This window comes from Atractosteus spatula, chromosome 27 (genome assembly GCF_055471065.1).
Source record: "Atractosteus spatula isolate fAtrSpa1 chromosome 27, fAtrSpa1.hap1, whole genome shotgun sequence".
Lineage (NCBI taxonomy): Eukaryota > Metazoa > Chordata > Actinopteri > Semionotiformes > Lepisosteidae > Atractosteus > Atractosteus spatula.
Window position 1 is genome coordinate 7,909,351 of NC_142732.1, and position 283,712 is coordinate 8,193,062.

The 283,712-nt window shown below is 46.5% G+C and overlaps 4 protein-coding genes across 8 annotated transcripts; 3 read left to right on the top strand and 1 right to left on the bottom strand.

Moving 5' to 3' along the window:
* The first annotated feature begins 69,387 nt into the window (after window positions 1-69,387).
* Window positions 69,388-80,661, top strand: LOC148814308 (LIM/homeobox protein Lhx1). The gene is made up of 5 exons (XM_088906911.1): window positions 69,388-70,386; window positions 72,772-72,998; window positions 73,726-74,003; window positions 76,861-77,026; window positions 79,109-80,661. The coding sequence occupies exons 1-5, from the start codon at window positions 70,217-70,219 to the stop codon at window positions 79,486-79,488; spliced, it is 1,221 nt and encodes a 406-aa protein (XP_088763037.1). The 5' UTR covers window positions 69,388-70,216; the 3' UTR covers window positions 79,489-80,661.
* Window positions 80,662-84,223: 3,562 nt separating this feature from the next.
* On the top strand, window positions 84,224-121,040 carry aatf (apoptosis antagonizing transcription factor). Its single transcript, XM_088906658.1, has 12 exons — window positions 84,224-84,339; window positions 88,145-88,315; window positions 90,001-90,369; window positions 90,964-91,101; window positions 97,606-97,723; window positions 98,427-98,640; window positions 99,924-100,082; window positions 101,036-101,119; window positions 106,224-106,291; window positions 106,963-107,043; window positions 109,227-109,298; window positions 120,133-121,040. The coding sequence occupies exons 1-12, from the start codon at window positions 84,255-84,257 to the stop codon at window positions 120,194-120,196; spliced, it is 1,623 nt and encodes a 540-aa protein (XP_088762784.1). The 5' UTR covers window positions 84,224-84,254; the 3' UTR covers window positions 120,197-121,040.
* Window positions 121,041-122,913: 1,873 nt separating this feature from the next.
* On the bottom strand, window positions 122,914-202,463 carry acaca (acetyl-CoA carboxylase alpha). 3 transcript variants are annotated; one of them, XM_088906652.1, is made up of 55 exons: window positions 202,294-202,463; window positions 199,762-200,017; window positions 195,558-195,690; window positions 195,323-195,461; window positions 194,411-194,520; window positions 194,203-194,284; window positions 193,827-193,925; window positions 193,350-193,456; window positions 192,777-192,887; window positions 192,455-192,664; window positions 191,841-192,011; window positions 189,802-189,963; window positions 189,356-189,519; window positions 188,934-189,084; window positions 188,711-188,814; window positions 188,510-188,591; window positions 187,607-187,752; window positions 187,205-187,355; window positions 186,246-186,380; window positions 185,774-185,920; window positions 185,401-185,589; window positions 184,835-184,935; window positions 183,394-183,482; window positions 181,649-181,773; window positions 180,054-180,167; window positions 178,082-178,195; window positions 177,633-177,722; window positions 177,018-177,136; window positions 174,986-175,009; window positions 172,325-172,468; window positions 171,482-171,584; window positions 169,984-170,091; window positions 167,577-167,633; window positions 167,270-167,314; window positions 163,376-163,417; window positions 161,560-161,775; window positions 161,068-161,223; window positions 160,745-160,948; window positions 157,802-157,957; window positions 157,306-157,452; window positions 154,741-155,010; window positions 154,185-154,282; window positions 153,632-153,752; window positions 153,232-153,342; window positions 145,946-146,089; window positions 144,903-145,023; window positions 143,165-143,261; window positions 141,103-141,199; window positions 140,672-140,807; window positions 136,180-136,357; window positions 135,637-135,749; window positions 131,831-131,985; window positions 128,928-129,098; window positions 125,212-125,348; window positions 122,914-124,296 (listed from the first exon to the last, which is right to left on the bottom strand). In XM_088906652.1, exons 2-55 carry the CDS (start codon window positions 199,986-199,988, stop codon window positions 124,170-124,172), a joined length of 7,050 nt encoding a protein of 2,349 aa, XP_088762778.1. In that variant the 5' UTR covers window positions 199,989-200,017; window positions 202,294-202,463; the 3' UTR covers window positions 122,914-124,169. The 3 variants fall into 3 exon arrangements, with proteins under 3 accessions (XP_088762778.1, XP_088762777.1, XP_088762776.1); XM_088906651.1 differs by having other exon boundaries at window positions 160,724-160,948; XM_088906650.1 differs by having other exon boundaries at window positions 153,632-153,776; window positions 160,724-160,948.
* On the top strand, window positions 201,109-243,467 carry brip1 (BRCA1 interacting DNA helicase 1). 3 transcript variants are annotated; one of them, XM_088906655.1, is made up of 20 exons: window positions 201,109-201,335; window positions 206,399-206,525; window positions 207,485-207,596; window positions 208,351-208,524; window positions 209,110-209,243; window positions 209,761-209,916; window positions 215,328-215,621; window positions 216,971-217,192; window positions 217,449-217,648; window positions 218,125-218,257; window positions 219,248-219,402; window positions 220,188-220,353; window positions 220,772-220,912; window positions 221,517-221,678; window positions 232,186-232,336; window positions 232,676-232,797; window positions 237,635-237,747; window positions 238,098-238,180; window positions 238,715-238,981; window positions 240,615-243,467. In XM_088906655.1, exons 2-20 carry the CDS (start codon window positions 206,433-206,435, stop codon window positions 241,619-241,621), a joined length of 3,885 nt encoding a protein of 1,294 aa, XP_088762781.1. In that variant the 5' UTR covers window positions 201,109-201,335; window positions 206,399-206,432; the 3' UTR covers window positions 241,622-243,467. The 3 variants fall into 3 exon arrangements, with proteins under 3 accessions (XP_088762781.1, XP_088762783.1, XP_088762782.1); XM_088906657.1 differs by having other exon boundaries at window positions 232,679-232,797; XM_088906656.1 differs by lacking the exon at window positions 201,109-201,335 and adding an exon at window positions 201,632-201,718.
* The last annotated feature ends 40,245 nt before the right edge of the window (window positions 243,468-283,712 follow it).

Genomic DNA, 283,712 nt, shown 5'->3' on the forward strand with positions numbered 1-283,712 from the left:
GCCTGACAGACAGGCGCCGCCAGCTTCTGACGGAGTCAGCTGCGCCGAGTCCACAAAAACGAGCGGCATCAAAGATGGCGGCTGGGTCTCGTGTAGAAGCGATCGCGTTCAGAAGGGAGGCGAGCGGTCTATTTCCGTTCATCAGCAGGCCTGCCAGACAGACCCCCGGCTCGTTTTTTTAAGGGGCGTCTTTAGAGTCACTGCAACCCTCCTGTGCAGCCTGAGGCTCCCTCATGACCGGAGAGGCCTGAGATTACAGACTCCTCGGGAACAGACACTGTAAAAGTTTACTGCAGTCCGAAGCTGGCACTAAACCGCGTTAAAGACACTGAGCCTAGCTCCATAAACCTGCCCTCTCATTTCTTTATTTCATGTCAGGAGGACAGATAACTCTTGGCGTTGAAGGATCGCCGTAAGAAAGTTTGTGCGCCAGATGTGTGGGCACTCATCCTTTTCGTTCCCTGTGCAATTAATCATTTGGGACCCCCTTTAAGAATGTAGAGCTGTTTACAAGGGGCTTGCACCCCTTTGCAGGAGAGTGCAGCCTGCAGCAGTGGTGAACTGTTCTTGGAATTGCACTCTGTGCCTCTTTCAGTTTCTCCAAGACCTCAGGAAAAACCTGTGCTTAAAACAAGCACTTTGACCATCACATTAACTTTTGTTCTGTCTTAGAAATGCAGTGTTTGACAGTTATCAGGGAGCAAAACTGCATAGCTGGCATCATAAAGTGATGTGTCCCTTGCAGGTCAGGTGCTCTATTTTATCAATTCAGGTGTGGCTTATGAGTTTCATTTTTGCTGGAACACACCTACAGATGTCAGCTAAAATCTTCTCTCATTAGGAAATCACTGTTACTGAAAAAAAACGCCTTGCAACACTTCACTCCAGGTATAACATGCTGTCTATGAAATTAAGCTAATTGGAGCCAAAACACAGAGGTGTTCTTGAATAATGAGCTGAGTAATTTTTTTTTGCCTACCGAGCTGTAGTGTTTCTCAGAAACTGACAAGGGAGGAATGAAGTGGTTGAGGAGCAGGAAGGAGAAACAGAGGGACCTGGGAGTGGAGCTGAGGCAGTGGAGCCTGAGGATCTCATTCATGGTTTCCCTCATTGATGATGATCTGTTTCCCTGTTTTTTGTTTCCTTTCAAGATGCATCATCTCAGGGCGCTTTAAAATGAAACAAGGCATTTATTTATACACTGCACCTGTATCAACATCAGTACGGTCCATTAAACAGAATTAAAAGCTAGAGTACAAAATTATAAGTTATAAGTTAGGATTTAAACGGTCTGACTGAATCTGAGACAGGCTGGGAGATTATTCCAAAGCCTTGGAACAGGACAGGAAGCCAGGCATCTCGGAGGCGGCCCGCTTTATGAACAAAAGAGCATTATATTTAGAAAAAAGTAACTAGTAAATCAAAATTATACATTTAAACATCATCCCTGGTCTTTTTCCTTGACATCCAGTAACATTTAAAACTTTTTTGAATTATTTTGGAGTTTTTTTTGGTTTCTTGTTGGGAAGTGAAAACCCACAGAAACAGAAGTGAGCCTGGTGATGGTGGAGATGTTTTGTAAATGTGGCTTTCTGTCTCATATTGATGAACCTGAGGTCTTGTCGTTCGGTGTCCTGCGGTGGGGTGATTCCTCACCAATATTATTGAGCAATGGGAGAGAACTCATTTATCACAAGCTGGCTCTGAGCAGATGAACCCTGCGTTTATTGCTGAGGTGAAAAATTCTTCCTTCCACTACGACGACATTAAAGAGTATAGGTCAATTCTGGAACCTTTGTACATTTATAGCAAACCTAAATCTAATTCAGTTCTGATAAATAATAAATGGTACATTAAAAAAACCCATATAAACAAACAGCAGCTTCTGACGACTGTCCTTGAGCTTTCTGATATAAATGGCACGTAAGACAAACTGGGTTTCAAACCTGTGATTGCAAACTGTTTTTCTATACCTGTGACTGCAGGCACCTGTTTCTGTTATACCTGTGGCTGCAGACACCTGCTTTTCATCTGATCACAGAGTGGGAGTTTCAGAAAGGACCGCTTGGGGTTTTTAATGAGGTTTCCCCAGTCAACACTGGAATGGCTGCTTTGCAGTACTGTCACTGTTGCTTTCCTTGTTCCATATCCCTTAGAGGTTAACTCTCAGAAACTTTGGTTTCAAATAGTGCAAGAGCCATGCAACCCATCTTGTTGGTAGTGCACGATTTAGAAGATCTCATCCATCTTTTTTGTGAGACTGATGTGCTATTTTGGAGTTTTTCATTTGGAATCCATTAAGGATATGTGGCCAGCAATCTAAAGCGTGCCCCTCTAGGGTTTAAATTTGAATGTCTGAAATTATAATCACTAGGCATCCAGTTGTAAATGAGATCTCTGACTGCAGGAGGAAAAAAAGTCCTCAGACCATCAGGTCCCTGTGGGACAAAACAAGGATTAGGACTTTATAAGGTTAATTTTTTCTCCCCCCATCCCCGGCACTGGGAAGAATGGCTTCTGCTTAACGATGAAATAATGAATGTCATTTTCAGGAAAGAATAAAGGAGAAAAAAAGCACTGTGCATTACCGCAGAGCTGACTGTGCCCTGTGCCAGTGAGTAAATTTGAGTGAAGCCGTGCGATGTGACATCATTTACTCAGAAATCCCTAATTTGTCAGCATTAATATTTCAGCCCTAGCATTGCCTGTCATTGAGTGCCAGAGATGACTGATCAATCTATAAAAACGGCCGCAGCTAATTTATTGAATATTTATGTGCAATGTCATCTGCAGGGTGCAGGCAGAATTTATTTCACTCACTGTGGTTTCTGGTTGAGGACTTTTCTAACTAATCTGAGTTTTAAAGAATATATACAATATATAATGATAATAATACAAATAGGGAAGGCCCCAGGAGTAACAGGAGTTTGGAAGGCATGTAGAATCATACACAGAAGGCTTATGGCATTGCACAACAGTACAATTTATGTACAATTCCAGTTTCAGTTTCAAATAAGTTGTATGGTGTGTTAGGTTTGTGTTCTGTTCTTTTTTGTGCTGTACCTTTAATATGATTCAGTTTGTTACTGACACTCAAGCTCTCACTGTGCCATGTTTGTGACCTTCAAGCACAGGTTTCGCTGTTTGATGCACACACATTAACCATAATTTAGCACTAACCTTCCCAGATCTTTGTGGACGTGCATTGTGGAAAACAGCGGGAAGAATGACTTTCCAGATCCGGAGCTGTGGATGGAATCCCGACATGACCGAGACAGTGCAGAACAGCGAACCCGGTCTATTGCTTTGCTGTGTGGTTGGCGGAAGTATAAATCTGGTTTATCACCAGGTTGAGAGCTGGTGCCCTGTGGCAGGAGATGATGTTTGTTCACAGTCCCGTCCTGGGCCTTGTGTACCTGCTTCAGATCCCCCTGGGAAAGCCATCGTCATAGACTTGGTCCCATGTCACAGCAATCTGGAAAGGGAGAACCCCAGTGCGGCCTTTTAAAGAGATGCAGGTTTTTGATGGGAAGCGGTCTCCTGCCGTGGGCACCGAGTGGGCACTGCACTTGAGCTGGCCACATGTCGGCCATGCGTGTCTCTGGGCCTGTCTCATCAGAGTACAGTACAGCGAGAAAATCTATTCCTCCTCCGCACCCCATATTAGCCCCTCCAATACTCTCATTATACCGTCACTAATTACAAATTCTCAAGTCAGTGCCAAGCATTAAAATAAGACAGTGCACCAAGCATATGGCATAATATCCTATTAATGAACACTCTAAATTCAAACTCAGGTCAGCTGCTCATTTCTTGTTCGTGTCACCAATCCAAAGGGAAAAAAAAGTGACCTTCTTTTAAAATGCACAGACTGATTTGAAGGGAGAGACGCCTCGGGCAAGCTCATTGTTTTACTTGTTTAATTTTTTCCAGCAATTATTGATATAATATTGTGATGGTGCAGCAAGAAAGATTTTTTTTTTTAAAGGAGCAAATGTTGAGATTCCTCCTAATAATTTGCTTGTGATGATTCCCGGCTCTCCACGTCTCTTCTCGTTCTCCGTCTTTCTCAGGGGGAATGCCAGGCTATTTGCATTCGCTGTCACAACAATGAGAGAATCAAGTTCCCCTCATCTCTCTCCCTCTCTCCTTGTACGCAGCATTTCAATGTGGACTGTCAAACACGAGAGAGATGGATTTTTTTTAAACGGTGATGCAAACAGACGCATTTAGCATGATTGTCTCTGGACATGATAGATGCCATTATGTGGACGTGTTTGAATCCTGTTTTCCGAGTTCATCTGCTGAAGTGCCCATGGCGAGTGACATGAGGAGAGCTGGGGTGGAGTGAGAGGGGGGCATATTTTGTGAAAAGCCCCTTCAAGATGACCTAGGCTTGGAGGACGGACTTGTAATAATCATTTTGAGTTTTGCCTTTCTTTTAATGCATGCCCACAAGCTGTAAATAAATAAACAGGTGGCTTAAACTGCTGGTTTGGAGTAACTTTTGAGTGTCTTGCATAATAACATGTAAGTTAAAGTGTTCCTGTTAGGATATGTACATAATATAGGAGTATTTGCACTACAAGCAATAGCTTTTTGTTCATCTGTGCTGCACACCTGTGGCGACTGCAAGTTTAGCAGCGTAGGGATTACTAACTACATTGTGTCCTGTACCTTAAGACTCACCTTTCTTCAGTATCGTAAGCATCTTTTTCTTGGAGATCTCATTGGAGATTTCAGTCTTGTAATTTAAAGGCTCTGAGCTGTTTCTTGGTCTGTGATTCAGGAGCTGCAGTGTCCAGCTGTGCTGTGTGGGAAAACAGGCATAGAATAATGTCTTAGATGAAGATCGGTCTGGTCTCTGTTATTGCTCACTGGGGCAATAACAAAGTTTTCCCTGGAAAAAATAAAAAAGCAGTTTTAAACAGATCTCATCAGATCTGTGCAAATTCTTTTTTTTTAATTTGTTTGCTCCGCAGTATTGAATCACTTCTTTTGCCAAATTTGTTTTCTACTATCTAATGTGTGTGGAGTCGAAAAGCCAGTGTAGCGTGCATCTCCTCTACAGTTCATTAATCTTCTGTTCTGTGTTTGTGTACAGCGCTCCTCCGGGCCGCCTGACAGCAGAGTGATGCACAAAGAGGTGAAGAGGGAGAGAGCTTGTTGATTGGCCTGTTTAAAGTGGATAATCCCTCTGAACAGCTGCGTCAGATTAAGATTCACATCGGTTGTATTGGAGCTGCTGGAATCTCAGCCCCCAGACATGAGCAGTCCAGATGCAGGCAAGCATTTTCCTTCCCTTACAGATGTTTCCGAGGCAGCCAGTGTCACGCACCTAGGGGCTGCCCTGCCAGCTTGCCGAAACCAAAGCCCTCTGCAGACTTGGTTAATACAAGGGCATTCAGCTAGACTACTGTCACTGACAGACACAACTCCTTCTGCAAAGGAGAATTAAAAAGTTAGGCGCTTCACATCAGAATCAACGTTCCAGTCATCAAAAATGACTAATAGGAGAGGATGAGAAGTGCACATGACAGCCAGAGAGTGGGGCTGGAGTGGTTCCTGTGTGAAACAACTTGATTAAAGAAAGGTCAAACTTGTCCTGAAGTAAGCTGAATTTATAGTGGAGGGCAAGCACGGAGGACTGATAAAAACGACCTCAATAAAAACAGCACAGCCTATGCAATATGTAAATGATTCCATAAAGGCAGGGCTGACGTGTGTGCAAGCCCACACTGTGAGCACAGTCCCAGCCCATCACTCTTCATGCCATCTCTCTTTATATTCCTGCCTGAGCAGGGCTTGTCCGCTCTGATAAGGAGAGAGGGACTGCACCTGTTGTGGGTCGGGGCTACAGGGTGACCTCTCTTCAAGGTGAGGGCTGAATTTTCTTATACCACCTGTTCCTGAACCTGCCAGTCGCCTCTGCTATCCACGCCTGCAGGATCAGGGCCCACAATGCTAGCAGCACCAGGCTACTGTCTCTCAGGCCTTCTCTGCAGCTGATAGTTAAACACAGAGGCAGAGTAATCTTTCCTGAAGAGTGCCCATATCTGGCCTTGTCTGTCTCGGCAGTGGAATTCACAGGATTCTTGAGTTTGTGTTTTGGAATGGTGTTGTGGTGCTTTTTATTTCCTGTGAATGCACCAGTTTTACAGTCACGCAGCGCCCCGAAAGCACTAAAAGTCCTGTCCTGTGCTCTGATATCGCTGAGCCAAATCCCCTTCGCTTGCTTTGTCCACAGCTCGAAGAAAGCTTGATGGTTCAGCTGGGCTTCACTCCTCCCACGTGCTGTTCCCAGCAGACGTGTGTTTACCCTGATGTGCAGGATGGTTCAGGGGCATTTCTTGTATTACAACAAGGGGTGGCAAGTCCTCTGTCCCTTGCTTTATTTTCTGCTTGGGAATTTTACCTCTCAGTATTACACTGCTTTAGCCCTCTGGTTACAATTACATTTACAAGCAACTTTATTATCAATGTATTTACGGTATAAGCTGCCTTGCTAAACTTTCATATTTTGCATTGTTCTACTGTTTTCACTCTGTTTTTCTGAAAAATGTGAATTTTGTGTTACCAACCGTGAATGCTGGCTCTGTTGGGAAAATGCACAGGCCATCAGGGGTTTTAGTTAGCCTCTTGTGAATGTGTTTAGATTTGCATCAAAGCTTTGCTTGAACAGTGGAGTGCAGAGGAGGAGGGAACCTGGTAGGACCTGTCTGTCATGCATCAAATCCGTGATGGTCATTTGAGTAACACCTGACAATGAGTCAATTTAATTTATTTGGTAAATATGATGGATTAAATACTACAGCCCTCCATATCAGCTTCTCATGTAGAGCTGCCCTGAGTTGTGATCAGGTTTGTGAACATTGTGGTCAATGTGAATTTAAGATGTTAAAGAACAACCTTGGTTTCTTATCATCCGAGCAAAGCTGTATTAGTAACAGCCAATGTTGCTATATTAGCAGAATACACTAGTGGAGCATTTGACTGAATTTCTAATGCTCTTAGCATATATTGTAAGCCCTGATTGTATTTAAGTTATCTAAAACTTGTGCACAGAGTTAGAAATCTAATTGAAGTAATTATAATTGAAATTTAATTAAGTAAGTTAGTTATCTTTTAACAACTATTTATTAATGGCATATTTATTAAACAGTAATGACTCACACATGGACTTTCAGACTAGTGCAATAGATACTAATAAGTCTGTCTGTGACTCCATTGCTATTTCAGGAGCCATGTTCTCCCCTGTCTGACCTGAGTTCATCCACCCAGAATGTTTACCTCACTTCATTAGCCGGAGTCAGTGTTCAATCAGCTTGAAAACTTGACTCAGTTTTTTAAAAATGTTCAATTGAATAAGTATTGTTTCTTAAATTAAATGAAACGGTGAAAACCTTGTTTCAGATCTCTAACTCTGAATGTACTGAATACGTATTGCCATACCCCATCAGAGCCCTCACTCCGCTGCCACAAGGCCAGCAGGGGGCTTGCTTTGACTTTCCAGCAGGCTGGATCATGTTAATTCCTAATGGCTGCAGCTGAAACATGCAGTTACACTCACTGTATCAGCACACCTCGCAGCCGTAAACACCTGGACCTGCCAGTCCGCACTACCTCTCCTCTCTGTGCTGCCATACCGCACTCACTAGGCTCGGACAGAACGGTGATTTATGTTTGGTTACCCTAGGTAATTGGGAAAATGCACAGGCCATCAGGGGTCTTAGTTAGCTGCTTGTGAATGCATTTAGATTTGCATGAAAGCTTTGCTTGAACAGCGGAGCGCTGAGGAGGAGGGAGGCTGGTAGGGTGTATCTGTCAACTCACTCAACTGCGTCATGCTTCATTCATCCCCGAGCCAATCAGTGACTTCACAGATTGGCTTTACATTTGCCGTTTGACTAAACCACGGTGGGCTGCTTCCACCACAACTGGTCCTCTACGATTTCAGTATTCTGTTAAATGGCAGTGTGCAGACTGCACTGGCAATTTCCTTATTTTAACATTTTAAAAAGTCAATATTCATTTTCCTTTCGCAATCATCCTTTTCATGCTTCTGAAATCATTTCTGAGCATCGAACAGTTGTGCTATTAGGATCACGCTACGCCAAGGAGATCATCAAATTACTGAACCTATTAGTGACTAACTGAATCTATTATCATTAACATAGTTTAATTTGTAATAAATAAACGTGTTAATGAGGGATTTATTTTTCATTAGCTGATTTATTACCTTAAACGACACGTATTACTTGGAGTTTATCGTATACTCATTGCCAAACTTCCATAAACTCTGATGGCTCTTCTGACTGGAAAAAGTGACAAATGGCTGTTTTTTGTCTAATGAGAATCTGTTCAAGCTTGTTGATGTTAGTTGCTCTTGGAAAAGGCACTCCCAGACTTTTCTCTTCTGTGTCTTCTTCTTTACGTCCATTGTTTTGAGGTCATTTTAATGAGGCCAGATGGCAAAAAGCTGCATTTATGTGCCTTTTAAACTATGAACAGCTGAGGACCTATGAAGAAAGGTTAACTTGATTGAGTAAAATCCAACAATTAGTCCAATTATGTTATGCAGAATCTCAGATGGAAATAACAAGTGACCACAGCGCTCTGAGTCCTAAGATGTACTGCCCTGGTCCAGGCCTGAGACAAAATGCATCAGTTTTAATAATAATAATAATAATAATAATAATTATAATTATAATTATTTACACTTCTATAGCGCTTTTCTGGACACTCCACTCAAAGCGCTTTACAGGTAATGGGGACTCCCCTCCACCACCACCAGTGTGCAGCCCCACCTGGATGATGCGACGGCAGCCATAGTGAACCAGTACACTCCCCACACACCAGCTCTCAGTGGGGAGGAGAGCAGAGTGATGTAGCAAATTCATAGATGGGGATTATTAGGAGGCCATGATTGGTAAGCGCCAATGGGAAATTTGGCCAGGACGCCGGGGTTACACCCCTACTCTTTTCGAGAAACACCCTGGGATTTTTAATGACCACAGAGAGTTTTGTTGTGATTTCTGTCTTTTCGTCCTCATTCTCTGTGTCCCGCTGTTGCGGTCAAGCTGAATGTCTCACTGTGGTTGGAAATGCTGAGAATACCAGTTGGCAAAGCCACAGAAAAGCAGAATATGTGTGCATACTGGGCTAGAAGAGCTGTCAGCCTCTGCTAAAACACCGAGCAGAGCTCTCTCGGTTACCTGTTCGTTCTGGCTTCTTGCACGTCTCCATCTGCCTGGAGCCGCTGTGGAGTTTGGGAAGAGGCTGTGTTGTTGTGAACGGGCCCAAAGAGGGGGTGGGAGGAGAGAGGAGCACCAGTAGTCGGAATCTGTGGGGAAGGGTGTTGGGGAGAGAGAAGGGGGAGGCGGGGGGTGCGCAGGCAGTGTTGTCTGGCTCGGGCCGCCTCGCTTGGCACGCAGGTTTGCCAAGTTGTAGGATTTACCTTGGAGCCTGAGGGCTTCGACATGAAAAGACTTTATCGGCTAGAGAACCCTGTGGAAAGCTGCAGGGAGGCTTGTGTTCCCGTGGCATTGGAGAGGGGAAAATGCATGATGAATAGGAGACAAAAACAACAAGAATAAGAGGGGGAAGAAAGCGAGCGAGAGAAAAAGAAACTACCGTCAAGCAAAAAACTGAGCAACCCTCGCCAAGTCTCCAAGAAACAAAAGGGAATCTCGAAGATTATATTACAGCGTAGCTAGGGGCTCCTGTCAGTCCACACAGATGCCAACTCCCGATCCAGTAACAGCATATATCTGTGCCCTGATTCATGAGCATATATTGTGAAAATGCAAAGAAATGTTTTATTCAAAGCCATGATAAAAAGTCGGCAGTTCGCCACAATCAACCTTATTGATTTCAGTACGGGTTGTGGTTTTATGAAAGTGAGTCTGTCTGAATACAGTGGAGCTGCCTGATTTTCCCTAAGTGCTTCTGTTCTCTGAAGTATAAATATCAGTCTTCAGTCTGGCCATCTTCATCAGACCTTGCAACTGTTGCTGGCAGCCCCGATGCAGTGGTGACACAAGGAGTCAGCTTCCTGTACGAGCATCAGTGCAACGAATGTAAGCCCCAAAGGACTTGGGTTTTGCAAGTTTTTCAAGACTTTAAATTGCTAATCAAAATATCAGATACTGAGACAGAGCAGGCCATGTGATGCATGAACAAATGGGAACACTCATATAGTGTATGCTTAGTCTGCCATTGCTCGGCTGCAGGTATGTGCTAATCGCTGGCATCTTTCATGTCGCTAGATGAGGACTCATCTGTTGTTATGGGAGCGAATGGTCAAGTGGTCAGCAAATGGAAACAGAAAATTGCTGCCGGTTGTTGTTGTGTGAGCAGAGCCGAAGGGGGTCACGTTATCTACCTCTGCTGAGCCGCTACGCCACTCCTGGAATAAAAAAATATTAATAATGAAAAAAGCTCAATAAGAACAATAACAAAAACAGTGCCACGATGGCAGGGTAACTTTGTCAGGGTTCAAAAGAGGCGATTGTATGAGTGACGAGAGCCCATTCTTCTGCAAATGGAGATTGTTGAGCAGATGCTGGGATGAGTACTATGAGGCAGCAGCACGAGAGGACCTGGAGCTGTAGTGTGATGAGACACTGAGTACAGAACTGTGTGTACAGGGGTTGTGTTTCCCTCTGTGGGCTTTTTGCAAATGAAGCAGGTTAACCTCCTGTTTGATCTCAAACTGAAGAAAGTTCCCGTTCAGGGCTGCCAGAAGCCAAACAAACAAAACGAACTTGTTCCTGCCAGTGTGGACCAGCGTTGTCCAGCCCTTACGTCTGTCTGCTCAGCCGCGCACGCACAGCAGCTTTCAAAACATGTCATTCCCTCCGCCTTACAGTAGAGGGAGGAAGGTCATCAGAGAGAGCGGTGAAGGTGATTGGTGTTGTTCAGTGTCAGCAGTTTTGAGTGGCAGCCGAAGGGGCCCCTCGCCATGGGGCAGTCTGCCAATGAACCAGGACATCAGCATGGGCACTCTGTACCCCTCGATCGAGAAACTCACTGGCCTGCCAGTCAGAATCCAAGGCCATGCCACCAGCCTCTTTACCACAGGCTGTCAGAAATTGCGCTCGTGCTCACCTCGGCCATGTTTTAGAACAAATTTACTCTCTCACACATTTGCTTTGCCCTGACACATGCTCCACTCTCAAATTGGGTGTTTGAGAACAGACCCTCTTGTGCGCATTTGTTCTGTAGAGCAAAATTCTCAGTAGATTGGTATTACAATATTCTCTGGGTGAAATCGAGCCAGTTTTATAGAGCAGTGCTGCAGCAACCCCATGATATTGTACCAAACCAACTTTAAAATATTTAGTCACGGTGTGATAGGTTGGAAAAATGAAGTTTCCTGTTGGCTTCTTGTTCTTTGTCACAGTGCGCACGCTTTAATGTGACTCCCTTCATGTTTAACATCTGAAATAAATAAGATCAATCACAAATTGATCACATAGCATTACAGCTATTGATCTTTAAAAAAGTTTAATCTTTAGGACTGATGGTCACAGTAAGAATAATGCGGAACATATTATAACGACTAGAAAAAAACTCCTTTATCTGGCCACTACATACAGTACAACTGCAGATTTCTGGTGACACGAGGGTGCTTTGATGGAGATTTCTACCTTTCTTCTTTTTTTCCATCTCCTTGTCTTTTGAACTTGAAATAATGCTCTTCTAGGGTTGAAGTCACCTTAACTTTGCCCTATCAACATCACATGCAAGCAGATTTTTTGTAGCTTATTGGCGTTAGTTGCATTAAATTTAAATATCTTGGATTCACGGTTTCTCATGTAATCATGGCGTACGTGGTCGTGTGCATAGATGAAAGCCACTTGAACGGGGCTTTCAAGAAGCAGTGCTGACATAACAATTTGTTTTCTTCTTCATTTACAGAGGCTGCCTCATAGATAAAAAGTCTAACTACGGCAACAGTTTTGCTGAAACTCAAAGGAAGATACCAGTAAGCAGGCAGCTGGGGAGACACACCAATCAGAGACGTACAGGAGACACTAGGTAGGTAAACTCCTCACTACCAGGCTGCTGTAGTTTCAGAGGTGGTAGATTAAGACATTTGGCACCGTCATCTTCCACTTCATGTGTTTCCAAATGTCACAAACGCCCAGTGGAACAGTGACGGGAGATGGCTCTGGATGGCAGAATTTTCCTGCTGGGAATCCATGCATCTCTCTTCCACTGCAGACCCTCTCCTCCTTTCTGTCAGTTCCCTTTCCCTGCCTCCTTCCACCTGCGGGGCTTCGCCTGCGCTCTCCGTGCGGTGGAGGGGGACTGCGGAGCCGCGTGAGGAAGGAGGAGAGCGGTACCATGTGGCCGAGGCACGGCTGTACCTCTCTCAGCTGTCGTTAGTGACGCACTCCTCCTGTGGGGAGCTGGGGGGAAGCAAACTTTATAAAATTCTCCGCAACCAGCCGAGCGGAACCTATTTTCCTCTCGATGCAATTAACTGCACCAACATTTACAAAAATATGATTACAGCCACTTTGGCGAAGTCGGGGGGGAAAAAAGAATATTAGGTATCAGCGAGGGGTTGATCGTAATGGTCCTATTTTCGAGAGACTTGCATTTTCTTTGAGCAAATAAAGAGCTACTAAATTCTCCTTAGGCACTAAAAACCAATGCAGTGGAACCACGATAACAAACACAGGCAACCACTTCTCTTTTCTCTCCTTTTTTATTTTGGCTTCTGCCTTTTTTCCCTTTTCCTACATACCCCAATTAATTAAGCCTTTCACGGGCATGTAATTAGGAACATTAGCAAGTCATAAAATTGCCACGAGTCTCTAAATTATGTGCAGGCCCTCAGCAATTTGTTTTTAATTCCTTTTTTGAAGACAATGACACTGTTGGGTCCAATACATCTTCATTGTAGCCTACTGTTTGCTCCTGCCAGTATGTGTTGGGCCCTCACCCAGAGAGCAGCACAAAGCCAGACTTACAGTGCCAGTCCCTTACCAGGAAGTACCGGCTTCAAATCAGGCACACCTAAAGTCTGCTACAGCAATGGCTTTGATCTGTTAAGACTTCACCACTTTAATCTAGTTAATCTAGGTTTGTATTTAATAAAAAAGCTTGTCTAATAGTTGGGTTTGAAAAGTTCTGCGTTTAATATTAGTTTGAAACACCAAAGAATGCTGGACTTTCAGTCATTCCACAAGTCTTGTTGTGTCTATCCAACCAGCCTAGTTATAGTCTCCTACGGTGCTTTGCTCAATATTTATGTTTTGTCTGTGGCAGGTAGGATATGGATTCTGGAAATCTTAAAAAAAAATCAAGCATCATGCTGTCACTCCGTTTTTGACAGAAACATCTGGTCCCGGGATCTAGCTACGGCAATTGGATATGATTTGTGTTTGCAAATTTATGCAGCTCCACGATCAAAAGACATTTTCCCTTTTTACAACTTTCAGTCTGTCTGATGAACTTGAGTAAGCATGGTATGCCGTGCTAATAATTTGAGTGATGAGCACTCACTGTCCATGTTGTAGCGAATACGGCTCTTCTGGAGATGGCGAGACTGTGTGTGCTGCCGAGGAGGTTTTGACGTTTTCTAGTGGCCTTCCTACAGGATTGCAGTGTTCGACAGGAGCAGGAATGCAAATGCTTCTCGGTAGAAAACCCTCAAAGGTGCAAGAAGTAAACAGGCAGTGTTTGCGTGCAGCACTGAAACCCACCGCACGTGACAGAGGCACCAAGTGATTCTGAGAGGGGCGTCGCAGTGAAGTGCTTTTGTGCAGCGCGCAGTGCTGGGAAAAGGTTAAGGGAATCATCAGTGAAAAGCCTGGCTGTTCTGAAGGCTCGTGCACCACGAGGATCTCATCATGAAGCCTTTCAGCCACACGCGCTCTGACCCTGTAATAACCATATTCCATTGTTTCTATTTACCGCCTCTGAAAAAAATAGCTCAGGCGATATTGATTCCCATCCCCACATATTGAAACCAGGTATTGATTTTCTTTTTTTTTTAAAAAAAAAGAAAAAGCACATTGTTCAACTGAAGCAGATTTCTTTTGGGATTTGGCAAGAGAAAAGCTAAAATGAGCATCCTGTGGAACGTTTTCTCAGTGAGATTTTTGTTTAGGAGCAGATAATTGAATCGAACGGGCAGCCTTACGCGTGGGACATTTGAGCTGTGGCTGGCGGAGTGACAGCTCGGGTGCGCAGAGGATCCTGCCTGGCGAGGGGGGGGGGTGATCAGCGCTTTCGGAATCTGGAGTCTGTGCAACACTGTAACCTTCACACTCTTTCTGCCAAAGAGTCCTTCTCCCAGATTGGGCCTTTGGGCCTGCGCAAGAGCTGCCTCCGTCGGCGGGAAATAATTGCATGTTCTGTATGTTTCCTCCCGTGTCTTGAAGGCAAAAAAACACAAATGAACAATAATTATAGAGGAAAACCTGTGATCTTGCTTACAAAGGGCAGCTAGCAAATAGTACTGTGTCAAAGCCTGTATCAAAACATACATTTTGAAACATGTCTTTCACAAAAGCTGTCTACGTTTCTACAGTATGTCACATGCACTGACCGGTAGAAATGTTCTTTGGTACGTTATTTCAGTTCTGCAAAGAGGTGAGACCATTAATGCCTCAAAGAAGGCAGCTGATGGTCAAGCTGTGAATCTAAGCTGGGATGACCTTGTGCAGCTGCAGGTATAGGAAGTACACGTCAGTGCAAGGCCATGCTCTCCTGAAGAAGCTGTGAAGTGTTTCCAGTGCCATTGTCAACACCCTGTTTCCGCAGGCTGGCTCACTGCCCGCTGCGTTGTGTGTTTTTCAGGCGCATTCCACCTAGCCGAGTACTGCACCACCATCTCCTCGCTCTTTGGCATTTGTGGCATAACAAAGAAGAGTTCATCTTCCTGTTGATCTCTCATGTGTTGTGTTCCTCTGGTGAATCAAACCCTTTAACCCTTTTTTTCTGCTAAGTGATGTAATGTCAGTGCTTCTATATACTCTTCTGTAACCGTGTAGCAATTCATTCTTCCAGTTCAGGACTATTTAGAATCAGTTGTCAAAGTACAAAGCTGAAGGCTCAGAAAAGCTGGTCTGACTCGGGTTTGACGGTGTGGTGGGATTTTGGGGTGCGGTACTCCCCAGTCGTGGGAGATCCGGAGGAGCTCTGCTGCTGTGAGCTTGGGGCCCATCCACGCCCCCTCTCCTCAAGCCCCTCTGTCCTGCTCTGTGTTCTCCTCTGGCCTTTGTGCCATGGTTCAGGGCGAAAGGCAACGTTGCTCTTATCTACAGCATCTCCAGGGAGCTGTATCAGTCTGTGGCAGGAGAAAGACAGCCTTGCACAGGGCACAGGGGGCCTGATAGGATCTGTGTCTAGCAATTCAAGACTGCCACAATCTCTCCCCTCTGTACTTCCCAAACCCCTTGGGATAGCCTGGACTGGAGCTGATCTGAGGCCTTGGTGCGGGGGGGGTGCAGTGTGCTCCAGAGTAAGAGTGGGGCACTAGTGCTCCTTAATGATTTTCTCATTGTCAGATTCACTGTACTGTGTGGACTAGTTTTTTTCACAATAGATCAGCACAAAAACTACACTCTTGCTTCTTGCATTAAATTCCTCTTGCAGTATTATTTTCTTTTGCATTGACATTGATCATTATTTTTAAAGATAAAAACATTTGCACTGTCTATATTGCTACTGGTCTAGAACTTAGATTTACAGTAATTGGACCTCTTCTAATCTCTTTGGGCCTCCTATAGTGGATTATAATAAGAGAGGTAGTGAGAAAATCATCATTATTAGGCTGCTTGTCAATCTGCAGTTGGCCTGCACCTTTTCCCTCAATCAAAACATTATTGTTAATATATTATGTGATGATATTCTGCAGCGTCACTGTGCATCATCGATATAAGCTATGGAACGAATAGAGGAGCCAGTCCCTCTGTAGGAGCTGTTAGGTGCTCACATGTGAATCAAGGTCAGCATAATTGTGCAGGCTGAGAAAGCCTGGTGTCAGTGGGCTGGGTCAGGAAGGCACTTCTTCTACACAAAAGGTTGTGGGAAATCTGGAACAAGCTTCCCAGCCGAGTTGTCGAAGCAACATGTGCTGAATGACCACCTCGTTTGTTTTCTTTCTTATGGTCGTATGAATAGAAGACTTGCGTAAACTGCATGGAAGGGAGATCCGAGTCTTTGTTCCTGGCTGGAGAGTTGCAGGCTGCTGCCCTTCATATCCCCCTCCACTGTTGGGGTTTTCGGCATCGTGCTGTCATGACCTACAGAGCCTGCAGCCCCAGACAGTGCGGTGTGCCGAAAGAGAGGGAGGGGGCCAGAGCCAGACTGCCTGTAAAAATGAAGTAAGAGAAATGAACTGAGAGATGGGGAAAGTGTGTGGTTTACTGTTTTTGCTCGGTGTTGAGTAAACCATGTCATTAAGTATTATCAGAGCACTTAGCAAGGAATATTTCTGGTGTGCTAACAGCAGAGCAGGGTTAGCTTTTCTAAGATTTTTCAGCAGTAGTATTTTTCCTTCCATTCCCTACCTTACTGCCAACAAGCGATCGCTGTCTTGATTAAACCGTGAGTGTCATGCGACGCAGTGTTGTTATAATCCATGCCCGGTGATTGTGAGACAGTGAGCCGCTGGCAGGACTCTCACTGTGTGAGACCGCAGGGCTGCAGAGCAGAAATACAAACACTGAAACCTGAGACTCTTTCACAGGAAAGAGCTGGTTAATGAAAACTGCTTCCTATTGCTTTCCACTTCTGTGTTCCCCCCTCCACGCCATTTCCTTGAGGTCTTCACAGCATACTTCAAGGGTTCCTTTAGATAGACCATGGTTTGGAGTCAGGCAAGGCTTTTATTTATTAGATATTAAAGACGGGTTATGGAGAAGAGAAAAAAGAACAATCCAAGGTCTCACCAGAGAAATGTTGGCACAGGACAGTTTTCAGGTTAGCTGACATCAGACACTGGCATGTTCGTACAAATCAGAGGCTTAGGGATTGGGTTTTCCATCTTCCTCAGGTCCCAGTGATTGATTACTCCAAATTTACACCTGCCTTTGTATCAGCCTTTGGAGATGGTGATTTACAAGTTGCTGTAGGGACTGTAAACATTTCTTGTGCATTTTGAGAATGTGAGAAGTGTTGGACTTTCCCTTTTCACAAAGTGGTAGATGCTCCCAGAACTTCGACATGGGCATTGATGTTGCCCAGGGCTTTAAAAGCTTTTGGCTCAAAATTTGCTTTTAATGTCCATTTAACTAAAAACTTCTGGGTATGCGTAAAATATTACTTGTTTCTTTTTCCATAGCTATTGATAAGTTTTTACATGTCATCTTTTAGAGCTGTTTTCGTATATTAGAGAGCAAATTTTGTGTGGGAGCTCTGAAGCCTCCAGCATCCCCTTTGTGGGTGTTTTTGTCCAGTCGTCTCGACGGACTGAGACTTGAACTATACTCTTCATATCTGTCCAGCACTTCCTGTCCAGAAGTCCTCATGGTGGTACATGTTCTTGGAGAGATCCCACCACTTCCCCTGGGGTCACATGCATGGCAACCCCGCCATGCAGCGGATCAGTTGGAGATGTGAGAGGGGAGCTGCTTGCTTTGCCAGCTGAATTAAGGAAGGTGTTCGTTTGGCACCTCAGGAACGCGCTAGTGGAGGTGAGATGAAGGAGAAACACAGTTACGGGTGTGCTTTGTTGCAGGTCTCTCCTGCCCAGCCTTCCTGATGAGGAAAGATGAGCCAGAGAGCTGGGTTGGAGGGATTGTTATCAGTATTCAGGTCCATGGGTATCCATCAGGGCTGACTTTCATATTTGCTTACTAGCCTCCTCTGTGTGAAAAGGCCTCTCCATTCTCTTTATAGCCCACATGCTGATCCAGACCTCCGCTTGTCTCCCTGTTAAGAGCAGTTTACAAGCTGTTGGAAAGTAAACTGTTATTGCCGTTTACAATCACACACACACAGAGATCTATTTGCATTTGCTGAGATGTTGGCAACAGCAAATTCACTGAAAGAATGGCAATACTGCTACACAGTGGGTGGGGGTGGGGGGGGATTCTGCAATATTAGTCAAACAAAGGAAATGCGACAAAACAGACTTCACAGAAGAAACTGGGCTATAGATCTTGAGAGACCGACAGAGTTCTAAGCGATGATGAGAACAGTTGTAAAACAGGAAAAAGGGTGCAGGTTGGAGAAGTTTATTTTCCTCTAATACAAACAGGGGGAAGCAAAGTGCATGAATGTTGCAGATTGTAGAGAGTACCAGAGTGGTGAGCACTGAGAACGAGCCCAGGCAGGCTCTGAGAGCATGCTGCGACTGCCCTGTCCTTCAGACAAGCTCTTGTCTCTTTAAATGAGAAAGTCTGGGAGCCCAAGTGTGGATGTCAATGACACAGAAAGCCATTTACCGGCTAAGAGGGGTGGGTGAGCAGGAGTCACTGTTGATTATGATATAATTCTGCTTTCCACAGTTTTATAAAGCCACCCTGCGATGCCCCTCACGCCAGCAGGGGCCACGCTGTGCTGTGTGATGTGTATTAGAAAGTCCTCAATTTCACACATGCTTACTCTTGAGTGAGTTTCGCATAAAGGGATTAAGAGGGGAGGAAGTGCAGGGGAAATGGGATGCTAGACACCCTGTTTAATGGACTGACAGGCCTTGGCTAGTGTCCTTTTCTATTTCCAGTTCCCCTCGTCTCTGCTCCGGCGCACCGCCACTCTAATCCACGCTGCTCGCGTACCATGGAAAGGCAGGGTGGGGAGGCTGAGACCTGACACACATCTCAGCCCTGAAAGCCAGCTTAAACCCTGACTTACGTGTTTATGGAACACATGCAGACGTAACCCTGAAAGTCTGCTTCAAGCCAGCATTATAGCAACATGCGTTTTTTTTTTGTCACGATCTGTCTGCGGATCCTGCCTTAGTGCAAACTTTCGGTAATTGCAAGTAAAGTGTGACCTGCTTTACTGTGCTGTACAGAGCTGCGAAGCTCAGATAAGCTACAGAGCAGAGCTGCCCTGCCCTGAGGTTTGGCCCCAGGCAAGATCCCTCCTCTCCTCAAGGGGTAATCAGTGCAAATCTACCCCTGGGACTCTCTCTCATCTGCCCCCAAAGCCTCTCTCACCGCTCCACATACAACGCCGAACCCTCTGGGGTCATTGACTCAATTGTCCCATTATTTTACTATTTTATCAGCTGAAAGCCTGGCCCCTCTGTTCCTGGGGGTGTGTGTAGGGGTTGTGCTTTACTGGGCACATAAAAACAAGAGTGGTTTAGTTGAAAAATATCACAGATTCACCGTCCTGAGAAAGGTGCAAAATCAGCAGAGCAGGTTCTAGTATATGTAATATAGGGTCTCAGTTTTGCTGGGAAAACGTCTGCTAGGTAAAAAAAAACACTGACTGAATGAGCGACTATATAAATAAATAAATCCCCCAGTCAATCAGTCAATTGATTAATTAATCACTTGTGAGAGCAGTGGAGAGGAAGCAGTTCTGCAGTGTGTGGAGTCCCAGGCTGACTCTCGCCACCCCCCATCAAGAGCCCTGTCCTCCCCCACGGGCCAGGAGCTGTGTCCTGGGAAAAGAGCCTGGGCGATGAACTCCATCAGGGGGTGCGGCGTGTAGAGGTGGCTGGGGGTGAGGTTGGTGGAGCGTCCCCTGTCGCTCTCTGTCTCTCTGTCCCTTTCGCGCTCTCTGCCCGAATGAATGTATCTCTTTCTCTCTTAGTCTCTTTCCCTCTCATCCCAGCTCTACCTCCCTCTTAGTTCCCCTGAATCCATCTCCCTTTCTTTATCTCCCACTCTGTATCGCTGGGCATCCCCACCATCCCCACAAAATTAGTATTTACTGGAAAGTGGAGACCATGGCTGGTAGCTACAACTGATGAGCTTTCATCACAGCCCCTGGAGTCTGCCATTGTGAGGCATGCATTTCAGCCTTAGTTTTGCACAGTCAGAATTAGCTTAGCTTATGCATCAGAATTTATTGTCCCGTGTTTTTTTAACAGGACTGAAACACGGTGGTAAAGACTGTGTTTTATCAGAGCTGTTTTCTGATTTCCTCATACCTGGAACATAGTTTTTTTCTGCGAAAACCACACTATTTTATATCCATAGTTTCTCAGACACGCTCTACAGTGATATCACTGCACTTCTTGGAGCTCCCCCATACAGATCCTAGAACGCAAGCAGCTCAGAACAAACACCTCTTTTAGGTGCACTTAGCAGCTGCCAGAGCATGAACCCTAAAAATATTAAATTCTCATAAAATCAGATTCTTCCTTATGCATACTGAATGTACCTAGATTCAGCATACATTGTGTTCTTACCGTATTATTGGCAGCTCCTGTGTTTTCAAGATGCCTTCTCTGTGCTTCACTGCACTGGACCGTTATATGCTGACCCGTGAAACCTTGGGACAACCCTCCAGTGTAATCCAGACAAGTCACTCTTTGCTTTTCCCTCCCACAGTTATGCAAACCCTATCCTCCCAATATATGAAACAATGTAATACTAACAAACATCTTCAATGTTCATTGTATCTCAAGAGCTCCAAAAGCTTTGACAGTAGAAATGGGATTTCTCTTCTGGACTAAGGCCACACTTCCACTCTGCACATCCATGCCCACCAATCTCTGCCCATGCACTGCCACCGCTACTACAACCAGACCGTCCAGTTCCTGGACTGCACCTCCCAGCAGCACCTGCACATGGAGATCTACTGCAGAACAGCTGCTGTGAACCTGTGGCCAGTGTTGCTACGGTGTGATTCATGATGCGTGGCTGGACACTTCACCCAGCTCAGGATGCTCCCACTTCATTCCGCACCTCCCTTCCCATCTGGAAAGCCGTTATATTCCCGAACACTCTGGGACCCCTCCACATCCTCTTCTGTCACTATCACAGAGTATCATTTCTCCGAATGCCAACAGTGGGACTCTGGGTGCCCTGAAATAGATTCAATTAACAAACAATCATCTATATTTAATTAAGGTTTTAATAATTGTCAATGAGCACTAGTTAACCTTTAATAAGTACTGTCCTTAAAAGATAATTTACTTGTTAAGTAATTATCACTTTCTATTAAATGGCCTAATATAGGCTCCTACCAGTCATTTTTAAACAATCTGTATCATATTTTAAGTAACCATCTTGCAATTTGGTAATTAATTTCCCCTTAAATCAGATAATTGGTCACTTAATTAAAAATCTATTAACTTCATAAGTGCCAATTAGCATTATGCCAGTGCTTCCTGAAAAGTTTACTCTTTGCGCACATATTCTGTGGTACTTTCTCACTGTCTCACTGTGGGCTGATGCACCACGGAGGCTGAGAGGATGCACTTTTAAAGGGTTTATGAAGTAAGACCTTATAATGTGTAGTAGTAAGATAAAGCACGTCTTGCCACGGTAAGGCATTGTCTTAAAGTAATTTTTACAGTAGTTTCTTAACTGAACTGCAGACATCGCGGTGTTGTTGCCTAGTTTTGTGACGTGTATTTCCGCAGGAGCGCGCAGTGGAAACGATGTTCAGAGCTGGCCGGGCTTGCTTTCCGTGGGCTTTGAGATTGAGCCTGGCCGTGGAGTACGACAGCGAGGGCGCTGGGCGCTCAGGCGCGGGGACTCGGCACACACTGCCGCCCTAATGAGGAATTCCAGCTCGGCTATCCCTCTCGGACAGGGCGAATTTTTCATCTTGTAATGCGTGCACGGGTCATTAATTGCAGCTTGCCATGGGTCCACTTTGCTTGTCATTTGGGTAAAACACATCTATAAGTCTCTTCCTCGCCCAGCTACACCCCACCCCCCTCCAATTTGTTTACCAACAGTGTTTGGGCACTTTCTGAAACTGTTTCTCAAGGGATCTTCCCAAGAAGGGCAAGTGACCCACTTTTTTTGTGGGCACATTTCTTAATGTCTTTTTTCTGAGAGCCGGGGGGGGAGGGCGGACTTCAGTTTGTCGTCCTGGTGCAAATTGCTATGGTGCTGATGGTTGCTAAGAAACGAGTGTCTTCAAATTTTGGCAGTCACGTGACTTCACCATGTGCCACGACACTGGAGACTGGGGGCCAGGTCCTGACTCTCCCTCTTCACTAGCAGTCCAGCTTGTGCTCGTCAGGACCAGCCAAAATCAGAACTAGAGTGTAACCTGCCAGTATCTCCCTTCCTTTTTTGAAACTATTGGGCTGTTGCTTTTGCCAGTCGTCTCACTGCCATACTTATGCACATGTTACTTATTTGCATTGTAATTATGTCAATTGTAATATATGACAAAGGTGCTCTATGACCAGGAACCAAAGTCTATTTCTGTGTGTGTGCATGTATCTTTGGCACTCAATGGAGCTGCAAACCTATCAATGTTTATTCCCTGATCCTGTAGCTTTTGGAGACATGCAGTGTCCTACCCCTTCACCCCGCGCGCACACACACACCCCTCCACCAATCTGGCTATGCCTGAAGGCAGTGCACTGTGAGCATGTTTCAGAGTCCTAGCCTGAGGCAGTATCAGTGCTGCTCCCAGCCTGCTGTGTGATCTATTGACTCAGGGAGACAGTGCTAGGCTTTTCCTTTAGCCCTGAACGTAGAGAGAAGGGGGCTCAGGTTATTTGTCTGATGTGTTTTGTCATAAGCATCTGTTTAGTTTACAAGATGTAGAACAATCCCCCAACCTTGAGCTCTCATCCATAGTCTCTGTGTTCGCCTATGGGAGTCCATTGACACATTCACGGGCCTCTCAGCCCTAGGTTCTTCAAAAACACAACCTGCAGACTGCAGCTTTTTAAAGATTTAATGCTGTGTGTGGCAGTTAGGGTTTGCATTTCCTGTCCAGCATTATAAACATAGTTTTCACAATTGAATAGGTAGTTTTTAACTGTTTGTAAAGGTAGATTTAGTAAATCTTTTTAAACTGTATGTATATAAATTAGATTAGATTTTTGGTCATGCATATTTCAGTTGAGATAAAGAGAAAAAATGTAATTCAGGAAATCAGCTCTGTATTTTAGCTTGATAGAATGGTCTTCCTATGCTGAAGAGACCGGAGTCTAGTTCGGCATCTATGGCTACAGGGTCATGCACACACTTCATTATTAACTCAATGAAAAGACCATTTTTTGCACACACACATGCAAAGAAATAAACAGCCTGGAAAATGGTGGAGTAAAATACAAACGGAGACCAGGAAAATTTCCACAAGCATTTATTTATTTTTAGTACTTTGCCTAATGTGCTGTGGATCACCAGAGATAATTTTCTAAACAAAACCTCTTTAATTATCATTTTGTGTGCTTCCTAAGAGCGTGGAGTCTCCCCTGTTGTAACTCTAACTGTGCAGCTTTTGTATTCAAATCTCAGGAACTCCCCTGTTCTTCTTGTAGACGGTAACGGTTGTTTTAGGGAGGTTTGCATTGGGTAGAGCTCTGGGTGAGGGGGGTGAAACTGGCAGTTTGGGGGTCAGAAGGAGGTACGATTGGAGGGGAAGGGGGGTCCCACGAACATCTGCAAGATGACTTGATGGGGGTGACTTTCTCTAATGCAGCGCGTCCATTCCTACTGTGGCCAATTAAACAAATTGCAGCAAAAGAGCATTTTATTAGTATCTGCCCACAGCTGCAGCACATGGCAATAAATTTCCTTCAGGCACGCTGGAAAACAAATTGGCACATTAACTTGTGAATGGCTGAAGAGGTGCTCTGGCGGCGCCTCTGGGGCTGCTGGGTATCGGGGAGTCGGCTGCTCAGAGCAATCTGTCTGCCTCGCCGCGCGCCAGCTCGGTTCTGACCGCGGCCTGGTCCGTACAGCCCCATCCTAGGAGCGTTTAGTGCGGCGCCAGCTCGCTGTCCCAGGGCCAAGCCGCTGGCCGTCGTGGCAGAGACGGCGCTCTCCATTTGTCTGTGACTCCATTTGATTCGGCGAATCAAAGCAGGGGGGACACTTCTGGACCCGTGCTGAGGGGCAGCCCCCTCCTCTCCCTCGCTCCCTCATTCTGTCTCTCTCTTAGTGCTGTCTGCACAAATGCTCGTTGAGGAGGGGAGTCTGTGCTCTGCGGTTGAAGAGGATTGTGTGAGTTGTGTCCATATCCTGTGTCCTCTGTTCAACAGAGCCTCTGTTTTTCATAGTGCACTGAAAGGGCTTTAAAAGTCATATTTAGGTTAGTCACTTAGGTGTTTTCTTTTCTAAATAATATTAAATTCTAATTTCAACACTTAATGTTGCTAGGATAAGTTCTTCTGTTTGAGTTTGAGTTGAGTGTCCATTAATACTCTATATACTGTAAGTGTAAAGAATTATTATTATTATTATTATTATTTAAAGCATAATGCATCACAGCCCCGGAGTCCTGGCTCATTTCCAGTTTGAGGCTTCTGACTGTATGGAGTTTGCATGTTCTGTCTGGGTTTGCATGCATTTTTGCCAGTTGCTTCAGTATCCTACCACCTCCCACACACATGCTCGTTATGTTTGATTGGCTACTCTCAGGTCACATTCCCAGTATTACCAGTGCTGGCTATGGTACTGTAGTGAAAGAGGACCAGACGAGCACGGTGAATGGTCTTCTCTCGTGTGTGGTCAATCTGATGCTCTGATGTAGTGCAGACAGTGGACTTTCTGTTCATTGATCACACCGCCTTCATTGAATTAGGGGGGATTTATTTTCTGGAATATGCCCAAAAGGGACAAAAGCAATGTACTGCTACTAAAAGGATCTCAGCAATCGATTTTGGGGTAATAGTAATGTTCTTAATTGTGGAATAATGGCTTTCTTTTGCTTTATTAAAAAGTCCTCATCTTCTCCTCACTGTTCCACGATGCCTGTCAGGAGTCAGTCCATCAGTTGAATCGCCTGTGTTTCAGTACAGCTCTTTTTCTTGGTAAGCACTACCTCAGAGGTCTTCCAAAGCCACTCATCCCAGTACTGGTAGTACATAAGAGAGTAGTGGAAGGAAGAAGATTTTTAAAACTTGGAGATTTCATTGAAATGCAAAAATATAACACATTAATAGAAGTATCTTACAATTGCCACACCGTTTGTCAGAGGAGTCTTAAGTCTTAAGTTTTCCATCTCCAGAATCAACACCTTATTACTTAACTGTTATGCAGTCATTTTAACAGTTTAGCATTTATAAACCACTTATTCATCTTTTGGAGGTGGTAGAGTAGGCAGCAGGGAAATATGTAATAAGTTAATAAGCTTTGCCTGTCACTTCATGCTATCATGATGGTTTAACTCTGCTGAACAATCCTTGCTATATAATGACTTTTTGTCCCGAGCCATTCAGATCCCATTAAACTTCATTAGGTGTTGAGCATTATTTCCATTCAGGAAAGCACACTTTGTTCACATTGAAGTCCCCTTTGCCACTGGCAGACAGCTGACATGGGCTTGTTTTGCTGTCTTTTATCCAGTGGCAGAGGAGTTGCATGGCACAGTGATATTTGTAGTGAGTTGCAGTTGCAGACAGTGTTGCAAACGATACAGTGTGGTGCTGTTGTTAATGAACTGCACCCCCCCCCTCCCCCAGTAACAACGTCTTCCCCTCACAGATACACCTATAAAGTCCAGGATCAGGAGCTTATTAAAAGGAAATGTGCTTTGCTGCCTGTCTGAATTTAGACAAGTGGGAAGTGATGAAGAGTCCTCACTGTTGCAGGGTGCCAGTGTTCAAACAAAGACACACAAAAGGACCTCTGTTGGCAGTACAGGTCTGGATGAGTGTGGTGACCCACTGTATCCACAATCTGTGTGGTCGCATTCCCTGAAAATGGCCTGCCTTCATTCAACATGAAAATCTAACTATGCTTTCTTACACTTTTTCAAGTTCAGTTATTTTTATCTTTGTTTAATCATATTTTTATCACAGTCAGAAACTTGCTTGAGGATACTGAAACATCTATATGTCACTTTATTAATCACAGGAAGGGAAATGTTGACTTTTCAAACACTGACCAGTCAAGCAATGTGCCTTGTTAATACTTAAATGCATGATAACCAGCAGAACTACACCGGAGTGAAGCATTAGGGATCTTGTGCTTAAGTATCAGCTCTTACTAAAATATTTTGTAAACGTCTTCAGAATAATTCATCTTTGAATGTATTGGTGGTAGCTTATCATCATCATACAGATGCTAAAAATACACTGATGTGAAAGTACTGGGGTAAATTGGGAGTGTTGCACAAGCTTTTGGGGTGTTTTGTAACCAATACACTGCGCAGTTGTACAAGGCCATTCATTTAGAAGAGAAATGCAGAAATTGAGGGAGGGCCAGGACCACTGCGGACCAGGCAGCCGTGAAAGCCTGGAGCCCGAGGGGTTAAAAACAGCTCAGCAACTCTGCCATTTTCAAGCAGCCTGTGTTTTTATTTATTTTTTTTTAGGCGGCCTTTTATATGCAGGAGTAAATGAGATCCAGCAAAATCCATACTGCATCTTTAAAAAGAAATAACTCTGCCTCTGTCTGTGACATTGACCCCGCCAGTGCTGTTCCGGTTCAGCGCCCCGGCCCCTGCGCACAGAGGATGTGCGATTTAAGGCTCTGGGTTCGGCCGGGGAGATGAACGAGGCTGCCTGGGCCCCAGGTGCACGGTGGCAAGCCGTTAAATTTCATCATTAGCCTTTTCTTCCCCACGTTAGCTTTTTATAGTCCTTTTACTGCAAGCGCTGAAGGTGCTGCTTGGGTCCCAGCAGCGTACCGGGGGGAGGGTGGGGGGGGTGGGAGAGAAAGGAGAAAGAAAAGAGAGAAAAAGAGCCAGAGAGAGCGGGACATCACTTGTCAAGTTGACTGCGGGATGATATAAAAACAGCAGCGAGGGCGGAGGATAAGCGCGATGATGAATGGGCTTTGGACGTTCATCCATCCAGTTGAAGGATTTGCGGCGATGGAATTGTGTACAGCCACTGAGATCGGAAAGAGAAAGGGGAAGGAAAAAAGAAAAGAAAAAACTGTACAGAGAGTGTATGGGGGGGGCTGGGGGGGGGGCGAGCATGGATGCAGTGATACAAAGGGGGGCGCAGTACAATGAGACGCTTGCTGAGCCTCTCTCTGGCTTGAATAGACCAGTCAATGCAAGTGCCACTCACCCTAGAAATATTATGACAGTAACATGTTGCTGTTTGCATTCTCTTCTTTATAGCTCAGCGCTGTCTGCTATAAAACCGCATAGAGCTACAGTACATTCTCCAGGCAAGGAGTCTGTCCCAGTGCTGCCTCTGCAGCCTCTAGCACGAGCTGGGATTTCCAGTGAATATTTAAGCTCATGATATGTCTTTTGATTTATCCCGCTGTTTCCCTGGACTTTGATTTGCATGTATCGTCTTGGGTGCTGTAAGTACAGCCAAAGCCAAGTGTTAGGATCAGATATTCACAGAAACGCGCGACAGTGCTTCCCCCAGCCACTTCATTTCTCCTGATTTCAGCCTGTTTTTGGATTGCTAGTTAACTTAGATCTGTTGCTGTGGGTTTCTGAGTTCCCCTGTTCAATAATGCAAATACTGTTTTAAAGAGTTTTGATAAGAATGGAGGAAAGCTTTCTAGAGGGAACATGAAGGAAAAACAATTTAAAAAGTTGCTGAAGTAACCCCCTCAGATATGACCATATCAGCTGAATAGGTTTAAAGTCTTAGTTTTGGCTTCGGAATTATGCTTTTTTATTGTTGCTGCAATGAATCCCTCTCACATCAACACCTGGCCACACACAATAATAGTACGTTCTCCTTTATCTTTGCTCAAGGATCTCCAGCTTCCTTATATATCTGTCATTCTTTGCATTGCAATCTGACCATTATTTTTTTCTCGGCGGTTTGGAATTGACAGATGTGAATCAGCTTGGCTCCCTGCTTAGACTTGAGTACCAGAACAAGAAAGACAAAGACCTTGCGTGCTTTTCTCCAAAAGGCACCTTGTCAGACCCGACCCAAGTGCCATTGAAGACTCTGAGCTCCACAGTGGGAGGGAAAGAATGCATTGGAGGAGAGATGTCTCACTGACACAACTATAACCTCACAGGAGCATAGAAAGACACAGGGAGTCGCTGTTGCATGAGAAGATTAGGATACTCTCTCTAACTTCAGGCTGCCCTGCAGTGCCATCATGGCTGGCTGATGACATAGCCCATACTCAGATACAGTATTTGAATACTTGAATAGTCCATACAGTCCTTGGCTGGACTGTAGGACTCAACCTGTGAATATCACTACCAAGCAACTGGGAAATTCTTAGTTTGGCGATCCCAATTAAAATGTAAGCAGTTATTATCGCATTGATATGTCAATCATGTCAGTCACCAAATGTCACTGACATCTGGTGCAATGTTGTGATGAAATGGACAATAGGTCAAGAGTGATCTGATTTCCTAAATTGCACAGCGATAATCTACAGTAACACCGAGCTTTGCCACTCTCTGGTTGGTAGAGGACACACTTCACTGGTAGCTCTCTGCTGAGACTCTATGAAGCTCATTGCATGCACTCCACACGGTTCAGCTATTAGATCCAATTTGCTACCATCTGCTGGGTCCGTACTTAAATGCAGAAGAAAGGTCATTGTGTAAAGCACTCCATCTTCTGCTTCCGATCCATTAAAATTCAAATTTTGCCATTAAAGCCACTATTACCCATAAAAAAGTATTTAAGCAAAATCTCCTTGTTTTGTAGTATGATGAGAAAATTATGCTTACAAATGGCATTTATTCAAGAGTAATATGTTGTGTCTGGAGAAGAAATAAATTAGAACAAGGGAGAAACACAGGCAACAAAAGATGCAATAAACAGAAAACCTTGGATGCAGTCGTGCATCTTGTTAACTGTTTATGTCTTAGAAGATGACAGATCACTGTGAAGTAGGCAGTGTGTACATGTCTTCTTCAGGGTAGCCTTTGTACTGTGAAAGAATTTAATCTTTACTTTGAACTTAAATAGATTTAGACCATGTTAGGAATCTGTTATTCAAACTTCTGCATATAGCGTGAGTCTTGAATGTTTTGGAATTATATCAACAGTCGGGAGATGTGATGGACTCCTGCTTTGCAACACCACATGTTACAGCACAAAGGAAAATTGTGGGAAGGGAAGCCCCAGTGTGGGAATGAACCTGGTAGCATGAGAAAGATCTTTTCACAAAAACGGATTAAAAAAAAAAAGAAGTAAATGTTTACCGGGGAAAAAAGACTTTGTAAGATTTGAAAACAGTGCAATCATTCCAATCATAGATGTATGCAGTAAACAAATGTGCTTCATTTAATTAATTTTGTAAGTCTTGTGTCTAATCGTGGTCTGAAATGACAGTGATTTTAGAATAAATCTGCTACGTACTGACTTTAAGAAAGCTGCAGGTCTCTGTGTGTGCTATGTGCATGGTTACCTGTCTGCAGGTGAAATGATGACCAACAGATTTGGATTAAGAAGTTGAGTGAGGAGTGCCACCAGGAACCGCCTGAGTTTCTGCTTAGTCTAAAATTGCTTTAGAAAGTGTGGGTATAACAGTCATGCGTTGTGAACAAACAGAAATTTTACTATGTGTATAATTTACTGTAGAGTACACTGTATTGGCCTCTTCATGTTGATGTATTAGACAGAATAAAAGCGGCCTGTGTCAGGACCAGGACAGCTCCTGTGATGAGAGGCAGCAGTGGCGTGAGGGAGGGAGGACAGGGCTGTGAGAATGGCACTTTGAAAGAGATAAATGACTTACAGATGGCCCAATCAATATATTCAAATGAGAGACGTAAAGTAGAGCATCCGTGATCAGAGATCGGGCACGGGGCTTGCAGAGAAACGAGTGATGCAATAAAGCTCTCCAACAGTCTGAGTGTCTCTGCTGGGTGACCCCAGAAATAGTAAACCCTCTACAATATCGGAAAACAGAAGTGTTTTATAGTCTATGTTTATGTTTATGTATATGTTTTTTATTTAAAAGTTTATTTAGCATTTAATAGCTGATCTCACTGTTATCACCAGTGTAATTTATGTACAGTGGAACATGGAATTAACATAACTGTACCTGATCAGTAGACCCCTGTATTAGCATCAGTGTACTTGGAGAGTAGATCTTATTGTAATCGTAACAAGAGTATGTTATTATAGGAGATCCAAGAAGAGACTTCATTGTAGTCCTGTAGTAATACTGTTGTACTACTAACACTTTTGCATTTGTTCAGCAAATCTTAGCATTAACACCACTGTATTTGTACATAATATCCCACTACTAGCACCAGATTGTTTCTATGGATGGTCTCACCATTGCAATGTTGTATTTGTGACACTGATCCTAAAATTACCACCATTTGTATAATACTAAAAAGTTTTGTTGCCCTGTGTTACAAGTGGGTTCTGTATAGCAACCTACTGCCCTAAGGATAGACTTGCAGGAAGTCAAACCAATCTGGATGAATGAATATGCTTCGTAACCTTGCAGAACTATTAAAACATAATAGATGCTGTGATGTTTCAGACTTCAGTTTGACACTCGTTGCAGTCATTGCAATAGGGGATCAATTAGGATTCAGAAAAAAAACAGGAAGTGGCTCATTAACTGTATAGCCTGTTCTTGTTGCGAGATTAGGTTTTTCATTTTGGGTCCAGTTTTACTGCCGATGGCTAGGATGTTATGCAGTGATCTGGGGAAAGGCAGAGTCCACTGCAGTGTCTGAGAGACCCGCAAGAGAAGCTCGGCATCCCTGTGTCTCTGTGTTTCTCGGCTCTGTCTCGTAACCCAGTAACAGGGGCCTTGGCCTATTAATTGCCTTGACAGTGATAAAGGAAACAGGAAGGGATGCTATTTGTCTTTAATGCAGCCCCTCGCATATTACCCTGAGATAAATGGAAACTGTTTCTTGACCTAAGTTGCTCTAATTTTTTAAGGCATTAAAGAGCAAAAGAGGAGGGGTCTGCTGGAGAAGGGTAGAGCATGGGAGAGTGTACAGGTGAGGATTTTGGGGTACAGGGGCAAGGACCTGTCCTGGGCAGGGTGACATGAGGTTACACTCCCTGACCCAGGATCAGCACACAGTAAACGCCTGAGGTTAAATGGTAAGGGAAAGGTCAAGCTGTCAGTGGGCAGCTGGCCCCTGGAGAGAGTGCACACGCATGCATCGGCGTGAGTGACCATTGCTAACCCTGATTGTGGGCTTGCCTGGCAACACGTGGCCTTATGGACTTCCCTCATTGTGTGCTGCTCCCTCTGGACACTGTTCATGCCCTCTCACACTCCTCAGCCAGGCTCTCAGCTGCTGACCTTGGCTCATCACAGCAACAGCAGCTACAGAGATGGATGCTTCTGTGGCCAGAAGGAAATACTATTATGTTCAGTACTGTCATTTCCCATAGCTCTCCTCTTAACGTAGCACAAATGAAGTTAAAAAGACTGTCAGCTCGGTGAATTGAAAGTTAACAGGAAAGAAGAAAGGAGCACAGGCCCTTTCCTGTCTTTTAATAATCCAGTGTGGCCTCCTCTCAGCTGCTCTGAGATGAAACTTTTTTTGTTTTATTTAATGCTGGCTGAAGAGATGAGGGGGTAGCTGCTGTGTGTGTGAAAGAGAGAGCAGAGCTGGTGGAGTGACAGCTCTGAAAGCGTGGGCAGGCTGCATCCTGTGTACCCCGAACTGGGTCTTGCTACACCCCACAAATCAATACCTGACACTGCATTGCACTACACTGGCTTTGCAGGCACTGGCTCTTATATGTTTATGTTATTATAATATATATTTACTGTATATATTCATATAGTTATATCAAGACTAGACTTTGGGATGCTTTTTAAATTGAATTTGACGACTATAGTGTGTATTACATAAGAACATAATAAAGATTGCAAATGAGAGGAAGACATTAGACCCGCATTATTTTTAATACCAAAGCCATTCTTAAATTTTGTCCAGCCCAGGTTTTGAGTCTAAACAACAACAGCAGACACAACACCTACACCTACAGAGTTGAGTTTCCTGTTCTTAATCTTGTTGTGTTCTTTTATGGTTTCTAATTGTGAACCTGTGTTTCTTTTCATTAATTAGCTTTCAGGAGTTGACCGGGTCTTTATTCCTTCAGATTTTGTTTGGAGGTTTCAATGGAGGTGTAAATCTCCTCTCAATGTCCATTAGCATGTCCCTGTATGAAAATCCTGCGAGACCAAGAATCATTCTTGTTTTGAGACCAGGAATTATCTTTGAACGCTATATAATATTATAGGCTATAATATCCTTTTTGAAGTATGCTGGTCGCAAAGAAACAGTATTCTGATACTAACTATAGATTAACTATATCTTTCCTTCTGTTTTGATGTATACACAATAATTTAATTGGCTTTTTTATGGCTTCCCATATGGCATTATTGGCATTTCTCATATATGTGTATTGTTTTGTGTTCACCAAAAAGCAAAACATATAGTGAGGTGCAAATGCTTTACTTTGCCACGTTGTCAGTAGGTTGACTGCAAAAGTGCAGAATGCAAACTCCACACAGACAGCCACTCTAACATAAAGTCGAGCCCAGAATTCAGGAGCTATGAGAAGGTATTGTAGATCGCTACTCAGGGCAAAGTCTGTGAAAGTTTGGCAAAGGCTCGGAAATTAATCTTATATCTGGGCATTAGTCTCCTTCTCTCTTTCTGCTCTTTAAATCCGCCTTATTTGTGTATGCATGTGTTGCTGGAATCTTAGGGAAACTACACCATGTCTACAGTGATAGCATTCGCCATGGTCCTTCTGCAGAGGATCAGGAAGCAAGGCAGTGGTTTTACGGTTTCAGGAGACAGGGGAACCAGCGCTCGGCCAGGGCTGGGAGTCTTTCTTAACTTTAACAGATCCTCTATGCATCTCCTTAAGGCACACTTTGTTAACACATTCAAATGAGTCTGATATTCAATCAATGAAGATTAACTTGCCCAAGGTAAGACCGCTTTTACATTCTGAGGAAAAGCCAAATACGATTATGCATATGAGGAAATTATACCAAGATGAGTACAGTTTAATATATGGTAATTATTTGACAGGATATACTTACACACCGATTAGCATATCTTGAAGACCAGACAGAGATAGAAAGGCAGTGGGTGAGAAATGAGAGAGAAGAACAGTCTGATAAGAGCTGTGTTTTTTTAATGTAGATGAAGAGTGGGGATCTGGCTGCACTGGGCTTTGTTCACACACGCTGGCGACGTGTTCTCCAGCAGATAAACCATCACGAGATAGGACTTGGGAAAACACTAAACACGTTCCACAGTGCACAGTGCATAACATACAACACTAAATCACGAAGGAGGGGCAGCTGTGAGCACTATGAATATTCCTCTGTAAGTGTTTCTGGCATATAGTATGTTGACATAGGAATAGAGTTTAGGGGCTTTATTTACACAGGGAGTGTGATAAATATAATCTTCTTTATATCAATGTACAGATATTACTGATTATATATACCTAATTTGTTGTTATTATTATTATTATACATCTCTGTGAATAATGTACTAATATATCTGTTGCATTTGTATATGCATTTTGTCTGTATATCTGTTCCTATGTGTCTGTGCAGCATGTTGAAATGTGCACAGCATTGACCATGCTCACTGAATGCATGTTTGGCCCCTATTTGAATCATCAGCCGCCAAAGTCATTCTATTGATCTGAGCACCAGGCATCTTAAATTTCACTCAAATACTATTGTCCCTTGGCATCTCCGCATTTTTGTGAGAAAGCAGCAGCCACCAAGGTATGCTGATGGTTTTCTCACACGCTCTTTTATTGGGTAGACCTGACGGGCGAAAATGATCCCAGAGAACTGAACCATTTTTTTTTTATTTAAATGATGATAAATTTCTCTGAAATTGTCAGCTTTAGCCAAGGTTTGCATTTATTATGCTAGGCCAGTGTAGTTCAATAGCTTTCAAGAACATATAGGAATTGAAAAGGCATTCTGTCATTGAGTGTGTGCGCCTCATATGTCAAATATATAAATGTACAGATTCGCACAGTGTCTTCATGTATAAGGTGTATATTCATCTCTGATATTGATGTGTATACAATATTCATGCTGTGTGTTTCATAGACCTTGCACCAGGAAGTCTGGGTTACTTTTCTATCCTTTCTATTCTTTGTCTTTGTTTTTCTTTGCTTTTGTTTTCATTCATTTATTCATTTATTTTGGTTTTATACTCTTAAATCACACGGACTGCAAGTCAGAAAAGATTTGTGTTTTCCCCCGCCACCGTAAGAATAAGAATTTCTCCTCTCTGCTGAATTAAAATCCCGCATCTTGCACTTTTCCTGCTATTACCTCTCTCGCTCGTTGCCTGGTAGTGTTTAAATCCATCAAGTACACATGATTTTGTCAACTGTGACATCTAACTTGAATGCTACAACAAATCTGGCCCCAGAGGATATTAAGCAAAGACGCATGAGCCTATAATTTTCTGCTTCCACGTGTGAGATGCTATAATGATCAAAAGAAAATGACTTTCTAACTACCCCATCTCTTTGTGCAGCTTCCTTCATGCCCGCTGCACTAATTGAATCACCATAGAGCCACTGTATCAATTCTAACTTTGGTATTAGGATTTAATCAGGCATGTTGGAGACCAGCTTGGTGAGGTGAGCCTCCTTTGTGAGACTCCCATCTGCTTGTGACACGAGGCCCAGCCGGACCCCAGTGGACCAGATGAATGTGGCGCAGAGCAGGCAGGGCCAAAATGCACCAGCCCGCTGACACCCACTGCTAGCACGGCCTCTCCTCGAAGCCTGGCTACGACAGCCCTCTATCCTCACAGGAGGAGCTTAGCTTCCTGAGCCCACTGCATTTTTGTTGCTTGTTTTAGCCTTGACGGCTTTAATTATCTCTTTTCCCTGGCCTCAGTTTTGTGCTGCTGCTCTCTTTGCCACAAAACTGCTTCTGAAGAGTCAGATGCTCACCAAAGGAAAAGACAGGAACATCTTTCATGTACCAGCTACTGAGTCTTTCATGAGAATAGATTTGTTTTGAATTATTAGTTGTGAAAATGGTTTATGGCTTGTTGCTTGTTATCCCAACTTTTGCAGCTATCAAGCGTGTTCTGTGTGCAATATAAAATCATAGAAGTGGGAGTATGTTATATAGCATGATGAAAATGTGCACCATCAAAAGGATTACATAATGCAACAAATAGCACATGATGCGTTGTGGATCACGTGCAAGGAAAAAAATGCTATCTAGTTAGACATGGAAGCACCCACTGTTCAGAGACGCTACATGCACAAAAAGCAGGCGCCATAGAGCTTGTTGTGCTGTGTCTTCAGAGACTGGTACCCTGCCTCACCACTGTGCACTGTGGCATTACCTCCCAGGTCAGCAGAGTTCTGTAGGTCTGTCATATTTGTTGTTTACTCTATTTTGCAAGTGGAGGTCTTTTGAATTGGTCTTGCTTTCCACTTAGCAGCTCAGTATGCTTACGATACAGGTTTTGTTCCACACAGGGACAGCAGTACAGTGAGGAGATGGTGTGTTTTTCTTCTCACCAGTTATCGATCCCAGCAGTGACCTGCCCCCCCTCCTCCCCCACCTCAAAAACCCACTCATCCCTGCGTGGATATGGGTGTCATGCTGGTATTGTTGATAAGCTGCAGTGTAGCATCCATAACGCTCAGCCTGGGTCATAACCTTACCATGGTGAGATGGGGGGCAGGGGGTGAGGCTTGACATCACACCTTAGTGATTGTTGCTACCTGGCTCAGAACACAGACGCCTGTGTTCTAATCAGAATGGGAGACATTCGAGGCATCAGCACGGAGTTGTACTGCCTGAATTCTGATGGGTGTGCCATTACTTTGCTTTCAAAGAATAGCATACTCCTGTTCTTCACCTGTTGGGCTCAGTAAAAGCTATATGATAATATCAAGATTTATTCGAGATCAAGACATGAAAAAGAGTGAGTCCTCTCGATATTCTAGTGATGACTGTTTGAGAAAATCCTCTCCTGTGGCTTACAGTCCAGTTGGTCATGACTTTCAGAAGCCCAGGACGTGTTGAGGCCAGGCATGCCATCCGTGGACTGAAGGAACAGCACCCAGCCAATGTTGCTCATACCCTCTCCGCGTACACACCTCCAGTTTGCACAAGTTGTTTGCAGTATGTCATGATTTGTTCATATTCAAATGGCAGGAACGTGTCCCCTTTAGCTTTAATCATGGAAGATAAAACTCTGCGGTCTGCTTCAAAGTAACAATATTATACAAGGGCTTTTATTTGCACCTTGTGGTGTGCAGACGAAAAGAATGGTGAAATACCTAATTGTGTCATCCTTTTTGCTGCAAATTGGAGGTGAATGTAAGAATAACAGGGGATCTTGTGTTACCATGATCACCAGAGTACTGATGGAGAATCAAAGGCAGGTTCAGTCGCTGGGCATTGTGTAGAAATGTTGTGGACAAGGCCACTCCTGCTGTTCTGTAAGACTACTGGTATTCTGGTATTGGTACTGGTTTTAAGATTATTCTGTAGGATTACTAGTAATTGCAAGGAAAGGCCAGTGGTTCAGTGTCATAGTCTCAATGGTTTCTTACTGTACTGATCTTGCTGATCTGTAGGTCTTGGCAAAGTGGCTTAAAGTGTTGAATGCATTAACCTTTCCCATTCTTGCATTTTGTTGTTTAAATCGTACCCGATTGTATTTCTGTATTGGGGAGTTCTCTCTGGCTAAGGGAACACAGTTGCCCTTTCACATGTATGCAGTGGTTGATAACCTGAATTGTCAGAGAAGTGTTTGCCTCCTAAGTAGGGAAGATCGTGTGCTGCCTTGTGACTTTAAAGGCACATAAAAAAGTCAGAACCGAGATCGTTTTCCAAAAAAGAAACGAGCCCATGAGCCTCGCAGTGATTTCAGTGCGTGAGAAACACACCTGCCCAAAAGCATGTGCAGCATATCGGATCTGGGACAGCTCCTGAATGTGTCTACCGCACTTTAGGGTAACTGGCAGATGGGAGGTGGGAGGGGGTGGAGGGCAGGGGGGCTAGTAGAGAACTGAGGAAGAGGGTTTCCTTTTTGTCCTTTATTTTTTCCAGGCGGAGATTGGGGAGTGCGCTGTTGAAGGGGTAAAATGTGGCACAGGCGAGTCGTACACTGACTACAGGCCCCGCACAGAGCCGCAGCCACTTCAGCCAGGCACCATATGCTACACAAACTGCCTCCACCTCCCCGTCAGACCTGCCTCCCTCCCTACCCCCCTGCTCCCGTCATCTCTCCCTCTGCTGGCTGCACAATTTAGCAGAATGCAAATGGAGGCAGGCTCAGCTGGCCTCCACACCCCACTTGACACGGAGGTGACCCCCCCCTCTGTGTACCTCCTTGGCCGGCTGGGCGTTCACAGAGCAGGCTGTCACTCCAGCCCTCCTTGCTGCCAGCCGGTGGGGTGGGGGGAGGGCAGGGGCAGCTTTCCAGGATGGGGTGGGAATGGGGGAGCTGCCTGGGTCACCCGGTCAATTATATTCACATTTGCGATAAATGATTTGCAAACGATATACAAACAAGTAAGTGTCTCCTACTTCAGTGCCATTATGGGGGCTCCTTTCTCGGACGCAGGCACTCTCTGAGGGTGCCGTGTCGGAGTTTGTGTGTTGTGATCATTAATGTGTGTGTCTAAATGGCAAGAGCTGATCCTTGCCATTCTGTTAATTCTTGGCAGAGAACCCAGCCAGTGTTTGAGTGGAAGTTAGACAGAAGAAAAATAGCAAACCTTAGAAGCAATTATCGAGTTGATAAAAATACTCTCATTAAGAAAAGATCCCTGTTACTGTTTGTGTGAATGCATGTTTGCTGAATTGCCTTGCCCAAATTCTGCCACAGTGATGTGCTGTAGTTGGGAAGGCTTGTACAAGTGATCTTATCGGCACAGTGTTTTCCCCTTATGCCAGGTCAAAAGTGACATTGCAAAACATTGACCCCGTTTGTAACTATACTGTGCTGTGCTGTGTTTGGCTGTGCAATTAATGCGTTTTCTTTCAGACCTACTGTATCTGTCTATCTCCTTATGTCTGTGTCAGTATCTGGTTATTAATATAAATGTATTTTTATATCAATCTGTCTGTGTGTATTTATGGACAGACATAATGAGGGTAGGCCAGTCTAGCTGCCAGATACAGAAAGTGTGCATTAGCAGCGTGTAACTGCTTTCCCCAGTCTGCATGGCAGGCTGGTCTCTCAGGAGCTGATGACACTAAAGACACTAGAGAGAATTGAGCCGCTGACAGGGAGGGGGGCCCATCAGCGCGATGTGTTTCTGCTCTTTTACAACTTTACAAAATAGGCTTTTAATTTTCCTCTGTGGCTGGGGCGTCTGTGCCCTGCCTGCATCAATCATCATCATGAGGTTTCGGCCCCAAGTCCCCGGGGTCCTCTCACTGCGAGGACCCCCTTTCTTCTCTGTGACGGAGCGGCGCTGGCGGAGTCCACAGCGCCGCTCTCAGACTAATTGCTGATTCAGCTTCTTCATGATGATAAAGCTGGTGTCAGCGCCGGCCTACGCGCCACGATAAGAATCTGCCTCCCACCGAACTCTTGCCAGGAGACACCGGGGGAAAACTGGACACGGAGGACACGCGGGACAGGGCCAAAACCTCTCCGCTCTTCGTCTCGTTCCTCCTCACCTCTGCTCCCTCTCCCTCTTCTCGGTCCTACTACCTTGCCTTCTCCGCTCGCTGTCGCCTCTCCTCTCTTTTTCCTCCTACGCTTTCCTTTAGAACTTCTTTCCTCTCTCCTCCCTTGCTTCCCTGTCTTCCTTCTTTCTCCTCCACTCCTCTCTGCTTTTCCTTGACCCCCCCGTGCCCAAACCTACCCATCACCCTGCTGCTCCCTGCCAGGCATGCAGCAGCTGAGAATCTGAACAGTGCAGACTGGACCTGGATGAATATCATCCTCTGTATTGAAATCTGCAGCCTGTTTTGTTGTTCCACCTCCATACGTAATTTATTCATTTCAGCTTATTCACTCATTCACTTGCTCAAATCTCAATAGGCTTCTTTGGCTTTTCAGCATTTTTGCCTTTCTGACTTAACCCAGGGCAGGGTGCAGTCAGTGTCACCCCCAGCCCTGACACCCCAGCCTCAGTCTTTGTGGGACCTGCTCCTCCGGCCCGCAGCTGAAGAGGGGCGGGGCTGCGGTGTGCTTAGAGTGTTAAATTGAGCGCGAGGATGGGGAAACGCTGCCTGTGCAGGATCACAGCGGGGTGGTGCTCATGTAAGTGAAACTCATCTTGCTAAAATACTAGACCCTGCAAGTACTGTATTTCTTAGAAAGGCGTCTATACGTGTCTTGAAATCCAGTTGACTGGGCATTGCATCGGGAATGCTCCTCAAGACCTCCACCTTCTTCCAAGGGATGTTTTAGGAGGCTGAATCCTTACAGCCATGCCCGGAGGCACTGATGTGTTGCCCCATGCTTGGTCTTTGGATGGGGCTGGATGTGCCTGGAGGTGGTCAGCTGGAAGGGCGTTCTTTCATTTTTTATTTGAAATTTGTAAAATTGCGATCAAAGAATACCCGACCCGTGCGACATCTTAAAATCCAGTAAGATAGTGCTTTTTCCCCAGTTAGCAGATAGCTAATGTTCGCTCTTAGCTGAAAAAAAGGAATCCATGCAGAGTGATCCCAGTCTGCTGCACATGTTGCAGGTGGGGAACACTCTTTATCCTTGGGTTCCTTTTTCATAGTCAAATGCTAAAAACTAACAGGCCACACACATTCAAAAGGAGCTTCACCTGTGGACACCCTTGCTCCAATAGAAGGTGTCGTATCCCAAAACATCCTGTGTCCCCACAGGTGAAATGACAGCATAAGAGTGTCTCCTTTGTGTTTGGTGAGTGTCCATGAATTCAGAGCCTGAAGTCCCATGTGAGTCGCTTGAACACTGCGTTCAGTTTCCCTCTGGCTGCGGCTGGCCAGGTAACACTGCCAATCAAGTGTCACAAACATTATCCAGTCAGCGCAAAATGGCATAATTATGACAAATTACAATATGTGATAAGTATGAAACAGCAATTATTTAATTTGGTATGAAATGGGCCGCTCAGATGTGCTGTCGCTCTTGTTCTGTTGAGGGTGAATCTATCATCATTAAGACAGTGCAGGAGAGGTCCGAGTGTGGGTACACTCAATACAGTCCTCACCCCCCGCCAGGTTGTCCTACATGACCAGTGGAATTGAGCTCCTGTCAGGAGACGTTAGTGAACTATCTTGGGGAGCTACAGAGGACTGCGTCCCCAATGGGGGCGTCATCCGCCACAAATAACAGTTGTGAGAAAAAGTTTGTGAACCCTTAGGAATTATCTGGATTTCTGCAAGCATGGCTCCTAAAATGTGATCTGATCTTCATCTAAGTCATAATAATAAATAAAGACAGTCTTATTGAACAAACAACACATACAACATACATCACATTGCCATATCTTTATTGAACAAATGGTTTAAACAATCAAAGTCATTGATGGAAAAAGTATGTGAACCCTTATATTTAGTAACTAGTGGAACCTCCTTTATCGGCAATAACCTCAACCAAACGCTTCCTGTAGCAGCTGATCAGGACCAGCTCAGCGGTCAGGAGGTAGTCTGGCCCAGCTGTAGGTTGGTGGTCACCTTTGCGAATTCCAGTTCTTGATCCTGGCTACAATGCATAATACCTGAAGTCAGTGTGGGTCCTGATAGGATCAAAACCCCAGGTCATCACTCTTGTCTGTGAGCTGAGCCGAACTAGTGTACAGTGTGCCCTGAACGCAGGCTTGTGCGCTGCTCTTCCATTTTTGTCTCTCAACCTTTACTTGTTCAGCAGTCCTAGAACTTGACTGCATAGTGCGAGAAATAAAACACGAGAAGCACTGCTTGCAGAACCTCTTCCCTATAGCACGACAGCAGTGCCTTTGGGTTTTATTGGTTTTGTTGTTGGGGGGAATTTTTTTTTTACAAAGGTTAAGTAATCATACTGCTTCAGTCTCTGGTTCTGAAATGCTACGGCAAAACCAGAAAACGATCTGATTTTTTAAAAAAAACTTTGTCTGGGTGCTGTGCTATCTTTTTTGATAAAGATCTGCTCGGTTGAGGTTTTATGACTGTCCAAGAAATTCCGAGACCTTCCCCACGTCAGTGTTTGCTGTTTGTGTGTTGTGTTTGTAGTGTGTGAGCCAGGGCGAAGGGTTTTATATTCTGTTTCAGTAGCGCAGACCCTATTAAAAAAAATAAATGAAAAATGAAAGCAGATAACCACAGAAGGAGAAACTGCAAATCTGGTGTATTGCGCTTTAATCTGTGCAGTGGCCTTGCCCTGTGCAGTAGCTCCCATGTGTTTCTGTGCATGTGGGAGGGGGGGTTATCTCCTCCTCCCCTTGCAGCCAGCCCCTCTCACAGGCCCCGTTCCCGCTGGGGCTGCGGATCAGATAAACGGAGCCGGGGGCCTGTGATAAGGCAGGGCCCCAGGGCACCCTCTTCTCCTCGCCCGCCGCTTGCTATGCATAGAGCCGGGCTATCTGCTCCGCTGCACCTTGACACACGCTGATCACCAGCTCAGACAAAACCACCTGCCCCCGCCCGCCCCCTCCACGGCCGACCAGCCCCACAGACCTCCGCACTGCTGGGGGGGCGCGGGAGAGAGGGGATCGGGATGGAGAGCAGAGAGATTCAGAGTGGGAGAAAGAAGAAGGAAAACGAGAGAGGGACGAAAGGGAAGGGAGAGGATGGCAGAGATGGAAGGAGAGAGATTCTGTCTGTGTTTTATTGTTTCCTGTTTCATTTCAGGCAGTTTTTCCGTTTCTGTTTTCTGCATGTAGACTAAGTGTTTAATTGATCCAAAGTACTTTTATCTCTAATGCAATCAGAGGTAATGCACCCATGGATATTAAACTCATTGATTCCAATTTCCAGCTCAGTTCAAATACCAGCAGGTAATACTCAATGAGGCAATACAACCAGATGTAATGCAGTAATACCTAATATACCCAGCTCCCAACTAATACATCTTCATAAGAATACTTGCTTAGACTGTAGCTCTATGGCTTGTGTTGCCAATGTGTATTTACAGTCAGTAGATCACCTGAAAAGGGAGAATTGACAGAGGGGTGTCTGTTGTTGGCTCCCATTATACAAACTGCATGATTTTGGTGTTCGGAAGTAACCATTGCTAATATCACGGGAGCAATATCCATGCGCCTTCCTCAGATGCTGCAGGTATCTTTAAATCCTCATTGGTTAAGAATATGAAGACAAGTGCATTTAAACTGGTAATAAACTGGTTTAAGAAAATACCTTGAGAGTGAGGATGGAACAAATGCCAGAAAACCCAGTAGAAGCGCAGGATTAGTCCTGTCTTTACAGTGCTGTCACCAGTATGTTTGGAGGCCCCACTGCTGCTGAGCGCCCGAGGAGCCTGAGTATACAGTACATGATCAAGGCTTAATCACAGAGAGCGGAGATGACTGCCTGGACTAGACAGTGTCGACTTGCTGACCAGGTGCCATGCCGTCCTTACAGAGTTCAGATGGCTCTCACAGTGGCCGCGGACGGCTCTGGATGCATGTTGACCTTGGAGCTGTTTCAAGCCTCATCTTAGGACAATGCAAATCCCACGTCGTCTAGCCGACAGGGTCCTGATTATGGCAAATATCAATGAAATATTTTATCCCGTGCTGAATTCATGACAAGCCAAAGTCTGTTTGTCGGTACGATTTCCAGTGAATGCTTCACTTTTTTTTGCTCCTCGCGCTGCTCTCAGCTATGCCATGGAGAAGCACTGACAGTTTGTCTACAGCGGCTCTCTCCCGCTGTTCACAGGGGCCCAGTCTCGCCACTCGCCCTTCTCTGAGGAGCTGTGGCACAGGCTGATAATGGATCTGCAGAGACATCGCTCCTATCTCGCTAATATGGGACTGAAATAGGATTTCACAGGCTGTGCGATGGCAGTTATTACAGAGCAGAGCGGCCTGTGCTGGCACTGGGGCTCGCTGGGGGGGGGGGAGAGCAAACAGGTGTGAGGGTATTTGTTAGCTTTTCTTATTTGTTTGTAAGCAGTGGAAGATAAGTTGAGGTGAATTTGCATTTGGTATTCTTGTCTGCATCGCAGACCATTAAAGCTCTGCTCTTATCTGATCTCCACTCCAGGCTCTCACTCCCCATCCAGGCCCGTTGACATGGGGCCAGGCAGAGCATCGTCACCTGTTCATGGCAAGCAAGCCTAATGTAGCAGCTAGAGAATAAATAAAGGCAGCTGTTACTGATTCTTACCTTTCTCATCCATCCTCCCTTCCCTGCTTTTTGGTTATCACCCCCATCCTGCTACTAGGCAGTATTCATCACAATTCAAACTGGTCACCGAAATGATTTTATCATCGCACCATAATACAGACACAAGCCCTAAAGAGAGGGTGGTGGTGATGTAATTAGTATTATTTTTAATGGTAAGTGTGTTGATGCCATTCTCAGCTCTGGATTTGTGTGCTGTTGTGCAGGTCTTCATAATTGTGCGTTGTGTACAGGGTCCATGGACAGTTGACTCTGTGCAATGAACATGACTTCCTCTTACAGAGAGATCACCTGCCTTCTTTAATTGGGAGCCATTACACCCGCACAAATAGCAGTGTCTCACTTTGAAAGAGCAAAGTCACACATTACCAGTTCTGTGAACAGAAAAGTGATTTTTTTAAACAGTCTGATTTCCTGAATAACAAAGATACGAATGCTGATGAGGGTATTTTTCTCCTTGTCTTTTTGCATTTAAAGTGTAGTAATTTATTTCTCTAAAGTAATTTATTTCTCCACATGCAGCTGATTCACTGAATAGTACAAGTAAGATAAGCTGGGGAGAGTATTAAAAGGATCATGCGTGAGAATCACCTGTGTTGTGTGGAGGAAAGCATCTTTTATGTGGAGCTCACTAACCGAGCCTTAGAGGGTCTGCATTTACATGGCCTAATCACCCACCTGCCGGACCGGAAGAGCTGGTATGGTTTTCCTCAAGATAAGGCAGGTCATTAAACCGCTGTACAGATATTCTTCCTCTAAAGCATAAGGAAGCACTCTGTCATCTCCAGATTTAGCAGCAGGGGGCAAATACTTTTCTAATACAGGTCTGAAGGAGCATGACCAGTAGAACCAACTATTCAGAGCATGCAGAACATGACAAGCGCTGCTTAATTTCACACTTCCTTTTTACAGGAAAACAACGTGATTCCGTGGTGTGAATATTGAATTAACCCATTGTTGTTTTCCAAGTTGATTAGTTGGTGTTTTTGTGCTCTAAAACTCGCCTTGCTGCTACTACTTCGGTCTGCGAAGGTGAATAATTAAAGCCACATTGAAAACTAATAATCATATGGATTAAGGTGAGAGGACTTGACAGAGGAACATCATCGAGTGAGACAAATCCATGATCTAAATTGGCACGCAGAGCCAGGAGCAGTCAATACAGATTACAATTAAACCTCTCCTCTTGTCGCTTTCGGACTGGCATTGATTGGATCTTGCAGGTTTGCAGCCTGTGCTCTGCCAGCAGTGCTGGAAGGGGAGGGGCTGGTTACTCCACGGGGATCTGGGCGCCATGCCACCCTACCCCCCACCCCCCGCTCCCCAATCCGGTCCGGGCACCTCCCTGGCATGGCACACGGCAGCCCCTCCGGCAGCTGGGCAAACACTGCACTCATTGATGAAATAAACACCCTGCAAGTACAGTGAAGGAAAGCTCAGCCATGGGGAGAAGTGAACGAGTCCCTCAGTCATGTCACGGTGCAGAGGAGACACACACAAGACTGAGGATGGAATCAAAGGCACCAAAGCATCTCTATACATAGAGGTTTTACACCAGATTGATTGATTTATACCTTTATTATTCTGAAGCTTGAATGTCATTTATACTTAGATTTATTTAGTCTTCTTTTCTTTCTGAAAATATCACAGGAATATTGAAGTTACAGTGAAAACAAACAAACCAGAAACAGAGTGAAACAAGAGCCAGTTTGTTGTCATGTTGGGGAGGGTGGGCTGGCCTTTCGTTTTTGAAGTCCTTCTGAGTTTCAGCAGTACGCAGCAGGTCATCGTGGTGACTGCTGTATTTCTCACAGCCCACAGTTGTCCACATGGAAATCACCTGTAGATCCATGGCAGATTTGTCATGATGCGGTCAATCGATATGAAGTTAATAGCTCTATTTTCTGGATCCGCTGGAACATTAAAATATCTATTCTGACAGCCTGGCCTCATCAGACTCCTTGTACATGGCTTGTTAAATTATGAGAAGATTCCATACCAAGAGAACCAAAGACAGATGTATTTACACTATCTGCTGCGGAACTAAGACTGTTGTTTTTGTCTGGTTTCATTAAGAGCTGTTCAGTGTGTCAGCTTTTCTGCTGTGTTGAGAACAAGACATCTCAGTGCATCTGGATTTTAAAATAATTCCCTACATCTAACCCTGATTCCTATTTCGGATCCTCCTGTGCAACAGCATACAGATTGGGCAGCCATGCACGTCTGGTGTGTATACGATTTTCATTGCTTGCACTTGTATTCACCCTGTGTTTGTGACACTGACATTGCTTGCAAGCAGTCTGTCCAAAATGGTTTGCATTTAAATGCCTTACCTTAAATTACATAACTTCCCTATTCCTGCTATAGGTCGGGGTGTAAGCCATTTTTCCATTTTTCATGCTCAACTTGTGGCTCACATTAGAAAAAAGAGCTAAATGCTGAACTGCTCCACTGCTTTTGTGGCAAAGTTGAGGTAAACACGAGCATTGCTGGGGATTCTGTCCCAGAGCCTGGTAAATACCCACATAACTGCAGCCGAAGCTGGGGTTAACACTTCCCAGCATGTGGCATCACTTCTGCCACAGTTATTCTGGTTTATCAGCTGTACCAGAGCCAGTTACAAGAAGGAAAAGAAAACAAACTCAAGCCCAGATCTGTTTGCATCTCTACATATCAGCAGAAGCATAAATCAGGAGCTATGCATGTTTATTTTTATCCTGAAATCAAAATAAATGTGTTTTTTTTTAAGAACTCAGTACAAATAATCCAATAACATAAAAATCTCCAATGAATGTTTTTGTCAAGGGGGTGGCAAAGGTTGTCGGGGGGGGGGGGGAGTTGAGATATTTATATTCATTTTATTTTTTAATGCTTTAATTTTTATGTTAATGAGCGTTTCTGCCTGAATCAGACATTTTTTTTAATGACATATCTCCAGTCTAGATCCTGGCCAGCTTAGCGTAAGGACAAAAATAGCAGAGAAATCCGTTGAATAATGGGAGAGGGAGGATTTGGTTTGCAGCTGAGGCTTTGCATTCAAATCTCTGGCCGTCTCTGCAGAGCCCCGCGCTGCTTTATCATGTCTCTACAGCCAGCAGCTTGTTTATGAATAAAAAATGTGGCATGAAACCAGAGGAGTGAGTTGTCTTTGTTTTGTCAAGTGTGCCGAGACAAAATGCTTCCCGCTCGCGACTCTCCACTCTGTACATGTCTCCCGGGACCACCGGGGGCAGCTGGACCCAAACCCCCTACCTGCCGAGCGGTTGCCATGGGAAACCCCTCCAGCCCCCCCACTGTTACCCCCCTCCCATTCCAACAAGTCTCTGTGAATATTCATGAGCCGTGACTGCAGGAGGGTCTCAGACTCGTCATCCCTCCCTATCTGTCCATTCCTCCCCCCCCCGCTCCCCGTCTTGTTCAGTCCTCTCTGCTTCCGCCTGCGCTTCTCGCGATCTGGTTTCGCCTTTGCCGCGCTGCTGGTCTCGGCTGGGGTGACGAGTTGCATAGGTATCCCTGGAGGCGCTTGACGTGACCGATGCACGGGGCAGATTCAGGAATGGATGGATAGCACGGACATGAGGAGCATGCCTCTGGCGAGTCTGTGGGTCCTGTGGTGGGACGCTGAGGCTCCCCCAATCTTCTGTGCCCCTCTCCCTCCCCGTGCAGGGCCCGTGTCCTTCCCCTTCGCAAACAGAGGGCTGCTGTGAAAGACAGCCTCTTCATGAGCTCGTTAGGCCTGTTTTTGTGCCTTTAAAGGCGGTATCATTGAGAGTGGGGCTGTCGCTGTGTATCTGGGGTAAATATCCGTAACCCCTCCTGCCCCGACGGTGTTTCACAGCAGGAAGAGCCCGGCACCTGTTTCAGCGCTCAGTCGTGATGCCAGCGCGCCTCCGGGAGCTCTGTCTCGGCTCGTCCCCGGCCCTCTGATCTCGTTCAGCCGCTGCTGAAAAGGGTGAACATGTCAATTACCACTTTCATTATGATAGTGCGATAGCCAAACTTTACTGGCCTTTTTTTTTTTTTTGTTGCCGATCTGCCACCATGAAGAAAGTGATGTCAAGAAAAAGTAAGATTCGGGCGTTTTATAAATTAATTGGAATACGAGTGTTCAAATTGAAAATCCTCAGGGCCTGCAGTTTTGACTATCAGAAGCGGTACAAAGTGGGCCTAGACCACCAGAGCAGATATCGCTTAATCAGTTTTTTTAGCACTTCTCTTTAATCGTGCGCACCTTAAGAAGTCAGTTTACATAGGCACAGTAAGCGACCAGTGCATATTAAAAATCCTGGAAAAACAATTCAGTTTGATGTGTTTAAAACGTTAAAACGTATAAGGGCTGGCGCTTTTTCTGTATACTTTCAGAATCCCTCACTCACCGTGAATGTCCAGCAATAGAAGCTGACACGATCAGTATTCCAGTTTGTTGTGAAGGTGCTGGAGAAGTAGAGAGTGTGTCGTTGGTTCTGCCTACTCTGCTGTTGGCTGCAGACTGGTGCTTTAAGAAGCTGCCCCAGTTTTGAGAGGAAAGTTGGGGGGGGAGCAGCAATACAGGACACCCTGGGAGGAGAAGGCAGGCAGACAAGTTGAGCCCAGGCAATCCACACCATGTTTCCTGGCACTGGTGCCCACTCTGCCACTGTGCCCACTGCCATCCTGCCTGCTGAACCATCTGACACTCATTCACACCTCACCCGGCCAGGCCTGACAACCGCGCTGCGTGACCGTGTGCGTGCTTTTTTGTACTCGGGTCTGCAGAGGTGTGCGCCTTTTTGTGTTTTTCTGTGTGAGTTTGTGTGTCGCGTGTTGGTGGCGTGAAGGATTGCAGCTGTACTGAAAGCTTTTGAGGAATGCTCACCGAGCCTCTGATCTATATCTGATTCGTATTTATTTAAATGGGGGAAAAAATGTTTAAGAGGGCAAATTGAGGTCCTGCCTGGGAGAGCAGGAATAGAAGCATCGTTGATCTGATCAGCTAATTGATTGCCAGCCAGGATCGATCTTTTTTCGGTTTGTTCCCCCCTTTTACATTTCCCAAAGCTTTTTTAGTCCTCACCTCGGCGTCTCTCCGACGGGTGCCCGTGGTTGTGTCCAGGTGGTGTTGTGAAATGTGGCCTCCCCTAAGCGTTCCGTCTCATCACATCAGGGTTTGTGTAACACCATGACAGCACAGCCCATCCACTCCCCGCTCAGAGGAGGCCGGACGCCTGTCCTTCAGCTTTGGTAATTATAGATCCATACTGACAGGAGTCGGTGCAAGGGGTACACAGCCTGCCTGGGAATGGATGGCAGAGATTAATCGCCGTTAATGAAGACCCTCACGGTATCTTCTACACTCACTGAGCCTTGTGCAGCATATTCGGCTTGGGAACTACTACTGTGTACAGTACATGAGCATGTTTATGAGTGCATTGCTAGTTTCATGGTTTGTGGTAAGAGAACAGCTTAATCCTCTCAGTGTACTTGGGTACGGTCAGTATTGTTCTGAGGATGTAGTTTTCATACACAGAAAAAGACTGGAGCTGAGAAGATTTTTATTTCCTGCCCAAACTCAGTGAAGATGTCTGAATGCGAAGAGAAAATGTGTTTTGATCTCTTTCCTGAAACTTTGCTGGAGAACTCGGGGGTAGTTCTGTTAATCCTAGTCTTCGTTTCTCCTAACCTGTTTCTCCTATCTGTTAAAATAAACATCTTTGTTTGCTCCGCATTATCTTTAAAGAACCCTAACAACCCTGTAGGCATCAACCAGAGCTCCTTCTGTTGTGTTAAAACATGGCTCTGTTTAACAGGAGGCAGGACCTCCTGAATGTTTTGTCCGCTTATTCACTGAGGCTTGGGCACAAGATCCTCAAGGTCCTGCCATAAGGTTTCTTGGAGCTTAATCTCGTTCCTTTTCCCCAAGATTCCTTTAAATTGACTTTGAGTTTAAAAAGCTTCCCAATCAGACATTGTAGACACTACAAAAGTCCCTTACTCAATTTGAGCTCTCAAAAAGCAACAAGGTGGATAGCACTGGCACAGAAAGCAATGCGTGTGTGATACATGTCTTCCCCAGTGTGATGTCTTGCTGTTCTTTTGCAGTGCTCTGTCACTGAGTGTCTGGCTCTGTTTTCAAGTGCAGACAGGGGGTCCCAGACCTGCAGCTGGTGAGGCCTCTGTGCTCTTTCCCCTCTTCCTCCATTTCCCTCCTCCCTGCCTCTGTGCCTGTCTTTCTCGCATCCTCCGTCCAGTGCTGCGGTCTTTCTCTGCTTGCTTTTTTTCCTCTATTCCTCTCTCCCCCGTTTCTCTCTCCGTCTCTCCGCGCCTCTCTCAGCAGTAGCTCCTCTGATCTGGCCTGCGCAGGCTGGGAAAAGATGGCAGGCCTCTCGCAAGGCACACAGATGCCCTCTGTCCGCAGGAGCACTTCCTGCGCAGGTGTGGCGTTGGGCCCTGCCAGTGTGAGCGAGGCAGAGAGGAGCCAGTCGGAGCTGGGAAACAATGTGAAAGCAGCACCAAATGAGCTAACAGGCCAGCAAGCCAGCCACGCAAACAGATGCTGTTTAATATTTCGCCTGCTTCCTGTGTGATACTTGCAGCATGTGTCACATTTTCTGCTGACTTGATCGAATTTTGATAGTTGTACTTTTCCTGTAGCTGGCATCTCTTAATCAATGTTAATTGGCTTTAATTAGCATATGTTAATTAATGATATTTACTACAAATTAAAGGTATGAATGGTCCCAGAGGGTTTCCTGTTCATCTAATTAGAACCAATTAGCTGCAATTAACACGTGTAAATGAGATGCTATTGAATCCAAAACAAACAGTGTGTAGCCTGCTCATTTCCCATGCAGTTTAACCTGTGCAGTGTGTGTGTGTTGCTGAGTGACAGTGAAGTGGAATCAGCTCTTAATTACACTCTCTGCAGAACGCAGAGCAGGCTGCACAGCAAGCATGTCATAGCAGAGTTTAGGACAGCACCAACATTTGCATCAGACTCAGTCCTCTTCAAATCAATTGATTATACTAATTGCTCTTAGTAGTAGTAATAGTAGTATAGAACCATGCCAAATTAAAATGAGCACCCTTGACCTAGAGGTAGTATAGCTGCGGTCGAACAATGAGCTCACAAGCAATTCATTCTGTATCTGGTCAAGCATGCAGAGCCACATGCAGACGATCATGCCAGACCCACTAAAGTGCTGATTGTATATGTTTGGCATTATACAATGTATAATCAATATCGCTAATATTATTATTGTTGTTGTTGTTCGTAATTATATTAATATTATTATTGAACTTGTTTTATTATTATCACCATAAGCATAACCATCACCTTTAGTTGCTAGGGTTTTTGTAAAGATCTGACTTTCACCAGGTGTTTTGTTTTAGATGGCATTGAATTTTTTCCTTCCTTGCGGTTGCTGCCAGGCTGGGGACATTTTAAGTTTCCTAGCATATGGAGAAGCTGACGCTGGGCAGAATTCTCCAAAGTGGTGGCAAAACAATATTGTAGAGTGACAATGCTGTGCTTCAGAGAGGCGGTCAGGTCCTGCTTTGCAGAACATACCTTCCATCTTCACACTGCCAGATTCCACAAGACACTCTTGTGCACAGAAAAGTTCCAGGCGATGCCATAGCATGCTTTCCGCTGCATCTTGAGTTTTTTTTTTTTGCTGGATCTTAAAACTGGAATGCCTCAGCCGCTTAGCAAAATCTTTCTCGTCCCAGGGTGCGGAGTTCTGTTAGACACGCTCCGCAGCCTGAGTAACAGCAAACGCACAAAGTTGACATCCGAATGTTTTTTCTGCAAAAATAAATCTGAATTGTGAATGCATCTGCATTTATTTGATTTTTCCTCTATAATCTAAAATAAGAGGGGGGAGGGGGTTTTGAAATCCAGGTTCAGTGCAAGCTCTAATCTGAGATTGCAGTTCTGGGGAGCATTGACAGAAATCCTGCCCCCCCCCCCCCCCCCGCCCTACCTCCGCACAGTGGTTGTGCATTAGTCTCCTGGTTTTACAGTGGGAATGCAGAACGCTTCGGATACTTACGGTTGTAACAATTGGGGGTTTCTGAGCTTTGCGGCTGAAAGGAATCTGCTTTGTTGTGTGATAAGAAAAAGGGAATACACGCGCTGAGAAAAGCAATCCACGAGCTGAACAAATCTCGGAGCAGTATTATAGGCTGGTAAACATATCTCCAGTAAGAGCCCCGGATTTGGCGTTTCTTATTTTGGAAAGTGCTGTATTTGGAGTGGAACAAAGGGAGCGGGAGTATTAAAGCCCAGGCAAGATGCCGAAGTGTGGCATTGGGAAGCAAAGGCCCCAGGGAGGGAGAAGGAGAGAGGACTGGGCTGGGAAAGGCTAGGAAAATGAGCTGTGTGAGCGGTGGGAGATTTGTGCACTAGGAAGGCTGATCGGTACTTTCCCAATCCCTCTCTTCACTCGTATAGGCAGCTCTCTCTGTCGCTTCTCTTTCTCTTTTCCCTTCTTCTTTTCTTCAGTTTGAAAAGCCCTTCCAGATCAAAAGTTGCCCTCTGCCAGTTTTCCAGCATAATCTGTCTGAGAGGCAGCAGATAGATTGCGTTTTTCACAGTGTGTTTTGCATTATCTCAGGAATGGTGTTAATAGATGCACACAGATCCCCATTTGTGTTGGGGAGGGGATCAAGGATTATTTTTTTGCAGTCATTCAGTACTATAGTTGAACTGATCATATCGGACATGGTAGCGTGCCACCTAAAGATAGCAATAATGTTCAGAGGAGGCCGATTGGCTTGGCGTTACTTATACCACTCCAAGGTCCAAGTTCCCCATCAATCTGGCACTTCAGATGGCCCCAGTGAATGGGCAGCCAGGACATGGCTAGAATGCACCACATACGTCCTGTGATCCCTGTCTTGGTTTGTGTAAATGACAGGTTGCACAGCAAATATTTACTGAGCATCTGAGTCTGGAACAGTTTATATGTATTGTGTGCATCTTTTTACTGTTCTTTAAAGATTTGGTTTGTATTTTCTCCCATGAAAAGTCAAGTCAAAGTAAGAAAAGCAGAAAAAGGCACAGTGTTTTAGAAATTGTGTGAAGAAGTATGCATGCATTATACTGTCTGTACGCCATTTATTAAACAAAATCATGACTTAATCCCAATCTCTAAATGCAGAATAAAGAGCAGGTGTATAGAAATAAAAGGCAAAACTGTAAAGTAATCTAGTGTATTTAATTTAATTTCTTTATTAAAGGGTTTACAAGATAAAAGTAATAAGACTTCCACGCAGCGTCTTAATGAGGCAAAAGTCGATTCTTTCCTTGAAAGTCCTTTCATTTGCATTCATATTGAATGGAGTTTTTACATTACATACAGTGCCACCTGGTGGAGAGAAGAAGTAAATAAACCAGATTTAGGATATTTCAGATTTACTATCAAAATGGAGTTAACTCTGTGGTGGAAGCTTTCCTCATAAATCTCCTTTTTGCTGTAACACATTTTTCTAAAGGTCTCTAACAGATAAAGCAGTTCCTAATCTCCTCTGACGCCAGCAGCAACAACCATGTGTAATCTGGGCTCAATCTAGTGATATGTGTTTCACTGTGCCACAGACTGAGCATACGAACAGCCATATCTCACTTCCACCAAGAGACACATTTCATATTGGGAGAGCAACAGTCAGCAGTTACATATAGTTGATTTATTTATTTTGCAGGTTTCAGGCCGTGCTACATAGTAGTTCAGCCTTGTTAGTGCAGCAGTGAATAAATGTACAAAAGAGATTAGTGCATAAAGGGAAGAAATTACTAACATGACTTTATATACTGACTGCAGGCAGCAAATCCAAATGTCAACCCTCATCTCTTTTTTTCCCTTATTTTTTACTAGAGGATTAAAAAGGTGAAGGTCTAAGCAGACCATTGTTGATGTATAAAGCCTACTCCCCACTTAATGTTTTCACTGTTTCAGGCTTAAGGAAAGTGAACTCTCACCTGTTGTCTCGTTGCTGCTCGGAAGAGATAAAAGTTTTTTTCCCCCTGAATTACACAGTGCAGTGAGTCGATAATGCCAGTACAATCAGCTTTTACAGAGTGGATTTCACTCAGGTGACAAGCGTGCTCTCAGAGACGTTTGTCTCCAGAAGATGGACAGTAAAAAGCACCAGGAGGTCTTTGGGGACACTCTTATTGTAGACAGAGTATCCCGCAAAAGTGCCTTTGTCGACTCTTTGTACATTTATCATATGGGTGTCCGCAAAGCAAATAAATAAGTATGCATCTGTTTCTTGAAGAGGCCTTGTTGCATGCATAGTAATTGAAGGATTATTATTATTAGATTTAAACAGGATTTGTTCATTACAGCTATACTCGTGTCTCCCACCGATGATGTCACACAGCCCGGCAGGGAAAGTGTCCTGTGTCACACAGCCCCGTGTGTCCACTGTTGCCTGCTGCTGTGCACACTGTGGCTGTCCCAGGATCCTTCTTCTCTCCAGCGGGGTGCCTGTCACCCAGGCTGCGAGGGCAAGAGAAATAGGGGAGTGTTGGGTGGTCCTCAGCGAGATGAGAAGGGGTACTACAGCTCTCTAGCTCTTGGCACAGGCAGGGGAGGGCCGCTTCATTGAAAGACTGGGGGACACACCTTTTGGCGGCCAACTTCATGCCACTCTGGGGTTCTCTGTCGAGAAGCAGAGAGAAGACCTTAGTGCATGCTGCTTTTTTCTCAAGGAGCCCTTGATGTGCACACTGATGACCTCTGCGTAGCTTTGAGAAGAGACCTAAGTCTTTTTTTCCAAAGAGAGCACAGAACCAACACCGGACAAACCAGTCTGCAAACCTCCAAATACGTCACAGTTCGCAGAGATGCAGAACACATAGAAGTTGTACTTCTTCAGCAGTGATTTGTTGCTCTTCCAAAAGGCGCCGTAAGTGCAAGGCATTAGTAATCTTGTGAAATTAGGGTGTCATGGCCACAAATTGTGTAATTAATGTGACTGGATTAGTGTCTTAAGTCAAACCCAGTTTGACAAACGGGTACGGTAGTGCATTTCTCACTGCTGTCCACTATCAGGCTCCAGTAAAGATGCTTTTCATATTGGGTTTTTTTTTCTCTTTCATTTTCCTTTCTTTTCCTTCTACCTTAACAAAAATTATCATTCCACTAAATGCCTGAATTGTGAATTCGACGAACAATGTGTCCAAAAAGCAAGAGATCCTAATATATTCAAACTCTGATGATTCAGATAATCCAAGTTCAAATACAATTCCTGTATTACAGGATTTAAATGACATTATATAGAAATTAAATTCCAGATCTAAACCATCTAAAACCTGTTCCAATCAAGGTTTAATTATACACGATTTTTTCAAGCATTTCTTTTGAGTCTGTCCCTCTGCCTTTTTATTCATTCTGCATAGTTACAAATGGCATGTTCTTTCTCAGCACAATACATCTATTACAATATAAAGTAACCAAGGAACTGCAATATATTTTAAGTAATGATACCCTAGTGTACTGAGTTTGGTTTGATTCATTGTGGCTTACAGCATCTTTACAATACTGAGGAAATACTGTATCTATCTGGCTATCCAGCTATCTATCTGTGTAACTATCCATAATAGATAAATAGATATCTCAACTGAAGCTGTGTGAGAGAGATTAATTTATAAAAAGCTGTATACATGAAGATACTGCTAGATCGCAGAGCCACCAGTAATGGACTTCAATGTATATTTCTGAAGTGCAATGTGGTGGGGAGTGAATGTGAGTGAGCCGAAATGATCTGATAAGAGTATTCCTACATATTTCTACAGCACTGATTGCATCTGAAACACTTTTGTCTCCTAGTAACAAGGATTACATGATTTATGAGGGAGTAAAGTCAAACAATGTCGGATGCTAATACCTTTACACACCCTGAAGTGATCACACTCCAGTGAAGCCAATGCATCTTACAGAGCTGTGGTATTTTACACATCATGGCCAGGCTGTTTCTTTCACTATTCAAAGCAGCTCTAACACTTTATTAATTAAAACTACACCAGAGTCAACAAGAGCAGACGTGTAGCCAATGCTCTGTTCTGAACGTCAATATGTAATATTTACACAACATACATTCTGGTTGTTGGTTGGTAATCTATTTGTATTTTTCCCAGATCCTATTTTTCCTTCTGATGCAATACTCTCCTGGCTTAATGAAATTCACAAGATGTGAGTTCACATTAAAAGAGATCGAATGTGCTGTTTTGCAGCTTTCTTAATGTTTCACACTTCTAGCCTACCCTGGGCTGGCAGAAGCGGCAAAAAAAACGAAAAATGTGCAAAATTGTATCCAATTGTAACAAAATTGTTTTTAGCACACAGATACTAATACAGGACTCTTTGCACGTCTGCAGCACTTTTCACAGATCCCCCTGGATCTACGGTCACTGTGGACCAGGAGTCCTTGAGACTTCGGGGTAACGTGAGACTGCTGGACCCGATGTGTCAAACAGCGGACAATGTGGGGGTGACTGTATGCTGAGCTCAGGAGCAGGGAGGAGGGGTAAGACTGTTTTTTTTTTAATTCAGCTAAATTGATGAGTAAAATAAGAGAGTAGTTTTATGCAGAATCTTGGTTGATAAGAATTCTAGTGCATCCAGAAATGACCGTACCGGTTTAACCACAACAAACTGTGATTGTAAAGTGTGAGAGGCCCAGCCACCAGCGCACAGCACCGCGCTCCGACATCTCCCTCTGCAGTCCCCCCCCCCACTCCTGGCCATCTGGGCCGAGCAAGTTCTGTCTGGGGTCAAGGTGGTACTGACCTCGGCTCGCCTGCTGCCTGCCCGCCAGCCCCTGTTATTTACAGCCCATCCCCGCTGTGCCCTCGCAGCTCAAGGGTGTGAGCGTGCCAACACCATGCTCTACTGAAGACAAATCAGCGCCTGGCCCTCATAAAAAACAAGGTCGCGACCTCTTCACCTTTTCAACTCATTGGCAGGCTGCGCCGCATGCAGGCCCACCTTCCCACAGGTCAGGTCAGACGCACCGTGGAGGCAACAGGGAAAAATAATAGCAATCTGGCCATAGCCGGCACCTCGTCACAGAAGCACAGGGTCCCACCACACAGCTGCGCCTGGGGCACTGGCGCTCCGAAACCAGGGCATTGTGGGGATCGTCAGGGGGCATGACTAGGGCCACTAGAACACACTTTGTTTTTAGAAAATGGTTTCAGTAACATAACTGCATTCTGATATGGCCATATTGGCCAGTCGGTGCATAGGCCTGTTGATTCACTTATTAAAGTGACTTCTAGGCCTTCCACCTCACTCATGTAAAGTTCACAGTCCTTTTCTCCGCTGAAGGCTGTTTTAATCCCTCGTCCAGAATCCGGCAGTTTTATTAATGGACTTTGACAGTGTCACTCAGAGATTGGGCAGCATGGGTTCCACGTCTCTTTACTAGAATGGTCTGGCCATCGCCTTGCAGTTCTTCTGGGCCATGCTGTTTGAGTTAGCACTTTGCACCACGCTGCATTGAAAATAAGAGCTATTTGTGTATCACTGCTGTCCATTCTAATGGCCTTGCAATCACTCTGGGTATAGTAAGCATACGTATAGTTGTTCAGAGATTTCAAAAATGTCATAAATGCGTTGCCAAAAACAGAGCTTCTGTCCATGCGGAAGGGCTGCTCCAGTATTGTAATGAAGGTGTCTTGGCCGTACGACCTCAGCAATGAATAGGCAGTGCTGAGTTACATGATGGGAACCTCAATTCAAAACACTGCAGTACTTTCTGTGCAACTGATGAGAGCTTTCCTGGAGTAAAAGTCTTATTATAAAAAAAAGCTTGTATGTGTTTAATAAATTGAAAATGTGAGCTTGAATCTGTGGTAATTTGGAAGGAATCTGGAGTACGGTGCTAGCTCAGTGCAAAATAAGATTATTTGCTCTGTATTATAATGTGTGTTGATTTTATACGACTAAACAGAGTGTCACTGAACCCCCAATGAAATTTGTGCTTATTTATATGCAGTTATTCAGGTATGCAGTAAATTCCAATTACTTCTTTAGATTTCTATTTAACATGGGGAAAATATGAAATATGGGAGGAAAGCTGTGTGTTTTGTGCTCAGCGATCGTAAATCCCTTTAACTCTTTACTTGCCGTTGGTGAGGGTGAAACGCAGGTTCTCCTGCGGCAGCCAGAGATCTGACACGAGATCTAGCAGCGACTCAAGTACACCTATAGAACTCATGGTTTACAAGATCTTTCTGGCCAGCGCAAGAAATACACTCATTGCTCGACCTTTTCAGTGAAATGTAGCGCTGGCGGTTTTCTCATTTCCTCTGGACTTTTGAGAAGATGGTAAGAGAGAATTGGCAGAACCCTAAACTCTTTCCTGGCTTTAAAATCAACGAATGCCTTTGTATTTTGTATATGCAGTGACTTTCCCTTGGCCGCTTTGCAGTGCATTGAAAAACGCCATTATTTTTCCACTTTATATGACCCTGACCGTTTATAATAACTGAAATTCAGTTTTCAATGAATATCCTGAACGCCGCATCGCCGTGACCCCACAGCCGTGGCCATCTGTCAGCTCTGTGCACCTGGAGCACACCTGTCCTTGGGTCTTTGTGCCGCGCGAGCGGGGGGTTCCCGTGACCGTGTGTGCGGGAGCGCGCTCCGCCAGCCTGTATTTATATCCGGGCCTCCGGACCCCGGCGCGGTTCCCAGCGGCCTTAAATCCCACCCGCCCTCCCGAGGGCCGGCTGACGTGCAGCAGGCCGGAGCGTCTCGACTTGCCTATGCATAAGCCATCCATTTCGTCTGCCTGACACCTCTCCAACATAAAACCGTAAGGCAGCGGTAAAATATCTCTCTCCTGGCGAAAATAAAGCTTTGTCTCCCTCCTGATCTATAGGATATAAAATAAAGCCAGGCCTTTGATGCTGGCATTCCCTGATGCAGGGGCTGCTTTCTGCGCTCAGGAAACTGCGATGAAGACGAACGGGCAGGGGCGGCCGAGGCCTCTCGCCGGCTCGGGTTCTTCCCAGGCTCGATCAGTTACTGGCCATGCCGGTGGCCGGTTTCCCTCTCGCTTTGTCGAAACACCACACGCTCCCCTCCTCTAAAATAACCACAAGCGCGCTCATCTCTCTCCTCCGGACCCTCGCCAGGAACTTTTCCCTCCGAACTCGATCCGCCTTCGCGCTGTTCCAGGACTTCAACCGCGAGACGGATAAATAAGTTCAACCGATCGTTCGAAAAACAAAACAGTATTTAGCTGAGAACTTACATTTAGACGATTTTAATAATATTTAGATTAATGTTGGAATGCGAGGCATAAAATCCTATTCTTTGTCTATTCTGCCATTATTTCCTCCTTATCTGTAATGATTTTGTTGTTGTTGTTGTTGTTGTTGTTGTTGTTGTTGTTGTTGTTGTTATTGTGTTAAATGCAAGGCTATTTCTCTGTTTCGCCACACTTGTGTATCGGTCCGGAACGCTGCTGCTCTGATTCGTGTTGTTCTGTATATTATTCGTATTGCAGTCAGCACTCTCTGGCCGGTATAAAGCACAGCAGAAATCCTTAGCGCTTTGCTTTGTTGCGTTATTACACGGGCTGAAATAAAACACCAGCGCAATGTTCCTGTGACAGGTCATGCGGCCTGTTCTCTGACTAGAGAATAGATTCCTTATGAATAATGCCCACCCGCCTTCCTCAAGCGCCGTGCTTGTGTCTTTCCGCACTGTGGAAATCCGGGTGTTTTATCTTTTTGGTGACATGCCTGGCACTTTTTTAAAACGGGAATGGGGGGGGGAAACACCCTCAGAACCGCTGTGAAAACAGATCTCAACACTTTAATACCGCTTCAATTACATCTCACGGCTGGGAATGACATTTATTTTATTCGCCGGGCGGTTTAGGGCGTACGGTGCAAATACTTCTCTCCGGTCTCGACTTTTTGCTTTTTCCTGTTGAGGACGTTTTGTTTTCGCCTCTCCAGGCCTCTGTTAACCATTTTCTGTGTTTCGTATTTTTTTCCCCCCAGCTACGCTGTTTTGTAAACCTTGATGTGTTGTGGGTTGGGGGGGGGGAGAGACGCATTTTTTTATTCATACCTAATCACCTAAGTAAATAAATAATAAATATCCCGAATGCAACTTGAATGTGGCCTCCCCGGTCACTCTGGTTGAGTTTATCCCCGGGCTCTTGATATCAGGAGTGGCCAGCTCCTCGTGTCCTGCCGGGGTTTAAGCGCAGAGGTCTGCTCCCGTACAGAAAGCCGCTATCTGCCGGTTTCAGCAGCGCGGCTCGCCTCCTGAGCATTCAACACTGCGCGATAATATCTCTAAGGGAGTGGTTATCACCAGATATTATATTATAATCATTAGTGATCCCGGCCCTTTCACCCGTACTGCAGAATAGTCACGGGGAACCATTAATCTAAACTAGAGCCACTGCTCACCAGCGCCGTTCTCTCCGATAGGGCACGACGCGGTGTTTTCCCATTGCTGTGTCTGCTTGTAATCTTTCAACGACAGCGGAGGGAGGGGGGGGGGGGGGGGCGGCAGTACAGTTCACTTAGAGGGAATAAAAAAAAAAGACAGTTGAAATAATAAAAAATAAGAAGGTAAAAACTCAGAATGCGCTTTGCCTCCTTCCCCCCGCAAAGTTTCCAGCGTTCTGGCTGCGAGCACGGAATAGTAAGATCAATCATATTACAGTCAGGCTGCTTGACTTCACCTTAGACGGAAACCCTCTAGAAAAGGGATTCATTACGAATGCAAAGGTGATCATTTCATTTGAAAGTGAAGAGAGGTGGTTGAATGACGTCAACAAGTAAGAAGTCTGACGTCAGAATTCCCTTCTGGGCCACCAATTATAATAACAGTAATACTTATACAGTTATTTTCTTTAGAAGAGTTAGGCCGTTTTGCCATTTAAAGAATCTTTATTGAACCGTAACCCTCACAAGAGTCGCGTTGTATATTTCCCTTAAATACACTTTTTAAGAATGTTAAAGAATATTCTGCGCCGTGCAAGGTGTGCGCCAATCTGGTAAATTATCCTCTATTTATAATACAAACATGAAGCAAGTAAACACTTCTGCTGTCCCAGTAGCAGGTCAGGAAACCACCACAGTCGTGTTCTGCACTTATTTTTTTAGAATACTGCGTTTTCCGCGGGTTCGCACAGGGTGATGTCAGGTGCAGTCAGGTTTTGCGGGGTACAGACAGATCTTGTTAATGGAGGGTCTATGGGGACACCTACAGAAGACATCGAAAAGTTGTCTTTATTTACTGCCGAGGCTGCAGAAAGCCCGGCGAAGCGCGCTGTGGGGCTTGTCTTTGATTATCGGTTTTGGGAGTGAAGTAACAGCTGTTCCGCTGTCGGGCCGGCGAATGGAGATCTATAACTCCCATCGAATTTCTCCGTCCAGCCTGCGCCGGAGTGGGAAAGTCAGGAAAATGTTTTTGTTGAGTTTGTAGTCAATATCCTGCGATGTCTTCGGCACATGCTTTGAGTCGTTTCCAAGACCCGGGGACTCCAGCTTCACAGAGACCATTAGATGTGCAGACATACATCGTTGTTTGTTGCTAATCAGTTTGTTTTTTTTACACTCGTAAAAATCTAAGCTTCTCTAATTACCCATCTTTCTCTCTAGGACAGAATTCGAAAGGATTTTAAGTTTGCATGCTGAACTAGCACGGCTAATTACGGGTTTCTCAAAACTAACGCTGAATTTGACGATTCTGAACTAATGGTGGCTGTATCCCGCACGATACTCTAGATTATATTTTCTCATGTATCTTTGGATGTGAACCTGCGAGGCTGGGCTGTGTGAATATGCCGCGATGGTTCTGCGCTAGTTCTGACTCTCCGACACCTGGGGACACGCTGCGGGTCTGGACTGAGAGCAGCTCTTTTTGAGCTCGCAACGCTGCCACGAGCGACCGCCTCGAACACCCCCCCCCCCCGCTCCCCCTCCCACACGTCCGGACTGCGAAAATAAAGACATTGTTAAAAACGGAACACATCACATGCTCGGAAACGTAGATCGCTTTCAGGCGTCTCTTTCCTTATCCTGAGTAGCCCGTGGCTCGCGTACAGATCGCCTGATTGGGCGCGACTGGACGGGGAGTCAATGAACGGGTTTTATACTACCGTATTTACGGGTATGAACTCCTGGATCAGACGTGCTCGCGTTCTGTCCTCGCAGCTGGTTAGCTACAGTGAAGTGTGCATCCACCCTCCGCCTTAACATCGTTAATTAATGTGTTAAACGACTCCGCACATGTCCGTCATATCGCACGGAAGGTGTACTACAGCAGCCCATTTCGAGGAAAGGTGAAATGTTTTGTACATCTCAAAATTGTTAGAAGAGGAAGGAGTTTTATTAAAATGTGACACCAGACTTCGTACACTTAAAACATACGCGCTGAAGATAAATACGCGATTTAAGATGACGTCGAGAGCAAAACATTAATGTGGGCCGTGAATTCGAGACGGAAAACACCTTGAGGGGATGAACAATCGATTATATTTATTTTACATAGACTGGTGCGTTTGTGTCTACATTATGTCTGTGCAATGTGTGTTTTTATTTCCCTCGAAGAATGTATTGTCCTGGAAAGCAGAGAGATGTATAGCCTTAAATATCTATGCGGTACACGCGGGATTCGGCGTGGAATTAGTTCGGGTCTAAGTGAGTCGCGCTGTTGCGTGGCCTTAATATCAAGTCCTCAAATTCCTCAGCTCCGTGGATCGTGTACACTGCGAGCGACTTCATTCTCAATCCACTGAATTCCCCAATTAAAATCACAAGATCACCGCTCACATAGGAGTAAAGAACCCGGAAATATTTCATTACAACGAAGCAAACATTCAATTTTTTATCCATGGGGTAATTCTCGCTTTCTTCTGAAGTATAGCGCTGTTATTTGCACTTTTTAGAAGGGAAAAACAACCATCGTTTTAAGGGAGACTTTTATATTTTTATATTTGAGTGGTTTGGAAATGCTTGAAAAATATATGGACCACGACCTAAGAAGGATATAAAGAGAAGTTGATTAAATATAGGTTCCCTGTAATTCTATTAATTTATTCGATTATCTGCTGTTAAGGCGTATACCGTAATTTGTTATTTGGTTTTTACATTTTGCAATCATTAAATAACGATACAGTACATACGCGCACGTTTTTTTCACAGGAATTTATGATAGCTCTTTTAGTATGTTCTGTTTCATTACTTTTATTAAATGCTTTTAATGCACGAACCTCGTGTTTATGGTTCTTACATGATGCCTTAAATGAAATAGATTTTTTTTTTAAATAGAAGTTTTAAATAGAACGAAATCGACTGTTAACCTTTCTGGACAAACCAATTTCTCACCCAGAAGTAGTGAAAGAACGGAACTTACAGGGAGTGCAGAACCGTCAGCTGAAAGAATAGTGACGGTAGAGATTGAAGCATGCGGCGTGGCTTTTGCCTTTTCCGAGTGCCCGTTCTTGTTAATGGGGGGGTGGAATGGTTAAACAGTCGACGGTGAAGTGCTGTGGGGGTCTCAGCCGCGATTCCCCGGTGCAGCTCGCGGCGCGGCGCCCTACTTTGCGTGTCAGGGCTCGCGGCGGTCCGTGCGCGCTCAGCTGATCAAAGCCGGGGTCCCAGGTAATATTTCTCACTCCACAGCCGGAGTCACGGCCCGCGATCACACGCCACGCCGCGCCGCGTCGCTGAGGTTAAGGTCACCGACAGAGCTGCACAGGACAATCTGCGACTTAGTGGAGAGAAGGGTTTGAACGTGTGAACTTGAACTTCGTCGTCCCGCCACGACATGGTGTGTTTGCGTTTGCTGGTGCGGCGGTTGTAAAAATCGCCGGGTCGATTCGAGCATTTTGTTCGAGGTCGGAGTCGGCATTTTACCTGCTCCTTTTTCAAACGCTGGGTCTTCAGAGCCCAGCGTTTCGTCTGCTCGAGTCACCTGTATTCAATGGCTTGCTTTAATCTGCTTCAACCTTACGCATCATCGAATAGATAATTCTATCGATGACAAATCAGTGTTTCTAATAATCAGGCTAATTCTAATGAACGCGTTGTCAATACAACTTGAGTGCTGCTGCAGCTGTTTGATCGAAGTCCTAGAGAGTTTCTGCTCGCTGCAGTTGTAACGAAACTGTCATCTAAGAGCGGTACTGCCACGAGCTTAAGTCAGATTCGCCTCCTGTAATTGTGTAGAATCTTTATTTAGTCGCGATGCCGCGAATAATCGATTCTGCCACGCTGAACTTCAGCTTGACCCGATCACCTGTTCGATGTAAACGCGTATCCTGCAAGAATCCCATTTTAGTTGTTTGAAATGCTTTTGTGCGAGTGTGTGTGTGTGTGTAAAAAAAAAAATCTTACGTTGTAGAGCCATTGGAGAATAGTTCTCACGGCCCGCAAATGACGCATTGATTAACCCTCTTTTATTCCATTGCTGGAGAGGAGACCGGCAGTGTCAATTTAAATTCCTAAGCTGCTTAACATTAGTTATATATAAATATATGTAGTTCTACATGAGTACTTATATTAACGCAAAGAAGACATAGGTGCGAATCGTTGTGCGAGTTGTGCCGTAAGGGAAGTCTATAGTGAGCCACCCATTGAAGTCTGGTGCCCCGAGCACAGGGCCTGAGTCACACCTGTGGTGTCCGGACAGTGGCGCGCCGGCGAGCTCGAACCGGCTCGGGGAAGAGCGAGCGAGCGACCGCGGGGGAGCCCGTCCAGACCCGCGGGGCGCCATGACGTCGCCAGGGCTGCGCTGCGCTGGAGCTCGGGCAGTTCAGAGGGGTTTTAGAGGTGTGTGTGTGTGTTAAGCGTCTGGGAACTAAAAAAATAAAAAATAAAGGGAACGTAAAAGAAAAAAAAAAGAGATCCTAACTTCTTTTTTAGTCGGGGTTAAAAAGAGATGATGGCCAAAAAAAACAAAACAAAACTTGGTCACGAAGAAGAATACAGACCCCCCCCCCTTTTTAAATGACAAAGGCAGAGTGCTGACCGCTGTGGCTTCGAGGATTGATATTATTGTAAAAACTAAAAAAAATCTTGTCGTCACAGACGGGAAGGAAGCGGACTCGGATTTGTTGGCTAATACGGTAATTCCACATAATGACCTTTTCAGCGTCGAAATTACTTACATCCCCTTAAGCTATTAAAAAAAATCATAACAAAGCGGGCTAATTCTGTACCCAGCAGTGAATGGATTGGGCTGCCGTGCTGCGCGGTGATATATTGGTCCGCGCTGTGTTTGTTGTGCGGTTTCTTGCGGGTCCCGGTGATTTTTGTCAAACCAGTGCTGCCTCTGGCCTTCCCCAGTCCCCGCCCCGGCCGGGCAGCAGCAATCCGAGCGGTGTGCGGAGAGGAAGGGGCGCAGGAGAGACCCCCCCCACACACACACACACAACACAACACAACACACACTACCCCGCCGCTTTCCGCACCCAGTACAAGTCCAAACCTCGAAAGTTATTTCATCCGTGCAGACGACGGGTGCTTTTGCTCAAGTCGTGTTCGCTGTGATACTGGCCGCCGGATTGCCTGAGGTCAGGACCGGCGCGCCTCCGGAGGCCATTTCTAAAGTAACGGTGAGCCTGTTAGGAGACTCTGCTAATTGGGATTCGCAGATGAGCAAATGCCCGAGATCAAACCCTGCTGGAGATCGTTTGGAATGCGCGATGTCACGTTTCATTTCCAGAACTCCACAAACCACCAAAAAACTTAGGCCTGGCGTCTTTTACACCAGACCTTCTGTTATCATAATTGCTGTGTAAACAGGACTAAAGCCTGCAGGTCTCGTGTCCTTATTAACCTAAACGTTTTCAAACTTTTTTTTTCCTGCCGTTTCCGATACAGCGGAGTTCATTGTGAGGGACGGTTTCTCTCATTTCCAGATTTTTAAATTGTATAGTTAATGGATTCTAGTCTGAATCCAAGACGCACTTTTGTTAACGAATGAAATAATCACATTTGGAGTACAGCAGCAGAGCAGGAAAACGTAAAATGACTGTTGTGGCCTATCGCAGGACGTGTATAACATTATCTTCCGGTCTTTGAATTGGTGAAGCCCCTGGCCAGCGGTCTGGTGAGCCGGCTCGTGGCCAGCTCCTCTGGGCGAGCACTGTCCCTCTGAATGAACTGCCGGCACGTCTCATACAGGCTACATACAGGCTGGGGGGCTGGGGGGTCGGATTCAACTCCAGGGTTTACTAAGACAGTTGGATACTTCGACCACTGTGGATTTGGATCAAAGGCGTTTCTAGCTCACTGTTTTGGTGCAGACTGGGGTCTGTCTCTATTAGGGGCTACCCGAACTACTTTACAGTACTGTCCTCTTCAGTCTGACAGTCTCTTCCATAATTAACTTTTAGTGAATATACCATGTTCTCTTTGGAACCTGATGCGTATACCATATTATTTCGTTTTGGGCTGAAATAGATTCTGGAACCGACGTTGGTGCTGCAATTGTTATTAGGTCCATTATTGCTTTTGCACACCGCTTGTAACCGTAGCAGACTAAAGACGCTTGATTTATAATTTATGGCACGGAGCGGACAAAACTGAGACTAAGTGAAAATTGCATTTGCTCTCACCACGCAAGAGACACGCACGGGACGCCTTCCATTTAAAATGTGGCAGGAGACTTAAATCTTTAACTGGGTGGGGAGGGCGGGTGTGATTTAAAAGTCTATTTAAACGGGAGAAGACTGCGTGAAACTCGCCAGAGCCCCATAAACCCGTTTAAAAGCTGTTATTTTATGTACACGATAACAGCGTTTCCCTTTCCTTCCTGCGTGGGTGATTTCGTCTTAAAAGTACACTTCAAGAAGTGTCACGGACGGACGAGTTTTGTCGCCCAACTGTCAGAAACCGCCTTTGAGGGAGACCTTCCTCTGTGCGTGTGTTTTTTTTCTCTTCTTCCCCGACTCTTCTTCTCAGACGTTGGTGGAAATCTAACCAGATGCTTAGCAGATGAATGAAAAGGCCCCAGCGCACACACGAGCACGCACACTTTTCAAACAGACACGCGCCTGCGGGACTGAATGCAGGAGAGAGTGTGTGTGTGGGGGGGGGTAGGTTCACAAAAAGAGGGAGAGAGACAGAAATGCAGGGGCGCGAAAACGGTTGTGTGTTCATCTCTTATCTGTTATTCTTCCCCAGAACAACACATGTCATGGAGGGGTCCTGCAGTCAGAGAAAGAGCTCCCCAGACGCTCGCTGGCAGCTGTCGCCGAGCGCCTGTGACAGGGCCGTCCGCGGCCCGCCCGGCCCCACTCCGCCGGTTTTACATGAGAAGTAACCCATATGCACGGGGACGCCTGGTATTGATCCCAGATTTCTGCTGGAACGTTTACACAATACACGCCGCCGGAATACCAATAGCAGAAAGGGTGGTGATGTTATTGTGGGTTTTTCCTTTGTGCGTTTGTGTGCGTAGGCTTAAGCATTTGTGCGTGTGCATGTATAGGCTGTGACACGTGTGTGTGTTTGTGTGTGTGCGTGTAGGGTGTGGTATCGGTGTGTGTGTGTGTAGGTTATAGCTACTTGGTACATGTAAGGATATCCTGTGATAGTCCCAGTGCATGTATGTCGGGTGTATCCCTAAGCATGTGTAAAAGCCTCTGTGTGCTTCGGGACAGGTGCAGGGAGAGAAGAGTGGAGAGGGGTGAAATGTGAATGAAGGTTATAGAGGCAGGATGGGGATGGGATTGTGTCTGAGGGCGGACTACAGCAGAGCGTGTTGAACTGCGCTGCACATATGCGGATGCTTCTTCCTTTGCAATGCCCAACGTCCCAACCTGTCTCAAGGTGAGGCAGAGGCGCCCAGCTCGCCTTGGTGACCCTCCCCGAAATCTGCGATGACCCCCCCACCCCCCCCCTCGCCCACGCGCCCCGTGGAGAAACCTCCTGTCGCACCCAACCGCCGGTGCTTTGAATCCAGTCACACTATCGAGCCGGTCACATACATGGGATGCCAGTCTCTGTTCAAGGTTTAGGATTAATTAATAATAACGTCAGGGTGTTTGTATCTACATATAGATATACCAGACACAAACTCGCACAAACACACGGACTAACTAAACGGCGATTCGTTCATTTGAAAACAAACGATATGAAAGTATCATATTGGTTTGTATATTAAGTAATGGTATAATTTAACATTTCGGTGTCTTACGTATTTTATACCCAACATTATTGCATTATTAAAATGCTTTTTCCTTTAGTATTCGTGTTTTCAGAGTGTCCTCTCTGCTGACGTGTAGCAAGAATGTTTATTCCCAGCCTCAGTAGAATCTGTCTGGAGAATGCCCTTTACATGCACAGACGAACTGTCACACCACTCACAGAAAGTTTGGAAAACAAAGTTGTGACTGTCGTTAGACATTTGTCCAGGCGTTTATCCACGACAATAACCACAACAGTAATTTTCTTCATACACATATTTTCACACACATATACAGGCACCGTGGATTTTCATTTTTAATATAGTAAATGCGAAGTATTCTAAATTATTCATAAATAGGTGCAGATAATCTCTTTATCCAAACCAACTCCCGTACTGGTCCCTGTTATTTTAAACCTTAAGCATTCGATATCGAGTCGTTTAAAAATTCGTTTCAAATTGTGTGTTTATTTCATCTATGTATATTTTTTCGAATTGTTTGACAATAATTGTATCGGTGCAATTAAGAGTCGAGAACAATAGAGTGCTGTTGATTATGAATTATTGGAAAACGAATTATTAAATTAAAAATAAGAGTTACAGTTCTTATTTTGTAATACAAAATAAAACGTCTCGTATTTTCCTCTGTGCTGCAAATGAATAAGAACGGTTATAGCGATTTCTATTTGAAATCGACTGTACTTTCTGCAGACCTGTAACTAAACTCCAGTTTACTAATCTAACCTTTTTACTAATGTCGAATATATCTTTGCCTGTTCAGACAGCATCACGGCGGCTTGGCCGCGGATGCGTATTGGTGAAGTGGTATAACGGTCCGTTTTAAACGTCTAAAGGTGCCGGGCCCATAAGCATGTGCCAAAACCATCAAAGCACCTGAAAACTTTCGTGCTGTTTCGTCTTTCACTTTCTCCTCTTCCAAAACCACCAAACGCAGAGCCCTGCTGCGGCTGGATAAACTCCCTACATTCATTAAGACAGAGCACTGTGGGTTCGCTATCTTTACTATCAGATTCGGTTGTTAGGAATTGCTTCATTAAAAAAAAACAGTCACTGTCTTTGTAAACCCTATTTAAAGACACCCCCACCTCATAATAAAATGTGTCTTGTTCTTTCACAAAAAAATAATGATTTTTAATAAAAAATGAAGACTTCGTCCGGAATCCAAACTTAAGTACTTACCTCTCTGCGAGTTCTCCTGAGAAGACAGTAGACCTCAATTTGCGGAGATAATTCCCAAAGCGGTTATCGACTCCTCACGCGGCGTGTCTACCGACTACGTCTTTAGCAAAGCGCCTCCTGCGCTCCGGTGTTCAGACCCGTCCCGGCCGGTGTCGCGCCTGGACCGCCGGAGTTTCCGGGTCCAGCTGCTCGACTACCGCGTGCCGCCTGCACGGGACCTGCTCGCGCGGCGCGCGCGGCGACAGGCTCTCCCGTCATATTGCCGAGGCGCTATCGATACAGGACTCCGCGCACCCCTCCTGTAATCGCGTCACGGACCGAGGAAGAACGGAAACGCCTTGGCATCATGCATGTAGTGGCGCGTTCAAGAAAGTACAATTTAGGTTCTTCTGGGATTTTTTTTAAACCAAAAAGTCACGCACACCGGCCTAGGACTGCAAGCTTTTTAACACTACAGCACTCCGGAAATATAAAAGTACATCTGCCTGCTTTAATTGAATCCCGCAAGTCCATTGAGATACGTTACAGGGTACAATTTTATTTCCCTCTTTTTTTTTTGTACCTCTGAACTGGCTCTGTGCATGGAGCATACCCACCACATAAACTGGCGTATGACAGTTTCTATGAATTTTTTGACAATTGGTTTGTTCTGTTCCCTATAAATAGTACAGTGTGTATATCGGCCGAGTTCCGAGAGGATAGTTAATGGTTACTTGGACGGCGAGGCGCTGATTGGCTTCGGCCCCAGGTGACGTCAGGGAGCTGTGAATAAGGCTGGCTCGTGTGCTTTCAGGAACATGCAGAATACTGAGGGCTGGTCGGGGAGCGTCAATCCTGCCGTGATATGACACTCTTTCAACACTAGCAGAAGCACCGTGTCCTAGACCTGGCACGACAGAGGGCAAGACGCAGGCTGGAGCACGCAGACCGCCGGCGTTCCTGTTTATCCTCTTTCTGACCAAAACAACCAACCCATCTCGTTAACAAGAGAGAGAAACGATCATGACAAAGTGTATGACTACGACAGCAGACACGTTTCTCTTGCTGTTCATCAGTGCTGTTGCCCCAAAACAGTTTTGTTAGATGCATCTTAAAGCCGGTCTCAGAAAAGACGGCCGCTCGTCAGCACTGCACCTTGGCAACGGTGAAGCGCAGGTAGGCAATGGTGCTTTTAATTTTACCGGCGGTTTTTTTTGGTGATTTGATTTTTTAATTTTTTTTAAACCTTTTTTTTTTGAATGGAAGAGGAACCAAAAGATTGCTCCCCGTGGCTTTAAAGGTGTGCGCTGCTCTGCTACCTCAGACCCGAGAGAACTCATCACACCTCTCTCTCTTTTTTTTTTCCCCCCTCCTTCTCCTGCTTGTGGAATCTACGGATCTGTTCTTTGGCTACAAGGCGAGAGTGGCTGCTATTTCGGTCTCCTTTTCTGTTTTACATCTCTCGACCCAAGGACCTCACAGCGCAGAAGACTCCAAAGCCGTTCTGCGAAACCCGAGCTTGTTCTGAGAAACAAACAAACAAACTAACTCACTAACAAACAGACCAACCAACCAACCAAGAATTAGAAGACATAACCCAGGCGAGAGAAGAGTCGCGGCGGTGTTGTGGGGGCAAGTCGAAAGACGATGGTGCACTGTGCGGGTTGCGAGAGGCCTATACTGGATAGGTTCCTACTCAATGTCCTGGACAGAGCCTGGCACGTCAAGTGTGTACTGTGCTGCGAGTGCAAATGCAATTTAACAGAGAAGTGCTTTTCTCGGGAAGGGAAGCTCTACTGCAAAAACGACTTCTTTAGGTAAGCAACGCGGGCGGAGAGGGGCCTCCCTCGCCCTCTCGCTCGTCGCTCCGCCGAGAGCTCCCGGCGCGCTGCTCTGCGGCCAGCTCAGCCCCGTCCCTCTCCGGGTCTCTACACACATCCTCCTTGTAGTCTTGTTTGTTTGTTTTTTCGTTTTCGTTTTCTTTCGATGCGTTTGCAATCCCTAAAAAAAAAGAAACACAACTCGAGAGTTTGAAACCCGCGCACTCTGGTGTTCTTTGCTGTGTATTTGTATTTCGAGACACACCGGGCGCTGTGATAGAAGAGTCTGTTCTTGCTTTGTCGTTATCTTCTGCGGGCACACAGTTATACAATTCAAATAGGACCCCTGCTGCAGTAAAGGTGTTTTTTTAAGCAAATCGCAGTTAGGTTATTAAGCACAGAATGAACATTTCGGTTCTGTAAACTGAATTCGGGGAATTGCTCAGCGCAGACTCTGGAGATCTCAAGTTCTCAGCCCCGAGTCTTCTGCAGAATTTTTCTTATAAATTTCTCGCTTATGAAAGCAACACACAACAAAACAATTTGGGGTTATTTGAAATTACCGTATGGTGTCACTTCAAATCAAATCGGGTTTAAGGCCTTCTATGTGTTATGCGATGTTTAAGGTATTTCTTTAATTTTAAATATTATTTCGTACTATAATTGAGCGACTTTTTATTTTGTGTGTGTGTGTGGTTTTAAATATTTCGCAGGGGCGCAGAAATTAAACTTAATATTAAATGTCAGAAACGATGACTTCAGGATAAGGTCTTTTGTTGTGTTTTACTCGATTTAGGAATTAAGCTCATCTTAATTCCGGAGCCGGTTCTGTTCTTGTCCCTTGCCTTGCCATCTTTAAATCTGACCTGAATTGTTTTCGTTTTACACGGATCGGATTCGAGCCGAAGAGCGTCTTAAAAGGCAACGCAACTTTTCACAAATTTGCAAACGCAACGCAAATATTCCCCCCGCGAATGACGTGGAAGTCTGCTTTCGGGGGGCATATCAACATCCCCCTGATTAAGTTACCGAGCAAATTAAATAGTTGTTAATTTGTATTGTAATGCTAAGCAAACAACAGCTACATTAGAAGTCTGTGTACTCCGCTTCAGTGAGGTTCTGAAGGAAATAGCACTTTCTTTCAAAAGAGCGTCAGCCAAGGAGACCGCAGGGATCCGTCAGGGTTCCGGGAGGAAGTGTGACCCGGCTCTGGGACAGCCTATCTGGGGAGTCCCCTGTGCTAGTCGCGGTTCGAGTGAAGATGTGCTAAGTGGATTTGAATAATAGACCAGTCTGAACGGACAACCCGTCGACACTGCAATCAACAGACGCGCAATACACATGCCTCAGCAAACACAGAATCTGCATCCTATCAGTGAAATTTGAATCTGGTTGATCATATTATACATGATGTTGTTGTTGTTGTTGTTGTTTTTTGTTTACTGATAATCGTAGCCATATTCATCGTTAAAAGTCAGGTAAAACCGATTTAAAAAGCCAAACGAATTGTTTACCCGTGTGTGCACCCTCTGTATTTAGGTGCGTCTAATTGTAAAAAAAAAAGAAGCTTTTTTCATAAAATCAAAAAGTTCAGACAGCTCAACTCCCTATTTTAAAACGAGTGCTAAGGAAGGACGAAAACGAACGCGTGCTTCTTCAGTCCATTCTAAGAGCGCACGATTGAGCGTTGCCAAAACACGGTCATTTGTCGGGGTTATAATTCTCGTTTTTCTCATGATCTGCGATATCCAGCGGTGGTTCAAATAGCAAGTATTCCCTAGAAACGAGTATCTGTGATTTTTCGGGTAAGACCTATTGTTAGATGGGGATTTCCGAACAAAAAAACCCGCTGCATTATTAAAAATATAGAGAACATGCAGAAATATATCCTCTGACTTGTGTGGTTTTTTTTAAAGCGCGGTGTTAATAATTACAAACTTAATTTGAATGAGATGAGTACTCAGTGAGCGCGCACACTTGATTGCCTGGTGCCGTGTTATTATTTTTGTAGCCGCAACATCTGTGTAAACTAGAAAACATAAACTAACAAACCGCAGGGTGTGAAATGCCGGGGGAAGACTCTGCTGGAAACCCTAAACGGAGAAAAATAAGGAAAATTACAATAAGAGGAAACACGGGAAATTATTATTATTATTATTATTGTTGTAATTATTATTATAATTATCATCGTTGTTATTATTAGTAGTAGTATTTCGGAATCATATCGAACGTGAAAGAATAGGAATTATTATGAATAGCCGTCTCGTGTGAATGTACGTTATGTGGGTAAATAACTCTGCTTGACTTTTCCCTGTTTTCGGTTCCAGCGCAGGTTGGCTTTTTACCGGTGTGTTGATGAATGTCTTTCTGTGTTTGTTGCAGGCGGTTCGGCACGAAGTGTGCGGGGTGCGCTCAGGGGATATCGCCGAGTGACCTGGTGCGCAGGGCACGGGGCAAAGTGTTCCACTTGAACTGCTTCACTTGCATGATGTGCAACAAGCAGCTCTCCACCGGGGAGGAGCTGTACATCATAGACGAGAACAAGTTCGTCTGTAAGGAAGATTACCTGAGCAACAGCAACAACGCGAAGGAGGCGAACCTGCTCTCAGGTGAGGCGGGTCGGAGCGAGGATCCACCCCAGACAGCGGGCCGCGGCGCTCAGTCTGTTCACACCGGTGTCTGCAGCCGCCGTTCCGCTCCTCTTCGTTTCTAATGACTGTAGCCTGCGCAGCCTGGGCGCAATCGTTTAAAAATAAAGAAAACGAAACGTGTCAGTGACTTTGGATTATATTGTATAGCATTTTGTGTATGTTGTGTGTCTATATGCAGGACAAAAATAAATCTGAAATCCTTTGAGATTATAACCGCAATTTTTTTCCAGTTGCATCCGTAATACAGCACATCATTTATTATTATTATTATTATTATTATTATTATTATTATTATTATTATTGTCACTGTAATATTTTCTTGGTTTGGGGAGAATCTCCTATATTTAAACAGGTTTGATGAATATATCGTTACAGGCCCATACGCGGTGGAACTATGTCATTTGACCATTATAGAACGCTGTTGTATATTATCAATAATTAAATGCAAGACTTGATAACACTCTGCCTATAAATATATATTAAAATTAAATGATCACTACAGGCCTTTAGTTTCGATCACAATGAGTAATGTCCTGTAACTGATACAGTATTCACTTCAATGCACGAAAAACCGTAAAAAACTATAAGCTTTTCGTTAATCATATTTTTCGAAGTTGGTAACACATATTTGGTGGGAATGAATTCCTCATTCCTTGTGGTTTTGACCTGGTGTCTTTCTTCGCAGTCACAGCGTGCAGCGACCCCAGCCTGTCCCCGGACTCGCAGGACCAGCTGCAGGACGACGTGAAGGACCTGGAGGGCGCGAACCTGTCGGACAAGGAGACGGGCAACAACGAGAACGACGACCAGAACCTGGGCGGCAAGCGGCGCGGGCCGCGCACCACCATCAAGGCCAAGCAGCTCGAGACCCTGAAGGCCGCGTTCGCCGCCACGCCCAAGCCCACGAGGCACATCAGGGAGCAGCTGGCGCAGGAGACCGGCCTCAACATGCGGGTCATCCAGGTACCGTGCCGGCGGCGCGGGGAGCCGACATTATGTTATATGAACCGTTTGCGTTTCGAGAAAGGAGGCGGTCATTGTTCCGGTGGACATGCAAGGTGAACGAGTCTGTCGGATGTGTGGGAAACAAGTGGCACTCCATGTTGCTGATGAGCCTGAAATGGCGAGATTTGAGGAAAACCGGGGTGCGCTTGTCCATCCCTTCTTCCCTTGCGCTGAATGCATTATATTAAAAGAAAAGGGCAGCGACTTGCTTTCCGTTTGAGATAAGAATTGCGAAATTTTGGTGGACTGGAAGTGAAATGTCAGTAAAATGTGAAATTCGCGTTTCCCCGGGTAGAGAAATGGAAACTTAGAGCAGCAGTAGTCGGCGGCGGTGTTGTCGCTCCAGAGGCTGAGAGGGAGGACGAGCTGAGCTGATTTGTTACCGCCGAGTTTACTGCCTCGTGAAAGTCCCGGGATCTGAGCGGTTTATAGCACAGGCGGAGCGCGAGGTGGGGGCACGGAGAGGGGTCTTCCCGCGGCGCGAGCTCTCCCAAGGCTCGCGCTGTCCCCGGTCCGACCCTCGTGCGCGCCTGTAGGGCGGACAGGGGTCGCCGGACGTCAGAGCACACGTCGACTTCAGGAGCAGTGCTCTTAGGGGGGGTCTGTGAAATGCTTTGACGGCGGCGGGACTGCCAGCTAGCGCGGAGCTCGCCCGGGCGCCGGCGCTCTTGGCAGAGCCGTGACATCACGTTTCGCGAGAACATTTAGACCCGCTGTGCGAGCGCGCGCTCAGGTGGAAGCGGAGATCTGCTTCCAGCGCCCTGCTCGTGCAGTCACGTTGACTTCTTCACGCCGCACAAATACATGCACAAATAAATACGTTAGTTTCTTTCAAATTAATTACTGCAGTGGCCTTGTCGGTGTTTCCGGATGCGTTTCATCCGAGATCTCCAGGCGCCTCGGAAAGTGACACAAAGCATCAGGTGAAGAAGCGACACACGAAGTCAGGGCTATTTCCGATCTCGCGTGGGGAGGAAGAGGCCACGATAGAGAGCAAGACAGAGACAGAAGAAGGATCTTCCTGCCTACCTTCGCCGCACAGAGCGGCCGGTCCTGGCGAGGGCGGGACAGGACAGGTGCCCCCGGCTGGAAAACAGCAGCCCTTCCCCGCCGGCAGGGTTACACACAAACAGAGCAGCCTGATCGGCAGGCAGCGCTAATGAATGAGGAGCTGCGGGGACGAGCTAATGTATTAATATGAAATGGAACAGAACTGAAGTGAGAGAACGGGCGGCGAGATTAATAGAGTGGCGAGGTTAGATATTTAAGAGCGTCAGGGTAAGGCGTAATTAGGAGAAGGAATTCAAGGGTGGATATATAGATTACGAAATAATAACCTCACAGAGCCGGTTAATATATCGGTAACAACCCTCCTATTAAGTATTAATTGGAGATTTTAAGTCCCTGCTGTAGCCGCCACAGCCGGGGTAAATGGAGGGTTAAAAGATCATTAAAGCGAGGTTAGATCTGAGAGTCTCAGAGTGACGATAATTAGGAGTAATCTTGTCACGGCAATACGAATTCACTCAATCACAGCAGCCCAGCCCCGCCGAGCAGCGCGCGGCGCCGCGAGCGGCCTCCCGCTGCCCCCGCGCCGCGAGACAGCGCGGCTGCTGCCGCCCGGATTCAGATCCGTGTTTCTGGGAACACGAACAGGACCAGCGACACTAACGACTAGGCGCACAGAGGCAGGAGACCACACGACGGCATGATTATCGTTATTCCGAGATATTAATACTGGGTGTGTTTATGGTATCAGTAATTCATTGACGTCGTATATATTGTATAGACCCACAAAACAATTTGGAGCACTTGTGTATTCCGGTTGATGTGCGTGTTCTGTACTGAAGCCCAGTTCAGGACCCTGACAAATTGCTGCGGCTCACCAGGAGAACGTGTTCATGCTGTTACGGGGTTATTGTTATAATGCTTGTCTAATTGTGCGTGTGTGAAGAAATCGTTTGAGACTGTGTAGAATTTACCTGTACAGCCTCATATATACTGACATTGATGCTGTTTTGCTCATTTTAACCACTCAAGCCTCAGAATAAACAGCGAATCTAAAGTTTTGCTGTTGATAAAAAAGTTAGCTTGTAAACAAAGTGTTCGGTAATATTGACGTTTTAGCCTGTATTGCAGCGCGCTGATAATGTGGCATATTTCTGTTGTTTTTGTAAGACAAACATTTATTCATATTTATTATATTTATTCAAGTGTTATATATATATGTTAGAAGAAGCTGAAACGCTTTAATTCCAGTATGTGAAATGAAAGCTTTCGCTGAAAAATGACATTTCGCCAATGTCCTGAAACAAGCGATCCTTAAAATAGTTTATATCTTTTTTTTGTTTTACCATACAAACCGAATTTTCTTTCTACAGTTTTGACTATTGCTGCTTTTCGCTGAGGAAAGTGTTTTTTTTTTTTTCCCGTGTCTAATCCTGACAAGAAATGCTCGCTGAGGTTTCTGGCCTAAACGGAATTTATCACCGATTCGGATCACTAAAATATTTTTTAAAACCACGCTTTTTAAAAAATAAAATAATAGGAGATAATAGGAGGTAAAGAGGTATCTTTGCACTCTAGTAGTTAATTTTAAGTTGAACTTTTATTTGATATTTGCGTATAGAAGTGTGTTTTAATCCAAGAAAATAAAATAGTCTTGTTACGAGGCTGTGGATAGCCTAATGAAGTATAACCGGTTTGCAGGTTAAATATCTTCCTGGACATATTTTACTTCACAAAAGAAACATGTGTTGTTTATGTGCTGCCTGCGGGCCAGGAGTGGGTCTGACCCGTGTCCGCCTGTGCGCAGGTCTGGTTCCAGAACCGGCGGTCCAAGGAGCGGCGCATGAAGCAGCTGAGCGCGCTGGGCGCGAGGCGGCACGCGTTCTTCCGCAGCCCGCGCCGGATGAGGACGCTGGTGGACCGGCTGGAGCCCGGAGAGCTCATCCCCAACGGGCCCTTCTCCTACTACGGAGGTCGGTGTCTTGTTTGTTTTCTCTTCTGGTAGTGGGTATGAAGTGTTAAATAATTTCGCGTGTGTTCGTCAGGTGCCGCGTCCATCTGTCGGCCCAGCCCCACGGCGCCTTTGAAAACGGGTTCAGGCTTTTACCTGGTGCAGCCACACTTTTAAAACCCCGAGGAAGCGAGATTAAAATGCGCCGGGTTTTTTTTTGTGTTGTTGTTGTTGTTTATTCCTCGACAGGTAACGTCGGCAGTTTTTTCTACAGCTCGTTTCGTGCGCTCAGTTCCCACGTTGTGAACTGGAAATGGATTTCGGTTTTTTTTTTGTGGTCTAGTTTAGGTTACAAATATTTCCTCGGACGGTTCACAGCTGTTATCCCGTTTGTCTGATCTGTTTTTATTTTGTTCCATTGCCTCAGTGATATTCTGTAATATTGAAAGAATATCAAGATACAAAATATTAACGTAAAGAATACATATATAGCGCCCTTTAACACCCCCTATCAAAACACGACATCTCTCTAATCTGGATTAATTCGTTTTAGAGTAAATTCCTGCTGGGCGGGCTGGCCTTGGTTTTTACCTGCCGGTGTTTCAGATTCGGGAATTTTCAGCGTGAACCTTGTGCACATATAATTTAGTCAAATATGGTTTTAAATCGCTGCTGTTCCTCATCGCGTGAAGTGCGCACGTACGTGCAAATGTGTGTGAATTTGCTTCCAGCGGAGAACAATGGCGAATATTTCATCCGCAGATTCCTTTCGAGTCTGCTTAGAGTTTGGGAAAAGGCATGAGTCTGTGATCCCTGGCCAGAACGTTTCAATTAATATGTAACTGAACCATTCCATCCAGGTTGATCAGTTACTGATAAGTAGAGGGGAGGCATTTTCTTGGTACAGGAGCAATGCGACACCTTATACTTTGTGTGCGAGGAAACAGACTCTTTGTGATGCTGTAATAAGTTTTCACTTTTTAGACCTAACAGGCAGAACTGAGTGGGCAGCATCTGCAGTGATAATAAGATGATATTTGGGGCTTAAGAGCCAGGTGTGTTTTTTTCGGGGGGGAAAAAAAAAGTGGTCAGCATTGCATTTGTTCATTTCCAACAGCCTGATCTTTTGAAACAAGACATTGCAGTGTGAAACTTCCAATTCTGTTTTATAGATTGAAGTAACACTTTTGTGCACGGCCCACCGTACGTGGTAGAGCTGTTGACACTCAGTGTGAAATCCGATACAATAAAAGCACAATTAAAAAATTTTAAAAAACAATTGTGTGCAGCTCCCCAGGCTGCTGTGCTGCTTTCAGGATTCCTGACAATCACTGACTCGTGTGGCTTTGTGTGCTGTGGATCTACAGACCGTGGCCTAGCGTTGCAGCATTACAAAGGGGTGTTTTCCCTGCACCACCGACACCTGTAACTCAGATGCACAGGCGGCCTCTGCATCGGGTGTCTGATACCATCTCCACGGGCGCAGACTGTCCTGTGGGGGGCAAGCTCTGGGGAAGGGCTCGCTGTGGCAGCTCCCAAGCAGGGGTGACCGGTGGCGGCGGGGCAGTGGGTTAGCGCGTCGCGTTTCTCAGGAGTGGGTCTTTCCACCTCGTCCTCCGCGTGTCCAGCTGCGGCTGGAAGAAAGGAAATGTGGTGGTGGTGGTGGTGGTGGGGGACGGCGACCTGGGCAGCTGGGACAACCCTTTCCGTCATTAGACCCCGTCCCCGTGCCCCTGCCCACTGCGGGCTAGCGGGCGAGAGGCGCGGGGCGGCGGGACAGGAGCGCTGGAGCACGCGGGCTCCCTGTACCTCTCCCGCTCCTGCTGCTGCTGGGAACATGGCCTCCCGGGCCCGCAGGGGCCGCCTGCTCCTCTGCGGGCGCCGCCCTTTCCTTCCCTCGCATTGCGCGTCCTCCTGCGCTGCCGCGACAGTCCGGGAAGCATCCGAACCCGCGGTGAGGCGATCCGGGCGGTCCCGGAGTCTCCTGCAGGGCAGACCTCGGAATCCAAGAGAAACGAGAGGCCGTGCGAACGCCTGGTGGGACAGGAGGGTGCTTCGCGGGTCCCGGGTTGTTTCTCACGGTCTCTGTGCTTGTTTTTGCCAGACTACCAGAGCGAATACTACGGCCCCGGCGGAAACTACGACTTCTTCCCCCAGGGGCCCCCGTCCTCGCAGGCCCAGACCCCCGTCGACCTGCCCTTCGTCCCCTCCTCTGGCCCCACCGGCACCCCCCTCGGGGGCATGGATCACCCCCTGCCGGGGCACCACCCGTCCAGCGAGGTGCAGCGGTTCTCGGACATCCTGTCCCACCACCCCGGGGACTCGCCCAGCCCCGAGCCCGGCATCCCGGGGCCCCTGCACAGCATCTCCTCGGAGGTGTTCGGCCCCAGCCCGCCCTTCACCTCCCTCTCCATCAACGGCAGCGGCTACAGCAACCACCTGTCGCATCCCCCTGCCGAAATGAGCGAGGCCACGGTCTGGTAGCCGGAGGAGACGCACAGACGCCGAACGGAGGACGGGGGGAGGGGAGCCGAGGCTGTGACGATCCTCTCGGACCGCTCGTTTGTTCTCTTCTGTTCTGTTCTCCTCGTCTGGAACCAGAGCGGCGACGAGAGGAGATAGGAGGGCTTTCCGTAGCACACGCTGACCCTGATGTGTATCGTGCTGACGTTCGTCGATCTTTTTTTTTTTTTCCGGGGTGGGAGGGTGGGGAACACGGATTCAACCTGACGGTCAGTGATACAGCCACAACAACTGAAAATACACAAACAGGCGTGTGTGCGAGGGGGAGAGAGAGAGAGAGAGACAGACTGAGTGGCGCTGCGCTGGACAGTCTGTTTGGAGGCGTGAGGGGGTGTGTCCTGACCGAAGGAGGCGTGACCTCACCGAGGGGGCGTGGTCTTGTCGAGGGAAGGGGGGGGGTAGCACCGTTCTCAGAACTCCCTGCTCTTTTTGGATCAAGAAAACCGCACTAGACATTTTCAAAGACCGGACAGCTTTACATGAAAACCCAGGATGACTTGCTTTTGTGACTACTGGAAAGCTCCGAAGTGTCAGGCGAATTTATTTCTGACCCTAGTCATGCACCTCGTACTCACCTGAAAGCTCCTCAGACCTCTCCGTCTTTGAAAAGCTCTGCCATATAGACACTTTGAAACGCGTTTTCGACACTGAATATGTTTCTGAAGGCCAGGGGGAAATATGATTTTTCTGTCTGGACCTTTTTGTTTTTTCCTTTTCCTTTTTGTTTTTGAGAAGTCCACCAAATCCCAAGATGTTTGCCTTCAAAAGGTAAACGTTAAAAAAATGAAAAACAAAAAAAAAGTTGTAGGGATTATAAGCCCTTTATTTAATGGAGCAGAACTTGAAATGTTGATATGAAGTCTACCTTCTAAAAAAGGGTCTGAAAGGGACTTAGAACAGTCAACTGTTTACGTAATATATTTAATTCAGGAGTTTAAGTATCATGTTTAGAACCTCTTGATCCAGAAGAAAAACAAATGTTTCAAAGCAACCAACCAAACTTTTATATCAATTTTATTTATAATGTATGATGACAAAAAAGTTTGCTGGGGTTGTGGTTCACTGTGCTAGTTTGTACAAGATGTTGTTTACAAAAAAAGGGAAAAAAACGAAAAAAAAACACAAACGAGTAGACAGCCGCCAAATAAAAATATAGCACAAATACTGTAAAAGTGCTTTGCACCATTAACTGCAGAAAGTGTTAAAACAAAGTGTGTGTTTAAAAAAAAAAGATAAGAAGTCTTTACTTCTTACATTTTTTTAGTCTGCTGAAAATAACATTCATAAAAATGTTAATATAACATACTTAGACCAACAGGTTTTATTTTTGTGTCTTTAAAGGAAAATCCAAACTATTTAAATTGATGGTCAAATATGCAGCCAGCAGCTGCTATGTTTTCTTTAAATATGGAACCCCTCACAGTATGTATTTTATTGTTCTAATAAACCTAAGCTTATGTGACCTCCAGTGCATATTAGACCATTCACTGTATAAATACGACATGTTGAATAAATTTGTGAGTTTTTAATAAAATTAGAAAATATAAATGCTGAGTGGTTCAAGACTTTTATTGGGCAGAGTAGCGGCATTTTCTCCCGCCACGTGACCGTTCGTGTCGCCCGTTGAGTTCACACAGCTTTGCTCCTTCTGACTGAAGTGTGTGTATTGCCTGACGCTGTAACCTCAAAGGTTTTGTTTGTTGCACGTTACGTTAACAGGCATAGTCATCACATTAGCACCACTGATGTTTGAGTATCAACTTAAAGCTTTCTATTTAAAGACGGTTATTCGCCATTTGCCTCTGTTTCAGCAAAACTGGGCATCCTAAAACTGTTTATTACAAAGATTTTTAATCTACAGACGGCAACACATTGGTGGCTGTTTGTAGCACAAAATGTCATTCGGTGATTTTTTTCCACACATTCTTATGCTTGTAGTTTTGCCATAGAAAAGCAGATATACTGTTATGACTCAGTGCCTTTCCAAAGGCGTGCTGCTTTGTGGTCTGTAAATGATTAAAATGTTGTCTCGAAGTCAGACTTTCTAAATCTCCCCAGAGCGTTTGATCGAGGAAAGAAATTACAGTCTTGTTGGTCTGTCTTCATATTCTTGACCGTGCTAAATTGTTGAAATACTGAGTTCTATACAGGAAGCTACAAAGTCAAATACTGTATACTACAGTATACAATAGTGCTTCTCTATTTATAGGACCTTAAGATAGTTTTGCATTGATATCCTGAATGTAAATGCCACCACATTGTCAGCAGCAACATGGACAGGATGCCAGACAGGCATGTGGAAGGTTGTGGGTTTAAATTCTGGGTGTGGTACAGCTGTTGGGAGGTTTGAGTACAGTATCTCTCTCAGATTGTTTTAGTTAAGATGCCCAGCAGTATGAATGGGTACATATCCAAGTGTCTTTGCATCAGCCAAATTAATAAGACTGGGGAACCTTAACTTGTTAAAGGACGCTCAGGAGTTCTACAATGTCCTTGCTGTAATAATCTAAACGATAAGGAAATACTGCTAAGAGCACATCTTATCTTGGTAAATATTTTGTTTTATATTTTCATAGACAGTACTGAAGCTTTTTTTTTTTTTTTTTTACACACCTGAGTGATTAATTTCAGTCAAGCTCTGTTTTATTAAATCAGTACAAAAAACAGCATTTGTGGTTTTGCTGTCCAGGAGGGCCGGGGTTCTGGACGCAGGGAAGCGGATGACAAAGGAAACCTCGGCGCTCTGTGGGTGCTGGGTGAAGCGATTCGTGTTCCTCCTGTCACCCAGTCCCCTGACCCCAGCATTTGGCAGAAGGTCGTTTGCAGAATTGCGTCAGAATGTGTGGCAACAGTGGAGACAAGGACAATTAACCACAGTCTGTAAGAGCTAAACCGAGACAGTCACACTTCTTTCTCCTGGCCGCTCTGACACGCTTGAACCTGATTTGCTAGTACTTTCATCTGCGCATGGGTGACAGGCAATGGGGCTTTGCATTTTCAGAAACGTGCGTGAACCTCTTGCACATGAAAATATGCATTTAGCTTCTGCCAGGCATGCAACAAAGACGGACGTTTTTATTCCAACACGACGTTATCCGCAATAATTATTTTCTGATTTTGCACCCCCAGAAACATGTAGAACAAAAGCTTTTTAAATGGTTTAGAGTTCTTATCCAGAAATAAGAAAAAAAAACCCAAAATGTTGCACGAAGTGCATGCGTGAAATAGTTTTTCTCCATCAGCATACGAAATCTGTGTGGTCTGTCATTGCTAAACTGCCATGTGATTTTAATTCAGAATATTATGAAGCTGAACTGACAATGACTTTGTTTGTATTATTATACGGTCTGCTTAGGAATTCTGTAATTTAAAATTTTGATCCACAGCAGAAGACTTGAGTAAACATCTCAGCGGTACACTCGGCTTCTGGATCAATGCACTGTGTGGCTTGGGCTGACCAAGCCTAGCAGTTCCTCTGCTGCACACTGTATAATCTCCTATGAATTAAACATAGTCCTCAGAGTTAAGCAGGCCTGTGCAGCTGAGAGGCCTATCTTTAGAGTCTGGGGCTTGGCCACACTGTTGACTCAATGCACAGCAACCCAGGAGGGCAGAGCTGTTTAAATTCAAATTCATATTGATTGAATATTGAATATTGGATTGACCGACCCCGTCGACATGTTAAATATAAATGCTCTTTAACAGCACGGAATGATTTTAAATCTCAGGTGCGACAGTAGAGGGTTGTGAGTGTCTGCCTTTTGTGTTATAGACCACACAAACTTTCTCCTTGTGGCGCATGCTGGCATTGATGCAAGGAATTGGCGATTTTGCCACAGAAAAAAAAAATCACGTGCAGCTTGCTTCTTCCTTGTAGCTGGCTCCATGAATGTGCTAGCGTCTCTCCGAGACGGAGCGCTGAGCTATTGGCTAGCCTGTAGAAAGTATCATGGGGGGGGAGGCTCCGATAGTGGTGAATTCCTTGATGAGAAACCTTAATTGTCATAAACAGGTGTTCACACACGGCACATTTGCAGGCCAGGCAGGTCGAGAGGTGAGAGTGGAAGACTGTACGCCAATAACACTGTGCGCTAAGCGGACAGACCAAGTAAGTTGTCTACAGCACGCACCTCTGTACGCTGACCTGTTGGATCTGGAGAAGAAACACAACACAAGGCCTTCTCCATCCCTATCACCAATGGTATAAAAGTTTCCTCCTTCACTGCGTTGATGAATGCAGCCAAGTAAAATATTTACTCAGTCCGTCTCCTGTCCTGTACCTGCTAATGGAAGGCGGTACTCATCTTCAGCTAGGAGAGAAAAGACAAAACAGTTTGATGAATGAATTTGTACACCATGTCCATTATACTTGTAACACTAGAATTCAGTTAATTATCGCAATGTTTATTTTAGACATGGAGCACTGGAAAAATCTTGGGAATACAATTTCACTATACATAAAATAATTCTGAACACAGCAGTATGAAACAAACAGCAGAAAAATCTGACAAAAAGAAGCGTTTGCTTTAAAACAATACAGAACGACGAATAAGAGTAAATCAGATAAGAATACCATTTTCTTCAATACGATGAAATCCCCTATTCTTGGCGGTGTCTTTCGGGACTGTCATGGCGCCGGACTCTGACGCGGCTCGCTGATGACGTAGTTATGCAAACGCCCAGGCCAGCCCGCTGTTCTCCGGAGCTTCACTTCCAGCTGAGCAAAGATGGCCGCGTCCATATCTCAGCAGCTTGAGGATTTATTAAACCCCTTACCGAAATTCCTGGACCCTGAGGACGACCAGGATGAAGGTATGCTGTATTTTTTAACTGGGTACTTTCCTCCGCCTTAGAGGAAAGACTGCATTGTCGTTTCTTACGATTTAACCACAGCGTCGTAAGCTGTAGCGGCAGCACAGCACGGGCGGTTCTTCCCTCAGCTCGGCGTGCTGAGCGCATGTTTGGTCCCGGTCCGGCATCTCTTCGGTCGGCAGCGTGGTTTGTGTTTTTTTTTTTCCCAGGGCTAACCTGCCCCTCAGTCCTGTCGCCGAGCTTGTTTCCCCTGTACAACACAGCCGAAATGCGTCGCCGGCTGTTGCCCAGAGTAACTTTCCCGGCTTCGTACGAGCCTCTGCTTCCCGCTGTTAGTACTCGCGGGGAGGCTGAGCAGCCGGTCGGAAATGAAAGTACTTCCACGAAATGTGGGTTTCACTCTCGCTGAAATGGATAGGGGGGGGGGATATTGCCGCTAGCTCGCCACCGCCGACCGCTCCTGCCCGGGCTGCGAGAGTGTGCCTCCCCGCAGGACAGGGCGGACATCTTGAGCCCGGAGGTTATACACGGTACACAGGTGTCGCCTGTTTTTAAAGGCTGGGAGCGCTTGTGAGTTATTGGCCAATTAAGTCTCCAACGTCATGAAACTGGGATTTCTGAGGGACTGGTGGGTGTTAAGGATTCGGTATTTTAGAAGATAAGAACAGCATTCACCCCTGCAACAAACCCACTTGGTCTTTCATTGATTCGAGGACCTGGTACAGCCGTTTCTTCTTTCCAAAGAAGACGGGGGATCGGCTTCATCAACTTGTTCCACACCCCCACACCCCTTTGTGTAAGGTGCCACAAAGGACTCCTGTCCTTGGGTTTGTGTTTCACAGTTGGTTCTGAAGTCCGCCGCATTAACTTTGCCAGTGCCTTTGGGGAGTTTTGGATTTGCTTTCTCCACGTCCTCTCGTAGTCTTTGTTCGGGACTCGGAAGGTTCAGCTGCGTCAGTCTGCCAGCGTAGGGTATCTGGGTGCTTTCATCAGGACTTGTACCAGAGCAGCAACATCTTTTCTATAACGTGTCAACCACACTCCCACACAATATTCTAAACGGGGCCTAACCATACAGTGCATTATACGGTTTTAACATCCTCTGATGTAAATTATACACTTCTGACTGCCTATCTAACCTTGTCTGCCTTTTTTATTGCTTCCCCACATTGTCCAGAAGATACAGTAATGAAACGTTTGTCATCTTGCTTCATTTGCACAAATCATATGCTTAATCAATCCCATTTAATCAATTTTTCTACTTTTTGCTGAAGTTGGAAGTTCTTGAAACCGCTGTCTTTCCATAGGGATTCTGGACTCTGACTGGCTACATTATTATTATTATTATTATTATTATTATTATTATTATTACAAAGCAGAGGAAGGCTCTCCTAACCCACAGTCCCTACCCATAAGTCCAGACCTTTTCTTAGGTTAATCAGTATTGATAGCCAGTAGGAGTTTGTACTGTTTCTTTAGCAACAGAACTGTGGGTTTATGGGATGGTTCAGGGGTGCTTTCTAGTGGTTTAAAGAAACGCGTAGTAGGTCTGTGCTCAGAGAAAAAAGATGCTCCTGGGTGTAGATGCTGAAGGTCAGACTTTTCTTTGTTATGATCATAACATAACCATAATGTTTATGGCTGTATTATGATCTGGACATTTTAAAGTACAATTGGATTTTAAGATTTTAATTTATGGGAAAGATCTTAACGAATTAAACATTAATTTTGGTGCTTAATTACTCTATGCAGCATATGTTTAATACTGATAAATTGTCCCCATTTCCTGTTGAATGAACAGCTTATCTTTGTTACAGATTTAATTGGGAGAGTAATGTCAAAATAGTTTTATGAGCAATTTATTATTAATCAGCAGAATATGAAGACTAACAGTGTCTAAAATCACGTACTTTTTTAAAGTCCCCAAGAGTAAAGAAACTCGCCATCTCTAACAACTCATTCAGGCTGCCAGTTTTATTTTTTATTAATCTGCTTACCTTTTAATACATTTATTGAATACAAATCTTACATAGTCTTAAATAGGGCTATTAGAATTAAATTCACATATTATATTTGACGTAAAAGGTCTTGAAATAAGAGCTATAATATTCTTCATCACACTCTGTAGGGTGTAAAATAACATTACTAGTTATTTTTTAATTTATGTGCTTTTAGAGTGCACAATTTGCATGTTTAAGAAGTTGTCATAAACCCTAAAATTAGACACTAAAGTGATATTAAAATAATAATTCTTTACACTTATATAGCGCTTTTTTGGACACTCCACTCAAAGCACTTTCAAAGTAATGGGACTCCCCTCCACCACCACCAGTGTGCAGCCCCACCTGGATGATGCACCAGTAGGCTCCCCACACACCAGCTCTCAGTGGGGAGGAGAACAGAGTGATGAAGCCAGTTCAGAGATGGGGAATCTTAGGATTGATAAAGGCCAGGGGGGAAATTTGGCCAGGACACCGGGGTAACACCCCTACCCTTTTCGAGAAACCCTGGGATTTTTAATGGCCACAGAGGGTCAGGACCTCGGTTTTATGTCTCATCCGAAGGACTGCACCTTTTTACAGTGTAGTGTCGCTCTTACTATATTGGGGCATTAGGTCCCACACAGAACGCAGGGTGAGCGCCACCTACTGGCCCCACTAACACCTCTTGCAGCAGCAACCTAAGTTTTTCCCAGGAGGTCTCCCATCCAGGTACTGGCCAGGCTCACACCTGCTGAGGTTCAGTGGGCTGCCAGGCTGCCAGCTGTGATTTGCAGGGGGATAGAGTTGCTGGCTATGAGCTGTAGCTCCAAGTTGTTGCAAGCCATGTTTTCTTGCTTGCTGGGGTAGGCTCCGGCTCCCCTACGGCCCTGAATTGGGTGAAGAGGTTGGAAGATGGATGGAACCCCCTCATCCGCCGGCTTTCGTTTTCTCTCATTTCAGTTACGCCATTGAACCCTCAATTCGATTAGTAATTGGATTAATTAGAACTCTTTGTTTTGAGCTCTTAAACAGGTTGTCTGTTTCCTTTTACCTGTTTCATTTTGTAAGTAACTTAAAATGTCCTGGTTTCAAGCAGGTGCACCCTTTGAAAAGGTTCCAATTAAGCAAGGGAAGACTTTCATATACATCTGTATTTGTTGTTTCTAGAGAGGCAGAATAATCGAAAGCACCACTTTGCATTATTACCACTCCAGTTGATATCTAGTAGTGTACTTAAAAAAGGGCACTTGTGCAATGAGTGACTGTGTGAGGAATCCATTTAGAATCGCCGTGTCTGCGATCTCAGACTAAAAATGGCCTGGCTGCTGACACCAGGATCGTCACAGCGCAGGAGCAGCCATTACAAAATGACTCAATCAGTGACTTGTGAGTGTGGGGCTGACTGATTGCTATTTGGTAATGAATGTGCTGAAGAAAACAGGCATGCTGACGCATAGCAGGTCTCGCTGAGGACCACGAGTACTCAAAGTCAGGGAGCGATCCGTGTAAACTCATTACAGGTGTGGGTCTGTGTGCGATGTCAAAGAAACAAAACCCGGAATTCGATTTTTTAACATCTGCACATTATTGCGCGCCTGCTGCTTTAGTCTCTGTGTTGGGTAAACGCATCAGTCTGAATAGGAGCCGTTAAATCGCAAGGCATCGTGGGACACTCGGGTGTCTCTGGAGCGAACCCTCGCTCGCTCGCACGCACTCGCACACGCACACGCACACGCACTCGCACTCGCACTCGCACACGCACACGCACACACGCGCCTGTCGCATGAACCTAACTTCTCCCGCTTCTCCTTCCCCGCTGCCAGAGACGAAAGCCAAGGTGATCGAGAAGTTCGACGAGGGGGAAAATGAAGACGGAGAGGCTGCCGTCAGCGGGCTGCGCCGGCGGGCCTCGGAGCTGTTGGCCGAAACGGACCGGCGGTACCTGGGCAGGGCTACCTCCCGCAAGGAGCTGCGCCGGGACGCGGAGAGCTCCGGTGAGTCTAGGATCGTTCTCCCGGGCCGAGTCCCGAGGGGGCGTTCGGGAGTCGGGACCTTTTAGTTCTCACGCATGAGAAGGTTGTTCTTTTCCACTGGATATGAGGATATCATTTAAGTCCAGCACGTCATCCAGATGGGTAACCAACCAACACCAACAACCAAGACACAATGGCAGCACCCAGGGCTGCTGTTTCTGTGTGCTTCCATACGTCTGGTGCAGTCTAGGGCACCGCTGAGCCCTGTCCTCCCACAGCTCTGCTGTGAAACAGCCAAGAGGATGTCTTAACTGGTTTGAGCTTGCACGTAAGATGCACTGTTATTTTGCACTTGCCAAAACAGCTCTCTGTCCCTGCTGTGTGGTCCATGAGGAAATGCATCTTGGGTCCAGTTTGAGTAACTGTAGTGCACTCGTGTCGGTGACCTGTACTGAACTGTGCAGTTTCCCCATGAGAGCTGTGCGTTGAGAGAGTGCATGTCAGGCTATGAACTCCCCTTTATTTGAACACCGTAGATTTGCTTACTAATGGTTTCTAACAATAAGGTGTTTACACCCTGTCTGCCTGCATCGAAAGTGTATTAGGGACTCGTTCGTTTTCCCCAGTGAAAGAGTCTGGGCTGCACTGGTAAGCAGTTGTAGAATTCCAGTGACAAAGAGAGCCAACCCATGCTCACCTCTGCCCTCTAGTGGCAGTACAGAATCTTAACCTGAGAGGTATGCAGCTCCGCATTTTATTTTATGAAGCTGCTGCTAGCTGTGTCCTGCGCAATTTGTTTGGGAAGTTCTCAGGTTTTCATTGCTCTCGGTTCCTACACATAGGGACAGTCGTTTTGTTCTCCTCTCCGTGTCCACCTAAAGCTCGAGTCAAGCCAGGCGTTGTAGAACGCCTCCCTGCGTTCGCTGGATTCGATCTGTGTGCTTTTCTCAGACTCGCGCTGCACGTCAATGCCGGAGCGCTCACCCTCGCCACACGCGCCGTCGTCACTTAAGCTCAGGGTGTTTGTTTGCATGTTACTGTACAGCGACGCATAGCAGCGCTGTTAATTAAAGAAATCCGTACTTATCCAAAGACGGAAATACCTGGATTAAGGCAGAGATTTACAACTCAAACTTGAGACATCGTTAATCAATTTAAACCTATTAGGCAATTCATTTACATTTCTAAGTGAGCATGGTGGTTACTGCACGCACTAATCTGTTCTTCTGCTGTCATTCACAGCTTGCTGATGGGTATTGAATGTACTGAGAACCGGGCAGCTGCATCTTGCTAATCTAACCGTTGTATTTTATGGGAAATTTCCCAAAATGTTCAGTGTGGTTTTGTATTGGACACAACAATTGCTACGTTGAATGGAGTAGTTTAATAATAATGATAATTCCATGTATGTTTATAGCACTTTGCATCCCAAATAATCCCAGTTTAAAATGATAAACCCCAATATACCATGGTCTGTATGCATTGCAGTTGATCTGTGTGTTCAGGTTTCCCGTGTGTTACAGATACAGAAGCTGTTGCCATACTTTAGTTAATTAAATGCCTTTTATGTAGCACTGGCTTGGAAAGGACAGTCACCTTTTGTCACACAGTGTGTCTGGGATTGTGTGTCTCCCCCTGGATGCTTGTAGACAGTTGCTCTTCCTGTGGTATTAGAGACTGGCTCTAAACTCCACGTTTTTGTACAGGAGAGGAGGAGGAGGAAGAGGAGGAGGAGTTGTCAGAAGGCACCTCGGAAGAGGAAGATGAGGAGGGAGAAGACTCTGACATCAGTGATGATGACGGCACACAGATGAAGGCCCTGCTGAGGGAGAAGAAGGCCGATGATTTTGTCTTTCCTAAGGAGACAGACTTTTGCAAATTAGCTGAAGGGATGGAGGAGGAAGGGGAGAGTGAGGAGGAGGAAACGGAAGGAGAGGAGGAAGAGGAGGAAATGGAAGGAGATGAGGAAGAGGAGGGGATGGAGCGGGAAGATGATGAAGATGCTGTGATGACTTTCTCCAAAGAAAAAGTGAGCGAAGAAGTTGAAAAAGGAAAAGCAGTTAAAAACCAGCTCGGTATGTACTCCACACTCCCTGTTCGGTGTAGAACTGCAATTTGTCAGTTACGTTTCTAACTCCTAACTAAAAGCTGCATAGGCTATTTCATACTGTTATGTTATTGTTTTGGTCAAAAATCTTGCTCACATAACATTAGCAAAACTGTTAAACATGTTTTTTGAGATCTTAACATCCTCTTGCCTTCTCTCTCAACTATGAAGACATGATGTGTGTATGTACTTCACCATACAGCAGTCATTTTAAACCTGCTCATCTCCTTTTCACATAATGAATGTTATGAATGCATTGTTTGTTATAAATCGTGATACAAAAAAAATAACCATTTGTGTCAACAAATGTTGCTCGTGGTGGTGTCTTCATACCATCTGCCCTTAACCTGTTAATTCCTATCCACTCAGTCAATCACTTCCTGATTTTAAATCTAAATTGCTTATTTTTGTTATGTAGTGTGTAGTGAAAGTAGCTAAGCAGTACCAGTGAACAAAGTCATTGATCATGGATTTCACGTGGGATTGTTACTTCCTGGAAATTTCTTTTTTTGAAAATTTTTCTTTTTTTCTGTTTTGACTGTCTTGTCTTCTGTATTGTCAGTGCTGTGGGACCAGCTGTTGGAAGGGCGAATCAAATTGCAGAAGGCTCTCCTGTCAGCCAATCAGCTGCCACAGCCACAGGCCTTCCCTTTGTTCAAAAAGAGGGGCGGGGCCGAGTTTGCTGGTGCTCTGAAGAACAGTGAGTGTCCGTTGCTTGCCTACCTGTGTCTGTCCTGTATGTCCATGGGTTCAGTCCTTTCTGTCCCAGATCTCTCCATTGCCTCATTGTTCATTGCTCTTCCGTAGACGATCCTGCTTCTGTCCGGGCGGGATTGATTTAAAGGGGAATGCACTCCCCTGTCTGGCCTAGAGTGCGGAGCTGTGGGTGGTGTGTGTGAACTGGCCTAGAGAGAAGGGGTGGGTGAATACCTCCCTGTTACTGCAGCTTCAGAGCTGCACCCCCCCATTCCTGGGGTCTCAGCTTCACCGGGAGCTGCAGTGCACAGTCAGTCCGCTGGGGTTTTCCACGGTAGTACCTTTCGAAACGCGCCAGTCGTATCTGGTTCCAAGTCTGTGGAAGACGGTCACTGAAGCTGCTCTCAACGGGGCAGAGTAATGAGTCCAGGTGCCAAACGCCACTCATCACGGGGGGGCCAGGGTCATAGCTGTCCCGCAATGCAGGGAGAACTGCAGATAGGATTTGAACGTGGAACTCGCCATCCATGGTGGCATAGCTGCTCCTCATCATCGGTTAATGATCGTACCTGAATGAACGAGGGGCTTTTACCAAAAAACGGCTCCGTTCTTCACGACGAGGACAAGGCCTGTGTTGAGTCTGCAGAGGATCGGTGGCCTCCTGATGAATCAGAAACCGGGCCTCCCCTCTTGCCGTCTCTGGGCCTCGCTCGGTTCCAGCTCCCATAGCACGCTGGCAACCCACAGGTGACCTTTACCCTGGCAGATCGCGGGTGAAGGTCTTTTTTTTCTTTCTTTTTTTATGCATTCCAATTAAAGCGGGCTTGTGCGAGTGCAACCAAGCAGTGCTGTCATTCAGTTCGATTAAAAAGAATGAAGCAGCGACACGTGGCGATGCAGTTAACAGGAATTAAAACCAGAGCCGGGAGGCCGACTTGCAGAGGAAAATGAGGTGCCGTGTGCGCACTCTTGTGTGTAAAATCGGGAGGGTGTGTGCACAGCGTACATTGTGTTAGTCATGTGATGTGTATCGACATATATGTGTGTGAAAGTATACTATATGTGTATAGGATGCTTATATATTATATTAAGACGTTACGATATGAAGTGCTTACAAGCAGTTTTCTGTTTAACGCTGAGCAAATTATTCTTCAGTTTTTGTTCACGGCTTGTGGTGCATGCTTCATCAATTGTGCAACCAGCTTAAGTTGAATACAAGTGTACTAATATTGTACACCAGATGCAGACGTGTGGTTTCCAGCGAGGAAAGAGGAGAATCCGTAAAGGGTGTTGTGGGAAGTCGTGGAGAGCTGACTTCTGCTTTTTATGGGTTGGGGCACCCTGTCTTGCTTGTATCATAGTATATTAGTATATAACCGCATTGTTACGGTCAGGTTTTCTTCCCGGGAGTTTTAGTTTTGTATGCAATTACAGTGCTTAGTCATAGAGTGGCACTGTTCGCCATGGTGTAACACAGGTAACAGATATTTGTCTGGGATAGAGAGAATGTTTCACAAAGAAGGTTTAGATTTTGTTCTGGCATGGCGTTTTGGAATTTTTGGAAAAGACATTTAGGTGTGCATTGAAAGTTTTCAGAAGCGGGATCTGCATTTCATGATGTTTGTTTTTTTGTTTTCCTTTGATGTTGTTCTTTTGATTTTTTTAAACTGTTAGCAATGTGTGGAGATAAGGCACTTACTGTGCAATCACATCTGGTACACAAATGCCGTTTTTTGCCTGGTGATGAATTGTGAAGAGCTACAAGAGCTCTGTGAAAAGCACTTGGAAAATGTTGTTTTTTCAAACAGCAACATGAAGAGCCTCATTTGCGTCTGTCATTTTCTGTGTGATGATGGAGACGAGGAGTTCACATGGAGGCGAGGGGGGGGGGGAGGGAGGGGGGTTGTGGGGTGTTTGTGAGGTGATCTTTCAGCACACAGCCTGGTTACAGCATTCGGAGCAGCTCCATCAGGTCCAGCCTAATTGCACAGCCAATGTCGCAAACGCCTTGCCAGAGATGCACAGCTCTTGCTGTAGGTTTGCTTTCCATCCCAGCACCACATAACACCCACACGTCACCCGGACTAAAAAAACCACACCATCGGTTTAATTTATTGGCACCTGGACCACCCGAACTCTCGACTCCCTGTCTTTAGGTGCTGGGTGCAATGAACCTGTTAGATCTACTGGACTGGACCTCTTCAGGGCTTGGGTTATGTACTCAGCATATTAAAGCTGACAGTTCTTTCAGTCTTTCGGAGGTGGGTGGGTCCCTGTGTACACCTGATCCAGCTTCCTCTGTTAGAGTGGCGAGGTGTAGAGAGCAGAACCTGAAGTTCTGACACCAGGCCTGGCTCGTCCTCAGGCCCTCCTTGCCAGTGCTGGGTGAGAACGGCAAATGCAGGACAGTCTGGACTCAAAAGATTTCTCCCCTCTCTGGATCTCCACATTCCATACTGCAAGGGGTTAATTTGTCTTTTTTCTTCTTCCTTTCCCTTCTCTCTCTCTCTTGTTTTTATGAAATACAAATACAGGGCCTCTCTCCACCATTGCGGCTGTTTCCTGAAGTAGCCAGTTCTGGTTGATGATTTACTGCAAAATTGCTTATAAATTGAAGTAGAAAATGTTTTGCAGACCTGGCAGCTTTCAAGCCTTGCTCCCATTTGTCACCCAGCATTTCCTTTTGTGTATAGTACAGGAATTAATTAGGCCTTGCTGCTAGAAAAGTTTACAGCTATAATTTATGGGAGATGAAATTTCTGGGAGGGAAGCAGTATTGTACCGGTCCCCCCCCCCCATTTTTTCCTCTCTTTTGTCTCCAGCTGCGCGCGTTTGAATTCGACTGGAGCGTTTCTTTGTCGGCCGCTGTACCGTTTCCCCCGGCACGCCAGGGTGATCTCCCCTCACCCACCCCCCCCCCCCCCATACCAAACTGTTCATCGTATTTTGTCTAGGTGGTTGTCGTGGCCCTGATATAGGCAATCCCTTCCTGTAACTAATCAGAACTCGTTAACCGAGCTGCTTAAACCGCACCTGACGATGACTGAGCACGTACAAGCAGGGAGCTGCGTCAGCATGCGTAGGCTGCAAAGGAACAAGCAAAGGTTTATTCCAGTTAGTAAAAAAGAAAAGGAAAAACAAGACAGAGACGCACATTTCAGCAGTGGGGTCTTGTTCAGGTGTATTATGAAGAAGGCTCCACAGCCGAAACATTGTGTCTCTTTTATTTCCAGCAAAGAATGACTGAACATGTCATCCAGTGCCTGTTTCTCATGCAGTATGCACGCGACTTCATCCAGAGCAAAGAGAGCTGGAGTTACAGTTTTCCTCACAGTTGCAAGGCAACACTGGAGTCTAAATCCACCCGTTTTGCTTTCCTCGGGGCTCGTGAACCTGGTCTTATCGTCAAGGATTTCTTTCCTTTCCATCGGGAAAGAACCGGACCCAGTGCCGGGTGTGAGAGGGGGCTGGGGTCTCAGAGCGACCGGCAGCAGGTTGTTCGTGTTCTCTTGCTGGGGCTGAGTGTCGCCCTGCAGCGTTTGAATTGGTGGTTTGGGGTTTTCGTGCCCTTGTGAAGCCTGTGTGTGAAGCTCTGGGCGCCACAGTCTGAGCTGCTCACGGTGCCCGGAGTGGCCCTGACCACTGTACCTGCACTGTCCACAGGCAAGACTCTCGCACTCTGTTCATTCTAACTGTGCAGATCAACCTTGCTTTTCCGTATGTGACATCATTGTCGTTTGTGTCCTAAAGAGATTGAACACTGTCTGCAGCACCAGTCCTCCGTGTGCCTGGCTGTTCCTCTGCCGTCTATATCTGTGGCATTATTTAGGTTTTCTCTTTAAACGTACTTACTGACTCTTTTGATGGGGGGCACTCTTGGCATGACTGGAGTCCCAAAACTGGAAGGCGATTTAGATGTACCCAGACATAGTGTAGTCTCACCTTGACGAAAACCAGCTGTGCAGTCGCCAAGGCTGACCCCTGAGTGAGCGGCATCTCACATCTGTGTGTGGTCTAGGTGTCCTCACACAAGTACTCAGCAGGTGTAGTAAGTTATGGTCAAGGATTTTAATGTGTTTGTGGGCCGTTGGTTGCCTTTTACAAATCTCTAATGGTGGGGATCTGTAATGTTAGTGATCTTGTTATGTGGGCTTGACAACTGTGGCTGGGCTTTTAATATTTTCCCCCTCATGGATGGGTAGTCCGCAGTCTTCACAATAATCACTCACTCCGCTTTGTAATCAATGCCCACAGTAATAGGATTCCTTTGGCCACTGGCAATTAATAAATTTGTGTCTTTTTTTTTTTAAACACTAGTGAGCTGAGCTTGAAATTACCAGTGACTGGCTTTTGCTCATTTGCATATTTATTGCAGTTGAAAAAAAATCCCAGCAAATGATTGATGTTGAGCCTGCCTTCTGAATTCCAAACAGCACATTATTATGAAATGAAAAAAAAATGCTGGTGTACAGTTGATTAAAGTTGAAGACGGCGGGATAAGCAAGCGCTTTTTTTTTTAGGAGATCGGAGTCTGAGAATTAAAGGCATATTTTAATGGATGTTGACAAGAAGTGAACTAACAAAAGCAAAGCAAAGGATTTGCTTGAAAAGATTTAATCAAACGTGTTTGGTGGGATTAATTGCCAGGGATGAAGGGAAGAGAGAGGAGCGACCCAGCGAGTTTGAATGAGTGGGATTGTTTCAGAGGTCACCCCACGTGCCTTCCTCTGTCATTTTGAGCGATAGTTTGGAAATGTCCTCTGAGCGATGCCAATGAGAATGATTTTTTTAAATGATTGTTATTGCAGAGGTGCAAGCATGGCGGCCCACCGAGCTCCAAGCACAGGGATCTGGTCCCCTTGGCCACCCTGCTGCCTGTGGTCCAGGGTGGCTGGAGGCCTTTGCCGTGAGTTCTGCTGCCTTGGCTTTCCAGAGCTGCTGGGTCTCCTTCCCAGTGTGGGTTGTTGAGCTCTCAATGGTTGCCTGGTGCTGGTTTGTTGTTTTTGGACGGGTTTCACTTCTGCATGTCCTACTCGGCACCTCTGCCTGTTTCGCCCCCGGGCCCGATGTTGTGGACCCCTGTCCCCTGTCCCTTCTGCAGGAAGGAGTAGCAGAGGGGGAAGGCAGAGGGATGGCGATGTAGGTTGAGCACCAGAAACATGAGCTCACAAGCCAGGGCGTGCTGAGCTGAGGCCCCCCTCTGCAGGAGTGGGCTCCAGAGCACGTCCAGTTGGCTCCATCTTCTGATCCTGGCTCCTTGGTCGCGCGTGACTCTGTTCAAGTGTGTTTGTACCCTTCTGGCAGAGGCCGTTGCAAACAGGGCGCCTACTTTAACGTGGGCAAGCTGTCGTGAGCAGCAGACGTGTATCGTCATAGACATCACCTCGCTGTCGTGGAATAATCCCGGCTACTGTGGAGGCCGGCTTTATTACTGATGTTTCGCGTTTGATTCAGAAATTGTCCTTGAGAGTAAAAACTGAGCCCTCGCACTGAATTTATCAATGCTGTCTCTTAATGTTTCTTTTTTTTCAGAAAAAAAGGAAAAGCAGAAGTAAGTGACCAGGTGTTTTCAGGGGAGGGGGGGCAGCTCTTGAGTTTCTGAAGTGTTGAGTGAAGCAGAAGTTGCTGGTGAGCACGTGTGTCGCCAATCGGCCCTTTTCATCAAATTACTTGTGTATTAACGCAGCACTACCATAATCCACTGCAGCCCCGCGCCCCTCCCCTGAGTTGTAACTTTTGTGAATGTGAACTGCGGATTTCATGCTCCGCCATTAATCTGTCGGATTAGGCTTGCAGTTCAGGAGGACTTATGTTTTAATGAATTCCTCTGCCGGCTTAAAACGGGAAACGTGGCCCTGAAAGATGCAGAATGTCCTTAGCGTGGCCTCCCAGCCTCTCCCTTCCACTCTCCGTGGCTCAGTTACAGACCCGGCAAGGGGGATGAATCATCATCTGATGTGCCAAGACTGTACGATATTGGGAAGACCTGTGAAACGCCTTGAATTGCAATTTCCCATGCACCTGAAATTGCTGGGAAACGGGAAGAGGCGAAAATCCAACAGCTTCTGGGTTCAGACTGATACTCTCCAGGTCCCGTGTGGTTCGAGTGTGCTGATGAATGTTTTAACTGGGTGCAGCACGATGAGCAGAGTCTTTTCCTGTGTGTCTCAGGCCCCCCGAGACTGTGCCGTTCTGCTGCGGGAACTCTGATTCCTTTCTACAGGCGAGCAGAAATGGTTTGCCATAGATCTGGCTCCGCTCTGCGGGCAAGCGTCCTGTTGAGATTGTGCCAGGGGTGGGCAACCACGTTTGTCTCTGGTTTTCATCCTGTCTCGGCCCTTAGTGCGTCGCTGAATCGATTAAGCGGGTAAGAAGTCAGATCAGCTGTGTGTCCAGGACTCAGTAATTGGCAGGTGCACCTAATCATGCAGGAACCCAGCACTTGAGGATGGCCAGGGCTGAGCTGTCCCCGTCTGCTCCTGTTTCTCAGGCTCTTTCTGTCTCGCAGGTCACAAGGCTCTGAAGGCCCTGCAGAGGTCCCTTCTGGAACTGCAGGACCAGCTCCTCTGCCAGCATCCTGACACGAGAGCCATCGTACTGGGCAAGACTGGCGCTACACAGCATAGGTGGGTGCCAGCTCCGAGAGGCTGTTTTTTTCCCCCATGTGCCACCTGGCTTAAAAAACAAAAAAAATGGATCGACAAGCCAGTTTTTAAAGGTGAAGCTGAAATGTCCAAAGCCTCTCTAAATCAGGTGGGTCAGCAGCCGCAGCCCTGTCCTGACCCAGCTGATGGGTGTGGCTGCAGCCCACAGTGTTGCTGGAAGGGGCGCCGTCGGCGAGCTGATCGACATGGAGCCGCCCTGGTGCGCAGACCTGCTCCTCTCCTCCTGTGCCTGCACGTGGCTCCCCCTGGGTCCTGAACCCTGACACTCCACTGAATTCCGGGGTCCCGAACTTGACTCGGGGACCCGGCAGGTTTAACACACGGGAGAATGCTTCCTGGAAGGGTATTGTGGTAGATGAGGGGGAGTCGGCAGGCAGGCTTGTCCGGTCCGGCAGTGTCCAGAGCCCCCCCCCTTGTTAAAACTCAGTCTGGATGTAGGGGTTCGGCCGCTGTGGTCAAGCACAAACCACAAACCGGAGCAGGCACGAACAGTCGTATGGGGTGGCTTGTCCGTGTATGATACGGACTCCGAGCAGCCATGCTGAAGGAATCGCAGGGTGCCACGTAGCTGAGGGGGTCTGTAGCCAGTTCTCTGCATCTGTAGCATCTGGCACCAGGTCAGGCCTGCCTGTGCTGCTCCTCCTCACCCGGTGCCTCTCCGCAGTGAGGACGACGACAAGGAGGAGGAGGAGGTGCCCAGCGAGGAAGAGGAGGGCGGGGAGAAGCGGGCCAGGGCAGGGCCCCCCAAGCGCAAACTGGAGATGGAGGAGTACCCCGAAGTCATGGCCAAACGCTTTGCCGCTTTCCAGCCCTACCGCGACTCCACGCTGCAGAAGTGGCACGACAAGACGCGGCTGACCATGGGCAAGATGGGCAAGGTAGGGCCTCTGCTGCACTCCGCCTTCGGCCTGCACTGCGCCCCAGTCAGGCTCATAGACGCCTGACAGCTGTCGTTTCCCTTCAGCTGTGCTGTGCGTGGTTACACCTCTTGCCCTGTTGCTTCCTTTAAACTAGCAGTGTAACACCTTTAAGCAGTTTTTTATTCTGATTTTTTATCTGGAGCTTGTGCCATGTCGATGGGTAGGAGAAAAGAAAGGTAAAGTCTCGAATGTCAGCGCCAGATTTAGAAGGAAAGTGTATGTTGCACAGAGCTTAATGGTCCCAATTGCACACGTTCCCCTGGTGCTGTGGCCCTGGTGTAGTGGCGCCTCTAGACCAGCAGAGGGCCTTTTTACTGTGGCGGCGACCCTTGGCTTTGTCCACCCTGTGCCATTGCAGTCCAACCGGACTGTAGTTTGGCTTTAGTAAGCTTGCTCGCAGGACGGCGAGATGTCAGCGTTTTCTGGAACGGAAATCCGTTTGAGGTGGGGCTGGGAGAAGCCTGGCAGCTCTAATATCCCCATCGCCGCACACTGCGCAGCAACATCACAAAGCACCCTCCCTGCTCCTCCCCTGCTCCGCACGCGGTACGACGCCGGAGCGCTGCTGCGGAGCCGCGGCACCACTGGAGAAAGACCGCTGGAGGCTCACAAATTTGCATTGAACAAATCTGACTGCTTAATTCTGCTTTGATCTTTATTTCCTGAAGAGAAGATTGTCTGCTCCGTCCTCTGGAAATACTTATTTAGAGCGAGCCTGTACATCATTCTCTCGTTTAAGAACTGTAGCGTTTTTTTTTTACTTTTTGCACCTTCTAATGCCTTTATTTTCAAGGATGAATACCTACCCAGTGTGTCATCTAAGTATGACTTCAAGTCAGCAGGGTCTTTAGAAGGCTTAAGTTGGCAAAATGATATTGAGACCTTACTTTAAAATAAAAAAGGCTGGGGTGCTGTTGTGACTAAAAGTAAATATTAATATAAACAAGTGTAAGACTTACATTATTTTATTTTAGATACATTTTTGTTCAATCCTTTAAAATGATACAAAATATCCTTTTGACTTGGGGCGTGTCGGAATATTGTGAATTTATCCGATTCGTTTTAAGCTGGGATAAATATTGCAATAGGAACACAAAGGAGTTAGGATTTTGAGAATGGAGAATTGCATAATGCCTGCGAGAGATTGCAGATCCTTCGCAGTGCAGCCCAGCGCTGCAACGGGGGAGATGCAGGGGTGAAGGTGTGGCCGGCGTGTGCCGATGGGTCTGGTGTCTTTCCAGGGCTTCAGCGCATTCGAGCGGAACATCCTGACCCAGATCGAGCACGTGCTGCTGGACCAGGGGCGACTGCTGCAGCGCACGCAGACCCGGCGCTCGGACTACAGGGTGCTGGGGCGGCCCGAACCCAAGATCGGGACCGGCAACGAGCAGCTCGGACAGGTGAGGAGGAGGGGGAGGGCCTGGCTGATTGTTCTTTACGGCTTTTTTCATTCCGAAGGGTCACCTGAAGCCAGGAGCTGTATTCCATTTTCATGGAATTCTTTAAAACCCTGTCTTGCGTGGGGAAACGAGATCAATGCCCGACGTACGCACCACTGCTGCATTTCAGGGGCAATCGGGTGCTGAGTGCGTCTCGGCGATCAGAATCGCTGCCGTCAGTCAGGTGGCAAGGGTAGGGCCTCACACGGCCCTGAGTCACTGCTGCCTTGGCTCCCAGTGCTGAAGCACAGACATCCCCCCACAAGCTTACTGGGTGAGATTGTTTAAAATCTCCAGCTATATATGAGTGCGGTTGATTATAAATGCGTGACATTTTTTCCCCCCTGTAATGTTTCTGTGCCTTGCCGGCTTATTTTGGGGGGGGTTGAATAAAAAACGTGGCAGCCCTGTGTGCAGGCTGCCAGCCCGCCTCCAGTCCCAGGCTCGTTGGGTACCGTTTGTTTTCTCCGCATTAAGATACGGCTGCATTAACATCGCTGTTACCATATCTTAATTGAATCTACCCCCCTAAGTGCAGCGTCTCGGTTGCATTTACCTGAAACGTCTGCGCCACGAAAGGAAAAAATGTGGTTCCCTTGATAAAACAGGGCAGGAATTGATCCCTGCCCGGGTCCCAGTAGTCATGTTTCCTGGGTATATCAGTGCCGTGCTGCCTTCCTCTTCCTTGTTGAGCTGTGGGTCTTACAAACCTAGTATTTGCTGGTAACGCACACATTATGGACCGGTGATAATTCAGGATAATTATCCGGGATAATTCAGGTTCTTGGCTCAGGGTGCTCCCCTCTGCCTATGTGTGCAAGGCCAAGGTTAGAGCAGCGCTGTCTCAGCTTGATCTCAGGCGGACTTCTTCATCTGCTCCATTTTGTCCTGACAAGGTGCATTTCTGCTTGCAGGAAGAAGAGCCAGCACTCAAAGCAAATGCACATCTTAAAGACCTGGATGAGGAAATCTTCGATGACGACGATTTTTATCATCAGGTGAGCGGTTTGGTGGGGGGAGGGCGGGAGATTTATATATTTTTTAATTTAGCTGTGTTGTGAGCGGTAGAGTGTGTCAAAATGAGTGGCGCTCGCAGCTGAAGTCATGGTTGTCAGGTGTGTCTGTGAGGCTTGAAAAAAAGCATGCCTTAATAAAACCGCTTCTGATCTCTGTGCAGCCAATCAGACGGCACTCTTCCCTCTCCTGGTTTCTCTTGCCGGGCAAAATCCCTGCTGATCTTGTGTGCGTGTGCGTGTGCGTGTGCGTGTGCGTGTGCGTGTGCGTGCACAAAGTGCGGTTTTGCTATTCCGGTTTGTAAAAGGCCTGTCTTGGATCTTCCGCCTTTCCTCATATTAGCTATACCTTTCCTGCAAAACACTACAGCTAGAGCACTTCATGTGTCAAAAGAAAAGGAACTCATGGCCTTTGTAATCCGAAATCTTAAGCGGGGGGGGGGGGATAATTGTGAAAGCTTTTTAGCGGAGTGGGTTGTGCGTGATGTATTGTGATTTACAAAGGAACGTTTTCAGCAGTTAAAGCTGGAGGGGAGGAAGAGCAGAGCAGCGGCTGACCTGCTGTCTGCTGTGATGTGTGTTCTGCTGGCCCTGTGAAGGATGGGCAGCCCAGCGGTGTGAAGGACAGAGCGTGTCCGGGGCTCCCTGTGCCCTCCGAGGGGCGCTGCTGCGCGAGCCTTCTCCTCCGCCGCTCTGCGGTCAGGGCAGCAGCCGGAGGAGCGGCGTCACCTTTAGGAACCGGCGCTTACGCACCGATTATGCATGTAATTTAATGTGCATCACCCCCTCGGCGCGGGGCGTGCGGGGCTCGAGCTGGAGCCGCCGCTTGCATTCAAGGAAACATTTCAGTCAGCAAGTCTCAGCGCGCGCAATAAATCATGTCTCGTTCGGCGAAGGGAGCAGCAGCACTGGGTCTAATCCACGCTGCTATCCATAACTGCTTGCTTGAGTTAAGGGGCTAAATTTGTGAAATGAAGTACTTCTGCCTTGAGGCTGACAGAAACATGAGCAAGACCAGAGCAGGAGGTGGGCTAAGACGCTGAAACTAAAATTCTTGTGTGTTTAATGTTTAGAATTCACGTGCTGATTACGATGACTAATTTATTTGGCTGATGCTTTGTCCAAAGAGACTTGTGATTCTGCCCACTTATACAGTGGGCACGAACTTATGCAGTGGGCTTGAACCCGCAATTTTCCAGTCACAGCTCCAGTACTCTGAGCACTGCTCCACACTGCTGCACCTGCACAGCAGTGTGATCAAAGCCCACATCCCTGTTTGATCCACTGGGAAGGACGATTCTTCATCAGAATTAGAAGTTTCCTCTCTTACCTTAAGGAAGACCCAAGTGCAAGTGTAAAGCTTTACTACTGTTGTGAATAGGAGTAAAGTTTAGGAATGCAGTTTATTTTCTATTCTTTGCTGGTGGGATGTATAACTGTATTTAGCTGTGCTGGTATAGGCAAGAATTTGCTTTTAATCATGGATCCCTGATTTCTCTGGATAGCTTGTGCGATACCCTGATTGTGTTCTAAACACAGCTTTTTGTTATGAGTGAGTTATTCCCCTTTTGGGCACAGGAAACTGATTTGGGATAGCAGCGGTTCACACGTGTGTGCACATAGGTGTATTTAAAAACCTTCCAGGACTGCCGGCGCGTCGGCCTTAATCCCTGAAACAGCTGCAGAGGGTGTCTCCGCCTTAGGGCGGGGGGGGGAGGGGAGGGGGGTTAATTGGGGTAGGAGTGGGGGTTAATTTAAATTAAAACTTCAACTAATGGAGGTCAGGGAAGCGTCTGCAAGCACCTGATTAAAACAAATGGTCCTGCCATTCAAAACTTTATCTTGGTCACCTCCCGCTGGAGCCATGCGAGGAGGAGGAGTGACTAATGGGCGACACTTGTTAGCGCAGCGTCGGCAGGGAGGGAGGAGGAGGAGGAGGAGGAGGGGGGGGGGCAGGATTACACTGGCAAAGCCTCCAGCTTGTCATCGCCGCTGCGCCAACTGCTGCTCTCCGGCTGCACCAGCCTGCGCCTCGCCAGCTCCCAACATCTGGCGTGGCTCTCCGGGGGGTGAACCCCAGCCCCGGCGCCCCGCAGTCTCTAAATATGGTGCAGGGCTGCCGCGCGCGCGCGCGCTCCAGTCACTTAGCCGCTGTTTGGCAAGCCTGCTCGGGTAGCTCAGCACTGCCTCGTACATCACTGGCAGACATCTGCTGAGCCGCGAGGCATCCGCACACTGTCTCCTCTCCTCTCTCTCTCTCCCTCTCTCCCTGCTCCCCCCCCACCTCCTGCCTTCCCCGAATAATTTTCTTTAGAAAAGTGATGATCTGGAAAGATTACCGCTTCATTGTGTACCAGTAATTGCAGGAAAGCCAGGGACCCCTGACTGACACTGTGTTGCACCTGTTTCACTGACCTGCTTAATTTCTTTCTGGAGAGCAGGGGGGATTTGGCAGGGATTGCGGCTCAAGACACCAGTGTGATAAGGCGGCTGAAAATAACTCTGTTTGCTGTCACCTCTCTTTCCCGGCACGGGGCGTCACATTAGGGCTGCGGCAGGCAGGAGCTGCCCCCCCCCCCCCCAAAGCTCCCCGCTGAGCCGGGTGACTGACAGGGAGCACCTCTGTGTTTCTGGGGGTGGCTGGGCTGTCTCTGCGTCTCAGATGGGGTACCAAGCACTCAAACAACAGGAGTTCTGTGTTGCCAGTTTGAAGTTTGCTTCTTTAAGACTTTCCTTTCTTGTGCCACGTGCGGACAGGCAGGCTGGCCTCCTCTCGTGTGCAACTCTGTTCTTATTGCATCAATTAGCAAACAGCTACCAAATGAGCTGGGTGGGGCCAGTGGCACAGCCACTCATGTTCGTCTCTTCCCCTCTCTGTCCATGACTCGGGGGGGGGGTCTTCCAGGGAGCTGAGTAGTCGGACACCAGGAAGAGTCTGTGTGCTGTGAAGGAGAGACGGCACGGGGGGGTTTTAAGATGCTTGTGCATTATTGCATTACTTCATACGGGAGGTCAGCTGGGGACAGAGTTTGCAACAGCGGGGATAACCAGGGCAATAAATTGCAGGGTCTGTTTGTAGTAGTACGTGTCGCAGTGTTATTCGTCTTAACTACTGTACAGGGGAGTGAAGTGGGAATCTTATTCTTTGATTGTGACATGCACTTACGGCATCAAGACTATGGGAACGCAGTTACAAGGTGCAGAGCTGTTGTTGTAAAGGCGGCGGAGGCAGGTTGGTGTTCGGTGTCAGACACATTTGAGGCCTGCAAATAAAATTGATACCGCTGCAAATCCAGGGCAGCAGCAGGTTGTCAGGACCCGCATCGATATTAAGGCTGTAATGCCACGCCCGTGGTGAGAACGGCAATGAAGCCTTTGTGCCGCGCGTAGGCTGGCGTTCCCCAGCGCGGCCGGAGTCGGGAGGGGCCCTGTGCTGTCCCAGAGCCTCCTGGCGGCTGGCCTCGGGCAGCCCTGCTCCCCGCGTGCCGCTACACGGCCTCACATCGCCACTGCTCTGTGTCGCGGCGGATTTGCAGCCTGTATTTAGCTGCCAGGAGTGACGGTGATGAAGTAGGAGAGATAAACTGATAGATTGGCTGCCAGGGAGATGGTGGGAATCGGTCAGATAAACATGGCAGAGGAATAGCGCGCCGTGTTCTGGCGATAATAAACTTGTCGTTCTCCTGGCGCATTAGGCGTCACACTTGAGGAAATTTCAAGGATAAAATGGGGGGGGGAATGTCCCGGATCTGGCAGTGGGATAGTGCGCACCTCTGTCTGCAGAGCCCTGGTCAGCTAACGACTGTTCTGGTCAGTTCGATTTTGATAAGAATGACATCCAAACACTGGCCTTGCAGATCAGAATTCTTAAATTAATTTCTCCATAATTCAAGAGCAAATTCGAATGTGCTAATCTGTTTTGTTGAAGGCGTTTTAATTCTCGCAAGCTAGCTGTGTTCCTCGCGTAAGAGTCTAGTGGCAAATTTACATCCACACCGTTTAAAATGCATTTTGTTATTCAAGAAAAGGTAAACCTGCTTTGCAATACACGCTGAAAGATATTATTCTCTAATAATAGGATTTAAGGGGAAAAATGCACGCCCCCCTAGTCAGCTTGCGCCTCACTAATACTTTTTTACGGTGCATCTTCTATAATCAACCCTGTTGCAAGCACCTGTCTGCTTTCTAATTGCTTCCAACACAACAGCGAATGAGCTCAGGCGGTGGCTTTTATCCCGCCTGCATCAGATCTAGCTCAGGGCCACGGCTGCCCTGATAGTTACCCAGATAAGTGTAGTAATCCGAGTGGGGAAATCGGTGTAGTATAACCAAATGGGTTCACGCGTCTGAAGTTACAGAAGAAAATTATAGGCTTGAAATCTGTTATTTATGGAAATAGATTTAAAAAGGAGGATAAAAACCTGTGAATAACAGTTTAGCCAGCGTTAACAAGTCTATCTGCTGATCTGCATGTTAATCTGAGATATCGGTGCTGATACAAGGTGAGGGGAGGGGCTGCTCCCCCTCCTTCTCTCGACAAGCCCTCCAGCTCTGTGCTGCCTTCACCTGCTGTCTGCCTGTTTTCCTCCTCTTCCTCCCCGTCCTTGTCTGCTCGGGCTGAGGCTGTCGTCCCTAGAGCTAAGCCGGGGTCCCACCAGACAGACTGCTGGCACTGATCTTGTCTGTGGGGTGCCGTTCCTGAGCCTGCCGGCTGGGCGGCTGGGGCAGGGTGCAGCATCGGGGCTGTGCTTCACTCTGTGGCCCGGCTGCACGGTTCACCTAATGAGACGGTGTCACACTCCGCTCCTCTTGGTCTGCCTGGGTCTGTCTTGGTCTGCCTTGGGGCCCGATTTCAGCTTGCATTGTACACTGGGGAAAATAAAATAGGTCTCTGAGCACAAGGGCGATATTCCAAATGAGAGGGCTTCACATGCACCTTTGTGTTTAAATACATTCCTGCTTTGCTGTCTATTGCCACAGCTGAAGCAGAGCAAACAGGGGTAGCTCGAACCTTCCATCTGCCTGATCAGCGGATTGGTCCCTCTGGTCTTCCTCACGCTGACCTCTTCTTCTCCTCTGTCTGATCCAGCTCCTCCGAGAGCTGATTGAGCGCAAGACCAGCGAAGTCGACCCCAACGACCAGGTGGCCATGGGCAGGTGAGTACAGCTCTGAAACGGCCCTTCTCCTGACAGGGTGATGTCTGGGACCCTGCTGTCCCAGAGTCGGGTCTCCAGAAATTACCTGATCGACCTCCTGTCTAAATAACTTTCCTTAACCAGCCCTTGTTCTCAGTTCTGCCATAGTTGGAAATTTCAAACTACCTTAAAGTTTTTGTTTTCAGGAGATCAAAGCTACAAGGGTCTAATTAAGTAGCTTATACATCTGCAGGAATAAAAACGGCAGGCTGGTTTTCTGTTTTCTCTGCAACCAGTTTTAAAATGGGGATTTTCAAGTCTGCTGCTCTTGTGGGGCTATAATCCAGAATTTAGTTTTTCTTTTGGGAATATATAAAGTAATAGTTTAAGAACCTTGAGTGAAGGGTCAGGTTGTGATAACAGGTAGAAATGCAGTAGGTATATGCTATAATTGCAGCACAGTTTCTGCCATTTTGCTCAAGCCTTGAACTGCCCAAAACCCTGAGCCCTGGTGCACCAGCTGGACTGTGGCCCTGGACAAACAGGATCTGGGGACCCCTGGCTGACATGTACATGTTTAGGTCTCTGCAAGGCTGTATGGGCTTATCTGTCTGAGCGAGTGTGGGTTGAGGGCGATGTCGGTGCGTCCAGACCCTGACTCTGCCGCGCGTGTGCGGTTTCCTGTCCCCCAGGCAGTGGCTGGCCATTCAGAGGCTGCGCAGCAAGATCAAGAGGAAGGTGGACACCAAGGCCAGCAAGGGTCGCAAAGTCAGGTGCGCTTCCTGTCGGGGGGGGGGGGCTGGAGGAGGGCTGGTGCCAGTGTTTAAATACGCACAATATACGCCTTTGATGGCACAGTTGAATTAGCCACACCACTGGAACATCAAACTCGTCGTTTATTATAAAGAAAATTTTAAATGATTTCTAATAACCCAGTATAGTAGTTAAAGGGTTTGCCTGCTCAGTCCCCTCCGTCGTTGAATTTTTTATTTTGTTTTTTACTTTTAAATAGGACAAGCTGTGTTTGCCAGGCATCAGGATGTTCTTATTTTTTATCCCTGGAAATGCAGAGATTCTGTGTACAAGATCGTAATCAAAGTGCAAAGTGGGGGGGGTTTTATGGTGTTGAAAAGTGCCGTTCCTCACTTGTAATTAAGCTGGCGCTAATATCGAAAAGGCCTTTTCATTTTCAGCCTGCCATGGATTTGAATGAAATAATTTTTTTCTGCACAGGATATTTTCTTTTTCGCAATCTTTTAAAAGGTCAGAAACAATGTTGAAGTTTTAATATTTAATCGAACATTTAAATTCAGAATGAGAAATAGTCAGAAATGCCAAGTTACACACATATTACTTTTTAAATTTACCATCTTTAATTATGCGACATCCCTCCCCCCCCCCCCCCACTCGCCCCTTTCTTAAAGAAAAAGGCAGACCTTAAAGAGCTCAACGTCACCCTGAGCCTATCCAGACACTGTAACTGTAACTGTGAGATCAATGCCGCAAGGCGATTTATTTGTTGAGACAGCTGCTGTTTTGTTGGTCTACAAAGCCTGTAATTATTAGCTATCAATATTGTGATCTGTCAGCATCTCACATACTTAGAGATGTTCATCACCTAATTGTGGGGAGAGGCAATGTGGCACAATAGAGCTGTGAGCCCAAGAGTGATCTGTCTCAGGCCAGTGTCAGTGGCCCTCTCTTCCTCCCTGCAACGTCCTGGGTCAGGTCGGCTTGGAACGGCCCTGCCTACTGGACCTGAACTATGCAGAACAAAGTGCCGAAACTAGCTAATGCATTTGTAGGAAGAGGGAACTCATTTAATATCTTTGACATCTCCATAATGCAGTCTCCATACAGATAACATCTCCCCTGGTTTTTTAATGATGTTTATTTCAGATGAGTCAATCAGTTATTTTATTTTATGGAGTTCCTGTGTAGTTTTTCTTAATATTTTTAGGGTGGCTAGGACAACGAAGAATTTGTTTAATTCAGCAATATGGTGCCTTTTCAGGAGGCTCACGGTTCATTGATAAGGGGAGTCGGAGTTTCTAATTTTGACATGTAATCTGTAGGAAGTAAACAATGCAGTGTGTCATTTGTGTAGGGTGTAACAGATAGTGGCAGATAGTGATAACAGGAATGCAGATAGGAGATGCCTCGGTACTTGCTGCAGTGCTGTTTGATCTGAGCTGATGTGTTTAACGAGAGCAGATTGTTCCCCTGTGAAGTTCTGAGAAAACATCAGGGTAGTTCTTAGGATGCTCAGCAGGGGAAAGTGTTACCTGCGCCCTGCCTGTACCATTACTTTTAAACCTCGAAGGTACGAGTTAGTTTAATTGTCTATCCTGGACACACTAAAAAGAAGAGCTCTTTAATTAAAACATACAACCTGTCATTCGATAATTAATATGGCATTATATGTAATGTTCCTCTACTTGCTTTTAGCAGTAAGCAGTTAATTTACTTTGTAGAAATTTGTTGATTTACTCTGTTGTTCTGCACTCTTCCACCATCATTGGAGTATCAGCAGTTTTCAAATTAGAATTATGTATAAAGTCAGACAATTTCATGCAACAGCATATAGGTAAAAAAGTCAGTTTTCACATCGGCCTCTGCTTTATGCAGCTTCATGTAAGTTTTGCTTTGCATCTTCGTCTCATTGTTTTTTTTTAGTCTCTTTTGCCTTCTTTCATAGTGACAGTAGGATCCCTAATTAAACTATAAGCTGGTTAGATAATAAACACTTTGGTCAAATAGTTTATGATGTAGTACGTTGCAGGTCCTACTGCCTTCCCTTTAAAATGGCTCAGCTGGCAGAGAACTGCAGACCTCTCATTGTTAAGGAATCTGACTAATCCGCTGACGTCCTTTTCCTCTCGTGGAAGCTGCTCTCCAGTGTGTGCGGTGAGACTTTGAACAAGCTCTTCTCCTTTTGTCGACGTTCGCTCCCCAGGTTCCACGCGCACAGCAAGCTGGTGAACTTCATGGCGCCCGTCGACCACGGCGCGATGAATGACGACGCGCGGTGAGTAATAGATTAATAACGTTCATCAAGCGCCTTCCCTTGACACGGTGATATTGACCTGTTCTTCAACCCACGAGGCCCCTCCATCTCCCCTTATCAGATCTCCATTCGTCACGGGCATCAAAACGCCGCCGCGGTCAGATCTCTCGGAGAGATCTGGCTGCTCCCCGCGCTCCTGTAATTACTGCCTGCGTCCGACGGCCACATCTCCATAAATCGGCTGCTCTCTTGGCAGCCCTTCTGCCCCGCAGGACTCCCGCACTCCACATGCAGCCTGTAATTAGAACAGGAAGTGTTCTCAGGTAACCCCTCCCTCCCGCTCCATAAATCTCACAGGTAGCGCAGCTCTGGGCCTCTTTAAAGTTCTCTGTGTGGGCTGGGCTGGGCTGGGCTGTTGCTCAGCTCTGCGGTCAGCGTGGTCAGCACGAGAGCCGTCTCCTTTCTCTCTCTCTCTCTCTGTTCGAGTCACTGCCAGGTGCCGAGAGAGAGCTCCTTTCTCTCGGAGAGCCGGTGCTTTGTGCCATCTGTTAGTCTCGGTTTGCGAAGAAGGTATTCCAGAATCTGTTTTGGCCAGTTTGCAACTGAGTATAGCTTTAGCGCAGCGTTAAGTTGCTAAAGATTTTTCCTTTTTTAACTTTTTTTATCACAGTCGTGTGGAACTTCATTTGATATTTTTTTTTGTTTGGAGCAGCCTAGCAAACTATTCCCACTGATTTAAATCCAGGAGCAGAGGACATGGTTCATATACAGTGTTCAACAGTGCAGACTTAAGAGTAAATGATTTGATACCATGTCTAGACCCATTGGTAGTGGGACCCCAGGCTAAACTTTGGGAATCATTGACTTAAAACCTGGTTCTGGGTGTGAAAAACTACCACTGCACCTTTAGAAGGGAGATACTGGCACCTTTAGGGAAATGTGAAGAACTAGCAGCAGCCCTACCTGAGGCAGTGGGAGAAGGTTCATCAAAGTCTTTACAAGTGTTCACTCAATCCAGTACGTGTTCACTCCTCTGTCCTGTAGTACTGTGTCTGCTAATTCTCCTCTTGTGTGTTCTTGTTTGGAATAAATGAAGGCCGTTGCAAAAGTCTCAGTTCGTTAGCGTGCCTGAACTGTACAACAAACACCAGAATGCGCTGCAAATTTGAAATGCCTGACTAAATTACTGTAAGAGTGGCTGGATTAACTGTGATCTTTGATTTTGAGTCTGGCAGGGCTGTGGTTCTGTTACATTAAGCCTTTCATGAAAAATTTTGTGCTGCAGAACTGGAGTGTAAGAAAAGAGTTTCCAGCACTTATCTTCAGAAAACGTGTGCTTTTGAAATGTGGCGAGTGCTGTAGACCTGTGGTTTTGGAATCCGGTGGTTTTTAAAGCCGAGTTTGCCCTCTTCGATTTCTTGGGTTGTGCTGTGCATAGAAAGATACCGATGATTCCTTCCAGGCAGAGATGAGGGAACTCAAACTGAGCTTTCTGTTGCCTGGTCATTTTTACACGTGTCTTTATTAACTCCAGGCTCAACAGAAGTGATTTTTTTGGAGTGGATGTGCAATTTACTTGATCATTTCTGCAGAATTTTTTGGTACCATTCAGAGATCATTCACTTGTCCACGGCTCTCACGGTGAAGCCTTATTGTGGACTCTTGATCTTCAGGTGTGACTGTTCTCTCCCTCTTCATCTCTGGGCAGAGCTGCCTGCCCTCAGTCTCGATGAAGATCTTGCATTGTATGAAATACAAATTGTGTCTTTTCTAGTTGGAAAAACAAATCCTCCTGTGGGGAAGTTTCATAATATACATGATCTATGGAATACAAATTAGGTAGGCTTGTAATGTATTCAGAAATCAGCTTTAATTCGCTTTGATTAATAGTGACAAGTGCTGAAGACAGGCAGGTGGGCTCTTCTGCCTGTACAGTCCTTTTTCATCTTAGATCCGTGTCCTTTCGAGGAAATTGAGAAAAGGGAAGCAATGTTCTTGAATAAATAAACGAGGGAAGAGCTGAAGGCGTGGCCGAGGAATGCCCACACAGTGCAGCTGGACATCGACGTACGCTCGCTGCCCAATACTAGCTCCCTTCTGCACAGCGGCGCACCATTTTGATGCTTTATTTAGAGTCCACTTCCACGTATAAAATCTGTGCGCGCATGGGTGTAAAACTGAGCTATTCTTGATGTTGCACACGTGAATTTTTTCTTTCATTGTCGAAGTACCAGCTTTGTCTTCAGGTCATTTTTTTTAACATGCTGTAAGGCAAAGGTCTTTTTCAGATGTTTAATCCCGAGCATCCTATGACTCTGCTGAGAATCGTGCCACAAGCCTGACTCCAGCACCGTTTGTGGTACCTTAAAGGCAATACTGATACTGTATAATAAGGTTTTAAACTGCAGAAAACCCCACAAGCAGTCGCAGTAATAACAGAACCGACCCTTTAGAAATGAAAAATGAACATAATGTAACTCAAGTCTGCCGATGGTGTTGAAGTTGGGATTATTTTTTTAGGTTGTTTTGCATGAGGCGAACCCGAGTGCTTTTGTATTGTATTCGATTTGCTCCAATCATTACAGTGACTTTCGGTCAGGATTCTGAGACAGATGCTCAGAAGGTTTTAACGGTTTGTGGCCTGGCGCTGTGAAAGAACACAAGCCATGCTTTGCCTTTGTGGCACCGGGTTCGGGAAGCCCCTACACCCTGGAGATTTCCTGTCTGCCCGCTGAAGTTGCAGCACCAAAGTCCTGCCTGCAGCAGGAACGCTGGAGATCTTGCTGTGGGTCCCTCATCAGTGGGGTGCTCTGCTTGTATATAGGTACAGTACGTTACCAGCAAATCTCAGACTTTCTCTATAGCCCCAGCGTTCTTTGGAAAGTGCTGGGATGTGCTGCCCTGGACACTTTGCTTTTTGTACTTTTGGCACGATTCTCTGCGTCACCCGTTTGCTTGTGTCAATGTTGATGAGGTATGCTTGTGTTCGCCCCCTGATTTTTAGCGGCATGGGCGAGATTTTTTTTTAAAACTGCGCATCGTGAGACTTAAATGCAATAAAAAAGAAAGCTTGGCTTTTACTACTGGTTCGAAGTCAAATGAGGGATTCCATCTGCATGGGTGGAGAAATGGAACTGACTGCGATGTCAGAGCAGAGTGGTGGGTTTAATGAATTTCCCTGCTGACGACATGCCCAGCCCTTGTGTGCCTGTCGCATTCGCACTGCACACTTCAGATCACTCGGGGTGCAGTCTTCGCTGGCGTGGCGAGAGAGAGTCGGGCCGCCTTTCATAAAGCCTTGCAGGAGCAGCTCACCAAGGGGGCCGGCGATTTAAAAAATCGGAAGCGTCCCTCCTTCCTGATTCAACTGAAGCCGCTTCCAGGTGCAGAATCCTTAGCCTTTCCTCTGAACTGTGTTTGAACCCTGGTCATTGCAGTTCCCCTCCGGACAGCACTATTTCTTGGCAGTGTGAAGGAATGAGGCGGGGGGGAGAGGAAGAGGGTGGGGGGAGCTCTGTAAAAAAAAAAAGGGCTGGAAAAAAACCCTGCCTCCGCCTCAGAGAGGCCATTATCTCCCGTCATGGAGGAGAGTCCGTCTTGGAGTTCGGGGAAGGCAGGCCAGGAATGCACGGCCGATGTAATCATATTAACTAAGGGCAATATTTTACTTTGCTGCAGCCCTTTACAGCGTCATTAAGGGTCCCTCATTACTCTTTTATTAGTGGCTTGCTCTTTTTCGTATCAGATTACCCCACGAGCATCGCTCATGGCAGAGGTGGGAGAGCGTCGCCCCGGCTCCTGCATTAAGGTAGATTGACACGGCTCCTAATTCGCTTGTTGATGCACGCGCGCCGGTGTCACACGCGAGCCGCTGTGCGGAGTAGGGACACACATACATCATCATTAAAAATGCCATGTGGGGCCAGGAAGCTGCCACGGGCTCTTTATGGAGTAATTGTCACAAAGGACAAAAGAGGCACTTTCAAGAGCAAAGACTCCCTTCCGAAAATCCACGGCACTTAGCGTTGGGTTGTGCGGCGGGGGGCGGGGGGAGGGCGACGCGACTTAGCGGGGGCTGCGAAAGCTGGATCAGGAAGGGGTGGCTAGCAGCTCGGGCCGATGGCGTTGGCAGCCAGCGCTGATAGAGATGGAGTGGCGCTCCTGTGGCGCTGATCCCCGGGGGGCGTCTTGTGAAAATGCGGAGGATCAGAGGAAGGTGTTTGACCTTGGGACGCCCGCCATCTTCCGTCTGGGGAGCGGGAGCCCGTTCCTCTGGGACGCGGCTTGCAGGCCAGAGGAGGAGGGCGCCAGGCTTTGGCGGGGGCCTCTCGTATGGGAGTGGTTTCCAGAGGGGCTGTTTCAGCACCGCTGATGGGTCAATGCTGCTGCTTCATCCGGTTTAGCTGTTTGTGGCGTCGCCTCGGTCGTGTGGATGAGGAGTTCAGGCCGTCTCCTGTGCTCTGTCCTGGGCTGGCCCTGGGAGCTGGCCTGGGACATGTTGCCGGTGATTCTTTTAGCTGGCCTTCCGTGAAGAATCGTCTCCGTGCGGCCGGCATTAATCATCCTCTGCAGAGCCCTGGTCTTCAGAGCAGCCTGCTGCCATTCCCCAGCCCAGCAGGAGGCCCCGGCGCGGGTACCAGTAATAAAGCTGTAGAGTTCTCCACGTTCGGCCTGCAGCCAGCGACCTGAGGCACTGTAACCTTCCGCGCTAATCTGCGCAGGGGGTTATCTTCATTTACATGGGATCAATAAACTACAGTAATAACTGTGATGAATTGCTATAGCATTAAAATAGCCGATGACCTTTTGCGAACAGCCATGCTTGGTGACCTTTGTGTGGAGGTGTGAGAGGGCTCCCTGAATGAATGCCCCTGCACAGCTCTCAGTCCCCATATCTCACCGGTGGCTTTATGGCCATTGACACCGCTTACTGACCTTATGAATGTTAATGCCATTTTCAGAGATCCTTAACCGTATTTAACAGGGGAGAATGGGAGTTCACCAGACCTCTCTGGACAGCAATATGCAGGTGTTACACGACCATCAAATGACATAATATTGTCCAGCCCTGGGTAGCATCCCCTAGGGCTGCTTGCAGAATTCGTCACATGGCATAATAGTCCCTAGACCGTAGGCAATATGTCTGTCAGGAGGGGTGCCACGTTCTGGTGACAGAAGCTGTGGGGATCCCGTGTGAAATGTGTGGTCGCTCTGAGACGCAAGTATGTTCCTGTGTGTGTTCAGGTGTTCACTGCTCTCCTCAAGGTGTGATTCTTGTGAGTAGTATTCCCCTGTAACCCATGTTCAGTATTCCAAGCCTGTGGTGTGCAGTGCTCTATTGGAATGAGAATGCATGCATTATTTGATAATCAGAGTTTATTGTAATCCTTGACCCTGGACCTGCATTTCAAGCAGGGATTGGGGATTAAAGGCTGCTTTTCCTGACAGGGGCTGATTTCTGCGGCAGCTCGGTCTGTAACGCAGCTGGCAGCAGGGTGCCTGTGATCAGGGAAGCGAGACCCTGGCCACCGCTGCTGTGTAGGACCCCTGGGGAGTAACCCTGAGGGCCAGGCGCCGTTGTGTGACGAGCATATGGTGTGGGTGAGCTCTCCTGTGAAGAGGAGGTGCTCTTCACTGTATAGGGTCCTCCTTTTCTAACCTGTTCCTTGCATCCTGGAGAAGAGATCAGTGATGGATTCTCGTCTCCTTTCTGCCCCAGCCTCAGGACCACGTTCTGCTGGGCATTTATTTTTTCTTAAATTTTTAGCGCTACTTGGACACAGTTTGGAGGTGATATCACTCAATGGTTGATCCCTCACTGTGTTAAGAAGGTCTGTGGCTCTGTCCTGTGACCCGGCACATTAAAATTGATGTACTGCTGTGTTTGGGTCTGCTCCCTTTTGTGCCGCATTATCAGCACAGTTGATTTCATTATTTTTTTAACTGGATCGATTCAACACCCCATATTGGAATCAGGTGATGATTTCATCCCAGGTGTTCTGCTGGCATCTGGCTAGCTGTGCTGAGGCTAACAAGTCTTGTGCTGCTCCTGAATGTCTGGCTGCTTGGTGCATCCGCACCCCAGATAGCACCTCACCTGCTGGGACCGCTGCATCCTTACAGCCCCTGCTCCGCGGTCAGGAGGCACAGTCCGTGATTTAAAGCTCGGGGGCTATGAGGCATTTACCCAGCCTCAGAGCTCCTGGGCTGACCTGACAGGGCGGAGAGGGAGAAGATGGAGAGTTTGTGTGTGTGAAAGGCGTGTGGCGGTATTGGAGCTTGAAGAGCAGACAGAGGGGAAAACAAGTTGGAGAGACTGGGTGATACAGGGAGAGTGCAGAGAAGGAGGTCCTGGAGACCTGAACTCCTTTTGCGCACACTGAGTTCATGGGAGCAGGCCCCGACTTCCTCCTCTGCCTGGCAGCAACCGTGACCAACACTGCCCTCTGGTGGCCGCTCACCCACAGACACGGTTGACAAGTGTGAGCACCCTCATGCTCACTGAAGGATAGAGCAGGAAGGCAGTGCAGAAAGGTGTGGTGTTAAAAATAAAACTTGTTGGGTCATTGTTCATGATAGACGAGCACTTTACCGCCGTACCAAAGTGTCTCTCTGTACCGTACTGCAGTTAAAACGGATATGTCACAATGTTTCCAAAATAACCACAGGAGAACAAGCCAAAGAAATCAATGCAGATGTTTACGAATGCGGCACTACTACCAGCTATATAAACACATAATATTATAATAATTTTTTGATATTGTTTTCATCCTTTTGTTCTTGCCATTAGTTGTAATATTTCAGAGGTATCTGTTACCCCTAGGACATGTATAGGACACGTATTTTCGGTGGTGAGTAATTAATGTACTGTTGATGCTCCTAATAGATAAAAACACTGAACTCTGCAGCTTGTACTGGGTGAATTACAGGGACTTTGGGTGTTCCTGTGCTGGTGAGGCTGTCGGGCACCCTGGGTTCCTGCAGCTTTGCCTTTTTGTGAGTGACAGCCTTGATGCTGACAGGAGCACTTTCAAACTACAACTGGATAAACTTTTTATAGGTCCCACCTGTTGTAGAGATATCCTTAGGTGTAAAGAGAGTTTCAAGAAGAGTTTTTAAACTTAAATTTCCCCGCTGGCCTTTGCCAGTTCTGGCCTCTTAACTTGAACTGGCTTCATCACTCTGCTCTCCTCCCCACTGAGAGCTGGTGTGTGGGGAGCGTACTGGTGCATCATCCAGGTGGGGCTGCACACTGGTGGTGGTGGAGGGGAGTCCTGGAAAGCGCTTTGAGTGGAGTGCCCAGAAAAGCGCTATATAAGTGTAAGGAATTTCTTCTTCCTATTATTATTCATTGAAGGCATTTAATTAGCAGCTGATGCCTCTGAATGGTCCGTTTCCAGTTTGCTCAGCGCAGGTGATTCCTGGAACGTGACTGCTGCCAAACAGGGAGGCGGTGCAGTCGCCCCCCAGGGGTGGTGTGTGCAGGGCGGGGCTGATTGCGACCGCTGGCTCGAGCCTGGTTTCCGGCGGAGCCCGTCGCGCGAGAGGCTGCTCCCCCCCCCCCCGCTGCGGATCACGGGGAGACAAGGTTAAACCTGCGGGATTGATGAGCTCCGTGCCTCTTGCAGGATCTGAGCCCCTTCCCGGTACACAGCTGTAATTATTAATTAGCCCCACCAAGCCCCTTGCTGGTCACAGCTCCAGCGCGGGGCCTCAGCAGCTCCGACTGCAATCAGATACTGTGCACTGTCCTGCATTACAGCACACGGAAATTGATTGTGCTAGTGTCTTCCTTATCTGTGCATGAAAAGAGACGGAAATTGTAAGGATGTTTTTTTGAATGAGAGCTGAAAGCTGGAGCAGTGCTTTGCCCTGTCCTGCAGGTTACGTCAAGACACAGGCTCTGACCCTGGGTGGGCGGTAGGATTGTGCACCCCCACACAGCCTTTGCTGCAAGAGTGTGGGGTGCTCTGCTGATCCTGAGGGGGTACCACTCTCTTGTCCCCAGTGAGCACATGGTTAACACAACCTGGAACGAATATGTAAAAAAAAAAAAATCCATTTTATCTGAAAGTACGAGTGGTCGCAGGAGGAAGCAAATGGGAGATAGAGACACTCTTCAGCAGGATGCTGTGACTTGATGGACACACAGTCCCAGATTTATAAATATGTATAAACTGAAATCCTCTTCTGGTAAAAAAAAAAAAACCTGCTCCCCTATTCTAATAAGCCCTTATCATTTTATTTTGGCCTGGGCTGTGCACGTCTGCTGGCTCCATGCTGCAGGTGCTGGAAGATCATAATTGAAACCTGGAGATAGAAATTATTCTGCCCACAATTCCACTGAAGCTCAGCCGGAAAAAAAACAAAACTGGGAGAGACTGCGGGTGTTGACCTTTTCACCTCCCCCGTGGTGTGCTGTCCCCCTCACGCGGCAGAGAACAAAGAGCCCAGCGCTACCCAGGGTTAGCATGCCCACCAGCCACTATCGCCATGCCCGCCACAAGGCTGAGACGGGCAGCATGTGCTTGAGCTTTTCTGGAGTCTGCCGTGCAGATGGGCTGAGCCCCCCCCCCCTTCACAGTGAGTGGCATATACAGAACATCCTGCAGCTACAGCCACATTGATGCTTCTAGGACATTGCTCTTGCCCCTTTACAAGGAGGGCTAGGGGTTGTGTGTATGTGACAGGCTGTCTTATGTTAAGGAAGTCTGCCGATTTGAGAGGTCAGCCCTGGCCCCGGCTGCTCCTGTGTCATGTTTCGGAAACGCCCGAGCAAACTTGGGGGAAATGTCCCAGACCTCTGTTCATGCCTCTTTCTGTCTGTCTGGGGCAGAGCAATGGGCTGTAAAAGCCAAGGTCCCAGCACCTCAGTGTAGGTCATTGTGCTTTCTCAGCTGCTGGAGACGGTATATGATGTGCAGTAATTAATGCCTGTATGTTTATATGTAACATTTTATCAATGATACATTCAGTTAAACATTATGGCAGTTATTTTCTTTTTGGCGGCTTGATTGCTTTAATTTAACCCATATTTTGTGGTGCTTCCAGTGTGAAACCAGCTCTAATGCAGTGGTAGAGGCCCATCAGTGAGCCCAGGGCATTGCTGTCCTGTGTCCGTCCGACGACTGTACTGGCAAAGATGGACACTGAGCCCCTCTGCTCTGTCTGACTCTTCAACAGCCAGCTAGCCCCTTCACTCGGCATGTCAAATTTCTTCTGATTAAAAATACCTTGCAGACAGAAGAGGAGAGGTATTTAGAAATAAATATTCCCTCTCTGAAATGATATGCAGCTGCAGCCTCTGATTCCTTATCCGTCTCCCCTATTTCCCTGTTCTTTATCATGGCCTGACACTTGTGCCAAACTAGTAATCAGAGCTGGACTGCTATAAAGAAACTTGGCATTCTAATCTCAACTGTTGCATATCTAATACTAATTGGAATCCTGCAACTGGGTCACTGTCATTGTTTTTCAAGTACTGTCAAGTCCGGAAAACATATGAAACTGAAATTATACCCCGCGCAGGCTGCCTGATTGAATCCTTTTGCTCCCACTGATGTGCTCTCATACATCCTATTAAAATATTCAATCTGGTGTCCGCAGTTGTGAAGGGCTGCACTGGGAAGGGCAGCTTGCAGCGGCCCAGTGTGTCGGGGGAGCGGCTCTGCGTGCTGCGTGCACACTATGCTTCTCCTAAGAGGTGGATTTGCAGATGCATCTTCAGGAGAGATTTTTAATTGTCAGCCGCAGAGATATTTTTAGGGCGTTTGTCTTATTTTCTTTGCACTCAAAGCCAAATGCAAATGCGTTAGCACATCTTTTTATTTATTTATTTTTTTGTCCCCTGTCTGTGCGGCAGGTAGCCGATCCAAGACCCGAGTTTTTCCTTGAGCACGTTGTTCAGAACAGTGTCTCCTCTTGCGCCCAGTTTGTGTTTCATTTAAGGAGATCTCTGGGACATGCTTGACATACCTGACCCATGTAGTTCTGCTCCTGAGGATCATATCTAAGGTAATGATTGACAGCTGGATTTTCTGGGCACCTGCTGTAAAAACTGCAGCAATACCAGAGCTGCTAATGGTTGTAAGTCAGCACTTGGATCGTATTGGCCCTGCAGGTGCTGTTCAGGTGAAAAACCCCAAATGCGTTTAACCATTATGCACTCTTCATACAACCTGTGTCAGGTTCGCAAGCTTAGACACTTTAGACCGGTGGTATTCTGTCTCTGCGTCATGTCTGTAGACTATGATGCATCTCTGAATATTTCAAAGACTGTCGATAATGCATGACCTAAACATCTGGCATCTCTGTGCCGCGGCCCCGATTATTTCTGGTTTTACTGCAGATAGCTCAGTTGACACTTTTATTTTCAAGAAAATGATTTACTGTTAATGACCAGACTTGAATGGCATGCTATTGCTCTAGTGCTTAGTATGTAAGCTTCAGCTAAGCCATACTGGTCATCTGTCCAATATTCAGTGCGATGCCAGCGATGCTAGTTTCCCCTTTGAACTCCCCCTTTGACTGGGGAAACAGCACTAATGCCCCATGCAGTGATTCTAAACCAGTGGTCTGCACGGCGCTCACAGCTGGGACAAGGAGTAGGTATCTAAGGAGCAGGAGTACTTGCTGAGTGAGACCAGTGCGTGCCCTGACTGTTGTGACTCATGCTTAAGTGCGCCTTGAAGAGAGAAGGGTTGAGTAAGCCTGTACTAATGGGTCTTGAAGGAGCTGCAGGTCCAACTACAATGACAGTAATGATTTATCTCGGCCTTTGACCTTTCAATTTAAGCCTCTTGTCACTCGAGTGAAGTCTGTCGGGTCTGATGTCGGTCTTGTGTTCTGTGTGCAGGACGGAGCTATACCGCTCGCTGTTCGGGAAGGTCTCCCCAGCGGCCGGCGCCCTGCAGCAGTAAGGAGGGCCAAGATGGAGGGGCAGGCAGGACGCAGACGTACTGAGGGATGCGCAGAGCACCATTCCCGATCCTGATCCAGGTGGCTTTGGGAAGGAGAGCCGACGTCGACGTGAAAGCCGATGGTACTTACCTTGAGACAGTGCTATATAAAAGAAAGGGCAAAACTCTTGAATTCTCAAACTCTTGAACTGGCAAGGGGAGACTGGGTCTGTGTTGAAGCAGTCAGGAACATGATACAGGACCCGGGCTTGTAGGGATTGTCCCTGAAAGACGTTTGTTTTCATCTTCCTGGCTGGCACACCTCTCCGGAGTTTAGAAGTTAACTGGCAGAGATTCTTGTAAAGTTTGATCTTATTCAAGGTCTCGTCAAGGTCTCGCGTTCTTTGAAACAATGTTAAGCTATGCACACTTCTGTATTGCGCAGACGAGAGGTGTTTGGGAGCTCTAAAGACCGTGACGTGTGGCTGCTCGTGGACAAGCAGGTCCTCAAGCAGCAGCAGCTGATGTCCCCTGGGTTTCTCCCTTGGGCTCTCCCACGCCGCCAACGTCCTCCCCCCTCCCCCCAGAAACATCCGCCAGACCGCTGCCACCCCACCACTGTCCAGTCCCTCTCCACAGAGACCCCGCGAGACCCCCCCCCCCGCCAGTGCAGCCACACGCAGCGGCGGCGGCCACAAAGCCCAAATCGATTTGTGTCCGCGACAAAGAAACAGATTCCGCGTTTTTGTCTTCGGAGAAAAGTGGCTTTTCCGTTTGTTTTTTTTTGTTGGTTGGCTTTTATTGTTATTGTTGTTTTTGTTATTATAGGGAAAAAAAGGCTCAGTGAGCAGGACAACGGGATTCGGTCTCTTGTTTTTATTTTTTTGTCTGTCCCCAGTCTCGGCTCGACTTGTGCTTCTGTTCTTCACAACACTCGGAAAATTCTATTTTGAGACAAACAACTTCATTTTCCAGCGCGTCTCTAATTAGCTGCGGAATTAGTGAGTCTGACGTGCCTCCATAGATCAGCCAGGGCCTCGGGGGAGGCCGTTGGGATAGAGCAAGCCGCATTTCCAATTATTGTGTTGAATTGCTAATTTAGTTATTGTGCCTGCCGTAATTGTGATGGGTATTGGGTGTGCAATTCAATTTGTTTTAAATATTTGTGGGCTGGCGTACTGGTAATAGAGCTGACCTATCTTTGGGCCCAGTCTGAAAGTGGAAGACAAAAACAAAGGAAAGAGACTACAAAGATTTCTTTTTTTTTTTAATTTGATCTTCCTCATCCCTCTTAAGACTGTTGAAGTTAAAAAGCTTGAAATTTACGAAAATACCACTTTGATCATCGGCTGGTAAAAAAGCATCAAGCATTAGACTCTAATATTGAGGACTTAAGTTTTAAGATAATCGGGGAAATGCTTTTTTTCCCCTCTGTTGTTTGATAAATAATTTTTATTCAGCGTTTCTGTGTATTGTACACACGTTGGTGTGCAGTTCCATTGCATGCTGACAGGATTAGAAATGCTATTTAAAGATATCATTGCATTTTCTAAAGTATATATATTTTTGTATACCGTTATAATACAGGATAGGCATTTTTTTGGTTATGAGGTTGTTGCTTGAAGAAATTAAAATTTGTAATTGTTTTTGCATCCCAAAGCCTACAGCATTAGCAGCCAACACAATGGAAGTTTCTTTCTGTTTTCTGAAAACGATTATATAAAAGATAGGGAAAGTAAAAGGCTGTTGATTTGCTTTAAGTAGTACCAACATAATCCTCCGTGATCCTTCAATCACTGCATGTTGTAATTCAATAACGAGAGCAGACATTACATTCGGGTACTGCACTTTATTAAAACAACACTGAGGTAACTGAATGGCTGCAGGAGCCCCTTTTCCTGGCCAGCTACCTCTTAGTATACAACTACCAGGACTGATAGCTAGACAATTACATCACACAACCTTTTTTCGCCTTCAGATAGGCAAAAAAAACAACAACAACAAACAAATAGGCATTGTTGACCTGTAATTTTCTGACACCTGCATTATCCAAAAGTACAGCGCCTATCCCGTAACACTGACCTCTCCTAACTCGCCTTTATAACTGATAGATCCATAGAAGGTGAAAAGGTGTTTTGTACACTGTGGCCACTGCTCTAGTGATGCCCCCCCCCCCACCCACATCTGTCTGTTTGAGCTGCACATCTGGATAATGTCAGACATGCTATAGCAAGCTGGCAGAAACCCTGCCACTGTGGGACGGTGTGCTCACATCTGCCCGTGTTCAAGCTGAACAGGCTTCATGCTCAGTAGAATTATGTTCAGAGGATATCTGTCCCCTTCATCACAAAATTCAGGTGTATTTTTAACGGCTTCAATCATTAACAATCCCTTGCTTCTTTATATTTTTAAGAGTGCAAGCAAATGTAAAAAAAAATTAAGCTGAAAGTAAATTACCTTGGTTTGATAAAGGGTTAGGTTATCTGAATACATACAGTACATGGTTTTAATTTATTATTCAAGTGTAGAGTTAAAGGGGCTAGTCGGTGTGATTTTTTTTTTGTATACAGGATTGGTCCTAAAAGAATAATGGAAGCCGCATTAAATGTGCAACACCTTTTATCAAAGGCCTGTCTGGGTCCCATCAAAAGAAATCCTGCTTTAGAAATTTCTGTCATGCAGATGATCAGTTTCATTCGCTCACAGCTTTTCATTTAGCTTGCTCCATTTTTACTTACATTTTTTTTTTTTTAGATTTGGTACTTTAAAACAGTGACATGAGCGATTCCTTTTCTAATTGTATTTGCATACATAAATATAACAACCACTATAAATAGGTTACCCACTTTTTAGAGGTGGGGCATTAGCCTGTTAATATACCACCACTATCCCTCAGTCTTCTCAAGACTGAAACAAAGGAGGGAAAGATGTTATGATATTTGCATTTGGCAACTTCTGCATTAAAAGATATTAAAAAAACTGAAGCATTTTAACAAAACGTATTATCAAAACAAAATGCCAGGATATTGGTAAAAGATATTCTCTCAGCTTGTTTATAACTCTATATACACCTGGGCTGTGCTGGAGGGGGCGTGTTCGTGTGCCCTGGGGCCCGCAGTCTCACCCGGGCGCCGCCAGTCGCGCTCTCATGTGCGGCCAGGCCGCGGCTGACCCCCGGGGCCCCTGTGAAAGCGCTCGGCTCTGAATAGCGGGGACCCTTGAGCGGGAGCAGCCTGTGCCCCTCCAGCTTTGATATCACCCCCCTCCCCGCAGGCCCGACCGCACAGCACACATCCTGTTTACACCTGCTGCCTTTGATCGCAAATTAAGTGCTCTTTTAAAGGTGTTTTAATCTTTCCATTTGCGTTCAACAGAAGCAATTGGGTCCGGTTACTGATGTACACTCAAACACACAAAGCCTTTTTTTAAAAAATGGGATTTTCCTTCCAGTCCTTTTTTTTTGCAGGAGGTTGTAGAGCGGTGGGGGGGGGAGGTGTAGAGACAACACCACCCCTCTTTTGTACAATTACTAACACTTTAAACCTTGCACACTGGACAAACCTTTTGTTTTAGAAAATCCTCGATAAACTATTAAAAAAATCACTCTCTTCCTTCAGGACACAAACTAATCTGGCCCTGAACCTTCACAAGCGTTGCACTGGCCTGTATTAATCCTAATTGAGTATGAGTGTTTGAAGATGGAGATAACAGACGCTGTATTCTGGTTGCAGAGCCGATCTGTGCGTCTTCTTTGCAGGGCGTCAGTCGAGCCTCTGCATTCACTGGGTACAAGGAGGCTGTCGTCAGAACAGTGATGGCGCTGCCGGAGTGCAGAAACGCACAAAGATCTCTGCCACTCCCTCCTGCCCTGTGGTTAGCAGTGTTGGTTGGTGGGGTTTTTTGGGGGGGGGGGAGGGTTGGTACTTGCGTTCTGGAGTCCTGAAGGCTGGCGCACGCCTGTCGGGGCAGAGGGTGGGGTGCAGGGGGGCGTGCTCTAGGAGGAGGGCGGCGCCTCCATGGTGGACAGTATCCGCACCACCTCTGCGCGCTGCGTGGGCGAGATGTGCTGGGTCATGTGCACGATGGAGTCCATCGCCACCTCAGGGTTGGCCTGCACCAGGCTGGGAGAAACAGACGAGAGAGAAGGTCAAGGGTCACCCAAGCATCATGCTGGCAAGCAGACAACATGGAGCAATGAATGCAACAATAAGTACTGTTAGTGTTATTACTACAGTATAAATATTGCATAGGTGCATATGGGTATTACATTTTATTTCAAGGATTGCAGGGACTTGGAGCAAACTGCCCAGCTGTGTTGCTGAAGCAGGTTGCTAGGATCTGTCAAAAAAAACATTAGGAGGAGGCTCTTTGAGTGGTAAATTACTCACAGACAAATGCGTTGAATGACATCCTCTTTTTTGGAACCTTTCTTACACACGCTTCCACATCTAGAACTAAATCTTTTATGTGAACCTTTGTTTTTCCTTATACTACAACACAACCCCTCTCCCACCTTAAAGTGTAAATTACTTTGTATGCAACTATTTTTTCTGTAGCAGGATTTATATATTCAATATTTTCCATTTAATTTTATGTAATACTTCAGCATGGGTGTTTTATTTTGTGTTTTCCCTCATGCCCCCGAAGTACTTTAAAATGTGTTGTGCTGTGTGTGAAAGGGGGATGATGATGGTGTGACAGGTACATTTTTAAGTGTTTTTAGAACACTTTAAGCACAAGACGACTGGTGGCCTGGTCTGGCCTGGTACCTCGAGATGGAGAAGCAGAACATTAACTTTACTGCTGTAAGAATGGGACACTAGCCCTTCACCCCATCTTCATCCCCGTCATTTTCACCTAGATGAGAGGATGCTAGAGCCTTAGTCTGCAGCCCTGGGGCGTCCCTCTGCTGCAGGTATTCTACAGCTCTTCCATTGGTGGAGTCTTGCAAAGACATAAAGCCTTCGGTCTTCAGCATGGGCTGCGACTGGGCTTGTGCAGGAGTGTGCGTGCGGTGGGGTGGGGTGCCAGCTCACCTGCGGATCTGCTTGAGGATGTGGTCCCGGCGGATGTACTTGATGTTTTCGTCAATGATGGAGCGTGCCCCTTCCTCCTCCTTCAGCTGTCTTTCCAGCCACTCCACCACGTCCTCGTTGCTGTCCCACAGGTAGGCCTGGCCAGAGAGAGACAGTCAGTGTCACCTGCACCAGCTCGTAATGTAAACCCCTTCGCCCCAGGAGTTGAGAGTGAGACTTTCAATGTCAGACCCTGCCATAGACGCAACACGTTACAGTTTCCTGGTGTTGTTAACCCAATTTGTGAAAAGAGGTATCTGTGTAGCTTAATTTAATACTGTATCTGTCATGTCACACAGCTGTGCTGCAAATTAGTTATCAATGGCTTAATACAATTCTCTTTTATGGTGTTCTTAGATGGAAAACAGGAGTTAGCTGTACACCTTTCATCTAAGTCCTTTGTCTCCGCTTTGAGGGGACTGTTGGATTGATCATGTAGAAACAGCACAGAAGCTTTCTGAGAGCACAAAGCAATTAATAGCAGGATGGGCATGAACACTACGCTGTTATGCAAAATCCTGAGCACATGCCTGATTTTTATTTCTACAATCCCACAATTCACCATTTACACCGTCATACAAATAACTTGCGTTAAAAAAGGTATTTTTTTGGATACTGATCTGTCTCCGCTGCACCTTTCTTTGAAAATTTCAGTTTTGTTTCACTGTCCCACACCGGGGGGAGGGGGGTATCTTTTATCTCCCTGTCCTTGGAGGGCTAGACCAGGCTGCCGAGTGCTGCCGGTACAAGTGAAATCAATTTGAAAAGTGCTCCGGTAATTGGTTTCCAAACAGAATTTTTTCCTGAGCGTCTGGTACCTGCTTTCGTATTTTATTTTAACAAAAAAATGCCTCCTTTACAGACAAGACAATAAAATAACCTTGTTCTTAATGTGCCAGTTCTTTCTTGCAATCAAGAGGGCAGCATGCATGGAGAGCTTAACCAAACACCCAGAACATGCCAGCACACCCCTTCCCTCTGTTGCTCAAGCTGCTGAGCCCCTGCAGAACAAAGTTTCACCTTTCCGAAAACTGAGCCCTCCAGCCTTGGCTGATTTTATGTATTGCGTCTGACAAACAGTCAGCTTCATTTGCATCCTTAGTCATTGACCTGACTGGCTTTACAACTAACAGCAGAGCTGCCACCTTGCAGCCTGACGTGGTCAGAGCGCAGGAGGTCAGCAAGGCTGGGCCTGACCAGTACTGGGATGGGGGATCTCTCAGGAAATCCAGTTTGCTACTTAGAAAAGCACTGATGGACCACAGTTTCCGTGTATAATTTCTCATGTCATTACAGCCTTTAGAGTTACAGTCTGTGACCAAGATAGCTAGTCTCATTAAGCATGGTGGCGCTTCAGCAAAATACCCATGTTCTGAGCTGTATCTTCCTACGGGTCTTCCCAATGGAATAAACAGACGTTATAATATGTTAGGAACATCAGCAATTTAGGCACAGGCTCCAGCAATGATTTCTACTAATGTGTCAACATTGTCTATTATTAATTATGGCTTAGTTTGTAGAATGAGACCATATACAGTGAGCTTTTCCTTTAGCAATCTGTAGCAGTCACACTGAACAGAAACCTGATCACAACAGCTCAAGGTCGTGGATACATGAAATGCTGTCGTCGCCGATCCATCACATTTACCCATCAGGTCATTGTCATCTGTTCCTTTCTACACAGCCATAAAACAAAGCCTTTTTGCCCTACAAATCACTGATCAGGATTAAATGTTACCTTAAAACAAAGTTAATATTGCAGTAGATCTCCATACAATTGTGTTATTGAATAAAGAATGGAAAACTGAAGAATAAAAAGCAGAAGAACGCTGCATGAACATGTAGCTGTTTTTGTTTCATTTCCATGAGAGGATGCACCTTTGCTTAAGCACAAATATTTATATACACATGCATTCATACAGCTGTGTATGTATCATTCATATTTCACACTGTATAATGTTCAAGTAAAATTCCTTCCTTTTTGCAAATTCTTCCTCTGTACTTACCCATGAACAGGTTAATATCTTAGCCACTAGAATAAAGGGACTAGGAAATAAATGTATAAATGAAAAGTCAACAAGTTTCACAACTACCAAATGCCCCACTGATGCCTTTTTGACAAAACTTGATAGCGAAATGCATATTCATGAAATAAGCAACTTCTGATCCCAAACAAAGTACAGCTCTGGCTTATGAAGATTGCAAGAACGTTAATGACTTCTTCGTTTTAAGCCTGCATAAGAAAGCCAGATTCCCCATGCTTGTAGTCCATGAGAATATTTAATACCGTTATTAATCATTTTTAATCCGTTTGCTTTTAATTAAGAAACAGCATGTTGCTGTCCTATCAGCGCGTGCCAGGGTGCAGATTAATTGTAGCTTAAGATAACTCGCCTTGATTGGTGTAATGTATTAGCTAACAAGACGCCGGCTTCTAAAGATACTTGTACACTACCTTGGGAACTTGGCATCACTCCAGGGCCTTTTTTTTCCTCTCTTTTCTATCGCGACTCCCTTTCGAAGCAGAGTCTTGAGTGTTAGGGACACTTCTATCATCTCTGTCTGCATTTGCACCTCTATTACTTCAGTGCCGTTTGCCGACTTGCCTGTGATGCACAGCTCCCCCAGCGAGAATCCCTTAAAAGTAAGGAGCTTTGCATGACAGCCACGCTGGAATCCACCGCACACCCCTCTCCGGGGATGACACGAGGCTGTTCTGCAGGCAGGACAGGGAGGGGTACAGCATGCCGCGGCGCACAGTAGGCACTCCAGGTGTGGGAAGTGTGGAGCGCTCATCCTTTTCGATTAAAAAAATGCAACTTCAGCCACATCCTCCACTGTGTGGCGCAGGCATGCTGGAAGGGAGGGGGTGGCACAGTGTTGCCAACAGTATTTAGTGGGCAGAGGTGTCACTGCCTGGCTCAGGGCTGCAGGGCTGTTAGCAGTAGCTGGTGCGAGCGCTGGCACAGAGAGGCGGCCTGAATACTAAGCACAGTACAGCCATCTGGGCTTGGCCTGGGCACAGCACATGCTCTCTGCTGGACAGTGTAGCAAAAATAGACTTGGAATTGCTTTCATAGATGGTTGCTTTTATAGGGAAATATTTTGTAGCTGTAAAGCTGCACAGCTAATTCTTTACGGACGCATTTTCTTTTCCATTTACGACATGGCGAAGCACAACCCTACAGGGCCTGTATTAAATACTGTGTTTACAGCTACACGTGCCTGCCAGGAGTGCACTTTACCGTGCACAGCAGTGCGTCTCGCTGAAGCTGCCCTGGCTGAAGGAGCAGACTGGAGATCATTGTCCTCGATGCATAAGGAAGGACTGGTGGAAGGCAACTGTCTCTGATTGAGTCGCGCCTTTGGGCTTTAGGAGGAGGCACCTCCAGCAGGCACAAAGCCTGACAGGCCGGTCCAGCTTACAGCACCGCATGTTTGCACCAGAACAGATGCCTCATTATGCGCTTCTGCCACAGGCTGTAAATAAAACGCAAACAAGGTGCCTGGTTTGTTCAAAATTCTTCCTCACCCCAAGATGGCAAACAAGCCTACAACAATGCAACGAGATGATGTCCAACACCAGGCTTTGCACCTTTACAGAAGAGCTGCGGCAGTGTCGGAGACAGCAGGATGGGGGGGGGGCGTGTGCGGGGCAGGGGGTCGGGAGAGCTCACCTTGACGGCGCCCTCGGCCTCCACGAACCAGCGTCGCAGCATGGCCTGGATCTGGCCGTCTGTCAGCTCGCTGTTGGCCGCCTGGATCTTCCTCTTCACCGTGTCCTCCAGCAGCAGGCGGCGCAGGCGCCAGTAGAAGAACTGCCGGGAGGTGCGCCACTCCAGGATGTCCTGAAACACACAGGAGCCACGAGGCATGTCAGAGTTCGATTTCCCCCTTGGCAATCATCCCGGCCATTACAGCCTTTGCTAGAAGGTGAGTTGCTTCAGCGGAGTGGAGTTAAACACAGCATGGAGCAGGCCCCTGTTCATTTTTAGCAGTTGTGCACTACAGCCATTAAGAATAACGGCCTGTTTGAAAGCCAGCTTCACAGTGTCACCGAGCCAGGGGGAGCACCCCAGGTCTGGCTGCAGCGCTTCCCCATATGATCGGCAATGAGTGGGGCTGCCGCACTGGTCTTCCTGTAGGAGTACGCCATTCCTGTCAGCTCCGCCGCAGACCGGAGTCCAGCGGAGGCAAACTGGGACGTGACACAGACGTGTCTCTGCACTCCCCGGGCGGACTTGCTTTCCCAGGCAGAGGGTTTCTGTGGCACGGAGCAGGCACCCTCCGCACGTGCTCCAGCTTGCTCTCCGTGCAGGGCTGGAAATTCATTTCCAATGTGATTAATGACACTCCCCTGCTGCTGTAGCGCCGGCGAATCCGGCAGGGAGGAAGAGAGCGTGGGTATTTACACACCGAGCTGGCTGTGACGGCTCCCCACAGCTCCAGCCCCTGGCACTGCCAAGAGCAGGCCTGTGGAGAGAGGCTCCCAGCGGGCACAGACTCAAGGCAGCAGGCATACTGGAGCACAGTCCTACCGTCACAGTGTACCACTCCAGCAGCCCCAATCTGACAGTGCTGCACACCTGTGCACTCTTCACCACAGTGTACCACTCCAGCAGCCCCAAACTCACAGTGCTGCACACCTGTGCACTCTTCACCACAGTGTAACACTCCAGCAGCCCCAATCTCACAGTGCTGCACACCTGTGCACTCTTCACCACAGTGTAACACTTCAGCAGCCCCAATCTCACAGTGCTGCACACCTGTGCACTCTTCACCACAGCATAATACTCCAGCAGCCCCAATCTCACAGTGCTGCACATCTGTGCACTCTTACCAGTGTACCACTCCAGCAGCCCCAAACTCACAGTGCTGCACACCTGTGCACTCTTCACCACAGTGTAACACTCCAGCAGCCCCAATCTCACAGTGCTGCACACCTGTGCACTCTTCACCACAGTGTTACACTCCAGCAGCCCCAAACTCACAGTGCTGCACACCTGTGCACTCTTCACCACAGCATAATACTCCAGCAGCCCCAATCTCACAGTGCTGCACATCTGTGCACTCTTACCACAGTGTAACACTCCAGCAGCCCCAATCTCACAGTGCTGCACATCTGTGCACTCTTCACCACAGCATAATACTCCAGCAGCCCCAATCTCACAGTGCTGCACACTTGCGCACTCTTCACCACAGTGTACCACTCCAGCAGCCCCAATCTCACAGTGCTGCACACCTGTGCACTCTTCACCACAGTGTACCACTCCAGCAGCCCCAATCTCACAGTGCTGCACACCTGTGCACTCTTCACCACAGTGTACCACTCCAGCAGCCCCAATCTCACAGTTCTGCACACCTGTGCACTATTACCACAGTGTAACACTCCAGCAGCCCCAATCTCACAGTGTTGCACACCTGTGCACTCTTACCACAGTGTAACACTCCAGCAGCCCCAATCTCACAGTGCTGCACACCTGTGCACTCTTCACCACAGTGTAACACTCCAGCAGCCCCAATCTCACAGTGCTGCACACCTGTGCACTCTTCACCACAGTGTAACACTCCAGCAGCCCCAATCTCACAGTGCTGCACACCTGTGCACTCTTCACCACAGTGTACCACTCCAGCAGCCCCAATCTCACAGTGCTGCACACCTGTGCACTCTTCACCACAGCATAATACTCCAGCAGCCCCAATCTCACAGTGCTGCACATCTGTGCACTCTTACCACAGTGTACCACTCCAGCAGCCCCAAACTCCAGCAGCCCCAATCTCACACTCTGGCACACTCTTACTCCTACAGCGAATCAATCATGATCAATATCTTTTCACCCTCTCCAAAGCACAGAATTCCTGCCCCAGTCGTGCCGACAAACTGACAGCTCTGTATGTTGCTGCAGCTCTCCCACAAACAAGCGTTTCCGAGTGCAGGGATTCCAAAACAGGTTTAAAGAATTTCTCGGTTGGCAAAAACACCATTTCATTTTTTTCCAGCCCTCAACAACACTCGCTTTCCAGTCCATTGACTAGAAAGTTTTAATCGGAGAAATGATTTGAAGTTTGCAGCTCTGTGGCACCACTGTAGATACAAGCGGATTCATCTTTCTCCCAGGCACCCCAGGGCCCCGATCGTCTGTGCAGTCACAATAACGACAAATTCCCCATTCCTTTGGTGGGGTGGGAGTTATGAAAATGATTTCCTAACATTATCATCTCAAAATTGTCTAAAACGTTTCTTCCAAACCTTTTCCCCATATCCTTGGTAATGAGGAGTTTGATTGGATTTGTTCCCTGGGGTTCGCACCTTATTTGCTAAGGTGATGTAACAGTTTATCAAAAGATAATTAAAAGGCTTAAGTCTTTTTGGCTTCAGAAGTGCTGCACTGAATTCTCCAGGCGATAATGCGCTCTTTTCCTGTGCCGATGTAGGAGCCAGGAGCACAATTCCAAAAGAATGCTGTGGCCCCGTTCCCCCGGAGACCGCTGATCCAGTGTTTCCAGGGAGACAGCATCTCGGCTCTCTGTGGTGTAGTGCTCCCCCACCCCCCTGCCCCTGCCTCCAACTGGGACTCACAGTGATGACGCCCTTCTCCTGCATGCGCCCTGGGGTGTCATGGAGGTCGGCGAACTGCACCGCCACCTGGTGGTAGATGGGGAGCAGGAACTCCTCTCGCTCCTTCAGCTTGGCCTCCAGGTCCTTGCGCTCCACCACACTGAGCTCCGGCGTGCCTGGGGGGGGGGGAAACGAGACGCTCGTCAGCCACGCCATACCTATATACCTACACAAATGCCCCCAAGATCAGTTTTTATTCCCAACTGGGGCCTGGGATCCTGGAAACCCAGGACACATACTTGCCCTCAGCCCGACCCCCCCCATCGCCCTGCACCCTCAAAAACTGGCACATCGAATTCTCATTGTTAGAGATGGTATTTATGGTATTTTTAAGACTCTCTCACCCAGGACTGCAGCACTGTACGATTGAATGTCTTGCAGTTAAGAACAGCATTGCAGTTCCTATTTCAACGTGACTTTCTTGACTGATTTATATGGGTGGAGTCCCCATGTGATGTGACAGGCGCATCGCAGAGTAAAATCACTGGTGTAAAGGCCTCTCCCTCTGTAAAGGGGATTTCAGGAAAGCTTCTGTATAGTATTACCCTTCAGGCAGCCCCCCCCACACTGGTTGTCCACCATGATGGAGGCCTTCCTATCCTTGCAGACCAATACAATTGCCACGTCTAACACTCTGTATGGACAGCATGCTGCAATGAGCCCTACTGAGACATGTACCTTCTGGATACATTACATTGACACACATCCAAATATCCTGTACATGAGCACAAACATGGACACAAACAAGTTGACCCCAGACAGGGTCAGGCCCAGGCTGAGCTGTGATGACCGCCCTCTGGGTGAGAGAAGTCCCCCCCATCCCTTCTGCCAGCCTAGCCAGCGATTAAGGTGATATTAACAAATACATCAATGCCTGTTTTCTACTCGATTTGAATCCTAGCCGCTATAAAGATTTCTCGCTCCTTCAGGGTGGAGACCAGGAACAGCAAAAGAAAAGCCCCTGGTTTGTGTGGGGGAGCGAGGAGGAGACGATCGATTGTGGAACGGTCCAGAAAGCGGAGACAGATGTAAAGATCCATAGAGAGAGGCGGAACCACAGCACACAGGAACCAGCGGACAGGCGAAGACTTTCCCTGGGAGCTCCTTCATTCGCATGCATGTGTCTGCTGATCTAGAGCTGCACTTAGCTAAAATAAATAGCATTTGCATAATACCTCTCCCTCTCCTGGAAAAGTTTAATCTTGCATAAAATGAGAAAAAACAATCATAACATATTTTACACCGGTGTGAAATCACTTTGCACTTTTGTCAGTTCTGGATATTTTTTGCTCAACTTAAAAAAACAGTATCTTGTTTTGCAATAACAGGTGTGTTACTTCAAGAAGTTGGACAGTGCCTCAGTGTGTTTGCTAGGCTGCCCTGTAAGCGTAAGAGTGTTATTTTTGCCTTTTGTGTGTTGTTGCAAGTCAGTGAGTGTGTATCTGTAGACCCTACTAATTTATTTGGCTGAGGATTTCATTCAAAATGATTTATACTCGCACCCATTTATACAGCTGGGTATTTTGTTGAAGCAATCTAAGTGAAGCACCTTGCTCAAGGGCACAACAGCAGTGATTCACCTGGGATTTGAACCCACAAACTTTCAATTACAATACCAGAAACATAACTAATGTACTGCTGTAAAATGCTGCCTTACTGTTGCACTAAATATGTGCTGTTGTGCAAAAAATGTGTAGTTATGTGCCAATGTGCTGCTGTGAAACATTATTTTGTTGTGTCAGTGTTGTGTTGGACACCAGTGTGTGGCCGTGAGTCAGTGCGTTGTGTATCTGTGCAGCTGTGGGTCAGTGTGCAGCTGTGTCTATCAGACAGCCTGTCGAAGTGTATTATCAGGGCTCTGGCTGCTCTTGCTGTAATGCAGTGCTGGCTCTCTGCTCCCAGGCCTCCCTGCCCATCAGCTGTGAGATTGATCTCTGTCAAAACCAATCCGTCAGAGCCCCGCACAGGCTGCCTCGCCCCGCTGACAGCAGATGCCTATTTTCAGCCGCGAATAAAATCAATTGAAGGAGAATGAAAAGCATAATCAGCCGCTGATTGATCTGTGGTCTCTCAGATTGACACATTTCCCCGGGGGGAGGCTGGAAAGGGTTAACCGCTCAGCGCAGCCGGGAGCGCGGGTGAGATAATACAGCACAGAGCCACACACTGCCTGCGCGCACGCACACACACACCGACTTGCCAGCACACTGCTCCTGATCACACCTGGACAGAAACATCACCTTCCTGTTCCATTCTCTCTACACAAACAACCAGCCCCATGGACATGATAAAGAAGTTCACTTTCTTCATTAAGTGCTAATTATTATAAATTGCTGCTTATTATTTTTACTGTTTCTGTTAGCCATAATCCCAATGGCAACAGGAGCAACACTACTGATGCCGCAGCAGTCAAGCAGTCCTGCAATGCAAGCGGTATGACTGTTGCTTAATACTGGAGACTTTGTTAATGAGAGATATACTGTAGACTGGTGTCCCACTCAAACCCAGGGAGCCCAGTGTCCACGGCTGCTCCAGGCAGAGATGACAGCCTCACACACAGGGCTTGTAATCCTGGGGATTTTGTTCCTGAGAGGCCTAGTAAAACACAGTGCTGATGGTGGTGGCATGGTGTGTGTGTGTACTTGGGTGCCTGAGGGGTAGGTGCAGGCTCAGGTAGGGCCAAGGCAAGGAGAGGGTTAACCCAGCGAGAGCCCCAGTAATGAGTAAGCATTCAGTCTGCGGCACAAGATAAATGGAGCCGCACCACTTCTGCAGCAGTCAGCAGGAACCGAGCCCCGCGGCTTGTTTGTGGCAAATGGAGTGAGCAAAATATCAAAGGCCAGCGATCCAGAAGACGCCCGAGTTTGACAAATTTTAAATTACCCAGAAAGAGAAAGGGAGAGAGGATGGAAGGAGGGAGTGGAGGACAGAGAAAAGAGGGAAAAGGCGGCGGCTAAATTATGCAATCCGCAGTGTCGTCCACTGAACTGATGTTCGCTGGTTTTCGTCATCCTCATCGTTATTTATATTGCTCTGGGATCGAGGTCGACTTTGGGAAAAAAACACGGAGGAAAAAGGCTTGGCTTTTTTTCACGGTCAATTATCATCTCTCTCTGGCATGAGAGTGGGGTTTACCAGTTCAACTCCTGCTTTCCTGTCTGTTTGGTAGTGCCTCTTGAGACATGCTTTTTTATCGTGATTCCTGATGTTTCTTGATGTTTTTTAAAAGTAAAAGTCTCATTTTTTTGGTGGTGGTGGTGGTGTGTGTGTGTGAAAGGAAAATGGGCAGGAATTGTAATAAATGCGCTACACTGCCTGTAGCCCACAATCTACCCTGTGATGAGGTCTTACTGACAGCAGGTTTGGAAATGACAAATTTTACAGACAATTTCTTTCTCAGTGTCTGCTGTTTTTAATCGTCTGCTTAACCCCTTTAGTGCTTCAGCATCAATATATGGGACAAGAATGGCTGGTTACAATCTTGGGAGCTCGCAGAGCTGGAATCAGGAAGCAACAGAGAGCTCAGTGTAACTGAGAGAAGTTTGAGGGAGACTGTAAGCTGAAGAGATCAGCTTTGAAACCGAGAGAAGATCCTAAATGTGTGGAACGGCCAGCCTACAGAGATATACTTGGGAGGAGAGAGGCAGAGAGAAGAAGAGAATTTGAGAGGGGTTGTGAAAGGCCACTGGGGAGTTAAGTGTTGCGGGATAGATGAGGTGGTGAATTGGAACCAGACTGGTGTTGTCTGTTACGGGCCCATCACTCACCCAGCCTCTCAGCCAAGCTCATGTAGATTGGGTCCACTCGTCTCATGGTCTTCACCAGGTCCTTCTTCCGAAATTTAATCTCTACCGTGCCCTCTGGCTCCAACACCCCACCACTATAGTGAAGAGAGGAGAGAAGGGAGGCCGGGCAGGTTAATCCAAAGAATTACATCCCAAGTTATGGACTGCAGGCTCCAAGACCCCCTACACCCCACTGCTCTATCTGGATGGATTCCAGCTGCAATTACAGTGACCCACACTGTCAGAGGGTTTATTGATTTCATCTGTCCCTGCCTTACTGTCTGATGACTATAATTGATCTGACCTGTTGTCTGTGGATGCAACCGCTGTCAGCATGGGCAGCTGTAATTGACCGCACTGCTGCAATTCCTTCTACAAAGCGTACTCCCAATCTGTTTTTTCAAGATCTAAAACAAGATTCCTGAAATAACTACAAGCTTTCTATCACGAAATCAGGGGAACATTCAATGCATTATAGACTAGGTAGCAAAAGTTCCAATCTAATGTTCCAAGAGGGTTTCTTACCGGCTGTCCTTGTCGGCATACATCTCCATGTGCCTTGGGTTGATGGTGGGGTCGATAACTACCCAGGAGCCACCCCTCAGCTCCGCCTGGGGCGGGATGTAGACCAGTACGGGCTGACGGTACTCCCGCAGGCCATCCACAATGTAGGCCCCAAACTTCAGCACCTGGTCATACATATCTGTGAAGAGAGGAGCAGAGACCGTCTGACTGGAATGCGACTGGACTGTGTTTGAGCTGGACTTAAACTGAGTCTAAGAGTGGTCTAGAGCGGAGCAAGACTGGATTTGACTGAAACTCACACTGGGCTGCACCACTTCTGGACTTCACCAGATTGGAGTCACCATCAACAAAGCCCCACTGACAACCGACACAACCGACAAAGAAAACTTTTCAACTTCTGTGATACAAGCAGGAAGAGCATTGCACCACTCCCTAGTCACTGTATGTTCTATTGCTTAGTGAGATCTCCTCTCCTCTCTTCAATCAGGAAGTGTTGTGAGAGCATGGAATAAGCTACCCAGCCCTGTGTTTGAATCTGATACTCTGCCTTCTTTTAAAATAGCCCTAGTTATAGAACCCTTGGCTCATCTAACTAGTATTAAACAGGCCTTCTCTCATTTTTAACCTTTAATATGTTCTCAATTTCTTAAGCAAACCAGGATTTCCAAAACGTGATGTCTGCATCTGTATACCGTACGTGAGATTCTGCCCTCTATCCCGCTCCTTGGTGCTTTATTGGTCCACATTACCCCTTTTTCTCTTCATACATGCAGAGCAGACTTGCTGCTTTTCCAGAGACTGTAGTTTATTGTTGTTTGGTTTCCTCCCATGAAACACACACTCCCTTTGCAGCAGTTCAGTCCTTTTCACACACCTGCGGAGCTGTGGCACCAGCACCCTGCTGCAGTTCTTACAGAAACGCACGAATATCAAATTCAACCCGAAGGTAGTTTTTTTTTTTTACCCGCAATGTTGAAAACCTTCACAGGTCTCACAGTTTCCCTCCTGCATCCACGTCGCTTTTAATTTTCTGACACGGCCGAGGAATAAGCATGCTGTGCCAATCTGGTGGCTGATCTGCTCAATGCAGATATTTGTAAGATAGTTTGATGAGCTAATGAATAATACTAAACACACTGGCAAGGAGTCTTGCATTGCGACGCTTTCATCTTTCCCTGGCTAACCGTGGTTTGGCTAACATCGCCGAGATGCGTCAGCGGCAATTTAGGAACATTTCGCTTCTCCGGGTGGAGCGTTTCGGCCAGCAGGGGCTGGGTTGGTTCTCTCAGAGGGGAAAGAGGTGCCCACTCATACCCAAGACATCAAAGTAATCCATCGACCGAAGGAGTCTTCCATTCTGGTTTTCTGTTTTGCGTTTCTGGCAAGCATTTAAGAGTGGGTTCGGAAGAAAAGAAATCGGTAAACGTCAATGGCAGGCACGCGCGGCTACACCATACACACCGACGCTGCCAAGAGGCCACGGCTCTCGGTTTTGTATTCCCAGCGGTGCGCTGTGCCAGGCAGGGACCCCGGTGTTAATTTCCACTGAATTTCACGCATGAGGTCCCGGCAGCATGGGTCACTGCCGGTTCACCGAAATAAACCACCTCCAAAATGACTCTTCCATCCCAATATTCCCAGACTTTTCTAATTTAATTTTGCATTATGCTGAATAACCTTGCAGTAAGATTGAAAAACGTGCTGGGAGATGCACGCTAGACCGACACTGCTCCCTTCATACTCTGCGATTTTTTCCTTTCTTTTTTTACTGCTTAAATTAGACCGCCTAGGTCGGCTAGTAAAGAGTTTTCTTTTACTAATGTCAATTTTCAGCCTAGCAAGAGCTGCCTCTAATCTTTTCCTACTCATTACACACAATTTCCAAGTCGTTTGGCCGACACAGCGATTGGCTCCTAACAGTGTGTGCACTGAGGGGTGCTATAATTGTTTATTTTTTATTTATTTACCCTGCTCCCCCCCCCCCCCCCAACCACCTTCCGCCTGCATTTTCTGTGAATAATCAAAGTAGCGTTAAAGCAAAGTGAATCGGCTTCCTGCTCCCCTTTCGAAGCGCGCGACTCCTGGCCTTGCTGTTCTGCGTGTGCCTGGGACGGCCAGAGCCTCCCTGCTCTGAAGCCGACGGAGCTGAGAGCACCCAGCACGTCCGCTGTGTCGCATTTCGTGACGGAATGACCCTATGGCTCGTGCGTCTTTGATCAGCTCAGGTACCTGATGGCCATGGCTCACAGGAAGTCCATAGCTGCCTCTCCTGTGATCTGCGCACCACACAGCATCTTTTGTTTTTATTCGCTGAGCTAATGGCTAACTCATTCTCCACACCCATGATGGGGAAAGAGGTTCTGCACAGCTGTGTGGGGACTTTAACACGCGCAGACCATGCTTGACTAGCCTTTGCTTTTTTCCTCCCTGTTTTGAAAAGCGTGACGCTGAGAAATTAGCTGCACTTGTGGCCCTCCTCGTTTTTCAGCGCTGTAAAGGCGCTGGGTTGTACAAGGAGAAGTCAAAAGGAATGTCCAGAGACCCCCCCCCCTCCCCACCCCCACCATCACCAACCTCACCCACCACCTTGTTGCTTGGTCAGCTGTGCTGTCTCCTGCCCAGCCCCACTGGAGCATGGCCAGCTCTTATTGGAGTGCACGCTTCAACACCTAAGGTGGTGTGCTGCTACAGTCTCTGAGCCCCAGCAGCTCAGGTTATCTACAGTTATTACTGGGGCACTGTACAGCGTAACACTGTGGCAGCTGCTGTGGGACACCGATGAGTGAGGAGAGAGGTGACCACCCCTTCCCCATGACACAAACCATGCTCTAAAACACTAAAACACAAGCACACATCTGGCTGCAATAGGGGTACAACTGTGCAAGGGAACAGGCTGACATACAAAGTGCATGTATGTCAGCCTGCATGCAAGCATGTACTGTTACATCCTTGCAATGAGCACAGGCTCAATCTTTGCATGCTGTGAAACACCAGTACCTAAATGTATTAGTGGGATTAACAGGTTCAGTATATGATCTCAAATAGATATGGTTGTGACAACTACTCTCCCTGCTTTCTGGTTAAACCTACAGTACAGAAGGACAGCAGCACTCTGTTGTAGAAACTCAAGTACAGAGAGGAGCCCAGTTCTCCCATTTGGCTCATTTGGTACTTTAGCATCTACATACATCTAAAATGTTGCCCCTCGGTTTTGAAGGAGTCCAGAATTTGTTCTCAACCTAGGCAGGAAAGCCCTTTGAAGAAGCATCTCCTATTCTGTCTTAAAGGAATTCCCTTTCTGTTTTCCAATATGACTCCCTGTTCCAATTTCACTTCTGAGTGAGAAGTAGACCCCTGGATAGGCTTTACATATACATACTGTATACATGTTTAAATCAAGTCTCCTCTTTTCTCTGTTCCAGGCTGAAGAGCTTTAGCTCCTTTAACCTGTCTTGTAGTCATTCTTTGAACTCTTTCTAAGGGTAAAATATGCTTTATATCCTTATTTAAGGCAACAAAATACAATATGGTAAATATGGTCTAAAGCATAATTTTACTTGATGGCTAAAGACCTTCCTTTTTCAAAGATATGCTGGAGTGCTGGTTTTGCAGTGCAAACTTCTCTTTTGTTTCTTTCCTGGCAACAGGAATACCCAGCAGCCCATGACTATCAAAAGCAGAGCAGGACAAACAAAATTAATTAAACAGCAGTGTGTTTGACACCTAGCTGTCTCCGTTTAAAAAGCTATTAAACTACGAGCTGACACGCTGTCTCCAAACAGACGCACACTTCAAACTCTCTCTGTCACGTGAGCATCTAGAAAAAAATGGAAATACGCTAACGCTGGAATATTTTGAAATACGGCATGCCAGTAATGTGTCAGAATTGAGTCTCCTTCAAAGCCAGGATGAAACCTGGGATTTTTTTTTTAGCTGTGTAAAGAAGGTCATAAACAGCAACCTGTCCCTGAACAACAAAAGCCTTATTTAAAACCCACAGACATAAAACTTCACCTGTCTTCAGATATGTATTAAAAAATGTTTTAAGTTTGTTTTAAGATTTTTAAGATATTTTTAGAAAATGTTGGTTTAGTTTTTGCTGTAAGCCCCTTTATCTTAAAGAAAGTTGACCAAAAGTTTGTTTTTAACTACCAGCATGCCAGTTTTAATGTGCCCACTATTAAAATGCATAGTTCAGTTACAGTAAACCCCTGTAACGGCGTTTCAGCTCGATTGGACTGTTGCAAGCGTTTCTGGCCAACTTTAATTTATTCATATCCTTCCCTCAGCTGTTTTTTTTTATGAAAGGCAAGGTGACATATAGTCTGCACTTTAAGCACAGTGTCGGAAGCCAATTTTAGATTAGACTGTTATGTCTGCACATTGCCTATACTAGTTGGAAGAAACCCCTATTGATCACTGACAATGCAGGCTGTTCAATGCTGCAGGAGAGGTAGGGGGTTGGGGACTGGGGGGGGGGGGGAGCACTGACCTTTCATGCCACCAGAGAAGCCCCTCCAGTTGGCGAACACCATGAGGGGCAGCCCTTCACGGTTCAGGTCCTTGATGGCCTGGGCTGTCTTGAAGGCCGAGTCGGGGAACCAGACCTGGCCAGCCTGCTGGATGATCTGAGGGCCAGAAAGACGGCATCAGTGGTGGGTTCACTCTTTTGCACCTCAGCACTGTTTTGTATGCGTGTAGAGGACAGGGACCAGGCAGCCTGGCCTCGCCAACTCTGGACACTCATTAACCAGTAAAATGGTCTTCAGCAGCAGGGTCCATTCACAACTTAAAGGTCAATTGGACAATGAAGAAACGGGATGAATGAGAGATGTGCAATGCCATGCAAGGGAGGAGCATGCACTCTCTAGTCCAGGTATGGAAGGTTGTGTATGTAGGTTCAGGTTTGCACAGCAAAGCTACCTTGGCCTCTGAGTCCAGGTTGGCAGGGTCTGCTGGCACTGACAGCTCGACGGACCTGGTTTCCACAGCAACCACTCCAGTAGGTATTCCACCCAGCCTGCAATTAGGACACACACCATCACTAACACCTGTACACACAGACACACACCATCACTGTCTATCTGTACACACAAATACACCCACGTCCTGAACACACAGGCACACACATGTCCACTGAACACACACACGTCTACCTGTACATATTGAAATCAATACGCTTAACAAAATAAATCAATAGTATGATGTGCATGCATTGTATCAACATTACGCAATCTAACAGGCAGAGGTTAATTCCACACAGAAAAACAATGTTTTGGCTGTGTAGCTGTCTTCAGGCGTGAAGATATTATTAGATAATGTATGTATAATGTAGAGTAGCAATTTAATTCTGATCAGCCATTGCAAATGCTTGCATTTCCATTTATCTTCTCTCTCCTCCCACTCTGCATGTCTTCATACAAGTGGACAATAGCAAAGGAGGCATGCTGACACTGACAGACAGAAGGACACACAGTCAGACAGATACAAAGACATACACTGGCCTCTCTGTGCCCAGCCAATTGAGCCCCATTCACTCCCTGCATCTTTATCTTGCTGACACCTTTTCATTACCTCTGTCAGCTTGTGACTATTCAAAGTAGCAGGGTAATTGTTGTGTTTTTCATAAAAGATAATGAGCATCTGGAGATGAAATAAAATAGGTTCATCTGCAGCCCTCTATAGAATGGCAGAGCACAGAGGACAAGGTGCAGGAACAAATTGTCCTGACTTTTTTTTTTTATAAGAGTGCACTCCTTATCTCGCAATTACTAAAGAACATCCTGAGTCGGGCAAAAGAGGACAGAAAAAAAGAAATAATCCACCGCAGGAGTCTGTTGTAACTGGTGTGTTGCTCCAAGCAAGGGGAAAGTGGAAGGCACACAGGGGTTAATAAATGGTGACCATTAACATGCAAACATTTGCAAAGGAAACAGTGCCACCTGGTGGAGGAAAACTGCACGCACAAGGAGAGCTTGAAAATCAGATTCGCTTGCACGTGCACAGCAACAAGTGGTTAGCCTTGCTGCCTCGCAGCGCTGGGGCCCCGGGGTGCTGTCTGCATGAAGTTTTTATGTTCTCCCGATGTCTGTGTGGGTTTCCTCCAGGTGCTCCGTTTTTCTCCCACAGTCCAAAAACATATGGTAGGTTAAAGGGGAACTGCAGTCCCAATTTCTCAGGTAATCATGGTAATCAAAAAAATCATGAACTTTGTGAAAATACTGTATAGTCGCCATGTTGTTGGAAACCCCTGGACTCGCCATGGGCTAGAGTTTGCGCGAATTGCGACGTGAAGCGGCCCTTCGTGCTCACTAGTCACCGTAATGACTAGTGTACTGTGATGTACAGTGAATAAATAGAGGTTGTGCAGCAGATATTTCACCACAGAAATGTTCCAAAGTGATCTTTATGCAGAGTTAACAAGTAAGTAGGATTTGTTGGCAAAACCGTTGCAAATTTGAGAGCAATATTTCTATTGGAATATAAGAGATGTATTCACAAGCCTGCTTGTTTACAATGTAAAATTAGTTTTATTCCCTCATTCTGAATAGAAGAATATGGCGCAACGCATACCTGGAAATTTTGTCAATTTTGTGATGTAAATTAGAGGTTTTACACTTTACTGTGTACATTTTACATTCATTGTGGTTTTGAAAACTACTCATTAATGCCAATTCTTTCTAACCCCAATATATATAAAAATAGTAATGTAGTTCCCCTTTAATGTTCTTCTGGGAAAACTGGCCCCTGTGAGTGTGATTGTGTCTGCGTGTGTGTGCCCTGCGATGGACTGGTGTCCCATCCAGAGTGGATCCTGCCTTGCGCCCACTGCCTGCTGGGATAGGCTCCAGCATCCCCCGACCCTGTACTGGATAAAGTGGTCAGAAAAAGGATGGATGGACTGCATTACTGTCAACCTCCCCAGCCCTGTAAGATACAGACGGTCAAAGCTCTCAGACAGGAGGGTGATCCCACTGGTCCCTACCTGGCTCTGCCCACCACCACACTCTGTGCCCAGGGCTGCATGATCTCCAGGAACGAACCGTGGTCGAAGAAGCCACTGAGCCACTGGCCTTTGGGACCTGGAGAGAGAAAGGTCTGTTGAGCACGGAGCTCTCACAGTCATCTGGACAGTTCACAACGAACGTGTTAGAGCATCTGAACCTCCAGAGCTTCGCATAAGCTGGGTAACACTCTCACACGAGTTCAGATTCACTGAACACTGCCTCAGAGGAGTTCTGCATGAAGCCAAAACTGTGTCCTTGTATTTTTAATATCATTTCACGATGGACACCAACATCTAAGACCTGAATGCTTTGTGAATGTAAGTTTGGCTTAACCCGCTTGGTTAATGGGCAGCCTCCTGGCCACAGACAGAGTGACCCAAGGGCAGCTGCTAGGTGGAGATAGGATGCTAAAGACGAATGCGAAGGGAGGTATATGTGTTCCATATACAGTATAGAGCTTGTAACAATTAGGTATATAGGCAATAATGTACAATTGACTTGTCGTTGCTATCCCTCCCGAACTTCAGTTAATCACTTCCATTCATTTAGATACTTGCAAAACTATTACAGCTGCCTGTTAAACAGCTAAACCTCAATACAAGCACAGACGCACACATCTACCTCAGTTTTCCACATTTGGAAACAGAAACCTATTGTGTATCATTTTAAAGCTTTTTGTCTTGTGTTTGGGGGGGGAAAAAAAAAAGTTTTGACCGTGTCCGGGCTACTCTGTTTTTAAAAGAATACCCTGAGAATGAAGACACAATAGCCCAGCTCAGCATTTCAACTCTTAAAAGTGTGAACAGAGCAAGAATAGTTTCAGGGGTTAGGATTCAATTAAACTAGCCTGGTTGTCTCAAGGAAGACAAAGATTTTTTTCTCTCTCTCTAGACCAAACTTGTAATTACTGCGTTCTACAATCTGCACTGGCATGACCCACAGTAAAATATGACCATCAATTCCAGTATTATCTCTTAATCAGGCATCCTGGCTGATCGTTTAGATTCCAGGCCCGTGCTGGGCGTCAGAATGAAGAATATCACAGTACTATCTCCCGTAATGAATTACTTTAACTTTTAACCTCTTCGATATCCGCTTGAACTTATCGCCGCAAATCATCAGTATTTTTCCCCCTTTTAACTGCATACACTAAATTAAAATATGAAGTCACTCCATTTAGAAGTTGCTGTTGCAGCAATTGTGTGACGGGAGGAAGGATAAAAATGACCGGGGGAAAAAAAATGGTGATAAAAATTATCCTTAAAACACGAAAAACTTCTCTTTAATTTCAGCCAGGAGAGAGTAGCGAGGCGTTAATGCAGCCAGGTACCCCTGAGCCAGAAGAAACAGTATAAATCATGGACGAAGAGAGTACGTGTCTGTGTGTTTTCTTGTTGGGCAACGGAGAGCCGAGCCAGAGGAATCTTTTTTTGTCATTCGCATGGAACGGGAACCTGGAAAGTCAGATTTTTTTTTTTTAAATTGCAAACTCTAAGGTTATTAGAGTGAATTGTGGAATTTAAAGCAGATAAGGGACCTGTTGGAAAACGAGCTCCTTCCCCCCCCATTATAGTTATATTGGTGCTCCTTATTAAAATAAAGCCGCAGATCTTCAATTCGATATTCTGGGCGGGATCATCAGGCTCATTCGAAGCTGTTTCAAGCCACGGCCATACACACATGTGGAGTGCGGAAATGTCCAGGCTGTTGCCTTACTCTGGCTAGGGCGGCCAGCCAACATCCATCGAGGGTCGTAGGGGGCTTTGGTGGGCACAAACTCCACGGGCCGGTCAATGGGATCCTTGGCATCCAGAATGGGCACGGGGCTGGAGTTGCACTGGGATAGAGGGAGACACCGGGAATATATTCAGAAAAGAAGCACTAAGTTCACTTTTTTCCAAGAATAAAAGGAAATGACACAAAGATGCACAGGACCCCCTCGTTTGTTCAGGCATTTCGCCCCAGTGGAAGCTCACCATTGCAAATCTATACAGTATGTTTTTACCAAACATACAGTACAATGCACATCTGCTTTGCCCTGTACACCTCACAATATTATTTTGTGCTTTTACCCGACTTCTACCACAATTTGACTGATTTGGGCTCTGCTTGTATACGTTAATAAAGACATAAGTGCAATGTTAAGTTTCCATATCAATCTTTATCGTCCTCGACACTGGCTGTGCCTTTCATAATGCAGCTGGCCTGGTGGGAGAGGCTTGCTGGGAACACAGCTCCGGACGAGGAAACAGAACAGAGGAGCAACACTCACTCGCTATGTCACAGCTCGTGCTGCGGCGCCAGCACGCCATGCTCAACTTCTGTGCCTTTCGGAGGCCCGTCTGCCTCTACATCTGTCTGAACACACAGCCTCCATATGTTGCTGGCAGCAGGGAGTAATACTGTCACACCGCTGCTAATAAATCAAAAGTTGTGTTCTGTGCTGAGCGTTTTCCATCACGCTGTTAGAGAGAGGAAGCCGGGCCAGGTGCTTGTATCAGACCTGAGCCCATGCAGTGGGATGATCAAAGCAAATTGTAATAAGATGAGTTAACTTGCACAGCAATTTGTCAGGCTAGCATGCTTATTTTATAAAATTTACTGTGCCGTGCTTCCACTTACCTTGTTATTCAGTATGCCGGATTTCACCGGGCTGATTTGCAACAAAGCATGAAATTTACCATACTTGACTGACATTTTTTTCCACCATGTGATTTCCCTGTGCTCTCTCACTGAGCCACTCGTGGCCGCCCGGTTACCTTGGGCATGTAGGACAGCCACTGCAGCAAGGTGTAGACGCCCTCAAAGTCGTCGCAGACGGTACAGTGCGTCACTCCGTTGTTGTGCATGATCTGCACTCCGCCCAGCTGGTTGTTGGAGGTGTACACCTCCCGGCCCAGGACCTGAGGAACCAGAACAGCACCAGAAGCAGACACGACTCAGTGACTTCCAGGTCTGTCTCTTACTTCCTACTGTAAATATCCCATTTCCACATCTTGATCCAGAAATTCATTAATCCCTCCCTTTACCTCCCTCCAACAACAACTCTAAGAGAACACTTGGAATTTCAGACTCTTGGTTTATTCACTGACATCCCATACACTGTACTACAGGTGCATTTCATTTGATATACAGTGCAGAAGGCACTATTAATTATCACTTGATCAATGAATTTGAAAGAAGCATGGACTAAGTGTTCGTTCCTGTGTTTTTTCCTAGGTGAATTAATCATCCCAACTAGAAAACATTAAGCTCCCATGGGGAATGTGTATTCACAGCTGTGGGTTCATAAACTCTGAAAGAAAACACCACAAAACATTTTTTTTCCCGTTATGCCTTTCAGTTTCCTGGTTTGTATGAAGCCATAATCTTCACACCACTGGGGCTCTCATGGTGCACTGCCTGACCCTGGACACTGCTTTCTACCTCTATAAACTAATCCAAGGGTCAGTCCCTCGGAGTCTCTGTGCAGAAAATTCCCATTTCATCTCTGTCTCTCGGGGCTATCTCCTTCCAGCTCAATAAAATCATGAGAAAACTCCCGTGGCAGTTTGTCCATGAGTGACCAGGCTGCGAAACATCAATAGTGTCGATTGGGTATTAAAGAGCACTCTGTCACCCAGCAGGGTGGGGGTGGGGGGGACAACTGCCCCAGGAGGGTGTTTTGTAACCTCCAGTGTGTATTAATACCCTGGGCCTCTGCTCTTTGACATGGTGTTCTGCCAGCTATCGACAGGCCCAGTGACAGAGAGCCATCACTCTCCTGTAGCAATGCATTGAGGGCAAGCATGGAGAGGCGAGTCTATAAAACACATTCACCTTTCATGGCTGCGATTCCCTGGGATTTTCATTCATATTAAAATGGCTTTCACTTTCACACAGCGTACATCCCTTGTAGCTATCTCCCTTTTTTCTATAAGGACACTTGCATGTACTGTGACCATGTCGTTTTAAAAAATAAATAAATAAGAGATTTTTTTTTTTATCCACAGACTGTTTTGCATCCAGAATATGGAAAAAAAAATACTTTCCCCAACTTAAAGATAAAGCAATTCTGCCACAGGTGTCAGTAAATGTAAGGTTAATTTCTCTTGTTTTTAAACTCAGATGTTTTAAAGCCATCGTATTCCTTAAAGAGGAATAAGTGGGCGACAGATCTGAAGGATCAGCAGGATCTGAAGAGAGTACAGCTGCTCAAAAGACAGCCCAGGACCCACTTCCCTTATCAAGCTCCGCGCAGCTGATCGGAAGTAGGTAATAGGTTGTGTGGATAATTCCTCACTATAACTTGCTTTCATTATGCCTTTCAAAAGTGATCCAAAAACACACACACAGGTCTCTTTGCAGCTGGCATGCAGCCCCAGCCTCAGTGCCTCTCTGCGTTATATGCAACCCAGCGCCCCCCACTGGCAGGGCAAGCACATGGCACAGTGCCTGGCGCAAAGCAGAAGCCCACTCTCAACCTATGCCAGGGGCACAGGCTGCCCAAGCCCCTGCTGCCACAGTCACGGCCATCTGCTTGCTGGCACTGCCACCCCCGCCAGCGCACTGCAACACAACAAGGGCCGTGACGAGTTTTCGAAGCAGAACGGATTGTGCCGCGCGCTCACCTAGCGCTCAGACTGTGCTCTGGTAACGCACAAACGCACAGGATTTGAAGAGCCCGTTTTAAAGCCGCTCCGCTAAGACAAAGGTACAGCGAGGCCTCAGCCCGCGCGCGTCTCCATGAAGGATGGCGCCGAGGCCGCTGAACTCATTTTCGCTTCTCCGCCGCTCCTCTGACCCCCGGGGCTTGATAACCCCCCCCGCAAATACTTCCCAGCATGCCGTACCGCTCGGCGCGCTGGAGAGAGGAGCGCAGCCCGCGGACGGGGTGACACACCTCTGTAAAAGCAGGGCAAGGCTGCGGCTTCACCCTTCATTTTAACCTCTTTAGCCACCGTGTACTTTTTTATTACCTTTATTGATTTTCTCCCAGGCTACAAATCTCGGGCGCACTCCTAAAGCTGTCAGGCCAACCTGGGTCTGCAGGCAGGCTGCGCGGTCACCTTGACTCTCGGAGCAGGGGCAGCTGGGACTGGGAGCTTCTTACTCAGAGCCACCCTACTGGAATTTCATTAATATTCCAAACGAGTGGGGGGGGATTCTCTCTCTGGCTCCCCGTTTGCAATATTTGCTATTGTAATCACTCTCCAGCCACTATTTCAAGATAAATTCTCCGCTGTTAATTAATTTAATGCAGCTCGGAACGACAGAGCTGCCCTCTCTGTGGCAGCTTGTTCCGTGGCGGCTCCTAAGATGAGAGGGTGTCCCGGTCTCCCGGTTCCTCCTCAAAAAGCAGCAGGAAACCACAGCTGCGTCCCCTGTTCGCGGTACAGATGTGAGACAGATGAGGAGGGCACGGCTCTTTTTCACATCGCTGGAGTATGGGCACTGCCAAGCCTACGACAGCCCAGCTGCAGTGTGGTACAATGGACGTTAGCAACACAGTGGCCAACACCCCAAACACAACTGGAATTACGAATCCAGTCGGACTCTTGCTCCGTGGTTGTCTGACCCATTTCATATCTGCTGCCTGATTATGAGCTAATGTGCAAGGGTAGATGAGTGACAGTGAAATCAAGCACATGGCTTTTATTTTTGGAGGGTGGCGGGTACATCAGGTAAACTTGTACAAGACTGATTTCTAAAATCTGAAATGGATGTAATCGCTAAGCAGTGACTTAATTGTTTTCCCAACATCCCAGCCCAGCAATGGGAGTAGCAAACACACACACACACACACCCTCGCCAGTACTTTTCCGTGTGAAACAGAAAGAAGGGGGCTATTGGCAGCATCTGATGGTGAGTCCTCGCACTTCTTCTCTCTCTGTATTATTTATCGGTACAAGGCCTAGCTCCCCGAGCATCCTGAGCAGGCAAGCGTTGCCTGGCATCAGCTCTCATTGCTGCTGCCAGCTGGTCAGGGGCATAGCTGGCACACGCCTGGCAGTGCGCCGCAGACACTGTCCAACTGCATCAGCAGAGTGGCACTGCACACACCCATGGTGCCAGCACTCACACTCCACGGAAAGTCACACTAACCCAAGGGCAGGAGAGTCGGGAGGTGGGAGGGGCATGATTAGAGTTTTAAAGTGGCAGTGTGAGTTTCTATGCACAGACGTGCCACCTCCATGCCCGGCTGTCCAAGACTTTATACTCATAGAAGAAGGCAATTCTTTTATGCACTGATACTCCCCCTCCATGACCTGCTGGGCCTCAGTGCAGCACATTTTACAAAGGCAGTTACAAACTTCTCGAAGGTTAAAGACCTGGAACCAGTGGTCATTTAGACTAACTGAGTACATAATTAATTAATTCATTAAGAGCTCACGGCAAACAATAAGTAGAAACCCCTTGGGGTATCTGGGACTAGGAGGGGATTGTCACTAATTTAACCAGCTTTGTCGATTTTGTTCCTTGCCTGTGAGAAGACCACGCTACAAGGAAGCCTGAGCACTGTCTGCCCCCACTCACGTCTACCTGCATGGGCCTGCCCTATCCCATAATCCTCCTGCTTCAAATGCAGGAAAAGTTTGGAGAGTCTCTTAAGCATGCTTCCTTTTTTGCCTGTGCAATCGCATCACCAGTGACCCATGTTTCTCGTGACAGAGGGGACATCCGCAGACACACCGAAGGTGTGGTACATAGCCTCTCTCTTTAAGGCACAGTGGTTCACTAAGGAGTAAAAACCCATCTGGGGATCAAAGTCACAGGTTTGCATTTAATATACCACCAACACAAGGGAGAAGACTACCAAGTTACCCCTGTCAGTGCTGCTGCTACCTTGCAATTCAGAAGCACCACCATACCGGCTTCTATTAAAGCCAGCAAATTGAAATTTACATGTTATTGCGATCTGGCATGCAGCGATTTGCGATGTGTCATCTAATTTTAAATCGAACCACGTTAATTCACTGACGGGGAAAGAAGGAGGAAGGGAGGGGGTTGTTGGAAGGGGGGGGGTTGGGCATGGTGGGGGCTTCAAGAAAAAAAAATCTCTGTCTCAGCAAAACTTTTCATTAAAATTTTAGACAAATGATCTCTGTGTCCTTCTCCCAAGCTGCCTGGGGCGTCATGCTATTTCTATGCAAATAACAACCTCACGCTTTCCATCCTATTATTTCTACTGGAGCTGCTGCAACATGACCTGAGATGGGGAGAGAGAGCGAGAGTGAGAGAGAGAGCATGTGTACCAGTCAATGAGAGAGGGAGGGAGAGTGTGTGGGGGGCGATCGCTGAAGTGTGAAAATATATAACACCAGGAGTGTGAGAGAGAGAGACAAGAACAACACAAAGACACTGGTATAATTTGTTTCTTTCTGCCTCCCGTTTAATATATTATACCCTCCTACAGGCACCCAGGTTCAGGGAAGACTGCTGTTTAACTTATACCCGCTAATAAAATGGTTTGGCTTAGACAGACATCCACGCACGCACACACACCACAAGAACTCACACAGCCGTTATTCCTTGATCTTTTCATCTTCATCCACCTTTCACACACATCCACCAAACTAATCCTACTGCACCGGTAAGAATCTCACACGCAAGTCTGTCAGGTCCCCAAAGCAGGGGGCAGGTGGATTCTGGTGCATCCCTCAGACGTCCTGAGGAAGAAAACTCATGACATCAGGCCTCTGCACTAGCTCCCTCTGGCTACTTGCCTTCATGCTGGAATCGGAGGGGGGGGAGGTTCTCTAAGCAGGATTCGTATGGCAAGTGTACAAAATACTGATTGATGCCGCTGAGCACTTGGGATACACAACTTTCAGCCGCAGTGGTCTCGGAGGGCAGAAATGCAAATACAGATTTTCTTTTGTCCACTGCATTTGTTGTACATTAGGAGCAATTTTCAGGTTTATTTAATTTTATTCTTGACGTCTTCTGTAGTGCTGAACTCCGGATATAAAAATATGCTTTGCGGCCATTAAAAATTCTGAAATTATATAGTTTTAGAGACATACCTAAGTAATACATGCAAATAAACATACTGTATATGGTCTAATCTCTGTGCATATCAGTAACAAGTATAAACACCTTTCTACAATAGCAATCTATATTTGTTTTATTAATCCTTCTTAAACTGAGACTGCATTACTGACCCTTATCAGGAGAAAGCCCTCTTGCTTCAACAATTACAGAAGCAACAAACCATAACACATATGAATTAAATAAATAATACCTGTCAAGCCATCAACAGCCATTAATTTGGATTTGACCCAGTTCTCTGTGATTTTCAGAGTAAAATACCACATGCAGCTGCTCTTCTTTAAGGGCTTGAATGGTTTGGCTACTGACTACAACAGTGGTCTGTTAACTATCTATACACATACACAACTTTTGTGGTTTTCAGACTGTGGCCTTCTATCAGTTTAAAAACTAGGTTACTAACCCTGGGAATTTCTGGGATACCAGGATTCTGTTGCTCAAATGCTGGAAAGATTTCCCAGCCCATATCATATCATTCAGGTTCAACAGCACCTTTAAATCCCATCTTAGCTCTTTTTCTTACAGTCTAGCTTTTAATTTACCAATGTTGCATAAGCCTGGGTCTTTTGTAAAGCTCCTTGAGATGACGCATCATGGAAGGAAATTTATATAAAAGACCATTAATTAAATGCACCTGACCTCCTGTTAGTTTCCAAAACACTTTCGCATTCTTCCTCCAGATGTGCATCAAATCATGATCAAATAAATTTCACACACATTAAAATATCTGCAGAACCCAATCTACACATCTAACCAGTCCTACACACGACCATGCTATATCCGAATACAGGATGCTTGTTCGTGCGTAAAGCTCTGCAGATAATTCCTTCTCTTCTCTTCATTCCCCAGTGTGTGTCGGAGGAGTAGCAGCGAACTCAATGGCATTGCCACCTGTGCAGACAGTTAACCTGCTGGTCGGTACGTGTGACAGGATTAACTGTACTGTAAATCAACTGTAAAACAACTGCAGTCAAAATAAAGCATGATTAAAGACTAATTGCAGTTCCCTCCATATGGCAACAGCTGACCCTTATATGCCTAAAAAGTGAGCAAGCGAAATACCCTGCCGGGGCCTGACAATAGAAAACAATTTATTGCCAGACATCAGTAATGACAAATCTGTCCATTATTACTTGTGAGCTCCAACAGCAGAACAACCCACAAATATCTTCCTTTACCCATTCTCGCACCCCCCCACACACACCCCCCCCCCCCCATCTCTTTTAAGATTCATCGGGTGTAAGGCAAGGCACTCAATCCATCTGCTCCAACATTGTCATTTGCATTTCATGCCTCCCGGCTTTTTTTTGAAGTGGCAATACTTTGATGCAGTCAGAGGGACACATTATCATTATTTCAATTTCCATGGCAAGCCGTTTTGGAGAGAGACAGAGAGAGGAAGAGAGCCTGTGTGTGTGTGTGTGTGTGTGTGTGTGTGTGTGTGTGTGTGTGTGTGTGTGTGTTATGGTTGCATGGAAGTATAATTTTGTACTTTGTGCATGAGGCAAAAAAAGAGGAAGGAAGAAGCTGCAGGTTCTTGAAGGGGGACCATGAGATTCACTCTTCATATCTGAGCAGCGATTTATTGTGTGTCCTGATACAGCAGATGAGACAAGTCATGGCGGAGGAACGCCCAAAGAGACACTACACAACGAGACTATGACGCTGCTGCTGTCATAACAAGCCAGCCCCCTGCGCAAGGGTGCATTGCTGAGACTCGAGACAAAATGCAAAGCTCTGTCATTTTAGCCCCTAAAATGTAGGCCCCTGTTTCAGCCCCTGTTTTGTAGGCTCCTGCTTTGTTTTTTGTGTTTCATCCCTTTTATATTGCCTCCAAGTCAAAGCGGAACTTTGCCAGAGGGTTTTGTAAGAAGAGGCAGTTGTGGAGATGCTGGTAGGGAAATCCTTCACTGGCTAGGAAAGTCATTGGCTAGGAAAGTAGAATCTCATTCCCTGTGCAGTTCTGCCCATTCATGTCCCTCCCAACCCCACCTCGCCCCCACTGCCCACTGACCTTGTTGAGAGCCCCAGCTCCAGTCAGGATGATGTGGGAGTTTTCAACCTGGATGGTCCTCTGGCCCAGCCTCACCAGGTATGCTCCAATCCCAATCGCGCGGCATGTCACCTGCAGGCACATGTACATGCACAGGCCATCAGGACCCATCTGGCAGTGGTCTAGCAGAACTGAGATCTGGAAAGCAACAAGCTCTCCAGCTTCTGTTCTCCTGAAGCACGTCAGCCAGCAGACTGTGTCTGTGTCCCCTCTGTCAGAATGCAGGAAGGTGGTGCTGCAAAGGGAGACTGAGCAAGAGAGCGTTTGTGGGGTGCAGGGGTATCTGCAGTGCTGTGTGCTGTGTGTGGGTGTGAATGTGGGCAAGAGCAGCTGTAGGCCCAAGCCAGCCTGCGTTTCTCACCAGGTTCATGGTGATGACCTCCTCGTACGCCAGCGAGGACTCTCCTGCGATCATGCCCGAGCCACGCAGGTTCTCCACGCCCAAGCCCTCCTCCTTCCCAATGATGTCCGTGATCTTATACCTGTAGGGATTGGGACACAGCAGTCTGCCGAGGTCGTCAGGTCAAACAGAGGTCAACAGGACTCAAGGCACAAAAGCGTAGGGCCAGCTAAGGCTGTGTGAGATCTTTGATGCAGAACTAAAACCAATGTGATGGACTGGAAACATTTAGTAACACCTTCCATGGATGTAATTCTCTTTTGCGACATATATACTGTATTTAAGAATGTGTGCAATATAGTGCATTAAAGTAAGTAAATGGTGGAGTTCATTGTCAGAAATGCTATAAAAGTATGTGGAATTAAAACCTGGCGAAATGTCACAACATAAAAGCTGCAAGGATGTTGTTGCAAAATGCAAAGAAAAGCGATAAATGACTAAAAATAAGAACAAAGACCATGATCCCGCCAGCCAATGTTGGTCCCGAATTATTCAGTGACCCAGCGCATCTCACCTGGACTCCCCCTCGTCTTCCACATGCTCACAGTGCACAGAGTTCAGCGCTGACACCTTCTTATAGTCCTGCGGGGTGAGGTACAGGTACTTGAACCCCTGGAGGCACAGAGAAAACACAGACAACACCGTCACGTCAGCAGGCTGCCAGAGCCACAGTTCAACTATACCATGCTTGGGTACTCTCCAACATATATGACCTGTTTCACATTTGACTCAATGCTTTCTGCACCAGTATGTGATCAGCCGAACGAGTCGTCTGGGGGCGTACCAGAGGGTGGTTGCATGAACGGCTGGCGAGCTAATCTGCAGCCCCGTCTGTGTAAAGTGCAGAAAGCCGCAAAAACTTCTGACAGACTGCTGATCTTAGCCTTCTGTCGGTAATTCACCTTCATTTCATGGTCAGCTTGTCCACGAGAAGCAGAGCTGCTCATGCTCAGGATCTGCATCTCAAGTTCTTTCTCAGCCGAGGGAAAAAGCAGGAAAAAAGTAGAAGGCGGGAACACAGAGAAAGCTCTCCTGCCGAGCTGTCCTGTGATCACTCATTTGTCTCTCACCTTGTAGGGGTCGCTGAGGTCCTGCCATGCCACGTGGAACATGTGGCGGATCTCCTCGGCCAGCCCGATGCGGGCCCCGCTGTTGGCGGCGATGTAGATGCGTGGGATGCCCTCGGCCCGGGACAGCTCCGAGGCCTGCTGGAACAGCACGTCTTCCTGCGGCCCGAACGACCCGATCTTGTGGGTGATGTCGTTGCTGATCACGATGATGTCCCTCCCCGTGGGGTACTCCGGGGTCCTAAGGGTCATCCTCCAGGCGACCATGCCGATCTGGGGTGGACGGACACGGAAAGACACAGACACTGGGTGAGCTCCAGCACAGAACAGTGCTCTCAGTAATACTCTCCTACACTGCCGTTTAGAGTTTCTGCAGCAATGACGTTGAAAATCCTCTGGGATTCTGCCCTTCCTGGGGCTCAGAAAACTTTTGCCGAACCACATGTGAAGCTTGTTTATGATGCAGATTATCTACAAACCCAAACCACATGGAGGGAATCCACAGACAAGACTCCATCCAGTGCAATTCGTCTGTGTCTATCCCTATAGGAGCGTTGAAACGCACTGAACAGAGGAGCAGAGGTGCTTACAGAGCACTGTCCCCTCTAAGAGTCTAGTGTGTCCACAGATTGAGAGATAATCAGGTATTTTTCAGTTTCTTGTATCTGAGCGTGTTTCAATGTCATGCTACAACAGAAGCACAGTGCCTAAGCGGGAGCACCTAAGTACTAGATACACTCCTGTCATATTCCGACAGGATTGCATTCTGATTTCATTCCAGGTGGAATTTCCATAGCATTCCCATTCTAAAAGCATTCAAAATTAATGGCATACATTTAAGTGCAGCCATAGTGTCTGTGTCATCCTTCCCAAACCCACAGGCAATTTCAGGCCCTTTGTTTGTGCAAAGACATCAAGACATCTTAGAATGCAAACAAGAGAGGAACAAGAAGAATATTCCAAATCCAGGTTTCAGTCTCACACCCCAGACTTCAGAGGACTGCCAGGCTGGTTCCACAGTGAGTGGCAGCAAATACCCTCTCCCGTGCTGCAGTAGCGCACATCAGCTTGTGTTTAAATAATTTACTCCAAATATTTTAGCCATTAAACTGCATGGATTAACCCCCAGCTCTTCACCCTGAGGTCTGGGGCTAATGTTAACGATGGCCATGCTCAATTTTACATTACTTCACTCTGGGTCAGCCCCCTCGGTCCTGAATACATTACAATAAATAATCAGATAGGGTAACTGGGCTAGTTGACCCTCCAGGCAGCGCTGCTTACCAGCTGAACTGGCATCGCCCACTGAGAGGCACGACAAGCTGGCCGACCGTGGGATACAGTAAAGCCACAGCTGGAGCTCCTTCAACATTTTCACCGCAACCCGTAAAACGTTAAGAGTGGAACCAATTAGAATGATTTTCTTAGCTGCCGAAAGATTGTATAAATTAACAGACAGATTAAAACAATAGCTCATAAGAACTTGCACGCAAGGAATGGGTTTTCATTCATTAATATATAGATCAAAGATCAAAGATCAAAACACACTTGTGTGAGAGACCTGCACATTGAATGACTGTAAGGACTCAGCGCTTTGTTTTCTAGGTACTGTTACATGTTCCCTCCAGCCAAATATTACAATTTCTAAATCCGGAATGCAGGCACAGTTCTGCACTGAGCCACTTTAGAAGAAAAAGAGAGACACCTATAGGAGTCAAATGGGTACTGCAGGGTAATATTATTTCCCAGCCCCATGTCTACATACTGAGAGGCTGTGGGAGGACTTGGTCAGGCTATAGCACTTCCTTAGAGCCAGTAAAACCTGAACCAGCAGAACAGCACCCATACTGCTGGTCTCAAACAGATTGTTCACATCAACTCTATACTATCTGGAAGGAGCTCACGGTCATCAAGATTCCCTTTCATCAGTACACCCTTCTGAAAGACGCTGAAGAATATTTCGTATCGTTTGCATGGCTGTCCAGGTTTTACCACAATGTTGTATATCTCTCTATCCTTTACCTTGTCTTCACTATAATCTTACTGCGCTTTACTAAGCCTTCCTCAACTAAAACCATGTTACACTGCAGTAAACCTTTGCAAGGAGACCCACTCTTGTGCCAAATCTAAGTCTGGAAGATCTTAAAAAATTAAGTTGAATGATGTGATGATGGTTTTTCCACCCATCCCTTCCCTGCTGCAGCTGACTCTCATAGGTTAAAAGGATACATAAGTACCTTATGATTTACTTACTGAAAAAAAATCCCAGCCCTACTCTGTCCTGTATATAATTTTGTCTGAAAGCTATCTTTACTCCCTGCTTTGAACCAAGCCAGCAAATCAGGGATTATCAGCCTAGCAGGGGCACTCAGCCCCTGGAAAAAAAGACAGGGAACAGTACTGGCAGGGCTGGTACCTCAGCCACAGATTTGTGTATGCCCATCCATATCCATATGCTCACTTTGCCTCTTCACAGTCCCAGTCCCGTCACAGGAACGCAATGTGGCACCCTGGGATACAGCTTACACCCACTTTCCCACCTTTCTTGGTTAGACTCTATCCCCTCACCTCATTTCCCCCTGGAAGGCGGTTCATCTGTACCAGCTGACCCTGGGCATCCAGCACCAGCTCTGTGTAGGTCAGGAGTTCAGAGGGCAGAGGGCACTTGGGCAGGTGGGCATAAGCCTCGGTAGACTCCCAGAGCTTCAGCAACGACTGTTGGGGTTGGGAGGAGAAAGAAGAGCGCTTCAAAAAGGGTAGTGAAAACGGCAACATTTTACTTCCCTCTCTAGGAAAAAAAAAACGGGGCTAAGCTGGATTGTGGTAAGGCAGGAAAAGAGGAACATGGCCCACCACCTCTCCCACTCACAGACCCGTTCAGGTGCGTCTGGAGCCGAGAACAGCGGAGCAGAAGGGTGTGTGGGTCCCCTTCCTGCTGACCTCTCCTTAGTGGTTTGTGAACAGCGAGAAACCTCTGCGTCTGTAATGGGGACGCTGTGAGCAGAGTGGAGAACCACATCTGGAGTGTGGACACAGTGGACAGTCTTCGGCTGGGAGACCATACCTGCCTGAACATCTCGGGGAAGTCATACACATAGGTGGTGCCCAGCGATTGGGCCTGGAAGCGCTTGGACTGCAGGAGATCCTTGGTGACGTAGGGGGTGTTGATGAGCATGCCGTGCAGAGGCCCCTGCTTGTCCCCATACGCCTGGAACATGATCTGGAAACAGGAAGAACAGGAGTCAACAGGGCACCAGTCTCGCCAAAGACCTTTTTACTTCCTCTCTTCCTCTGAATCCTGGAAATCCCTTGGAACGTGCTTCCGTTTGCATCCAGTTTGCAGCTGAGCTGGTGGTGCTGTTACACACTTTTCTGAGATTTCTGTACACACAATTTCTGTACATCGTTGCAATTGTACTGCATCCTTTATGGGCTTCCAACCATAATAGCAACTAGTGACGTGTTTCCTCTCCAGAACCAGTGAGCAGGATGGCCCAGTTGACGTTACAATTTTGGAATATCTGAAGAAACATTTCATCAAGACAATGCCAACACAGTGCACTTCTTCTGAATCAGAATGAAAATATGGACCAGAGGACACAATGGGAAACACCGAGGCAGAACATGTAAAACAGGGAACCAGAGGCACTGCCTAACTCAAAGGATTGCTGGGTTTGCAATAAGATACCCAGCAGAACCTAATGCCATGGCTTCTTTCAAGAAACAGCTGGCTGAGATCCTTGGATCAATCAGCTGCTGATAAACAACCAAGATAGATGGGCCGAATGGCCTGCGCTCATTTGTGCACATTCTCATGATCTTTGTTTTCTTATTAAAGTAGGTGCAAGTGGCAGCATCTGACTGGCATTAGTTTGCTAATGACTGTGTGGCTCTGTGGTTCCGGCTAATACTAGGTCACACCAGTGAGAAGCACCCAGGGACAAACACCAGGCTCAGGCCTATTACTCCCTTTTCAGTGGGAGATAAAGGGCTTTTTCATGCCCCCCAGTCATCCAGAATGATTTTATTTGAGTTTTATTAAAACCGCTGGTACTCTCATATGCATCACAAGGAAGTATTTCCAGTCAAGAATTTGGGAGGTGTGGACAGTGGACAGGGATGCTCCGAATGTCCCAAAAAAGCAGTCTTTTTAAAAGAAGTACCAGCTCCCCTGTTCAAAACCCTGCCGCATGCCTCATGTACAAGCTACAAAGAAAGAAAAGGTAATTTTTTCTCATGAAAAAGGGGTTATTGTCACAAATACTGCAATTTAAATGGCTCCATTATTTAGAGGCAAGAATGAGCCTGCCTTGCAGCTACAGTGGCATGTGTTAATTAAGAAGCTTGTGTGCAATACATTGCAACTGAATCCTTATTTAACACTGTCTGGGAACTTTAAATAGAAAGAAAATTAAATATCCTCCCTCTATCCATAATTTATGAACGCAGACACCTTTTCTATATATAATGTAACATTGCATAACAAAAATCCTATTATAAAGAAAAGTACTTTTTGGATATGAAATCCGTTTGCATGCATGTAAACGTTTATATATTTTATTGAAATCATTGCACAAAAAGTAACAATGGCTAATTTGCCATTTTGTAGCGATTACGTTAATTTCATTTATTTACGCTGTCTCCCGTTGCTTCTTTCAGAGAGAATGAGAAACAGGACTGCGCATTTCTATAGCTAATCCCTCCCACTGTAATGGGAGTCATGGCTCAGAATGAGTGAAGATCTGGTCACATTGTTTGCCTCCTAAAAAATGACACACATTTTCAGGACCATTATGTGGCTTCAATTTAACTGTAGCTACTTTTTTTTTTGTTTGACCTGAAAATCAAACACTTTTCCATCCGGATTTGAAGAGGCTGCACGGCATTCTGCCTCTCGTTTCATTCTGGGAGAAAGAAAATACGTACTTTCGACTTTAATGAATGCAGATGTGAGGTAAACAGACTAATGGACCTGTTGCCTGACAGGCAAATGTAAGAAAAGGATGTGTAAATGCTGGGCTGTTTAACACAACGGTGGGTCACCAGTAAACCCAGTATAAACACTTGTCTCAACCCTATAGAGGGCAATTTCAGCCACTAACCTCTCGCTTCTTTTCTTCATAGCTGTTTCTGGAACTTAATATATACTTTACTTACAAGGTGCTAAGTTGTACCAAGAAAGCAACAAAATAGGAATAACATCCATGTGCATCCACTTACCCTTTCCTAAGACAGATCAACAGAAAATTAAACCATAGAGTTACGCTGTAGTGTGACTGTCCTGTGTTTAATGACCAGATTATGGGACAGACCGTGCTCAGGCTAGGACTCCTGCAGCTGTCACAGCAGAGACTGGAAGGAGAGACTTTCAGGTCTTCACAAAAATCATCCTTCAGAAGGATTTTCTTGTGAACGATCCTCTTGTAAACATCGATTCGTATTTAACATGGATAAACTGTACACGCAGTTTTATTTTGACTATGTCATTAGTAAAGGAACAGGTAAAGGTTTATTCCAAGCTGAAGTGAAAAGAGATACAGACGCCTGAACATCTCATAGCAAGAAATGAACCTTCATCTGTTTCTTTGCAGCCGATGCATGCTGACACAGTACCCTACTAGACCTATGTCAATAGTATTTGTATGTATATGTATAATACGTTATAATGGTATAGTTGTATGAAAAAAGATGGCATATGATAAGACTCCAAAACCAAGGCAGATTTCATTTCACAGTGTGCAAACTACAAGCTTTTATACAAGCCTTCACCTTGTGCTGGTGCTGGATATTTCAGTATCATTACCTTATTATAATAATGTTAAAGCACCTTTATAACACCATCCTTTCCTGCTTCATCTGTGCCCTTTGAAAGACAGAGATGGAACGCTAACGTCTGTGAACGCTAAATGCAGTTTTGTAGCTGTGAGGGAGTCTGTCCCAGAATCCTCTGTGGGAAGAGGCAGTAAAAAACGAGCGAGCGCCCCACCTTTTGGTCTTTGGGCCCCACCTGTCCCGTGCGGGAGTCGGTGACCTCCTTGTACAGGCTGATGTCCAGGTAGTAGCCCGACTCGTTGGTGAGGAAGAGCCGGATGGGGATGGCTTTGCCCGTGGGCGTCAGGCGGATGTTGATCTTCAGCTCGGCCTGCAGGACCCTCAGCTTCCACAGCCGGCTGCCGTACCGCATCACCATGGAGCGCACGGACTCCTCGATCTGCCAGCAGGAGAGAGGGCCGGAGGGGGGGGGAGAGGATGCGATCAGCCTGGGGGTGCTGGCGGGGTGCGCGCGCAAGAGGAGACTCGGGGAGAGCTCTGTCAGCCACCGGCACCGACCTTGGAGGGGTCCATGATGACGGTGGGGACGAAGTTGAGGAAGATGTGGTTGCAGTCGGTGCGCACAGTGGTGTTGTTGAAGGCCACCTCCAGCTCGTCCATGGCCTCCAGCAGCAGCCGCTCCCCCTCGTTTTGCAGGTACTCGAACGACGCCTCCTGTACACGCGACAGCAGCGGCCAATCAGAGTGGCGGCACAGCAGAGCAGTGGCACACGGCACATTACGCTCATCCAGCTCAGAGAACCTTATTCATCCTGATCGTACTTGATTGACTGCTATGGTGCCTCACGGAAAGTTTTCAACCACCCTCCTGCCCCCCACTCCCCAAACTAATACAGTCTAAAATGACATCCCAAGACATCTCTGGAGCCAGAAATGACAAACCAAGCATTTAGAGTTGCGTAGAAATGGGACAGACCAGCAGTTAAGCGTAACCTGGGAGAATTTACAACTAGGTCGCTGTCAGGACCGCTCGGGCAGCGACTCACTCACCTTGGTGACGAGGTCAGAGTGGCGGATGATGGCGCGGACGAAGAAGCGGTAGTCGGTGACCTCGGTGCCCACCTCCACGCGGGCGGCGCCCAGGTACAGGTGCATCTTGTGGTTGGCGCAGGGGATGGCGGTCAGGGCGAAGTTCCGCATGCGGTTCAGCTCCAGCTGGAAGGCCAGCGCGGGCTCCAGGTGTCTGTAGATACGGTCCTCTTCGAACTGCGGGAGAGAGGGGACCCGGTGAGGCTGGAGCCGCCGAGTGACACTGCGCGTCCAGGCAGAACGTGAAAGTGTACGTTAATGTAAAAAAACGCGAGATAGAAAAAACACATACTGTGGGTTGTGGCTTCAGGATGTTATGGCCTGGAAAATACGTTCAGAATGAGCGCTCTACTTTTCTGTCAGGGCAGTAAGACTCCAATTAAATGATGGCTACCTTTCTAAAGTTGGTAATCCTCTTAGTGTAGAGCCTACCCATTCCTACGCGTGGCAAAGAGCCTTGAAGTCAGCCTAGGCTATTTCTTCCTCTGCCCTTCCCCTAACCCCAGATTCAGGCACAGACACGAGGATCAGGGGAAAGTTATCATGGGAAAGCTTGAAAAGACTCACTGTGTTAAAAAAATCACAAAACACTTTGCCCCGGGTCCTAGACCGTGCTATCTTGGAGCACAAAGTCACGGAAAGCACTCAAATATTCCAGGAGGAAAACTGATACGGCTGTGTCTTTAACGGAAGGGGGAAAAAAAGTCCTTTTGAAGAATAGCAGGGTTACTGAGATGGAAAATGCCCACAAGCTACCAGGCTGGGCTAAGTAAATGAAATAAAAGGCAATCACATCCTATTAATGGGAGTCATTCCTCTCCGAAGGGGGAAATAATTATAAAGTTCATTACTGTAATGAGTCAGGCACTTTTAGAGGAGCAACCAGAGCTCAGGGAAGGAAAGAGCCATCATAGATCAAGACACACAGTGGCCCTTGGAGCAATGTCAGGTTCTGACTGGGGGGGGCAGGGGCAATGGAGTACAATAGAGCCCCCCTTCACGCTTTTACACACCCAGAAAACACCTGGCAAACACGCCTTGCCAAGGGAAACTCCAGCGTTACAGTAATTATATTTGGTAAACCTGTATCCATTCAGCACAGTCCCCATTCCATTTATCGTGCGGCTGAGAATTGTCTGGTTAGTCAGTGAGCCCTTAAACTAATCAAAAGACACAGCAGCCACTAAATTCACACTGTTATTTATTTGTTCTCCAATTAATGAAATAATTATTCTTATTACTTCCAATTGAAAAAACAGTGGCACACTAAACCTGCAACACATTTGTTTTTGCTTCCTGACACTTGCTTACAACATCAGCATCACCCTGGAGATCTCCAACCTGCTTGTTTCTCTTAGTGGGTTTAGAGAGAAGGACTTCAAAGATGTCCGTGTTATTTTTCCTGCATGTTGGCTCAGCTGCACATTATTTACCCTCAACCTCAGGATCCAGTGCAGGACAGTGCTTTTAAATTCTAATAGAAGAACAAAAAAGCCTTTCTGATTTTAATGAGCCCTTTTTTTACTTTGCCTTGCACTTTAAACAGCCTTTCCTTGTTCAATTTTGAAGTGCCTTGGAACAAACAGAGTCCCACATCTATACAAACAAAGAGCCTCTGGTGTTGTTTTAGCAAAATCTCCCCTGTGCAAAACCCCATGTAAGAAACCAGCACGGAGAGGCTTAGTCAAACTGAACGTGGGCGCAATGCAAAGCATTTTGGTAAAGTAATGACATGCGAGGAGTGTCTTGCAAACAGAGGGCTCTGTAACCCACTTACCTTGTCTCTCGCACGGAAGGTGAAAAACTTGGGAAACTCTCTCTGTTCAAAGGGCAATAAGACAAGAGAAAAAGGCAGATCATTATAAAGCAATGCCATCATTATTTTTCATGCTCCTCTTCGCACTCACAACCCCCAAAATAAAACTGTAGGCAAAAATAAAGGCCCTACCCTCCACCTAAAACAGAATCAGGATAGAGCTCACACTACACACAAAAAAACAGAATAGGTGCATAGCTGTGACAATCCGAAAAAAATTAGCAAAGCAAAACACCACCTAGGGGGGCTTAGGTCTAATTAAACACTCCCCCCCCCCCCCCAAAATGTGAGGAACTGGGGAAGGGGATGAAGCTGACCCGAAGAAGAGTGCAGGTGGGTTAAACAACAGCGTTATCACCGTGAAGCCTGGGCTTGACAGAACTCCAGAGCTAAGCAAGGTGGTGCTTGGTTAGTACAGGGATGGCAGACCTCTAAGGAAAATCAGTTTGCTGCTGTATGCATTGCTAGCTAGCCAGCAGGGGTCTCGGGTCCAGAGGAAAGAGGATCTCCAATACCCTAATAATCACTTTTTATTTATAAAGCGCATTTCCAAACCAAAGGATGTTGGACAGAAAGATGGAAAAGAGGGGAAAAAATACAATGAAAAGTCAAAGGAAAAAAATGAAACAAGAACATACAGGATAAACTGTAAGACAATCAAACAAAAAGGTAAGCTCTAAGTTTAAATTGAAAAAAAAAGTCAAAGAATTTGTCTCTTGCAGTGGCACTGTGCTCTACTTCACATGACATATTAAACTGTGGTCCTGACTATTTGGCCAGTGAATTTCCCTTGGCACTGCTGTTAACCCTGATGTCCAGACCATAACTCATTTTAGCCTGCAGCACACCCAATACCTACACTTCCCCCATTTAACTGGTGAACCAATTTCTCATTTTTCCATCTGAGCTGCTGTGGAGTGGGGCTTCTGCACGTAACATAAATGGAAAAGTGCCACACACATGCAAATAATTATTATTACCATTGTTATTAATTATTAAAATCAAGCATGCACTGTGATTAAAAGTTTGGCAGGAAATGTTAATGGATGGGTTAGTGGAGAACACCACCCCTTGTCCCTCCCTCGCAGCCCTTAATTTCAGTTCAATTTAAAAGCAAATAGCAAATATTTGTGAAGCTAGACCTTCCACGCAGGGGCACGGGGGCCCTGCTGGGTTATAATCTGATCACCGTTATGGAAACAATCAGAATAATTCCCTTAAATGAGCCTGACGTGGCACCCCGCGAACCAGGAGATTTGGAAGCAACCGTGGTGAGAGCTATCCTAATAATACCGTTTAACGACCCAGCGCCGGCAGAAAATTGGGTGACTGCCGTCGCAGACTCCTTTGCTACAGCCTCGCTGTGCGGCAATTAGCAAGACTGTAAATAAAAAGGAAACCCAGGGAGGGCGCCAGGTAAAAAGCTCTGGAGTGTCGCACTCGGAATGCTTCCAAAAAAAATGAAGAACCGTTTTGGTGAAAACCAGTTCAGCACAGTATTTTGAACAGGTACATCTCAGCACAGCCCATCAGCTCCATCGGGCGGCAACGTTTTTTAATTAAATAAACAGACTCGACATATTCACATCCACGCTCCGTTGGCAGAAGTTCTAAATTGTTCGGTTTCAGCGAAATGGTGTATTTTTAGGGAAAATAAAATATTTGTCTGCTGTACATCAGTATGTCCTTAACATTCACAGATGTTGAAGTTTAGATTTACTTAATGTTGCACTGATTTTCCAATGGCAATTTTAAAGTACATTATAAGGAATTTGTTTATTATTAGATAAAAGCAGTTCAATAAATGGCTTCCACCAATTGAAAACCTCTCCTGTTCCTTATATGTGAAGAAGAGTGGAAGTACTGGAACTCGGGATGGAAAAGGAGAACTGCAGGCGTTCAGCATCACGACATGAAATGCTTCCAGGAAAGATAAATAACCGAATGGGCTGATTGCCCTGGCTCCGACCTACACGCGAGGTAAGCGCGACTGTGCTGGAGCACGCCAGAATTGGAGCGAGCCTTAGGCATCTTGCTTTGCGAAGCAGACGCTGTTATTTGCCTGCACTATAGCATCAGTGCACTGTAATTTTCATTACTGCGAAGAAAGAGGAGGCTTTGTACCAGTGCCAATCCAGAGCACCCAACTCTCAGTAATTTGTATTTGCAATTCGTCCCATTCCAAACACGCCACACGACACCCATGCACAACAATCAATCCCCTCCTTGAATGGTGGGAGAAAAGAGTCGAGGTGGAGTGTGTCAATAATCCACTTCCTCAATGCAGTCAAGTCAGCGGGAGAGGGGATTTTTAAAATGAAAGAAAAACATACACAAGAGCAAAAGGACAGTTTAATAGGATTTAATTTGGGGGTTGGGGTGGGGGGGTGATGAGGAAACCGAGCGCCTCTTTTATCAGAGGCACCTTATAATTAGGAGGGACACAATGACGGCAGTGATTATCTCCAAGGGCTGCGAAACAAATCTGTCTCATTGTAATCAAGGCCCGCTCTTGTCTAATCAAATGAGGGCAAAAGGCAGTAATCCCAGAATTAGGGCAGAAAATGAAGAATGTCTGACATGTATCCAGATTCCTGAAGGGGAATAAAGCGGGAGCTGATGAGCAGCGCCCCGTCCGCCCTGTCCGCCCTCTCCGAACAAAAGCACACAAGCATTTCTACGGCAGATACACGGATTCACAGAGAGGGTGTGTTGGCACAAGAGCCGCCACAAGAACAAAGAGGTTACAAAGAGAGGAGGCCATTCAGCATCGCGAGCTCGTTCGGTTGCTGATAGTTCATCGATCTGAGGATCTAATGCAGATGTTTTTTTTCTGAGGAAGCCCACTGGGTTGACTTTGCCAATGTCCTTGAGGGTTTTGGATTGAATTCTGTGCTATTATCTTCTGTTCAAAACTAAAAAGATTAGAATATCAAAGTAACATGCTCCTATAAGCTTGGAACTGCGGGCTCTTCTCTGGAATGATTTGAGAGCAGAACTATCTTTTCAGTAGCACTGTGAACAAAATGGTGAACAAATGCCCACCAGGTGTTTGTCCAATCTTGAATATTGTCTATATACCTGGGATTTTTGTATGTATGGACTGAACTTCAAGGTTAGGATGATAGTTAGGATTAATGTTGCTGTTAGATTTAAAACCAAAATACTTGAGTATGCTTAGATAAGGGATCTCCAGCTCTGGTCCAGCAAGTTTTATAGGCAGCCTTTAAATCATCAATTTCGAAGGCCTGGAACAAGGTGTTATCCAAAATGACCTGATAACTTTTAATTCAAATAAACTAACAGTGCTTAAACATAATACAAATCCTGCTGCATTTTGTAGACTGTGACTTGGTTTAGATTGGTTGCCTTTAATGAGATCCAGCCCACCCCCAGCACAGGCCTCCAGTGATCAATGCCCTTAAAAGTTATTTCCATCGTGCTACGTTCACAGCACAGCGACAGTATTTAAAGGATGGGGCAAACTGCTGACTGGATTAAAATTACACATCTGAAGAGGGCTCCACAGCCAAAACGTCTCTTTTCTTTTCAGCAGGTTTTTTCCTTTATCTGTTCCTTTGCAGCCTATGCATACTGACGCAGTAACTACTAGAAATTATTTCAACATGTTGTTTTCAATCAAGGGGGCAAAAAATAGAAGAGCAACCTTTAAGTGTGATGGTTTGTCTGAATAAGGCCATTGGAGACCCGAGGGAAGCAAGGGAAAGGAGGAACATGTGTGAGAAATCAGTGAGTAAAACACGCTGAAGGACCCACTCTATAGGCAAGGGACTTTTATAGTTGATCTGTGCAGACACTGGCAACATGAGGCAGCTGCCCTCTCGTCATACTCACATGGAATCTCTGATCCACCTCGCAGTTCACCTGTTTCCTGAAATCCTTTCAGCACAGAAGAGACGGAGGAGAAAGACAGGAGACAGAGCACATCTAGCTATGAGTAGCGAAATTACTGCAAATTACAGAACAAAATCAAGCAAAATTTGAACATTTAAATATTGCATATAAATATTGTTTTACTTTAAAATTATAGTTCAGATCAATAATTCAGTGGTAATCCGCACAAGGATAACAAGCAAAAAATGTGTTGTTTATTCTGATTTTGAATGCAGTTGAGGGCCTAGGGCATGCATGTCATAGTCACCTTCTGAGCCACCAGGAATGTCAGCCTACGGATTCCATGTTCAAACAGCAGCGATTTCTGGAGAAAAAGAAAGACTTCGATTAACACACCATTCACAGATGGGGAGCGGCCAAGGAAGATGGCACAACTGACTGGACAGAGCAGCCCCATGGTACTTATGCTTCACAACATGCACTGTTGATGCTCGAGGAGTCAGACTTTAGCGCCCCCCTCTGATGGTGGAAATATCCCAACTTGAAACAAACTGTTTACCTTATACACCAGTCCTGCAAATACATACAACCATACTGCATGATATAAAAAAATATGTTTCACTTTATCGACATTTTTTATAGGAAAAAAACCTTGCTCCCAAGGAAGCTAAATCAATCGGTTGCGCTTTCAAAAAGCCTGCTTTTCCGCCATGCATTTTTTCTGTATTGTTACTACAGCAAGTCAAAAGATACAGTAAAGCTGTTGCGTCCAGCAGATTGGAGGCCAGGACCCCTGCACCCTGAGCCAGCCGTGACCAGAGGGGCGTACAGGCGTACAGGTGTGAGCCAGACTCTTCGCCCTCACCCCACCCATGCCAACAGACAGACACACATTCAAACACAAAGCAGCAGGCTCTCTCAGCTCTCCCACGACTGCAGCTCCCGCCTCAGCTGAGACGAATCAGACTACAAGTGTCAGATAATGATGGGCGACTCCGTGCTGCTCTCATTGTGTTATCAACAGCAGGGAAATCAAGCAGCGTGGTTCAGGTTATTATGGTCAGATTAGGTCATCAGTTACCTGGAGCAACTCTATTTACTCAAACTGCTTCAGACTTGTTGGGGGAATTGTTGGGAGTGATATGATCCTAATTTTGCAAAGAACACACTGGGCTTAAAGGCCATTTGGCCATGTCTGTGTCTCAGCACAGTATTCATCTTTGTTGCTGTGCCTCTATGTACTGTACTCTTACTCTGTGCTGGGAATTTAGCCTACTGAGTAGCTTTCCACTTATTATGGGTTTTTTTTTGCAGGTTTTATTTTTTCTTTGGATGCTTTTAACTCTTTTTATTTTGATTTAAAAAGAAGAAAGACAAATAGGATTACGACCTCCGAGGTCTGAATTTGAAGTATATATTTTTGCATTTAGATTAACAGCCAGGGTGCAACTTGCTGAAGACAATGAAATAGTGCATCATTAAAGAAAACAGCTATTCATAAAGTGTGTCTGAATTAGCCAAATGCACAAGGTTCTTTTAAAAATAAAGGATTCTGGTTCCACTATTTCTTACAAAAAAATGTAGTCAAAAATGAACCATGAGTAATAGATTCCACAAAAGGAGAGAAGATCACAGTGTTTCAATAATACAAGATGAAGGCACCTTTTCACTGCTGAAGGAGATTAAAAGGAAGGAACATGTAAACCATTTTAAAACCCCACAACTCTGATAAAAAATGACATGCACGTTGGACAGAAATACATGCAAGCATATCTAGAGAGTAAATACAGACTCCGGCAAATGTGGTCTCTTCAGCATGTTATGGGCTGGGAAATGCTTCAGCCTGATTGCTCCGCTTTTCTATGGGGCGGTAAGCCTGCAATTAAGTGACGGCTACCTTTCTGAAATCAGTAATCCTCTTAGTGTGGAGCCTACCATATTCCTGTGCACGGCAGACAGTTTCCGAGCTGCATCTGAGAGAAATCATCGTTCTCCCTGCCTCCTTGTCCTTATGCCAGACCTACGCTGAGCAGCTATTCGAACTGAGCTGAGGTGTTGACCACGGGTGAGTGAAGGGAGCTCATGCATCGATTTTCCTTTTAGTTGTCAGGCCACTCCAATGAAGCAATCGGGCAATATTTATTCTCAATTAAAAACAGATTTCTGTACTTTGAATGGGACCAACAACAAAAAAAAAAACTAAAAACATGAAAAGATATGAATAATTCCCTTGCAATCCTTGCAGCTAGAACTATGTCCCTTCATTTTACCTGCAAAATGGTGACTAATCACTAATGGTGACTAAGCAGTGATTCTTCTGTTTTAAACCCCCCACAAATCTGCAGTTATTTTATCCTCCCAACACAGAATCACCAGTTGTCTGCCTCCCGCTACAATGACTCAGGAGGGCCTGACTACAATGCACACCTTTTCACCTAAACATGCATGTTCCGCCACCGCCCACTGTTCACAAAAGGAGCCCCTGCAGTGCCAGCAACCGAGTCCGAATCGCGTGGGGGCATGAGGTGGCCGTGCAAGTTCGCAGTTGCCCAGCACGCCACAGCAATGGCCACTGTGAGGAAGGCTGCCTCTGGCTCCCTGTGGCCACCTCTAGGCGCACCTGGGGATCAAGCAATCATTCACCTGCTTCTCCGGCAAACCGCGCCTCTCTCATGCCGCTCGAACAGACCCAGCAGCAGGAGAGCAGTGCTCACCTTGGACTGAGTGAAATCTCTGAACATGCCGGCCAGCCCGTCGTCGTCGATGTCGCCGTCGGTCTTGATGGCCACATTCAGGATGTGAATGGGCTCGTCCCGCACGCTCTGCAATTTCAAACAAACGAGGGATAATGCCAGTGTTCCGATATTACCACTGTAACAAGCCAGTAGGGAAATGCGTTTAAATGAAGCCAAATGACAGGGTGCGGGCTGCAGAGTCGGGCAGGATGGGGAGATTTTCCCTCAATGAAACAGTGGAGAGACCCTCAGTGCTCTCCTGCCAAGCCCCCCAGTCCCACAGTTTCACTCATCACTTACTCATCCACCTGCTATCACCATGTTTGTTCTGCAATCTGCTTTTCTTTGTTTCAAACACGTGTGTTAGGAGCAACTTAATGCAGGAATGCATTTACATTCTTTTTACTTTCCATCGAGTGAAATTTCTGCTGGAGGTCCAGTTTCCAGCCTGCACAGATGCAAGCATCCTGCGATCAACTGGTATGCATTAGAAAAATGGTAACTGTCCTCAGTCTTCTAAGCCTACTTTGGCTCTTAAACACTATATTATTCACTTTAAAAAGCAAAAATAAAAATACGTACAGTTCTTTTAGTACTAAGATGCAGTATATATCAGAAGCACTAGAATTTATACTTCTAGAATATTACGAATACTCAATACATACACAATACAATACAATTCAGTTTGGTTGAAAAGTACCAAACAAATCCATTGGTATTAATTCCTGGCTGCTGTGGAAATACACTGGTGCAATATTACGTGAAAACAGATTGATGTCAATATTTGCACATGGGGTAATAAAACATTGGTGGTAAAATGAGATCATGTGAACAGCTCTTAATATAGGTATTTGTAAGACAAACATGCTGTTCACCCGGGGAACTGGCTCCAAGAATACTCTGCTGAATGTAGTGGGATTTTTTTTAATGTGTTACAAAAAGATGGGAGATTATGAAGGGATTTGCTTTTCTTCACAGCAGCCTTTACACATCATACCTTGATTTTACCAGATCTCAATACCTTAACACCACTGTGCCTTATTAGTACTGGAATGGGAGTCCACTGATAAACATCAGGATGCTGCTATAAATGGCACTTTGGAAGCAGTAAGTGATGCTCTCCCTTCTAGATCAGAATTTGTAATCCAATGACCAACTGTAGGATGATGATCTGGGATCTAGGCGGTGCTATTGTTTAGACAAAATCATTAAAGATCTCATGGCACTGTTTGTAAGCGGGCAGGTGTTACCCCAGACTAATGGGGACTAATTTCACTATGGGTTTACACAATCTGGCATAGCTGAAGTTGCCCCTTAACTCAGATGGTATAGAAATGTGTCACTTCCTCCACCTGATCTTCTGTGCAGGCAGTGCTGCACTTTGGAGGTAGGTGGAATAGGTCCCCTCTTATGTCTTATGTGTTAAGCACTTTTTTTCTATGAAAGGTGTTACAGGTGGTTACATGTGTCACCTCACCTTACTGTCCTCCTCTCCATACAGAGCAGGGTGACCCCCCTCAGGGAAAGTGGGGCTGGGAGGCGGGGAGTCAGAGAAGCAGCTCATTACATCATTAATGTTCCTGAATGAGACAGAACAGCACAGCATCGATAACATGTTTAACACATTTAAATCCAAGAAGACCACAGGACGGCTTTCAAAATTAAATTATGATATTAAACAGTGTCTGCATACCACTCTTAAACATTGCTTTGTTGTTTTTTTTTTATCTGGTGACTTTCTTTTTCCACGGGGTGGGCAGCTCTCAAAATGCCAGAGGAGCTTCAGCTCCCCACACGTGCTGTCAAAGCAGATACTCTGGTTTCTTTCGAGAAGCAACAGGAGGGGATGCTCAGGTCTACCAGCAACCAAATGAGCTAAACCTGATTGAATTGTCTCCTCCCGTCTGTTTATAATCTTTCCCTCTGTTCTTATGTAATACATATTGAAGCTCGAGCCAAGCAAAGGATATCTACAAATATTCATATGGCTTTGAAACCAGTTAAGGGTGTTCTTTGTTCTTACGTTCTTTAAGTCTAGATTGAGAATTTGTCTTTTGGAATGCAGCTGTAGGCATTACTCTGTAGTTATCAGCTCTAGCCCAGAGTGTTTTCCCATGGCATTGCATCGTATAGTGTGGAAAATGGCAGAAGGCTCAGGCACGACGAAGATTTCTGCCTGAACCACATTCCCCAGAAGGCTCTGGGGAATGAGCTGCTCTTGTACAAGTGGAAGTTGTTCTAACACCGGCTTGTAGAGGCTGCCCTCCTTGGCTGAAAGAGCACGGAAAGGCACTAGGTCTGCCCGGGCAGTATCGCTCACCTCATGAAGTCCTGGAAGGAGCGGAAAGAGACCATGGCACCCATGCGCTGGCAAGGAGGAGTGAAGGAAGTGTCCAGCAGCACATCGCTCACGCTGGCCACGTGGAGCATGCCGTAGTGGTTGAGATTGGAAGAGAAGGACATTCTGGGGTCGCAACACGGAGAGCTTGTTAGAGCCTTGCAGATCGAGCCACAGACAGTACTAACCACTCCTATCTCAGCCAGCCTACCCCTACACCCTCACACCCTGCCCTGCTGGAGTTACAGGAGTCTCCTCAGAGGGGCAATTGCTCCCAGACTCCCCCTGAGCTACAAGTCACATCCAATAACAACAGTTTCCAATTGAAAGAGAAGCCACTCCGGTCTTTTCTATACCTTTACACAACAAGCAACGTCTTAACTGAAGACATGACTGTAGATGTATTTGACAGGTTTATGTTAATTAAGTCACAATTTGTTTTCTTCCACTGGCTCCTGCATTGTCAGCTGGGAGAGACCTCCAATCATTGCCCTTCTCAAGGGTGAACAACCCCGCAGGACTTCTGTAGGTTTCAGGACACAAATACCACTTAATCAGAAATGATTGGTTCACTGTTGTTGCTGTTTTTTTTTAATACACTAAGCTTTGTATCCCTGTAACTCCTTTATCACCTCAGAATCTCTTTAGACACACATATCACTTCTATATCAAAGTATTTTCTGTCTGCCTTAACGAATAACTATTCATTAGTAGCTACCCCTATGTGTACAGGTACTTTGGTAGCTGGAAGGTCTCCACTTCTCCTTGACCCCAGACATGTCTCTAGAGAGAGGTTTGCAATGTAGTGACAGTACAAAGGCAGCAGGAGATGCTCTGTTCACACAAAATGAGCACAGATGAACTACCCTAACCTGCCTGCTGCTGGAGGAGGCAATGCCCTGCCCCTCTGGGCGTGGCAGTTGTGTCGCAGCAAAGCTGCTCACATGCTGCGGCATGCTTGTAGACATCTAAATGCAGCAGATTTCTTTTCAACAGAAATCCCCGCTGCAACAGCATTTGAGCTGCAATTGGTGGTGCCCAAGGAGACAGCGTCACAGGGATTAAAATAACAAATGAGTGAGACCCAGGGGACTTCCAAGAGCACCTTCGCTCCTCAGCGCTGTCGGACTCACTGCTGAATCCCCCACACCTCAAAGGCATCATGACTGGTGGCAGCTCTCACACTGCTTAGCCAGCAGCTCGTATCCACTGACTCACTCCAACAGAGCTACTGACTACAGAGCTCAACACTAGGCCTGATACAGGAGCTCATGACGCAGCCGTCTAAAGAGGGACACATGCAAATACAAACATTCTGTAAATACGTTAAACTAATAGATTTTTTGATAGTAACCTTTCATAAAAGAGCTTAAAATGTTGCTGCAGTATTTTGTCACTGGAAAACTATAGCAAATGAAAACATACAGAGAGGCAAATACACACACATCTCATCAGAGCATTGAACCAGCGTGCTGTTGGAAGCCAAGCTATTGCTATGAGCAGTTACATTAGTACAGTGCGAGATCACTGTTCACTAGGCTGTAGTTCCATTAGGGACTGCTATGCTTTAGACTAAAGGAAACCCTGATCAGCTGCACAGTCAAATCCGGCACTGAAGACTCTCAGGGCTCAGGCTAGGGAGTCTCTGAACACCCAGGGGGAGCTGTCCAATACTGTGCCACTGCTGCAAAATGACAGGCAGTGCTTGAGGAGGCTCTAGACAAGACACCACAGCCTAGCCCAGCCCTGTTTCCAGTTTCCTGGTGCCCATCATCTTGCTAACCTCCTTTCTACTGATGTGAGATGGTGGTTCAGGTTTTTCGCTGAGGGCACTTCATAACAAATTAATTAGAGGGCTCTTGCCTCTGGAAAAAAAACACATATTCTGTGTACTGTGTAGATTGGGGTACGTACACTCAACAACATTATAAACAATAATATTACTTATTATTATTTATTAAAGAAATGGTCAACTACAGAACCACGCGTGGCCTCAGGACAGATAGCTCTGAGCACAAATGCTTGTGTCTTGTTTTATGAGATTTGGCAACCTATTGGACACTGGGGGAGATGCAAAGGCTATTTATTTCATTTGAGATATGGGAAGCAAAAAAAACTAATAGAATAAAAGAATAGCCCACTGATACCAAGCATTCATTGTAATGTAGCAAGAAATCAATAACATCAACAAAACTCAAAGGTAACAGCGAGAGCCACAGTCTGCTGATCTGTTTCTGGAAGGCATCTTCCATGCAGGTTTGACTATGTTGCTGAATTAATATTGAATCTTGGCAATTATCTAAAGTAAACGCAGTGGAAAGTTACCTATAAAAAGTAACCTGTGACATTTACAAGCTACAGAACTCATGTAAGGGATTACATTTTTAAAATTTAAAAAAAGCTATAGGAATATCATGTTAAAAAGTAATCATTACAGAGATCTATGAAGTACACACAGCTATCACTACTGTAAAATAATAATACATTACATCTTGAAGCAATTTGCTCAAAAATCGTATTTGTTTTAAAAAAGTATTCCTCATACAAGTAACATGTAGCTTGAATGGATTACTTTTGAGAGGTAATGTCCCCCCCACCGCCTATGGCCCTACTAAATTGCAGTAGAAAGAATTTGTACTATACCTGTTGAGAGTGGGGATGTTCCCTCTGTAATCAAACAACATTAATTACTGTTTGGTTAGTGGCAGGCAACTGTTCTGTAGCTGGATACAGTTAGGCTCTGAAGAGGTGTGTGGCCAACCTACCTGTGATGGTCAGCTCAGCCTTTACTCTGAGAATACATACTGCACATACATACTATCTTCCTGTCAGCATTGGTATACAGTACCGTTTATGTTGGCAATCAACCTTATACATCTGGTACAACCCACTTTTTAGGATATTTTTGATGTTTTGTTTTAGGCTGTTTTTTTGCTCTGTTTCTGAAAAAAAGAGGATGAGTAAAACCAATTTGCCTTGGTTAAATTTGCCAGTTTGCCAGTTACTGGATTAGATTTGATTGCATACTGAGAGGTATTGGGAACACATCAAATGAGTACTGGAACCAATATCATCTGCTGCGTTTTTAATGCCAGTCAGTATATGATTGCAGCAGAGCTCACAGCTTTTAATGGAATGAAAAAAAAAATCATTCCAAGTTCGAAGACATTCTTAGCAGGAGAATTAAAAAAAAAGCTAATGGCATAAACTCGCTGTTCTCCAACTACTTAGTAATTGTAGTTTTACAATTTATCAATGAATCACATGATTGCACAACGCAGATAGAATGATAATGAAGTGAATACAACTGCATTGGGCTTCCACATGTTTAACCCTTGTCCACTGTAATGTATGCTGTGGTCTACTGTCCATCACATGGCTCACTCTGCCGAAGTGAAGAAGCTCCATCATGCACTATATGGCTGGCCACACACTCTTCTTCAATGACTGATCCTTCATCACATGCAATCACAGTAACACTCTGGCTCTGTTTAACATCATATTCCTGCACTGCTCTTTCTTTTCTCAGTGTTTTCTTTGGAAGCTGGGTTTTTTTTTTCCAGACAGGGTGCCATTCAGCCGAGATTTGAATAGATTAAGCCAGGTGCATGCAAATGCATGCTTTAGTTGACAGGCCATTGCTTTTTCTGCCTGCAAGCCGGGGCTTGAATGTTTAAAAAACACTGATGCGAGAAAACAAACGCACCAACAAATAAACAGAAACAACATCAAAGCAGAGTCAGACTGCGCAGAGACAACAGTGGACAGCGAGTGAGAAATGAAAGAACACAATGCAAAATAAAAACAAACATGGGGCACATATTTGGATCCAAGGTAAGAAAAGAGATCATATAAATACAACAGCAATTACATTAAGGCTGTTTTGAATAGGCATTGACCAACGAGACAGATCCTTCACTAGTCTATTATATTTCTCAGTGTAGGGATGTGATGTGCTTGGATTGCTGCTAGCATGCTGAAGTTGGTCATTAGCTCACACATTTCTCTTGGGAACCTGGCTGATTGCTGGTGCAGTGCATCAGTGCTAGTCTTTTTCAATACTTATGTTCTAGTAGCCTGTAGATTTCTAAGAGAGAAGTTTAAAATCTGTGAATGGTGTGTTCTAAGGTGTGTTGTGCTTTAAGTTGTAAGGAGAGGGTGAAAGGGCAAGAGAAAGTGGGGGTGGGGTGGGAATATAAGGTGAAAAAAGAAAACAGGAAACAGAAAGATGGGAAGTGGTCAACAGGGCTGAAGTCAGTTCAGAAAGCCAACATTCTTGTTGCATAGCTGTGCCATGATGCAGCACAATGCTTCTAAAGTGCTCTGCTGTCACACTGCGTTCGCAGGACTTTGTTTTTGGGTAAAGAAAAATGACCAAATATTGCAAATCAAAAACCCCCCAAAAACCCACATACTCTTCCGGAGTATTCAGAGTTTCGCATGAAACTGCAAACAATTAATCCAAAATTTAAAGTAAACGTGCTACCTTACTGCAACACTAAACATTTTCTGAATTCTGACCCTCAAGTCAAGGGCTCATAGACACTGGCTTTCTTCGTGCACAGTGGGCACTGCCGTGGCCAGAGAGGTGGCAATGCCTTTAGCTGTGTTTCTCCAACTGAGCCCCCCCCATGCCACTCTAGCAGAACCTAGTGGGACCAGGCGGACTGGGTACCTGTTGGGGTGGGAGGTGGGCAGCATGAACTGGAACTCCACGATGCAGGTGCTGTCTTTCAGCTGCCTGTGCTGGACACTGTTTAGCTCGTAGGCGATGTAAGCCCTGCGTACATATACCTGGAGAGCAGGAAACAGATGCACCTCAATCACCAACTGCACAGAAAGTCACACACTGGTTATAAAGGTGATGAAATTTTAGCCAAAGAGATGCCAGACACAACCCTATTCTAGAACATCATGGCCAAAGGTCAGATATATTACCAATGAGAGGTCATCTGACATCTTGGAGGGTAAGGGCCATGCCTTCAACCTCAGCCTGCTTTTGCTGGATTTTATTATGTCCAGTTATTACAAATAGCCCAAATACAAAGGCATTTTTCTATCTATATGTTTCTTTTATATATGTTGTAGGCATATTTGCTTTAATGTGCTGGATCCCAGAGGGACACATGAAGAAGTTCTGGGATCAACTGGGTTCAATCGGCATGCAAGGACCTCCAGGGAAAACGGGATGTCCAGATAGATTTACTGCCCCAACTATCAGCCACTGTTCCCTCTGCTGAATGCAAGACTCCTCTTTTGGAATGATACAGTGTAAAACACCATCTCTCACCTCGAGCGCGGCCATCCTGACAACCTGGTTGCTGTGGTAGAAGAAGTTTGGAAGCACATCGAAGATGGATGTCTCCGATAAGATCAGCTTCTGCATGGGAAAGAATAAACACAAGAGAAACACTGGGGTGAACACTGAGCTTCAGTCTCTGCTTTATTATAATGCATCATGTTAAAATATTTAAATTTTGTTATACTTTCAAGGCCTTTACTTCTGTTTTTTTTAACACAATAATGCTCATGAGCACTGTGCTGTGTCTAGGATGCTGGTGTGTTCTGTGTTGCAATGCTGCTCTGAGCATTTACACAGGCTTTTGCAATGTGTTGTATCACAGAGTGGCAGGGCAGCACCTGATTTTTTACAACCCTGTGCGTCAATGTTGGATGTGACAGCTCACCACATTGTGTGTGTTTGCTGGAGCAAAGCGCACTGCATGTCTGGGGCATTACCTGCAGGTTTTCGATGCAAAACTGGTGGCCATACATGTCGATGGCGGACAGGAAGATGGACTCCACCTGGTTGTGCCGCAGCTCGTAAGAGGGCAGGTGAGAGGCAATCAGCACCTGGAGGGACAGAGCAGGTGTGAGCAGTGGGTGACATTAGCTCATGGCAACATGCTATAGGTACATATTGTACATGCACTTTGGGTTTGCACCAGTTATTTCTTTTTCATAAATTTTTATCTCTAGATACGTTAAACAAATCACTGTGGCAATATGGTAGTTTCATATTCTGATTAAGGAAATACCTTTAAAGTGATCCAGGAGAAGCATTTTAAAAGGATAAAGCTTAATGTTTAAGGAGGAACAAACTCTTAACATACTGCAATCAAACTGCTTTGAGGTGGGATCACTGGAGCGTACCTACTGCTGCTCACCTTAAGAGGTTTGGCCGCTGACTACCGCAATGTAGCATGACCCATGCGTACACCTGCATCACGTCATTTGTGCTGTGTGGACTCTGGCCTCCCATCCGTTTACAAATCTAGGCTCTGAACCCAGAAGACCCTGGGAGACTGTGCTTCATGTGCTCTAGAGCCCAGTCCAGATCTTGTAAATCAACTGGCCCTTTTAGAGTAAATCCTATATTTTAACACTCTCACTTTTAATTCTGTTGAAGTTGTTGTATTAAAATATGTATTCATGTATGTTTGTATGTTTAATATATCTGCTTTTTTTTTAAAGCACCTTGATATGATGTCACGAAAGTTGCTATATGAACTAAAGATGACTGCAGTTGTTGTTCTATTTAAAATACACAGGACGGCCTCATTCGGTCTGACTTTGTAAAGGCGCGAGAGGGCAGTATAACACAATCCAACAAGGGCTTTATAAAACTAAATTAAAATGTATACTCGAGAAAGCCACATGTGTTAGTCTGTCACTGGCTGAGGACTGAACCGCAGGCAAACTCTAGAGAGTCACTGTTCAGAAAAAAAAGATGAAAGAGAAGTAGCAAGAGGGGGACATTGAAGAAGAAAGCAGAACGAAGAAGATGTAGAAGTAGTTTTATTCCAAAGACACTCCATTTAATTACCAAATGGACCAGAGTCACATTGTAGTCAAACTTTCATTTCACGTCAGGTTTCATTAAACACGGAGCAGTTAGTTAGAAATTAATGCATTACAACATCAATTAACTGCAATTAACACTACCCACTAAGCATCTGCGTGTGTTCTTTACAGTTTATCGCTGGGTAAATGAATTATCGCGCATTGTGAAGCATGATCATCTACGCTGGCACTGCCTGCCCCTCTGTTCATGTGTCTGCCTACTGACAGAAGAATGGAGACATCACTAATGCACAGCAGAATGGATTTGTATGCTTTTAAACCTTTTTTCACAAAAGTAATGCATTTTTTTTTTAAAAGGCTCCAGAAAATATCTTCCCTTTCGTGTCGCGTGCGCACAGCTGGCTTCTCCTCACGGGCCTGCGTGGTGGCGCACACACCACCATCCTGTGCGCCTCCATGTGTTAATTGTGATGAATTCTTTTGATGGAGCGGCAGGGGGGCGGCGACAGATGAAAGGAACAGCTGTAAACAAAATATGGTACTCTGTGCTCCCCCACCCCCACCTGCCGGCGGATGCCAGTGCGGGTCAGTGAACGGCTTCAAAGGACCCGGTGAGCAGGGGTTCTCCAACAGGATGGCTGAGCCTAAGGTCTATCATTAGCTTTGCTGGTGACTGCGCAGTCTACCGTGGGTTAAATAACATCAGGACTTCAGTTCTGACCATTTACTGGAGGGGGGCTTTCTTGTTTTATTCATCGCATTAATACTCCACGAAGGAGATTCCTGGAGAGCCAGTAGACAGCAGAGCTGGGGGTGGGGGGTGTTTCCACTCCCGGCCACTGGGGAACAGGGAGGCTGGCAGGTGGGGTGGGGGTGGGGGGGGTAAGCACTGGGCAACCTGACTCACCTGCCGGGCACGAAGCGCCACCTTGGCGTTGGTGGTCTTACTGAGCTGGGTCAGCTCCGTCAGGATGGACATCAGCTCGTCCGTCAGTGTCGGGTCTCGGCCGCACAGCTGGTCCTGGGGAGAGGGGGAGCAGGAGCCAGGTGGGTGCGAGACAGGGGGGCAGATGCAGAGATGAGACAGAAAGATGAGAGTGTGGGCAAAGCCGGAAGGAAAGGGGGGAAAAAAGTTTCCAGATGTTATTAACTTTCTTCCCCTGTACATAGCCGATCACACTTGTTCTGATAATGAGTATTTGTTTCATGGTTTTCCAGGTTTTATTTCTTCTCCATCTTTAGAAATTCAGCTTGTATTTATCCAGGTTTGTCCTGAACATCAGGGAGCACCCTAACTACAACCCACAGCAAAGCTCATAGCAATTTCTCACCTTTAAGCCTTTAAGAACAACCTTTTAACCTTTCACTCCTATTACTATTGAGCCTGATTCTAACAATAGGGTTTTAAAAGACCCCATGAGACAATAATGTGTTGCTCCTGGACAGAATATAAAGTGCGTCTTCATCCACACCACTCCCGGTGATTTCTAATGGTACCCAAGCACCATCAGATAATACCAGACCAAAAACTACAGAGACAAAAGGCGCCGAAGCAACGTGAAAAATAGAATTGCTGAGTATTAGGAGTCCAGAAAATGCCTTGGCAGTGGTTTAGGGAGATTGGGGGGAGGGGGGGGGCTGTGACCGCTGAAAGCAAAACCCTCACCTGCTTGGGGGGGAGGGGGGGCAGTATGGGTAATGCTGCTCAGAAAAGGCCTCACACCTCCACGACAAGCCCCCCCATGTAATTACACACTTGAGTGGCTGGACTGTGAAGGAAATTGAAGGGCTGAGCAGGAGAGCAGCTGCCACTCTCCCTCCCCATCACCGGGGCCTGATTGCTGCCGAAAAACCAGTCGGCCCGGGCCGCGCGGCTCCCTCACAAGCCTCCTAGGAAATACAGCTTTGTGTCGCAGTAATGAGATTCGCACACGCCAACCCTTACTTACAATCGCAGGCTGGGAGAGGCGAAAGAGAAGGGAAAAAGAGAGCAGTACACAGCTCAATATCACTTCCCAATTATGATTTCTCAAAATAACCCAGAGTTACCGTGTGATGAGGAAGGAAGGGGTCTGCAGTTCAGCTCAATGACAAATCAGCAGCTGGTCTGGGGCCTGGATAGTGCCCCGGTTGTGTTTAATGTCTTTTTTTTTTATTTAGTAGATATTTGCATATTTACTGGGCATACACGAGTGGGGATCAGCGGTAGCGTGAGTTGTCTGCAGTGGAACTCGTAAAGGCTTACTCCAGGCTGAGGTTCACCTGAAGAAGGCTCTGCAGCTAAGACGATGTGTTTCTCCTTCCTATTTTTCAGTGTGGGATTAACCTTTACTTGTTCCTGTTTTCTGGCTACATGCTATAATGCTCCCTCTTCTAAATTACAATGGACGGAAAGCGAAAAACAGACTGATCTGAGAGCAGGTTCACGGTAGTGAGAGGAGCTTGGCGTGGGTGGTGCAGGGTAGGGGAGAGAGACCACCCTAAAGGCAGGCCAGCACTCACAATCAGCATGGTGACCAGCAGGTTCTTCTTGGTGACCTGGGCGTGGGAGAAGATGTAGTTGAGGACGTTGGCCATATCGCCCTTGTTCTCCTCGCGCAGCATGAAAACGCACTTGTCATAATGTCCTGGAGACACACACAATTAAACACGTCAGCAGGAGCTCCAGCTAACACATCCAGGTGACACATGCAACACACAGAGAATGACAAATACAGACACAAATTACAACCAGGAGACACGCAACACACAGAGAACGACAAATACAGACACACAAATTACAACCAGGAGACATGCAACACACAGAGAACAACAGATACAGACACACAAACTACAGCCAGGTGACAAACACAGAACAACAAAAACAGGCACACAGACTACAGTCAGGGCATTATTCTGTCTGTGATTTGTTTATTGAAAAAACAGAACACTGTAATCGAAGGACAGATTTAGTTTACCGGCCCCTACAATACAGAACTGCAGCAGCTGTAAACCCTTAGAACTGAAAAGAGCAAAATCATGGCACACACATACAAAAGTCTCAGCAAATGAGCTGCACACACTGAACTAGCTTTGTTTAAACCCACAATATTTTTACTTAGCACCATGAATGGGGCAGAAGTACCTTTGAGCCAAATTAACAAAAAATGTAATGAAATTAAATGTGTTTAAAGTCATTTATTTTTAACCAGAGGATATGCTTCTTTTAGGGGCAACACTGCAAAACATGGACATTACATTCAGAGTAAAGAAAAACCAGGGCTAAGAAGAGACATAAACTGTAAACACAGTGCCCTCATGTGGTCACACAGTGCACGTCACACAGAACCATTTGTAAACACATACATGTACTGTATTATTAGACACATACCACTGCTCCATTACTGTCAACCAGACAGTAGAAGGAGGTGAGTTTTTAACAAAACACAAAGTAAGGCAATTTACACAGCAGGTCTGAGTAAGTTCAAGGAGGTAATTAAATTAATCTAATCATCTAAAAGGCACCGTGGACAGTGCATCTGTATGGTCGGGTGAAGGTTTCAAGACGGGAAAGAAATTTGAGATAATACCTAAAAAAATAAAACCATAAAGACTGTAATTTCTAAGAAATAATTACTTACTGGAGACTTCCACACGAACAACAACTTAAAAAAAAAATACACACCAAAAAACACCCAAGTACTTGGCGTGTGCTTTTTAACTCTGGATGAATTGCTACGTGTGGGTGTGCGCATGTGTGCATGAGAATGTATGAGTGTGCAATTGCGCACATGTGTGTGAGTGCATATGTATACATATGTATGTGAATGTATTATACATGTGAATGTGTGCATGTGGCTGTGTGGTGGCTCTGTGGCTCAGGATCTGCGCCTGTGGCTGGAAGGTTGCCGGTTTGTATCCCGCGGCCGGCAGAGAAATCCTACTCTGTTGGGCCCCTGAGCAAGGCCCTTAACCCCAACTGCTCCAGGGGCGCCGTATAAATGGGTGACTGTGCTCTGACCCCAAGCTTCTCTCCCTGTCTGTGTGTCTCATGGAGAGCAAGTTGGGGTATGCGAAAACACAAATTCCTAATACAAGAAATTGTATATGGCCAATAAAGTGATCTTATCTTATGTACTGTATATATATTTTTAATTTCTTTGGACTTTGAGTTTTATACTGTGTGTGTGTGCATATGTGTGTGAGAGTGTGAGATTGTGTGGTTCAGAGGTCAGAGACACACACGCACACTGCTCTCAGGGTCTCACCGTTCTGGAACTGCACCTCCACCCTGAGGTACTGGCGCAGCAGGTCCATCACCACTGCCTTCATGTGGCCGCGGATTCCGCTGCGGTACCTGGGCAGAGAGACAGGCTGAGATGAGCTCAGGGTGACGAGCTGAGATGAGCACAGGAAGAATTGGGGCAGAGAGACAGGCTGAGATGAGCTCAGGGTGACGAGCTGAGATGAGCACAGGAAGAATTGGGGCAGAGAGACAGGCTGAGATGAGCTCAGGGTGATGTGCTGAGATGAACACAGGAAGAATTGGGGCAGAGAGACAGGCTGAGATGAGCTCAGGGCGATGAGCTGAGATGAGCACAGGAAGAATTAGGGCAGAGAGAGGGGCTGAGATGAGCTCAGGGTAACTTTGGGGCAGAGAGACAAATAGGAAATGAGCTCGGGACAGCTTGAGACACAGTCATGTAGACATGTGCACAAACATCCAGTGGAATTTGTGAACCAGCTATGTCTTTTTTAACTAATTGATAATCAACTACAGGCCCAATGTCATAAAGCATAGCCACAATATTAATGTTACAAAGTCAATAAATATTTAATATGTCTTCGAGGAGTCTTTCATTATGAACTGGTGACATATGAAGATTTCATTGTGTTGTTTTATTATCAAGATAAAATAGACATAAGTTTAGTGGCGAAAAATTATACAAAATTTCTTATGAATGTTAACCAAAGACTTATGCATGTTAAGTGTTTTGCTCCAGATGGGAAGACGGAGGTAAAATGAGACAGGATGGCCGGTGTAAATCTCTCTCAATGAACTGTGCCTCACTAAGGAAGACTGCAGCGTGTATTGTACAGTCAAGAGACTTCCACCAAGAGTAACAGCCAGAGCCTCAGACACAGTGGTTATCCCACCATGGTGAACAGGCCGGAGTCTTAGCACTGTCATTACACCCACAAGGATAACTACAAGTGTCCTGCACACCCAGGGACTGGAAGAGAAGTGGTTATTTCAGCAGTCTTTCTTGAATTCCTAACAGAGCCACAGACAGAGGATTCTGTTCAGCTACCAAAAAACTGCTCTAGCCCCAAACAGACTCCAGTTAATTTTCCAAAAAGCACGGCCCAGAGGATTCAAAACCACTGTGTCTTCAAACCACAAATTAAAAACCTGGTGCTGTACGCCTGCTTCTTCTTTCCAAAGGAATGCTGCCATTGAAGAAGGGGTCTGTAATCTGGGGAATGACAGATGGGGCAAAGGATTCCATCCTGGCAGATAGCAATCAAAGTGAAAGAAAAACACCCATCGTTTAACTTCTGTGTTCTGTATCTGCATTGTCCCTTGCGAGGGTTTTCACCTTCACAATGTAAAGCGAGGGACCATGTTTTGCTCATAAAGCTGATAAAAAAAAATCACAATTCTGAACCCTCCACCCCAGGGGGCGTCCTGCCAGGCGTGCTACTCACTTCTGCACCAGCTGGACGATGCTCTGCGTGTTCATGAAGAAGACCTCTCTCTCGGATTTGCGGTTCAGCGTGGCAGCGTGGCTGTCCAGGATGTTGGCAATCTGAAAGCACGCGGATCAAGTCGTGAGAGCATGTGTTAATCTGGGGCTAGCACGGGCTGCGCAGGGCCCTTGTCTCCAAACTCGACACCGAACGGGGCTTCGCTGTCAAAAGCTGCTGTTCAGAACAACCTGGTCCCGCGGCGTCACCGCATATCGCAGTGAGGCGCAATGAAAACTTGCAAGAAGGGAGAGAAGCACTGACGTGCCACAAAAACAAAATGTTAAAACATAGTGAAAAATAGTGAAGGTCCAGAATTACATGAACATATGCACTCAAACATGCACATGACACCCCTGTTTTGCTTAAGAATTTTTTCTTAAGGCTGTCTATAATGTTTTACTCCATTGATTACATCTCCTGATATATTGAAATTAATTCTAGGTTATTTCCCACCACCATGAAGTGCAAAATTACCATGTAGATTTCTTAGCTTTAACAGTTTCAGTGCCCGCTATGTGCAGTACCTGCTGGCTGGGGAACTGGCAGAGCACGGAGGTGATGTTGCTAGCGTACTGTGCCATCTCTTTCTTGATGGCCTTCTCCACAGCGGGGGGGATACGGCCCGAGACACTGGTCATGATGTCCTGCAGCTCCAGCAGTGGGAGGGATGGGTCCCTCAGGGTCTTCATCAGCCTCTCCACCCACTCCTTCAGCTGCAACAACAGAGCGGGTCACCTCACTGTGGTCTTCCACTCTTGCTGCAGGGTATGGCCAGTGAGGGGCGAGGGCAGACTGAGGTGTACCGGGGAGTGCAGGGTGCCTGTGAAGTGACAATGGGCCTGACCTGCGTCTGCAGCGTGTGACCAGGGGGGTGGTGAGAGGATGGGGGGGGATCACCTTGGCACTGAAGAAGGGCTCGGGAAGACAGAAGCCATTCATGATGTTGACCAGGTGGTCCAGCGTGCTGTGGAAGACCCGGTGCAGCTTCTCTCCTCGCAGAGCCAGGGACTCGATCTGGGGCAGTGCTCCAGTGTGCAGCTCCGCCTGGATGCACACACACACACACGTCAGCACTTCACTGCACCTTGTGCAGGATTACTCTAACAGTTTAAACCTTAATGAGTTATTTTCTTCCCAAGATGTCAGGAGGTTCTGGATGCTGTATCCAAATAAAACAGAGCTGTTTTCAAATAGATTTCCTTTTTCAAATATACCACTATATAATTTCTTTTACCACCGCTAATTCTTGCTTGCATTTATTGTGCTTTCAACATGTTCCCTCAGGCCTGCGAAAAGGAAAACAGCCTCATTCCTAATCAGACGCAGCTGGTCTCCGGGTGTGCAAGGCTGCTGCTGTCTCGGGACTCACCTGCTGGACTCTGCTGGGGTCGTCCAGCTGCAGCTTCGCGATGACGCAGCCGGGATCCAGCACCGCCCCCGCGCGCTTCACGTAGTGGATACAGCCCGACTCTGCCGCCGTCAGGGTCATCACCATCTTCATCACCTGCCGGGAAGGGAGAGGCGCTGTGAGCACCCCGGGTGGCCGCTGGCTGAAGCCCTTTAAACGACTGCGGTACCACGGCAGCGTCACAGCGTAGCGCAGTGAAGCACAGCAAGAACTTGCATGGAGAGGGAGAAGCACTGACACCTCCCAGAAACAAAATGAGAAAATGTAGCAAACAAACCGAAGGTTCAGAATTACACGAAGATATGCAGTCAGACATGTACATGACACACATGTTTTGCTTAACAGATCTTTCTTGGGACCAGGATGGGCTTGATCTGAGTCACTAACTGACTGTGACCAGGACTCTCCTGCAGAACTCAGAGCCCCCCCAGTCCCTGTCTGACTCCCAAGTGGCATCGAGCAACTTGATCAGTGTTGCCAGGGGAAGAGTTGGAATTAGTCACTTAAGTGAGATGGCAATGAGAAGGTTTCTCATGCCGCTGCACTACTGCAGCTCCTCCCTATTGCTGTGCGCATCCGAGACAAAACCCACTTCCAGTCTACTGTTGTCTGAACCACCATGCTCCTGCCGGTCTTCAGTCTCTTGTCAGACAGGGAGTCACTTCCAGAGCCCATTCTACTCTCACCCTCAACTGTGAAATGATTGTCCTTCAGAACTCAGAGCCCCTCTGTCCCGGACTGTCTGACTCCCAAACGGCAGAGTGCAACTGGATCAGTGTTCCCAGGGGAAGTGAGACGGTGACCCCTTGACCTCTTCCTGACTCCGGGGGGGACATCAGCAAGGTGGATGTCTCCCCTTCAATCTGCACTGACTCCCAACGCTCCAGCACAGCACAGAACGTACGGAGTAGAAGGCTCACCTCTATCTCAGCGTAGCACTGTCCTGCGAAGACGTGCCCCCCGTCCTCCACCGTGTACTGGATCAGCTTCCCCGCGGAGGGGGAGCGCAGGAGTGAGGGGTCGTTCTCCTTCTCGAACACGCAGGTCTTGTTCCCGATCGTGATGCGATACCTTGGCAGGCAGCCGGGGGGAAACAGAGATGAGGACACGACAGAGAATGCAGGGATAGAATACAGCGTCAGTGTGAGTATGGGTGCACACAAGAGAAAGCACAGGGTTGATTTAAACCAATTTATATCAGCAGTTTCCAACATCACAGGAACCTGTTCCTGGAGTCATCTGTGGGACAAATTATTTACTCTGATTGTGCAGTGAGAGTGCAAGAGCAAGAGCTCGCAGTTACAGTGCCCAGTATCCACTACCTGTCCACCTCTTCCTTCATGTACGTTGTGTAACTGCTGCCATCGTAGGAGAGCAGGAGGCCGCCATCGCTCAGCCGGTGGACGTCCACCTCCACACACGAGTGATTCATGATCACCACATAGGAGTTGGGAGACTGACGGGTCACCTAGGGGCACAGGGGCAGAGTCTTATTCCCACGGCCAGCACAGGTTCCACCCAGACACAGTGCTGTACTGTATGTAACTTATTCACAATGTACAAAACTGACTCTTGCACTAGTTATCGAGAAGGATTACAAAGTAAACCTGTATTTTGTACTCTCGCCCCTACACTACCAGAGCTCCCTCTTGGACACCCTCCCTGTTGGTGCCATCTGCTCACTCCAGCTCACCCAGAATTCACCTGGTCACTACTCTTCCTTGGTTTCCTCATGCCGCTGCACTACTGCAGCTCCTCCCTATTGCTGCGCACATCTGAGACAGAACCCACTTCCAGTCTACTGTTGTCTGAACCACCATGCTCCTGCCGGTCTTCAGTCTCTTCATCTCCTGCCACACCCTGTCTCCCTTCTTCTTGTTCTGTCAGACAGGGAGTCCCTTCCAGAGCCCATTCTACTCTCACCCTCAACTGTGAAATGATTGTCCCGCAGAACTCAGAGCCCCTCTGTCCCGGACTGCCTTTCAGAGCCTGCTCAAAACTCTTCTGTTCAGCCAGTAAGTGTAACTTCTCAGCTGTCATCTGCATCCTGCAATAACTCTTGTACTGCACTGCTTTTAATTCTCACACTGGTAATGTGAAATGCTGATGGCACTTACTATATACAATGCTGGCATGTACTCATGCTAAGTGGTTACTTATTATTGTCAACATGATATATATATGAAGGCCCTGACCCGCCTGTTACCCAGAAGGCAGTGTTTTACCTTCAGCGCGTATTTGGTGGCCTCGTAAATGAGCTCCACGTCCACAGTGTTGAGGAGAGTGTGAGCGGGCAGCACCTGACCCCTAGGGAGAAAACAGACGGGAAACTCAGATCAATGTGGCCGGTGCCAAGTAAGGCTTGGCTGTGTAGCTGTTTGCAAAAAAAGGACTGCCCTTCAGCCAACCCTGCCCTGGCTCCCTACCTTTCCAGCGAGTGAAGGAAGTTTGAGACGCTGTTCCTTAAACTGATGTCGGCAACATGGAGGGCTCCGCACACTATACCCAGCATGGTGTCCGGTCGCTCTGCCTAATAAACACAGAGGAGAATCCCTCGCTTACAAACACAACTGAGACAAGAGGAAAATCGTGATGCAAACGAAGCTGAAAGCCTGTAGACAAAGACGGGCAGGACAGGCGCTCCACTACCTGCACTTTCTCGGAGATGAGCCGGTCCAGCCAGCCCGTGTCGATGCTGTTGTGCTGGAAGCTCTCCGTTTCCAGCAGTTTGATGAGGTACTCCACCGTGGTCCTGAAATCCCCGCGGATAGACAGTTCCTTCAGGGCCACCACCATGTTCCTGAGGGGCAACAAACAGACCCCATGTTACTGAGGGGCAAGGGCACTCTGTGCAGCTGAGGGCAAACAGAGAGTGGGTATACTATTGAAAGGCAAAATCAAAACTTACGACAACAGCCAATGACATTGATTTTATGCAGAGGAAAAGGGTGGTGTTTGTAAAACTTTTAAAAAAACAGTTTGAAGAAGGAATGGCTTTTGGTAGAGTGTGGATAAACACATACACAGAGGAGAGAGAGTGAGAGTCAGTGGGGGAGAGACAGGAAACTCACGAGATAGCCTCCTCGCGGTTTTCCCCCCAGGAGAAGCAGTGTCCGAATTGCGAGTCGGCAAATTCGTGCAGCCCACCGGCAGCCGCCACGCTGAAATACCCCCAGACGTTCTTGCTGCTGCGGAAATTCAGCTCCTGCACGGTGCCCGAGCTGGGCTTGAACCCCTGCAAGGCCAGGCAGACAAGCCAGAGTTACCGGGGGACAGTGACACACACATACACCGCAGCACAACAGGGGTGTCCCAGCTCAACTCCACCATGCTAGCAGGGAACTCTGGGATTGCACGATAAAGACTTCTGAATGTTCCTCCTTAACTCAAATGGTGAACCAATTCCCCGCCTTTCCACCTTTTTGGTTGTGAACTGGGGCTGCTGGCACTGAACTGCTGCCAGCCAAATGGGTCCAAATGGGTTTACTTTGTGTAAAAATGCAAGGCATTACCGTACCTCGTCGGGGTTCTCGCTGGTGATGCGAGCAGCGATCACATGGCCACGTGGAGAGGGCGCCGTGGACAAGCCCTCGAAGTCGATGGGCGAGTCGCCCCATGGCTGCAGCCCATACAGCATCCGGATGTCCTTGATCCTTTGCAGGGGGATCCCCATGGCGATCTGTACGGGGGAGAGCCAAGAGCGGACCGAGGCCTGCTGATTAAGCCTTTCTTTAAAGCAGCTGACAATGCTTTTACTGCAGGCAACTGAATTTGATTTGGAATTTTATGAGGCAGATCTCACCAGTCACTGGAAGAAGTCTTTATACAGAAACACAAACACGGTATGTTAGGTACATGAGCTTCTTTTGAATGCCCTATAAAACCTAATAAAACTACAGTAGAGGTAGTTCTTGATTTAGTGATTTAATTTGCATGTTTTGGCTTAACACGTCTCATTCAAATATTGTATACCATTTCTTAATTTAGGACAAATTAATTCTCAGTTTAACATGCTTTGTTGCTGTTAGGTGCGCAAATAGAATACACTGAATGAACAGTGGAACACGACCCAGAGGGCAGTGCGGAACAAGCCCAGCCCTGCTGTTTATTATTGCAGAAAAGTGAAAAAAAATCTATACAACCCTAAAACAAAGTAAGCTACTGTGGGAACAAATGTGGGAAAACAATCAGACAGAATCATAAGTAAAGCAAAGCAAAAATATTTTTAAGGTTACTTAAATACTTCAAAACATTGGGATTTAAAAAGATCACAGAGAGTAAAAGGACATGAACAGAACTGCACAGTCCAGATGTGTCTGTAAGCGCGGCAGCATGACTCAAGCATTTCCCACACCACTCCTACCCACCACTAACCATGGTCTGACCTCCCATGGCACCGCCAGACTTCAACAGGCACTTCACTTCAAAATGACTTTTAGTACAGCACCATGGAAATAGCTTAGATTAGAAAAAGTCAATCCTCTGGTTGGAAATGAACCCAGGACATACCCCCCCCCCATTGACTTGCATTTCATTTGGGACTTAGTTTTTAAGTTAAACATTTTTTGAATAACACAAAAAATGTTACGAAAATTTAGGCAGCATTCCCGAACCTAGATCCGAGAAAAATCAGTATCAGTATTGCTAATGTCCAGTAGATGGCAATGAAGGCATGACTTATAGTGAGTATAAAAATCTTTGTTTTCTAGAAATATATTAAACTTGTATTAGTTTTAGAACTATTAGTTTTATCTCAACTTTAAACCCTTGTGCCAAACTCATTTATTTATTCATTGATCCTTAGTATGGGCATTTTATTTTCCCTTTTCCTTCAATTAGACACAGAATCCTGAGAATGTGGGCACATTTGACAGTGCAAGCTACAGTCACATCTATCAATTGGCGTGCACACAATAAATGCTCCTAGAGTACCCGGCTGTATAATCCCTCAGCAATTCTTATTTAACACAATGAAAACTGGAATCTTGGCTGATCTACAGTAGACTGCAAGGCAATGAGAGAGGCAACCTTTGTGCAGTACGGTCTGCGCTCCTATGTAGAACACTGCCACAGAGGCCCTCTGACAGCTGACCTACATTGCCCAGTCACGTGACTCTGCATTTCTTTAGTGGGGGGGTGGGGGGAACTAGCTGGAACTGGCTGCAAAGGCAGCCTCCTCCCCGGTTTCCACAGCGACTGAGCCCTCGCAGCGCTCGCCCGTGGAGATGGAGAGCGAGCCGTGAGGCCGTGCTGGGGTTGCCTGCTGTAGTGCAGACAGCAGGGTGCATGTTACACCACATGGTCTCAGCTACTGCATCAGCTGACAAGGCCCCGGGACAGAAGAATCACTTCTGCCCTGAAAAGCCAACAGAAGGTTCAGGAGGAGGTAAGATCCGGAGAGTTCACAGCTCGCATAATTAGTTTCCAGTGGCAATGAAACTAGTTCTGTTGCTGGATGAGTAGGGATCTTTCTTTGGCCATTGTGAACTCTCTGAGGCATTACCTGCAGGGAAGCCATGTTTGTCTGCATTGATGCCCGCGTCCTCCCACTCTCACCTGTAGCTGTGCAGCGGGCAAGTTGACATCGGCCACCATCTCCGTGCAGGGGTGCTCCACCTGCAGCCGGGGATTGAGCTCCAAGAAGTAGAAGCTGCCATCTTGGCTGTACAGGTACTCCACTGTGCCAGCGCTGACGTAGCCCACCATCTTCGCCAGCTTCACGGCACACTGCCAAGACAGGGGCCAATTAAAACCCACAACAACTGCCAGCACTCCTGACCAGCAGGCATCACCCTTCTTACTTAAACATTGTTCCAGCAGCAGCAGAAGTCTGCAAATAAGAGGATTCATACATAAAATAACAGCAATTTACCAGGAGCTACTGAGGATATAGCACTTAAATGACTGAATTAAAAAGACCCTTGTAACAGGAAAGTACATATCTGACAGTGGGCTCATTTTAATAGTCCCGGTAGGCATTTCTAATACTTGAAGAGCGCTTTGTGGTCACAGGATGGGGAAGAGTAAGCTGGATAACGAGGGACGGACTAACAACCTGAGGGAGGTTTTGCCTAGCACCCTCTCTCCCCTTCCCTACTCCATCTGCCCTCTGCACATGTTCACTCTCCTTAATATCTTCCATAATCAGCGCGGTGGTCCCTGTCCATTACCTTCTCCATGTTCTCGAACACAGCACATGTGGCGATAGTGGCGGGGGCCTCCTCAATGATCTTCTGGTGGCGCCGCTGCACAGAACAGTCACGGCCGAAGAGCGAGATGGCATTGCCATACTGATCGGCCAGGATCTGGACTTCCAGGTGCCTCGCGTGCTTCGCCAGTCGCATCACGAAGATAGGAGAGCCGGGCACCTCTGTCTGGACCTGAGACGACCAGCACAAAGGGCATTAACTTGCAGCTGCAAACACAGCTGATCAACCTGCTTGGACGGCAATGCACTCTACAACAGCATCCAGTCCGAATGGACACACTCACCTGTCTGAAGAGGTTAGGGAAGTCATCTGCGCTGTTCACTTTACGGATGCCCTTTCCTCCCCCGCCTTCCGAGGCCTTCACCATCACAGGGTAGCCCACTTTCTCTGCAGCCTGCAGGGGTCAGTAGAGAGTCACCCAAATACCCATACTGCACTGGTCCTTAATATGTACAATTGAACACAAGCAAGGCTGCTTAATCTCATGCAGGCCTAAAGAAGAAAATGGTGTGCAATCTACAAATCTACAAATTCAAAGACCCCAAAGCAACGATTTATCAGTGATCTCTACCAGTGGGCCCCAACCCAGATCACTAAAAATAGGCATTACTTAAGTGGGAAGAACAAAGAAGAGAGAAAATTTTCTCCTTGCGTTTATCTTGGTATCCAACCTTAAGCCTTTCTGTCGAGAATTCAGAAGCCACACAGCAAAAGTTTTCAATGCAGAGAATTTAAAAGAGAAGGATGGTATTTCTGTTCAGCCTATCTTAACAGACGCAGTAAAGCAGTAGTGATATCTACATTTGTGTGGACATTCCCCAGTTAATATATGGAATTATCTGTGGGCCTTGGTTACCTGTAGTCCCTCCTCCATGTCATGGATGCAGCCCTGCTCATACAGCTCAGGGGGCACTTTGATGATCCTCTTCTTCTGGTCACTGTCTGACCACTCCACTGTCAGCCCTGCAGAGAGCACACGTGTGCACACCATTCACTGCAGGCTCAGCCAGGTAAGCACACAGTAAACACCCCCTCTGCTGTCCTATAAAGGTGTAGCATGCAATTCCAGTGCATAGAAATTTGTGAACTGTTTGTCACATGTCTTTTGTATGCAGTGTTACTGTCTAATTGCAATCAGAAATATATGAACAGAGGCTCTTCAGCTGTGACACTGGCTCAGATTTGATTGTTTAAAAAGTCTGATCCATCATACAACAGTATTGTATATTCATATACTTCTTTTAACACTTAATTTGAAATTGATTCCATGTGGAAGGAGCTCTGTCCCATGACATAGAGCACTACAGTAGGCACACACAAGGCAAACTCTTACCAGTCCCACTCCAGGGCAGCGTGGGAATGCCCGCTGTCTGTGCTACGATGGATGAGGCGATCTTATCTCCCAGCGCCCACATGGCCTGGCTGGGTGGACCTGCAGAGGGAACACATGACTGCAGTGAGGGCCAAAAAAAACTCTAAATGCATTAAAAACCCTTCTCTGTATCAACTCAGGTTATCAGACGTCCCAGTGAAAGCACTGTTCATTGCCTATTATTTCATACACCATTGCGGTGTGCCACTTTAAATGTTTTATTCCTCTGTCTCTTCTGTAAAAGATTACTTGCCATACGTATCACAATGGGGGGCAGAAACACGGACTTCCTCTCCCGGAAGGGAGAGGGATGGGCGGCGGGGGCAATCTGTCTTACCCATGAAGGCAATGCCATTCTTGTGCAGCAGCTCTGGGAGCTTGGGATTCTCCGAGGCATGGCCCCAGCCTGCCCACACCGCCTAGGAAAACAGCAGAGGGGGTCAAACAGCAGACTCAGCCCTGTGACACGAGGCATTCAAATACACAGGTACTGTATTCCAATGCAATAACTAGTTTCTGACACTGCTTTTTCACATCAGTCCTACCTGCACGGGGATGCGCTTGGCGATGTCCAGAATGAGCTCCACATTGGCGTAGTTGTTGTTATTAGGTCCTCCAGGTACGGGCACATAGTGGTCCGCCATTTTAATGTACTCTGCACAGAACAAACGCCCATGGCAGTGGGCACGCTGGTCAGCACAGGACAAGAGGCTCTCAGCCAAGAAATGCTTCCGAGTTTCTGATTTCAACAGAAACAGCCACAAGCACTGTCCAGCCTCCATCGCTGAATACCGCGGGCCAGAAGTGATACCACAAGATCACACCTGGCCTGAATCTTCTGCCTCTTTCTCTCCAGATGCTTAATAAGCCGAAGGCCTATATTATATATATATCCCATGACGAAGTATTAAAATGAAACAGCTAATAATCAATTGCACTGCAACTAAAAGTGAGGTTTAAATGTAATTAAAACAGCCATGTTTAATATCAACTGATCATTTGTCATCCGATTCTGATTTTAAAATATCCAGCACTGTGCTTTTAGCAGAAGATGCAGGTTGAAATCTCTTTGACCAGTAAGTGCCCATAAAGCATGGATTAGAGTCTAATATCATGCCTGACACGTCTGCTGCAGAGCACCAGAGACAGAGACGCCCTCAACCTGGGAAAACAGCCAGCCGGATCAGCACGGCTTTCAAACCACACCCTGCATCGCTTCATCCGAAACGCAATATTGACTCTCTGCTATCACTGAATGCAGTACACTTCCATGCCACCGACCAAAGCACGTTGTTTTAAAGGGCCAGGCTGGATATTGCAACACCTGCACGACAAATACAAACCTCTGGTGATCCCCGGAGGCAGTTTGTTTAAACACAGCTTTTCTTCTGTCCACCACTACTCTGTGTTTAGTCACTATGCCCCCACACCCCCTGCACCCTCCACCTCCCACTCACCCGCATTGGCCTTCAGGTCCTCGGGGGTTACCATGACGACAAAGCGAATGGCGCGCTCATTCCGGAACATCTCGTAGGCCCAGCGGCGGATAGACCGCATGCACTTCACCGCGGCGATGCCGTTGTTGGCGATGAGAACCTACCAACGCAAGACGGCGACAGCTCAGCTGGCTGGCACGGTGAAGGGGAACACCCCCGGAAGAGCCACCCCGCCCCCTGCGCTTTCGTCACCCACCTTCTCGATGACCTTGTTGCCTCCGAAGCGCGTGACGAATTCCGCGGGGGAGGCCACGGTGAAGTCTCTCTGCAGGTCGATGCGCCTTCGATCGCGGCCCTGCTTCACCAGGTGGAGCCCCGACATGCTGGGCCTGTAGGGCGGCGACAGAGAGCACACATTTACGCATCCTGACGCCTGGTGCCTGCAGTCTGCGGAGCAGGGGACAGCTTCTTGATCCCTCCTTCACCTATACCCCCCCCCAGGACAGTATTGAGGTCACTGTCTGTGATCTGATCTGCTGTTATTTTAACTACTTTATTGTGTTTCCTTAGGCCAACATTTTGTATTTAATATGTTGCAATGAAGATGTGGAACTCAGTAATTACAGGCTTCAGGAGACATACAATCACAGTCGCTGTGGAGATTAGTAAGATTACAGTATCTCAAAGCAGGCTGCAGGGTGTGTCCGTATTTGCAAATTCACTGTAGTCCTGTACCCTTAAAGCACCCTTATAACTCCCTGTGAGAGAAACACTAATTTATGATACATATATGCCAGCTGCATATTATACATATTTTAAGACATATTTGTTTTATATATTTAAAACATATTTATATAACACAGCCTCTTCTTAAATCATTTTTAGTTTGCTTTTATATATTTTAATTTGGATCTTATCGCTGTACAGTATTCTGATCAACTATGCTTTTTTTAAAAAACAGTTTTTATTTTATGCTGCTTTTGCAAAGATTATGGAATGTGGAATGATAACAACAAAGATAGTAAGGAACCAGTAGGGATTAATTCTGCATCTAGAGTTGAAATGTGTTTTTTTGTCTTCCTTCTACTTTTCCACGTGGAATTAACGTGGGTTCCTTGGCCACCCACACGCTGCCACACAGCGTCACTCCCGCCCATGAAAATAAGATGATGATTTTTTTACCCTATAGCACACTTCCTCTGCCCTGAGGCCTTCCCCGAATTTAATCATACAACAAGGTTCCTGCTGCCGGGGGAAACAAACCCTCAGTCTTTCTGTGATTTAAAAAGGCTACAATGGGCAATGGACACAAACAACACTGTACCATAAAAACCCAGAAAACACCCTCTGCAAGGGCTCATTTCCTTGCACAACAAGAAGCGATGGAAGATTAACGGGCAGGGAGTGGGAGCACACTCCGCGTTGATGAGTGAGCGGGCAAGGGTGGCCACCACACAGCAGGACACCACAATAAACTCCACTGTCCCGGCAGACAGTCCCCTTACTGTCAGTTACAGAGGAAACCCAAACAGTAACAGCTCTTGCTAACAGAAGACAGCGTCTTCCATTGTAGCAGCAGCCAGAGATACCCTGGAGGAAATACTTGATTTATTTGTTCTTTTTCGCGTTAACCTCTTAATATCCTAGCAATCAGACAGATGAGCAGTCAAACAGTGATGCTTCTGTGATGCGTTGAATGCAAAGTAAATCCTCTATAGCATGGGCCTGTGAGCCTGAGCAGGACTCTGTGATCGAACAACAGCAGGGTGTTAATGCGCAGACTGTGCGTCATTCTCTCCCTCAGCCTCGGTGATTTAATGCCACAACACAGCCACAGACCCACCTTCCCTCATGCTGTAAGCCAATGAGGAGGTCTGGGTGGTCCTTGATATTTCAAGAGAAGGCATGTCAGCAGTTCCAGCTGTTGTTTGGCCAGATACAGTGGTCCGACCTGGCTGGGAGGGGAGGGGGACAGTCTTTCATCACTGTGGAACACTGGCGCATGCTGGGGGGGTCGGGGTCAAAGGGGTGTCTCAGCCACCGCAGGTCATTACCAGCCCTCCAGGCCATACAGTACAGGCCCCACTCCAAATCTGAATTACACAATGGTCTGTTTTTGCCAGGCAGAGGACTCTCTCCTCCAACAGGGAAGAGGGGGCGGTTATGCTGCTGGCCTGAGATGTTTCTCAATGTCCTGTATTTCCAGTTTCTCACCCCCCCCCTCCACCTCACTATGTGAAGTGGCACTGCTGGTCCAGACAAAAGAATAAGCAATCTTTATGCATACCTAGAATTGTGTACAAACCCTGAAACAACACTGAGCAGCAATTAGCAACTGCTAGAATGAGTATGATGCCCAATAGATTCACTCAACAAAAGATAGAGGCCCACAGCCTAATTATTATAAGAATTCATTGCATTTATATAGTGCTTTTTTAATTCAAAGGACTTTGAAAAAAACAAAACAAAAACACTAAGGAATGTTAATAGAGAAATCAGACTTAAGACACTTTGGCTTCACCTGCTTGGCTGAGAACAGATCTGTGGCCGTGCTGCAGAAAACGACAATGCACCCAGACCAGCAACACACACTCGCAGCAAAGCATGGAAGGGGAACCTGCTGCACTGTAATTTGGGGTGACACTACCAGCCCTCTCACGTCTGAACGTGTTCAGAAAAAAAACCAAGGTGGTGCACCACAGTTTTGCAGGTAAGATACTGCTTAGGCATAACATAATGCAGAAATACTGGTAACCAACCATTATACAAAATAGTAAGGTTTATATTTCAGAGCAGCCTACAGCTGTGGGCTACTGTTTCCTTCTGAATTTCTACACACCTGGAAAGCATCAGTCCTACCTCCAGCATGAGGCTGTTTTGTTTTTTCTTTATTTCTGTTTTTTGATGCTTATTTATGATAGCAATTCACCCTTACAAACAATCTTATGCATAGGCATACTTTCTGACTGCCATACTGGATTCTCTGGGGCCATGTGGCCCTGTACGGCACAGCCAGTACATCGCAGGTTAAAAGACATTGTCTGTTCTTACAGTGAATGTGCTGCTTTGGCCTCAGGAGACAGGTTTTGAGGTGGGACAAAGAGGGCTAAGGAAGTGTCTTCATTAAAATTACCCAAACCAAGAAGACCTTCTCCAAGGAGCAGAATTATCTACTCACACATTAATCTCATGTGCTCTTCAAAATAAATGTGTGCAGTGGACACATGACACTTGCACAAATAATCACAGGCTATGTGTAAGAAACAGAACGGTTGTGAGCACTGTGAAGGACTATGCTCTTCTGGTTAGAATAGCCCCAAGACACTAACAAATTCAGATTTCGCAGTGCTCAAAATGAATCTTTGTTTTTAATAAACAATCTGCAATAAACAGGTAGAGTGAAAATCAGCATTCCTCACTGATGTGTGCTAATGAAAAAAAAATGCATTCTTCCACATTAACAGGGAGCTTATAGATTCACACTATCCAATAACACTGCACGGTTGAGGGCAGCTTCCTCACACCCTGTTTCATGAAACTAGGCTCCATCAGTATTGTGAACATTAGTGCAAAAGAGACACAGCAAAGCACCTTCTGCGGGAAAATGCATTTATAAAAAAAAAAGGACAATTTGAGTCTAAAAAAATTTAAAAAGAACTGAGCTAGAGACGGTGGGGTAGGTAAATCTGACAGAAATGCGACTCAAAGGCTAAATGAAAGAACTGTTTTTCTAAAATGCTCTCCCCCAGCACAGAGCCAATGCAGGCTTGAATGAGCACAGGGCGCCAGGGGCTTGCAGAGCTTCATGCATGCAGGCTGTCGAACACGACAAAGAGAGGCCATGAAAAGAGGGCAGGATTGCAAGGGCGGCGGGATGCGGAAAAAAAAAGTCTGGGAATTCTGTGAAACGAGCAGAGCTGGGATCTCACACAGGCTGGTGAAGGACAGAGGCCTCTCACGACACCCTCTCAACTATTGTCACGCACACGCACTGCTGCTGCAGCGGCCCAATCTCAAATCTCAGAACGTTAACGACTGTTAAGTCTTTCAGTTTGCAGAAACACCTACAAGCCGGTATTCAGCCAGTGCACACCTACGAGTCCATGCTTTCTAATGCACGTAGCAAATGCAATCCTTGCACGTTAAGCACAATAAATCATTTGGAACAGAGACCAAAGTACTTTCTGTGCCACGAAAGAAAAACAGCAACCCTGAGAGAGCAAACAATCTTACAGAGCAGAAATGTGTGGATAGAGATAGAGAAAAGAAACTGGTATATTGATAAGACAAGTGGAGCTAGAAAAAGGGACAGGAAAAAGGAGAATAAGTGGAAGATGATGGCATTAGGGGAAGGGATAGAGAGAGAGGGATGAAGTCGAGAGTGGAACAGGAAGAGAGCGGGAGAGCAGTGGGTTCTAGAGCCAGGTGGAGAGAGAATGGGCCCGGGCCGCGAGGCTCACCTCATGTGGTGCAGGGGTCCGTCGAGGTGGTCGAAGCCCAGCTCGTACTGGCTGTCGGAGCTTACCGAGGACGGGGACAGCGAGCGCTCCTTGTCCCCCAACAGGTCCGCCTTGCCCAAGATCTCGTCCTCCGAGTTCTCCTCCGACACGGAGCCGATGATGAAGTGGGAGTGCAGGGCGGCGGGGGCCTCCGGCGGCTCCCCGGCAGGGTGGTCCTGCTCCGCCATGGCTGGGGGGCCCTGGCAGGCTGCGAGCACTGCGGGGGAGCAGCAGAGGTGGGGGGGGGACTGACAATCGGCCTGGACGGCAGCAGAAACCAGCCCCGTGCTCACGCTGTTGGGAAACACGCGCTCTAACCGGCTGGCCCACAAGGAGCGGGCAAGGACAGAGCCCATCTCCGCCAGCCAGCGCCAGGGTCATGAGCGGACTGTGTTTCTCGCCAGCTCTCACCACTGCCAGATTGCATCACAGCACTTCCACAGGCTGGAACTGGCTGCATGGGGATCTACTGTGTCTCCAGCTGCACTGCCACATACAGTACAAAAAGATGGCCACATGTTCCAAGATGGTTTAATTAGGTAAATTACCTGTGTTCCTTTCTGTTTTAATGATGTTGCCTCTGTTTAATTCATTTGTGATTCCTGCCCACCACTGCATCCAAACAAATCCCTTAAAAAACCATATTTTCTGTAAATGATATGCAAAGGGAGCTCAGCTGTTCTCTGTATTTACATACCAGCTGTCTCATGGAAAGAGACAGCAGGGTTTGCCTCCTCAAATCTGTGATGAAATCCCACAGTAAAAAAAAACACTCACTCAATGGTGGCCTTACACCCATTTGCCCACTACTCCTAATTATGAGACTCAACTGTCAGAGTCAATACTGTTGTTGATCTTTCAGCAACCCCACAGAGCTCTCCCACTCTACAGGAAAATGAACGTAGACCTTTCCCCAATGTTTCATTAATAATTACATCATAATTGTTACATCATACCTCACCACAGCAGTAATTATCGTGATGCCTACTACTACTACATCACAGTACCGCTCTTCACCGTAGTATTATAGTAATTATCATGATACACGATTATTACTGTATTACAGTACTTGTAAATATGATTTTTTTTCATACAAAGTCGTGCTACACTATAGCTGACCATGTGTTATGAAAAGGCAGTTAATCCATATTTAGGGCCACAACCTACCTCTAACCACTGATGGTCAGAAATGTCCCAACACTGAAGAAATTAATAATCATCAGAGGAAACTGGGCACAGATTTTAGAAGGCTTCCTACAGACTGCAGAGCTCCACGGGAATTAAAAACAAAAACGAAATTTTCCGTTCGGAGTTGAAGCCATTCCTACAACGACACCTAGGCAATGCCGCGGTCACATGTAAAACCTGTTGTAATATAACCGGTGTGTTGGCTATACGAAACCTTCTGGGCTTCCCTAGCGAGATGTGAGGGCGCTGGGAGCGGGAGTAGAGCGCCGCGGTGATTTCGCCGGAGCCGAGACCCGCCGGAGGGAGAGACCATCACTACCGGAAGTGGCCGTCGCGGCGGGTGACAGGTAGAGCCTCGCGCCGCGGCTCCCGCACGGGGCTCGCGAAACACGTGTCCCCGATCCCAGAAAGAGATCAGGACAGCTCCCTTTCTATTCCTGCTCTGCGACAGCCGCCGATGATTTGCCTGGCGTGACAGCAGGAGCGCTGCTCAGTACGGTACAGTGTCTGGCACAGAAGGCATGTTTATTCTTTGAACTACCACGTAAGCTAAATATCCAGTGTGGTTTTATTTTATTTTTTTTTTCCATTGAAAGAGGGATTCACAATAATTCGGTGCCGGCTCAGCTGTGAATAAATGAGCTCTTAATCCACTTCACGTGAAATACCAGGCTTACAACGCCGTCCCCCGGACTGCGAGTGATGCCAGAGGAGAGGATGAGTTCTTGAGGTAACCTTGGTGAACCAGTCAGACGCGCAGGATGTCGCAAGCGCCGGGCACGCCTCGCGGATCCAGTCCAACACGCTCCTCGGTGTGGGGCACGGCTACGATTGCCCTCACACGTGTTTCACGCGGGCTCATAATATATCATTTCTGGATCGAAAATACACCACTCGCTTCACATTACTCACGATAACGTGTTAAAGAACGCCCCCGATTATTGCATGCGTGTTCGGTGTGTTCGTGCTGTACCAATTTATACATCAGTCTCACGGAATATTAGATAACAGACACACCTATTGTCCACCAGAACTCCAGCCACATATGAAAGATTCGCTGTTGTACCTGGACTGTTAACAAGCAACCTACCTACACGCTCTATAAATAACTACAGTACTGCATATCCGACACTTGCATTAAAGTGTTTTAACACCTAGCAACAAAACACAAGCAAAACTCCCACACGAAGGAGTAAAGTAACCTTCCTGTCACGCAGTTACGAAAAAGACACAATGTACTCTTCGGTACAGTGAATGCCGGGTGCAGCTTCACTCATGTAATGAGATTATGTGAAGGATACTCACCGTGGCGGAGAAACCGGCAAGCTATCCTGCTGTGTAATCGTTGGTCCCTGACGACTTGCCACCGGTGAACTAATTCAGTCCAGAATTCGGCGTATCGTCATTTCTAATGATGAAAAATTCACCTGAAGGTGGGTTTCTGTGTTAACTGCGGGCTCTCTGACAGCTACATCACACAGTGGTGTGATGCGATGGAGGGTTACTCCCGGTTGTTCACCCTTGACCCCCGGTGTAGCGACTCACGCTCCTGGAACCGCACAATGCGATTGGTCCCCGGCTGTCATGGGCGGGCTGAGAGAGGCTCAGGCCAAACGGAGGTGTGCCCAATCAGCGCAGAGCTGGGCCGTCCCACGTGTGCGATTCATATGGTCTGACCGGAATGAATACCCCAGTGAAGTAAAAGACAATATCCTTGCGGCAACGCTGTCTGAAACCCTAGGCATCCCGTCTGGCTCCCCGGGATGATCGATTATAGAGGGATTCGCTATTTAATATGAAACGGAACAAGCAGCTGTAAAACAAATCGAAGCTAAATCGCCTCTGTACATCGATGCGGGAGACCTACGCCAAAGAAATCTCCGTAATCACAGCAGTAATCTACCAAACATATTTTTAAATATAGTTTTTATATTATTGCAGAGTCATTACATATTTAGAATTTAAGATATAGGTTTAATATAAACTAAACATGCACTGTCAGATTCCACAGTAAGATGAGTACAAGCTACTGTGTTTCCTGTGCTTTCCTATCATACTATTATTAGCTGGGCATACTTGTAAAGCTGTAATGTCACCTAAAAAGAAGTCACTATGTATATAAAACAACAGCTGCAAAGACTACAACTGTAGAATTCATATGCCCACCTGTTAACAGGCAGCCTGCTAGCACTCACTACCAACAGTCCACAGTCATCAAAGTGCTCCTAGAGACACGCAACCTCTACTGCACTCAGGAAGGTCACTGTGGCTGGTATCAAGCTTGGGATCCCTGACAGGAACATGGCAATATTGACCTCTTATTGCAGGGCTGCAGGGGTAAGGCAAACAGCCAGTCATTGCCTCACCAGCAAGGTGTTGTCACACAGGCTGCTGTTGGCCAAGCGGCGGTACAGAGAGTCTTCAGGAGCCTGTGCCAAACCCGATTGCACAAGTCAGCACCTTTCTGTTTGCATGGGTGTGAACTGAAGTATAACAACGTACCAGACAGTGATGCAAGAATAAAGCTGGAACGAACTGCGGCTTTCATGACAAATGGGTCCAGTTCAGCCAGTAACCAGCGAGCTGGTTTAGTTCTTTAAGAAAGGAGTCGGAATAAGAACCTGCAGATTCTCTGACACTACGGGATCGTGTTTGGACAGCACCACATTAGACAATGGATAATGTGTGTAGACATGTGGGGGACATTTATCACCCCATTTACTCCCACGTATTGCTTTCTCCAGAAACAGTTACATCTTCTTTTAATCTATATGTAATATTTAATGATCAATATGAATAATGGTGATCCATAAAAGTGACAAGGTGCTGATTTTACCCTCCCAGATTGATTTAAACAATGTAGATTTCTAACAACTGAGTGAACTGACTGAATCATTCAGAGGAAGACCAGGGTCCAAGGTAACAAGACTGCAATTGAAATTCATTTGTAGTTTGGATGCCACTTCACTGTTTCATTGCATCACTTTGGTACAGATCGTACCCTCATACAGCAGAATTCAGCCAGGGCACCTGAGTTAAAAAGCCTACTCTTGTGAACAGTGCCAAGCAACCTTTAATGACCAATTGGTCAGCACTTCAGTTAAATGTCACATCTGGAAGACCACACCTCATACAACAAGCAGTCTCAAATCACCAAAACTGGGGCATTGGTAAATTTAAAAATTACTTTAGCAATATTATTGGCACACATTTCTTTGTTTCACTATGTCTGGAAGGTTTGAGTCAGCATTAAAGTACTTTGCAAAGGAACAAGTAATAGGTTTATTCCATGCTGAAAAAAAGAAGAAAGAGAACACAACGTTTCGGCCGTGGAGCCTTCTTCACCTGAAGAAGGCTCCACGGCCAAAACGTTGTGTTCTCTTTCTTCTTCTTTTTTTCAGGTGAAGAAGGCTCCACGGCCGAAACGTTGTGCTCTCTTTCTTCTTTTTTTCAGCATGGAATAAACCTATTACTTGTTCCTTTGCAGCCTACGCATGCTCACGCAGCTCCCCACCTGAACTATTAAAGTACTTTGTTAACTATGATAAATACCTTCGAGATAAAATCTCAAACACGTCATTTAATATTTGTAAACAGTCAATTTCCTTTTGTAAGTGTTAAAGTTTTCACAATATACAGAAGCAATACGTAAAACAAATGGAACAATGTAGTGTTTTATTAACTGCAAACAGATTAATCTGCAATCTCGTTACCTCTGGCTCAGGTCCGCCATACACAATCCAGTTCAGACAGGCTTATGCTGGACACAGGTCCCCCCATGTGAAACACAGTCGTAAACGAAAAAAATCAATGCAAATGTTGGAGAAAATCCGGACAATCTGAAGAAGCCCAGGCAATTCACCATTGGCAGAAAAGGGAACACTTTGGGCTTTAATAAATACCTGTGGTTTACTTCTAAAGAAGACAAACGCATTGTGAGCATAGACGATATAATATTCATTTTTAATGCATAATTGAAATTTAAAGCACAGAATGTATGGAAACAGAGTGTCTGTACTAGTGTACTTCACGGGATCAGAAGGACGGGTTTAGCACAGCTGTAACAGTAACCGGTCGACTGTACATTTGTTAGTACCTGCCTCAAAATAAGTTCCGTGAAGTTGGCCATCCTACGAACAGCAGCTTCCAGCCAGCTTGTTTGTGCTACACTGGTGCCGCTGAAACCATCCAGGTTTCAACATCTCGTCTCCGCTGAAACACACTAAGCCCTCCAAGCGCTACATGTTTACGGAAGTCAGCGCTGTTTCTCTATGGTGTCCCGGCACAGCTGTTTGTGCGGCTGCGATTGGCTGTCTTGTCTCCACCTATGTCTCCAACATGCCTATTGGTCAGTTTTCAGAACCATCTTTCTATTGGCAGTTATGAACAAAGGTTTTCACCCATTGGCTGTACGTGAGGTAGTCCCCCCGCCCCCCCTCCGTCCGCTGTATAGTTATTGGTTGCTTTAACGTCATATTGAATGTGATTGGTTGAAGTGTCAGTTCCTGCTTAGGCGGGAAGCGTAATGCGATTTATTTGTAAGCTTTGAGGCACGTTTCTGAGACTGAGGTAATTGATAGTTCATTTTTCAAAAATCTTAATAAAATGATGATAAAGTGTGCATAAGCTGAAACCGTATAATGACTGGATTTATCTCACGCCCAGTTAAAGTTTAGCCTGTTTTATTATATATGTTCTGCTTTTCAGTTTAAGTGCTGATGGTTGTGTCGGAACTGCATGCATACTTGACATTTTGGTCCTCGGATTAATACGTAACGAAAGTATGCCAGTTTGTTTCTCCTGTATGATGCTTACGCATTATGTATATCAGATAGGTGAGGATGAGAATAATCTTTTTCGGGCAATGAATTTGAGTAGGCTACTGCGATTGGGGTAACAGTGCAAACAGTACGTCTCGTGTGTCAAGCCGTGAGGCATTCGGCAGGTTCTTAAAACTTAGGTTTACGAAGAAAATATTAAGTTGATTTAAGTCTCTTAGTGCTTTGATCACCTTAACCCCTCTCTAAAGTCGTATTTCCCACTCCTGTTCCAATTAACACACGGGACTCTCTTCTCTGTGCAGTACAGCATCAAAATGTACCCCGGAGCGTGACGTTCTGTAGCGCACTCCTAGTATTGTGAACTTTAAAAATGTTTATGACTCTGACCCATAATATTCTGAGACCACTGATGCACGTAGGATAACTTGCTGCGCCTGAATGCCGCTTTCGATGTGGAGTGCTACCCACTAGTGCTGACGCCTTCACCTCTTCCGTCTTTCCTGCGTCCTCTGACATGCTGCGAGTCCATCAGGACTGGAGCCGTCACCAGCGTTCTCTGGGGGGTGGCGTGTCAGCAGTGAACCCCCAGGCTGAATCGTATCCACGTGTCTTCTCCTTCGCTCCCGCAGGGAGGCTGTGCCCCGGTGACCGTCGGCAGCCGCAATGGCCAGTTCAGCCTCGGAGTACACTATCGGGGGAGTGACCATCCAGTTCCCCTGCAAGGCCTATCCCTCCCAGCTGGCCATGATGAACTCTGTAAGAGCTGCTCCCTGGAGACCCACTGAGCCACAGTCCGCACGGCCTGAGTTTGAGTTCTTATTGTACTAGAATGAGCAGGCATCTTGGAATAACATTAATCCACACCCCTTCAAATGCATTAGGTCTTGGGGGGGTAGTTCTGATCCCGGGGGGGCTCTTGAGCGTCTCTTTAGGGCAGGAGCACCCAAAGAGCTCTTTAAGGGGTGAGCTGGAACTGAAACCTGCAGGTACATCAGCCCTCCAGGACCGTGACTGGACCCCCCTGCTTTAGATCATTATATATATATATCTGAACCTGGGCTGAATTGGTGATGGATTATGGGCCAAACTGCACTGAGGTTCAGACTTTTCAAGAACTGGTCCTGCTATTCTGGATTTCAGTGAAATGTGTGTCTGTGTACAAAGGTATTTTATTAGGAAGATGTTAAATTATAAGAGCTTTGATTCAAAATACATTCATAAAGCCTTGTTTATTCCAACCTGATAAGAAACCATCACAATGCAGTAGCAGAAATGTGTTGCAATGACCATTTAAGAGCCCTTACAAGGCAGTTTAAGTTTATTCTTATGAATGAGAATATAGTATTAAGATACACTTTACTCGTTTAAGAAAAAAGGGCAAATTGGTTAAACGTTATTTCAACTTTTCAACATTTTATTCAGCAAAATACTTTTTCATTAAGTCTTTCATTAAGCCAAAGACTTTTTCATTAAGTTTACTCCTAAAGTAAAAGTTGGTAAAGTTGTTTTGCAGTTGCTTAGTTGTGATTTGTGTCAGGACTGAAGGAGTCTGCAGGCACCTATTGCTATGACTTTAGTTCTCCTGGAGGCTGGAGTCAGACTGAAAACTGCACCCAAGGCTGGCAGGAGTATTTTGATTAGCCATTTTTTAAGATTAAGATTGCAGAAGCCCTGTGACTGTTGTTAATTGATTGTTTGTTCTTGCTGTTCCTCAGATCGTGAGAGGTCTGAACTGCCAGCAGCACTGTCTGCTGGAGAGTCCCACGGGCAGTGGGAAGAGCCTGGCTCTGCTCTGCTCTGCTGTGGCCTGGCAGAATGCACAATACGGTAGGAGACTTCAGCGCTAGAGCTGCAAGAAGCTCTTACTCCGTCATTCAGATCCAGAAATAATCTCTTTTGGAGGTCCTGCCTAGGAATTGTGAGACCAAGCCACTCGTCTCACAAGTACTCGTGTGAGCAACTGACACAGCACATTAGGGATTCTTTTTCATAATAATAATAATAACAACATCACTTTATTAACCCTTTACAATTTCTTGCATTAGGAATTTGTCTTTTCGCATACCCAGCTTGCTCTCCATGAGACACAGACACACAGACAGGGAGAGAGCCTGAGGTCAGAGCGCAGGGGCAGCCATTGTACAGCGCCCCTGGAGCAGCTGGGCTTTGCTCAGGGGCCCAACGGAGTGGGATTCCTCTGCCAGCTGCGGGATTTGAACCGGCAACCTTCCAGCCACAGGCGCAGATCAGATCCTGAGCCACGGAACCACCACTCCACCCATTGCCCTTCCTTAGTTACTACTGTACATATTACTGACTCCTAGCCCTGCTCCTGCATCAGCAAGGGGCATCCGCTTCTTTGGGTCGGTTTAATATTTGTTAGAAAGGAGATGAAACGCAAATCTAGAGTGAAGAGGCTTTAATTGGGTGTCTCTGGGAGGTGTTAAACAGATGACTAAGTGTGCGTGTTCTAGATAATCTGCAGCCTCTCCCATGACTTTGCCGTGACCTGCTGATGCTTAGGCACTACTGGGGGGTATTACTGCACTGCAGGTGATGCCGGTGTGTTTTGTTTGTGAAGGTAAAGCCAAGGATGAGAGCGGCTCCCCCCAGAAGAAACCAGCAGCAGCTCCGACCTGTCAGTGCGCCTGTCACTCTGGCCCTGCCCAGGCCCCCAGCCAGCCTGCTCCCACCCCCACTCACAGGGAGACTGAGCCCCCAGCGCCGAGCTCACACCCCGCCAGCGCCAGCGCAGGTGAGCCCCGAAACAGCCGGCGTGTGGAACAGTACTGGTCAGATGCAAAGGGCTGTTAATTGTTGGCATAAAATAGTGTGATTTGTAATGGAAACAGCACAGCCTTTTGAAACCACAGAGGTCAGTAAAATCCTCCAGTTTCACATTTTGCTGTTCCTGGAAATTGGTTTGCAGAGTTGGAGCTCCCTGGGTGGTGTTAAATAATTCTCGTCTGCAGACTTGTGCGGCAGGGGTTATCAGATTGTGTTCTGGGTGGTATGTCTGTCTCAACAGCTGACTAATCTACAGCTCTAAATCTCGGTTTATCACCAAACAGGTTTAGCGAACAAAGGGCAGCCGAGATAGTGAGTGAAGTATTAAAGTTTAAATTAGTAATATGAGGTAGAAGCAAATGCTCACATAGTTTTATAATTCTTAACTATGTCACTTATTTCACCAATCAATAGCTTATTTTTCCTATTAATAAATTAAAAGGAAACTCTGTAAATGATTTCATTGCCCATCAGTGGTTTCGGCCCCCGTGTAGCAGGCGGGGTGACTGAAAGCCGAGCAGCCCGAGGCTGATGGGGTTGTGATGTGTTGCAGCGCCTGCCCCCGAGCGGAAGAGCACGCTGGCGTCCCGGCTGTCCCAGCGGCTCCAGGCCTCTCTCTCCCAGCACCAGGACGATGACTTCCAGCAGGACAGAAAACGCATGCGCACCCCAGCTGCGGACTCCAAGGTAACGCAGTCTCTACGGACCAGTCCGGACCCTTCTGTGCTTGAACTACGCCTCCACTGTTTCATCCCCGGCAGCAGCGTCAATTTCGGAGTGAGAGCGCTTGTTGGATGGAAGTGATGAAGTGGACTGAAAGAGCACAGGAAACTACAGAGCCCAGGTTTCCTGTCCCAGCTTTAGTTAGTAACAGTACCACTGCCTAGTGTCTGAAGCAGGAGCATGCTCTCCACCCAACACCCCAGTTCTCAGGGTCAGCGTCTGAGAAAAAACAAATTTGCTTTGTTGATTTTTGTTTTATTTCCGTGCAAAACCCCATTCCACCTGAGCTGGGAGTGAATGAAGAGTTTCGTTCAAGAGAATATGAGACCTGTGGCAACGGCTGTCTGTTGCATGCGGAGTGCAGGCAGCCGATGTCTTCTTGGAGAGCAGGGCAGGCCCTTCTTCTCCCTGTGTGCAGGGCGGAGGGGTGGAGGGGCAGCGGGGTGCAGAGCTGCGTGTTGACCCAGATGTTGCCCTGCAGGGCAGGAAGCGGCGCTGCCTGGACATGGGGGTGCAGTTCATCGATGAGGACCCTGAGCCGGAGGGCAGACTCCTCAGCCCCGGGGGTCAGAGCTGGAGTATGGAGCTCGGCTCGCAGGCGGAGAGAGCCGACACCTTTCCTGTGGTCCAGAGCCCTGTGAGTACTGCCACACCTCAGTGCATGCTCACAGTACAGCCGCAGCACGCTTGAGAATCTGTCTGCACTGCTGCGTTTGTACGGCAATCCCAAGTCTCAGTCCGCTTACTGATATAATAATTGGAAATTTTACTGTTGAAGCAGAGAAGCAAATGCATATTATATGTTTACATCATGTTCTTGCAGCTCCAAATGTCTGTCTATTCAAATGTATTCAAAACAAGACAAGGGTAGCCGGCATCTGGTGTTGACTTAAACTGAAGAGAATGTAACTTTAAAAACCTGAAATAGCTCAAGCTATGCAAACTAAGGGCTTTTTGCTAATTTCCTTGATATGTTTCTGAAGTAAATTAGAGGTCAATGCATAAAATAAGGCCAAACCTTTCTCTGTGGTTGCAGTACTGCAGTGCTCCAGTAGAGGGGAGCACACTCCATTAAATGGATAGCAGTGTCAAGGCTTTTGAGAGTTTGGTGTATTTCCATGTTTGCTACTGTATGTTTTGAATATAGGAGGAGCTGATCTCCGCTGTTAGTGGAGAAAGCAGGTGTTTTCTATGGACCTGGAGTTGGTGTTTCGGGGGGTTCCGGCAGGGATTGATCAGGTTGATTTCCAGAGGCCACCTTAGGCGAAGTGGTTCTTGTTTGCGGTTCTTGAGTAATATCCATGACCTGGTGGATTTATACAGAGGTACAGATCGACATCACGTCACAGCACCGCACCCCAGTGCACCGTGTGTGTTAACATGTGATCAAGCCGTCCTCAGCTGTTGCCGCCCAATCAATTTTTTAGGACATAAGAAGGTTACTAGTGAGAGGAGGAAAATTGGTCTGTCCAGCTCAGTGTGTTGGTGGCAGTGAATTGACCAAGGGTCTAGCTGGTTATAGTAGGTTTCTAGGGTATCAGCTTCCATTCTATTGCTGTATAGTGTTTTCCATGCTCCCACAAACACTCCTTTACGTCATGCTGTGCTTCTTAGTACAGTGCACTATCTGAAAGTGCTTTACAGAGTGAAGGGACAGTGGTGCGTAGGACACAAAACTAAAATAAGCTGCTGTGAGATGTCGAGGCTGTCTACGTGAAAACTCCCACTCGTGCTTTTTCGCAGGGGGGATCCTTTCAAATCGAAGAAGCATGAGGGGCCTTTCGTGATGTGATGTAGCCGCGGCAGTGACAAGAGCAACAGTCACAATGCGCGGCCTTCTGTCTGCCAGGCGGTTGAATGGAATCTCCAGTCCTCTCCATGCCAGCTCTTGAAGGCACACAGAAAATCAAGTGCCTTGTAACCAACACCCTCGGTATCAAGAGGCCTGCGGTGAAAAGAATCTGTGTTAATGTGCTCGCCCATCACACAGACTAACATATTGCTTACAACCTGTACAATGGGCTCGGAGTGACTTCAGTTACACGTTCCTGGAGACTGGCAGACTGTCACAATGGGAGCCTGAGCTCCGCGGGCAGGCTAATTTACAGCCATGGGATGAGGAAAGTGGAGAGCTAGTGTTACACTCTCCCACCTGACACCGTATTCGATCCCGTGCTCACTGATTGACATCTTGAAAGGGGCCTTTGAAGCAGGCTCCAGTTTAATTAAAACGTTTGCTCGCTTAGCGGTGATCTGTGAAAGCCCGTGATAAATATTGAATCGGGTTCACCCGCTGGTTACCGCGCAGAGGGGGATAAGCAGGTGCTTTGTGAGGGGTCTGTCGTGAGATTGTGGCCGGCAAGGGTGCTGGAGAAGACCCCCCCCCCCCATACCTCTCCTAACTAACCCCCTATTCTTCAGCAGCAAGAGGACACGATCATAAATGAAAAGCCAAATGCGCAGAGATAGCATTGCAGAGCCGCCTCTCTGCGCCCTTATCTCCTCACGGTGCTCACAGTGTGAGATTTCACACAGCAGGAACTCAGCGCCGGCTTGCCCCGGTGTCTTTGTTACCAGGCTAAAAAGTGGGGAAGGTTGTATAAAGAAGCCCTTTCTTCATGCCGAACCGCAGAGCCAGGGTATCAGGCTACCTGTGCAGAGTGATGGTGCTGCTGCAGTTCGCTCTTCCCTCTGCAAGCACCCTGCAGCTCCGCCGCGCTGCTCTGGAGGACGAGAAAAAAAAAGTCTTTCTTTTCAGTCATCCAAGCAGCAGCAGCCGCTACATTCAAGTGTGAGAAACACCCTGAATGGTTTCTCATTTAAATTCCTCTGATTCTGCGAAGAAGGATTTTTATTTTCAAAGCATTCCTCCCCTCCTTCAGTCCAGAAGGATAATAACCATGCACCTCACTGCAACATGCTTGTCATTGCCAGACTTATGTTTACATTTCTTTTAACAAGTGACCTTATGAGTTATATTTGCCTTTTCCTGAAAGAGAGCTGGTGATAGTCTATGCCAGGCAGTTTCAAGGAGGCACGACTTACTTAGTCTATTTGAGGAATATTTACATAACGGTAAGCGCCCGTCCCAGACTGCTTACAACATCTCTTGCAGTGGTCAGGCTCAGAACAAGTAAGCAAAGAAGCCTATTTCTTCTGGCAGCGCTAGGGAGTTTGGGTTAGCCGTGCTGTTACCCAGGCTAATGATAAACTCCTGAGTCTGTGTCGCAGCAGGCCGCCCAGCTATATCAAGGGCAGAGTGAGCTCACCGTCAGGTTCCCCAGTTCGCTGTTCTGGGCTGGTATGTCGTCTACAACAATGCAACGATGTGCATGGGCTGCACTGCGGCTTATATCTTGTGGTGTCATTTCATGTGACGATGAAGTACAAATATAAACCACATTAGCTTAGCTAATAAAAATGGGGTTTGGGTGCTGGGAACAAACTGCCATGTAGCGGAAGCTGGTTCGTTTGGACATTTCAAGATGTAGGTTCCCTGGGTCAATGTGCTACTGGCGGCCAAACAGGCAAGAAGTTTGTCTTCTTGTAGCTCCTTATATTCTCCTTACGGCCTGACGCCTTGTCCTGTGAGGAGAGGAGCTCTGCCTGAGAGCCTGGAGACGCTCCACCTGTTCCTGCGAAGGAGCAGAGGCTCCCTTCGCCGAGAGGTGCTGAGCGGCCTCAGGGGGTGGGAGCAGGGCTGGGATCGCGGAGGGGCCGGGGGGCCGGGGGCTGCTCTGTGCATTCCGGGGGTGTCTCCTCGCTACTACGATGTGAGCGAAGCCGAAACTGTGTCAGACATCTCGGAGCGTTGGGTAACGGATACCCTTGTGTCAGCTGTTTCCTGTGCTGCCGCTGACAAGGGCCCCATTCATAACTCTCCCCTTTTATTCTCTTCGATGAATAAGTAATTATTCCATATAGAAGGCAGGATATTTGGAACAGGCTATTTAATGTGGCAGCACTGAGTAAAGTGATCCTCCGTTAGAGGCAACCTGAGCTGCCCGTGTAACAATTCCAGCAGGGCTGAAACCCCATCTGCTTCGAGGGCCCTGTTTATTTGGCACATCAGCAGACCCTTTATCCTAGTGAGTGACAGCTCTCGGAGGGGTCACATTTGCCTCCATTCTATCACACATTGTAATATTTAATGGCAAACAAGGTTGAGAAGGACTGCGGGTAACCTGAACCAGCTTTTCCACAGAATCCGAGGCTAAGAGACAGCTTGATCCCTGGTATTGTGGTGTAACACACGCCGTGCCTTCGCGTTTGTTTATGGGGGATAATCTTACTGATTACAGTTTGCACAAGAAAAGGGAGAGAAAGAAGAAAGCAGGAAGAGTGTTGAGGATTTATTATTGGGACCTGTTTCAGGGGAAAGTGGCTGGTTGTCTGCCTTTGGGGCGGAATGTAAATATTTAGCAACAGGGCTGAGATAAAAACACCAGTGCTGAAATGCTGAGGTGGGGTCCTGCAAATAGTCATTTCAACCGGTTTCTGTGCAAGCCCTAGCACATGCAAAGAATGAAGTTGAAAGATTTAATGTATTTTAGATTAAGTTTTCTATTCTTTGCAGTTGCAAGTGGAAGGCACTAGGTTCCCGGCGGCTTTGTTTCAGTACATTTGTGCGTGTTGGGTTTGGCAGACTTGGCATGGTGTTTCAGCACACAGACCTTCGTTTTCAGACGCCAGATACTTGCCACTCCTGTTGTGGTTATGCTGCTGTCAAATGGGAAAACATGATTTATTAACAGAGGCAGAGTGTGTGGCTTTTCTTGTCCATGTGCACGGTACTCACTGCAAACAATTTCTAAAGTGTGTGAAACATATTGCTGATGATCATGATAAGCCCTTGTGTTTTCCACAGATGGTATTGGGAGGACGTGTGTTTGACTGTGCCGTGCGCAGAAACACGCTGAAACAGACAATATCTCTTCCCACAGTGTGCTGGCAACTAGCGGAAACCTCGTTTTGATCACTTTTGTGTCAGGAAGTATAATAACAAATAAACGGGGCATTTATAATTACATACAGCAACAAGCTCTAAAACTGATTTTTTTATTAGGGTTTATTAGAATTGTATTATAAGACATGAATAAACAAAGCTTCTGTGTTTTACATGGATTGACGGCTACGACAGTGACTCTTAACTTCCGTTGTTGAAAGAAGGGGGCATGCTTCACTAGGGTTGCGTGGGGTACCTGTAGATGAGCACATGCCATACGTCTCCACCTAGGAAATGGAATAATGTCATTGACTGTGCAGGTCGTCAGCAGTTTATCTTGGTTACACAGAGCCTATTAGAAGGTCAGTGTTCTTTCCCTTGGGCTGCCTTTGCTGTGAGTCCTTGCAAAGTAGGCCTCACACTTTGGGAGCTGTTTAGCACGCTGGATTCAGTTACAGAATAGCCTCAGGCTGCGTTCCTCTTGCAAGTGAAATGTCATCTACTTGCCGCAATTAAAAGCCTCAATTAAAAATCAGTTTCATGACTCAGTTTCAACAATGGGACTGTCTCAGATTTCTGTTTGCAGACCAAGTTGTCACTTTTTCTGTCTTGGCTACTCTAAGGCATTCTCAAGCTCCGAAAACAGAGCCCTTGTTCTTTCTAAACGTTAGATCTTTCTGTAAAAATTGCATACCTCGCTCGGGTACGAAAGTGCTTTGAGATTTATGTAATAAAAGGTTTGCAGTTCTTGTGCTTGTAAAATAGCAAGAAATGCACTGTCATCACCACTGGCTTCATTTCCTACAGATTTTAAGTCTGAAAATGTTTTAGGACTTTCCAGTTTAGTTAGGTGTAGCAGTTACTATGTGTGATCAAATCTAGCTCTGTACTGTTTGTGGACTTTGTGACAGAAGTGCCGACAGGGCCTCTGTACCTCTCGTGTCCCAGGAAAGTGCAGGTGGCTGTGCGGCTTTGTGGCTACGAAGGTCTGGCGGGTCACCTTTGCAGCCGGGACAAGAATTTGTCTGACTTCGCGTGCGTCTGCCCTTCAGCTTGTCCACTTTTCCCGTCTCCTGCTGACCGCTCTGTCCGTCTGTGCCCAGGCTCCAGTGCCCTGCAGGCTGTGCCCCTGTGCCGCCGCCAAGCTGGCCCACAAGGAGAAAGAGAAGGAGAAAGAGGAGGGCAGGGGCGGCGGGAAGCAGAGGGTCCCCAAGATCTTTTTCGGGACGCGCACGCACAAGCAGATAGCGCAGATCACACGGGAGCTGCGGCGCACGGCCTACTCCAGCGTGCGCATGACCATCCTGTCCAGCCGCGACCACACCTGCGTCCACCCGGAGGTGTCGGCCAGCGGCAACCGCAACGAGCGCTGCCGCGAGCTGCTGGAGAGCCGGGAGGTGAGTGCTGGGGTACCCCGGTCCCCCCCAGTCAGCCCATCACCCCGCAGCGTCTCTGCTCAGTCTCTCTCCGGTGCTGCACTGCTCCATCTTTCTGCTGTTTCACTGCACCCTTCCTCTCTGCACCTTAAACAGGCTGCTGTCTGTCACCACACTCTCCCCACCTCTCCCGAACCTGTTTCGCGCCGTTCCCAGTATTCCCACAGGTAGACTGCTGCCAGCCAGCATTTTGTTTGCATATCTATAAACGGGGGGTTTATGTTTCAGCCCCAGTAATCCAGCCCGTATAGGGGAATAAAGTCAACAAGTGCAGGAAACTCCCTCGGATGAAGCAATCCACCCCACCTGAATGCACAGTGAACAGGCAGAGTTTTTAAATTCCTTTATTTTGGAGAGAGCATAACAAACAAAAAAAGATGAGTCAGCCCTGGATTGCTGGGGCTGAAACATAAACCCCCCGTTTAAGGATTTGCAAACACAATCCTGGGACTGTAGCCGCGGGCAGGCAATTACCTCAAGAGAATGCGCTCAATCAGTCATACAGAGCGTTTTGTTATGCCGTCGTGTCAGAGGCTTCAGGCGTGTTTTGTGCTCTTATTGTTGGTGCTCCTGGGCGAGGCGCTGCTTGTAATGAACCCCACTTACACAGCAGGGTGTCGCTACCGCAGGTGTCTGCGCGGAGCCTGGCGCTGTCCCACCCTTCAGAGGAGAAGGGGCCGGCTGACAGCCCGGGAGTGACGGGACAATCATGGAGTGCGATCGCACTCGGGGCCTCACTTCCTGCCTTCCAGTTGCTTGCTGCTCCTGCTGTGATAACGGATGTGTTGCTTCCCCTGTCTTTTCCACATTATTTCCATATTCTTATTCATACTGCTGTGGCTGTGGTTGTTGCTGTTATTGTTGCTATTTCTATTTCTAGTGCTAGGGCTGTTATTATTATGGAGGCTGTCAGGCCTGCAGAATGTTCTCCTTTCAGGCTCTCGGTCTGGGCATGGAGGGGGATTCAGGCAGTTATCTTAACACAAGACCCAAAGGGCAGAGGGAGGAAGACCCGACGCTGCAGCTCCAGTCCCTGAGCTGCTGGTGCTGTTGAGCAAACCGTGCACTCACTTTTGAAAACCTGCCATTACTACTGTGCAGGATTAACTGAATTGAGGCGGCTGCCTTTCAGTGTTAAATAAAATTTAGTTTTTCCCATTTCCAAAAAATGCCGTAAATGTAGCATAGCAGCTAGTTTTATGCAGACGAATCCCTTGGCCCAACTACTCTTTGATACAGCTGTTCCTGCTCTTCCTGCTCTTCCTGCGCTGAGTGCACTGTGTTGTGTTGTGTGTGTCTGGTGTGTGCAGGGCCAGTCCTGCCGGTATTACCACGGAGTCCACAAGATGCGGGAGCAGAACTCGCTGCAGTGGGGCCACGGGCTGCACCAGGCCTGGGACATCGAGGAGCTCGTGCGTCTGGGCCGCAAGCTGCGCTCCTGCTCCTACTTCGCCGCCCGCGAGCTCATGCTGGAGGCCGACATCGTCTTCTGTCCCTACAACTACCTGCTGGACCCGCAGATCAGGGAGAGTGTGAGTGAGGGCGCTTCCCTGTTGGAACTGGGAACTACCGCTGGAGTCTCCAGGTTCAGCTGTTGCATGTAATGTAGCTCAGGATCAGTTTAGTTTCCAAGTGTTTGAGCCACAGTGGCTTGAGGTCAAGCAACAGCCACAAAAAAATAGAAAACTATCTATTTATTATGTAATTATTATGTAATTTTGGGGGGTGTGGTGTGAATGTGAATGCTGTAAGGCAATATATGCAAACGATGGTGCTGTCTCCTTGCAGATGGACATCTCTCTGAAAGGTCAGGTGGTGGTACTGGATGAGGCTCACAACATCGAGGACTGTGCCCGGGAGTGTGCCAGCTTCACCCTCACCCAGGCACAGCTGCTGTTCGCCCGCGAGGAGATGGACAGCATGGTCCACCACAACATCCGCCGCGCCGACCACGAGCCCCTGCGAGCCTTCTGCTGCAGCCTGGTCAAGTACGAGTCCCTGAGCAGAAGCGCCCAGTGGGCAGGGTGTGGAAACCACAACTAGAGAGGAGCATACGGGGAAAAGAGTGCTCTGCTTGTAGAGGTTTTAAAATCCATTCATCTGTCCATCCACTGTTTTGACTGCTTTATCCAATAGAGGGGCGCCGGAGCCTATCCCGGCAAGCAAGGGCACAAGGCAGGGTACACCCTGGACGGGACGCCAGTCCATCGCTGATCAGACACAGACACACTCACTCACACCAGGGGCCAGTTTTCCCACAAGCCAGTTAACCCACCGGCATGTCTTTGGACTGCTGTGGGAGAAAACCGGAGCACCCTTGTAGAGGTCTTTCATGCCCCTCTCTCTTTGCAGCAAGATAGGATAAACCTGAACTCTCTTGTGTTTGAACAGCACCTTTCCCTGTTCAGTGTGTCTAAAATCGCGTGACGATCTCGTCTGTAACCCAGGCTTTTTTCCCACCCAGCTGGCTGGAGGAGAGCCGTGGTTCTCTGGAAGAGAGGGAGTATGAGACAGCCTGCAAGGTGTGGAGTGGCCGAGAGATCCTTGGCATCTTCCATGGGCTGGGGATCACAGAAGCCACCTTCCCCATCCTGCAGGTGAGGCTGAGCTGTACCTCCTCAGCAGGAGACTGGCCCGCAGTGGCTGGGCAGAACAGTCAGAGTGGGCCGGGTGTGAGGTCAGTGAAGCATGCACCATCGCTCCAGTGGCCCAGGTAGACCGTGTCGGTTACAAAGGAGAGGGGGCATTCAGTTCATCTAGTTCACTGGGTTTTTGAGTAGCAAATTGAGTATCTCATCAGGCTATTGAAAGAACCTGAAGCCAGCCATGTTGCTGAGGCTGAACCAGGGTATCTGGCCATCAGATTCCAAAATCCCACAGCGCTTTGTGTAAACATGGGCCTCCTGTTAATAGGTACTGTGGGTCCCCGTTTAACGTCTCCCTGTTCAACGCTCTTTCGCACTGACTACGTTGAGGTATGCAACGTTAAAAGTCCCCTGATGAATGTCATTTACATAGCTCTTGCCCGGAATGATGGCCTTATTAACTATGGCACAATGCCTAGCAGCATCCCAAGTGACGTGTCTGGGTCCCATCGTCTGCTCTCCTGCCGTATGTTTTGAGTTGTTCATTCACATTGCCTCAGTGCTCCAAGGACTTCCAAGGAATCCCTGTGTCTCTGCCCTGCTTCAGAGCACATGAGACATGTCTTGCTACTTCTCAAGTGCAGTGGCGCTGCAATGTCTTTTCCATTTACAGCTTGTGAGGGTAATGCACAGCATCCTGCTGGGTTAAGCACTCCCAGGCATGTTTACCCACTGAAATACCTCAGCATCTATGATCGGGCAGCTGCCTCTCGCAGAATATGAGTTTAATCAACGGGTTTTCTTGACGTTGTTTGCTGTCCACTTTTTGCCCTTTTCACAGGAGTGGAACCTACACAGCCACTCTGTGCTGTACTCCTGTGCTGGGCTGGAGGCACACCTTTGCAGGTCTTTCCCGTGCTGTTGTTGCCAAATGTACCTGTTACTTATTTTTGTATTTTTCTCTTTCTTTCTTTTCTTCCATCCTTCTCCTTCCTGCCGCAGAAGCACCTGGAGGCTGTGCTGGAGAAGGAGGAGAAGGTGACCTTGGTGAATGGGAAAGAAGAAACCACACAGGTCCCCACCGTCAGCTCTCCCACTCAGATGGTGCTCAAAGGCCTCTTCATGGTCTTGGAATTCCTCTACCGATATCAGTGCAGGTCTGTACGCACACACGCGCTGTGGATTTCTATATGCACTCATGCACACTCCAGAACAAGATTTTTCAGGCCAGCGCGGGATCTCTGGGGTATCATGAGGAGTCTTGGGGGAGATCCTGTCACTCCTTTCCCTTTCCCAGTATTCCCACTTCCTGCTGGGCTTTTAATGTTGCGGTGCACGTTGCCATAGAAACTGTGTATCACATTCCGTTCCTCTTTATTGTGTCTGGGGTTGACTTTCAGGTGATGTCTCTTGTGCATGAATGCTTCTTGACATCAGCTGTCAGGCGTTTCCCTCTCGAGTATTTTTAAAACGTTGACATGACTGAAGCCCTGTATTTCCCCTGGAAATAGGTGGAGACTGAGGCCAAGGGCCTAGTCTCTGATGTTGTGGGAGATTTTACTCATGTGTACTAGAGATGCAGTGCTGCAAAGCTTTGAAGTACAGTGCAGAAAAACAGGATAATCTAAAAAAAATTGTATTGTGCAGATGGGCATAATACCTCATAACAAGTATAGGAAAGATGGTAGTTACTAAAGATTTACGTGAGAGTAACAGGCCACAGTTGAGAGTAACAGTTGGAAAAGAGAGAAGATGATGGATTGTTTCTTACCATAATGGATCAAAAGTGTGTAACATTAATGACAACAATAATGGGAACAATATATTGGATTTATATACAGTAGGCCTTTCCTTTGCAAAGCACATATATGAAGGGAACTCCAGCCTTCACTGTGGTCGGTCATAGCTCCTGTGCTGACGGCCACCCTGCCTCCTGTGTTAGGTTTGCTGATGACTACCGGGTGGCCCTGCAGCAGACTTACACCTGGACCACTGAGCCTGACCTGCCGGACGCCCAGGGCTTCTTCGCCCGCCCGCGGAGGAGGCAGAGCGCCCGCAGGAAGAAGCTGGTGCACACGCTCAGCTTCTGGTGCCTGAACCCCGCTGTGGTGAGACAGCGCCACACCCCAACACGCAGGGCCCCGCCACACGCAGACTTGCGTTGCCATAGCCGTGACGTTCCTGCCCCTCCAGCTGCTGGACTGGGTGCCGCCTCCTCTCTTTCGGGAGTTGCGTTTGTGTCATGACGTTAATCAATAAGCAGGCGACAGGCCTTCTGAAAGGGACCTGGCCCAGAATGAGAGGAGATTGTGTCTGGGATGTGGTAGCAGTGGGATGCTGCAGCGTCAATCCTGCCTAACATTTGCAGGAGCGAAATTCATGATAATGTTTTTGTATTACTTGAATGGTTAGAATTTTGTATTTTACTGTGAAGCGAAATCTCATGTAAGCGTCCGTGGCAAGAGGCCCTGTTCTTAGAAGAAGAAGTTGGTTGATTTCTCAGAGGGTTTTATGTTGCGTGCCTAGGCCTTCTCGGACCTGAGCAGCAGCGTGCGCACCATCGTGCTGACCTCTGGGACCCTCTCCCCCATGAGCTCGTTCTCCTCGGAGCTGGGCGTCAAGTTCTCCATCCAGCTGGAGGCCAGTCACGTCATTAAAAAGTCCCAGGTAATCCGGGAGTTATCCGGGGGGGAGTGCAGAACACTGTGGGCACCACTCGTTAATCTCTATCAGGATATCCGGGTTGATTTCCTTGTACGCTCAGCACTAAGCTGAAGAAACTGAATTGTGGTGCAGCTCTCAGCTGAACTGCCACAGGCTTGTGCTGCACATTGAGCTCACATTGATGCCTCTGAGGAAGACAGAGGTAGAACTAGGACCTTGCTCATCTCTCTCTAGTGCAGCAGTTAAGTACTGACAGCTCTCATTCTGGAGATGAGACAGATCGGGCCCACTAGGCCAAGTCAGAGTTTCTAGCCATTTGTACTTTGGATTTCATCATCGTACAAGAGGCAAAGAGCTAACCCCATAGTTTGCTTTAAACCCACAGCTTAGCACCAAACAAATGTGCTTTTCCTTGCAGCTTGTGGATAAAAAGAGTAGGGCAAATTCTAGCACCATACACGCCATCAGTTCAGTTGCACACTTAAGAACCACAGACGAGCAGCACACTTCTGAACAGAACGCTTTCGGATGCATGTGATTGCACACGCCGCTTTGTCTGTCCCCCTCCCCCAGTGGGGCTCCTAATGGCTTCACTTTGCTGTCGCAGGTGTGGGTGGGCACAGTTGGCGCGGGGCCTCAAGGCCGGAAGCTGTGTGCCACCTTCCAGCACACAGAGACCTATGCCTTCCAGGACGAGGTGGGTGCCCTGTTGCTCAGTGTGTGCCAGGCCGTGGCACACGGAGTGCTGTGCTTCCTGCCGTCATATAAGGTGAGTCCAGCTCCTTCTTCCCGACGTGTAATAATTAACCACCATACATTTAGACAGTCATTTAGTGGAACGGCCACTCTGCAGTCCCACTTCATGCCCACTAGGTGGTGTCGGAGACCACACGTTGTAGGGGCTGGGCAGGCATGACCCCTTTATTTCAAATGTGGTGTGAAACTTCACAAATACAAGTTCTGCGTTCCGTTCTGCCTAAAAGACATAAAAAAGCTAATCACATTCCTGACTTAAAGGAGTGACGAGAAGAGAAAAATATCAAACCCTCACACGTCAGCCAACTGCATGTCCATTAGATGTATTGGCAGCCCTCAAGCTGTAATCCAGTAGTAATGTATTATAAATGCCTCTCAAACCTCAGAATTCAACCTTGCATTTTCCTGTATCCCCTTTCACTTGCAAGTTTGCTTATAGGATCCTATTGATAAATACTTTGTCCTCCTTTGTTTGTTATGCATTTGGCATGAATAATTTATTTCCATTCAAGCCGTCTGTCAGAACGAATCCTCCGAGGGCTCTGGTAACTTTCTCAGATGTCTCTGCGTGGTCGGGGAGGGGAGCGGAGGCAGAGCGAGCTGCTGTGATGAGGCAGGCAGAGGCTTCGCTTCCGAAGCCCAGCTCTCTCTCGACTCCCCCAGCTCGTTCGTTTGCAGGCGATTAAGAAAACGACCGCACGCTGAGGCCTCATACTCCGATGGCAAGAGAGCATTGTGTCAGTCAAGGCCCAGTTAGGTTTTCCCCTTGCTTAGGCTCTGGGCCGATGCTGGAAAGCAAAACAGGGGGCGGCCGGATCATTAGGATTGTTCTGAGGGTTTGCCGAGTCGCCCCCGGGTTCGTGTGCCAAAGGGTTAATAAGCAGCAGATGTCCTAATGGGTTTCTGGGAGTAGGTGACTCATTCACAGAGCACTAACTGCGGAGATTTGAAAGTTCTTCGTTAAAATCATTCCTTGGGGGGGGGGTGGGGGATATTAGTAGATGAAGATAAAAGAGGACCCAAACTTGTCTTGTACATTTACTTTCCAGTTCTGTTTGAATCACGTGAAGGCCGGTTCAGAAGCCTGTTGTCCTTCGGCTCTGAAAGGAGCAGACTGCACTGTTCTTGCAGAAGAAGAAAGATGAGAGTTCTTCATATCTTCAGATATAAATCCTTTAAGATTTTGGTATCTTTCTTGGTTAAGGGGGGAAAAGGCATGTTTTTTCCTGATATAAATATCCTATAGTTTTTAATATTTCCATTATTGATGCACTCGTAAGGATTCCATGGCTGTTTATTAATATTTAATTTGCAGTCAGCTTTTAAAACATGAGTGGATGGGTCGTTTAATTTGAAGCCTTTTGGGGTCCTGGAGCTGGGCCACTGTGCTCGCTGTGCTGGAGCCTGAGTGTCCCGTCTGTGTAGGAGATAGAGCTGAGGAGATGGCAAATTGATTTTTTTAAAGGAACACCCTCACTGCAGAATTATGACTGTGCAGTCAGCTCATTTGTTTCTGTGAGACGCTTATCATTAAACTGTGAGAAAGGTTAAAGTGGAGGGCTGGATTAATCCTGTATTTGTTGTTTTTTTTTTTCGTGCGTATACTCTTTTATTGCGCAACATAGACTCCTGATGGCGCTTCGGTTTAGAGAAGAGAAAAAAAACCTGAAAAAAAACTTATAAAAAGTGAATTTCGGAAAGTGAAGAGATCATTCAGAAATGCAAGATGCTTTTAAACCAGATTAAGATAAGAACCATTAGGGCTGATGTCGCCGAGCTGTCTGCGTGAAGATGCATCATGCCTGGCGCCTGAAGCCGGGCGATCTATTCAATATGTGTCATATCAAAGTCAGAGCACGCTGCAGGAAAATCGCTAATGCCTATAAATCTTACCGGCCACTCACCACACTCTTCTGTCTCTGGGCCTTACTCAGGAAAGCTACTTAGCTGAACCAAAATACCCTGCAATTTTTTTTTATGAGAAGCCTGTTTATTTCACAGGGTTACCAGAGCGTGGTATCTCTACAGCAGCTTCGGCCTGCCTGTGTGTAGATCTTCATGCATTACATCTGCCTCTGTTCTCCTTTATAGGGTACTAGGAAGTATGTATGCTGTGTGGCTTTATTGCTCCAGGCCAGTAAGAAGACAGGGCCCTGAGATGTTCTTGGTTGAAACGGATGGGTTTATTTGAAAAAGATGGGAATAAAAGTTGGACGTTTACTGTGGGGATCAAAGAAAAAGGTGTGGATTCATATCTCATCACTTTTCAGCGTTTGAAAAACTATGCTTAATATGAAAGAGCATGCTGCGTATCATTTGAAAAATAACATTGCAGTATAATAAATTATGGAGTGGTGATGACTTGTTTCATAAAACTTGTGTTGGTGGTTGGCGCCTCTGAGACAGAAATGTATTCACTGTAGCTTTGGAAAACATGGTAGTTTGGAAGATGTAAAAGTGGTACAGCTACAAAGTTGTCCTTTTTCTCCCTTGAGTTAAAATATTGACAGTGCTTATTAGAAAACACATGCGTTCTGCTGGTTAGGAGATTAAGTTTCACTGTGCAGGAAGCGGGGACTGAGCAGAATTCCATGCTGGTTCTCCCTGCAGGGAGCCTGGTGTGGCTGTGATTAATAACACGGAGACACAGAGGAGAGCTCTTGTACCTTGACACTGCACACAGAGCAATGAGGAGAGCAGGAGGTATGAGAATAAGAAAAGTTCAGAGATGGGTGACTAGAATACAGACCTAGCAGGTGTTATGACGACACCTTCAGTACAGGTATTGATCCTGTGTTAAAAACGAATCTGATCGCTGATTAAAAAGGCTTTAGATTTCTGTAATTTTGAAGTTCAAGTGGCTAAAGTCAACAGTTCCGCCTTTTTGTTTGCGTTTTGCAAAACATTTATAACAAGTGGCTGAAAAGTGCACTGGGCTCCTGCACTAGGAAGAATTTATTGGCATGTTGTGCAAATGCTTTGGAAATGTTTCATCCCTGGCACGCTCAAGCAGCTTAGAAGTTAAACAAGAGACGGGAATGCTAGTAAAAAGCTTATTTATAGATGAAACCTAGTTCTCTGCAGTGTAATGTAACCTGAAGAGAGAGAAACTACTGCCAGTTCTGTATTTCCCAGGGTCCAGATGCTCTAATAGCTCCATTAATGAGGGGAAAAGCAGGTTTATTGCAATTTTCTCATTCTACAGTTTCAAATTGGTGCTGTGAAGCAGTGCGTTGTTAGTGTTTGAACATCTGGAAGTGCGTATGTGAGCTCTGATGAGCTGCGCGGTGTGTTTGCCCTGTTTCCTCCTGTAGGCAGATTTGTGTTTTGGAGTTATACAGGGCAGAATGACAAGATCCAGAGCAGCAGATCAATGAGGGACACTGTACCCCTGCCTCCAGTAAGGGTTTGGTAACAATAACAAGCCTGGCACTGCATCCACTGACCACGAATATCACTTTTCCAATTAGCCCAGCCACTTAGGTGGAGACATTTAGCAGAATCCTGAACTGAAACTCAAACCTAGCAAGGGTAGGGGTGGGGTTTCAAAAACAGCTAGATCTTTGTCTAACGCACTGTTCAGCACTCTCTTCGGTCATAAATCATTGGATCATTTCTTAATCATCTTCTTTTTCATTTTGTTTTGTTTTGTTCTGGTCGGATAATAGCTTAACAAAGAATACAACCCTTTAACACTCTTTGCCCGTTTCCAGGCTTGCTTTACCCTGCAGCACAGGTGAGGTGGACAGCCCTAATGCTGTCTTGTTCATTAGAACTTCATGCCAATTTGTTTTAGATTACAGGCTGCACTACGAAACACTCTGCTGATTGAAACCATGAGGGAATTGCGAGCGACTGTGCGCATTGTACACCATTCTGTGAATTGCAATGTGTTTGTGTGGTTGTACTTCATTGTATTAAACACAGTCGGACAGTCAGTTCGTCTGCCTTATCGGTCAGTTAACCTGTCGGCCATTCCTGTTATTTAAAGGGGTTTAGCTACAGGGAAGAAGAATCAGCCTACCAAAGTGAGCTAGCAGAGCTCAGTTAACACAGATCATTAGAAGATTCTGTGGTTATGGCGCCATCCCCTTTAGTGTTGTTATGGCCCGTGATACCCCAGCAGTGGCATGCCTTCCTCTCACCCGATCTTATCTGGACCCACTAGAACTTGAGTGGTTGATGGGTCTGAAGCTGATAGCAGCAGGCCTAGCCCCCCCATCCCACCTCCCTGCACACCTCCTTTCAGAAGAGCATTTATCTCAAAGTGGGGGCTTTTTAAGCCTTGGCTGAGGGCAGGATTCCCAGGCTGTGCTCCCGGAGGTTGGACCTCCTCCCTGACGCCGTGCAGGAAAAGAGCAGCCCCTCCCAGCCCAGAGCAGCCTTTCATTGAGGCGCGTGCCTTCGCTGGGCGCCTTGCTTTCTGCCGCCTCTCCCCCAGCCCGGGCTCACGCACCTGTCTTCATCTCAAGTCTGCAGAGCAAACCCAGTGATCTGGATGGGTCTTTTGCTGTTTTATTCTGCCTGTATGGCACCAGCCTTAAGATAAAACATGCATGACGCTACTGCTTGCAAAGCAAGAGTTTGAGGTCATGTGTTTGCGTTAATAAGTTAATTGTGAGACGCTTCTTTATAATCTCTATCTGACACAACAGACTAAGAGTCACTTTGCGTGAATTCAGTTCTGGAAGCTCAGGTTATTTCCTTTGTACCAGTGGAGGTGGGATCGAAGGCTCAGTTGATTTTGCTTTTGTTTGCTTGCTTTCTGACTCGGAGACGTTCAGGGGTTGCCTTGAATACAGAGACTTTTTTGAATACAGAGCAAGAATAAGAGGAATTGAAATGGAAGCTCGACCTTGAAAAACAGAGCACTCTACGGTGTTTGTGCAGTGTTTTCTAGGGGCAACATCCTGTGAAGTAGCAACTGATCAAGACAATCCAATATCTCATCCCAGCCCCACCATTTCTATGACAGAGGGGGCACAGGAAAGGCGGTGTGAAGCCTTGTCTTTGGAGTGCACAGTGCTGCAACATGTAATTACTGAATTATTTGCAGCTGGTTCATGTCTTCAGTTGCCGCTGGTGCTGCTGGACGTGCTGAGCTTTCCGTGTTTTGTTACTGCTGTCACCGTTGCTCCTTTTCATTATTTACAGCGCGTATTAAAACATTAATGGCTCGCTGGTGCACAGGAGGCGCTTTGGGCCGCAGTGTGGAGAGATGGCAGAGAGAACGCAGTTCAGTCCTTCCCTTGCCTGGAGTGGAGTGGCACTTTGTCATCGTCTCCACAGAGAGATCCCGCTGGCCCTCTCTCCCGGGCCTTCAAAGCTGAGTGAGGCGTACGCTTTGCCCAGAAAATGGTGATCAATTATTCACCTTTTGTTGTGCCTGCGCACGCTTACTAAATAGTGTTTATTCCATTTTGTAGCATCACCTCCGCATGAGCTTAGAAAAATTAACCCTCTCACCCTTTCGCTGGAGGGGTGAATGCTCTGAATGAGGCAGTGGGCATGAACAGCATGGGAGACATATGACCACCCCACTCTCTGCTGATATCTGCTGTAGTGGCCTGGGACACCTGAGACCAGTCAGTGGTACGATGATCAAAGCTGGAGCCCTGAGGGCTGTGCAGTGAGTCACCTGCCGGAGGAGGGCAAGCGAGTGGGCAATCGATCAGCATTTGGCACCTCTTCCCTCTCTGCACACCTGGGAGGGGCTGTTCCTCCAGTCACAGCCGAAATGCCAAAACAGCCCCCAGTACAGTGCGTGTGGGTGTTGTGGAACGGTGAGGGGGCGAGGACTAAACTGTACAGTGCTAGCGATATGCCAGACTGACTCACCCAGGGCAGGAATTTGGTGCGGCTTGTCTGAAATTCTCACCCCTTCCCTCCCCATCCAACCCAGCCACCACTTTCCGTGTGCCTGTGTGTGTGTTTATATGCTGTGCTTGCCTGACTGGGTCTGCTCTTGCTTGTTAGCTGCTAACCCATGAGATTCTGGACTGCTCTAATTGAGTGTGCAAGGCAGGCTTTTGAATAACCCATGAAGCAGAGCTGTGGATGGGCTGTGTGTGGTCCTCAGCCTGCTGAAGCACTGAGGAGGCCTGGGAGTCAGGCAAACACACAGCCATGGCTTCACACTGCTGTTTTGGTTTGATCAGATGAGCAGCACACAAGCCCATATAACTGCTTGCTGATGCACCTGCATGCATATATGTAGATGAGACGTATTGAAACTGGAGTTCAGTGTCGTCACTCAGGTGCGACAGACTATTGTGCCTTAGTGCCTTGAGTGTGTAGCTCTCCCTGTGTGTCCGGCTGGGCACCAGGTCTCCTTGCGCTACTGCTGGCATTTAGTTTTTGCACCTGCAGTTCAGCCAAGTGTGAGACTGACATTCCCATTCCTTTGTTGCATTGCGGTGGCTCTGGAAATTGCGGCAGTTTTGGCAGATAACGATTCTAAATTAGTTATGAGTGCCACATGCTGAAAGGCTTGTATAGTGTATGACTTATTCATACATAAAACTGACAACATTTTACGAGAGGGGGGTAGGCATAAAGTTATTTTTGGTTTAGCTAGATTGTCCCTTCCTTTTTGAAATGTACTAGCTGACTCTGTGTATTAAATGCCTCTTCCAGATTTTCAAATAGGCGTAATTTTTAAAGAAATCTGTCCCATATCGGCTGCTATTGTCTTCCCTATTTAAGATGAAGATTATGTGCAATAATGATTGGTGGAGCCCAGCAATGACTTCAGTCTTCCCTTTGAGTCTCAAGCTCGTATTACAACTTTTGAAGCAGTACAAGCTCTGTAAAGGTGAAGAATGTGGAAATTGCAAGTGTAATGAAAAGCCCGTATCGAGGCAGACAGTGGGTAACGTGTACATGGAGAGTCTGGGAGATAAAAGCATTAGAACCATTATGGTGCCAGCCAGCTGCTTTTAAGGTGGCATGTTATTGTATTTCCCCAGTTTAAGTGGGTCTGTAAATCGTAGAGACTTTAACCAGCTATATGAGGCTTTACATCTATGTATTCCAGGCTTTTAAGATGTAATATTGACTCAGTGGATTATGAATTTACATTTGCTTAATACAGAAGTTAACAGAGTTTACTGGATAAATGAGAATCACGAGCTTGACTTTTCTGGCCCGCCTTAATAACATAGCACTTAAATAAGGAGATTTAGGAATGGTCTTGTTTTTTTTAATGCATTTATTTATCTCTCTTTATTTTCCTGCTGGTTTCTGTGCTGAGTTCTGAAGGTTTCAGTCCCCAGGATCAGTCATGCAGATGACGGCTGTTTTGTTTTGCGCTGACCCCAGTGAAAGAAAGTTCTCTTTGTGCGTAAGATGAATAATTCAGCGAATCCCGTGTCGGGTTTGAGAAGAAGTAGTGGGATAAACATTTGTCTGCGGTCCTGTAAACTTAGACAATTGGGTCTCTGGTAGATGCAGTGTTACAGTTTTGCAAAGCATCATGTTTTATTGATGGAACCCCTCCTCCCTACTGCTCGTGGCTTCTCTGCTCCGTTGAAATGGTGTCATTTCGTCTTAAAATCACAAGCACCCTTGGCTGGGCTTGTGATACCCAGTTTGATTGTGCATGTGGTTTGACTTTTCCCTTGATTTGTAACCAGCTGGGCTTTTGAAACAGGTAGATAAAAAATGTGCTGCCCTTGCCTACTGGTTTTGCTCGCCTTTTTATGTTTGAAGAGGAAACCCCGATTCAGTCTTTTATTTCCTTATTTCCAACATTCCTCCGTTAACCAAGGGAGGTTTTTTTTTCTGACGCTTCCTCTGCCTTCTGAGAAGATCTGAAGGTGCACCAGGAGGCCGTCAGTGTCTGAAGATGAAGCGATTGGAATCTGTGAAGTATCTTAGAAAAGCAGTCATTTTCTTTCCCAACAGCCAGCCAGACAGTCTTTGCATTACTCATCCCAGGCCGTGGAGATTTTCTGAGACTACCATGGCCGATAATTCAGAGAAAGCCGCTGGTTAAATATCGCTGTTTGCCAGGCGCGGGAACAATCCAAGAGCGCAGACACTCATCTGTCTCATCTTTCATCTGTCCTTTAGGCTCCCAGGGGGGGGCTGTGGTGGGGATTCTAAAAGGCTGAACGAGGAGCAGGTTGCCTGACATGTTGCTTCTTTCCCAAAATACACCGCCAGTCCTTAGAAATCTCCCTTTCTGCGTATTTGCAGACATTGATGAAAGGTGTGCAGGGAGGGGTATAATCAAGTTGGCTTTGAGAATAAAGTTTGACCGGCATTTAGGCTATATATATCCATTGTTATTTTTTAACGAGTGCCTACAATAGAATATACCTCCTGGTAAAACTGTGGTTGTAATATTGCTATAATTTGCTCTTCATGCGGTAAAGGCTTTCATGAGCATATTTGTGACACAGGTTGCGTGTCTGGCAGCCCAAATTTATCCCGAAAGCAGAGGCCGTGCCAAAAGGTGCACCTTCCACAGCCGCACCCTGTCAGGCAGCCTGTCCGGCCAGCGCTGGCGTGTCTCAGGCCCAGAGCAGAGCCCCCTTCGCCCGCGTGAGAAGTTTCCTGCTGACTGCAAGAAGAACTTCTGCTTGACCCTTCTAACACATTTCCAGCCCAGTGAAGATGCTTTTTTTGATTGGGAAGCCATGCTTATTCGAGAGGAAAATCCGCACGGCAGAGACGTGAGGAGAGCTCTGCGAGGGAAAGGGCTTTTAGATCAATGTTCCTCCCTCGAGAATTAATGACTTTTTGCACTAACAAGAGCACAGCAACAATGATTTTATTATGGAGAGAGTTTAAACACACTAACTTTCTGCCAGGTGAAAAAAATGAGAGGGGGAGAAAAAATGTGTACAGCACCTACAGTAGCTGTGCACTAACAGTTTCTGACTTTGCTGAGTCCTGCAATGTTAGGTTAACTGGCATTATAGCATGTACTTAAAATGTACAAGCAGTACCCGGCAGCAGCTTACTTTCTACCAAAAACATTTTGTTCCCCATAGGGTTCGTCTGCATTTCTCAAGATGGCTTTCTTGCTTATCATCTCTGCCGTCCTGCATTGCTCACTTTAATAGCTTTTTAATATGAATGAGGCTGAGGCCAACACCCTGCTCTTAAATTTACACAAACGTGCTTAACCCCTGTTTGACCTGTCTGACTAAACATGCACAGTTGTTTATGTTTCTTCCGTTAGTGTTTGTGATCTGAAGGAAGAAGAGTGGTGCACAACAGTGTGCAGCGGTGTTCGCCAGTGTGTCCAACAGTGCATCCAGCCGTGTTCACCAGTGCGTCCAACCGTGTTCACCAGTGTCCTAGCAGTGTGCAGGAGTGTACAACAGTGTTTGCCAATGTACAACAGTGTGCCGGAGTGTACAACAGTGTTTGCCAATGTACAACAGTGTGCCGGAGTGTACAACAGTGTTTGCCAGTGTGCAGGGGTGTCCAACAGTGTTCTCCAGTGTCCAACAGTGTGCAGGAGTGTAAAACAGTGTTTGCCAGTGTGCAGGGGTGTACAACAGTGTTCTCCAGTGTCCAACAGTGTGCAGGAGTGTACAACAGTGTGCAGGACTATGGACTATCCTCAGGGCAGGGGTGAAATGAATCCAACCAGTTAGGGAAAACCTCAGAGAAAGAACAGGAATTCTTGCTTTCTGATCAGACTTGTCACTCTGAAAAGAAAGTGTCTTGAATTCTATGCTTAGGCTTTTATTGGGAAAATGGTATATATGCACATGCGTATACACACTTAAAAAGGCTGTAGTTGCATACTGGCATTAAAAAGCACTTAAAAGTCCCAGCTTTTATGAAAGAATCATAGTATTAATGGATTGCAGGGACAGCGGCACTTAACTGGCTGTCTGATTGCAGCTATGGAGCTAATGGCAGGCAGCAGGCTTCCCCGGGTGAGCTGGAAGAGGGAGCTGTTGGAGGTTAATGCTCCTCTGGGAGGCAGCCTGACCCTGGCATGGACCCTTTTTCATCATCACTGGTGTCAGTTATAACATGTACATGCTCCAAAGTAGCTGCTTATTCCACCCTTTCAGCACGGCGCATGTGTTAAGCGCTGGAGCCGTTCAGCACCCAGGGCAGGAGCGAGTGTGGAGGAGAGTGTCTCCTCCTGTCCCGGTGTGCCCCGGCTGCCAAGTGTGATCGTGGGACACGCAGGACAGAGAGGGCTCAGAGAACACACACCCTTCACCAGCTGGCCGCTCCTGAAAACTCCAGCTGCTTCCCCTGAGCTGGTCAAGTCTTGCTCGTTCCTCTGTGCTTATATTTCAAAGACCGCTGAGCTTCTTCAAATAAATCCATGTCAGCCTCTTTTTATGAAGTAAATGGGAACCCGTAAGTCTTGACATAAAATATTTAAAACTGATATTCCTCTGTGACCACAATCCAGCCAAAGAACTGGTATTTCCACCCAAACCAGCCTTGAGTAAGATCTGAGTTGCCAAATCCAGGTCACATGGCTCGTGCATTGTGATAAACTGGGTTTAAGGAGAGTGTTTGTGTGTGGTTCCGATCAGATGTTGGACAAGCTGAGGGAGCGCTGGATGCACACGGGCCTGTGGGGGAAGATGGAAGAGAGGAAAGCCGTCATCACCGAGCCCAAGGGAGGGGACAAGGCGGACTTTGATGAGCTGCTGCAGACGTACTATGAAGCCGTCAAGCAGAGAGGTAAAGCTCAGGCACTAATACAAAGGCACAGAGCCAGGCCTGGTTTTACCCTCCCCTGTGCTGAGCTCCTGGTTCACTCACCCCCTGGTGCTGTGGGTGATACAGTCCAAGCCGTGGGATCACATGTGGCGTATGGCTATGGCTGCCGTCACATCATCCAGGTGGGGGCTGCACCCTGGTGGTGGTGGAGGGGATCCCCATTACCTGAAAAGCTCTTTGAGTGGAGTGTCCAGGAAAGTGCTATATAAGTGTAAGGAAGTATTATTGATATTATAAATTCTAAACGGCAACAGGCAGTGCAGTGAAGTTCTGATTGCCGGCTGCTGCTCGTTTTCCCAGAAGGGGCGCTGCTCATAGCGGTGTGCAGAGGAAAAGTCAGCGAGGGGCTGGACTTCACGGACGACAACGCGCGGGCCGTGGTCACCATCGGAATCCCCTTCCCCAACATCAAAGACTTGCAGGTGAGAGGGAGACAGTGAGCCAGATTCCGGCCTCATCCGCAGCGTCGATACCAAGCCTGCAAGCACTTTCTGCCTTGTTAGAGTCATCAAGCGATTTTCAAAAAGGGAAAATCAATCTCTTTAAAACATGATGTCTCGTAGGCGTATTCAAACTGCCAGCTAGTCACTGCTCAGGTACATTTTTAAGTATTTATGATCATCCTATCATGTTCGTTTTGGGAAAACGCAGATGAAAACCTGTGGTGACGTGTTTTGTGAATATGACCTTTAACATCCTTAAGGACTTCCTGGTAAGTGATTTTTAAGTGAGGAAAATTACTCCACTTATTATCTCTGTATATATTGATTTATTTTCCTGGAGTATCGTGAAGGTAGGATGCTGCTAGAATTCATCACCTATGGAATATCTTTTTGTAATAAATTTTGTTTCTCTTGAAATACTGTATTTTCTTCCAGCTTTCATGCATTAAGCACTATATGCACCACCTTGCAGATGCTCGTGTTGTTATTACATCCTCTATCTCCTCTTCAACGTCTTTGAGTGCTCAGACACAAAAGGTTATAGGAGAAGCCAGAGTGCTTGGTCAGATGTCAGAGGTCATGAGGAAATTAGAGTTGTTAGTTATTGTCCCCCCACTTTCCTGCTGCCTTCAGGAACACCCTTTACGTTTTAAAACCTTTCTCCTCCCTCAAGTTTAGCTTTTAAAGAAGTAGTTTAAGTAGGTAGCCACGTCAGTATGCATAGGCTGCATAGGAACAAGTAAAGGTTGTTCCTTCACACCCGAAGAAGGCTCCACAGCCGAAACGTTTAATATTCAAACCCCTGTTTTTTTCTTCGTGATCACAAAGAGGTTCCGTTGTGTTTGTCCTGTCCTTAGCAGGTAGCGCTGACCTTTCTGTTTTTGATTGTCCTGTCAGAGTGAGTTGAGTGAGTTGTCCTCTCTGGGTCTGTCACCGTGGGGATTCGCGCGGATGATTGACACTTCTCAGCCGCCCTCCGCCGCGGCCGGCCATGGCGGCAGCCCTCTCTCCCTCTGGGGGAAGGGTTTGATTTTTTTTTTTCCTTTTCCACTTCCGCTCCGCTGGAAACGGATCGGGGTTGCCATTCAGGACAGGGTTTCGGTGGCGCTGATTTGAATAACATCGCAGTCCCTCAGAGCTTGGCCCCTCGCGGCGCGGCCGAGGCAGGGAGACGTGCAAGCGCAGCCTGCTCGGGTCTGACAGCGCCGAAAGCGTTTAACGCCCGTAGCCCCAGATCACTTCTTCATTGCCCCGCGGCTCTTAGCGTTCTTGCGAGCATCTTTGAACGCCCAAAGGGTAAGGGCAGCAGCCACGCTGCATACTGAGAAGTTGCCCAAGGGGCAGCTGCCTGGGGGGAGATGGAGAGGAGGAGGGAAGCAGAATGACGACTGCGAGGATCAGAGACGGGCTCCCTGTGACTTTTCGCGAAGTAACATCATGGGGGATTGTGAGTTCGAGTAGCAGAGCTGAAGAAGAACTTGCTTGCTGTCATCCCTCGCAAGGTTGTGTTAAAACTGATCTTCCTAGGTTTTTTTAACTACTGATCATCTCCAGTAGTTTAAAACAGTGTACCGGTCCCTCTGCACAGAGTGTGTGTTCCTGCTGTAGATCACTGTGCTGTGCAGTCTGACAGTGAGTGTGTTCCTGGTGTAGCGGACTGGGATGTGCAGACTGACAGTGTGTGTGTTCCTGTTGTAGATCACTGTGCTGTGCAGACTGACAGTGTGTGTGTTCCTGGTGTAGCGGACTGGGATGTGCAGTCTGACAGTGCGTGTGTTCCTGGTGTAGCGGACTGGGATGTGCAGTCTGACAGTGCGTGTGTTCCTGGTGTAGCGGACTGGGATGTGCAGTCTGACAGTGCGTGTGTTCCTGGTGTAGCGGACTGGGATGTGCAGTCTGACAGTGTGTGTGTTCCTGGTGTAGCGGACTGGGATGTGCAGTCTGACAGTGCGTGTGTTCCTGGTGTAGCGGACTGGGATGTGCAGTCTGACAGTGCGTGTGTTCCTGGTGTAGCGGACTGGGATGTGCAGACTGACAGTGTGTGTGTTCCTGGTGTAGATCACTGTGCTGTGCAGTCTGACAGTGTGTGTGTTCCTGGTGTAGATCACTGTGCTGTGCAGTCTGACAGTGTGTGTGTTCCTGGTGTAGCGGACTGGGATGTGCAGACTGACAGTGTGTGTGTTCCTGGTGTAGCGGACTGGGATGTGCAGTCTGTCAGTGTGTTATTTTGTGTCCTAGTGTAGCTCACTGTGCTGTACAGTCTGTCAGTAAGTGTGTTCCTGGTGTAGCCGCTGCGCTCTGCAGCAGAGGCAGGTGCAGCTCGGCGTCGGCAGTGTTCAGCTGTCAAGAGAGTGAGCCCACTGACACTGCCAGAGATGGAGCAACTGGGAATCTCTCTGACAGACACAAGATGGCTGAGGCCACCACAGGCTGCTTCGCACTGCTCAGCATAGCGAACTCATCTGTAAAGCATGCCTGATGGCTAAGTGTATGTTTTTAAGGATGAACAGGTACAAGAGGGAAAAAATGCTATCTTTTGACATTTTAACTAATCCATTTTAGCCTGTGGTTTCCTGCACATTTAGGATATTCGCTAGGAGCGAGAATTGGCTTTTTCACATATGCAAGCTGTCATGTTGTATTGAGTGCTGACATGGTGCAGGGGATTGAAGGGCTGGATGTTGAAATGGATTCTGATTGTCTGATTCAGATGACATTTGTAGCCCCCTGGCTACTGGCCTTTACTTTCACGACTGGGTCCTGAAGTTGATGGTTTAACCCTTGTGGTGCAACTGGAATAGTTTTGTAGCATCGTACAGCCCCTACAGAGTTTCTGGGGTCAGGGTTGCAGACTTGAGTGGGCTATTGGACAGATTGAGGTTTGGTTACTACTTTCCTGTTTTACAAAGAGCAAAGTTTGCACAGTCAGAGAGACAAGCTTATATATATTTATAAAATATGTGGGATTTAGTACACATAAAACCGGGCCTCACAAAAACAAGACACTTTGACCATTGCTTTCTTTGGTTAGATGGATTGATCTTCATAGGCATAGATTGATGAAAAGGCATAGAGTTGCTGAACACATTTGGTGTGTAGTCCACTTATGTTTAAGGGTTTTAAAACCTGTTACAACTGTTACAAGGAGGCTCTTTGGTCCATCTAACCCATCTTGTAGTTAACTGTCCTGAGGATATCACCTTTTTATTAACACCTTGTAGCCTGATGTCTCCAAGCAACTCCGCACCTGGGCAGTACTGGACTGGAAGACCATTGAGGAAAACCGGGTTGTTGGTATATGTGAACTGCGTAGGGTTCCCTTGGTTTAAAATACTCTATACAAGCACAAGGAATTATGAATTATTCCTTTACATCTGAAAACACGGGAAAACACGTTCAGTTTAATAATTTGCGATTTTGTATCAGGCCTCCACCATACCATCTGAGGTTATTGGGATATCACAGTTTTCTTCTACATTTAGAACTAGTTTCCCGTGTCACTTTGACACTTGGAACTCCAATAAGAGATAAATAAGGGTTCTAAGAATTAGACCTTTCCTTAGCTGCAGAATCTGTTGCAGTTATAACCTTCAAACATGGTGTTTTAATTACCTGTCCTAAGGAAATCCGTATTTTTAAAGCAACCGTGTAACTTTTCGAAGTGTGTAATACTTGTCTTATACTGGATCATCCCAGCTGGGTGGCCGTGCAGGTCCGCCAACAGAAACAGCCCTTGTCAATAGCTGTGAATGGAGGGGTGACTCGGTGCGATCTCCTGGGGTCCCAGCTGAGAGCCGTGTGTGTTTTCTGGAAGACGGGGGGGTGTATGTGTCTGCTGTACCTGCCATCTACAGCTGCCCACGGGGCTGGACTTACCTGTCAGAAACGGTTAGAGGTCTTCTCCAGCCTGTCCCTGAGCACATTCTGTCAGACGGGAGCTGAACTTTTCACTTGTCAATTCAAGAAAGGTTAGTGCTGAAATACAGGGCGATGGGTGAAAATTGATGGAGTTTTCATGGCATTTCTGTGGCAAGGATCTGGTCTATTTTTTTTAGCGTTTCTCCCTCCCTCCACCCCTCTCTTTTCCCCCCTTCATAACAAATCTGTCCATGAGGGCACCTAAGTATAAAGCTCTTTGGGCCTTCAGTGTTGTCTGCAGGAATGGGCTGCTGTCCTCTGCTCTCCCCGCCTCCTCTTCAGTTTCCACAGCTCTGATTAATCAAATTATTTCTCGATCAATACACTTGATTCCCCCTTCAGGAGAAGAGAGGCATTGTGCATTAAACAGGTGCCGCCTGACAGAAGCTCTGATCGTTTTGACTGCTTGCCCGACGTCAGCTTCAGCTTCTGAATATTTCATCCAAAAAGACAATAAACAAAGGTCACAAGCTGTTACTTTTCCTGTCGCAGAAACGTGACTGAACATGTGCAGAAGAGGGTGAATTTTATAACACGGTTTTCAAGACAGGAACTAAATGACAATTCTAATTTTAATTTGGGCTTTTCAAACTATTTTTTTTCTTATTTTTCCATGTAAGTGTTTGTTCACTGTTGACTTTTACATTGTTTTATGGCAATCTGTTCTGAACTACAGGGATGCCTTTTCATTCATAATGTAAAACTGAATTGCTTCTAAGCTTGTTCATTTAGAGAAGTGTTCGGATCCCAGTTCTTCCAGATTTTACATTCCCCAAAACCGTTGCAGTTTTAACAGTGAAGGGTTTAGTGAAGAGTGGACAGGGGAGCACGTGGGAGCTGTGTTTGTTCATGAGCGGGAGTCAGAGACAGACTGAAGGGCCTCTCTGCTGTCTGGCAGGTGGAGCTGAAGAGGAAGTACAATGACCAGCACTGTAAGGCTCGCGGTCTCCTGCCGGGCAGCCAGTGGTATGAAACGCAGGCCTTCCGTGCTCTCAACCAGGCTCTGGGAAGGTCAGCACAGTCCCTTGCAGGCTACGTGCCGCTACTTCTCTGTGTTTTCTGTCATCCTCTCATCGCCTCTGTGAACGCATCGCACTTCTTATTTGACCAGCCCTGTTTCTGTCTGTCTTTCTCTGTCTCTTGGTCTCTCTGTGTCGCTAGCTCCTGTCTACCTCTGCTTTTTTTCTCTCTGCCTCTCTTTCGCTGTCTGCGTGTCTCTCTGTCCTTCTGTGTGTCTGCTAGCCCTGCCGTTTCTCTCTATTCACACCCTCTTTACCTTTGCTTCTGTGCCTTCCTCCATCTGGAGTGACCAGTGCCTATAGTTGGTTTTAACACGACTTGCCTGCCCTGTCTTCTCTCAGGTGTATCCGACACAAGAATGACTGGGGGGCTCTCATTCTGGTGGACGACCGGTTCAGGTGCAACCCCAATAAATACATCACAGGTAATCCACGCTGCAAGTACTTGTTTGATCTCAGGTTCAGTAAATCACAGTAATCTCTGCTCAATGCACAGCACTGTTCAGTTTATTCTACAGGCTATACTACACCAAGATGAGCTCAGGTTCTTTCCAAGGAATTCTATCCTTCAAATGTTTTTATTTACAGCTCAGTCCTACTCCTTTCTTGCTCTCTGAAATGGAATCGAATACGTGGAAGGTGTTGTAAGAGCTTGTGCAGTTTTGCTCATTAAACACTAGGTGGAGCTGAAAGTCCATCAGAGCTGAATTTGGCTGAGCTGCTGAGATTCAAAGCTCTAGTCTGTTGAATAGCTTCTGTAATCCTTTGTTCTCTTTGCTGCTTTTTACATATTGTGCTGAGTAAGCAAATATATATGTATAGAAACAAGTAAAGGTTTATTCCATGCTGAAAAGAGAAGAAAGGAAACACAGTGTTTCCGCTGTGGTGTAGATCTTTGCGCTTCAGTATCAGGTGTTCACCCCGTGTGTTCAGCACCCTGTTCGTCCGTGTGCCCTCAGGTCTGTCCAAGTGGGTGCGTCAGCAGGTGCAGCACCATGCCACCTTCAGCAGCGCGCTCCAGTCCTTGATCTCCTTCTCCCAGGGACACCAGGGTTCAGGGGCAGTCAGCGCAGCAGGGCAGGGGGAGCCTACAGCCCCAGAGCTCGGGAGCCCGGACCCTGCTGCACCACGGGGCACAGCCAGTCCTCACTGGGGCGCTGCACGCCTGCATGACGCTGGCCAGTCCGCAGCACCTGCTCCTGATGGGATCCAGCTCCCCCTTGCAGGTAGAGTGATATACTGGGACACCCACAGAGCAGGACAGCCCCGTGCCCATGCCACCTGTGTTCCTCTGTGCCTCGGTTTGTCATGGTCATCATGTAGCCCAGGGATCTCACAAACTCCACCAGGTTTCACAGGTTCCCATTAAATCACCAATTTCTAAAGATACGGAACAATTCTGTGGTGATCAATTAAACAGGTGATTTGTTAAAACCGACCTTATTTTGGACTAAAATCTAAGTACTTGGCAGCTCTCATGGACTACAGTTCACTTAATTCTTGAATCATCAATAGTTTACAGGTGTTGCTCATACTTGTGCTTACAAGTGACCTGTAAGACTAACTGGACTGGGACTCTCTATAACCAGGGATGGAGACTAATTCTGTAGCCAATGACTAGGTGTTCCACTGAATTCTTCACTCGTTCCCCCTGGATGTGATTCCTGACTAGTTTGTGTCCTGTGTGCTGGGGTGGCTGTACAGTAGTTTCCCTCTTTCTGACTCTGGGCTGGAGCACTTCACCCTGCTCTCAGCCCGGCAGTTCCCTCCTTGTCAGAGGACGTTGGAGTCAAGCTTGGACTTTGCTGATCTGGAACTGCAGCCTTTATTTAGAGATACAGTATGTCACCATTGTCTGTGAGAGGTGTCGGTTTGTGCAGCGGCTACTCACGGCGCCGTGCTGTTTCTGAAGTCGGGGGTTGAGGTTGAAGGTGGAAATTGGGATAGAGGGTTTCCTCTGCATGTCAGATGGGGTTGAAGCTTGGTAAGGGGGAGGATATGAGGCGGGGGTTGGGGGGGGGGGGGGGGTTGTGGTCTCATTATGGCACTCTGTCCCGCGGGCTGCACTCTGCAACAGGAGTGAGACTGTTGCTTTTAATTAGATCCCATTGACCTTTGCTTGAGTTAGATTGGGGGTGACTGTATTCAGCTGAGGATGAGCTGAGCCTGAGAGCTGAATGCTGTCCTTCATTCTGCTGGCGTCTTGTCTTCACCTGGGCCTCCTGCCATGCCTCATCGTGATGTGCATTTCTTCCCTCACTGATTTCTTCTTCCTGACAAGATCACTGCTGTAGAGCGTTTGATGTGTATGTAGAAAACGTACCTATAGAACAGGAAGGTATCAATCTGAACGCAGCTTAGATTTGCGAGCCCACTTTCTTGACATGTCACCCGAGAACAGTAAATACACAGTAACGTCACTGTATTCGCTTTAACTCTCTTGCCTGTTAAAGCTGACTCTAAGCACACAAAACACATTAAATCCGGGGCTGGGTTTGTGTCTCCTGAATTTTATTCATAGGGAAATCACTACATCACATAGCACACTTACAAAGAGTATGTTCATAAATATGGCAGGGGACGATTAGACCATTCAGGGTTATTGGATATTTTAATTGTCGCTTTTACATCCTGAGTGTCAACCCATATGTCCAGAACTCAAAGCGCTGCTTCCCACATTTACATCAGATGTTGCATAATGACAACCTTGAGATCCAGACTCGGACACTGGGCAGTTTTGTTAATGGGTCTGTAGTATAGCAGACAAAGTCTTAAACAGTCCAAAGTTGAGTTAGTGCAGTGAACCTCCTGTGAAGACGTGTTGCAGGCTGACGTGTCGCATGGTGTGTTTTTGCACAGGTGACCAGGTATCCGTGCATCAACAAGCACGGCCTCTGTCTTCCCCCAGGCAGAAGGAGGGGCTCATTGAGGAGAGCACCAGTGCTGATGTCAACACTGCACAGCTGGGTAGAGGACAGAGGCCACAGGGAACCTCACCCCAGCTATTCGAGATGCTGCTTACCTCCACACCTGTCTGCAGCTCATTTAAGAAGCCCATCTTCAGCTCCGTCACACCTGGCAGAGAGCAAAGAGATGCCCCTCATCAGGAACCAGCTGCAGGGGTGAAAACAGTGAAGACAGCAGCCAGCGAGGAGAGGAGAGCTCAGCCCGATGGCAGACAGAGCAGCCCTGCAGAGTTCAGTGGCGGTGGGGAGCCGGGCGAGAATGGTGAAGGTCCTGAATGCACAGTCTTGGCGTTCTCCCCCATCAAGCCGGCTGCCAGCCCTGACCGTACGAAGGCTGGGGCTGGGTGCCCGGTGGTGGAGCACCAAGATGAGGCGGAGGAGGAGGACCAAAGCCTTTTCTTCACCCCAGAACTGTTCGAAGGTGGGGAGGAGAGCGATGTGGAAGAGGACTCCAACACTAGGCACGTGTTACCCTGCGGGACGGTATTAGAGACGGAACCTGTCGTCCCGGTCGTGGATGACACCCCAGCACCCCTCCTCTCTAAAGGAACAGTCCATGTTCTCTCAGAAGACGACCTCAGCTCTGATGAGTGTGCAGGACCCTTAACTACCGTCGCCCAGAAGGGTGATGCTGCCCACATGTGCAGACAAGCTGTGTCAGAGGCGCACACGACCAGAGAGGCAGGCAGAGACAGGGACAGCAGTAGCGCAAGGAAGGATGAGAGTGTAGACTTAACAGAGTGGGCACCCACACAGACACAAACAAGCCACAGGACACACAGGCTGTCCAGGTCTAGAAACAAAGGTGCATCTTCATCAGCAGGTAAAACCACGAGTTACTACCCTTTACTCATCCAGCACACAGATCACGAGCCAGGGGCCGTTCAGATAGTTGATTAGAGTGTCTTTGTGTGGAAAGAGCAGGGCTTAAGGTTCCAGCGAAGACTCCCTTTCTGTGTTGATCATTTTGTCACTTTAGTTATTTCTGACACAGCTCCAACAGACTGTGACAGTGTCACCGCACTTGGTCTGCAGGAGTACTTTTATTTCATTCTGTCCATTGTGAAATGCATGACTAATGAAACATGCCAAATTGGAGAATTTTTTTGTATGTTAATGCGGCCTTGTTATTCTGTTTTTTAAGTCATTAAAAAAGATGATGTGTTCGTTATCTTCCTCAAATGAAAAGCCATGTGCAGTTTTAATGAGATGTGTGTGGGGCTGCCCAGCACACAGTCAAGCCTGACTTCACATTGGTGGGGAGTCGTACACTTCACGGGAAGATTACAGAAAGCCATTACCCCTGTGTCTTAATTGTGTGAACATACAGCATAAGCATGTGAGCTTCTTAATCATTCCGAACACACAAATGGACATTAAAAACTGTAAGAACTGTCACTTCTTCATTTTGTTACCATTGGCTCACATTGTTCTTGCAGAAGAAAAGGATCCTGCTTTACTTACGGTTTAGCAATCGGGGAAAAAGAAAAGCCACCATTCACAAAGTTTTATACAAGTTAATACAATATATATGTAATATGAATGATTAATGTATGTGTAGGATCTATGAGATACCTGGGGTGTGAGCTTTCAGTGTGTCTCTGGTGGGAGATGGTAGCAGCTGGAAAGAACCACTTGGCAAAAGTGGGACCTCAGCTGTATTTTGTCATGATGATGTACTACAGACATGGCACTAGAACCCTGTATTTCATAGTGACCGACTCTGTCTAGGACAGCTTCTGTTTGTTCGCCTGAATCCACTTGGCATCCTTGAGCAGCCTCTGAACCCGAGGAAATTGTAATACAGGGAGCAAACCACATTTCTGCAGCAGGACCAAAGACAACGGGAATCCCTGTGAAGCTGGCCATAGATCGTGCCCACCTTGTTACCATCTGGTGTTTCCATAGCCAGCTTTTCCATGCCCTGGATCTCCTACAGCCAAATATCAACCTTTTTCCAATCCCAAATGCGGGTATGGGATAGGTAGCCTTACGGGAGTAGCAGCCTGTTAAAAGTCTTTGCCAGATCAGTATTTATACCTTAGCGCACTGCATTGTGTCAAAGCAGTATACAGAGAAGGACATCACGTGATGTTGCCCCATGCCATGCAGAACTCTGTTGGTGCATCTGGGCCTTTTATTTACCAAGTTGGTATGCAATTAAATTAGGTTTAATTTACCAATCATTCTTGTACATTAGTTCTAGAATAGGACTGGGCACTGACCTGTAAGGGTTCTGAGAGGGTCTCTGGGACATTTAACACCTATAGACCCCCGGTTCCCTTGTGTGTGATGTTGGTAGTGTCCACTGCTAGTGTCTTAGCTCACTGCTCCTCAGGTTCTGGTCGGCGAGACACACAAGGGTCAGGGAATGACCCTTGACGTTTAAATTCTAATTTAGCCCACAACATTCTCGGAGCTGTTCATGTTCAGCAGGTTTTATGGATATGTTTTTACTGTGGTAAAATGATAGGAAAGAACAAATCTCTTCTGTTAACCTTTGATATATTGATAGTAAAATAAGCACAGAAGGACAGGAATACAGTTCATAGAAAGCAATAGAAAGGCAGAAATCTGTACATAAACCTCTTCCTCTGTGTCTCGTGTTCTGTGCATCTCGCCTATAGCTGAGCCCTTGTCCGTGTGTGAGTTTATTGGTAAATGAGCTTCTGAAACATGTACTCTTCCCAATTTAAGAAAAAATGGGACTATTGTATATTAACAGTAAAACCCATTTTTAAATATGCATGCTTTTGTCATTTCTAGGGCAACAGGGTTAGTTAAATCCACTCGATTGAGGCGCCAGACTAGAAGTCTGAGCAAATTAACCACCATTAACTTGACAAGTTTTATTTTGCTCCGTTAACAGGAAGCTGTCCTGAACGGGGAAAACAAAACAACTGGAAAAAATTAATTCACAGTGTGTTCTAATGTTTTGAATGTAGTAATTACATGACACAAATCACTTTTTCAAGTCAGAGTTAATCAGGTAGTTTTAAAAGTGTTAGTGGTTGTGCTGTATTGAAGGCTAAAATATATACATAATGCACGTTTACTGTGCTATACCATTTTATTAATTTTGTAAATTAATCTTACATTGTTGCTGTTGTTCAGATATACAGGCGTTTGCATCCAGTTCATCCAGTGTCAGAACAAAAGAATGCAAGAAAACATAGGATTTAAGAACTGGATAACATTCATAAAAGGAAGAAAAACAGATGATGTATTACTTCATATATTACAGAAGATATATTACTTCTCCCTTTCCTTCACTTGCCAGACCTGCACCATAAACGAGAGGCTTTGATTCGCAAGGCAGGGAAGGGCAGGCAGAGAGCGGAGAGGCTGCGCAGGGCTGAGGCAGGCACACGGGCGTGGGGCAGTCCGGCGCGGCTGAGAGCCGCGGAGCAGGTCGGTCCTGCAGGGGACCCTTCTGCCCCGAGGGGCGGGGGTCCAGACTCCGCCGCGGACGAGAGGGAGAGCCAGTACTGGACTGTGCTCGGCCAGGCTGCAGAACCGGCTCGCTCGGCCCGAGCGCAGAGGAAGGCCGGCCATCCCTGTAGGACAACCGGAGCCAGGGGCGTGGTGGGGTGCTCTGGGTCGCCGCCCCGGCCAGCCGGACAGAGGAAGGGTGCAATGGAGGAACTCCAGCTAGACCCAGCGAGGCCTGTCTGGGAATCAGAGGACCAGACACACCCTCCTCCTCTTCCTCCGCGCCGAGGCACGGTCAGGAAGGCGGCGGTTTTCTGCCAGAAGTCCGGCACCAGACAAGTCAAGCAGCATATCTCTCACAGTAAGTCAAAGAAGGACAAGAGGCCGCCTGGCTGTGCCTCTGGGGCTCTGCATGAGAGGCTGGCAGTGCCAGGACTTTCAGGGGGCAGTGCTAAGGCATGGTTCAGGCACAGGAGTGGCAGGAGAGTCTTATTTAGGTCAGGGAGCATTCGAGAATGTGTCTGCTGTGGGCTAGCTGGGGACTAAACCTTAAAGTACGGTCATGCTGTCCTCTGTCTCACTGACTTAACCACAGGATTGCAACATGCCTGTTAACACTGGTGTATAGATCATCTCAAATGGTTCAGCATCATCTTCACTCGCTGTTATTACTGTCCAAGCCCCTGTCTCATGTTTTTCCCTGTAATCTTGCAAACGTGTCTGTGTCAGATCGGGATCCTTTAGTATTTACTTATACTTCTGTTTCCAAATAGAGGAGCATTTAGGACTTTATGTACAGCGGCATCAACCTTATTGTAACAATGCCAGAAGAGTTAGTTCCACCTCAGAATGTGAGGAAATGAATCTCAATCATTACATAGTATCTGTTATCTGTGCGATCCTGTAAACAGCAGCTGCAATCATGATCAAGTTAACAAAATCTTTTTCGTGGGGTAGATGTGCCTTACAAATGTGTCTGTGTTAGAAAAAGCGGTTGTCTGAATCTATATATTCCCATCGACATCGAAAAGGATGGGTATAAAGAGACTGGATTCCTGGGTTTTAGGTAGAAAACACAAAGGCGGTTCCAGTGCAGGAAAGGGATGAACTGTGAATGGGTGCTGCTCTCATAGCAGATCCCTACAGGGCAGCATTGAGAATTGGCACAGCACTCGGATGAAGTTATTGGCTCGTGAGCCAGCCCGGAGCTGGTGCCATCTCACTTCAGCTCACAGCACATGAGCGCACAGCCCCGCGCTGCCGTCTGCTCTGCGGTGTGTGCTGGGCAGTATCTGCCTCCATGGCTCCCAGTCCTTCTCCGCTCTTCGCACACATGCAATGAGCCCTGCAGCCGCCCGAGTCTCGCCGGCCTGCCCGAGACAGCACAGTGTGATTCAGATCTACTGATACAGTTCCTTCCAGTGGCCACAGGCCTGGAAGTGCCCTGCTCTCGTGGCAGTGACTAAGCGTGTGAAACGGATAGTCCGGCTGCAAATCCCTGGTGCCACTGATCCTCTGTCACGTCTTCAGCTAGTGGCAAGAAGAAATGTGGCCTCTAATAAGGTCCAGCCTGTCCATGCTGGTTTTTCAAGGAATGTGTTTTCTTTTTGGGTCGTGGGAGGCTTTTGATCCCTGCAGAGCGTGTTCGTTTACGAGCAGAAGGAGTTTTATTGATCGGACTCTGTGTCGTTTTTGAACTTCCCAGGGATTAAAGCTCAAAGCAGGGGATGGAAAAGCAGGCAGCGCGGTACACCTGATGCCAAAACTTTCTCCCAGAGAAGAAGGGTAACATATCTGCTGTTTGGATCCCTTAAAGTACTCTGAAATTATGACCTCCTTTTAGTTCTAACCTGATCATTTTGTTTACTGAGCTTTGTGTATTACAAGCATCTATGTTTTTTTTACTTATTATTAATTACTAGTTTATCTGCATGACCTTTTTATCCAAGGCAGTTTTTAATTATACCCATTTATACAGCCAGGCATTTTTCTGATGCAGTTTGGACAAGTACCTTGCTCCAAGGTGCAACGGTAGTTTCTCACCTGGGACTTGACCCTAACACCTTTCAGTTCCAAGTCCAGAACCCTGACTACTGCTCCCCCATGTGCTTTAGTGATACAACAAATGCCTTTTGGATTTTTTAGGGGGTGTCTGAAAATGAAAATATGACAGGAGTTTCAGTGAGTGGAACTGAGCTCTCGTTGTCGTTCAGAGAGACCTCGGCCGTGACCCCTGTCAGACTGGGCTTTACTGTGCAGCGTGCGGAGCTGAGCTGCTGCCCTGTGCCGAAGGTGAGTCACAGGACAGGAAGAAGAAATCCACCTTCCCTTCGGGCCCAAGGTCAACACCCTGCAGCAGCTGAGAACGAGCATGACGATGGCATCCGTGCACAGAAGAGTTCGTTTCTCTGAACAAAAACAGGCAGTGGATGGGAGTATTCCCGTCTTGATAAAATGGGGTATTTAGACATCTGGATTTGAATTTGATTTTGAATTTAAATTTCTGTTTATTGTTGATATAAATGCATAACCTGACCCTGACAGCATGTCTCATTTTAGAAATTTGACTGCTCTGCGTTTCAGGTGCACTGAAGAGAGCTGTGTGTGAGAGGCAGGATGTGGCCACGCTGAGGGACTCTCTCTCTGGGGTCAGTGTGGCCCAGGGAGAGTGCCCCTGTGTGCCCCTAGGTCCGCGTCCTCCGGCCAGTCCACTCCTGCTGCTGGTGGAGCTCCCAGCTGCCCTGCAGGCCCTCAGAGACTCACTGCAGGCTTGTGAATCTGGCGTCACTCACCAGGGTAAGGGGCACAGCTGTGCACCAGGACAAGACACCTATTCCAGTGCCTTCCCAAGGTGCACTGGTGACCTGCCTAGAGCAAGAGAAAACAGGTTTTTCCTTTTCCTTTCCTGTGCAGTGGTGAGAGTCGCTTACGTATGATAGTATAGTAACTGCTTGCATGTGCAGTGTGCACTCACTTATTCACATCCTTTTTTTCGTGATGGATCTGTCACCTTACAAGGAGCAGAACTTGGGAGATTTCTGTGTGCGTCCAGTTTTTACAATGTTTTTTTAATCAGGGACATATAGATTTAGAGAACGTGATGATGAGGTGCTGGGGAATGACAGAATGCTGCTTGATTTCTGAACATTAACAAATGACCCAAGCCAGTGCATAGTTTTGTTCTTGCAGGATTAAAAAAAAAATTGCTTTTGCCATAATAAGTTCACTCCATCACGATGAGCTGTTTAGCGTGACCACTCCTTGATGAGCCAGGGATTCTGTGTGAAACCCCCGAAACGTGTGAAATGAAGCGTCTCACAGCGTCTCGTTTGTTTTTTACGGTGGTGCTTATGCCTTGTCCCGTTGTTTTTCTTTAGCAGGCCTGCAGACAGGCTTATGTTTAAATGCCATCTGGAACCCCAGGGAGGTCTCAATTACCCGGCTCTTACAGTGCAGGAGCTGCGCCTCCCTGCATCCCCCTAGCTGCTCCGTCATCGCGGCAGACGTCTCACACCCCCAGGACAGCACCGCCGACCAGGTAAGGAGCACGACCCTGTGCTTTCAGCAGCAGAGCAGAGTCCAGCACCTGCAACTGTTTGTGCACAGCTCACGTGCTGCCAGATAAGACAGTCGGGCAGAGGAGTGTTCATTACCCAGGCAGTGATGCCCTGGGGCATCATCTGGGAGGGCTTTAAAGGAGGAGCAGGAGTGATTCCTGGTCCACGTGTTGTCACCTTATATGTTCAAGAAGCTCTTCCAGTCATTTTCCACCCATCTAGACAAGAGTGCATTGTCATGCGCGTGCAACAAAGCAGTGCACGCTGTCTTGAACCCTGAAACTGTGCAGGTGCCCAAGGCTCCCCCGGGGCTTTGCAGAGACACGCACCCCTGTCCCCATGCTTTCTTCCACTTCCCCGGTAGGTCCGGGGGCTTGATCAGGATTAGGTCAGCGTGACTCCGCTGGTGTGCATCAGTCTACATGGCATTGCAAGTTCAGCGGAGGAGAGCGTGTGTAATTGAAGAAAAACACTGCCACGAGCTTATTGTCCGCAAAGTTGTGAACGTGAATTGTCAGGGGATGCATGTACCCACACACCAAAGCGATGAATGTACAGTATGCATGGTTTTTGGTTTCTTTTATACAGTGTAATATTTTCTACAAAATATTGAGTAGATTCAAGAAATACGCTTGAAGAGTTCCGCCTCACAGGGCTGATTAGGAGTCCAGATTTGCCTGGGTGCAAGCCGGAGGGAGCTGCAGTAACCGGTGTGAGTGAGTGTCTCCCACATCCTGACAGTTGACTCACCCGGTGGTGCCCCTGCACGTGTGATCAGCCGCCTGCCCCTTTCCTTTTCAGTGAGTTCATTTTCTTTTCACATATTTGGGATTTTCAGACCCGCGCAGTAAAAACAAAGTCCCCGTCCCACGGCTCATGAAAAGTGAATGACATTGAGTCTCGGGAAAGAGCAGTAAGAGGGGAATGGGCCTCTGCCTGTGTTTTTCTGCTCTTTGTGGTGCATTTCCGTTCTCCTCATAGCGGAGGGGTCCTGCCTTCACTTGGCCCAAGTTCACCAGCCTGTTGTTCAGCATGTTGTCTTCAAAGTGTAGCACAAAGCGTCTTCCTTCTTTTGTTTGGTTTTTCTTTATTGACCTGGTACTTGCTCACTTCTCACCAGCAGCCATATCACCCTGCAACTCTCTGAAGCCCAGCAGGTGTGAGCCTGGCCACTACCTGCATGGGAGACCTCCTGGGAAAGCTAAGGTTGCTGTTGGGGGGGCAGTAGGGGGCACTCACCCTGTGGTCTGTGTGGGTCCAAATGCAGCAGTCCTTCAGTTGAGATATAAAACTGAGGTCCTGACACTACATGGTCATTAAAACTCCCAGGGCGCAGTGACGGGCACCGTGGTGGGTGAACCCTAAAGCAGGGTGGGGGAGGTGAGGGTATTAGTCAATTAAAGGTGCAGCAGCCCAGCGTTCAGCTGCAGCTCCTGTAATCCGTCTGTCATCGCTGCTGCTAAGACTTGGCCCTGACCAAAGTTTTTGCAGCCCCAGAATTGAATAAAAAACGCTTATCGGCTAAAGCGGCTCTTTTCGGGAATTAGTCGACTAATCTGCTTTCTGCAAATTTCCGTGCAGACAAGTAGAATATGTGCGCGGGGAAGATCATGGTGGGCTGCAGAGTTTAAGGGCTAAACGCAAATAACACAACAGGGCCTGAGGTCCGAGGGGCTGAGCTGGTTTCAGTTAGCTTTTCAGGCACCCTTTTCAGGTAGGCAAGGTCCTGTTTTTGATTTGGCTTCGATGCTGTGCGTGTTTTGGGAGCTGTCAGATGTGAATCCTCGACAGGCTCACAGCGGCTCGTCAGCCAGCACAGGGAAGTATTTTCCTTTTTCACAAGAGAACCTTCAGTTCCCTGTTATCTTGCTGAGCTACTGACTCCAAATTCTCCATCATTGCAGGAGCTGACGTGCCCTGTGAGGCACAATTAGAACAACATACCCAGATTGCTGGGCAACTACTGGACTCTTTTAGAACATCCGTGCAACTCACTGTCTTTTACCCCTTTTTGTTTTAAATGGAAGGAGCAAAACTGTTAAATGTTGTCATACAGAAGCGCGTGCAGTTCTCAAAACCCCAGGAAAGGTTTTATCTCCAGATTCTCATTGAGCATCTCCTCAGGTTTTTTTTCTTCTTGTACGTAAAGAGCCGAGTTTTAATGTGAATTTCACTGTGGGTGTCGTAAGACAATGGCATTCTGATCGGAGTCATGTTGTCCTGAAATAAATATAATATCAAAGTGCAAATGTGGCCTGATCTGAGTTTATTGCTTTATTGCTTGTTGCACTGGTTGGAGGATTGTCCAAGGTGAGTTTGCAGGAGATGCTGATGTGAGGGGATATGCATGGCTGTGCTTTTCCCTCTGCCTTCCCTCTTTCATCCAGCACGCTTGCTTGCAGACTCAGAAGGCTCACCTTCTCACTTAACGTGTCAAGAAAAGCCAGTCCGTGCCTCTGGTGCTAAAACTGCCCCCCTTCCCCGGGCTGAGTGGCTGTGCAGCCCTTTGTCAACACCCTTCGGCCTTCTACTTGAGTAGCTCTGGCTGGGCGATTAGGGCCTCCCTGCTCAACTGATGTGACGGTCCAAGGGTTTGCTTTGTTTTCTGCAGGGTTCTTATTTTGTCCATCATGTCACGCCGTTTGGTAAAGTTGTCTTCCAGCACGCCTTCTCAATACCAGCATGACCTCAATCTGAGCAAAGCCTGCCGAGACGGCGGCAAGGGGCAGGCTGTGCAGCCAGGCCGTGCCACGCTCCTGTTTGCAGGAGTGCACGTTATTTGGTTATCATCACATGTTAATCAGACTCATCATTGTGTTTAATAAAGATTCATCTGCCACGCGAATGCATAATCTTCTCTGTCCTAGTAGCTGCCTTTTGTCTGGAGCAGATTGCTAAAACAGCATTCATTTGCCTGTGTATATTTTCCACGAGACTGAAGCTCATTATTATGCAAACGGCTACCCTTAGCAGTAGCCTGTTAATGCTCTCCGTCTTTAATTTCTAATAGGCCCTCATTGTTATGAGCACATGAAATAATTGCAGATTATGTTCATCCAAAAGTAAGCCGTCTAACGTCCCCTTGCTGACATGCTTTGTATGATGTTAAGGAGCAGACGTTTTCTGCTCTGGAAAAGAAATGTTGACAAGCTACTGTAATGAAGTGAGGTTACAGTTAACTTCCTGTAATTGCATGAAGATCATTTTCTTTATCGCAGAAATATCTGGGGCATTATCAAGCCGTAGCAATAAAGAACACTCATTTATTAATTATTAATTAAGAGACTGCTTAATTATTTTTTCAGGAGGTTTGATGGTCTTGATTAACAGAAGAAAATGCAGTTGTTTTTGCCATAGTTTTTATATCGTTGTGCATTTTTGTTTGTAATGTATTTTTGAAAAACTTGAAAGACAGGCAGAATTTGCAGATTGTACTGGAACGTGGCAATTGCAATATTTTTCCTGGCTTCAGGTTTAAAAATGTAATTAGGCTTTTAGTGCAAAGTGTCCTTTGCATTATTTAACACATGTGTGCAAGTTTCCCCGACGCTTAATTTAATTTGTCTTGAAAATGTCTTGTGTTATTTAAGATGCATCGGGCAAGTCTCAGGCAGGAGAGACACAACAATAGAGGGACTTCGGAGTTATTCTCCGAATTGTCTTTAAATGGTAGAACATCTTCTGAAGGCTCAGGTGATTCCTATTTATTTCCCTTACAAACACCTGCTTCAGCTCTATATCTACTGTAATGTTATGTGCAATAGAAGAGCATGAAGAGGTTCATGGATTCATGATGTGCCTCGATCGCCCCTTTCAAGTCTTTCGTCCGAAAGCATGTTGGCGACAAGGCCTGCCAGGGTGCGAGGCTCAGGCAGCTCCTTGGTGGGGTGACGTTCTGAAAGCATGGCGAGGTGTTGGGCAGCGTGGCTGTCACCTGGAACAGCTCGCTCCCAACGGGAGGGCCGGGAGCCCTGGGCTGGCATCGCTGCCGCCATGCGGAAGGGATTGCACTGGTGGGAATGGGGGGGTGGGGGGGGCGGTCGTCCGTCTGACACGTTCTTGTGTTCCGGGCTGGGGGGAGGGCGCTCCCCGAGGCAGGTGGCGTGCTGAGGGCCGTGGGGAGGTGCGGCGGGTCACAGGCAGCGTGTTTGGGGGTGTTTTTGTGAGCCTGCAGAGGATTATTAATTTATTAAAGGTGCAAATGGCCAATCCGCACCTCCTGTAATCCGTCTGTCATCGCAGCTGACAGGACTTGGCCAAGACCAAAGTTTTTGCAGCCTTAAAAACCGAATAAAAACGCTTATCGGCTGAAGGGGCTTTTTTCAGGAATTAGTCTGCTAATCTGCTTTTTGCAAATGCAAGAGCAGACAAAGATATACGTGAGAAGATAAAGCCTGCATTTGGCGTTTGTTTTTTTAAAAGTTAATTTTTGTTGATTTTGAGGCAAGTGCTTTCACAGAAGCGACATCAGCGGTTGTTAGATGTGATTCATACGTTTAATTAAAAAAGACAAGAGTTGTATTACACAATTATGCATTTCTAGAGCGAGCACTGGGAAGAATAATATTTATTTCATGGTTTTGCAGTGGAGTACTCCACGCTTTCAAAAACAGGTCTGCTTTCCTCTTTAATGATGCTCATAGTACAACAGAAGACATTTCATCCCCAGCACCGTTAAAAAGAATTGTTGTCCAGCCCCAGCATCAGAAGGATGAATAATTGTTGCAGGTGCTTATAGACTCTTGGGGATACAGTAAAGAACCTTTATTTATGCCATTGTTAGATATAAAGGAAAGGTTGTCACAGACTGCCTCTCAAAACATGATCTCGCTCCCTCAGAAACCAGCAAGACGTTTATGCTGTGTTAGACAGAGGAAGTGTCTTTGTTAGATATGCTGCACCTCTGTGGAAGCATGTGCTGCCTGTGGACCAGGTTAAACTGCATTTCTCTCAAGGTGCTGCTCACTGAACTCTTAAGGGGCAGTATTATAATATCCCAGACTTCCTTAATGGTACTGTACAACTTCCAGATCTCACTTTGGGGGATCCTCCACGTCTGTAAACAGCATTGTATAGAACTTGAATAGTATTTTTTTTTTAATTTTTAATTCTAACAAGAAATATTTAATATGAGTTAATTCGTAAATGAAGACAGTCATTCTTTAATGCAACAGTGCTCCAACAGTAGATATTTAAAGAATTTCTGTGACGGCAGCAGCTATATTGGACAATTTAGGGTCTGGAATAGATGTGACGTACTATACATCTTACTAATACTTTCTTCATCTTTCTTTACACGTGACTGGGTGTTATTCCTGTAAATTAAAAACATCCTCCAGCGGGCAGCACATCTCTCATGTCTCACTGGTCTCTGTGCATCATGCTACATTTATAGTTAATTATTCATATCCCTTGAGCCAATAATAAAGGTCTCAGTCCAAAAAGGTTGCAGGAGTTTTGCTGATATTTGAGGATTTTCTAAAATTTTCAAATGCTGTAAGATATTTACTAAAGCCGGGAGTCCCACTGGAGATATGATGGATATGCACTATAGCTCACAAATAAAAAAAGGTATCTGGTTTAAAGACTTACAGTACTAGGTCTTCAGTCCTCACCATGTGCTTGGTGATCAAAGGGAGCAACAGCAGTAAAGAGCTGGATTGAACACAAGCCTGAGATGGAAATTACTCTAATGAATGCCCGGAGCTAAATGCCTTCACTGCTTTTTTGGGGGGCATCTTACTTCAGGGCAGCCCTGCCCAGTACATGGAAAAAATGCGTCATTACGTTGTTATTGCAGTCTCACTGGTTATTAGCAAGAACAGAAAGCATCTGTGGTCTTACTATCATCTTTTGGGGTTTTTTTTTATTGGATAGTCTATAGTTTAGATCTGCTTTAGTTCATAGCCTGAATTTAATGAAAAAGCAAACTTTGCTCTAGGCCTTAATAAGATGAACATGAAGAACTGCTGTACTTAACGTTTCTAGGTAAGTCTTGATTCCTTAGGGTTATTTATGTGCGTAGATGCAGATTAAAGCAGTCACAGGTGAAGTAAAGTCATGTACAGTAGCTGCCTTCTCTGCCATGGGGCTATTCCCTGAGGGTACACAATGCGATTAGGATCTGTAATTGGTTCTGGTAGGCGAGAGCTGATCATATTAAGTTGTTGAGCATCTTCTGCAATCTGTCTGCAGCCACAGCTGACAGGACTTGGCTGGAGTCGAAGTTTTCAAGCCCCACAAATGAAAAAGCCCATCTACTAAGGAGGTTTCTGCGAGGAATTAGACACTTAATCTGCCTTGGCCATTTCATAAGTAGACAGATCTGGGTATAGACACTCAGAGTTTCCGTGTGTCTTTTATTGTTTTTGCAAATCTCTTAATAAGTTAATCACCATCAAGGTGGGCATTTGCCGGCAGGGGATAGGCTTTGCTTCTCTTAAAGCTAAACCTCTGTGTCTTACTGTCATTTGAACATCTTAAGCCTTGATGCAGCTCCCCTTTAAAGAAATGTCTTATGTGTTTTGCTCTGCGCTAGCAGGTAGAAATATAAACATTGCAGCATGTATTTTAAAATATTGCAACCAGTGTAGGCAGTGTGCTGTATACTGGGTAATAAGGTATTGTTCTAATACCTTTGTTGGGGTTAGCTAATTTTGTTTCATTAGGGAACTCTGTTAAACAAAATGAGCAAAAAGATACTCTTAGCTAAGGGTCGGGCTAATCATCGGAAACTATTATAGCTTAGAATGAGCCGCTGTGTTGTTACGGCAATACACTACTGTTCGTGACTTGCCAGTACTGTACAGTGGATCATTTTCACAGTGACATCCTGGATGCTCATCCTTTTTCTTTACAGCCTTCAGCCCTGGAATAGTGTTGGCAACTTGACACATCCAATCAAAACGGTAACGGGTTGAGTTGAAGACTTATACACCATCCTCTTGAGCTTCTGTGGAGCTGTATGAACACGTGCATCACCTTTCACATGGAGAACCATAGTCTTCCTGCTCTTGTGGAAAAATGCACTCTCATTTATCATTGTTGAAGCTCTATCACAGGGATGTTTGCAGAGATGTACAGTATATGTTCAGTCTAGGAACTTTTATGTCTTAGTGGAGCATTTAATATAATACTGTATAATATAATCGAAATACGTATGTGAAAGTATATAAGTATATTATAATATAGATATAGTATAAATCACAAATAGAGGGTATTGTGCCTTTTTACCTCAACTGGTCCTGTACCTGTATCTGTTAGTATAGGCATTGATCTTAAAGATTCAGTGAGTGAATGGTTGATATCTTTGATTCTTCAACACTTCTTGAACTTGAAACATGCCAAGAAACAAAGTAGTTTTCTCTCTAAAAAGGTGAAGAGCACACTTCACATTTCAGAGGCAGATAAATTTAATGACAGACCTGCCTTTTCTGTTCAACATAGTACCTGTACTCTGCATGTGTGCCCTAGTGTTTGAAACTGGGTTTAGAAATATACTGCACATGTTGCTTTGAATGTGTGTGTACTAATTCCTGGCTGTACAGTGTTTGGACCCCTGGATGACACTTGTGTTAAAGAGGCAATGAACAGCATACTGTAGCATCTGCCAGGATTAGGTAGGGCGCTTTCTGATTGTCTCTTTTATATTCTAATCAGGAGGCATTGTTATGGCTCACTGTTTTGCAGAGAATGATTAAATCTCATATACAGAGCACAGCTGCCTCTGATCTCCAATTAGCAACAACAAAAGGCCCCTTTGTCAGGCGGTATGGGAAACATCTCACTGGTGTGGGTGTGTGTTTCTTGCGGAATAATAACAAGTGCTTACAGAAAAGTTCACAGGGTCGTTAGCATTAGGCAGCAAACCAGCTGAAACTAATATAAACTTTGATGTGTCCTTTCCGTTATTAATCTGACAATTGTGTTTTCACTCATATCCTCTGTTCAGTTTGTTTCATTTTGTACTTCATTTTTTAAATTAAATGTCTCAAATGCGATGCAGTATTAATTTTTCTCCCCATTACATGACTTTTGAGCTCAGTCTTTGTTGTTGTAGTAGTAGTACTACACAGACCTGTATCAATTAACTAGATGGTGAATGTCATGTAAAAGACTAAGTCACCTGGATGTATAGATGCGTTCAAAGCCATCTCTGAGGAAATCTAGACATTAAGTATCTTTGGGTTAATGAATATACTGTATATGTAATTTTATTTTTTTATGCCTTTTTAAATGCAGCAAAACCTATCCCCCATCTGAAGAATGATGCTCTCACTGTGAGTGCAATCCCATTTCAGCAGAGGTCAATTCTCATCGATTTGCAGGAAATGGAAATTATGACTATCGTTAATCAACAGATGTTAGCTATTAAGAAAAGCAGTACATTGCCAGTATCACTGTCGTTACTTTCTGCTTATTTGTAGTTGCTGGAGAAACAAGGAAACCTATAATCAATACTGCGGACTTTGTCACCCAAGTCAATCTGGAGATTAGAGGGCAGTAAGAAAGTCCCTCAAGTGAAACACATATGGCCGTCGTCGCCATGCTTTTGTGTCGGCCTCAGTTTAGCTTAAGAGTCCCAGTGTACGAGAACAGGGGGGCCTGTGTCCCAGGCCAGGGCGTCAGCCCTGTGTGGCTCGTGTCAGTGAAATGAGCACGGGCGCTTTGTCTTTCGCTGCAACGCCTGGCAGCCCTGTGTCCTCGCTGCACACGGTCGTGCGGGGCCACCGCAGGGAGGAGGACGAGGGGGCAGGGCCGGGACAGTGCAGGAGCAGCAGCGGGAGACTCACTGGCGTGAGGCTGGAGACAGGGGCAAGGGCTGGTCGTCTCGTAGGGCTAAAAATGGGGTCTTGAGGAAGCTGGTGGTTTTGTTCGTTGTTCCCCTTTATAATTCCCACGTGGGCCAAAAAGCATCCATCCGGGACCAAAAAGCGTGTCCCCTCCATCTGCCGCTGCGTAACTCACACGAAATGTGTTATGCACGTCTGCATTAATGATTTATATGACGTTTCTTATTCGCTGTACATCAACCAAATACGCCCGCTTTTACAGCTTTTCGACCAATCAGGAAATCTACATCCTGACCAGCTTCCCCTTTTGGCTGTGACTTGGAACATCACAGTCAGGCTCACTTGTTTCCAAAGTCCCAGTCAACAAAGGGAAAATGAACGTGCTTTCTGCTTATTGGGGATTGAGGTTTACAATATTTATTTGTGGCCTCCCGATGATCATAGAGTTATATAGGTGGCCCACCGCAAGATTCTAGCAAGGAGCGCTGGTCTGTTTTGTTTGTTATCCTGGTGTCTCTTATAGTAATGATTCATGACACTTCTTCCAGTCATTAATTATGAACATGCAACATACTCTGTGTCAGTGATACCTAATAGCACATGTGCTGGACGGGTCAGCCTGTGTGACTCTGCCCCTTTCTCAGCTTCAGGAGCTCCACATTAAGGACAAATTAGAGGACTCTGAAAGATGGCTGATGATTAGCGAAGGCTTGTATTGTTGGCCCGAAAACATATGAGACATTTGGAGGAGTGCGTGATGTTCAAGTATCTTTAAAAAGCTGCGTGATAAACAAGTACAAAAATCGGGGTTAAAGCAGGTGATAAAGTTGTTATTCAGATTTAAAAGTCAACCCATCTCTGCTTTCAAAATGCAAAAAAGAGAAATGGTAGTATTCCACGCACTGCAAAGTGGAGCTTGTTTAGCGAGTGTGATTTGAATAGGATTGATTTCATGTCTGTAGTGTTTGTTCTTCTTGGATGTTACAGCCTGCAGACACATTTAAAAGGGAGTCCTTTTCCCGTATTTTCTTCAGTTGATTTTCTATGGAGTTAGCTCTCTCTGGTAAAGTAAAGCCTTTGGTTTGCAGAAGGACACTGCTGTTTTCACTGTGATGATGTGACTCATACTCTCATATTCTTCAGACCATAACAAAGGTTCTAAACAGGAAGAGGCCTTTTGGGCTGTTTTACACTTTTGATTGCAAGTAACATAATGATTGAAACTTTCTGTCAAACGTCTGTCAAGGGATCCCCAAAAAATGGCTTCTAAATTGAGCCTAGAGAGTTTGTTCAGACCCCCACAGCCTCTGTGTCTTCTGTTCTGAATGTTCTGTTCCCAAACTTAATTTCCACTTGTGTCTGCAGAGGGATATATTTAGTAAATGGCGATTCTGGTGTGCAGTAGTCTTTTCTCTGATAATGATTCTGTTTTTTTAATGAAGATGCTTATCTTTACAGTGTAAATATTTGCTATACTCAGGTGTAAATCAAAGAATAGAACATTAAGAAGATGATGGCAGTTTTTCCCTCCAGTAAGTTAAGGTCACCTTAATGTCATTGTCCTATTGTCCAGGAGTTATAAATTCCATGTTGTTGAAAAAAGTAACTTGCTAGTTTCATCCCCCAGACATCCCCAGACTCTATCAGGGATAAAAGTGCAGTTAATAAGAGTGATAAGGTCCTTTGCGTGCTGCAGATACATTCTGTGTATCTAAAAATAAGTGTACTTACTAAAGAGTATTTACATCAAACCACATTATTCTCATTCTGCACTGTGCATTATACTGTTGATACAGTTATTTTGCTAAAAACTAGATTGGAAAGAAGTTTTTATGGGTGCTATTGTTTTTAACACAAGGTCTGTTGTGCATGTAGAATGATATTGAACAATTTAGAAAGGTTTATAGTGCCAGGACTTAGTTTTAGTGTGTTTGCGATGAGCCGTTCTGTTTTTCTGAGCTTGTCTTTGTGCTAGGGCAGACTGCACTGTACCAGCTGATCTCTGCTGGAGTGCGTCTGTGTGCCTGTCAGATCTGTATGTGATGACTCTTTATAATAACAGGATATGTCGGTGGAGAGTTGATGATTTTGAATGTAAGTGGATCTGACATGAGCCCAAACACATGAGCCCTGCAGCTGTTTGTGTTTTTCCCTTCTGCCTGTAGAGGTGCACTGAGTCTGAGCCCTGCATGGCTTGCAAACACACTTGTCTGTGGACTGTTCAGTATTATTGTTTCTTTTAGCAATCATGGGGTAACACGTTTATTTTTAAAAGCTTAATGCTTCTCTAATCTTTTCATCCTTGTAGTTTTTTTTATGCAAAAAATAGTGGGGAGAATTTTAATGCTAAATTAGAGACATGACCCTAACCTGAGGGCAAACTTTTAACAAGAAGCTTGTAATTTATGACATACACATATTGGTTTTATCTGGGTTTAACTTGCCTTTTTATTCTGTATACTATTCTGTATACTCCTTTTTTATGTATATGCAAAATAATTTATTCAGGGTGCATTTCTGAATCCTGCGTTTTTAAGCATATCTGTCCTCTGCAAAAAAGCACGTAAATAATTTTGTGGAAGAGCCATTTTCTAAGTTAAATGCACATTCATATTGAGGTTTGCATATGAAGAATTGAGGTAATCCCCTTTACAAAATGTGCTACTGTATCTAAACTACCCATAGAAACTGCAGGTCACAGACTCGGTAGATGGCTGCCTTTCTTAGATTGTGTTTAATCAGTAAAGTCTTGACTCTTTCTTTCCCTTGCTTTCAATGATCTTGAGGGTTGAAAGCATGTTCATGTTAAATATTGCATGAAACGATGGGCTCATAAAGCTGTCCATCTCTTAACATGTGTTTTGGATTTTCTGTTTCTGCTTTTTGGTCAAGGGCCTCTGTAGTTCATGTCTTCGAGAGATTTGTTCAAGCAGCACATTACAGTATTTACAATGTGAATGCTGTCTGTGTGAGGGATTACCTGAAATATTTTTACTATGTGCTGTAAAGCACTGTGCTCTGCTCGAGCAGGGAATATTGATACTTTCAGTGACCTTTCTTTGCAGACTAGGAAGGTAATGGGTTCCAAACTATCTAATGTAACAAATCAAAGATCATTCAGATTTTCCTATCCATGATGTTTAGATTTCCACAACAGCAGCAGATCAGAATTTGTTCTCTTTATTTTCTGCTGGGAGCATGTTGCAGGTTTCACAGTACTGTAAATCTGTAGTTCTGTACTCACTGTACTCAGAGGGGAATCTCATGGGGGGGGGTTTACACAGTGCAGCGTTTTCCAGTTCTGCCATCAATTCATAAATTTGGAAGATTTACCTTGATTTTTGTGTTCTTATTTTCTCCCCCTTTACTTTTCTTCAGATTTTTACATTTTTCATTTAATTTGCTGCTTTTCCCATTAAGCAATGGCTTTGAGGGAATCTGGCACTAGCTTCTGAATGCCACTTCTTTTATGGAGTAGTTGATGTGCATGCACTATTTAAGGAGCTGTTTAAAAGTGTGCACTGTTTTGCAATTGCTGCCTCCCGGTACCCCCTGACTTGGAGCTTTTGCTTCTGAAACAAGTTGTGTTCATGTGTGTCTTTGGACCTTAACTTAAGTTACAAAACCCATTTACACATGACCACACAGCTTCCAGATTTGTTTCCCTAAGAATGTCTTGTGCTGCAGAATGGAACAGTGCTCAGGATCCTGAACTTGTAACTGCAAGGTTGTGGGTTCAGGCGAGACACGGCTGTTGTATCCTTGAGCAATGTGCTTCTGCCAGGTTGTCCCAGTAAAATACACAGCTGTATAAATGGCTAACAAAGAAAGCTGCTTTGGATAAAATCCATAAATTCAATTCAAAATACTTTATTTACTCCCAAGGGGGGCTACTTAAGCTTTGTCTCACTGACATTCCTCTGCACTGAACTGTTAACAACTAGAGACACTTTCTTGTTCATGAATTGGGGGTGTAGGAAATAAGGTTTAGTATCTGCTTGCCTGTTTAAATATTTGTGAAACTTCTGGTGTTCGATCCAGGGTTAAGACCCAGCTTGTGCCCTATGTTTCTGGGATAAGAGACAGGATCTGGGATGCCACTTTCTAGGAGTAACGGACTTTCTGTAATGGGTGGACGGAGAGATAAATCTTTGAGATTTTTCTCTCTCACACAAGATTTAAACCCTCTGTGCAGTAGCCTGCTGGTGTCTGGTGTCTACTCTCAGAGGCTGTCTGTGACAGCTGAACGGGGGTGGTTCTGGACTGTGGGGGCTCTTGTTATGGCCCTCAGAACCATATTTAATTTGCATGCCACTGCAGACGTCCCGTTTCTCTGTGTTTTCAATCAACAGCGCTTGCCTTGCAAGCATTAATTGAAATGCTTCATTTAAACCCGCATCTGCTGGGAACGCCGTCTCTAACACATGGAAGAGACGGCTTTGCTTTTCATCGGAATTTCTGCAACATGTGAGAAATACATGATAGTACATAACAAAAATCTGTGACATGAGAGTCGGGAATGACGCGTTTTCATGCCTTGCGATATGTATTTCTGCCCCGTGTGCAGTTACAAACCCTTGCAGTTTGTGTAAGAGTTTTGCTTTTTCTTTGTCAGTGAAGCCAAATGTCCTTCCACCTCGTCTTCTGCTGTGGTGTCACGGGGCTCCGGGGCTCCCCCTGCAGTACACCCCAGGAATTCCCCAGCAGCTACAAGGGGAAGGGTTAATAATGCCTCAGTTCCATTAAGCAAGCACAGTCCTGTGTCAGTTTGTCAAACACTGAAAGTAAATAAATACTATACAGAAGACAAGGCCGGCTCACCCCTTTTTGAATACATTCAAAGTGTGCATTTCATTTTCCAGTCATCCAACTCAGGAGCTGTTTTTATTTCAGCTGTGATGGACAGTGTCTGTCTCCAGTCGTTCACAGTGCAGTGTAAAGAAACATCAGTGAGACAAAGGGAGAAACTCGGGCAAACCGAGCTTCCCCTTTGCAGTGTGTCTAACTGTCATAACCAGCCGTCCGCAAAGTAGAAGAATTTAACTGTAAATTCAGAACTATAAATAAAAAAAATCCTTCTAGGTGGTCTTGTTGCGTAAACTCTGTTGAAAGTGTTGAAACGCAGTGTCAAAATGCACAAGGGCTTGCAGCTCCTTTGGTGATGAATGAGCCGCACATGTAAAATGCCACCTTGGTTTATTTAAGCAAGTGAGGAGCGCTGAAAGATGCAGGCTTTAATGCACAGGCTGGGGCAGCTCCACGCAGTCTGGGCAGGGCCCACACGGCCTCAGATCCGCTTTCCAGAGGCGTTAGTCAGGAGGTGGCTGGCTATTGCTTCGAGGTCGCTTGGCGATGCGCGTAGATCTCCAAGCGTGCACGCCGCGCGCATGCCGACAGCAGAGCCGTGTGTAAAGGGAGCTCCACGCGTCATACATGCCAGCTCACACCACGGTCACACCAGCACCAGAGCTACCTTGTGAGTTACACAGCAAACACAGCCAGTGCGAAGCCACACTGGGAACTCCATTTAAAGGCCATGTGAGAGGGGGGCGACCGTATGACTTCAGTTTCCCTTTCTGCACCTTGCAGAGCAGTAGTAGGCGTCCATTTTTCCATAATGAAAGAACCGTCTTTGACATTTTATTGCAGATAAAGATCGTATAGCCTAGCCATTCTTAATAGGAGAAAATACAGTGCACGTCAGCTGGCTTTAATGACAGCACTTAAGCCAAAGGCTGTCTAAGCCAGTGCTACACAGAGACCTATGGCACACCCGAAGAAGGCTCCACAGCCGAAACGTTGTGTTTCCTTTCTTCTCTTTTCAGCCTGGAACAAACCTTTACTTGTTCCTTTGCAGCCTCCGCATGCTGAGGCAGCTCCCTACTGGAACTACTTCGACCCATGGCACTGCTGACCGTGCACATGAACCCTCCTCAATAGAGACAAAAAATGTTCTTATTTCGCACGAGGACATTCGAACACATTGAGAAACCTGGGTTTTGCTGTGGTTTGTGGTACAGTAGGTTCTTTAAATTATACCTGTGCTAAAATGGAAGACGAGCAGGGCGGGGTGGAGGCTGACAGGTTGAGGTGCTCTGCTGCAGGATTGCAGGCAGGTATTTGTGTGGAGCTTAAACAAACAGCGGAGCCCGGGCGTGCTGGCTGTGCGGAGCGGCCCGGCCCGGCTCTCGGCGCAGGTGTTCGCTGTGCAGATCCTTTGTGCGGGTGAGGAGAGACAGGCTCCAGAGGGGATGGAGGGAGTGCTCTGGGGCTGTTTTGCCTGTGAATTCCTGTCTTGCACATGTAGTTGCTGTGAGCCTTGTCCCTGCTCCCTGGGCAGCAGCACTAACACTTCACCTTGTGTTCAGAGGCCTTTCCTCTCATTGTTGTGCAGCGGTTTCACTTTTTGTCTCAAAAACAAAAACACAACATACTGTAAAAGTTGTAAATAACGCCGTTTCTAAAAAAAGACACAGCTTCATTTACATTTGGAAGCATGTCATCCTCACTTGTCAAATGAATAGTCGTGTTTAGATCTTTCTTGTCTTCTTGCACGGGGCTCGTTCTTTTTGGCTGTGGATCACAGAGCAGTAAGGACAGTGCCCTTTTGCTGAATAAAATCCTGGCAAACACAGCTGTCAGAACCAGGCTGTCTCTTTAAATGCCAAGCACAGGGGCAGAGACGAACACAGCCGTTCTGGCAGGGAAAGAGAGGGGGACAGAAAAAAAGGACATGGATGAGACCAAAGCCCAGCAATGACCTGAGCAGCCAGCTGACAGCCCCAGTGAAGTCATAAAGTGTCACTGCCTCATATGCCATGTTTTAACAAAAGATAAAAGGAGATATTCACTGTTTAATACAAAACAAAGCAAAACGCATTCCCTAGCTACCAAAGATCCCATACATAGCCAGGCATGTTGTGGCAGCCATGAGGGTAAGTAAGTGCAGTGAGAGGTCAAGGGAATCAGACTGAAACACTCCAGTAGGTATGGACAAGCTGTGTTCTCGTGCCCTTTGGGTGTTCGGAACGTCTTCGCTCTGTCTAACCACTCGAAAACAGCCAGCTAAACGAATCCCGTTGGAGTGCCGGCCTTTTCTTTGTGTGCCCCTCCCGCCAGGAGCCCAGCCAGGAATCGGAATGTCGTGACCTTTCTCAACGAACGCTCCCATCGTCTGTCTTGACCGGAGTCGAGAGGGAAATCGTTTTTTTTTTGGAGAGAACATTATTTTACTCCTCTTACAGCATCGGTGAGTCGCTGGGATAAAAGGCGCTTAAGAGCTGAAAAGAGGCTCTGCTCTGTTGTTTTGTGTGTATTGCCAGCGAAGAGATTAGCCCTGTGAAAAGGACCCAGCGTCGACGCAGGTGTAAAGTCAGAACGAGCCCCTGGCTGCAGTCCAGGCTGAGTCACGGGTCCGTGTTCCTGCAGGAGTGGGTTCGTGTTAACAGATAATAGCTGTGGGTGTCCTGACAATGGAAGCAGCACATGGCTGCAGAGAACACCTCAAAAACAAGTACTGTGTGTGCCGTCCTCATAAAGGCATGGTCTCCAGCTCTTTAGAGAGGATCCTTCTTTGATAAAACAGACAATTAGCTCAAGCTTACGAACAGGTGTTATATAAAGGTGCTTTTTCTAAAAGCTTTCTGATTTATTGTCCTTTGTGGGTTTTTTTTCTTATTTGTTCTCTTCAAAGCTTTGAATGTGAAAAGAGTGACGTTTCTGATCACAGCTACAAAATACTTTAAAAACCCTAGGAAGGATGTCAGAGTGTTTCCCCTTGTACAGTGTTTGTTTGTGAGGGCACTGGAGGTCAGGGTTTGTTGTGTGGTGATATCTCACACTCTTGATCCCTGCCAACGAATTTGCTCTTTTTTGTGCCTTATATAATGTGTTACAGGTATTCATTTATTGTGTCATTCCTAATTGTTTTGAATGTATTTTGAAAAGGCAGTGTTTAAAATCGAACAAAGCTAAGGCTGGGTTTCATTTCTGAATTGTGATGAATAGATTTGGCAGGATTGATATCCCCCAAGTCAAGATACTAGTAATCTCAGCAGCATGTAGCTCGATAAGGGACATAAATATTATTTTTACTGTGTATCAAATGTTATATGTGCAGCAGAGCCTTCCTTCCCCCATATAGGTACAGCTGAGGTGAATAACAATCAGTGATTTCAAATTGTAAATACTCACCAGTTCCAAATTTGAAATAACTACTGTGTCCTATCAATACACTGTACGTTGTACAGGTGGATGCTGCACACTGGTGGTGGTGGAGGGGATCCCCATTACCTGTAAAGCGCTTTGAGTGGAGTGTCCAGAAAAAGTGCTATATAAGTGTAAGCAATTATTATTATTAATTATTATTCTTATTATTACATTTGACAAACGAGCAATAGTGTTATGATGGCATGCAGTCTCACCCTGTGACCTGCAGATGGCAGTAGCTCACTGCTGCACTCCCGAGACGCTGTTCTCTCTTCAAGGGCCCAGAGAACAGCTGCTCACAGCAGCCACCACACTCCTCTCCACCTGGACTAGGCTCCGCAAAAGGAGAAATGTTTGATCCTGCATTTTTAAAATTAAGTTACATCCTCTTGACTTTGCAGAGCCAGCAATGTAAAATATGTCATTTCAGTTGGGTTGATCTCTCCCTTTCATTGGAGCTGATCCATTATAGGGCACACACAAACACACACACTCACATCAGGACCGATTTTACCCAGAAGCCAATTAACCTAAAAGTATGTTTGTGGACTGTGGGAGGAAACCAGAGCACCCGGAGGAAACGCACGCAAACACGGGGAGAACATGCAAACTCCACGCAGACAGGACCTCCAAACCCGTTCCTTAAGGAAAACACAGTCACACTGAGCTGCATCACTCCAGCACAAATAGAGAGAGACTGCACTGCACCTCTGTTGTGTATCGCTCACTCCTCGAGTCCCCACTGTGCCGCCAGCTGCCTGGATGGTGAATCACAGGGCTTTGTTACCTGATAGTAAATGTTCAAATGTTCTTTCATATGCCACATTTTGAGACACTGGTGCGAATTGTGCGACTGTAAGAATGCTTGGAATGAACGAGGCTGTCTGAACTCACAGCATGACTTTGGAGTGACTCCCACTATAATTGTTTGATCTCCCAGTCCAGGCTCAGACTCGTTTGGTGGTGTGAGCACTGAATGTCTTCTCTTCAGCTGAGACATTTAAATCAATTATCTCGCATTGTTTCTGATGAGTGGCTGTCCAGTGCAAAGTGTGGATGCTGCAGTTGATATTATCATGACGCAGTGCGTGTAAACCTATTTCCTCTGGTCATTAAATCCATCAGAAATCTTCAAGTGCATTTACATTCTTCCTTTGTTTATTGTTTTCTACAGCTTGCGTAAAGTGTTTGGGAACATGCCTAACAATCATCTCTGTTAGGCACAGCGCCAGCAGTCTTCTTTGACACAAATGTGGAAGAATAGGGCCTGTTCTTTTGACATTTATTGAGCTTTTCTCTGCCCCATTGTGTCCCAGAGCTGTTATCATATTAAATCGTGATGCTCTTTTGATGCAAATTTCCAAGTCAAGTGTCAACCTGGGTGTAGAGTAGAGAACTCATCTGCTGATATAATCTGATCTCATCATGGACGCAGTGAAAGTGTTTATTGAATTCAGATTTGTGAGGGTACTAACACTGCTGTGAAATTCTGTCTACCCATTAGGGCTGAGGATAATCCTTGTTTTATTTCCATTGTCCATCCATCCATTTTCTAAGCGCTTTATCCAGTGCGGGGTTGTGGGGAAGCCTGAGCCTAAACCAGCAAGCAACAGGTGCAATGCAGGGTACATCCTCTAGGGGGCGCCAGTCCATTGCAGGCACACATAGACACAAGCCCACACACGGTCACGCCAGGGCCAATATTCGCAGAAGCCATTTCACCTAATAGTATGTCTTGGGACTGTGGAAGGAATCCTGAGTGCCAGGAGAAAACCCGCACAAGTAGGGGGAGAACATTCAAACTCCACACAGACCGCACACCAGGCATTGAACCCAGTGCCCCAGAGTTACAGGGCCGCAGTGCTAACCTCTGTGCTTCTCTGTGCTGCCCTGTTTCCACCATAAAAAAAATATTATTTTCAAATATAACAATATGATGTAACTATAAACTAGAAGGGCTGGGAAGGAGAGGGGCAGTTGGCATGCGGGGAGTCGGTGTTTCAGTAAGCAGCCCAGGGTGTGAATGCCCACAGATGCAGATCCCATCTCGCACGGCGACTGTCACAGGCAGTCTTGGGTCCGGGAGAGGGGCGTTAGCAGACAGGCAGGAATGCATGGTGTTTTTAATCTGTTCACAAGTGGGTCTCGGCCAGGATGCCACTGACACTGGGCTCCGCAGCAGCAGCCCGGCTTTGTTCCTCTGTGTCAATGTTTGCTTTAGCACTGTAAAAATGGAAGAAAGGGAGCGAAGGGATAAAAACATGTTTGTAATTGCCAGCAACCAGATCCCTTTGCTTTGAAAGCCTATAGATCATTCTTTCGTTGTGCAGTATAATAGTTATGAGCTCACAGTTTAAAAGCCCATGGATAACATTAAAGCAAACATAATTATTGACGGAGACACAATAGGAGGTTTAGGGATGTCTAAGCCGGCTGTGTGAATTGGATATTCACACACCACCACCCTAGAAAGATGCTCCTTTCTTCTCGCATATGGGAAAAAAAAGTATGAAAGGAAAAAATAGGCCCCGTTCTGCACAAGGCTGGATTCGGCAGTTGTGCCGCAGATCCCTGTCTGTTCTCCTCTTTCTATCACGTGCAGCATGTTAACCTGCAGCAGCTGCAGTGAAGGCCCCTGAGAAAAGCTGCTCCGCTTGCTCTGACGGCAGGATGTACATGTAGGAGATGGAAAAGCCCGTCTGTCTGTAGGATGTCAGTGCTGCCGAAACCCTTCTGGGGAGAGGAATAACTGGAGCTGTTATTGCTGCCTCGCAGGGCTGGGGCCCCGGGTTCAGTTCGGGGCCCGGGGTGCTGTCTGCGTGGAGTTTGTATGTTCTCCCCGTGTTCGTGTGGGTTTCCTGCGGGGTGCTTCAGTTTCCTCCCACAGTGCAAAAAACATACTAGTTGGTCGATCGGCCCTGGCAGGAGGGTGTGCATGCCTGTGTTTGTCTGTCTGCCCTGCGATGGACTGGCGTCCTGTCCGGGGTGGATCGTGCCTTGCTCCCGTTGCTAGCTGGGATAGGCACCGACTCCCCCGCAACCCTAAACTGGAAGAAGTGGTTAGAAAATGGGCGATGAATGGCAGGGATTTAGTGCAAGCAATTACAAGGCATTCATTCACAGTCAAGTGCAACAGAAGAAACCCCAAGGTCGGGTCACCATTGCCAGGCTGACCTGGCAGCACCTGTGGGTGTGATGATCTTGCAGCAGCGTGGTGTAGTCGTGAGGGCTGTGGGTTCGACACCAGAGGGTCTCGGGGTGGCTCGGAGGCTGTTGTCATACCCTTGAACGAGGTGCTTCACTCAAGAGTGCTCCGGTACATTTGCTGCTGGATGAATGGGCACCTGGGCACCTGGCTCGTCATTGTTCTCATTTTTCTGGTAATCTGGTAATGGTAATTTATCTGGTAATAAAAGGATTAAATAAATAAAAAAATAATCAAGGACACTCCAGGGACACTTTTACTGAGCAGTGTGGACAGATATCAACAGTTAAGAGTAAGAATCCACCCTCCCCCCAAAAAGGACCTATATGTTATCAGGAACAGCTCAGACTGCATGTTCTAGGTTAGAAGGGGAGGCTTGTATCTTTAGCCGATGTGGCGGGGGTGGGGTATGCACGATCAGGAATGTTTTGTGAACCTCCTGGTGAACTTCCGCAGATGACCTACGTGACCTTCATTCGAACAGATCCCTGTGTCTCAAGCTGAACGGGCCTTTCCCTTTCTTAATGCCCGCGCGCGGCATCGTAATTCATCAAACGGTATTAAAGCCCTGACCCAGTTATTTTATTGCGCTTCTGTTCTTCCTTGCGTTTCCCGCAGGCTCCCTGATCATGGAGTCAAGTACGGAGCCCTGCATGCTGCCCAGCCCCACGAAACGTCAAATTACTGCCTGTTAGGGCCCTGAGAATCATTTGTGCTGATTGCGGTCCACTGTGTAATTACCTTGCCCTCATGAGAGGCGGATGACAAGCGAGGCTGGAGGTGTTTGGGAAACCTCACTGTCTTGGCCCTATCCAATTTACTAAATTACACAGCCTCCGGAGATCGGCCTGCCTCTCAGCGCTCTGCGTTAATTAGCCCCTTCTTATCTCCTCAGCCACTTAACGGAGAGGGAGATGAGGCTCATTTAGGGTGAGAACCACAACACAGCACGGCCCTGCTGTAGATGGGCAATCCTGTCCGTTTCAAGAGATCTGATCGAGAGCAAACGTCATACAGGTGACCGTGTTCGCTCCAGCGTCATGCGTTGGTCTTCATTTAATGCTTGTTTTTGAACGAGACTGAATCTGACGATGTCCTTTCCGTCGCTGAAAAAAAATCCTGTCCACTGGCAGCAGCTGTCTGCAGAAGGACACGTTAAAGACTGAAGTGTTGAGTTTTAATGCAGAATATCATGACTATCGATGGTGCGGCATAGTGACCCTTATTCTCTCATAAAGCTGGGGCCCTGGGTTCAATTCTGGATCGGGGGTGCTGTCTGTGTGGAGTTTGTATGTTCTTCCCATTTTCACATACTAGGTGAAGCAGTGGGCCTTCCGGGGACATTGGCCCTGGTGTGTGCGTCTGTATTGGTGTTCGTGAGTGCCCTGTGATGGACTGGTGTCCTGTCCAGGGTGTACCCCGTTTTGCCCCCGCTGCTTGCCGAGACCCTGTCTTGGACGAAGCGGTTAAAAAAGCAATGGAAGGACAATGGCAGGTAGATTTTGGAATCGAGCAGAAACACATCAGCCATGAAATGAAAAAACCTCAGTTTCTTCGTCAGTTCATTCGAGTGGGGCGGGGGGGAGTTAAAATTCACCCTTGAAGATAAGTGTTGAAATAATCTCTTTGCAAATGTCCGTGAAGGGACTCCCAAAGTGTTAAGTCTTTCAGTAAAGCATGAGCCCCTCTGACAGCAAAACTAATGGAGGCCCTTGAACAACACAGGCGTGGGAAATGAAGTAGCTAAGAGAGGCTGCAGTGATATATCTGAGTGAGAGCTAACAGCAGCCTTTCACTGGCGATGATCTATTAGCCTCCCAGACTGGAGCTGGCCTGGCTCGCGGTGACAGGTAAACCATTAACCATTGTAGCCCATAGTTTGCGTTGTCAGGAAAAACATGTTTAAGGGATTTAGTGCAGACAGCTCAAGCAGGCTGTCTGGTTTATACAAGCTGCCACAAGTGACAAGAAGCTGACAAGGTTATTAGACAGTAATGGCAACATTAACAGCTCTCCTTGTCTCTCTCGCCCCAGAGAGGCTTGTTTGCTTCTCTTTAATTTTCATATTTACTCGGCTTTATTGCGAGCTGTGTTGGTACTGGCTGAGTCTGTGTTGACAAAGGAATAAAAATGATTCTGAGTCACGCAACGCGGTGTTAACAGGTCACAGCTTAGACTTATTTATTAATAGTCACAGCGCGAGCATTCATACGGGCACTGATACATCTGTCAGAGTGTTGCAGTCTTTCCCTGGGATCTGCGGTCGCGTCGTAATTTATGAGTTACAGCCAGGCGCGTTTATATAAATATATAAATTGTCATGATTAACCTTCTGTAAGTCAATATTGACCTTTACAGCAGTGGAGCACATCCTCATCCCGGAGACTTGCAGAATGTGAGGGAACTTTTTCATATTGAAAATCTCTTTTAATGCTGACCCTCAGATACCGGCCTCTACACTTCACACACACACACACACACACACACACACACACACACACACACACACACACACAGGCGCACTCTCCCTGCGCCACGCACGCTTGATTGGAGGAGAGGGCGAGGGAGGAGGTGACCCATCCCGCTGGGAACATGACAACAGACACGTTGGCTGCAGTGTTTTAATGCAATTAAAATAAACAAGACACGTCTTCCCATTGGTGTGTCCAGAGGGTTTGCTTTGGAACAATATCCAGATAAAATCCATAAATAATGGCAGGAGTGAGTACTGTTACATTGTAAAAACACTATTATATCACATCCCTCACATATTATAGTATGCATATATTATATACTCATACATATTATAATACAATGTATGAAAGTCCAGTTTTTTTTCTCCTTACCAAAAGGAGTTTTTGGTTCCTCTCCTCCATTGTCTTCTGGTCTTCTGTTCTGTATTTACAAAATGTATGGTCACTTGTATTGTTAAGCGCCTTGGGGCAACCTTGTTGTGAAAGGCGCTATATAAGAATAAATTGAATTGAATTAAATTCTTCAGAGTATATCCCGCTAGTTTATTATCATGGCTGATGCATGACTGACCTCCAAGGATGGCGCTGCTGAATCCATAATACCTAATGATAAAATATCAAATCACACCTTTTAGTATGATAATAATAAAAAAAACAATTTAAACTGCTTGGGTGCTCACAGATAAGACAGAATAAATACTGTACGTAGAAGAGTTATTTCTCAAACAGCTGTTAGGGTGGAAGTGTTACACAGTAAATGAGCTGGAAGTGCACAGAGCTGTCAGTGCCTACCATGGGAAAATATCCTAAGTAATCTAAGAGGGTGAAAGACTTGCTAGAGAAGACAGTCTTAAGTGCATCTTCAGTGTCATATATATATGAATGAGTGTAAATGTACTGGTGTCTGTGTCAGTGCAGTAGTCTTTTTAACCTCTGGGTGTCAGTAGTGGTCTTCCCATAGTAAGCTGTGGTATGGCTGACAAAATTCTTCATTAATAAGTGGAATGTAAGTCTTATGACGGGAACTACCTGTGTGGAGCTCTAAATATTCTGCTCTATTATGGTTTCCTCTTGTTTTGTTAACAAGGCTGAACTACTAATAGACCCACTTTTCACTTTTGCCTTGGCACTCTTCTCTTTGAGGCCTTCAGTCTTGAGAAATATCATGAGGCTCCACTATCATCTCTGCTCTGTCTAGGCAGAGCTTATCAATATTTATTTTTCTGTTCAATCGTTCCTGTTGCCTTAACAGTTGCACACTAAGCTGGTTCCACTCCAGAACTCCGGATCAACTTTGACTTAATTTCAAAGATCACAGCTCACTTCTAAAAGAATGGTGTTTTTCAGTCTATAAAAGCACTGGGAACAGTGGCTAAACAGCAAGCTGTTGTTGTCTGCTGGAATAGTGTGACTCCCTGTGCCCTGCCTGTGTGTGAATCTCAGAGCTTAAACAAGGATGTGTGCTTTATTCAACCCTGTTTGCACTGCCTGTGAAGAATGGGGATTAATTGGTTCAGACAGGACACTGACGTCAGGACTCCTGGAGCGGAGAGGGACTCACCTGACCTGTGTGGTGCCTGTCCTGTGAGCAGGCTGATTCACGGAGTCAGGTCTTAAGCTGGCTTGATGTTCTCACCAAGGCCCAGAGGTGGAAACTGGGTTTCAGGTCACAGCAGGATTGTCCAGGAGCCCCTGGTTTGGCTCTGATGGACACCAGTCCAGTTTGTCAAAGTATTCCCACAGAGTATTCCCACCTTCCAGGATTCCAGTTGTGCCAATGTGATCGTTCCAGGACCAGGTGTATATAAGTTCTGTATAAAATCATAGTAGTGTAGAAGAGGCTTATTAGGAACTCTTCGCCACGTGTCATGTGTAACCTCTTTTATGTAACAGATTTTAACATTTTAAAATTCGATTGAAAAACTTAAAATTGTTGTGGTTATGTAAAGGTATGTAAAAGATTTTAAAAAGGTAGAGGCTTTGACCCAGGACAGGCAAAATCTGCAGGGCAATGACATCAGTGATCAGTAATGCAGAGAGAAGTTGAACAGGAGTGCAGGTTAGCACAATTCAGGCGAGTGCCATGCCTCAGGATGGGTACAGTCATTGTTTACAGGAGGCCATGCTTCAAAAAAAGCACACACACACACACACACACACACACACACACACACACCGTCCCGGCTTCCCAGCTCCGCGTGGGGTCTCCCGCCAGTCTCCCAGCTCCTCCGTCCTGGGAGCGGCTGGAGCCAGGAAGGGTTTGATAAGAGGCTGTGTGGGCAACAGTGTGCAGGGCAGATTAGGATCAGGGTGAACGAGAGAGGAGCATTCTTAACAAAGAGATCAAACGAACTGTCATGTGTGCAGAGGAAGAGGCAGAATGAGAGGCGCATTAAACTCTACCCCTGCAAACATTCACTGGCCAGAGACGTGGCACAAGCCTTCCTGTCCTGGGTTTTTTGAAGTTCAGTGTTTGTACCACTGCCTAGAAGAGATCCCAGACCTTAAGTGGCTTTCAGGTTTGCCATTTTTGAAACCCTTAGGTGACGCCTCTCATAGTCTCTGTCCGTCATGAAGCGGCTGCCCTGCGTGTTGTAACTGTATTAGGGATGTCACCTCTGCAAGTGACTGAAGAAAAGCTTTTAGTTTCTTTTCGCACCGCTGAAGATTCAGTCTGCACACAGAAATGTATGGGCTTTTTTAAGTAATAAGTGTGCCAGGGCCCCAGAAATGAGCTTAGTTTTGGCTAAACTAGACAGAGAACCTAGTGTCAGTGAGTTTATCCTATCTTCCCTTGAGCAAAAGAAAGGAACGTCTCTAATATCTCTGATTTTGTAAGGCTCATCCCTGCTCGAGCTTTGTCTGATGGGACCTTGAAGAGGTTCTAAACTAGCGAGACAAACTCAGCTGGAAACTGTAATATATAAAACAAATAGATAAACAAAAATGTAGGCAATGTGTTTGTCTGTGTCTGTTTGCAAAAAACATCGTTTATCCTCGCTGCCATCTCCTCCCCCAGTTGTGACTGTCTGCATTCTGCTCCCTATCTCCAACCCAGAAAACCTCCTTTTACAGTTACAGACATGCTGTCTTGTTAATTTCCTGGTTCCTTAATTACTTCGGGAGATTGTGTCATCTGAGATTTGGGCATTCTGTGGCTGTGTGTGATTGTGATGCGGGCTGCCGATAGCCCCCGTCTCGCTCGTATCAAGATCTCGGCTATCAGATTAGGCCAGTGCTGCAGTCACACGCTCTCCAGAGGCAGCGTGGCACGGCCCTGGCATGTGAGACAGGGCTCTGCAGCTGCAGCCGCTGAGACGCCTCTTAACCTGCGCGCACGCCTTTCATCACACTGTTTCTTTCCAAGCTCATGTAGCCTCTTTCTACACTTTTTGAAACCGATGCCGTCTTCCAGGACATTGTAAACTCAAAAATGAGTGCTCCTGCATTCGAGCTAAGAAAAATTGACTCAATATAAACCATTTCTGGACAAAACGCTCCAGTGAGGAGCTGCGTCTTCGTGCATGGGCTGCAAAGTAACAAGAAGAGTTTAATTCCACACTGAAAAATAAAAAGGAGAAACACATTGTTTCAGCTGTAGAGCCTTCGTTGACTCTCACATGGAATTTCTTGGCGTGGAATAAAACTTCACTTGTTCATTTTTCTACAAATATTTTTGTGGAGTTCACAAAGCATGAGATAACTGTAAACAATGGGTTAAAACCTGGCTGTGATCAGGGATAATATCCTGACGGCCATTAACAGACTTGCTGAAAGTGAGCCTGGTGCAGCTAGACTGTGGACATGAGACACAGGAGGAGCTAGAAGAACCAGCGTCAGTGTCAGCTGTCCAGAGCCGCTGGGATCAGCTGGCAGCCTCAGCCCACACGCCCCCCTGCGCTCCGATCGTCATCTCGGGTCTGTTGTGTGTTCTTTCCTCCACAGCGGCAGCAGGGAACAAAATGATAGAAGGAAAAACAAACACTTTCTGATGATAAAGGCAACATTTTCGTTTTCCTGAAGTGGAGCTGCATGGCTTAGCTTAGCAGAATCATCAAGTCAGACTGTGTCCCAAACCAGCAGTCTTTCACACCCGATAAGAACCGTCTGCCCTGACTTAATGACATGTTTGGGATTTCAGTGAACCGCGAAGCATTTTTGAATGTTTATCTCGCTAAGTGTTTCTCAGCAGAACCGAAGATGGTGCTGTGTGAAACAATCCTGTCTTCAAAAGAAGGTACAGGTGTTGCTCATAATCATAGTGACCAGCGGGAAGTACAAAAAAATGATTTTCCTTGAGGTCCAGTTTCGATCGAGATTCTGGCAGATGCCCAAACCGCCAGTCGAAATGAAAGAATTCCTTCTGAACTTTTCCCTGGTGTGTGTCTTTATCAGCGTTGGCTCATCGCCTGCGAAGGTGGCTAGATTCACACTTCCTGCTGACCTTTCTTATCTTATCTGCCGAGGGGATTGTGCAACAGGCTGGATAGTCTGGAGACTAGAGGATCCACCTGTGAAATTTGAAAGACGCCCTTCAGTCTCTTTTTTTTTCGAGCCCCTGTGTGCTTTACTGTAGAACATCCTGGCAAAAGCGTGGTAAAGCAGGAGAGAGCACTGTGGCACCTCCGTCACTGGGGAGGTTTCCTGTGGTCTCCCCTGACTGTGTCATAATGGATGCCGTCAGTAGTTTCTGCTGCTTCCCTGTGCCAGCGCGTGCACTGCCTGCCGTGCCCTCGGAGTGCACGGAGTACCGGGTGAGGCCGCCGCCAGCTGCCAGCGAGCCTCCTCCTGCCGTCAGGAAAGGTCAGGGCTGAGCAGTCAATGGCCCCACCGCTCGAGTCTCTGCAGCCCGAGCTGAGAGGCCAAATCTCTTAGTTTGCTTCCCCGTGGGCAGCTTAAGCCACTTACTGAGCCACAGCCTGGCAGGGCAGGGGGATTAGAGAGCAAGGTGCAGGGCATTTCTACAGCACAGGCTGTGCTGGACCATAGTGTGTGTGTTAATAATAATAATAATAATAATAATAATAATAATAATAATAATAACAACCCCTTTGAGAACGATTGAATGTAGAGTATCACAGGAAGATGCACTTTGTGTTGTTTGCTCTCTTGAAACGGCCTTTTCCGACACTGATGACTGCCTCTATTCGAACCCTCGCTGAATCCTTGGGGTCCTTTTACAATCCAGGCTATCAATCCTGCTAATTTGTAGATGTTTTTTTTATTTAAATTATTCTTTGATTCTGAAACTGCATTTAGGACATGCGCATGTCCTGGAGATTTTACATTGTGTACAGACACTAGGCAGGAAAACCTATTTCTTTTTGCTCACAATAATTTCTTAGAATTTGTAAAGGGCAATTTTTTTTTGCTAATAGTGGACAATGCCCCAAACAGTTGTGTCTGAATTATTCCCACCTGTGCTCACAGCCCTCAGGACAGCTCTGAAACCAGCTCTGTCATATTGGGAAGTAAGGGCACGCTGGTGAGGTCCAGCTCAGACCTGAAGGATCAGCGTGCTGTGTTGTCAGAGTTTAAGTGCTGTTGCTGTGCAGTGATTCTTCAGAAGCATCAGCAGGGAGGCTGTGTCAGAGCATAGCGATTTTTATATTCATCCCACTAATGTCTGCTCTAGAAGGAAGTCAGTTACATCTGATCCCTCTGAAATACTAACCCAGGAATTCAGCCTTTTCTACAGTCCAGCACATCTGCTTGTGTATAGCTGTTAAATCCCTGTTCTGGAGCTGTTACGACTGTGCAGTTGTATCAGTTTCACAGCGTAGGAGCCTCAGGATCCTTGTAACCCTGATACACAGGTGCCGTTCAAACGTTTTGAAGCCGCCTGAGTAAGAAATCACATTCTGGCATTTAATGTTCACCTGGGGGTGCAATGTACAAGTGATGATTAGTTGCTATATATGCAAGGCTTACAGTTTTAGAAATGCATTAATGTTCAGTAGCAACATAAAGAAGTCTTCCAAAACATGGGTCTAAAGACTCAGAGATGCCAAGTTTATGAATGACTGGAGGTCCATAATCCCAAATTATGTCTTTTTTCACTAAGACAAATTACACTGTGTTCAAAAGACAGACTTTAATAAGTTTAATTAATCTTAATGAGAATTAATTTAGAATTCTCATAAAAGCTGTATGCAGGGCATTTAGTATTAACTTTATACAGACATGAACAGATTTCAGTTTCTGGAGAGAGTGTGCGAGGTAAGGATTGTAGGTGCTGACAAAATGGACCTGTTAGTTCCTCCATAATCTTACAAGACGACGTGGCGCTGGTATTATTTATTCAATCTTCTTTAGCTTTATTTTTATCTGTGGAGGGGATCTTCGACTTAGCATTATGAGCTTAGCGTGATTAAGTGCGCAAAATGACAAACAAGGTTGTCTCGGGCTCATCGTCTTCTTTCTTTAGTCAAATAATCACCTTTAGGAGGCTGAATCCCTTTTAGCTAGCCCGTCAGTCACCAATACCCAGATCCCCAATAAGCCGCATTTGTCAAACTAAACACTCGGTCTGTATGGGGGCATCAGCTGGAGGCGAGGTCTGAGAAGCTAGATGAAAGTTTCATTCGGGATTTAAAGAGGACGATTTTATTATCTGGAGATTTGCAGTCGCTTTTCGGAGTTAATCCCAAGATCTTGCCCCACGAATATGTTCACAAGCCCATTCTCTGCAAGTACTTACTTCAAGTTAGGTGGCGCTGCTACAGTCCCTTGAGCGCAAAGCCAGCTCTGTGCTTTCCTGATGAGCGTCGGGCTATGAGGCTGGAAGACTGCCGATCAGCAGACAGGAGGGCAGCACAGGGCTACAGGAAGGGGCTCCATCACCCCCACCGCCTGCCTACACTGTGCTGCCCTCATTAAACAGGAGCAGACACTCCCTCTTTATATCCTAATAGGAAAACCACTCCACAGGAATCTTTTAACGACTGCTTCTCATCAGCTAATCTGTTACAAAAAAAGAGCTGCAGATGAATCTAAGATTTTCGATAGATTATATTGAACTAAAAACGTCTTAAAATCTGCCAGGTTTTCAAAAGAGCACATGTGTCTTCATGAATGTTGGGCCCTGTGTTAGTTATGACCACCCTCTGTGCGCTAGACGTGTGACCGGTGTCTGACAGCCCAGTCTGCGTCCTCCTATCTTAATCTGACATTTTTGAAACACAACAGTAGCAAAATTCTTTCCCCCTTTTCTGTTCATTTCCTTAATTCAATTATAGTTTAATTATTTGTGTTTCATCTAAAGGGTCACTTAAACTACCTCGTGATTTTCCTTTGTCAGTATTTATGTGAAGTCTGAACACTTCTGTGTGGATTAAGTCAGAGCAGATCTCCAGCAGTAAAAATAAATCAAACTTCATTCCTCCAGCAGAGGGCATTAGCACTCCAGTTCCTCCTCAGTGTAAGTAACGGGTCATAGGAACAATTTAAAGGGTTTATTCCCTGCAGAAAAGAGAAGAAAAGAAACACAACGTTTTGGCTGTGGAGCCTTCTTCGGGTGTGAGAGAGAGCAGAAAATCGGTCATGTATGTGTAGACGTACAGGGGCATAGCTATACACTTGTATACATCTCGCCTGCAGTGTCACACCTGAAGAAGGCTCCACAGGCAAAACATTGTTTCTTTTCTTCTCTTTTACATTTTCTGCATGGAATAAACCTATTACTTGTTCCTTTGCAGCCTACGCATGCTGTCGCAGCTCCCTGCTTGAGTTCCTGGTCATGTCAAGAAGAGAGCTGATGAAATCCACAGGTTATCAGAGCACACAGCTGCTGCTGCCTACATATTGCTGTTCTCTCTTAAAACCCTCTTCGTCCCAGTGGCATCACGGTCTAACAGTGTGCTGCCCTCAAGTGTTGTGGTTGCCATTCTATGTAGGTGAGGATCAAATGATTAATACATAAAGAAACACCAGCAACCATTGCTTTGACTGCTACTGATAATCCATATTGATCCTAACAAACAATCTAGATCATTGTTAAGTCCTTCAGAGATATGTGGGTAAACCAATGGCACTGGGAGAAATTAACGTAGCAGAACCACTCTAGAGTTGCACACTTTTGTTACCGTAGGGCTGTGAAACTGAAATAGGGAGCAAGTGCAGATATCTGCTTGGCTACTTGTGTGAGGCTGGTCAGACAGCAATGAAATACTGACTATAGGAGATGCCCTAACACTGACTGGGAGCAGGGATTTTTCTGCATGGTGCTCTTTTCTGTTGGTGTCTGCTATTGGGAAACCCCAATTCCAGCTAAAGAACGACCAAGGTAGACTGGAAATCAGTGGCTGCCCCAGGTCTCCCAGATGCAAGGAGCATGCTGTGCGGTGTGTCAGATTAGCGCATTTAAAACAGCAATAACTTTTTGGCAACAATGCAGACGCAGTGCTCCTGACATGTGACAGCCGTAGTGTGTGCTTGAGTCGAATAAAATAAAATGGGGCTTGTAAACCTCTGTTCTGATTGTTCTGTTCTGATTCTAGAAAGCATTGCTTTTTACTGCATTGGATGCATCCCAGGTCTCAGCCATTCTGTTTCTTCCAAGGTATAATGGACCTGCATGTGTTTACAAACAGTTCACAACCGAAAATCACCTCATTATAGCATAGCCCCTGTAACAAGCCTCTCTTGTTTTTCTTCTAAATCAGGCTGGCCTTAAAATAACTCCCTATTGCCATACCATCAATTTGAACTCTCTGTCATCACGGTGGGTTTTAAAATATTTGAAAATGTAATTTAGTAGGTCTGACTCTGGGGGTTCGTCATACCACAGCAGCTGGGTGAGTAGAAGCTGGGGGTCCGGCAGGAATGGTTTTCCTTTGTCTAGCTGTGGTGCTTGCATTGCCGAGTAGCACATGAAGAGGACTAGGTGGCAGAAAAAAAGTGTGGATCAGAAGGGGAGACAGTGTGAGGAGGACAGTGGAGCTGGGAGGAGGTGTTTTTGGGGGTCAGCTGTCTGTCTAGCCCAAGCCATCACCCCGCAGGCACAGCATGCAGAGCCAGCCTGTAGCCCAGCGGATCTCGGCGCATGTGGATCAAATCAGAATTATCCACTAATTGACTCTTTACTAGGCTCCACAACGCCGTAATGGACTTGATATTAAATCCCCAAGTATTTAAAGCAAGTTTTTTTTTGTGAGTGCTTCTTGGAGAGGTGGGCTTTGCTGCTAAGATCGCTTTTTACAAGACTTGATGAATTAAGTGCATCAGTCAGAGAGCGCCCAGCCAAGGCTGCCCTGAGTCAGGGATTTAGGGGGCTGCCATGGGAAAGAGTGTGAAGTGGGCAGCACTGAGCTGTGAGAGGCAGAGAGAGATCCGGAACAATGAATTCCAGATGGCACAGTCAGGCTCCAAAGAGATAGATACAGCGCCTGAAGTGTACCGCAGAGGGTTTAAACCTGGCTGGGCTTTAATGGAGATAGACTGCTTTTTATGTGGAAACTTGAATAGCATAAATTTTAAATGCCAGTTCTGTCCTTTTTTTGGGGGGGGGGTTTTAAGCTTCAGCTAAAAAATGTCAATTAAATTACGATGAGAATGAACTTTTGTTCCTTTTTATGCAAAGCCCCCCCCCCCTCCTCCAAAAAGGAACGAAAATGCTTTTAAGGTTCTGGTGTTGCAGAGATCTGCTGCTGCCAAGATTCAGCTGAGGTTTTTTTATTTCATAAAACTGCCAAAAACCTCTTTCAGCAAACCTCTTGCCTGTTCGGCTTATCGATATCATTATTTAGAACTGTGAAGGCCGGTCTTCACAATCATCAGTGCGCAGTTTTTTTTTTTCCCAATATTTATAAAAACTTAATGAGTGAATGTCCTAAACAGACTGACTATATCTTCCCCGGTGATGAACCTCTTCACTTCATGCATGCACCAGTGACACTCTTGTAAGAGTCTTGGTCTTCAGTGCTGCAGAATGGCCCGCAGCATAGCAGATTAATTCGTTTGCTCATTTCCTGACAGTTTTTAGGGGAAGCACAAGCCCAAGTGATTTTGGCAAAACATATCACCAATGTTTGTGCAAACATTAGCTGAATACAAATACAGTTGGAGGTCCGCTGAGCAAATGTTCCTTTGTCATTTCTATCTAACATTAAAACTACAAAACGTCCTTAAACTGTTTCGTGGCCCTTTTGTTTTTTGTACACCCGCCGGTCAAAATTCTGGGAGCCCCCATTCAAGAGAACAGAATTTCCCACTGTCTGACCGTGTGTGTTTGGCTTGAGGAGCCCAACACCTGGAGCAGTCCTCCAGATCCCGTCATGTGGAGAGCCAGCGGAGCTGGTGGAGCACCTCCTACTGCCCCACACTGCCACAGCCGGAGGCGACTTTCCCGGGCCTTGTCCATTCCATGCCCCATCCCGGTCGACCTGCTTCCAGCTCCTCGCAGGGCCCCGCACGTTAGGGGTTGGGAATTTTAAATGTTTTGGCTGGCAAGTGAAAGATGTGGGAATGTCATGGGGGACTTCAGCATCTCCTCCGAGCGGGATTTTCCTGACCAGCGTGTCTCTGCATCCTATCAACAGAATGGATTTTTTTCATTATTTTTTTTTCCCGTTTGTTCCTGCAGATTTGGTTGATCCCATCCTCTGTGCGGTTCTGCTCCCAGATTCCGATCTGAGAGCCGGCACAGGACATCCTGTACAGACAAGCCCCTTCCCCGCCGTGCGTCCCCCCTGCCTCTGAACAGACAGTGCCTCCTCAGCCCTCCGGAGTGGCACAGACACACTCCTGCTGGTTCGTAGGGAAAGGAGCTCTCTTTTTGTTTTATTTTGTGTGTAGCACAAGCCAAAACTGTCTATATGGCGAACACAGTTGGCTGTTTTTGTATCTGAACACTAAATTCTAGAGAACCGAGAAGGGCTGGTTGTGTTTTTAAAAGCGTATCAGCAGACAAGACTGACAAATAGGAAGTGTTGATGAAGGAAGCTACATGTTTTTAACCTCCTTTCATTGTTTTGTAAAGGTAAAGTCTAAGTATAGATCCCTACATGCATGAACCATGCTACAGATTTACTCTGTTCTCAAGCTCCAGAAAATACTTAAACATCTGTTGGAAGCTCAATTGCACTCTGACTGTAATTAAACTATAATTACAGATATTCCATTCCATTAAACCTGGCGGTGATGGTAGGGCTTTAAATAAACGTTTCATCATCACTTTTATAGTTTTGCAGTTTTTCCTCATACAACTCAGACTCACACTGGCTTTGCATACATGTTGCCTAGAACTTTGCCAGTACTTGGAATAAATAGTCAATAGTTATTTTCTTCTGTTTTGATTTGGTTTTGTTATGAATTCAGATATTTTAATCAGTAACACAGGCCTTTGGCACATGTTGCTTTTATCTTCACAATGTTGCATGTCTGCGTTCAGCTGTGTCGAGGAAAAGGCTCTGGGCAGCGAGCCTCTGTCAGGGAGAGCACGTGTGAAGCTCGGGATACAGTCATGCGCCGTTTGGTTTCCTCTGCCATCCAACAGCTTTTCCAATTAGCAGATAAATAGTTATTGGACTTTATTAAAGCAGCTTGAAAATATCAAGGGCTGACAGCACAAATTTAACAGAAACAGTCAGGATTTCCAGCTTTGAAGGTTTGGAAGTGAGAGAAAATGACCTCTGCTTGTTTCGTGTCTGCCTTTTCTCTCTTTAATCTACGCTGGCACTGTTGTGAGAGCTCATAAGAGTCAGCGGTTGTGTGTTCAGTTTTACCGTCTCGAACCCCAGCCCTCACTGGACTGATGGATTAAATAAACGCTGGTGCCTGCCCGCTCACCTGCCACACACCTGCCCATCAGACACGATGCCAGTGTACTGCCGACACCTTACTGGAAAGGCATGTGCGTTTAAAGCTGCGGTCGGCTGGAGTTTCACTTTCTTTAGGTCTCTTCGCCAAAAGGACCCTCTCAGAGAGAACGCTGGGTTAAACATGTCCATTTTCAGCAAAGAGTCTGCAGTTGTTCAGCACTGGCAGTGTGCCGCTGCCACTGGAAATTACAGGCTGTGTAACTCCCTTTCACAGCCCCAAGAGGAGGAGAAGGAGCTGATGAGATCCAGGGCAAACCCATCATAATAACTCACTAAGTTATGAGCCGGATGGCTGAGAAGAAACAGAAGAGAGGCTGGTATTTTAAAACTTTCAAACCATTGACCCAGAGGAACGTGTTCAGAGAGGTTTTGCTCGCCTGTAGACCTTTGCTGAAATCCTACAAATTCCAGTCCTGCATGTGGCGCAGCGTCTCCGTCTCTGGCCTGCCCCAGCAGCAGACCCGAGTCCCTCTTCTCCTTACGGTCAGCGTTCCTCTTGCTCTTGACACCTGATGAGCCCATAGAGGTTACAGACGGAGAAGCAAAAGGCAAGTAACAAGGAAGAAGAGTTAAGGAAGAAATAATCGCAGGACGTGGAGAATCACCACAATCCCTTGAGTGTTTCTTAAGGTTAAAAAAAAAAGTACAACCGCATATATGATGCAACTTGACTCTTTAAACAGCACCCAATAATGCTGTCTGTCCCGAGTAGCACCTAAGTGGACAGGCTTGGCGATATGCAGGCCTTTGCTGCTGTGACTCGCAGGACTCTGGAGTCTCAGCTCAGGCCAGGCTTAGCCTGAGCGACTCTGCGGGCCCAGTCTCTGCTCTTCACATGGAACGTGTTAACGTGAAAAGCTCTTCGAGCAGGTGGAGCTGAGGGTTAAAGGCCTTATCTGTACTGAAAGGACGGGTGAAGAAGAAGTGCAGAGCAGGCAGCATTCTTGCAGCGCGGGGGGCAGGAGCCCGGGCTGTTCCAGCAGGGAGACGCTGTGCAGGCTCCTCTCTGAAGCCACTGCAGCCCTGCCTCCTCACGCTCTCGCCGTCCCCAGTGAGCAGCGGCGAGAGCCGGCCGTCGCTCCACCGCCTGCGCTGAGCCCTGTTATCAGTGCCCGGGACTCCGTGTCAGCCGAAGTGACAGCATCCCGTCTTGAACCATCTGCTTGAAACATCTGTCTGCAGCTGGATGATGAGGTCATTCTGTCGAGTCCTGTCAGTTAGTGTGACAGTATTCTGGATTAGCCTTCAAAGGGATTTAGCATAGTACTTACTGTCAAACCAGGCCTTGGTTTTTGTTAACGCTTGTTTCCGCATGTTATTTCTTCCATGATCCTTTCTCGGTTATAAAGCCACTGTCCGTCCATCACCAGCAAACTCGAAAGCATATGACAAGGCAGGGCAGGACTAGAGACACCAATAAACCTAGATCGGCATGTCTTTTTAAAAAGGGAGGAACCTGGGAGCATCTGGAGAAAGCCCTCTCTCAGTGCGATCATGGGGGAAC

Coding starts and splice junctions, on each gene's coding strand:
- acaca (XM_088906650.1), bottom strand. CDS start 199,988: ATGGCGGAGCAGGACCACCCTGCCGGGGAGCCGCCGGAGGCCCCCGCC. Junction 195,691..199,761: donor GGACCCCTGCACCACATGAG/GTGAGCCTCGCG, acceptor GCCGCCCTACAG/GCCCAGCATGTCGGGGCTCC. Junction 178,196..180,053: donor TGGCGCTTCGTGCCCGGCAG/GTGAGTCAGGTT, acceptor CTGTCCCTCCAG/GTGCTGATTGCCTCTCACCT.
- aatf (XM_088906658.1), top strand. CDS start 84,255: ATGGCCGCGTCCATATCTCAGCAGCTTGAGGATTTATTAAACCCCTTA. Junction 98,641..99,923: donor CCATGGGCAAGATGGGCAAG/GTAGGGCCTCTG, acceptor GTGTCTTTCCAG/GGCTTCAGCGCATTCGAGCG. Junction 106,292..106,962: donor GACCAGGTGGCCATGGGCAG/GTGAGTACAGCT, acceptor CCTGTCCCCCAG/GCAGTGGCTGGCCATTCAGA.
- LOC148814308 (XM_088906911.1), top strand. CDS start 70,217: ATGGTGCACTGTGCGGGTTGCGAGAGGCCTATACTGGATAGGTTCCTA. Junction 70,387..72,771: donor TGCAAAAACGACTTCTTTAG/GTAAGCAACGCG, acceptor TGTTTGTTGCAG/GCGGTTCGGCACGAAGTGTG. Junction 74,004..76,860: donor TCAACATGCGGGTCATCCAG/GTACCGTGCCGG, acceptor GCCTGTGCGCAG/GTCTGGTTCCAGAACCGGCG.
- brip1 (XM_088906655.1), top strand. CDS start 206,433: ATGGCCAGTTCAGCCTCGGAGTACACTATCGGGGGAGTGACCATCCAG. Junction 232,337..232,675: donor TGAAGCCGTCAAGCAGAGAG/GTAAAGCTCAGG, acceptor TCGTTTTCCCAG/AAGGGGCGCTGCTCATAGCG. Junction 238,181..238,714: donor CCCCAATAAATACATCACAG/GTAATCCACGCT, acceptor GTGTGCCCTCAG/GTCTGTCCAAGTGGGTGCGT.